Genomic DNA, 268,150 nt, shown 5'->3' with positions numbered 1-268,150 from the left:
CTCTGTCTCCAAAGGTAACCAGTGCTCTGAAATTAATGGGCTCATATGCATGGATAATTTAATATTTTTACAAAATATATGCATTATTAATAAATAATGTATAATGTTCTTTAATTTTTAAAAATCTTGTATTTAAATTTTCTGTTCATGTGTTGGTCTTTAATCCACCCAGAACTTGTCTTAGGTATGAATTTGAGATAGGAATCTAATTTTATTTTTCCATGTAAATCACGTGTTGTCTAGAAAAGCTCTTCCTATTCCCACTGATTTTAATAGTGCAGCTTCTGTGAGATTTATTACCGTTACTTAGTTTGTGTACTTTTTGTTGCTGTTGTGAACTCTTTCTTCCTGTTACATGTTCTACTATGTTTCTGTTTATATAAAACCCTTATTCTTATTTTTTTTACTGTACATTTATTTTTTAACAGGCCATGAACTGTTTACTCCATGAACTATCTTATTAATTTAGTTAATACACTTGGATTTTTTCATGTAGGTAATTTTATCATTAGCAAATGATAATTCCAAATCCTTTCCAATGTTTGCATCTCATATAATTTTATCTGGTTGCATTAACTAATTCTTGTAGAATAATGTAAATTAGTGTATCCTGTACAGTTTCTAATTTAAAGTATTTTAAATAGAACTTGATATTGGACTTTATCAAATAACTTTAATCATTTATGATATTAATCATGTGGGGTTTTTTGACCTAATAATAATTTATTTTGTTAAATTTCCCAACTTACATATCTCATATTCCTCTTATACACTATACTTGATCATGGGGTGCCTGGGTGGCTCAGTGGGTTAAAGCCTCTGCCTTCAGCTCAGGTCATGATCCCGGGGTCCTGGGATCGAGCCTCGCATCAGGCTCTCTGCTCAGGGGGGATCCTGCTTCCTCCTCTCTCTCTGCCTGCCTTCCTGCCTTCTTGTGATCTCTGTCTGTCAAATAAATAAATAAAATCTTTAAAAAAAAAACTATACTTGGTCATGTACGGATTTGCTTATTTTCAAAATCTAATCTCCATACTGCTTTATGCATATTGCCTGGTATAGTACCTGCGGTAGACTGTCAATATGTACTGAATGAAAGAGTAAGAGATTAGTTTTCAGTTTTTATTTTTGCTTTGTCATTGTCATCTTTTATAGCAAAGTACATCAGTTTCATAGAATGAATTTAAGGTTTTTATTCTTTCTCTTTCTCTAAGATCATTTGAAATATCAAAATAGCACCAGAACTATGTTTTACTGGGCTGCAGAAAGGGTCAGCTTTTGTTTTGGTTGTCAAAATCTACCATCTTGGTTTTGTTTCTTTTGTTTCTATTTTTACCATTGCCTCTTTATTCTCTTTTCTTCAGGTGTATTTTGTTTTTCTTTTCTGGATCCTTGAATTAAATGCTTGGTTCCTATGTTTCGAACGAGGTCTTTTTTAATGTATAGACTTAAAGCTGTAGGTTTTCTTTTGACATCAGTTATTTCTCAATAGTCTGTAATGTATTTTTTTATTTCCTTTTAGTAGAGGCATTATTAGGAAAATACTTTTTTTTTAGTTCTAAGAGGATACGGGCTTAGATATTCCCTTATTGTGGATTTATAGTGTTATTTCTTTTTTTAGATGATATGGTCTTCATAATTTCTGCTTGAGAAACTTATTGAAATTGTCTTTATAAGCTAATACATAATCATTCTTTATGGGCATTTAAAAACAATACAAACAATATTTTCTGTTGATGAAGCTTGGTATATCTGTCATTTATTTTTGACTACTTGATTATTAATTTATTAGAGGATTCTTTAATTTTCTACTGTGGTTGTTGATGACTATTTCCCCTTATATTATTAAGTAATATCTGTGTGTATACATACACAGATATATACGCTGAATAGTGTATATAGTATATTATACCATATACTATTATATACTAATATATACTATATACTATATACTACATATTATATAATATACTATATAATATATACCAAACTATATATAATAGTATATAATATATACTATTACCTATATACACTATTGGTAGTATATATATGTGTTAATATATGTGCATATTAGTATGTATACTATTAATATATATTAATAAAAATATAGAAGAATAAGAAGAGTTTTATATAAACAGAAACATAATAAGAATAAGCAAATATGAATTTTATATCAACAGAAACATATATTAATAATATTCATGTGTGTGTGTGTGTATATATATATATACACATATATATATAACAGTCTTCTAAATGTGACCAAGGTGTCAAGATTATTATGTAATATATTTTTTTAGAATTGGACTTTTGTCAATTTAATATCCTTGATCCAGTTAAAGGATTTTGTCTTCAGTTAAAAAGTCTTCTTCTGGGGTGCCTGGGTGGCTCAGTGTGTTAAGCCGCTGCCTTCGGCTCAGATCATGATCTCAGGGTCCTGGGATCGAGTCCCGCATCAGGCTCTCTGCTCAGCAGGGAGCCTGCTTCCCTCTGTCTCTCTCTCTGCCTGCCTCTCCATCTACTTGTGATTTCTCTCTGTCAAATAAATAAATAAAATCTTTAAAAAAAAAAGTTTTCTTCTGATACCTGCTTTCTTTTGTTAGCAATTTTATGGCTTATCTTTTTTACCTTTCATCTTTCGATTTTCAATATTTCTCCATCATATTGATTTAAGTATTCCTTTTTAAACTAATTTGTCACTGGATTTTCTACCTTCCTTCCTTCTTTTCTTCCTTCATTCCATCCACATTCCTCCCTTCCTTCCTTTTCTTCTTTCTTTTTAGCCAGAGTCTTTGTCTTTTTTTTTTTTTTTAAGATTTTATTCATTTATTTCACAGACAAAGATCACAAGTAGGCAGAGAGGCAGGCAGAGAGAGAGGAAGGGAAGCAGGTTCCCTGCCAAGCAGAGAACCCAATGCAGGGCTCAATCCCAGGATCCTGGGATCATGACCTGAGCTGAAGGCAGAGGCTTTAATCCACTGAGCCACCCAAATGCCCCGAGTGGAAGAATAAAATTTGCTCGGAATCATTATACTGTTGATATATTTTCACTATTTCCTGCCCTGTAGTTTTTTTTTTTTTTTTTTACTTATTACTTTCTTGCATATTTGTTCATCTTATTTCTTTTCCTGCTTTCTGTTGAACTGTTCTAATTTTCTTTTTTTATTATTTTTTTTAAGATTTTATTTATTTATTTGACAGAGATGACAAGCAGGCAGAGAGGCAGGCAGAGAGGGGGGTGGGAGCAGGCTCCCTGCTGAGCAGAGAGCCCAACATGGGGCTCGATCCCAGGACCCTGGGATCATGACCTGAGCTGAAGGCAGAGGCTTTAACCCACTGAGCCACCCAGGCGCCCCCTAATTTTCTTTTTTATCCTAGTTTTCTTTTGACAGCTTGGAATTTTGCTTCCCGTTCTAATTTTTGTCCACATCTATATATATGGACTTTTATTCTCTAATAAAATATAAAGGTAATCAGTACATCCTAACAAAACAAAAACATTAAGGTGCTTGAAATTTCTCTCACATTTTGGTACACCCACAACCATGATAGATTATTACAAAATTTTCCTTTGCCAACATACATCAACAATTCGACTTAACTATAAAAGTTTGCATGTGTTTTGCTTAATATTCTTCCTTAAATTATTCTTCCTTAGTTCAGATACTTCTTCTTTTTTTTTTTTTTTTTTGCTAGGCTATATTTTAGTCCAATAGTTAAACATGTGTCTAATCAGGTGTCCTGAATAAGAGTTATTTCTTTGATCCCCAGGACATCTTCCTTCTTGATTTTCTTTCCTCTTTTGCCAGATTAGATGCAAAAGCTCAAGTAATCATTCAAGAAAGGATGTGTAGGAGATTAACTTTTTAAGTCCTTGTATACTTGTATACCTGTCTTTATTCTACTTACATATTTGAATACTGCTTTTGCTAGATACTGAAATTTAAAATCATTCCTCACAACTTTTAAGACATTGCTCCATTTTTTCCAGTATTGCTGACCAGATGATTGATATGTGACTTGTTTCTTCTTACTGGAAGCCTTTAAGGTCTCCTTGCCTAGTAGTCCAGAATTTCATAAAGATATGAAAAGATATAATAGTCTAGTCATGGAGTCTAGTCATGGATATAATGTCTAGTCATGGAGTTTTTAAATCTCCTGTATTTGGATAAAGGGATCCTTTAATCTTAAATTTTATATCCTTTTTTATTTCTGAACCTACCTTTATTATTTCTATGATTATTTTCCCCCTGTATATGTCCCTATTTTTTTTCCATTCTGAGACTTCTGTTCATTGAATACTAACCCTTTAGAATCAGTCCTCTGTAACTCTTAAATCTTTCTCATACCCTATCTTGTGCTTTTTATTCCATTTTTTGAAGTTTTTTCTTAACTTTATTTTCCAAACTCCCTATTGAATTTGGTAATCATGTATTTAATTTCCAAGGGCTCATTCTTTTTTTCTTTTAACTGCATTTGAGGGTAAAGTTTCAAACAATGTTGAATTTTAATAACAAGTCACCCCAAAGCTGTTAAACATGACAAAGATATATTTAAGATATATATAAATAAGACAGATATATTAATAAAGATTATTTAAGGTAAAGATTTGACAGTTGGAAGCCACAATGAGAACAAATTAAACTGTTTAATGTGTATACCTCTTGAGTTGTGATTCCTCAATAAAGTGTGAAATAGACAGATTGGCTTTGACTCTTACTTCGTATATATGCAATACTGTACTCCAGAGTAAGAGAAAGCGGAGGGGGTAACCATTGTGGCCTCTGGCCAAGGGCTCATTCTTATTCTTTCTTAAAGATATTCTGTTCTTGTTTTATGGATGTACTAAAAGTTTTTCGGTTACTTTATATTCTGTAAACATTCTCCACTTTCTCATAGTCTTTTGTTCCCCCTTTTTTTGTCTTTATTTTTCTTTTCACTATGGTAGATATACCTCAAGTATTTGGTGATCTTTGGCTTCTGTTTACATTTTAAATAGAGTAACAGAAGAGCTCTGAGTTCTGTGTAGACTAGTTTATTGGTTGGCTTCACTATGGATGAATATTCTTGAAAATAGTCATTGTGTGTTTTAGAAACCCTAAGTGTAAAATGATGATGTCTCTGATAGAGAGCACTGCCTCTCATTCTAGCCACCCTGATTCATACCAGATGGTGTGTGAAATTTCTTTGGAGAAGAAAACTCATTTTCTTTTTAACTGAAATAGGGTTGGAAGTTGAATGCTGAGTATCCCATGGTGACAAATGGTTGGGAAATCCACAGCCTTGTCTTCTGACTTTCAGTTATTTCCTGCTTTCAGCCCTGTGTCACTCTACTAAAGTCCATCAAACTTTGTGTTTTCTGCCTTTCCAGGCTTCCTCCAGTGGGTTGGCGCCCTGCTCTACTCCTCTGCCTTACCATTTAGAACTCCTACTTTCCTTCTCTCTGCTGTTAAAATCCCTTTTCCATTGATAGGTAACCTCTCATCCCTTTTACTTACTGTTTTTCCCTTTAAAAATTATTTCTTTACTAGTATTTCAATGAAATCTCAAGAGAGAGGAGATAGAAATATGAGTTCAACCTATCATTTCATAACAGAAACCTATCTTAAGAGCATTTGACTGCCTTTACTGTTATTTTTTAAATATGTAATCTCTAATTTATGACTTTATTTCTTCTTTGGAGAATGATTTTTAGTCTCTAGATAGTGTTACTTATTCTTTTTATCTTTAGTCAGTAGTATCTAGTTTTACTGTCCTGTGATTAGTTACTGGCCAATAAATTTTTTAATTTTTTAAGTTCAGTGAACTCATTGTGGCACCAAATATAATCAGTTTTGATAAACATTACATGGACATTTGAAGAAAATTATGTTCTCTGTTATAGACAAAATAATACACTTTCATTGTGTTGTTTGATTCTTTTTTTTTTTTTTCTTTAATTTACTTCTGTATGCTTGATTCGTAAAGATGACTGTTTTGGGGGAAAAGTTATTTTCCCAGAACAATTATTTTCCATGTTTTCATGTTCTTCTTGGTTTTCAAGTAGTCTTTGTTTTATATTTCAATTACTTGTTATTTGTAGTACAAGGTTCATAAAATAAAATATGTATTCTTACTGTAGATCTATACTTTTTAATCAAAAAAGTAATTCACTCTGTATCATACACTTTGCTTTGATTTCTACAAGTATGCAATTAATGTTGCTACTCTTGCTTTTTGATTTGTTTTATCCGATTTATCTTTCCCTGTTTTTTTAATTTTAACCTTTACTTATAAATTTTTAAGATGTCATATAGCATAGAATTGCTTATATAAACTAGAATTGCTTTCTTATAACATAAGACTGAAGAATTGGATTTTGCTTTTTACATAAGCCTGATAAGAATCGTATTTTTTAGACAAAGAACCAAGTGATTTCACTGTTACTGTGGAAAAAAATATATTTGTTCATATAGTATGCTACTTTTTATACTTCTTTTTAGAAAAAAAAAATTATCTTCTCTTTCTTTATCTCATCTCTTATATGCCCTGGAAAGTGAAAGTACTTAAATTTGCCTATATTCTTTTGGATATGGTAAGTTCATGATTCACTTTCATCCTGTATATTTAGTGCTGGACTTTGTTTTTAATACTTTTCTTTATTCTTTCCTCTTCTTTTTCTCTTCCTGTATTTTGCTGCACCTGCCAAGTTTCTCTTGCTCTTTATTCTCACTCACATTTGGAAGTTTTATATTATATTTCTATTCTACAAGTGCTATATTCTTCTTTCAGTGTTATGAATAAAATTATGTAATAGTTCCCTATATGTTCAATAAGATACCCACCATAATTTTATTTACTCCTATTCTTACCCTTGTCCCCCTACACACACAGACACATGCATGCACTCTACACACCACTCTTTTATTGAAATAATTTTGACTTTTACCTTTATATTGCTGTTTTTCATATTATTTAAATTTTGTTAAATGATTATTTTCACATGTGTATTATCTTAGAACCATATTAACTTAGGGATAGAACCTAAAGTTTTAATGGTTTTATTGCTGATGCTTTCTCATAATTAAAATATTTCGCATTTTGTAAGTTTTTTTTTCCCCCCCAGAATGAACAGTTAAGTTTCTGGGTCCTTCCAAGACTAGGAATTACATTTGTGTCTTTAGAAGTGGGTGATAGAGCTAGGCTACTTTTAAATTCTTGGGTAGGAACTTTTACTTCTAAAAATCAGTTGAGCATGCTTCGTTGTCTACTATTACATATAATTGTATGAAAGAAGTCTGATGTCAACCTGATTTTTTTCATTTTAAATGACATTTCTTACAGCATAGAAAAGCAGCAATAAATTAATTGTTGAACTCAGAAAATTTAACATTGATATAATACTGTCATCTAATATACAGTCTTAAAGTCAAATGTTGCCAATTATTTTGATACTATCCTTTTATAAAATTTATTTACTCTAATCTAAGTTCCAGTCAAGAATTATACATTGCCTATATCATATAAGAGATTTTTTTGAAGTAGTCTGCTCTTTCTTGACATGTATCTGTTTCATACGGAAATATTTGATATGCTTCCTCAGTAGGAACCCCTTCTGTTTTCTCATTATAAAGAATAGTTCTATAAGTATCCAGTATCAGGAATTCAGAATTTTGGTTAAGATTGTATTGGTTCTTTAAAAATTTAAGCCCAGCAAAGAGGAAAGGGAAAGGTTTTTTTTCCCTCTAGTTTTAATATATTCAATTAAAGTACTCTCAGCTATATAACTTCAAAAAACAATTGTGTCTCCCTTTCTTCAGTTTCACTATTAAGAAACAATTTTCATTTGTCATTTGCAGTATTTATAGAGCATTGTGTTAAATCCAGTTGAGAATAAATGCAAAGAAATGTAAGCTGTGGTTGAATGGACAATAATCATATAGGTAAGGCAATTAGGGAACAATTGTGAGAAGTGACAAAAGCTTATGGAAAGCTCAAAGACTTGGGACTAAAAAGATGGATAATAGTTGAATAATAAGGAAAATATTCCTAGTGAGAGTTTAAGACAAATACAGATCATTGAAATTTGGTTATAGTATGACACTATGAAGCATTTTATAAAACCCATTCCTTTACTTAAAATCTACCAGTAATTACCCAGACATATATATGTATAAGTTGTTTGTTTAATACCAAGTATGTCCTAAAGTTGTTAATAATAGACTGGGTTTATACATATACTGTATTTTAATCATGTTCCCTTTTCACCCATAATGTTTTTTTGTTTGTTTTGTTCATCAGTCTGGCTAGATATTGGTTTACATTATTATCTTCATCATTATTCTCCTTGTTTCCTATATTTACTCTTTTTCTCACTTCTTTGATTAGAACATTTGATCGATTTTTAATCATTTTGCTAATTTAATGAATACATTTGAGGCAATGCATTTATCACTGTTTTAAGTAATTAAGCAGAGTGTTTGTAATCAGGTCAATTAAGATACAGTTTACATAAAATAAAATCATCTTTTTAGTGTGCTGTTTTGAGTTTTGGCAAATTTACCTATATATTCAACCACCACAATAGTCAATTTATAGAATTTCCAACACCCATAAAAATTTTCCTTTGCCCTTTGTAGTCAACCCCTCTCCTTTAGTCCTTGACAAGCACTTTGTTTTTTGTCTTTATAGTTTTGCCTTTTCCAGAGTACAGTTTATATTATTAATGATGATTAAAATACAATTATACCATGTGTAGCCTTCCTTCACTTAATATAATACATTCAAGATTCATCTATATCATTATGTAAATCATGAACTCATTACGATCAGAGGTCTCTTCCATATAATTCTGAATCTTTGACTCTTGAGCCTTATTTTGAGGTTTAGGATGTCATCATTTTGCATGATCGTTTCATGTATGCTTATAAATGAGACTGGGAACAGGCTTGATGCAAGGAACAGCAGGCTGAAAGAAGTAGAGGAATGAATTAGTGACCTAGAAGACAAAATAATGGAAAATCATGAAGCTGAGCAAATAAGAGAAAGAAGAATTATGCAACACAAGAGGAGACTTACAGAAGTGACTCCATCAAACATAATAACATTCATATTATTGGAGTCCCAGAAGAAGAATAGAAAGAAAAGGGTGCTGAAATTTTATTTCAAGAAGTAATAGTGGAAAACTTTCCTACTCTGGGAATGGGAATAGATACTCCAGATCCAGGAGGCACAGAGAACGCCCATCAAAATCAACAAAAACAGGCTAACACCAACACTTACTGTAATTAAATTTGCAAACTACAGCAACAAAGAAAAAACCTTAAAAACAGCAACATAAAAGAAGTCCTTAACTTAAAAGGGAAAGTCCATAAGGCTAACTGGAGATTCCTCAACAGAAATTGGCAAGCAAGAAAGGAGTGGTATGATATGATCAAAATGCTGAATGGGAAAAATCTGGGCCAAGCATTCTCTATCCAGCAATGCTATCATTCAGAATATAGGAAGTAAAGAGTTTCCCAGACAAACAAAAGCCAACAGAATTTATGACCACTAAACCAGCCCTGCAAGTTATATTAAAGGGGACTCTTTGAGAGCAAAGGAGAGACTAAGAGTGACAAAGAGAAGGGATAAGAGAAAATCTTCAGAAATAATGACAAAACAAGTAATAAAATGGCAATAATACGTATCTATAATAATTACTTTAAATGTAAATAGATTAAATGCCCAATCATAAGTTACAGGGTGTCAGAATGGATAAAAAATAAAAACTCATCTATATGCTACCTATAGGAGACTCATTTTATATCTAAAGATACTTACAGATTGAAAATGAGGGGATGGAGAAACATTTATCGTGCTAATGGATGTCAAAAGAAATTCAGAGTAGCAACTTATAGCAGACAAATAGACTTCAAAACAAAGATTGCTGGGGCACTGGGTGGCTTGGCCAGTTAAATATCTACCTTTGGCTCAGATCATGATCCCAGGGTCTTGGAACTGAGCCCCACATTGGGTCCCTTGCTCAGCCAGGAGTCTGCTTCTCCCTCTGTCCCTCCCCCTTCTTGTGCTCTCTCACACTCCCTCTCGTGCTCTCTCTCTCTCTCTCTCAAATGAATAAGTAAAATCTTTTAAAAAGTATATAATAATGAAATAAAGGCTGTAAAATAAAAAAGAAGAAGAAGAAGGGCATCATATAATCATAAAGGGAATAATCCAACAAGAAGATACGACAATTGTAAATATTTATGCACCCAACATGGGAGTACCCAAATATATAGAACAATTCATAACAAACATAAAGAAACTAATTGATAATAACACAATAATAGTAGGGGACTTTAACATCCCACCTACATTAGTGGACAGATCATCTGAACAAAAAACCAAAAGGAAATAATGGCTTTGAGTGACATACTGAACCAGATAGACTTAGTAGAATATTCCATCTAGAGGCACTTGCGTGACTCAGTCAGGTAAGCATCTGACTTTGGCTTAGGTCCTAATCTTGGGATCCTGAGATTGAGCCCCGAATTAGGCTTCATGCCCAGCAGGAAGTCTGCTTATCCATCTCCCTCTTCTTTTGTTCTCCTCACCCTTGCTCTCTTGCTCTTAAACACCATTTAATAATTGGTCTTTACAAGTATTCTTTCTCTCTCTGTCTGTGATGGTATTGAGATTTTCTTATTAACCTTGAATTTTGCACTTGCTCTTATGAAAGTTTGGGGTGTGGATTTATTTTCATGTATTTCATGTATCTTTCTATAGGCTTAGTGATTATGATGCTTTTTATCATAGCTATCATATTGACCTTTAGTACTGGAAATATCTCAAATATTATACATTCAAACATTGCTTATGTGCTGTGCCTTCTGTCTTCTATTTCTGTCTTCTATTTTTGTTTGGATATATGTTAAAGCATCTATCCCCCATGACCGTTAACTACTTTTTCCCAGTTTTCATCTCTTTGTATCTCAGTATCTTAACCTTTTTTAAAAAAAGATTTTTTTTTAAAGTTCTATTTATTTTAGAGAGAGATAGCACAAGTGGGAGGGGCTAGAGGGAGAGAGAGAGAGAATCTGAGGCTGACTCCTTGCTGAGGGCAGAGCCCAACACAGGGCTCAATCCCACAATGCTGAGATCACAACCTGAGCCAAAACCAGGAGTCAGACAGTTAACCAAACATTCACCGAGGCACCCCTAAAGATTTTATTTTTATGTAATTTCTGCACCCAACATGAGACTCAAACTCACAACCCCAAGATCAAGAGTCACAAGTTTTACTTACTGAGCCTGCCAGGTGTCCCTCTGAGTATCTTAATCTTTGTGAATTTCTCGATCCTCCTTTCTAGCTTACTGTCTTTTCTACTATATCCAGTTTAGAATTTCTGGTGTTTACTAGGGGTTTTTTTCCAGTAATATATTTTCATTTTCAAAAAATTTTATTGTATATTTTCATACATATCTATTCTTTTCTTTTGATTTTGTTTCATAATTTCTTATTATTTTTATAGGTGTCCTCCTTTTATTTCTTTGAGAATCTTAAAGCCTTAATTTTAAGATGCTTTCTGATTCTCTGTGTATGTATTTGTTTTGCAGTTTACACTTAACTACTGATTATTAAGGTTTTGTCTTTCATGGCTTTAAGTTTTCCTCATGTTCTTTGGAAATTAGTTTGCAGGCTTATCTTGAGGGGAAACTTTTTTCTCTTATTTCATCTTTTCCTGCTTATTCTAATCACTGACTCAGGGAGGGGGAATGGGGGAAAGGTTGACCTGCGTTTTAAGAGGTAGGCTTTGTCTTCATCCTCTGGCTCCCTGGGTTTGTATAAACTTTAGCTGAGTTTTTTTTTTTTTACAACCTCTTTTTCAGAGTTGGGGGAATCACACCTCAGTGCAGATTTTATGTAAAGAGACAGGCTGAACTCTTTTGTCAGGTGATTCTTTTAATCTCCACTACCATGTACTGTCAACCACTGGTGCCTCTGACTGCTACCAAACCTGGAACCTAACAAGACTGCATTGTCAGCTTGCTTACTACTTTGTGTTCTGTTACATGGGGATTTTTATTTTTTAGTGCACATATATCTCTTAATTTTTTTTCTCTCTGTACTTCATAATATGAAGAATATGAAACAGGTAAGTCTCTAAAATGTGTACTCACAGTGCCATCTTGACCAGAAGTCCTATTGCCATGGTTTGGAATTTGGAAATTAGGTTTTGAATCTTTGTCAAACTTCTCTTTATATATATGTCATCTTTCATATAAATATCATATATATATATGTGTGTGTATATATATATATAAAAGATTCTTTCTCCTGCTTTGTTTAATGCATAGTTTTGTGCATCCAAATAAGAATATGAATACCAATTCATATTCTAAGGGTCTGACTTCTAGACTCAAAATGAGATTTAATGAGATTTAAATGATTTAAAATTATTTAAACCATGGCATTGAGATTTACTTCCTATGTGACTCAAACTTTCAAAGACTTTCATTTCCTCATCTGTTTTTATGAGTTTCGATCTACCTCATAGACATCTATAAAGGATTAAATATGGTAATCTATAAAACATTAGCATAATATGCAACTCACAGTAAGTTCTCAGTGAATGTTAGCTATTATTTGTACAGTGGAGTTGCATGATATTTACATTTAGTTTTAGAAATTCACCTTTTCACACAATACAACCTAACCCTACACCTAAAGAAGCTGGAGAAAGAACAACAAAGAAATCCTAAACCCAGCAGGAGAAGAGAAATAATAAAGATCAGAGCAGAAATCAATGAAATAGAAACCAAAAAACAATAGAACAAATCAACAAAACTCGGAGCTTGTTCTTTGAAAGAATTAATAATATTGATAAACCCCTGGCCAGACTTATCAAAAAGAAAGAGAAAGGACCCAAATAAATAAAATCATGAATGAAAGAGGAGTGATCACAACCAACACCAAAGAAATACAAACAATTATAAGAACATACTATGAGCAACTCTACGCCAACAAATTTGACAATCTGGAAGAAATGGATACATTTCTAGAGACATATAAACTACCGCAACTGAACCAGGAAGAAATAGAAAACCTGAACAGACCCATAACCAGTAAGGAGATTGAAATAGTCATCAAAAATCTCCAAACAAACAAAAGTCTAGGGCCAGACGGCTTCCTGGGGGAATTCTACCAAACATTTAAAAAAGAATTAATTCCTATTCTTTTAAAGTGTTCCAAAAAATAGAAATGGAAGGAAAACTTCCAAACTCATTTTACGAGACCAAACTCATTTTATGAGATCCCAAAATCAGACAAGGATCCCATCAAAAAAGAGAATTACAGACCAATATCCTTAATGAACACAGATGCGAAAATTCTCACCAAAATACTGGCCAATAGGATCCAACAGTACATTAAAAGGATCATTCACCACGACCAAGTGGGATTTACTCCAGGGCTGCAAGGTTGGTTCAACATCCGCAAAGCAATCAATATGATACAATACATTAATAAAAGAAAGAACAAGAACCATATGATACTCTCAGTAGATGCTGAAAAAGCATTTGACAAAGTACAGCATCCCTTCCTGATCAAAATTCTTCAAAGTGTAGGGATAGAGAGTACATACCTCAGTATCATCAAAGCCATCTATAAAAAACCCACCGCAAATATCATTTTGAATGGAGAAAAACTGAGAGCTTTTCCGCTAAGGTCAGGAACGTGACAGGGATTATCACCACTGGTGATAATCCACCACCACAGATATTATTACCACCACCACCATTATCACCACTGCTATTCAACATAGTACTAGAAGTCCTAGCCTCAGCAATCAGACAACAAAAAGAAATTAAAGGCATCCAAATCGGCAAAGAAGAAGTCAAACTATCACTCTTCGCAGATGATATGATGCTATATGTGGAAAACCCAAAAGACTCCATTCCAAAACTGCTAGAACTTGTACAGGAATTCAGTAAAGTGTCAGGATATAAAATCAATGCACAGAAATCAGTTGCATTTCTCTACACCAACAACAAGACAGAAGAAAGAGAAATTAAGGAGTCAATCCCATTTACAATTGCACCCCAAACCATAAGATACCTAGGAATAAACCTAACCAAAGAGGCAAAGAATCTATACTCAGAAAACTATAAAATACTCATGAAAGAAATTGAGGAAGAAACAAGGAAATGGAACAATGTTCCATTAGAAGAACAAATATTGTGAGAATGTCTATGTTACCTAAAGCAATCTACACATTTAATGCAATCCCTATCAAAATCCCACCATCTTTTTCAAAGAAATGGAACAAAAAATCCTAAAATTTATATGGAACCAGAAAAGACCTCAAATAGCCAGAGGATTATTGAAAAAGAAAGCCAAAGTTGGTGGCATCACAATTTCAGACTTCAAGCTCTATTACAAAGCTGTCATCATCAAGACAGTATGGTATTGCCACAAAAACAGACACATAGATCAATGGAACAGAATGCAGAGGCCAGAAATGGACCCTCAACTCTATGGCAAACTATTCTTCGACAAAGCAGGAAAGAATGTCCAATGGAAAAAAGACAAGTCTGTTCAACAAATGGTGTTGGAAAAGTTGGACAGCCACATGCAGAAAAATGAAACTGGACCATTTCCTTATACCACACACGAAAATAGACTCAAAATGGATGAAGGACCTCAATGTGAGAAAGGAATCCATCAAACTCCTTGAGGAGAACATAGGCAATAACCTCTTCAACCTCAGCCGCAGCAACTTCTTCCTAGGAACGTTGCCAAAGGCAAGGGAAGCAAAGGCAAAAATGAACTATTGGACTTCATCAAGATCAAAAGCTTTTGCACAGCAAAGGAAACGGTTAACACAACCAAAAGACAACTGACAAAATGGGAGAAGATATTTGCAAATGACATATCAGATAAAGGGCTAGTATGCAAAATCTATAAAGAACTAATCAAACTCCACACCCAAAGAACAAAAAATCCAATCAAGAAATGGGCAGAGGACCTGAACAGATGTTTCTGCAAAGAAGACATCCAGATGGCCAGCAGATACATGAAGAAGTGCTCCACATCACTCGGCATCAGGGAAATACAAATCAAAACCACAATGAGATATCACCTCACACTAGTCAGAATGGCTAAAATTAACAAATCAGAAAATGACAGATGCTGGCCAGGATGTAGAGAAAGGGGAACCCTCCTTGATGGGAATGCAAGCTGCTGCAACCACTCCAGAAAACAACATGGAGGTTCTTCAAAAAGTTGAAAATAGAGCTACCCTATGACCCAGCAATCGCAGTACTGGATATTTACCCTAAAGATACAAATGTAGTGATCTGAAGGAGCACATGCACCCGAATGTTTATAGCAGCACTGTCCACAATAGCCAAACTATGGAAGGAGGCTAGATGTCCATGAACAGATGAATGGATAAAGAAGATGTGGTATACACACACACACACATACACACATACATACAATGGAATACTATGCAGCCATCAAAAGAAATGAAATCTTGCCATTTGCAATGACGTGGATGGAACTAGAGGGTATTATGCTTAGCAAAATAAGTCCATCAGAGAAAGACAACTATCATTTGATCTCCCTGATACGAGAAAGCGGAGATGCAACATGGGGGGTTTGGAGGGTGGGGAAAGAATAAATGGAACAAGATGGGATCAGGAGGGAGACAAACCATAAGAGACTCTTAATGTCACAATACAAACTAAGGGTTGCGAGGGGGGGGTAGGGAGGGAGGGTGGGGTTATGGGCATTGGGGAAGGTATGTGCTATAGTGAGTGCTGTGAAGTGTGTAAACTTGGCGATTCACAGCCCTGGGGCTAATAATACATTTTATGTTAATTACAAAAAAAAAAGAAATTCACCTTTTTACCTATTATAATTCTCTTTTGTAAGGTAATATTTAGGTATGTACCCTAATGTATGTGATATATTAATTTGTACTTTGAAATTTAATATAACCAGGGTTTTTAAACATCCACACTATATGTCTTTTACTTAGTGGGTAATTTAAATTATCTCCAAAGGTGTTTTTAACTACTGGGTATTTTTTCCTTACAGACCAACTTTAAGACTTAACTTTCTCAACAGATGTAACTATTATTAGTTTTCTCTAAACTAGTCATATGTGTATTTATGGTAGGCATTGATAATTACATATGTATGTATACATATATATTTATAACTTTGTGAAAATAGACTATCAGTTGGTCTCAGGATCAGATCTGTGTTCCAGTCTGGCCTCTGCCAATCTCTGGACGTTGATCTTTTGTGTTTTTTTTTTAAGATTTTATTTTTTTATCCTAGAGATAGAAAGAGAGAGGGGAAAAGAGAGCACAAGTAGGGGAAAGGAGCAGAGGGAGAGGCACAGTGAGATATTCTGCGCTGAGCACAGAGCTAGATATGGGGCTGAATCCCACAACCTGAGATCATGACCTGAGCCGAAATCAAAAGTCATATGCTTAGTCAACTGAGCCACCCAGGTGCCCCTGCAGGTAGGATCTTATCCAAACACCTCACTTCTCTGAACTTCAATTTCTTAATTTATAAAACAGAGCTAATAATACCCACATATCAGAGTGTAAAGATGAAATGAAATAAGATATAAGAATTCAGTCTGTATACTGCAAATCACTCCAGAAATACAAGCTATGATTGTTTATTATCATTTACAGCAGCTTTACAGAGCTCCAATGGAAAGCAGGTCACCCTGAGCTTGGAAAGTTTTTTTCACTTGCAAATCATTCTGTACTTTTTTTTTTTTTTAACCAATTTATTTATTTTCAGAAAAACAGTATTCATTATTTTTTCACCACACCCAGTGCTCCATGCAAGCTGTGCCCTCTACAATACCCACCACCTGGTACCCCAACCTCCCACCCCCCCGCCACTTAAAAATAGAGCTTCCCTACGACCCTGCAATTGCACTCCTGGGTATTTACCCCAAAGATACAGATGTCGTGAAAAGAAGGGCCATCTGTACCCCAATGTTTATAGCAGCAATGGCCACAGTCGCCAAACTATGGAAAGAACCAAGATGCCCTTCAACGGATGAATGGATAAGGAAGATGTGGTCCATATACACTATGGAGTATTATGCCTCCATCAGAAAGGATGAATATCCAACTTTTGTAGCAACATGGACGGGACTGGAAGAGATTATGCTGAGTGAAATAAGTCAAGCAGAGAGAGTCAATTATCATATGGTTTCACTCATTTGTGGAGCATAACCAGTAGCATGGAGGACAAGGGGCGTTAGAGAGGAGTAGGGAATTTGGGTAAATTGGAAGGGGAGGTGAACCATGAGAGACTATGGACTCTGAAAAACATTCTGTACTTTTTACAATAAGGAGAAATTCTCAGTGAGGGTTCTGTGAAGAATGATTCTTAGGGGATGGCAGTGAAGTAGATATAGATTATCTGGTATTTGTATTTGACAGTTTAACTGCTGAGACCAAGGTTTTAGAATCCTTTGCTCTTTCAAACACAGCATACAATATTTAGTTCTTAGCAATTTGTAACAGAAATAAAGAAATCCTAATTTTAGTTCTGCAGTTCAGATAAAATTAATAATACCTTTAGTGGACTGTGGTGAACAAATCTAGGAACTAAGCTGCTTATCCTTAGTTGATGGCTCTTCTTAAGTCACAATAAATGTATTCTCCACCTAAGCCTCCAATACAGATTTTCCCTTCCTTCTTCAGGCTCTCATGAAGTGAAAACTAAGTAGAATGTGCTTTGTTCTTGCTAGAGCCAGGAGAAAGGTTAAAGTAAAAATGCTGCTTCTAGGAGCAAAGTAAAAGGTTAGCACATAAACTTAAAGCTCCACTCACCTGTCTATAATCCCTTTCTTTCTTAACTGTCTTTTTAACTTTTCACATATGGTTCAAAACTCAGATCTATATTAAAAAGAGCTCACAAAAATCTTACTTCCACCTGTGTCCCTGTCTTCTCTGCCACCAACTCATTCTGGTCAAAGCTATTACTAGTTTCTTGTGTACCCTTTTGTGTTTGTTTGGACAAACAACATACTAACACAGGTAGATACAAATACAGATATATTCTCCCCTTTCTTACACGAGTGGTAGCATACAATATATTTTATTATAGTTTGCTTTTTTTTTCTTTGCTGAACAATTTTTCTTGGTGTTCTAGGAGGTTTTTTATTTTGTTTTGGTTTTTGTTTTAATATTCTTTACTTCTGTTCAGAGCCGCATGGTTCTCCATTGGAAGTATGTCATAGTTTATTTAATCAGCCCCTTGTGGAGGAACATTTGAGTTACTTTCAATATTTGGTGATATAAACACTGCTATGGTGGAAGAAATAGAGTATTATTGTTTTGTGCATGTTTAGAATATCTGTAGGTTAAATTTCCGAAGCAGGATTACTAGGTCAAAGAGTGAATTCATTTAAAAAAAACTTTATTGTTTCAACCATCTCAGAGCCACAGAGAGTGGGGGCATTGGGGATGGAACCTGTTTCAAATTGTGCAGACAGGCCTGGATTCAGTCTGGGCTTCATTACTCCATTGCCACGTGGCTTTTTAGGTAAGTCACTCCCCCTCTCATGGAGGTTTGGTGTGTACTCTTCTGCAAAAAGTGGAGATTACTCTCTATGTTAACTGGATAATTATAAAATCAGATGAGATAATGGATGGGAACTGCCAGCATTGCCCACCCTTAAGGTGCTGTAATTATTAACCTGAAAGTGGCCACAATCTGGTAGTAGGCTATGGTAGTATAGTATGCTCACTTGCTCTTTTTAAAAAATTATCATACAGTAAAACTGATTTCTTTGTTTTGATGTACCATCCTACAAATTTTAACACATTCATAGATTTGCATAACCAGTACCATAACCAGAATACAAAATAATAAGTGCATTTTTAATTTTAGTAAGTATTGGCTATACTCTCCTTAAAGATTGTACACCCACAGTGTACTCACCCCAACAATATATGAGTGACTTTTTCTCAATGCTTTGGCAGAAGATAGAGTCAATTTTCTATTTGCTGTGATTGTTTATTGTTAGAGCATTTCCCATGTAGAGACATAAGCATTGAACTAGGGCTACGGCAGCTGTCTGTTCCTTCTTCCCTTGGTTAAAGTTGCTTAAGCTTAAAATCAGAAGCTTAAAAAGAAAAATAAATACTAACCAGAGGCCCCGTAGTTTTAATCACATTTTAAAGCAGCTACTTTTCCCATCTGCTCCTGAAACAAACAGACAACTAAGTCTACAGGACTCTGTCATTCTGAATAACTAAGGGATAACTGAAAGAAAATTTAAAAAAGGAGTCTAGATTGTAGTTGTGTATCTTAGAGATTGTAATGGTTCTTCACAAATGTTCACAAGTCTGGATACATACTTAATTTCTCTTTTCTCCCTCTTACCCAATGCCAAGATATTTGGAAATGAAAGCATGGTTAAGATCTTACAGTTTTGTATTTTCATTTGTAAGCTTACTAAAAAAAGAATGATATTAGTAGGATTGATATGAGAAAATTGGACTGAAGTATTTGAAACATTTTCTTTATTATAAATGTAAATCAACTATACATAACCAAAATAGCATTATTTATTCTAGATTTACAAAACCACTAGCCTACAAATCAGATTCAGCACGTATAAGAAATAATTTATGTATTAATAAATTATTAATAAGTTAATTTATTATTATGTCATTTGTGTTATATAATCTTTCAATTAGGAAATTTTACATTAAAGTTAACATTTCTGACACTGCTGGAATAATCAGAATATCTGGCCACAATCACCCATATTATCATATGACAACTGTTAATTGGTGCATGTACTCTAATTCACTAAATTTTTATACCTGGCACTTCAGTCATTTTTATCCTACTTGTTCTTCAGAATACTATATACTTGAGTTAAAGTTTTAATTGTTTGAACATCAGCAAACACTTGTTTCTATTATCCATATTCTCAAGTTTCCATATGGTAGATACCAATAATATTTCAATTTAAAAGTACAGTTATTATTATTAAAGTATTTGTTCTTACACACATGAAATCTGACATTTTATTTAATAGTTGGACTACTTAACATAGAGATTGTTTTTTCTCCTTTAAATAAATGAATATATTTTCCTATCATCTTGGAAAAGTATCATTGATTTTTATCACTTTCCAAACAATCCTTACTTTTCATGTGACAGATTGATTATCCCATATCCATGTCATTTGACTTTTCATATGTATCTTTAAAAAGACTTAGTTGCTGAGAAATATTATGGCAAGGTTAATCAGAATTATGATCATATTTCTCCTGTATTTCGATCCTTGAGCTGATGAGCTGACTTACCATATAACTTTTCATTGATTTTAATCTCCCAGACTTTGCAGACCTCTGTTTATTTAGGTGAACTTTAATTACTTGTTCATCCAATACCCTACATTCTGCACTGAAATCTCTCATGGTATAAACAAAGATTGAAGATGATGGTTGATTTCTTTGTTAACACTGTACTAGTACTATGGAATGCTTTATTTATGAGCACATGAAATTAAGGTTCACATCCATGTTAAGAAGGAATTCATTTAATTTGTTCATTTTTAAGAATAAAAATTCTTTTTATGACTGTCCTGTATTACTGTAGTTATCTAAAAATAATTAATACCAGCACAAGGAATCTAAATGAAGTAGAAACAAAAGGTGTATAGTAAGTAGTAGGAGCATAGGAGTAGAAAGGGAAGGTTTAGAAAGACTTTATTATGAAAAGTGTTAAACCAAAGATATTTATTTATTTTTTTAAAAGATTTTATTTATTTATTTGATAGAGAAATCACAAGCAGGCAGAATAGTAGGCAGAGAGGGGGGAAGCAGGCTCCCTGCCAAGCAGAGAGTCCGATGCGGGGCTGGATCCCAGGATCCTGAGATCATGACCTGAGCCGAAGGCAGAGGCTTAACGCACTGAGCCACCCAGGCGCCCCATAAACCAAAGATATTTAAATACAGGTTATAATTTTAACTGTAGGAGTAACAAAAATCAATAAAGAATGAATGATATTTTAATTTTTTTGTTATTTCTAACATATTTGATAACACAATATGGCATCCAACTCTTAATGTTTAACCTTCTAAGATGCTTTTAAAGAGGATGCTTTTTTGCAAAAATACTCTGGGTCTTTTTTTGTTTGTTTGTTTTTCCAATATTCCCAAGAGTCTCCCCAATCTTTGATATTCAAATTATTCTCCTTTGGAGCACCTGTTGAGTCATAAACCTTGCTGGTTTTCTTCTCTATTTTACTTCTTAACTGTTCTAACTGGCTTTATGTGCAATTTGAGTAGTACTCAAATAGCATTCATGAAATCCTGCATTTTTCCTTGATATTGACTTTGAGTCAATTAATACAATTTCATTATATTATTTACAGCCATAAATGGAATCCTAAAAGAAGAGATAAATTTGCAACATCCAATGATGAAGGAAAGACCAAGAACTTGTTTTAACAAAAAAGTTAAAAAAAAGTTTTTTAACAAAACTTTTATCATAATAGGTAAGGACAGGCTTTTTAGTGTTGAGGAGGGAAGAATATTTGAGTAGGAACAATTAATGAGTGATGTATAAATTAATCAGTATTTTATGGTGTGAGAACTTTTGTTTACATGATGAATTTCCAGATAATGGGAACTCCCTGTTTTGTCTTTAGTCTTCAGATATGAGACTGTGGCTTTCTGTGTGGCAAATTCTGAAGCTTTTCAAGTTTAATATAAAAGCTTCCCCATCTTACAAAAACTCATCAACTGTTTCTTTAAAAGTACCATAAAAATGTGTTTTGTGTGTGTGCACATATGTGTATAACCATCAGACATTGCATAAAAGTGAATTGATTTCTTCAAAGTAATAAGATGGAAATTCATCCAGAGCATTAACTTAAACTGGGCTGTCAGTGTTGATAGTGATATTTATTTAACATGAATAATATTCTAATTCCCAAGAAAGATATTTCTCTGTGTGATAGATACTAGACTAAAGAATGCAGTGCCAGACAACTCACTGTTACATTATAATAGCTATCCCAAGTGCAAATCCATACCAAGGACTAGATGAACTACAGGTACAATTAACGACTTACTGCATGGATGAATTTAGTAACATCTATCACAAGCTAATTTGTTAAAAGTGAGTCTTGGGGCTCCTGGGTGGCTCAGTTGGTTAAGCAACTGCCTTCAGCTCAGGTCATGATCCCGGAGTCCAGGGATCGAATCCCACATCGGGCTCCCAGCCCCACAGGGACTCTTCTCTTCCCTCTGACCTTCTCCCCTATCATGCTCACTCTCACTCTCCCTCTCTTTCTCTCTCTCAAATAAGTAAAAAAAAATTTTAAGTGAGTCTTGAACTAGAAATAATGAGGAGAGAAAAAACAGTAATCTAGAAATGGATGCTATTAATGTCCATACTCAGGGTCAAATGTTAGAAACATTTATTAAACATCAGAATTTTTTAAATTCTGAACTTTATTGTTTAAGGACTTTTGAATAATGTTAAGACAAAAACTTTTCTAGGTTTCCATATATGTACTAAGTTCTATGATTAGAAATAAATCTCATCCTAACTTGAAGTGATTTCTCTCTCCCCTAAAGTTCTAGAAGCTTCATTTTCCATGTTGCTTTTTTTAATGTAAATTTTGTTAACATATGTGCAATATTAGTTTCTAGAGTAGAAGTTAGTGATTAACCACTTACATAAACACCCAATGTTGCCTTCTTGACAAATAATTTTGTACCAAACTTGAGACCTTATGCTATTTTCTGAAATATATTTAAATTTCATATTGTTACTGAACTATTTTTGTGCCTGTACCTTCCCATCACATTCTCCCACTTCTACTACAGTGCCTTGTAGACATGGCCAAAATATTTATTTGATCTTACTGATAAAAACCCATTCTTTTCCAGAATAAGAAAAATGGCCTTGACTTCTATTTAAGATATGATACATTAATCTCATAAAACTATACAAACCTTTTTTGTTTATTTTTTGGTTTTGTTTTCTTTTTTTGTTTTTCTTCCAATATTTTATTTAAAATCGAGTTAGCATATAGTGCAGTATTTGTTTCAGGAGTAGAATATAGTGATTCATCACTTATATATAACACCCCGTTCTCATTCCAGCAAGTGCCCTTCTTAATACCTATCACTCATTTAGACCATTCCCCCTCACCTCCCCTCCATCAACCATCAGTTTTCTCTATAAATAAGAGTCTCGTGATTTGACTCCCTCTCTCTTTTTATCTTATTTTATTTTTCTTTACCTTCCCCATGTTCATCTGTTTAGTTTCTTAAATTCCACAAATGAATGAAATCAATCATTCAATGTTTGTCTTTCTGTCAGTGACTTATTTCACTTAACGTACTACATTCTGGTTCTATCCACATCATTGCAAATGGCAAGATTTCATTCTTTTTGATGGCTTAGTAATATTCCATTATAGAAAATATACATATATTATAATATAATATAATATAAACATAATAAATAAATATAATTAATATAATATAAATATAATTAATATATTAATATACATATTTTATTATATATTATATATGGTATATATTATATAATTATATATATAAATATACATATATATAATTCATCTTTCAGTGGATATTTGTATTTTTTCCATAATTTGGCTATTGTTGATAGTGCTGCTATAAACATTGGGTATACATGCTCCTTCAAACCAGTATTTTTGTATCGTTTGGATAAATACCTGGTAGTGTAATTCCTGGGTCGTAGGGTAGCTCTCTTTTTAACTTTTCGAGGAACCTCCATACTATTTTCCCAGAGTGGCTGCACCAGTTTCCATTCCCATCAACAGTGTAAAAGGGTTCCCTCTTCTCTACCCTGGCCAACATCTGTTGTTTCCTAAGTTGTTAATTTTAGCCATTTTGACAAGTGTGAGGTGGTACCTCATTATTCTTTTGATTTGTCTTTCCCTGATGATGAGAGAAGTTGAGCGTTTTTTCATGTGTCTCTTGGCCATATGTATGCCTTCTTTGGAGAAATGTCTGTTCATGTCTTCTGCCCATTTCTTAACTGGGTTATTTAACTTTTGGTGTTGACTTTGATAAGTTCTTTATAGATTTTGGATACTAGTCCTTTATCTGATACGTCATTTGCAAATATCTTCTCCTGTTTAATAGGTTGCCTTTAGTTTTGTTGATTGTTTCCTTTGCTGTTATGCAAAACTTTTATAGCAAATATTAATATTACCCCATTACTAAACTTAAAATGAGTTCTTCATCCAATATAGCTTGTAAGTAAAATTTCAGATATATGCTCTAAAGACTTTTAAAGATGATACTACTCATGAAAATGAGGTATGTTTGTTTGTTTGTTTGTTTTTATTTATTACTATTTTTTTATAAACATATCATGTATTTTTATCCCCAGGGGTACAGGGCTGTGAATTGCTAGGTTTACACACTTCACAGCACTCACCATAGCACATACCCTCCCCAATTTCCATAACCCCATCCCGTTCTCCTGACCCCGCTCCCCCCAGCAACCCTCAGTTTGTTTTGTGAGATTAAGAGTCACTTATGGTTTGTCTCCCTCCCAATCCCATCTTGTTTCATTTATTCTTCTCCTACCCCCCCCAAACCCTCCATGTTGCATCTCCACTTCAATGAGATATGTTTTTGAAGCTATGTAGAAGCAGAAACAATTAAACCTTGAGCAACATGGATTTGAACTGCTATGGGTCCATTTACATGCAGATTGCTTTTGATACAGCACAGACCTGTAAATGTATTTCTCTTCCTTATGATTTTAATAACATTTTCTTTGTCTAGCTTACTTTATTGTAAGAATTCAGTATATAATACATGTAATGTACAAAACGTGTTAACTGACGGTATGTTATCTATAAGGCTTCAGGTAAAAAATAAGCTATTAGTAAAGATTTTGGGGAGTCAAAAATTATAAATGGATATTCAACTACATAGGGAGTCAGTACCCCTGACCCTCATGTTGTTCAAGGGCCAACTGTATTTTTTTAACACTGCTGGTAGATGTAAAACTCTTAAAAGCAGTTAAGATATATATGTATACCAGAAGCCTAAAGTTATTATTATCCTTGACCCAATTTCTAAAAATCTATTCCAAAGAAGTATAGAAAAAGTCTTATCTCAAGGAAATTTGCAAGATTATTTATAATAATTAAATTTGGAAAGAACCTAAATAATACAGTAGTGAATGGTAATAAACAAATTACAGGACAATATTATGATATTGTTTTATATAATGTTTGCAAAGATTTTGTTGAAGCATGGGCTTTTTTGTTAAAAATGCATAAAGTCTAAAATTCCAGAACAAGATATACAAAAATCAACAGTTGAACCATGAGTTGTGTTTGAGTGGTAGAGTTGTTTCATTCTTACACTTCATTTGTATTCCCTAATAACCCTATAAAATCATATACAGTTGTATATGAGTATCTGTTTGTCATAGATCCATTTGGGAAGTTTACTTTCCACCTTTGAATTCTTGTAACATTTTTGTTAAAAAAAAAATTGACCAGGGGCGCCTGGGTGGCTCAGTGGGTTAAGCCGCTGCCTTCGGCTCAGGTCATGATCTCAGGGTCCTGGGATCGAGTCCCGCATCGGGCTCTCTGCTCGGCAGGGAGCCTGCTTCCTCCTCTCTGCCTGCCTCTCTGCCTACTTGTGATCCCTCTCTCTGTCAAACGAATAAATAAAATCTTTAAAAATAAAAAAAATAAAAAAAAAACTTGACCATAAATATGAGGGTTTGTTTTTGGATTTTCAGTTGGATTCTATTGGTCTGTGTCTGTCTTTATGCCAGTACCACACTCTTAATTACTTAGTTTTGTGATGATTACTGTAAGATTTTTTTTTAAAGATTATATTTATTTATTTGAAATAGAGAGAGAGAGATCACAAGTAGGCAGAGAGGCAGGCAGAGAGAGGGAGAAGCAGACTCCCCGCTGAGCAGAGAGCCTGATGCGGGCCTCGATCCCAGGACCCTGAGATCATGACCCGAGCCAAAGGCAGAAGCTTAACCCACTCAGCCACCCAGGTGCCCTGTAAGATTACCCACCAACAGGCTCACCCATCCTCCCACCCCCCTCCCCTCTAAAACCCTCAGATTGTTTCTCAGAGTCCACAGTCTCTCATGCTTCATCTCCCTCTACAATTTCCCCCACTTCACTTTTCCTTTCCTTCTAATGACCTTCATGTTATTCTTTATGTTCCACAAGTAAGTAAAACCATGTGATAATTGACTCCCTCTGCTTGACTATTTCACTCAGAATAATCTCCTCCAGTCTCATCCATGTTGACACAAAAGTTGGGTATTCATAATTTCTGATGGTTGAGTAATATCCCATTGTATATATGGACCATATCTTCTTTATCCATTCATCTGCTGAAGGGCATCCCACTATTTCCACAGTCTGACAACTGTGGCCATTGCTGCTATGAACACTGGGGTACATATGGCCCTTCTTTTCACTACATCTGTATCTTTGGGGTAAATACGCAATTGTGCAATTGCAGGGTCATAAGGTAGCTCTATTTTTAATTTCTTGAAGAATCTCCACACTGTTTTCCAAAGTGGCTGCACCAACTTGCATTCCCACCAACAGTGGAAGAGGGTTCCCCTTTCTCCACATCCTCTCCATAACATTGTTGTTTACTGTCTTGTTAATTTTGGCCATTCTAACCCATGTAAGGTAGTATCTCAATGTGGTTTTGATTTGAATCTCCCTGGTGGCTAATGATGATGAACATTTTTTCATGTGTCTGTTAGCCATTTGTATGTCTTCTTTGGAGAAGTGTCTGTTCGTGTCTTCTGCCCATTTTTTAATGTAATTATGTGTTTTTTGAGTAATGAGTTTGAGGAGTTCTTTATAGATGTTGGCTATCAGCCCTTTGTCTGTAGTGTCATTTGCAAATAACTTCTCCCATTTCGTGGATTCTCTCTTTGCTTTGTTAACTGTTTCCTTGGCTGTGCAGAAGCTTTTTATCTTGATGAAGTCCCAAAAGTTCATTTTCACTTTTGTTTCCTTTGCCTTTGGAGACATGTCTTGAAAGAAGTTGCTGTGGCTGATATCAAAGAGTTTACTACCTATGTTCTCCTCTAGGATTTTGACGGATTCCTCTCACGTTGAGGTCGTTTATCCATTTCGAGTTTATTCTTTGTGTATGATGTACGATTCTTTGTGTATGGTGTACAAGAATGGTCAAGTTTCATTCTTCTATACATAGCTGTCCAATTTCCCAAGCACCATTTATTGAAGAAACTGTTTTTTTTCCACTGGATTTTTTTCTTGCTTTGTCAAAGACTATTTGACCAGAGTTGAGGGTCCATATCTGGGCTCTCTACTCTGCTCCATTGGCCTATGTGTTCTGTTTTTGTGCCACTATTGTGCTGTCTTGATGATCACATGACCAGGTGGGTCCCCAGGGTGCAAGGGTGGTTTAACATTCACAAATCAATCAATGTGATAGAACAAATCAATAAAAGAAAAAAAAACTGCATGGTCCTCTCAAGTGATGCAGAAAAAGCATTTAACAAAATACAGCATCCTTTCCTGATTAAAATGCTTCGAAGTATACAGATAGAGGAACATTCCTCAACTTAAAATCCATCTATGAAAAACCCACAGTGAATATCATTCTCAATGGAGAAAAGCTAATAGTCTTCCCATTGAGATCAGGAACACAACAAGGATGTCCACTCTTGCCACTATTGTTCAATATAGTACTAGAAGTCCTAGCAACAGCAATCAAACAACAAAAAGAAATAAAAGGTTTTCACATTGGCAAAGAAGAAGTCAAACTCTCTCTCTTCACAGATGACATGATATTTTATATGGAAAACCCAGAAGACTCCACCCCCAAATTATTAGAACTCATACAGCAGTTCAGTAATGTGGCAAGATACAAAATCAATGCACAGAAATCAGTTGCTTTCTTATACACCAACAATGAAACTATAGAAAGAGAAATTAGAGAATTGACTCCATTTACTATAGCACCGAGAACCATCAGGTACCTTGGAATGCCTAACCAAAGAGGTAAAGGCTCTGTACTTGGGGAACTACAGAACACTAATGAAAGAAGTTGAAGAAGACACAAAAAGATGGAAAAACATTCCATGCTCATGGATCAGAAGAATAAACATTGTTAAAATGTCTGTACTGCCCAGAGCAATCTATACTTTCAATGCCATCCTGATCAAAATACTACCAGAATTTTTCAAACTGTTGTAACAAACAGTCCTAAAATTCATGTATCCAAAAATTTGTGTGGAACTAGAAAAGACCCCAAATTGCTAAGGAAATGTTGAAAAAGAAAAACAAAGCTGAGGGCATCATGTTGCATGATTAATGTAAGGAATTGAGTTCTCCAACTTTGTCCTTCTTTTTCAAGATTGTTTTTCCTGGCTATTCTGGGTCCCTTGAATTCTCACATAAATTTTACATATTCAGCCTGTCAATTTCTACAAAGAAGCCAGCTGTGATTTTGATAGAGATTGCATTTAATCTAAAGATCAATTTGGGGAATGTCGTGTCTTAGCAATAGTAAGGCTCATATTCATCCATGAACATGTACTTCCATTTAGTTAAGTCTTAATTTTCTTCAGTAAACTTTCATAGTTTTTAAAGTATAATTATATACTTCTTTTGCTAAATTTATTCCTAAATATTTTATTCCTTTGATACTATTTTAAATGGAATTGTTTCTTTTCTTTTTATTATTATTTTTTAAATTATTTTTTATTATGTTCAATTAGCCACTGTATAGTACTTCATTAGTTTGGAATTGTTTCTTAATATCATTTCATATTGTTCATTGTCAATATAGAGAAAGTGACTGATTTTTTATATTGATCTTGTCTTGCAACTTTGCTGAACTCATTTATAAATTTTTATAGTTTCTTAGAGAATTCCTTTGAATTTCCTACAAAGAAGACCATATCATCTGAAATAGAGATAGTTTTACTTATGCCTGATCTAGGTCCCTCATATTTCATTTTCTTGTCTAGTTTCCCTGGCTAGAACCTCCAGTATAATGTTGAATAGAAGTGTTAAGAGTGGATATCCTTTGTCTTTTTCCCAATCTAGGAAGAAAGCACTCATTCTTTCTTTTTTTTTTTTTTTAAGAGTTTATTTATTTATCTGACAGACAGAGATCACAAGCAGGCTTCCTGCTGAGCAGAGAACCCGATGTGGGGCTCAATCCCAGAACCCTGAGATCATGACCCAAGCCGAAGGCAGAGTCTTCAACCCAGCGAGCCACCCAGGCACTCCAAAAAAACACTCATTCTTACCCTGTTAATTATGATATGAGCTGTGGATTGTTAAAAGATGGTTTTTATTCTTTGAGGAATTTCTCCAATTCTAATTTGTAGAGGATTTTTTAAAGATTTTATTTATTTATGTATTTGAAAGAGAGAGAGATACCAAGAGAGACTATGGGGATATAACGGGAAGAGGGAGAAGCAAGATCCCACTGAGCAGGGAGCCCTACACAGGGCTTGATCCCAGGACCCTGAAATCATGACCTGAGCTGATGGTAGACGTTTACACAACTGAGCCACCTAGGCACCCCTAATTTGTTGATATTTTTATCATCAAGAGGTGTTGGATTTTATTTATTTATTATTTATTTATTATTATTTTATTTGTTGAGATAATAACATGGGATTTTTCTTTATTCTACTGATACAGTGTATTAAATTAATTCATTTTGGATGTTAAACCAACCTTGCATTCCTGGGATAAGTTCCATATAGTCATGGTGTATGATACTTTTTATATGTTGCCAGATTTGGTTTCCTGCTACTTAATTTAAGATGTTTGTGTCTATATTCATAAGAGAGATTGATCTGTAGTTTTCTTTTCTTGTGATGTCTAATTTTTGTATCAGAGTAATAATGGCTTCAAAATGAGTTGAGAAATGCTCTCCCACAAATTAGTTTCTACTCATTTTTTTCCCTGTGTTTAGGTCATACTTTAATATTTTTTTGCATGTCTTATAATTTTTTGCTGTTGGAAACTTGACATTTTCAATAGCCTATCAACTCTAGATACTGAGCCTCTCTTCCAGGACTTTTTTGTTGTTGTTTGCTTGTTTATTTGTTTAATTACTTAGCTAGACTATTTTAATGAGGTCTATTTCCCCCATTGTGTCAGGCTTCTGATAATACTCCTGAAATGGTTTGGGTTTGCCCATGCACATGGTCACCATGTAATAACAGTATTTATAACATAGCTCTTTTTTACTTTCTTGATCATTATTATGCTGTCTGCCTCTGTTGGTATCTCACACATCTGCTGAGCTTCACTGATTGCTGGTGGAATACTTTGTTGTTTTTGACAAGGCTTAAGGACACAAATTACTCTATAGTCTGATCCAATTAAATTCTAGGCTCTTTGCTAGAGTAGGTTTTGAGGCCTTTCTTTTTGAAGTTTGTTCCTACCCCAGAAGGACTCTTCTTTCTGTCTCTTTCCTTGGTTCTCTCTGTTAAAAATCCCATTTTCCTGAGGTATTTTTTTGTTTTATTTGGTAACTGATTTATAATTCATTTATTATTCTGTACTGATGTGGCCTGCCATTTATTTTGTTTCTCGTGAAGAGTTACTAGCCTTCTCGTACTTTCTTACTTGTGTCACCCTTAATCCTGAACTTTTCTACACTCTATTCTAAATAAAATTACTTATTTTGGAGAGATCTTTAAAACTCCCATTTTTATGGCCTGCATCTATGCCTAGGCAAAATCTCTGAGCCACTGCTCTGAAGCTATGGACAAGGGCAGTGGTCCACTTTTCTTGGGGTGACACCCACTTTATGAATGGGACAGTTGGTGGAACAGTCGCCTCTGATCATCTTGGCTTGCCCCTGCTGGTGTGGAACTTCTACCCTAAAACTGAGCTGGGGCAAGGATGATTGAGGCCATTTGTTCTCAGTCTTCCTCACCTGGAGTAAAACCTCTGCTCTGTAAGTAAGGGCTAATTACAATTGCAAAAAAGGTTGTTTATTTGCTCTTTGCCCTTAAAACAGTTTCTAGAAATTATAAATGTTAGTGCTTTTATAATTTTTTCAGCTTTGACTGTTTCTCTGGTAAGCTCCTTACTCCTCATCCATTCCAGAAGTGGATCTGGGCTATTACCTTTTGGATGGTATCCCATCAAATTTCTGTTCTTCTCAGAAGGATGTTTGTTTCTGTGTGATTTATCATTTATTAATCTATCGGTTTAGCTCTAGAAATCAGCATCATCATGCCACAAACCACTTTGTACGCTAAGGGCAATGAATTACAGCGTGCCCAAATGTCAGTAATACATGTTTAGACTTAATGTCAACTTGTGTGAATAGGTGCAACCTAACTTAAGATCATCTGCTTATACAGATGATACCCTGTAGGTCATCTAGGAAAGGGAATAACTAATTCTGGATCATAGGCAGTCCCGGTTTTTATCATGTTATCGCCCCCATCCATACCAGGGTGACAAAGCGGGACTAGGGAAACTTTCTCTTTCTCTGATAGAAGATTATTCCCCAGTTAACCTAAGCTACATTATACAGGCTGGGTTCTCCTTCCTTCTACAGCAACCATTCTCCTCCCAAAGCTTCCCTGGCAAAAGGTGATCTTGGTCTGTCCTCTGTTTAAAAAGTTTTGTTTCAAGTTCGGAATTTTAAGAGTTCTTAATTTTAAGAGCTTAACTCCAAAAAGTTAAAGAATCTTTAAGAGTTCTTGCTTCCCCCTTTCTAATCTACATTGACTAATCATCTACTTTCATTCACCCACAAAAACTGAAAGAACATCTGGTTCTGTTGTCTGACTGAACTTTCAGACACCTACATATAAGATATATAAAATTTCAGGGTTTTTAAAAAAGATTTTGTTTATTTTAGAGAGAGAGAGAATGGGGGGAGAACCAGAGAGAATCTCAAGCAGATTATACTCTGATGCAGGGCTCCATCTCATGACCCTGAGATCACAACCTGAGCTGAAACCAAGAGTCAGACACTCCATTGATTGTGCCATCCAGGTGCCCCTGTAAAATCCCAGTTTTATTCCATTTTCTTAAGGGTATTTTTCTCTTCTGTTTTATAACTGATGCACAGTCATTTCCCATTATTTACTAAAGTATTTGTTTTTTTGTACTTCTCCCACATGCAAGATTAATCAGTTTCTATGTTGTATCATTCCTAATTTCCCAAATGTCTGATGGCCGGCCTGTGTGATAAACTTCATAACCTTCCCTGTTTGGCCACAGTTTACCTTTCTTGCCTCACATCTGATCTTCTGCCTATGTTCCACTCATACTGCACCAACAACTTACTACTTTCTCAAAACACATCATTTATTTCACATGTTCATGCCTTTGATATCAGAAATGCTTAGCCAAGTGATTGCAACAATCTTCTGATAATTTTGTGAGGAACCAGAGCCTCAGTCCACTCCTACTGACTCAGAATTTTTATGTTGATTTATTTAAAAGCTTTAGTTGATTCTAAAGCTACTTAAGAACCATTGCTATGGTCTTTCCTTTCCCTGCAGTGTCCTCCCGATCACATGCTCTCTCTGTCTGACAAAGTCTTCCTCGACAAAAGCCAAAAAAGAGAGAGAAGGAAAGAGAGACTAAGAGAGTGAGAGACCTAACTAAAATACTACTTTCCCAAAAAATTTTCCTCATTTTTATCTCCATTTTTAATCTAGTGGATATTTGTTGCTGTTCTTGGTGAATTAGTATCAGAGTCCTCTTTCTTTGTTTAGGGGGTCCCTTAGCTTCTAAATTAAAGATAGTTCCTACCTGAGAGGCTCAAAATATCAACTACTTACGTTTGAGCATGAGTTTGTAAGCAAGACTCTGACTGTTCAGGTATATACTCCACAGCCTTTGAGGCAAAAACTAGAGCCATGAGAAACGGGCCATAAACTCCATTTTTAGAGAAGGTAAACACGTAGCAACTGCTTCCAGTTTCCAGATACAACAGAAAAGCTATTCTAGAGGCAGCATCTAGCTTGCAGCTTCTAAACAGCAGCATTGTACGCTGGGGCCCCTTTTCCTAGACTGGTAGCCTCCAAAGCTAATTCTCCAGCTTCCTGGAGAATTCTGTGAGGTCCTTCCTATTAATAAATTTACTTTCTGCTGAAATTGCATCAAGTTGGTTTCTATCACTGGTAACTAAGATATAGAGACACCTAATAAAATAATCACCTCTCTATAGCCCCACAGCACTTCATTCACAGGCCAAATGGGAATAAATCATACTGTTTTATTGTTAATTGCCAGTAGAATATGGACTAACTGTCAAAAGGGAAGGAAAGAACATTCTAGGCAGAACGCCTAGCAGGAAGCCATGTGGCTGGAAGCAATATAGAGAATACCAGGACCCGAAGGGAACTTTTGCGTAAATGATAAATTAGACTAATTGGTGAGAGGTGTCAATGAATAGGAAGCTGTAAGAGGAGTTAAGTAACTGGATCACAGTAGCTCTACAAGACCATGTGAAGACATTTTTACTTCTATTAGGTTCAGTAACAATGTAAATCTATTGAGGTTTTTTAAATGGCAGATGTTATGCTCAGATTTGTATTTTGGAAAAACCTCCTCTGTGGCATGAATAATAAATTGGAGGTGGGAAAATGCTGGTGATTTTACTTGGATTTGAGTTTTGCTCATAATATTTAGAGGTCTGTATTGTTCCAAGCTCATCACTGCCTTTTGGCTATGTCCTCCTACTCATCCTACATTTTTCCTTTTGGGGCAATCCAAGGTGAAGACCTCTCCTCTCTCATCTTTCAGTCCTTTAACCTTTAAAGCTAAGATGTAGAACAAGACTAGGGCAATATTTTTTCCATGTATCTTACTATTATTAGTAACAGTTGCAAATGAAGAGACTCATTTTTATCAAGTCCATTTAATTTCACGTAGATCTGTAACTCAGTTTGGATTCTTTTGATATCCAGGTATTTAAGCTGTTCCAGGTTTGTTTGTTTGCTTTTTTGAAGAATTGGGTAGCTTTCATCTTATTCTTATTCTTTTAAACCTAAAACTGCAACCAAAAAAGGATATAACATACCAAAATATATGCTAATAATATATCTCTATATTATCTTACATAGTACGTACACCCACACACGCACGCGCACCCACAAATGTCTTTTTTTTTTTAAAGATTTTATTTATTTATTGGACAGAGAGAGATCACAAGTAGACAGAGAGAGAGGAGGAAGCAGGCTCCCCGCTGAGCAGAGAGCCCGATGCGGGGCTCGATCCCAGGACCCTGAGATCATGACCCGAGCCGAAGGCAGCGGCCCAACCCACTGAGCCACCCAGGCGCCCCCCACAAATGTCTTTATTTCAAGAGCTATTCAAAATAAAAGTTCAATTTGAAAATACTGTTTGTATTTTTATACGGTCCCAGAGAGTCAAATGATGATTGCAAATGGCCAGATTGAGATGCCCAGCCAAATAATTAGAGTTGCTACTGATTTTTATAAGTATGACCTTCTGAATTTTAGTAAATCCCCCAAATCATTACAAAAGGAATTCAGTGGTAAATCAAACAATTTGGTTTTTCATTCATTAGTATAGTCAAAGGCCTTTAATTTCTGAAGTCCAGAAAATCTTTCTAAGCATACTTAAAAAAAGCAATACCCCAAACAAAGGCGAGGCTTTTGGTGGCTAATAAATGCACAGTTGGTAGAGACAAGACTGGAAGGCCACCCGTGGGACCAGCCTGCTTACCATGACAGCACAGCAGGGGCAAGTGCAGGAAGAGGTTTAAGGCAAGAACAAGAGTTTTCCAAATTCCAGGCTGTTAATTTATATGAATGGATCTTATTTGTCCACCTTATTTCTCGGTTATTTTAACTAACAAACAAATAAGAGTATAGAATTTGATTAAGAAACATAAAGGTATACATTCTTTGTCCAAGGCATATTTAAGGAAATAGTAAGTTAAGTCATTTGAAATTGACATTTCTGCTAGTTAAAAATGATTGAATATGGGCAATTTCATTTGGTTCAAGCTATTAAAGCCTATCAATGCACTGTGCCGTACCATAACAGACAGCCCACCATGAGTTTGCTCATTCTGAATAGATATGATTGCATTTTTTCTCCATTTTTTTATATCAGCAATTAATTTTAACAAAATATTTACTTTTTCAAATAAATGTAATCTTATTAGGTGCCAGAAACACTTGTTATGGACATTTTTTTAATATTTTATTTATTTATTTGACAGCCAGAGATCACAAGTAGGCAGAGAGGCAGGCAGAGAGAGAGAGGAGGAAGCAGGCTCCCCGTCGAGCAGAGAGCCCGATGTGGGGCTTGATCCCAGGACCCCGGGATCATGACCTGAGCCGAAGGCAGAGGCTTTAACCCACTGAGCCACCCAGGCGCCCCTGTTATGGACATTTTAAAAACAGGTTATCAAATTCAAAAGAGACCTTTTAATTGTAAAGAAGTGGCAATAGGCTACAAATATACTGGGGAGCTGACCAAGCCTATAATTTTTTAATGCCCTCTTGGTGGAGATTCTAGAATTCAGGGCTTTTCCAGAACCATCACAGAATTAGATAATATATACTTATACCAAATAGCTTTCCCTAATTCCTAAAATCTTAGAGTCATAGGAAAGATGGTCACTATAAATAATTTTTAAAATAATAATAATAGTAATTATAGCAGATAATACTTAAATAGCGTTTACTGTGCCAGGCACTATTTTAAATGCTTTATATATATTAAGTCATTTAAACCTCACAGCAATCGAGTGAAGTAGCTAATAGTAAGTGTCATTATCCCCATTACACAAATGAGGAAGTAGAGATACAGAACACTTAAACAATTTGTATTAAGTCACACAGCAAGTAAGTGCCTGAGCCAAAATTTAAACTCAAGCATTCTGGCGCCAGAGTTACTACTTACCCAATAATAAATAAACTGCCTCTCAATATGAAAAAGGTCCAGCATCACTGAGTCAATTTTAACATCGGCACGAGTTGCAATAGTGGTTGAAATACTAAGTTCTTCAATGGAGGTTGTCGTGCTTCTTTCCATTCCAATAGCTACCCTTCCAGACTGTTGCAGTAGTTCTCTAGCTAGGATACAGATTTCTAATCTTCTCCCCATTCTGGGCCAGTCAGCATCCCACTGCTAGATTAATATAAATAAATCATCACTTTAATCATGTCACTACCTTGCTCAAATCCCTTTCATGACTCCGTATTTCCACTGCCAGGAAAGGATGTAAAGAGGTGTGCACCAGGATCTGGTAGCATAACCTGAAAGCTCTTTATCACAAGCTCAACATTTCTTTGAAGTTTTCTGTTTTATCTTAAAAGTTCACCCAAATTTTATATCTATATACATCTGTTGGTTTTAATATCAAAATAATGTTTTAAATTAGATATCATATAATATGTCTGTTTTTAATATAAAAATAATGCTTATATTTAGATATCATATAATAACTTAATTCTACATTTTCAAAGAAAATTGATGAGTCAGAGATGCTTCATGTGTACCATGGTCTTTCTAGTGTCACATGAATTACATGTACTCCTGTTTGAAGAGCCTGAGTGTACAGGATATATTTGGGGTGTCTTTGCTACATATTTAAGACCCAATTATCTGGTCCCATCCCAACCTTCCCATCTTATAACTTGCTATTTCCCTAGATTAATCCTCTGATAAACCCACCCACCTAATCATCCAGTTATTTACCACATACCCACTACGTACCAGGCACTGTCTCCTGAAGATGGCTTGTACTGCATACCACCTATATATTTTGGCTTTTTCCTTTCTCCCTGTTTGGAATACCTTCTCACCCTATTTCTATTTAAGTGCTAATCCTTCAAGACCTAATTCAGATAGCTTTTCCTGACTATTCCATGCAGGATTCTGAATTCCTATAACACTTACTTTGTGCTTATTATATGTTATGTTTTTTATATTTGTATGACTAGGTCTTAAACATAACAGGCAGAAAAGTGAGAAAAGGACACAGGCACGGGAATATGAAGTAGCACAGGGTATTCCAGTAAATGGGAGGTTGTTTCAAATAACTGGAAGGTAGGCTATACACTGGTAATATAAGAAGAGTAGGGACCAGATCATGAAGATCATAACACGCGCTAAAAAATGGACATCTCACCCACTCCAGCTCCCACTGTAATTAATGGGCAACCAACAAAGAATTCAAACAGATGATAATTTATTATACTGGTCATAATAAACTTTGATGTAAATTCTGTAGTTTTTAATATTCTTCAGTTTTTTAGATCTTACTTTTATATCTATGTAAAATTATGATCATGTCTTTATGAAGTACTTTTTTAACTTAACCCACTCTATATCTTTCCTGTATTCAGTGGATACACACATAGACAGGAATTTTGCTCGTTGTTTTAAAAAATGGAATCTGGAATCTTGGAGTGCCTGGTGGCTCAGTGGGTTAAAGCCTCTGCCTTCAGCTCAGGTCATGATCCCAGGCTCCTAGGATCGAGCCCCACATCAGGCTCTCTGCTCAGCAGGAGCCTGCTTCCCCCTCTCTCTCTGCCTGCTTCTCTGCCTACTTGTGATCTCCATCTGTCAAATAAATAAAATCTTTAAAAAAAAAAAAAGGAATCTCTCACACACACACGAATGGCCCAACATTTCACATTTTTCATTCTACACTGCTTTGTAGAAATAGCTCTAATTTTTTTAATCACTGTGATATATTGTATAGTATGGTTGTACCAAAATTTATTCAACAATTCCTTTGTTTCCAGTTCTTGATGTTTTTAAGGTATTATATCTGAGTCAAACCTTAGGTTTATTTCACTAAGCTTCACCGTAATCTTGATCAATCTATCATGAACTGTTAAATATTTCAGGTAGGTTTGGGTATATCAGACAAAGGTAAACTTATGTTGGTAATCTGTCTAATTTATTATGACCCTATCTCGTATTCTCTGTTGCTTTCAAATTAGTGGATATTTAGGAGTTGTTCCCAATAGTAATATATCATCAAAAGTCTTGAAACAGACCCATCTGATGACTCGAATTTTGAGTTCAAGTATTGTGATATCATACATATTAAACATAAGGAAATTACAATAATATTTTTCAAAGTAAGATGTTAATAGGAATTTCAAAAAGATTCCATGGTCAGATTATTTGGGAAAATACACTAGATTGAACTGGGCTCTGCAAGCATGCATTACGTTTTTCTGGCTGTATCATTCCATGAAATACCATTTGGTAAACAGTGTCATACATTATTCTAAAACAGTTTAGACAGCTGAATTGTATTCAGTCATGTGGTAGATACCCAAAAGCCATTTTCATGGCACCTGCATTAGCCCCAAAGTTGTACAGGTATGGGAAAACAAACCCACTCAGATTGCTACTGACTTGTCTCAGTGTTCCTCCCACTGTTCCTCTTCATACCTCTATTACATCTATTATTCAACCACAAAGGCTTAGAATTCCACTGATACTAGATTATGAAAAGTTTTAAAGCATCTGCAGTACTTTCTTTACTTTCATGCTTTTGCAAACCTTTCCTCTTCCGTCTATCTATAATCCTCTCTTCTTGTATTTCTCTGTATTGAGATCTCTAAATGCTACTTTCTTTGCAAGGTTTCCCCAAACTCTTCAGTGAAAATTGAACCGTTCCTTGTTTCGTTTTCTTATACCATTTTTGCATTTCTTTCAGTGATAATACATTTAACTTCCTGCCTTATGATTCATATGGTTGTTGTGCATGTTTGTTGTATTAAACATCATGCTATGAATTCCAGTCCTTACTGTAACACAGCTCATAGGCTAGCTGATGGGGCAATATATAAATAAATTTATACAATTTAATGTGATAAGTATTTATAAAGGTACACAATGGTAGTAGGAATAAGGTAAACATAAGAAAACATTTGCATTTGTAAATTAACTTACACAACTAAGATTTTAACTTCATTTATAATAGTCTACTCTAGAACTAAGTGAAGTAGATGTTGTAGTGGTTATTACACATGATTTCCTCTTCTAGTACCTTATAGGTGCCTTGTTATTTATTTATTTATTTCCAATTATACTTGGCACTACTACAGATACATAGGATACACTCAATTAATGTTTGTTAAATTGAACTAATTTCCTGGAGTTGCTCATTAAAAAAAAAAACAACTTTATTGCACAGTCTACGATTTATTATGCCTGCATAATCAGACTGTTTTATTCCTAACTTAAGATATAATTGTAGGGAAGGTGACAAACACAAAATTTTTAAATCTAGATTATTATTTGACTCTTTCTCCACAGAACTTTTGAAACCATAGACTTATCCCATGGGACTACCTTTGCACAAAATATTTATGGAATTGCTTTTGTTCTGTGACCACTATTTTAAATATATACACTAGTTTCATCAGAATTCTGAAATCAACTAAATGTCATCTCCAGCTATGTTTAGTGGGTCAAAAGTTATGTATGCCTTTTGGGTCAAAAACAAGAGATCTTGTGTGGTGCAAAAGCTAATTGTAAAGATATTTACAAAACAGAAATTTCAAAAATACTTCCAGAATTTCTGGGATTGCCTTATAACTTCCCAAAATAGACATTTGAAAGACAAAACTGATTTAAAGCATATTTATTAAAATGCCAGACTCTACATAGGCTCAGTTTGTAATTCTGGTTTATTAAGAAGATTGTTGGTTTAACTGAACTGGAATTTAAGCATTTTATTATTTTCTGACTAGTAATCAGTCTAATAATATTTTGAATTGGTATGAAACGTTTATCAGTGGCACTGATATTATAACTTATTTTTAACTAGAGAATATCATTCTTATCTCACTTTAATTCTGTAAAAATTGTGGTTATAGCTCAGTTTTTTTCATTTTTATTAGATATTTTTCTTCATAAGAAAATATATACATTCATGCTCATGATTTTCTCATAATTATATTCATTGTTGTCATCAGGTAATGATAATGGAGGGTGAGACCAAAAGTCACCCTCATTACTTGATTAGCTATCCTTTACCTAAAGGAACCTAATCTGGAAATAAGACCAAGGACATATCAGATGGAGCAAATATTTTAAAACGGCATTTATTTCAACAGCACTTACTCAGTTTCTGAGAAATGAAACAGGAATTGAGCTAAAGTTTACTTTTGCGTTAGCCAGAAAGAAAAGAATTGCCAGTCAAATTAATCCTATAGCCATGAAGAGATAGATGTATTTAAGAAAACAAGTGCCTTTTTAAAGCATTTGAGCTCATTTGAAATATCCATATACTTCCAGTTTTTATTCTGACTTCAAAGTATTTTATTTTATAGGCTTATAAAATCAGCTTTTATAGGAAGCAGGTACCATATTTCAATTTCCTTTTAGTGTTTTTAATAAATAATAAAACAATTAAAAGTACTCCAGACTTGACTAATTATCTGATAAAATTTAGTTTTAAGAAACTACTACAGAATACATATTTTCAGGGAGATTCACACAGGTTTATGGAGCATACAACCATAAATATCAAAGGGTAAAATAGAGATTTGGGGTTTACTAGCCTAACCTTTTAAGTTTGATGAATAAGGAAGCCATCTGAGCTGCTGTCACATGCATGACCTGGAATGATTTGAACAACTGCATATTCTTATGTTTTTATACACAATATATATTCACAAATAATATCCAACAGATCCAGACCTTAAATAGGGTACTTTGGTTTTTGTGAAAATCTTTTGCAAGACATAATAAGACATAGTTTGACATAGTTTGCTTTGTGAAGCAGTTGGGCTTAAGTTATTAAAAACTGTGGTAATAACAGTTAACATTTGCATACAGCTTTATGTTTACCAAATTTTTAAATTTATTTATCATCTCAGTTGATCCTAGAAATAGTGGAGATAATACTTATAAGGTAGGTAGGAGTCAAGACTCTTGGTTGCAATGAAGAACATTCTCCCTCTCTGCGCACCTTCTCCCACCACACACACCAACACACACAGGCTTAGACTACAACAGGATATTTTCGCTCATAGCATGGAACGGTCTTTCAGCTAGGCTAATTTGGAGCTGAATCGGCTCAATTGTCAGCTCCACGCTTGGTAACACTGAGAGTTTTAAGTGTCACTGGTCCTCATTTGGTTAAGTGCTCATCCTTGAACAAGTAACTGTGGACAGGGGATAGGGTAATATGCTGACATGCTTCTCCACTTAAATCCTCCTCCAGAGCTGGGAAATGGGTGAGTTTTCCAAAGAAAAATCAGGATGCAGTTAACGGAAGTAGAAGGAAAGCATGGAAGCATGGTAGGTAGGCAAACATCAAATGTCCTTTCCAGCAGGTTTTTTCATGTCTACTTTACAGGTGAGAAAAGCAATACTCTGAAAATATTTTCTGAAAGACCTACCCAAATTTAGGTCTTCTGGTTACAAATCCTGCTCGTGGCTGCTATAAAACAAAGGGAAAGCAGTTTGGATAAGAAAAGATGTGGTTCCAGGTATCACACTTACTTCTAGTCTTTGTTTCAAAGTAGACCAGACATGATCAATTTTAGGGTAATGATTGAATCTGATCTCTGTGGGGTAGATGAACAAGACGTACATGGAACATAAATTGTTCCAAAGTTCATGGAAGGGAGTGGAAGGAGGTACAGTGGATGTAATCCTTACAACTGAGAGTAAGGAATTTGGAATTAAAATTAAAATAGCAAATATTTATTAACCGTTCATTATGTCTCAGGCACTGTGCTAAGCACTATTCCTGTGTCAATTAACACTCTCAACATTATTGTGAAGTAAGGATTTTACACGTAAGAAATCTTAAGTAAAAAGAGGTTTAATATCTTGTCCAAGATTATATAACTAAAAAAGAGGTAGAACCTAGAATGTCTAGGACTCTGTACAGTGCCCATTTTTGTTTTTCATTGTTACCAACTAAAGTAGTAATGTTTAGATGCCTGCCATGGGCTGACTGCCAAAGCAGATGTTTCTCTGCCTCAATATTTTTTTTTCCAGAAACTTATCCTGTAAGGCTATATAATAAAACAGTTCATCTACAGTGACACTTAAGAATTTGTAAATGCCTGCTAAGTTTCCAGATTATTGTTAATGGCAATCTTATGCTGCTTTTTGGTTGGTGTTGTGTATATCAAAGTTACACATGGATATGGTTTAAAAAATCAAGCCATCCTATGAGACTTAAAAAAAAAACAGCAGCAGTCCCCTGCTCTGCAAACCTTCCACCATTTTTCTAATTCCCAGAAGCTATCATTTTCAGTTCATTTTTAGCTGTTCCTTTTTATATTTATAAAAAAGATTATCTCTAAATAATATGATTATTTCTACTTCTTGATTTTTTTCAGCTTTGCCTGTAATCTATTAATTTCTCACTATGAAAGCTATTGAATTAAATCCGAATACATCGTCTTCTCAATATAATTATATCATGATTTTGATGTTTAACTTTCAATTAAGCACATTTTATAACTTAATAATTAAGTTAATATAAAATTAATTTATTTATAAAATTATAAAATTGTTTTTTATAAATTAATTAATGACTGAACCATATCATGTTTCTAATTCTTTTTTTTCCCTAAAATTAATAATTATCTTGTTTTTTCATTTGCTGGGTTCAATGTACTTGTTTCTGATTCAGTTGCAGCCTCTGTCCCATATAGCACAGATTACTTTTCATTATCACCTGGGGGTACTTTTGTTCCTGTTTTGAGTTGAAACTCTTGTTTTTAAAGTCTTTTCCATCTTCATTTCCTCTCATTTAGATGGAGCACATCTACCGATAGCTTTGATCTTGTCTCTCTGAAAATATCTTTCAGCTTTATTGATATTTCATTGATATTATGGCTAAATACAGAACTCTAGTTTGAAATTTATTTTCTTTCAAAGTTTTTATGGTCTGTCTCCATTGTCTTTTAGTTTCCAGTGTTGAAAATCTGAAAGACATTCTACTTTCTGTCTTGTATATTTTTCCTTTCTGGAAGCTTTTACAATTTTGTTTGTCACGAAGTTCTGAAATTCTATGTGCCCTGTAGGGGATCTATTTTCATTAATTTGGCTGAGCGCCCAGTGAACCCTTTTAATCTAGAAATTCTTATTCTTTAATTCAGAAAATTTTTCATGAGTTATCTCTTAGATAATTTTTTCTCTGTTTTCTTTTCTCTTTTTCTGTTATTTGGATGTTGAACCTTCTAGATTGCTCTTCTAATTTTCTTATCCTTTCTCTCCTATATTCTTTCCGTCAATCTCTTCATTTGCTGGGAGATCTTCCAACCTTCCATTTCTATCATAATTTTGTTTCCCAGTGACACTTTTCTTGTCTCCTGAGTGTTTTTTCTTTCTTTCTTTTTTTAAGCAATCTGGTTTTGTTTCATGGATGCGGTTCTTCTCTTATCTCTTTAAAGATAATTTTTTGAAGGGCTTAAGCGGATATCTGCCTTCAGCTCAGGTCATGATCTTTAGGTCCTGGGATCAAGCCCCACGTTGGGGTCCCATGTTAGCAGGGAGCCTGCTTCTCCCCTCGCTTGTGCTCTCTCTGTCTCTCTCTCTCAAATGAATAAATAAAATATTTTTTAAAAAGGTAATTTTTTTGACATTCTCATTTCCTGAACAGTTCTATTTTCTGTGTGTTTGCTTATTTTGTTTGTTCATTTGTTTGTTTCAGGTTCCATCTTTCCTTTTAGGGGCTTTCCCCAGATGTCTAGTGGTCATTGGCTGTCAGTTCAGATTTCAGATAGTGAGAAAGGGAGAAGGCCAGGATAACACATAACTGGAGCTTAATGGCTGTGAATTCCCTAGACCTGAACATGCTGTTTTGTTCAGGAGCCCCCAGTATCATTTCATTGAACACCTGTTTTGTTTTGTTTTGTTTTTATTCCAGTAATATTCAACAAAGAAGAATCTTCCACTCTCCTGCCTAGAAGTTTATGATGGGCTACTAGCGTTCTGCAAACCCAGTAGTAGAGGACTTGGGAGTCTTATTATTTGTCGTGTAAAACTTCATTCAGTTCTATTTTCAATAGAATAATCTTCCCTCCAGAATTCTTCAAAATTTTCTAGTTGGGGAATCTTCTGTTTTACACACTCCAAAGAATAAACATTTAGTCTTCTGCCAAGATAAGAGAGGGAGGAGGACTTGTCTAGCTGTGAATGATAGAAAATGAATGCAAGAGATTGATTCTTATATTGGTTTCTAACCAGGCTTACAGTTATTTAACCTGCTTCCAGAAATTTAGGTGTTACCAATTCCCAAGTATTTTGGAAACTACTGCAAATAAAATTGCTTCCCAGCTTTACCTACTGTTGGCTTAGGATTCAACTTGTTTGAATCTGCTATCAGTTAGCTATAGTACTTCTGTCTTCTAGCTTCCAAATTTTGGTTACCATCATTAATTCATTCCCTGCTCACTCTCTTTTTCTTTCTTTGTTTATGCTTTTTAACAAAAATTTTAATACTGTATTTTAGTATGGTTTAAAAAATGGATGGAGTTAAATGTGTATGTCCAATCTACCTTTTTAATCAGAAATCATTATTTATTGTGGATTTTATTATTCACTGTGTAATTTCTTTTTAATGGTTGTTAGATTTGAGGTAAATACCTTTTTTAAAAAAGGCAATTTCTATTTAGAGGAAATGGGAGATAATTATAACTAATTCCTATGCTCAGTCTCAGGGTAAGATTTAAGAAGATTGCTATTTATGTTTATTATATTTGAATGCTTTTATTATGACAGAGACCTGCTTCCTTCATGGTACATGGGGATGTTTATTACGCCATCAGCCTGAAAACAATAACAAGGAGCCTTACTTTATAGAGCTCAGTCTTGTATGGTAAGGACATACAACATGGTCAAACTTTTCCAGTCAAAAACTGGGCAACATAAAACTATGTTTTATGTTTTATGTTTTCTCTGTGCTTTAGAGAAAATAGTAGATCCACCAACCATTGGCCAAACAATGTGTTGTACTTGATACATACCTGTATGAAATAATTTTTTATTATCACACATTTTTTTGAAAATACATATTGTTTATTGGATGGGTTTATATTGAGAATATTGAGAAGGGATATATTTTTTAATTGAAGTATAATTAACATATAATGTTATTTTAGTTTCAGTGTATAATGTATTGATTTGGCAATTCTATACATTACTGAGCACTCATCATACAATGTTAATACAATATTATTGACTATATTTTCTATGCTGTCATTCTGTTTTATACCTAAAAATCCAAGACTCAGAGAAGTTAAGCTATTTCCTCAAATTTATACAGCCAGTGGGCCACAAAGCAGGATTCAATAACTCTAAAGCTAATACACTTTGGAAGTGAATATGTATACAAAATCTGGCATTATGGGATGGTATTAAAGGCCCTTAGAACTTGGGAAGAAGTTAAAGGAAAGTTACTGTCACAAATCATGACCAGAAAATCACACCCTTTATTATTTGTACATTTTTTACAACCATTTCATTGAATTTTTGTAACAGGCCTATAAGCTGGCTATGTAGATTTGAATGTTATAGTTGCTTATCTCAAGTGTGTAAAATATAGTTTGCCTATATCTAAAAATTGACTTTTCTCACTAACTCCTTTTCCTGGTACCACCCACCACCACCATTTCCACAGATAAAGGAAAAATTAATCTTACCAACTGGTAGTTGCTTGGTTACTTCTAAAGTAAAATCGAATTGATTTAGGATTTAAACCAAGATTCTTCCCCTAAGCTTAAAAGGAAAAAATAATGAATAATGTTTTTCTGAAAATAAATAAATTGGAAAAAAAAAAAAAAAGGATTCTCCGTCCCTTCTACTCTTCTCCAGGTTCCTGGGAGACTTATATACCTGGCGTCAATGGATGAGTGTGGGTATCTGTACTCTTCTCTCTGCTTCCTTGTCGCCATTGAGTTACTGCTTGACCCTTGACATTTTGGCCAATGTGCCAGCATCCACAAAGGCATAATTCCTTGTTTGGCCTCTGGACTTCATAAACTGGATCTATTACCATGATTCTTGCCATGGTTTCTAGTAAGGGCTGTGCCCTCTCCTTTATGTCTGCCAGCTGAGTCTTAGCCACTTCAGCACCCCTCTCATGGCACAGGCTTCAGCAACATTTTAGGGGCTCTGTCACAATACACTGGCATGCTTAGAATCCAAAGATGTTTTCAGACAAATCTTCCCAGATACATTCCTGAGTTATTGTCTTCAATACTCTATACTCAGACACCTCAATGCTCTTTTCTTCCTGGTGGCCATTATCTTATTTCCTTTGCATGAGAAAACATCTTTATGTCCTCTTGTATTCTTGTCTATAGTTTTTACAATATAGTCTTATAATAATAATATAAAATAAGGCAACGGTACTGGAATCACCCGTTGACAAAACGTGCTATGAAGAAACCAAGGTGTAGAACAGCGTGCATAACCATTTCTGTACACGCAAGTGCAGATATGGCAGTGCATTAAACATTTCTGGAAGAATACAGGAAATCTGTTAGCAGAAGTTACCTCTAAGGAGGGAAAACAGTCTTGTCTAAGACTGAAGAGAAATTTTTGCTACCCCTTCGTGTCTTTCAAATTCTACATCATGAAAATAGCCTATTAAAAAAGAAGTAAAAGATAATTATAAAACACTTATAATTTGGCTTTATCAACCTGCCAAGCTTCGGATTATCTGATTCTCAGCCACAGACAGAAAGTAGCTCTTTTGGCAAAGCTGTCTTTTTTTCCCCTTCTCTGCTTCCAGATAGGTCATTCCTTCTTGTAGGAATTTATTGAAGGCTGGATGAAGCACTAGCAACCTGCTCCAATGTTCTTAATTTTTCCCTTCTTTTAGAAGGGAAAATACTTCAGTAGGAAGAGGGCCTGAGTCTCAAATATAACAGATATGGTTTAGCTGTTTTGCTAACGTGCTTGACAAAGACTTGGTTAAAAAGGTCCTCAACACCCTTAACCTGATCTTTTTGGTTAAGCCATGTACATATTTTAGGGTTTGTTACTCCCAGGAACTTTTGTTATCTTCAGGCCTATCACAATGAATAGGTATTTAATAAATTGTGATGAATATAAATACATGAATGAATAATTTTATTTCTAGGTACAAACCACCTAAGTTAATTTTAAATTTATTCACTGATAGAGATTTCTGGAGTCTGCATTTTAGATTTCCTAATTGTCCAGCAATTATAACTCTCTTTTTTTCTCTAATCCAAGATCTAATTATGGATTATTCTTTGTATTCTATTATCATATCCATTTAATATCCTTTAATATAGAAAAATTGCCAACCTCTTTGTATCGTGTCATTGATATTTTTTTCAGTCTGGGCCAATGTTTGCAAGGTGGCTCTTATTTTAGATTTTCCTGAAAATTTTTTTATTATTAGATTCAAATGAAATATTCTTGGAAAGAATACTTCATTGGTGATGCTGTGCCTTCTCAAGGTGTCATATCTAGAGTAAGAGGAAATTGTTAACACACTAGAAAAGCATATCATACTACTATGGCTTAAGGTCTGATATGAGTTTTCAATTCTCCTTGCTTTAATTTTATACTAATCAAGTAATGTCTAAGTGGTTCAGTACTTAATTAGACCAGATATTAGTACATGGTATTTTATCCAATGAATATCATTTTGAAAACACACACAAAAAATTTTAAATTGATCAGCTTTTTTGTAAGTTTTTATCAGTTTAGGAAGCTGATAAAATTAAGTTTCTGGTATGCAGAGCTGAGGGCCAAGTAGTAATAATAATAATGTCTCACAGGATTGAGGTGAGAATTACTTTGAGATGGTAACAAAAGTAAAATATCACTGATAATAATGTGCTCTGTGAAGAATCTCTATTAATATAATCAATCCCACTTTTTATTTTTAAAAATCACATATATAGCAACAGTATCTGGCACTGTTATGAGTACTTTATGAATATAATCTTTATAGATGGTAATATCATTATCCCCACTTACAGATGAGGAGACTGAGGCACAGAGAAAATAAGTAACTTTTCTAAGGTCATCCAGAAAGTAAGTGGTAATATTTCCAATTGTTTACCTGTGATATCCCACTTGAAAACAGGGAGCCTGTATAGCTCCAAGCTATACTTGAGGATGATATTCCTTCAGCTGCTCCTTTAAATAAATGTGTGTGTTTATGTTATTTCTGTTACAGAGAGAAGAGGTACTCCCTTATAGGGACTCATAAAGGCATAGAGCATCTAGAGATTTACTGCCTCCATTACGCTGCTGGCTCTCACAGCACTTGTTATGTTTTTATCAGTTTCTCTCCAGAAGGTAGGAATTGTGTTTTCTCTCTATGAATTCTTTATAATTATAGTTTTCTTGACTGCGAACTTAATTTTTATTAAATATGAAAAGCATCTGATACCTATAAAATAAGATGCCAGATGTCCCCAGTTTAGACATATAAACACATAGCCTTTAAAAAATATTTGTTATAAAATTAATAGATGTTCATTAGGAAAAAAAAGACAATACTGAAAAGTATAGTGATCCTACCAGCCTGTGATAATTACTCTTTATATTTTGTTATTTGTCTTTCTGAATTTATTGATATATTTGTATATAATGCATAATACATAACCATAATAAATGTAATTATTATAATTAGAATTAGGAACAATAGATTATAAATGGTCTTTGTCTAGATTGCTTCTTTTACTTAGCAGTTTATTGCTGTTTTTCATGTCTGGAAATATCTGCATTTCCCCTATTAGTGGTTATATAATATTCCAGTTTAAGGATATGACATAAATTATGTAACCATTTTCCCATTATTTAGTATATGGGATTTTTCCAGGGTTTTTTTTTGGTGTGTGTTAAGCATGATTTCAGTTAACATTCTCTTACATGCATCTTTGTACTTGTGTCTAATGATATTTTCAGGAGAGTTTACAAAAGTTGTTGCACAGCCTTAGTTCCTAAGCATGCTCTCTGATAGAAGGGGTCCATGGCCTATAACATAAAGAACCACATCTATTAATCTCCATCTTGGAGAATACCAATATATAGTCATATACAGTGGTCTTAGTAATCAAACATATTTGACCATAGAATCCTTTCTTAAAATAGCATCTGTCTGCAGGATGTTGCTAGTTGGAGAAGTCATACTTGTATGGGGGCAGGGAGCAATATGGGAAATTGCTGTACTTTCCACTTCATTTTGCTGGGAGGCTAAAACTTTCTGAAAAATAAAGTTTACTTAAAAAAGGAAAAGTTTTCAAGTGCCATTATATCCATTTACATTTAAAATTAAATTTAGACTTTTACACACACACACACACACACGCACACAAAGTAACATCAGAACATGTCAACATCCCACTGAACACCTTGGAAAATGCTAGCTTATGGTATATTCTTAAAATGGAATTGGTAGATCAAAGGGGAACTATATGGAAAGGCTCTCCCAATTTGCATTTCCACCTATAGTGTATCAGAGTGACACTTTCTCTTTAATTTTGTCATTGGTATTGACTCTCTTTGTTTTTAAATAAATCTGAAATAAGAAGTGAGAAAAGTAAATGGCAGTCTAATTTTCATTTGTTTGATTGTTAGTAAAATATATATCTTTGTATTTTTTATTTGTCTTTTATATTTCTTTTATGCCTATCTCACTTATGCCCCATTCCAAATTTTTCTTAGGGGTCTTTGATGTTATTTTCTTTATTAATAAGAATCAAGAATCATATTAAGAGTATTAACACGAAAAATCACACGCGATACAATTATTTTTTCATATTTTTCATTTTTTAATGTTTTGATATGATGTTTTACTTTTATTTTATGTGCTTCATTTTTGCCATACAAGATTAGCAGTTTTGAGTAAAACTTTACCTATGCCACTTCAGAAACATAACAAGTTTTTTTTTTATAATTCTTGGATTAGATAGAACAAAAATTTTTACATATTATGTATAATTAATGTCTGATTCACTTTTAAGATATCAGCTCAAAAGGAAGCTATACCTTCTTAGGGTCTTCTATCGGGGTTGATAATGAGTGTAGTACTTCATCATAAGCAATTGGGAAAATACCCCATGAATACTAAGACTAGTAGGAGTGCAGAACATCATCCCATGTGGTTCTTACTGAAGAAAAAGGATACAAAAAAACAAGTTAGTTTCAACTAGAAACAAAACTGTCAATTCATGTTAAAAATAGAGAAGAAAAATAAGTCTGAACCTTAACTATAGCTAAATAACATTATATGTTTTTACAGTCAAGAAAGACCTTTAGATTAATATTGTCAGATTATTTCATTTTATGAGTGAGAAAACAAAAGAACAGAATTTAACTCAGTTTGTCCAAAGTCACACGAATGTGGGGTTTTTTTTTGTTGTTTTCTCAGAAAACCTTTATAAAGTAAAGATTCTAAAAGTTTCATTATTAACAATAACATTGTTTGAATACTTACTATGTACCAGACAAGCTACTAAATACTTTAAGTCATTTGTCTCACCTATCCTTACAATATACTTTGGGGTAACAATTATAATTGTCCCCTTTTTCCAAGCAGTCTGAGACATAAGGCCCTCACTCTTAATTGCTGTTCTTTAGAGAGGAGACTGTTTTGTGTTATAATCAGTAAGAAATTGTATGTTGCTATCAACTACAGCAGACAGAATTACTGGAAGAACAGAGCGGGGTGCAATGGTGGATCTTAGAAATAAAGCAAGAGCAGAACATTTTGGCAGGATAGATAGCAAGAAATATTCTTTACAACCTAAGTTAAAAAAAAAAAGTGAAAGATCTAACTAAAGAAATTTGTGGTATGATTTGACTCTAGCTTATTCCCTGATTTTCAGAGACTGTTGCATCCCTCAATTCATTTTTGCATTTATAAAAACTGTTTTGGTTTTATAAGTTAAAAAATGGCTTATAAGAACTGTATTACAAAATTCTCAATTTTTAGAACTCTTCTCCATTATCACTGCTTTTCATACCCCCTTTAAGTAAGAATTTTGCATTTTTAGGTGCATGTATTATGCAGTGTAGTCCTTAGGCATTTTTGCTATTAAAATATCTTTTTTTATAAATTGGTAGAGAAAGCAACATTCAAAACAGGTGGACTATTGCTCTAGGTTTTAATGCTTGCTGTAGTTGATATCTAAAGGTACACATGAATTAAACAAAAAAATGAAATCATGAAAGAAGAAAGGATTTTCAAAATTGAATTTGCAAGTTTAGTCCTAATTAACAATCACAGTTTTAGCTGGAGGCTTTTCTGGGGGATTCTGAATAATGATTAGGTGAGATTATAGGCCCCAGGCAAAGCCTGGGGACTGTCCTGCTCCTAACCAGTTGTTTATCCTCAAAAAATGGTCCTCAGGTTGTGCAGTATTGTTTGAATTACCAGTGGGAATCAAACCTGAGTCTGTCATTTTATCCCAAGGGCCATCTCAAGAGTCTAAAGCTTAGATGGTAAGATAAATGTTTGCCAAAATGAAAACCCTTGGTAGGCTTTTCAGTTACTATTGCTTTACTTTATTTTTATTGCTTTGGGGTATGTATTTTTATTTACCTGCAGAAGGAATTATGTATAAAAAATTAAAAACCCAAGAAAGTAATATCACTGTCGAAAATTGTGTTCAACTCTGTAGAGCATCTATTTAAGGGAAATAGTTAAGTTTTTTTAAGATAATAAATTCTACCTCTCATTTTTATGAGATTTTCTTGGAAATTTGTGTTCGAGAGAATTCTGATTTACTATTCTTTGCTAAAAATGTTCTTCCAGCCTGATCTTATCATGTAAAATTATGAATTGGTGGGTATGGGTATTTTGAAAGCCCTGACATCTTGAATTCATGGATAATTATGTATTTTCAGTAGCCAAAACTTCAGTTCTCTTCTGTCTTTATAGCTACTTGCTCTAAGATTTTCCTAAAAACTTGGGACTTAAGTTATTAAGATGGCATCCACAACTCTTTTAAACATATTTACATAATAGATATAAAAGGGAGGAAAACTAACAAAGAATCTTTACCTAATTCGCCCAGTATATGGAATAATAATGATGATGGTAATAGTATAAAAAATAGTATATAGTAGTAATAGTCTAATAAAATGAAGAATAGCTAGTTTTTGTTTTTTCTTTAAGCTGGGCTTTACTATGTGTCAGGTACTGTTCTGGCTCATTCTAGCTCATAACTCCCCTTATTATTGCCATTTTTTAAATGAAGAAACAGTCAATAAGAGATTAAATAATAGTAAATGAAGGATCAGAAAACAGAACAAGGACTTGAGAGAGCCACAGCAGAAAATTCTGAATCTTTCAGGCTCTCTCATCACTGACTACAAGGTTTTATGCTGCAGATATAGTGGTAAATGAGGTAGACACAGTTCCTGATTTCATTAAATACAAATTTACACAATTATTTGTATCATTGCCATATTACAAAGTGATGGGAGAACATATATAGGGACCTTATATTGCCTGGGAGAATCAAGCAGAGTCCCTGTCCCTGTGAAGTGGGACAGTGAGATTCTTGTCTCACAGAGTTGAAATGAATCTCGCAGACAAAGGAGGGTGAGTAAAGCGATAGAGTTTTATTTAGCAAGGATACAGAGAAAAAGCTCTCGGAAAGAGGGGTCCCGATGAGGTTGCCAATGTGGGCTTTCATTGACAGTTTTATTTAGAACTGACCAAGGAGCTTGTAGTCTTTTCATTCTTGTGATGTCTTGGTTTGAGTAAGGACTGGTGATTACATCTTTAATGGCTTACTACTTCTTTGGGGTCTGGCCATTCTTTGTGGTGACCGTGTGACTGCCATAGAAAAGACCCCATCTCTGATGCAAAGGGCAGTGTGGTCTGGTTTGTTGCCTTATCTCTGGCTTCCCTATGCCTCAGCGTTTCTAGGATTTCTGTGAGCCTGATCACATAGCCCCCTTACCTATCTCTCACTACCTAGCCCCACCTGTCCCTTACTCACCTGGAGAAGGGTCAGTTTAGCTGAGATCTGAGGGGTAAGTAGAAGTCACACAAGGTCAGTAGAATGGGGGAATGGGACATTCAGGGACCTTGGTATTTATATTATGGTATAATAGTATTTGATATACTGGGTGAATTAGGTAAATATTTTGTTTTGTTAATTCCCTCCCTTTCATTACGTATTATGTAAATATGTTTAAAAGAATTGTGGATGCCATTTTAACAACTTAAGGAGACATTTGCTTTTGTGGGCCCCTACCTCCATAAAAAATATTCAAAATCGTATTTTGTAATTATACTGGTATAGAGAGAAGTATGTTAGTATGGTATATTAAAATATTTTCTTTGATCTAAAAGGGTTATTTTTCTCATTCTAAAAGAAAACATTTTGGTGGGCCGCTAACGGTATTGTGGGCCCAAGGCACTTGCGCCTTCTGGCCCTAATGGATAAGTCAGTCCAGAAGTGTGGAATATTGGGCCAGAAACACTTCAGCTGGAAGGAGTAGCACAAATAGAAGCTTAGAGGTCCTTGCTTGCTCGGGAAACCGAATGGAGGTGTGACTGGAGCAGAGAGTGCAGGAGAGGGAACATGAGGTGAGGCTGGTGAGACAGAAAGGGCCCTGTAGGCCTTGTTTAGGTTTTGGTATTTATCCTAAGAGTAATAGAAGACCTCCAAAAGGGGTGTGTATGTGTTTGTAAATAAAACTGAGCACATGGTTAAAATCAGTTCTGTGATCCAACTTCTCCCACTAAGCTTCACTTCTCTTTCTACTTCTCCTTCTGATGTCTTCATTTATTCAGGTAAAAGTAATTTATCACTTCTAGGCATCATATATTAAGATACACATAAATAAAAGGGACATTATACTCTACCTCTACCTTTTTTCTTTATTGTTTTTCAGTTAGTTTCATTTTTATGTTTGGTTTCTCTGTTGTAACTGTGGATAATAAACTAAGACCTTTAACTGTGGATGCTGCTTTGGGATTGTCCCCTCTTGTCAGATGAGGTTATTAGTGCACCCACCTTCTCCAAGGTTCTGTCCACACTTCTTTCATTTTTGTATCTCTGAAATTGATGCCATTTCTCCCAGCTCCATGGGGAGTCTGCTTCTCTCTCTGACCTTCTCCTCGCTCATGCTCTCTCTCACTGTCTCTCTCTCAAATAAATAAATAAAATCTTTAAAAAAAAATATTTCTATTTTATAACCACAATTAAGTACATTATTATGTGAAAAGGCCCTTTGCATTTGCTGCTTCCTCCACCTGGAACCTCCGTTCACCCAGATGACTACATTGCCTTGTCTCTCCTTTCCATACTCAACCAAAGTGGCAGCTGCTCAGTAGGGCCGTTCCTGGCCATCTTATTGGCAATAACAACTCCTCTAACTGGGGTTCTTACTGTGCTTCCCTTGTTATGTTTTTCCCCGTAGCACTTATTGTTAATACAAATTGCATACTTTATTTCACTTAATTTTTTAAACTTATTTATTTAAGTAGTAATAAGATTCCAAAGGCACATATGTAGGATTATATATATTTCCCTTAATTTTTGAAATTACTGTCCCTCTCCCCTTTCTTGACTATAGCTTCAAGAAGACAGGGATTATCATCTACTTAAATTTGTTTGATTTTTTTTGTTTGTTGTCTCCCCCCGCCCCGCCACTATATTCTCAACAGCTAAAACAGTACCTGATACAGAATCATTTCAGTTAATGACTGGCTGTAGTCCCCGTAGTCTTCTTTGGTTTATGTCCTTACTTATGCAATATTTCAGTTTTCTTAAAACTTCTAATTTCCTTTTTTTTTCATTATTTTTTTCTTTATTATATTCCCAATTCTTTCCAACTCTCCATTATCTAAAACGCTGTGGTGATCTCTCTCTTTTTTCTGTCCTTTTCCCTGGGAACTGCTCTTCTGGAGTCTTACATCCTTGGGCCACACAGTTGTCATTCTTGGACTTTCCTGCTCTTTCTACGTTTTTCTCTTTTTCATTGTACATCCTCTTTTAATAAAGCATGTCCCTCCACAACTTTCTCTGAAAAAATATTTGAATGACAATTTTTTTTTAACTTTCACATGTTTAAAATGCTTTTTAGTTTGTCCTCGCTAGAGATATATCCAGATTTTCACATCACAAGGTGTAGATCTGGAGGGACCCCCCCCCACCCCGGGAGGAAAAGGGAGCAGTGGGTGTATATGCATCAGTATTGGAAAGGGAGAAAACACATTAGAAGGTGCCTTCTCCACATGAGGTACTGTCTAAAAAGGGACATTTTGTGCCACTTCTACTCACTCCTTTTTATAAGTCTTAACAATCATTGTGTTAAAACTTGTAGGAAGGCACCACCTTAAAGAATATGCTGAAGAGAAGCTCTCATTGCCTTCTTAACTGCTTCCATCTGAAATCTAGTTTCTCAGGAATTCTAGAACTCAATTTTCTCTCTGAACTTGGAAAATGATAGTCCACACTCCTAAAATTCACTAACACCAGCCTGAGCCTGCCGCTCATTGTTTTTTGCTTGGCAACTTTTGGGCACCATCTTTGTTTTTCTTGGTGCTTTTCAATTCCTGATGGTGTGTCTTGGGGTAAACTTTATTCTGTTCATATTTTTCTGTTGAATTCAGTGAGCATTTTCATCTGAGCAGTTTCATTCCTTGAAAATTATCTTGTATTATTTCTTTAGTAATTTCCACCCTTTTCTTCTTTATTTTTTCTTCTTTCCTTCTGAAACTTCTATTATCCTGTGAAGGACCATATGGCTAAGCATCTAATGTCTCATCTTTTCTATGATACTTTCTTTTTAAAGCTACCTCCATGCAGTGCTCAACATTCCTAAAAAGAGATCCGTGAGAGGGCTGAAATATAAAATTTTGTTTTTATTTTCCAAGAGCCTTTCATATTCTCTTTGGTTTTGTTTATTGTAAGTTGCAAAGGGTGGTAATTAAGTACACAGATTCTGGAGCCAGACTGAGTTTGAATCCCAGTCTCCCACACTTACTACCTCTGTGATCTTGAACAATTTTAAGTTTTGTGTCTCTGTCCTAACCTAAAATGGAGATAATGATAGTACACCTATCTCAGAGTTCTGAGGATTAAATGAGTTGCTAAACCCAAAACACTGAGAACAAAATCTGGAATAGAGTAAGCATTATATGTATTTGCTATTATCACTACTATTATAATTATTGTTATTATTACTATTTTGAGGATATGATATCTGCTCACTGTCCCTGAGGATGCTAGCTAGAAGTTCCCCTTTTGTCACTAAATTACCCATTTCCTCCAGTTAAGCTTCTGTTTTCTGTTTGCTCGTTTTTATTTCTCTTTTACATAGGAAGGGTTTTTTTTTTAAATACCTGGAAATCTTTGGTTAAAGATTCATATTTAGCAGTCAGAAAATAAAAAGCTGATTAGGTGTTTTACATACAAAGACAACTTTTCCTAATTTCAGGTGTTTAGGGTGATTACAGTGGGGCATACTCTAAATGTCAGACTCCAAAGTATTCTTTGCTCTGGATTGATTCCAAGAATTCTTTGATTGTTGCTTTAGGAATGCCTTCCTTCAGGGGTACCCGGGTGGCTCAGTGAGTTAAGGGTCTGCCTTCAGATCAGGTCATGATCCCAGGGTCCTAGTATCGAGCCCCACATCAAGTTCCCTGCTCAGTGGGGAATCTGCTTCTCTCTCTCCCTCTGTCTGCCACTCTCTCTGCTTGCCCCCCACCTCTTTGTCAAATAAATAAATAAATAAGGAAGGCCTTTGGATATGGATGCCAACTCTTCCTTATACAAACATTCACTTAATCTCTATTTTTAGTCCCACCTCTCCCTCCTGGTCTCATTGTCCCCTTACCAGGCCTCTATGAGATTCACCCTCTAAATCTCCCTGTGATTCTACAAATCTGTGGATCCTGTCTTAGCTTCTGCCATTCAATATCTATGGGCTGTGGTTTCCTGTGCCCCAAGGCTGCAGTTTTTCTCTGTTTTCTAGCTCACAGTAATTTTTTTGAAATTTCTTATTTGTTGGTGACCCTTCCATTGGTCTTATTTATTTTTTTATTCGTGTATTATCATTTTCATAGGTCTTAAAAGAAGTAAAAACACATATGGTCTACTTATATCTTTAGAAGTCCTTGCAAATTTCTAATCAGAAAAATGACGAGATCAAATGTCATTTTAAAAAGATCCACTCTAGCTGAAGTTTAAATTATAACAGCTAACTAACAGGCTAAGTTTTCCTGATTTAATTATATGTGATTCTTATTACGCTTCACAAAAGATATAATAAAACTGTGTATTAAAATACTGATATAAATAGTACATTCTTAGCTATAAATAGATGGGTTAATATTTAATAAAATATAATAATCTAGAAACAGGTTAAAAACTTTCTCCTATAAAAGCAAAATATATGTATTAATTAGATTATAAAATATATTAACAAAATATATATATCTATATAATATACTATTCCCCAGGCCAAAACAGAGGTGACTTTCTTCAGAAATAATCAAATCTCTACTCTAGCAGTGCTTTACATCTATCACTTCAAACCGTCCCATCTCTTATCATTGAATGTAAATGTGATTTTGCATAGAAGAGCACAGAATTAGTCTTAAACCAACCTTTAACTTCTAGAAACTTACAATCTTTTATTTGTAGTAAATTGACAGCTATGAGTATGAAAATATACTTTAATTCCACTTTAGTGAACATACAGTGCTGTATTAGTTTCAGGTATACAACAATTCCATACATCACCCGGTGCTCATCGCGATGTACTCATTAATCCCTATCACCTCTGAAAAACAATCTGAGGGGTTTGAAGTGGCGGGGGGGTGGGAGGTTGGGGTACCAGGTGGTGGGTATTATAGAGGGCACGGATTGCATGGAACACTGGGTGTGGTGAAAAAGTAATGAATACTGTTATGCTGAAAATAAATAAATAAATAATAAAGATATGGGGAATGCATACTCCCAAAAACTTGACAAAGGAAAACTGTTGTTAGCAGTATTGACATTCAATAAAATAAAATGTATGTAGAAGGCATTAATAGAAAGGAATGTCAGCATTATATAATAAAAGAAACAACTGGATAAAAAAAAAAATCCCTATCCCCTATTTCACCACCACCCCCACCCACCTCTCCTCTGGTAACCATCAGTTTGTTCTTGGTTTGTCTCTCTATCTCGTCTCTTTTTTTCCTTTTGCTTGTTTTGTTACTTAAATTCCACATGAGAGAAATTGAATGGTATTTGTCTTTCTCTGACTCATTGCACTTAGCATTATGCTCTCTAGCTCCATCCATGTTGCAAATGGCAAGAATTCATTATATATATATATATAATATACATATATATATATGATCAGATGTGATATATATATCACCTCTCCTTTATGTATTCATTTATCGTGGAAACTTGGGCTGCTTCCATAATTTGCCTATTGTAAATAATGCTGCTATAAACACAGAGGTACATGTATCCCTCTGAATTAGTGCTTTTATATTTTGTGAGTAGATCCCTAGTAGTGAAATTACTGGATCATAGGGTTGTTCTATTTTTAACTTATTAAGGAACCTCCATACTATTTTCCAGAGTGGCTACACCATTTGCATTCTCACTCTTGCAAGAGGGTTCCTTCTTCTCCACATCCTAGCCAACACTTGTTGTTTGTCTTTATTTTAGCCCTTTAACAGGTGTGAGATGATATCTCCTTTTGGTTTTGATTTGCATTTCTCTGATGATGAGTGATGTTGAGCATCTTTTCATGTGTCTGTTGTACATCTGTTTGTCTTCCTTAGAGAAACGTTGTTCATGTCTTCAACCCATTTTTCAATTGGATTATTTGGTTTTTTGGTGTTGAGTTGTATAATTTCTTTATATATTTTGATTACTAACACTTTTTGGATATGTCATTTGCAAATATTTTCTCCAATTCAGTAGGATACCTTTTGGTTTTGTTGATTGTTTCCTTCGCTGTACAGATACCTGTTATTTTGATGTAGTCCCAATAATTTGTTTTTGCTTACATTTCCCTTGCCTCAGGAGATATATATAGAAAAATGTTGCGGCTGAAGTCAGAGATATTATTGCCCATACTGTCTTCTAGGATTTTTATGGTTTCAGGTCTCACAGTTGAGTCTTTAATCCATTTTGAGTTCATTTCTGGGTGTGGTGTAAGAAAGGTGGTTCAGTTTCATTCTTTTGCGTGTAGCTGTCCAGTTTTCCCAAAATTTATTGAAGAAATCATCTTTTTCCCCATTGGATATTCTTTCCTGCTTTGTTGAAGATTAACAGGCCGTATAATTGTGGGTTTATTTCTGGATTTCCTATTCTGTTCTATCGATTTATGTGTCTATTTTTGTGCCTGCACCATAATGTTTTAATTACTAGAGCTTTGTAATATAACATGAAATCTGGGATTGTGATACCTCCAGCTTTGGTTTTCTTCTTCACGAATGCTTTGGCTATTCAGGTTTTTTTGTGGTTTCATATAAATTTCACTATTGTTTGTTCTAGGTGTATGAAACATGCTATTGGTATTCTGATAGGAATGGCACTAAATCTGTAGATTGCTTTGGGCATTGTACAATTTTAACAATATTGGTTCTTTCGATCAGTGAGCATAAAAGGTCTTTCCATTTCTTTGTATCTCTTCACTTTCATCAATATTTTACAGTTTTCAGAGTACTGGTCTATCACCCCCTTTGTTAAATTTATTCCTAGATACTTTATTTTTTTAGTGTAACTGTAAAAGGGATTGTTATCTTAATTTCTTGCTCTGCAGTTTCATTATTAGTATATAGAAATCCAGTAGATTTGTGTACATTGATTTTGTATCCTGAGACTTTACTGCATTCATTTATCAGTTCTGGTAGTTTTTTTGGTATAGTCTTTAGCGTTTTTTCTAAATAGTATCATGTCATTTGCAAATAGTGTTAAGTTTACTTCTTCCTTACTAATTTGGATACCTTTGGTTTCTTCTTGATGTCTGATTGCTGAGACTAGGACTTCCAGTATGGTGCTGAATGTCTTTTTCTTGACTTTAGGGGGAAAGCTTTTAATTTTTCCCCGTTGAGTGTGATGTGCACTGTGGGTTTCTCATGTATGGACTATGGACCCATTTTTAAACCATCTCTAAAATATCTCCGTAACTAGAGTAAATTTTCTAATCAAAATCCCCTAACCTGTATCTGTATGAAAATTTTGGTGCCTTAAAGAGAACTGCTGCCAACAAATGGTATGCTATATGTAAAAGGGTTTTTCCTTTCTTCCATGCAGTCTTTTTTTTTTTTAATTTTATTTTTTCAGTGTTCCAAGATTCATTGCTTATGTACCACACCCAGTGCTCCATGCAATACCTGCCCTCCTTAATACCCACCACCAGGTTCACCCGTCCCCCACCATGCCTCCAAAACCCTCAGTTTGTTTCTCAGAGTCCACAGTCTCTCGTGATTCGTCTCCCCCTCCATGCAGTCTTCAACAGCTCCTCTGTGTGTTTGATTAAAACATACTTGCAAGCTTGAGTGTTTGTTAAATAATATACATCAATTATAGCTATCTTTATAATATGAATAACCCCTTTATCAAAGTTCTATCTCTAGATATCCTAGTCACTTAAATGTAGTTTTTCAGTGTTTCCCATCTTAATTGTTGTGCTGACGCATGTGTGATTTCCCTCTGGTGTTATCGAATAGATTAAGAAAAATGCAGTCAGTCAAGTTGCTTTCATTTCTCTCTCTTGAAAAAACTATACATGTATAAATATTATAAATGTAACAGAGCTTTATTATAGATTATTACAGTCATTTTACTGAGAAACATTTATTTCCTGTTTTCCACATAATAATGTAGGGAAAGGGGGTGCCTGGGTGGCTCAGTGGGTTAAGCCTCTGCCTTCAGCTAAGTTCATGATCTCAGGGTCCTGGGATCGAGCCCCGCGTTGGGCACTCTGCTCAGCAGGGAGCCTGCTTCCCCTTCCCTCTCTGCCTATCTTCTGCCTACTTGTGATCTCTCTGTCAAATAAATAAAATCTTTAAAAAAAAAATAATGTAGGGAAGGGACAAGGGGAAATTTTATATTCATAACCTAATAAATTCAATAGATTTCAAGGAAAATAATAAAAAACTAAGGTAAAGACAATTCTAGGCTCTAAATATATGCAACTATATGTTTATGGGTAAAAAAAAAGTATAAAGCCATGGTGCATTTTTCATAATTGAAATATATTGTCAACCTTCTGTGTCTCTTTCATATAAATAAAGATTGTAATTTCAGATATCATTATCATACTTATTTGCCTTTATTGTAAATGGAAGATATAGTTTCTGATTACTGCTAACTACTGCAGGATTTTTTCCTAGATTGTGTATGCTCTTTGATTAAGAATAAATTTACTTTCAGTATTTTTTTCTTCTCCGTTCCTGACTGTTCATTGTGGACACACACACACACACACACACACACACATAAACACCTGAGGGGGCAGTAAAAACAAAAGATATTTTATTGAGTAAACAACACTCCTCAAAGGTTTTATTCAGTTTACATAATGGATCAGAAATTCATTTTAAGGTACTATTTTCTATTTTATATGGGAATTAATATTTTAAAATCCATTTTATGCTTTTTTTTCATAATTTGAATGTTGTTATGATTTCTTAGTAGCTCTACAGAAATCTTTCTGCTTATATTTTTCCTATTCAAAGTGGTCCATGTGACCTAGATATTGAAAATCAAGGTAGAGTATGCTGCATTGCTGATATTTACTGTGAAACATCAGAAACATTCTGTTCCCACATCCTAGAATTATAGGATGCACACTCCTTAATATTGCTGGTATTTTAAAAGGTATCTGAAAGTCTGCACAATCATTTTTAAGCTGGCATTAAAATATTGTTTAAAGAGATTCACGTAATAAAACATAATGCTTTATATTCCAGTTAAAATGCACAAATAATCATTATTCATTTTGAAATGTTAGATCATGTTAGATATGACTCATTACGGATATTCCCCCCATTATTTACCTAGTATAGTAATCTGTTAATTTTAAAATCTAACCCCAATATGGTGCTGTTAGTTTTCATTTCCTAATTTTGGGTGAGCTCTGTTAAATTATTTTAAAAATAAAATAGTATCTAGAGTCTGCCTTACTAAATTATATTCATCAGAAGTTGATTTTATCATCTGTCAATTGGTGTAGAACATCCCTTCCAAAAGTCAGCTTTTACATTCAGGAAGCCATATTCTCCTAATGTAGAAAGCTAGTTCAACCTTTAGTACTTCTGTGTAAAAAATAAAACCTTAAGGAAAAGCACTGAATGAGTTAAAAAATGTGCGCAGTTGACTGACTTTCAAGGAGAGTCCTATATATACTGTAAGAATCTCATTTGTTTTCTCTTTCCTCACTGAAAAAATATAATAAAGTAGAAGAAATAACAGATTGTGTCACAGTTCTTAGCTAATAAAATTAAAGCAAAGATACACTAAGGATCAACCATGTAGTTTTGTTTGTCATCTTGATGTTAAAAAGATTTGCTTGCCAAAATACTTCTTAGGTTGTGTTTTTTTTTTTTTTTTTTTTTAATATAGCCAGGGAGAACTACAATGTACCAGGGCAGATGGCCAGATTCCATATTAAGGAGTCTAAGGCCATAATCTGGAAACCCAGTGTGAAAATCAAATCTAAAGTACAGGGAGAGACAAGATTAAGTAAGGGCTGCCACTAAGTGAGGCAGAAATTGAGCAGAATGAGATGCAGTAAACACACAATAAGCAGATATAAGAGAGTGGCCCAGAAACAGGACTCTGAACAGAAAGTGTGGGCAGAGCATATTAATACCTTTTGGGGGGGTTCACATGAGAGACTTATCAAGACTAGAAACTTACTATAACTGAACAGTAAACTGATTTGTCTCCAGTTCCTGGATGAATTTTATTTTTCCTTTTTAATCAAATCAGTGTTTCCCAAGCTGGTATTTCATACAACAATCTTCTAAAAGCTTTATCATGAAGGTAGGGAGAAAATACCAGTTATCAAGTAAATGGGGGGAATTAAAATCATGCACACACACAACACACACACATTTTTCAGATTTTTCTCTCTTGAAAATTCACAATGCTCTTTATCATATAAAACCTTCTGAATAGTCCTGGAGGGAAAAAATTCTTTAAATCCAACATTTCCCAAACTTGTGTGACTTTGGCACTATTTTGCATCATATCAAATTTGATCATTTGGAGCTGTTCTCTTCAGGACGTCAGTTTGGGGAACTAACTGTCCTGTTTAGTTAATGTTTCAATAAGCCAAATGGTTGCAAAACCATTTTTGAAAGATAGAATATATGCTTGAGTGAATGAATGAATTTCTATAGTATTTACTAATATAGCTATTGCACCCTTGCATGAGATCCAGTCTTTGATACAAGAGGGCTCATATTATTTACATAGTCAGGCAAATAGTAAAGTACCATAGCTACTTATTTTTAAAGATTACCATATGTTAAGTTATAGAAGCTAGACTCCATGACACAGAACCACTGACCCTGTATTTTGAACAGCAGGGACTAGATACTAATAAGAGCTTCAAAGCATGTTTTATAATTATAATAAGTATATTCTGCTCTTACTAATTCTTGGTAAAGGATTCCAACTAAAAAGATCTAGAAGCAGTCTTATGTTAATACTGGAAGCAGTATGTTTCAACAACAAAACTGCTATTGGCTAGGAGATTTGCATTTTCTGTCCTAGATCTGCTATATAGGAGACATTATAAAAGATCATTCTTTTCTGAAAAAGGAGATTACTATTTCCCAGCTAGATATTAACAGTGAACTTCTAAAAAGGAGTTCCATGCCAAAATTTGGGAAATTCTGGATTAAACAAAGTTAAGCAAGTTTTCATACTCAGGATTAATGTGTATTGTGAATTTCCAAAAAATGGATATAGTGTTAAAGGTTTCTGTGTTACTCCATCTCTATACAATGTGTATTAAGTGATCCTCAGAGCACAGTTTGGGAAATAGAAGACTGAATATATTTCAGGCTTCCTTGTAATTCCGAGACGTTATATTCAATGATTTGTAAATTATGGAGCATTGGATGTGGTGTATAAACAATGAGTCCTGGAACACTGAAAAAATAAAATAAAATTTAAAAAATAAATAAATAAACAATCTGTTTATATTTTTAACCCTTAAAAGAAAAAGAAGGGTGCTTGGGTGGCTCACTTGTTTAAGCATCTGCCTTCAGCTCAAGTCATGGTCCCAGGGACGTGGGATTGAACCCTCACATTTGGCTCCCTGCCTGCTTCTTTTCCCTCTGCGCCTTTTCCTGCTGACGTTCCCCACAGGCACTTGCTCTCTCTCTCTCTTAGTTAAATAAATAAATAAAATCTTAAACAAAAGGAAAAAAAGGAAAGAAAGAAAAAGAAGATGTACATTTATAACCAATTATGTGCTTGTGAAGGACCACCAGAGTTTGAAAAATGTCCTAGCTTCCAGCATTATAACAACTCCACATTTATTTAGATCTTTTTAATTAATTAAAAATAGGGGCACCTGATTGGCTCAGTGGGTTAAAGCCTCTGCCTTCAGCTCGGTCATGATCTCAGGGTCCTGGGATCAGAGCCCTGTATCGGTCTCTTTGCTTAGCAGGGAGCCTGCTTCCTCCTCTCTCTCTGCCTGCCTCTCTGCCTGCTTGTGATCTCTGTCTGTCAAATAAGTAAATAAAATCTTTCAATTAAAAATAATATGTGTATGTTTTAGAGTATTTAGGATTGAGTGTTCAAGATTTTTGAAGCTGTTACATAGTGTTAGTCTTTATGGTTTCTCGATGAAATACTCTAAAATCATTCAAATGTTACTTTTTCCTTTAAAAAATTTCATACATTGGGGCGCCTGGGTGGCTCAGTGGGTTAAAGCCTCTGCCTTCAGCTCAGGTCATGATCCCAGGGTCGTGGGATCAAGCCCCACATCGGGCTTTCTGCTCGGCAGGGAGCCTGCTTTCTCCTCTCTCTCTCTGCCTGCCTCTCTGCCTGTTGGTGATCTCTGTCTGTCAGGTAAATAAATAAAATCTTTAAAAAAAAAATTTCATACATTGGGGCGCCTGGGTGGCTCAGTGGGTTAAAGCCTCTGCCCATGATCTCAGGGTCCTGGGATCGAGCCCCGCATCCAGCGCTCTGCTCAGCAAGGAGCCTGCTTCCCTCTCTCTTTCTCTCTCTCTGCCTGCCTCTCTGCCTACTTGTGATCTCTGTCTGTCAAAAAAATAAATAAATAAAATCTTCAAAAAAAATTTTTTTTCATACATTACAACTCTAAGGAAATAAGAGCAAAAGAAGAAAGAGCTTTTCCAAAATAGGAACACAGTTATTTTTATCACTTAATTTAGTAATCATCAGTATCATATCCTTAGCATGTTCTTCTAGAACATTTTGAATTTGAGATTATAGTGACTTTCTGCTATGAAAAAAAAATTACTTGCATAAATATTTGTAGGAGGAGTCAGCTTGAAGAAACTCTCACTGGCCAAATCTGGGACGATTTGAACATCAAGATAAATAATGATAATAATGAATTGTAACACCTTTAGTAAAATAGGAATCCATCAGCCCATATTAATATAAGTGAGAGAAAGAAAGGAAGGAAGGAAGGAAAGAGAAAGTTCTTCCTTATGCCAACTGATACAAGGGATAATGGAATTAGAAAAGCATCAGGAGATGCTAAAATTGGCAGGTAAAATTTTATATAAAATAATTTCAAAATATTTTCCCACGAATTTCTTTTTAATTATAAAGGAAATGTGTTAATTTGATAGTGGGGAAACTGGTGGACATCACATTAACTAATCAAAACCACCAGTGTTGGATTGAACTAGTATTTTATGGCTTCCTGATATGATGCACTTGAAAAGGAAAAAAATGCCTCTATAGTATGCCCACCAAGATGTATAACCCAAGGTTAATCAAGAAGAAACATTAGACAAACTCAAAATGAGAAACATTAAACAAAATAACTGGCCTGCTTTCTTGAAAAATGTCAAGATCGGCAAAAACAAAGAAAGGCAGAGAAAGATTCCATTTTTAAGAAAACTAGAGATTTTAGCAGCTACATGTAATGTGTGATAATGGATTGGATCATGGCCCATAGGTTTAAAAAAAAAGTATAAAATACTCTAAAGGGCATTATAAGACAATTATTGAAAATTGACTATGATCTGTGGATTGGATATATTAAATTTCTTGATTTCAAAAATGTGGTGGTGTTATGTAAAAGAATATTGCTTGTCCTCAGGAAATGCTTATTGATATTTTTAGAGGTAAATTGGTATATTGTTCCAATTTGCTCTCGAAAGAAGAAATCAGATACTTTGATGACAAAGCAAATGGGGCAAATTGTAAACAGTCAAGGAATCTGGATGAAGTTTCTGGAGAGTTCCTCATCCTATTCTTGTAACATTTCTCTAAGTTTGATTGATACTGAAAAACAAGTTGTAATACTTTCTTTGAGTTTGTGGATGCCCACTGAGAGTTAAAACCTACTTCAGTATAATGGGTCAAATTGTTCCAAATATGAAAGGGAAAGACCAAACCTTAGAAATGTATCCCTTGCTCTTTGTCCAAATTGATAAAATTATGCAGCAAAATTAATATGATTAATAATCCCCTCCTTCCAGAAAAGGTCATTTATAGTATATTTGTGAGCATGTTAAATTCTTTATGTTAAATGTACCATATGAACTGAGAGCATTAATATTTTAAGTGAGTGCACTTAGAGGATGTACAATAGACAGCTATTTCAAGAGACACGTAAAACTCCTACATCTATTCTCTTCCCAACCTCCCTCCCACCTGCCACACATTTACTATTCTTCATGCCCCACTTTACCTGGCTAATTTAAGTGTAACAAAAGCTTTGTCCAGGAACCTTTTTTGCCCTCTACAGTTTATAATAAATCATTGTCACCACTCTATAGAAGTGATAGATTATATATTAAATTGAGAAACATGTTTTTTAAAAGGAATTTTTTATTAAGAAATTGCCTAGTTTTTGATACTTGCTTTGTGTCATAAATTACTATAGTATATTTTATTTCTGAAGATGGATAATTACTTAAATAACCTGAATTTTTAATATTTTGAGTACATCACAATTTTTTCACTGCACACTCTATATATATTTATAGTATGTATGTCACATTTTTTCTGTATATATTTATACATGTATACATATAAAACATTATTTTACTTCCCTTATCTTTCTCAAATTCTGCCTTCTTTGTATTCATAAGATATATAGTCTTTATAAAGAAACCAGTATTTTTTTCTGTTCAGAAGTCAAATACCACTTTTTAGTTGGCTTGACATTGAGAGCTAGCAAGTCAAAAATCCAGAGGACTAAATTGTATTTTATTTTAACTTCTTGAAGTTATTTACCATTTAATAGACAATCAAGAGGCAAAGACTGTTATAGATTCAGATGTCACCTGATTCAATTTTGAATGCAAGAGTCTAAACCAAAGCAAAAATGTAAGTTGGAGAGGTAAACTAAGAAGGACTATGTATGTGTGAATATGTGAGTATGTTTGAAGTGGGTTTTTTATTTTTAGATTTTTATTTATTTAAGTAATCTCTACACCCAACATGGGTCCAAACTCACAACCACAAGATCAAGAGATGCATGCTCTCCCAACTGAGCCAGCCAGGTGCCCCTGAAGCAGGCTTTTAAAATTGTTTTGGAGCTTCTGTGTAGGAAGGAATATTATTATTCTTAGCATTATAAATATTAAAAGGATGAAGGATTGTTTCCTTATGGAAAATTTAATAGCTTTCTAAGGAAAGGTCAATATATAAGCATTTCAGCAAATAAACTAGGTTTTTATTTTTGTTTTTTTTTAATTCTACCAAGAACTTTATAGCCTACATTCAAAATGCATTATATAAAACATGTCAATAATACTTTTGCCCTTTTAATGACTGTGTAATTTATCTGAGAAAATGGTCATGTGGCATCATGTAAAATTATTTTATAGAATTAAATCTTGGAGCTCTTATTTACATAAGAAAGGATTCAGCTCCAATATTGACCTACTTTTTTTTTCATTCAGATTTTTTTAGTGAATGTCTCACACCAAGATTTGAAGTGAGAATTTTATTGCAATATATTAAAAAAAAGAAACTCATTCTTGCTGTGTTTCTGTAATCTGAATATAAGGTTATACGATATCAACAACCAGCAGATGGAGGGGAAAAATGCTCTAGGAAGCTAGGCTATAAATACTAGGTTAATTCCAGAACTACAAGATTTTCAAAATTTTACTAAAGCTTCTCTAAGCCATCTGATCTTTTAGTAAGAAATTCATAATTTAGAGTAGAAAAGGAAGACACAGAATCTCAAGGTAAGGTCTGTATCACTTTAGATGATTTTATCATCTTCTTATAGTTCCTATGAAGGCCATTTTTGGTTCTTTAATCTCCTAACTGATTTGGATCCAAAGAAAAAGCTCAATTGGGAATATAAACATGATTTTTTCCAATGATTTTTCCCCAAAATACCAGTTTTAAGACTCTCTTAAGACTTTCATTCATCTAGTGACCTTCCTATTAAAAAAAAAAAAAAAAAGAATGTATTAAATTCACTAGTGATTGAATTCCCTGTTAAAAAAGCTGGTTTGGCTTGTATTCATTCATTCAGCATAAATCATGTACATTCATGTTAAATGCTAGGGTTAGATTAAAATTGCAGGCATCGAAGATATATACCCATTCTCAAATTGCTTACAACAAGCAAACCGAACCATGACAGTGCAGTATAATAAATGTGATAAAAGTAGTACAGTGTGCTATCACGACATGTAATTAGAGTTCCTAACCTATACTAGATAGTTTTGGGAGTCAGTGATTTTGATTACCAAAAATGGGATTAGAAACATACGAGCTGAATTTTGTGATCCAAATCAGTTTATGTTTCAAGATAAACATTAATCTCATTAACACTGGCAGTTTATTGAATGTCTGTGATATTCTAAATGTTAGAACAAATAAAATCTTGTCGTTTGTGTTAGATATCTAAATAGTGGACTTTTTTTTCCTAAGAAAGTATTAGCCTATTTCTTCTGATTGTTAAGCTCCTTCTGGTTAACTGATATACACCACTCATACATACCATTAGCTTTATGAGGTACCCAGGTACCTCATATGGGTTCATTATGGGTTCATTAATGAAAAATCTGTCCTTTACTACTGAAAAGCCAGTGCCAACTCATAGCCTACTAATATAGTTGGATCACTATCTTCATTCTTACATGTGGAGTAAAGTAAATCATTGTTATACTGTGAGCCATCACCAATAGGAAAAGCATTATTTTACAGTGTTTCTGAAAAGCAGTAGTTATGAGTTTAGAGAAGCAGCCTTGAACAAAGAGATTTCTAAATACAAGAAAAAATGGGAACACAGAAATTAAGATGAAAGGTAAGAAGGTAGTAAAGATTAGCAAAGAGAACAAAAACTCAAGTGAAGGGCGCCTGGGTGGCTCAGTGCGTTAAGCCGCTGCCTTCTGCTCAGGTCATGATCTCGGGGTCCTGGGATCGAGTCCCGCATCGGCTCTCTGCTCAGCAGGGAGCCTGCTTCCTCCTCTCTCTCTCTCTCTGCCTGCCTCTCTGCCTACTTGTGACTTCTCTCTGTCAAATAAATAAATAAAATCTTTAAAAAAAAAAAAAACTCAAGTGAAGTAGGTAACGAAAGAAAATATAGAGGGCTCCAGAATTTTGAGGAGTTTGATGGTTAAATATCACACAAAAAAGACTTAGTGGAAAGCCACCTGTACTTGAGGTTGAGAGGTGGGGCAGCCATTGTTTCCTACAATTCTGCCTTCGATTTCCAGCAACTCTTCTAGCAGGGGAACTGAGGAGCAGCAGTTTAGCCTTTGAGCAGTTGTTCTAATTAGCTCTCTCTAGTGTAATGAAGACCTTCTGTCATTGCATACTGGAATAAACACATAGGTTAGCTGTATATAGTCCTTACCTAATTTTTAAAAGAATTATGTGTTGATATGGATACAAAATTAAATTTTAACTTTGGTAAAAAATAGACTTTAGTAAACACTGAAAATTAGTTCTATGATATCACAAGAAAGCAAGCAGCCCTAATTTTTTAATAGGATTAACTATTCAGATTTTTGAGGGAGCAGGGGCGCCTAGCTTGCTTAGTCAGTAGAGCCTGCAACACTTGATCTTGGGGTCATGATTTCAAGCCCCACGTTGGATTACTTAAAAAGTAAATAATAATAATGAATAAATAAATACTTTCTGAAATATATATATATAAATTTTTCAGGGAGCAGAAAGTATCTTTTTTGTTTCAACTAACATCTTCATGGAAAAAGAAGTGTTTTTTAAAAAATGTGTAGAAGCATAAGGAAAGGACATATAATCAATCTAGTCTGTGTAGAAACAATTTTTCAACTAAATCTTCCAAGAGATGATATCTTTTTTTAAAGATTTTATTTATTTATTTGAGAGAGAGAATGAGAGAGAACGAGCATGAGAGGGGGAAAGTCAGAGGGAGAGGCAGACCCCCTGCTGAGCAGGGAGACCGATGCAGGACTCGATCATGGGATTTAAGTATCATGCCTGAACAGAAAGCAGACACAACCAACTGAGCCACCCAGGCACCCGAGATAGTACCTTTGATAATATTTTTTGTTTACTTATTTATTTTTACTCAATTCTTCGGTAGATTTCAGTCAATTCAAGTTATAATAGCTCTTGTTCAGTGATAGTATTTCATTACAGTGGAAAATACATGTTGAATAATGAGATAGTGACCTAATGTAGTAATGATTCTTGTTGACTTACATCTGATATGGGGAAAAATATGAAAATGTCTTTCTGTATTTGCTATTAAAAGGAAAGGCTAGGGGCGCCTGGGTGGCTCAGTGGGTTAAGCCTCTGCCTTCGGCTCAGGTCATGGTCTCGGGGTCCTGGGATTGAGCCCCACATCTGGCTGTTTGCTCAGTCGTGAGCCTGCTTCCCCCTCTCTCTGCCTGCCTCTCTGCCTACTTGTGATCTCTCTCTCCTTCTGTCAAATAAATAAATAAAATATTTAAAAAAAAAAAAGGAAAGGCTATCTATATGCCATTTTTGCTTTCATTTATTATACAGTACATCCATTATCTTTCTAATAACTGATAAACCATAAGACTTTCTGGATCAAAGTGTGTTAGAACCTTTAAGATTTGAAAATCTCAAACAAATAGTATTGATATTATATAAATATTGATATTTGCTGAACATAGATGGACAAGCTTCCATCTAAATGCAAGTCACTTTTTTTGAGAGACTCTGAAACCAGTTACATTTATTGGAAGATACTCTATGAAAACATGAACCAAATAAAATACTTTCTATAGTCATCAGGTAACTCAATCCTTTTTTTCTTTTTTTTTTTAGTGCTTACTAATTAGAATTATTCATAATATTGCTATTGACTTTCTGGCTTTCCTCCACACTCTCCTTCTTCAGTGCACAAATTCCTTTTAAATGTTGAATCTAGGCTTAGCTCATTACCTTACTGACATAATATACTGAAATATTTAATTGGGTTGGAGAACCCTACTAGATAACAGTTTGCCACACCAGAATGTTAACAAAACTTAGTACATAGCACACAGGCCTGTTTACTTATTGCAGAGAAATAAGATCTTTATATATGTGAATGTGTTTACACACATGAACCTGCACATATTCATGTATTTTTTTATTACAAAGTCAGATAGAACGATTCTGAATGTATATGTAGGTATTTAATAACCCTCAATCATCTTGTCATTTACAATGTAAAACACCCTTAGAGCCATACAAAGCAATATGATACCAGGTTCTGTATTTCTTTTTACAAGTCTTGTTAAGGTGTCTTGTTCGGTTTTTTTTTAACCTCCATAAATTATAATTAGTTAGCAAGTGCCTATTGAACACTTTCTAAGTGGAACCTAAAATTTAAAGTGATATTAAAGAGAAGAAAATGAAGGGTTAGCCCCTACTGACCTTTCATTTCAGTGTTTTCCTATAATAGGAGAGCCTGAAGGTGACCATTCTGTTCTCTTGCCCTAAGGTTGAGGTATGGAAGACAGAGTACATTCTCTCAGGATGCTGGAATACTGAAGAAGATGATCTCTCATGCAGATGTACTAGAAAACAATACTATTTTAAATACTTGATCACTATTCCAATATAGTGAATTTATCTTGAGTTCAAGGTAACCTCTTAGCTAACATTTTTAAATGCTTGCTCTATATAGATATTATGTTACATATTGATCTTGAATACCACAGTCTTGGACTTTTCTCTTATTTTAGCATCCTCTCCAAAGTGTTATACATGTTACTAAGGAGAATACTGTAAGCATCAGATCCAAAATACCAGAGTTTAATAGCAAGTTTTGGGATTACTGCTGATACTTTAGTAACTTTATTAGCAGCTAAGGAGTTTAGGGAAGAAATATTTTTAAATCATACATTTTTGTTCAGTCAAGATTCTTTATTACAAATAACATAATCCTCCCTGGCCAGTTTAACAATAAAGAAGACATGCTTAAAGTTATTAATTAGGTAGCTAATAGACTCCAGTAGGACCACAGAGCAGCTCTGAAGGTACCCAGTCAGTAACATTGTACAAGCATATTCCAGAGCTCTTGTAGCAAAACACTGTTTCCACTGGCACCAAGCACTTAAGATGCATCAGTCTGAATGCTATTGTCATCCCCCAAAGAACCTGATGCCTCCACCAACAAATCAAGTTCTCCAAGAGGAGTTGCATCCTCAGGTTGCTTGCCTACAGTTGCAAATCATACTCTAAGAATTCAGTTTTGCTGGAACCCAAGGTATTTACTTTCCCAGTTGTAACACAGTCCAAAAATGCTAGTTTTCAGATTTCTGCCTTGAGGAAACTGGAGTCAGGCGCCTGAGTGGCTCAGCTGGTTAAACAACTGCCTTTGCTCAGGTCATGATCCTGGAGTCCCAGGATCAAGTCCCGCATCAGGGTTCATGCTTGGCAAGGAGTCTGCTTTTCCCTCTGACTTCCCTCTCTTGCACGCTCTCTCTCTCTCTTTCTCTCCCTCTCAAATAAATAAGTACAATCTTTAAAAAAGGGAGAGAGAGAGAGAGAGAGAGAGAGAAGAAAAGAAAACTGGAATCATACTGCAGAAAATTAACAAAATACAGGCATTCTTCAGAAATATTTCAGGTTTAGTTCCAGACCACTACAATAAAACAAATAGTACAGTAAGTTGAATCAAGTAAATTTCTTTGTTTCCCAATGCATGCAAATGTTATGTCTATACTATGCTATGATTTATCAGATGTTCAGTAGCATTCTGTCCAAAAAAACCAATATACATACCTTAATTAAGAATACTCTAGGTATCCATCATCTGAGCTTTCAGCAAGTTGTACTCTTTTTGCGGGTGGAAGGTCTTGCCTTGATGGTGCTGACTACCTGATCAGGGTGGTGGCTGCTGAGGTGTTGAGGTGGCTGTGGCAATTTCTTAAGACAAGACAACAGTGAAATTTGCCACATCAACTGACTCCTTTTTTTTATTTGAACACTTAGAGGCCATTTTAGGGTTATTAATTGGCCTAATTTTAATATTATTGTATCTCAGGGAATAGGAAGGCCCGAAGAGAGGGAGAGACAGGAAAACAGCCATCACTAGAACAGTCAGAATACACACAACAACCAATGCTGTTGGAAAAATGATGCTAATAGACTTGCTTAATGTAGGGTTGCCACAGACCTTCAATTTGAAAAAAACAAAACAAAACAAAAAAAACCACAGTATCTACAAATACAATAAGACAAAGTCTTCCTGTATAAGGAAAGCACTCAAAATCAAAGGTAACCAATGTCCACAGATAACAGTATATACTAGATTAATTTTCATCTTAAATCCTCATTGCATCATTTAAAATTTCTAGGGGTCAGGTACAGGTCTTTGTCTTTCTCTGGGAAATTTACCCAATTTTTGTCTTCAGTAAGCACCTAAATTATTTTCTTAGTGAGTCACATCTACCACCCGTTAGCTCTTTTAACCATCATTCATGCTTGAAATGAAAGAAAGGAACACATCTGCAAGGGCAAGGCAGGGTTTCTCATCCTCAGCACTACTGATGTTTTGGAATGGACAAATCTTTGTTGTTGGGGACTGTCCTCTGCATTGTAGGATTAGCAGCATCTCTGGCCTCTACTCACTAGATGCCAGTAGCATGCTTGCAAGTGTGTGTACTTACATACACACACACACACACACCCATAATGATAATCAAATTGTCTTTGGACATTGACAGATGTTCCCTAGGATACTAAATCATTGCCAGTTGGAAGCTACTAAGATGCAAGTATGTCTTTGCTTATGAACAGTTTATGCAAATAAATAGTTGCCATCCTTGACTACTTTTTCTTTGCTTCTTGGAGTCTGACCATTGATGTTATAATTATAGGTCTCTTACTACTTCCTCTAAATTCTTTTCTCAAAATGTATGAATTTATATAAATCTAAAAAGAAGGTTGAAAAACTGTCTGTTCTGTGGAGGCCTCTAGTAATTCACTTGCTTCCTCTAGTACTTCCCTTTTGCTTTGTTTTCTTTCCTTCTGTCAGTATAAATATTCTATATCCTCTCCCTTCTCCAAGGATAGTCTTGATAGTGGGTACCTATAGGAAGGAAAGAAGGGAGGAAAAGCAAAGTTGGGTCATAATTTGGATTTAAACATTGTACTTCAGAAATTTGGTGAATTGAGTACATATTTCTTGAGATTGTCATGGGAATAAATGAAATTAAAGTATCCATTTGTTATTATATTAAATTTATGTGAAAAGATGTTCCCACAATATAGAAATTATCAATTATGCAGTCAGGATTTGGGATTGAGCCTGAAAACCCTCTTTTAAAAACCTTCCTGCATTTCCTTCTGAAAATCAGAGCATTTCAAAGAATTACAGATAAGCCATTTAAATTGTCTTTTTCTTTTAATGCATTCTGCAGTATTCATTAATTTATATATATTTTCATTCCTTAAAAAATGATAGTTTATGTGAGTGAAATGGTTTATATATTCATCCTTAATTATTCTAAGCAAAGATAAAATAGTAAAAAATCAGTTTAATGACCTTTGGTTTTTTGATAAATTTCAAAGTTGATCTGAATCATATTGCTACTTTTTCAAATTAACCTCCAAAATTGCTAACTTCTTTTAAAGCGTTTAGGAGCGTACCTTTCCAAAATTGAAGAGTAACATCTAATTTCCTTACATTAAGCATTTCTTTTACAGCTTAGTAAGTTATAGCTTTGCAAGTATGAGGGCATGATTAAATTTCTTTTCATATTGCTTTTAAGTAGAATAAATAATTCAACTTTTTATCAGCATCGTTTCAGTTTTTATACTTATCATAAATAGCTTTTCAGCTGTGTTAGAACTTTTTTCCTTACCAGAAATGCTTAAGCTTTTTCTATTATTAAAAAAGAGAGAAATGTTTATCCTATATTATCTTGAAATAACTCACTAGTTCTAATCAATAAATTTTTATTTATTAATTTTGGCTAGCTTTATTGTAATGCATCTCCATAGTGTCCATTAATCTAATTAAAATTCACTTAGAATTTGGTATTTTAATAACATATTTTTTCCTACATAGGAAATAGTTTTCATATATAGAAAATTTTCATATATAGGAAATTCATTTTTATATATCGGAAAAATCTTTTTTGCAAATTTGTGATTAGGTAATTACAATCATATAATTATTGGCTATCTGTTGTCCTCTTTGGAAGGTAAATTTTTTTGTGGCTTACATCGTCCTATGCTTGATATTTGTAAGATTCAAATTTTACATATTATTGTACCAAATGTAAAGGACTTAGAGGAATTGAGGTATAAGATATAAAATAGTAAACATAAGAAAATGATATTAATACCTTATTGTTATTATTAAAACTAAAGGAAATATTTAATAGGAAAAGTAATACATTTTTGCTAAAGACTGCATTGCTATATTAAAGTTTTTTGGAACTAGAGCTTTTATTATAAAAATAACACCAATTTGAAAATACTCAAATACCACAGAAGTGGAATAAGTAGAAAATCAGTATGAAGACATCTATTTTTAGCAGTGTAACAGATTACTCTGAAGAGCTGCCTTAATACAAAAATAATCAAGTCCTGTGTAAAACTTAATGTTACCTCATTGCTCAGTTCCACAGGTAGAAATAAAATCTTAAGCAAGGATGAAAAAACTTGAACTGACACTAAAATATAAGCAATAAACATATGACAGGGAGGGTCTTCTTAATGGTAAATAATAATAAAAACACTTAATCCAGAAGAAAACTATAGGCTAGTAGCAAGACAGAGAAGCTGGAGAAATAATTTCACTTAAAGTGAGAGGTTTTGTCCTCTTATTTTGTTTTGTTTACAAATTTTGTCAACCAAAAATGAGTTTATAATTAAAATCTAGCTAACCTAAAAAACACATAATTAAAATCTGCCTAAACTAAAAAACACATATGGAAATAAGCCACCATGAGTGAGAGCAGAAAAGACAAATTTCAGATGCAGACTCCCCCGCTCCGCCATACCCCCTGGCCCAAGGACTGAAGGTATTGCAATTAGCTGTTACAAAATATATAAGAACAAATTTGAAATGTTTAAAAAAATAATCTGGCAGAATTGAACTTGCCAAAGTGGAATATATAATTGCCAATGAAAATTGTAGTTAGTGACACTCTACAAACATAAAGACATGAAAAGGTTAAAAATAAAAGAATAGTAAAAAGTTATGCTGAGCAAACAACAAATGAACAAAAGCTATCAATTTTAATTTAACAAGCAAGACTAGAGATAGGGAGACCTTACTACATAATAGTAAGTTCACTAGAAAAATATAACAATATTAAGCCTGCATACACATGATAACTTAGCCTCAAAATAGATAAAAATTCAATAAAATTAAAGGAAGAAATTTATCAACATATTAATGAATTTTAATGTACATTTGTCTACATAGAACTGTGCACCCAACAATTAGGAAATATGCATTCTTAAGTGATTAACCATTTACAAAAATTGACTATATTTTTAGCACAAAAGTTCAATAAATTTCAAAGAATTTTCTTACCACATCTTCTGACATAAAAGTCAATAGCAAAAAGATAAATTTTTAAATGATTATAAATTTAGAAATTTGTTTTAAAAAGAGTAACTTATGAACCAAAAAGATTGTACTTTTAGCTAGACAAAAGCTACACTTGATCTTAGCCAAAAGGCCGAGAAGCGATAAAAGCTAAACATGTTAAATTTATAGGATATATAACCTTAAATGCTTAAATTAAAAATGGAGGGAGGCTGAAATTTCATGACATAGGCTTCCAATTTAATGAGTTAGAAAATGAACAGCACCTTTGAAAAAATTTAAGAATGAGATAATAAAGAGCAGAAATTAATGAAATGAAAAATACACATTTAGCAGGTGGGATCAACAAAGCCTGAAATAGCTTTTTTTAAAAAGATCTATAAAATAGATAAACCTCTGGAAGTTTAATCAGTTAAAAATTAAGGAGAAAAATCAGAAGTAAACAATATTATGAGTAAAAATACTCTACTTATAAACCAAGTAGATATTTAAAAGATAAGAGGATTCAGTGGACACTATATACCAATAAATTGTGAAAACTTGGGTGAAATGCACAAACTCCTAAGAGTTATACCTTACCAGAAACGACTCAAGAAAACATTGAACGCCAGCGTACTCCTATAACCATTAAATAATTAAATATTTTGTCAAAGCCTTCTCATTAAAGCACACACACATACACACACACACACACACATCTCACATGGTTACAACTGACCTTTTGCCTTTCAAATATCCTCTGATATTTCAAATTTATGCATTTTAATGGAAAAGAGAAAAAGGAAGAGTTATTCCCAAACTCAGCTGTATGCGTCTTTATCAAAACCTTATTATTAAAACCAAACAAAAACAAGAGAAAGGAAAAGTACAATTAACTCTTATTTATGAATGTTAATATCAAATCCTACACAAAACTTTAGCAAGCAGAATATAACAATGTTCCAAAGAAAAGAAAATACATCATGATCAAGAAGGACATCAAAAGAATGCAAGTATGGTTTAACATTAATGGCAAAGGGATGGGATGTATGCATGTCATTTAGCATAGCAAATTAAAGGAGATAAATGGTCATCTCGATAGATTCTGTTTTAATTTAAATCGAAGTTAGTTAACATATACTATAGTATTGTTTTCAGAAGTAGAATTCAGTGATTCATCACTTACATAGAACACCCTGTGCATACCACAAGTGCCCTCCTCAATACCCATCACCCATTTATCCCAACCCCACCAGGTCCCCCTCGTCAACCCTCAGTTTGTTGTCTATTGCTAAGAGTTATGGTTTATCTCCCTCTCTGTTTTTAATCTTATTTTGTTTTTCCTTCCCTTCCCCCATGTTCATCTGTTTTGTTTCTTAAATTCTACATATGAGTGAAACCAATACAATCATATTTGTCTTAATTAGTAAATGACTTATTTCATTTAGCATAATACACTTTAGTTCACCATGTTGTTGCCAATAGCAAGATTTCATTCTTTTCGATGACAGTAATATTACATTGTGTGTGTGTGTGTGTGTGTGACTGCACGCACATGCACACACACATGCACACAGGCAATACATCTTCCTTATCCATTCATCAGTCAATGGATATTTGGGCTCTTTCCATAACTTGGCTATTGTTGATAGTACTGCTATAAACATCAGGATCCATGTATCCCTTCAATTCAGCTTTCTTGTATCCTTTTGACAAATACCTAGTTGCATCGATAGTTGTTTTTTTTTTTTATTTTAGTTAACTCATTCATGGAGAAAAAAAAAAAACACCTCTTAGCGAAACTGGAAAGGAAGGGAAGATTCCCTAACTTGATAAAAGGTGTCTATCAAGAATATGCAGCAAATTTTATTTTTACCAATAAAATATTAGAGGTACTTTCTTTATTTTATTTTTTAGAGGCATTTTCTTTAAAGTTCAAACAAGACAATTTGACATTATAGTAGAGGTCAGAATCCTCACAACAAGAACAGAAAAGAAATATCAAATATAACCATTTGGAAAGGAAGAAATTAAGCTATATTCATTTGTAGATTATATCCTATCTAAATAGAAAACTCAAAATAGTTTACAGGTAAACTCGTAATAGAAATATAATAAGAGTTTAGCAAGGAAACTGACTATAAAATCAATATACAATAATAAATTGCATTTCTAAGATTTAAAAAGTTAGAAAAGATACTATTTACTGCATCTACAAAGACATAAAATAGAAAGAAAAGTGTGCAAGATCTTTATGAAATAACTAGAAATTTTATTGAGGAACATTAAGTCTAAATGGAGAGTTGCATTAATATTTTTTATTAAATATAGACAAGATTTCAGTTTTTTCCAAATTGGTTTCTAAATCAATTTGATTCCAGTGAAAAATCCTAATAGGGATTTTGAGGAAGTCTACTTGGGTCTAAATTTTACATGAGAAAGCAAAGAGCCTAAAATAGCCAACAGACTCCTAAAGAACAAGGTAAATGAATTTGTTCTGTCAGATAACAAGGTTTGTCGTAAAGTGGAGAATTGAAGAAAGTGTGGTATTGGCAGAGGGATAGACAACTTGACCAACAGAACAAAATATGTTGTTTTGAGATTGCTAAATATGTGATAAAACTTTTTTTTTTCAAAAGCAAAGGAATAATGAATACAAAATTTATTTTTTTTAAGATTTTATTTATTTATTTGTCAGAGAGAGAGGGAGAGAGAACGAGCACAGGCAGAGGCAGAGGGAGAAGCAGGCTCCCTGCTGATCAAGGAGCCCGATGTGGGACTCGATCCCAGGACTCTGGGATCATGACCTGAGCCGAAGGCAGCTGCTTAACCAACTGAGCCAGCCAGGCGTCCCTGAATACAAAATTTAAAGTGCTTGTGTTTTCTGGGGCAGTGAGTTTGAAATTAGAGGTTAGGTATGTGTTTGTGGGCATTTATTATTATACTTTATAACTCACATATATGACATAATACATTACATACATATTAGTTTTATAAGGCTGCTATACAAACTGCCACAGACTGCATGACTTAAACAATAGATATTTATTTTCTCATAGCTCTGGAGGCTAAAGTCCAAGACTAGGTGTTGACAGGTCTGCTTCATCCTGGAGTCTCTCTCCTTGGCTTACCTCAGATAGCTGTCTTCTTGCTATGTCCTCACATGGCCTTTTCTGTGCTGTCCTACTCCTAATGTCTCTTTCTACTCTCACAAGGACACTACTCAATTGGACGAGGACCCCACCCTTATGACTTCATTTAAACTTAATTGAGTCCTAAAAGGCCCTACCTCCAATACTGTCATCATGAGGGAGGGGGGATGGGGGTGGTTAAGGACTTTGACAGAATTTTAGGGGCACTCAACTCAGTCCATGGCAGTAATTTTAAATTTAAATAGAACATGCACCCCACACTCTTATCCTTTTTGGTTTTCAGAAGTTCTTCATACTAACCTCTTTGGGAATTCCTTTTAGTGTTTCTCTAAGAAAAGCAAATAAAAGAGACTGATTAGGATAGGAATGGTTCTCTCCCTTAACAGGCATATTCATAAATCACTCTGCATAAGTCTGTAAAGTCTACATTTCAAATCAGTAAATTGAAACTCCCAGGACTCTTTCATAAACCTTATAATGGAAGAGACCAGAGAAGAAAATGTTTTGAGGTTTCTGAATATTTTATTTAATCTTAGATAGTCTCAAGGTATGTTTCAAGTTGTTTTTTATCTTCCATAAAGGGCTTAGAGAAATGTTGATTAATTTTTAGATAAGTTTCAGAGAATGATATTAAAGAATAGTACTTACTAGGTTAAAAAAAATCATATCTAAAAATAGTTGTATCACATGAATTTATATTTTGGCACACTAACAAACAAAAATGTTCAGGTTTAATTTTCAGCCCAGCTATATATTTTTTTAATTTTTTCAATTTGTTTATTTTCAGAAAAACAGTATTCATTATATTTTCACCACACCCAGTGCCCCATGCAATCCGTGCCCTCTATAATACCCACCACCTGGTACCCCAACCTCCCACACCCCCGCCACTTCAAACCCCTCAGATTGTTTTTCAGAGTCCATACTCTCTCGTGGTTCACCACCCCTTCCAATTTACCCCAACTCCCTTCTCCTCTCTAACTCCCCATGTCCTCCATGCTATTTGTTATGCCCCACAAATAAGTGAAACCGTATGATAATTGACTCTCTCTGCTTGACTTATTTCACTCAGCATAATCTCTTCCAGTCCCGTCCATATTGCTACAAAGTTGGGTATTCATCCTTTCTGATGGAGGCATAATACTCCATAGTGTATATGGACCATATCTTCCTTATCCATTCGGCCATTGAAGGACATCTTGCTTCTTTCCATAGTTTGGCGACCGTGGCCATTGCTGCTATAAACATTGGGGTACAGATGGCCCTCCTTTTCACGACATCTGTATCCTTGGGGTAAATACCCAGGAGTGCAATTGCAGGGTCATAGGGAAGCTCTATTTTTAATTTCTTAAGGAATCTCCACACTGTTCTCCAAAGAGGCTGCACCAACTTGCATTCCCACCAACAGTGTAAGAGGGTTCCCCTTTCTCCACATCCTCTCCAACACATGTTGTTTCCTGTTTTGTTAATTTTGGCCATTCTAACTGGTGTAAGGTGATATCTCAATGTGGTTTTAATTTGAATCTCCCTGAGGGCTAATGATGATGAACATTTTTTCATGTGTCTGATAGCCATTTGTATGTCTTGATTGGAGAAGTGTCTGTTCATATCTTCTGCCCATTTTTTGATATGTTTGCCTGTTTCGTGTGTGTTGAGTTTGAGGAGTTCATTATAGATCCTGGATATCAACCTTTTGTCTGTACTGTCATTTGCAAATATCTTCTCCCATTCCGTGGGTTGCCTCTTTGTTTTTATGACTGTTTCCTTTGCTGTGCAGAAGCTTTTGATTTTGATGAAGTCCCAAAAGTTTATTTTCACTTTTGTTTCCTTTGCCTTTGGAGACATATCTTTTTTTTTTTTTTTAATTTTATTTATTTATTTGTCAGAGACAGAAGGAGAGCGAGTGAGCACAGGCAGACAGAGAGGCAGGCAGAAGCAGAGGGAGAAGCAGGCCTCTTGCCGAGCAAGGAACCCGATGTGGGACTCGATCCCAGGACCCTGGGATCATGACCTGAGCCGAAGGCAGCCGCCTAACCAACTGAGCCACCCAGGCGTCCCTGGAGACATATCTTGAAAGAAGTTGCTGTGGCTGATATTGAAGAGATTACTGCCTGTGTTCTCCTCTAGGATTCTGATGGATTCCTGTCTCACGTTGAGGTCTTTTATCCATTTTGAGGTTATCTTTGTGTACGGTGTAAGAGAATGGTCGAGTTTCATTCTTCTACATATAGCTGTCCAGTTTTCCCAGCACCATTTATTGAAGAGACTGTCTTTTTTCCACTGTATATTTTTTCCTGTTTTGTCGAAGATTAATTGACCATAGAGTTGAGGGTCCATATCTTGGCTCTTTACTCTGTTCCACTGGTCTATGTGTCTGTTTTTATGCCAGTACCATGCTGTCTTGGTGATCACAGCTTTGTAATAAAGCTTGAAATCAGGTAACATGATGCCCCCAGCTTTATTTTTGTTTTTCAACATTTCCTTAGCGATTCGGGGTCTCTTCTGATTCCATACAAATTTTAGGATTATTTGCTCCAGCTCTTTGAAGAATACCGGTGGAATTTTGATCGGAATGGCATTAAAAGTATAGATTGCTCTAGGCAGTATAGACATTTTAACAATGTTTATTCTTCTGATTCTTCCAAGAGCATGGAATGGTCTTCCATCTTTTTGTGTCTTCCTCAATTTCTTTCATGAGTGTTCTGTAGTTCCTCAAGTACAGATCCTTTACCTCTTTGGTTAGGTTTATTCCCAGGTATCTTATGGTTCTTGGTGCTATAGTAAATGGAATCGATTCTCTAATTTCCCTTTCTGTATTTTCATTGTTAGTGTATAAGAAAACCACTGATTTCTGCACATTGACTTTGTATCCTGCCATGTTGCTGAATTGCTATATGAGTTCTAGTAGTTTGAGGGTGGAGTCTTTTGGGTTTTCCATATAAAGAATCATGTCATCTGCGAAGAGAGAAAGTTTGACTTCTTCATTGCCAATTTGGATACTTTTTATTTCTCTTTGTTGTCTGATTGCTGTTGCTAGGACTTCTAATACTACGTTGAACAAGAGTGGTGAAAGTGGGCATCCTTGTCTTGTTCCTGATCTCAATGGGAAGGCTGCAAGCTTTTTCCCATTGAGGATGATATTTGCTGTGGGTCTTTCATAGATAGATTTGATGAGGTTCAGGAGTGTTCCCTCTATCTCTATACTTTGAAGCGTTTTAATCAGGAACGGATGCTGGATTTTGTCAAGTGCTTTTTCTGCATCAATTGAGAGGACCATGTGGTTCTTCTCTCTTCTCATATTAATTTGTTGTATCACATTGATTGATTTGCGAATGTTGAACCATCCTTGTAGCCCAGGGATGAATCCCACCTGATCATGGTGGATAATCTTTTTAATGTGCTGTTGGATTCTGTTGGCTAGAGAGAAAGCCCAAATTCATAAAATTATAAATGAAAAGGGAGAGATCACAACTAACACCAAGGAAGTAGAAACATTCATCAGAAGTTATTATCAACAGTTATATGCCAATAAACTTAGCAACCTAGATGAAATGGATGCATTCCTGGAAAAATATAAACTACCAAAATTGAACCAGGAAGAAATCGACAACCTGAATATACCAATATCTAATAACAAGATTGAAGCAGTGATCAAAAACCTCCCAAAAAACAAGAAGCCCAGGACCTGACGGATTCCCTGGGGAATTCTACCAAACCTTCAAAGAAGAAATAACACCTATTCTCCTGAAGCTGTTTCAAAAAATTGAAGCAGAAGGAAAACTTCCAGACTCTTTATATGAAGCCAGCATTACCCTGATCCCAAAACCAGGCAAAGACCATACCAAAAAGGAGAATTTTAGACCAATATCACTGATGAATATGGATGCTAAGATTCTCAACAAGATCCTAGCCAACAGGATCCAACAGCCCAGCTATATTTTTTACATAATCTTGCTTTGCTCAGACTGAATGACTCAATGACTTATTTCTATGCATTGAATTTTAGCAAATACACAGATGATTTAATATAATTTATACTATTTAAATCTCTTTTTCCAGCCTCAAAGTGATTTTTGATTCTAGAATGCTTTTCTTTTGACTTCATATATTTCATAAGTAATATACTTTGGGCTTTACCTAAAACAAAGAACGAGATTCTTATCAGCAGGCAGCATTCCCATCTAATGTGTTCATCTGCCTGATTTTAGTAAGCATGTAAGAAAAAATTAATGGAAGCTTCCAGATATTTTTCCAATAGTCATATTTCTTCAATTAGCCTGTATCTTGTCAAAGCTTAATAGTCTGAAAGCTAATAGACATATTGATAAAGTTGTCAGATAAAAGCAAATATTTACAAATCGTTATTCTGGAAACAGTTAATATTCATTTGTCTTAAGTTTTGCATTTGTTTCTCAAGGAATATAAATCTGCAACATGTATTCTATACAATAATATTTCTGTTGACCTTTATATGTATTTTTTTTCTGTTCTCTCAGACTTGAATTATTAAACAACAAATGGAACATTTAATACTCCTTTCTGTAGCCTCCTTCAGTCTGCCATACTACATCATATAAATTTCTGTTTTGCTTTTTTTTCTCACAAAGTAGGAATTACTTCATTTTTTTCTGAATATAAAAATGGTGCTATTTATTGAAAATGTCTATTTTTCTAGTAATGTAGACAAAGTTCATATTAAAGTGGGTTTTCTGGGGACGCCTGGGTGGCTCAGTTGGTTGGACGACTGCCTTCGGCTCAGGGCGTGATCCTGGAGTCCTGGGATCGAGTCCCACATCAGGCTCCCAGCTCCATGGGGAGTCTGCTTCGCTCTCTGACCTTCTCCTCGCTCATGCTCTCTCTCACTGTCTCTCTCTCTCAAATAAATAAATAAAATCTTTAAAAAAAAAAAATAAAGTGGGTTTTCTGGAAAACATGATATGGCATTTCTTTATTGCTATAGCTATTTCTGTAATAAGAGCAGTGTAGACAATACACAGTAATACAGCATAAATCCAAATTCCAAGTCTTTGTTACGGGGTTTGATTGTTTTTTTTGTTTGTTTGTTTGTTTTGTTTTGTTTTGTTTTTTATTAACAAAATCAACTAGACAATTGCCAGATATTTTTTTCCTTTTTTTATATTATAGACCAGTGTTTTTTCAGTATATTGTAGCTAGACTTTCTATTCTATCAAAATTACCTGGTGGTGTTGTTAAAAATAGAGATGCCTAAATGCTGTGCTATAGCTTCTCAGTCAGGATACCATCAGTCTGGCCTGGGCATGTGCATTTTAACAAATGATAGTGGTAATTCTTAAGCACTCTACAGTTCAGGAACTAATGATGTTCACCATAGACTGAGTACTAAAAGAGCTTTTTTCCCTGCCTTTTCAGTTGTGTCTCATCCTCCAAATTACTACTTTTTGTTTATTGAGGTATAATTCACATATAACATTATATTAATTTCAGCTATTACCTTAATGACTGATATTTGTATATATTGTGAAATGATCACTACAATAATTCTAGGGAACATTCATCACGATAAATAGTCACAAAATTTTTTTTCCTTGAGATGAAGCCTTTTAAGGTCTTAGCAACTTTTAAATATGCAATTATGCTGTACATGATATCTCCATGACTTATTTGTTCTTTTATATGTACCTCTTCACCTATTTTGCCTTCTTCTCAATAACTCTACTGGCAACCATCAATCTGTTCTCTGTACATATAGGCTTGGTTTTTGTTTTGTTCTAATTCCACTTACAAGCAAAATCATAAGCATTTGTCTGTCTTTGTCTGACTGATTTCACTTACCGTAATGCCTTCTAGGTCCATCCCTGTTGTGGCAAATGGCAAGATTGTTTCTCTTGTATTCCTCAATAAGTAGTAATGTGTGTGTGTGTGTGTGTGTGTAAATATATATGTATATGTGTGTGTGTGTACAGTACACACACACACACACACACACATACCCCCACTTACTTTATTCATTCATTCATCAATGGACTCAGGTACTTTCTGTATCTTGGCCATTGTAAATATTATTGTACTGAACATGGGGGTACATATATCTTTCAAATTAATGTTTTATCTTTGTTTTCTTTGGATATGTACCGAGAAGTGGAATTGCTGGATCATATGTAGTTCTATTTTTAATTTTTTGATTAACATCCATACTGTTTTCCATAATGGCCGCCATAATTTACATTCCCACCAACAGTGCATGAGGGTTCTCTTTTCTCCACATCATCATCAACACTTGTTATATCTTGTCTCTTGGCTAGCTATGTGAACAAGTATGAGGTGACATCTCATTGTGTTTTTAATTTGATCTCCCTGAAGATTAATAATATTGAGCATCTTTCCAAATTACTCCTTAATAAGTATTATATCTATATTGTGGCTCTAAGTAGAAAAATCAAACAACAGCTTAAAGCAAAAAGAACTAGCCTGAGCTCTGACTTGATGCTAAATGGTCTGTCCTATAGTTTACCTGAGGAACTTCTCTTCATCCTTTACAGGATGGCTGCCTGTATTTGTCTGTGTCAGGCCTGGAATATATACAGCATTTGTAATATCTGTCCCACTCTTTCTTGTTATAATGAGTTTAGGAATTATTATCTCTTGATGTATTTAAAGAAATATTTTAGTGTAGTATTCACTTATGGAATAATGTTTACAATGAAAGATTTACTTTCATTTCTTCATTCAATGTAATTGCAAATTTAAAGCAGTTTAAAACTAAGTTTAAAAAAAAATTCACTGCCAGGGTGCCTGGGCAGCTCAGTTGGTTGAGCATCTAATTCTTGGTTTGGGCTCAGATGTTGGTATCAGAGTCAGGGGTTCAAGCCTCATGGGTGTTGGGCTCTGTGCTCAGTGGAGAGTCTACTAGAGATTCTCTCTCCCTCTCCCTCTGCCCCTCCCCCTGCTCAGGCTCTCTTTCTCTCTCTCTCTCTCCCTCTCACTCTCTCCCACTAAAAACAAATAAACAAATCTTTAAAAAAAAATTAAAGGGCTTTCAACCTCTTATATATCCTGTAATTCTCTACTAGGAGTTACAGTATATTTCTTTTAGTTTTGCATTACTGGAATGCTGTTAGTTCCAGAAACAGTAAGCTGCAGACCTTTTGGTATCCTTTCAGTTATATGGAGACCAAACAGCATAAAGATAAAGGCCTTCTAACAAACTATTCAGCTCTCACTCTTGTGAGAGTTTATGGACAAAGGGGAAAAGAAGCTACTGCATGTTTTAGGGAACTGAGAAGTTTGACAATCCTGTGGGATATATTCCTGTCTAACTTTTAAATTTATGTTCACTTAATCTGTTTTCAGTAGGCTTCAGAATCTCCTCTTAACCCCTCCAATACTAATGTAAAGAAATAAATCACTTCAAGTCAAAAGTCAGAATTAAGGAAAGCAAACTATATTAACCAGACTTTTCTGGTTAATTAAAATACTACTAATTAAAATAGCAAAACAGAAAAGCAAAATGGTTTGTGATTGACATCTCTTTTTCCAAAGACATCTCTAGCCTTATGTCATCTTCACGGATTAGCAGGAAATAGATGGTGAAACCATATGGGAAAAATAGTACACCCCCCAAATCAAAATATTGCTAATTTCATTCATTCCTATGATTTATAAACCAGTACTTCTAAGTTATTCTAACTCAAGTTAACAAGGCATGCCAGATTGGGGCAGCGGGAGGTCACTGGTAGCAGACATCTTCTTATCCAGGACCCTGATCTCTTCTCAACTTTTATCCCGGTTTGGGAAATCTGATCTTCTAACCTGAAGTTCACCAACTTTGGAAGGGAAGCCCAGCCTCCTGCCCAGTAAACTGCGGACAGAGCAAATGTTCATGATGTTCACGTTCAACCCTAACACACCAAAGGGATTAGTAGCAATGACACAGGACAGTGGCAAGGAAGGGAAGTTGACCGATTGGGAGTAAGAAGAGGATTTGTTGAAAATCACTGAGAATATATTATAATTCTGAATTGGAAGGAAAAGGTCATGCTTTTAACTTTAAGGTAGAAATTCAGGCAGTATTATCATTACTGTCTAATATATTACTTACACATTTTACTGCTTTATCTTACAAATCCGATTTAAGATTTTGCAAACAGGGAATACATTTTTGCATCAACAAACATATGAAGTCCTATTCTTATAGGAGAGGGAGAAGCAGTCTGCAGGGCTCAATCCCAGGACACTGAGCTGAAGGCAGATGCTTAACCAACTGAGCCATCCACATGCCCCTTAGTTCCTTTATTACTTATTTGAGATCTTTATTTCTTTTTGTTATAATTGTGATGTTTCACATTTTCCTGGGAACTTATTCATTTCATCTCTATTCTCAAATATGTCTTATTTTATTTTATTAATTTCAGTATAGTTAACATACAGTGTTATATTAGTTTCAGGCTTATAATAAAGAGATTCAGCTATTTTATACATTACTCAGTGCTCTTCACAAGTACACTCCTTAATACCCATCACCTCTTTTACCCATCCTCCACCCACCTCCCCTTTGGCAACCACCAGTTTGTTCTCCATAGGTAGAAGTCTGTTTCTTGCTTTGCTTCCCTCTCTCTGTTTTTTGTTTGTTTGTTTGTTTTTTGTGTTTTGCTCATTTGTTTTGTTTCTTAAATTCTACAGATGAGGGAAATCATGATATAGTGTTTCTTTGACTACCTTATTATACTTAGCATTATGCTCTCTAGCTCCATCCATATCATTGCAAATGGTAAGATTTCATTCTTTTTTACAGCTGAATAATATTTCACTTGATATATATATCTTTATCACACAGCTTCTTTATCCATTCACCTATCAATGGACATTTGGTTGCCTCCATAATTTGGCTGTTTTACAATAAACATAGGGGTGCATATATCCTTTGAATACGTGTTTTTGTATTTTGGGGTTAGATACCTAGTAGTGTGACTACTGGACTATACGATAGTTGTAATTTTAACTTTTTGAGGAACCTCCATGCTGTTTTCTACAGTGGCTGCATCAGTTTGCATTCCCACCAACAGCACAAGAGGATTCCTTTGTCTCCACATATTCACCAACACTTGCTGTATCTTATGTGTTTGATTTTAGCCATTCAACAAGTGTGAGGCAGTATCTTCTTGTGGTTTGGATTTGCATTTACCTGATGATGAATGCTTTGGCCATCTGTATTTTTTCTTTGGAGAAATGTCTATTCCTATCTTCAGCCCATGTTTCAATTGGATTATTTGGTTTTGGGATGTTGAGTTGTAGAAGTTCTTTATAGATTTCAAATACTAACCCTTTATCTGATACGTCATTTGCAAATATCTTCTCCCATTCTGTAGGTTGCCTTTTAATTTTGTTGATTATTTCCTTCATTGTAGAAATGAAAACATTATGGTACTGGCACAAAAATAGACACATAGATCAATAGAACAAATAGAAAACCCAGAAACAAACCTACAATTATATGGTCAGTTAATCTTCAACAAAGCGGGTAAGATTATCCAGTGGGAAAAAGACAGTCTCTTCAACAAATGATGTTGGGAAAACTGGTTAGCTACATGCAAAAGAATGAAACTGGACCACTTTCTTACATTATATAGAAAAATAACTTCAAAATGGATTAAAGACCTAAATATGAGTCTTTATGGTTCTTTTCCAACTCATTTAATTTTAATATTTTTCATTTTTTGAGAAATGTATTTGAGCTATGGACTTCCTTCGACTCCTGCTTTAACACACATTCTTACTTTCTTTCTTAAGATCACTGAGGATTGAATTTTCCCTTCTTGTTCAAGACAACCTTTTGCATTTTGACTCCTCCGTGACTTTCCTTTAGTCCTTGTCTTAGGTTTGGAGTTTAGGATGTAAGGAACAGAAACCCATTCATGTTAAGAGGAAAGGTGAGTGTATATAAGGACACTAACAAACCATAACTTGAAACATATCATGGAAGTTCTCTTTTTCTCTGAGTCTCCTTTAGAGAGTCATGACCACTCAGGGAGACTGCCTCTCCCCACATCTCTGTCCTCTTCTGTTTCTCTTACAGCTAGACCTTATAGATGCTTCCTTTACCCATTCATGGCTTTTATTTTTTCTAACTTTAGCTTTAAGATGGCTCATTACTGCTATCCTTTGTTTTTTGGGGTTTGGGTTTTTTTGTTTGTTTGTTTTTGATGATATTGAGGTATGTACCCTCTATCCCTACACTTTGAGGAGTTTTGATCAGGAAGGGATGCTGTACTTTGTCAAATGCTTTTTCAGCATCTATTGAGAGTATCATATGGTTCTTGTTCTTTCTTTTATTGATGTGTTGTATCACATTGACTGATTTGCGGATGTTGAACCAACCTTGCAGCCCTGCAATAAATCCCACTTGGTCGTGGTGAATAATCCTTTTAATATACTGTTGAATCCTATTGGCTAGTATTTTGGTGAGAATTTTCGCATCTGTGTTCATCAAGGATATTGGTCTATAGCTCTCTTTTTTGATGGGATCCTTGTCTGGTTTTGGGATCAAGGTGATGCTGGCCTCATAAAATGAGTTTGGAAGTTTTCCTTCCATTTCTATTTTTCGAACAGTTTCAGGAGAATAGGAATTAGTTCTTCTTTAAATGTTTGGTAGAATTCCCCCGGGAAGCCGTCTGACCCTGGGCTTTTGTTTGTTTGGAGATTTTTAATGACTGTTTCAATCTCCTTACTGGTTATGGGTCTGTTCAGGCTTTCTATTTCTTCCTGGTTCAGTTGTGGTAGTTTATTTGTTTCTAGGAATGCATCCATTTCTTCCAGATTGTCAAATTTGTTGGCGTAGAGTTGCTCATAGTATGTTCTTATAATAGTTTGTATTTCTTTGGTGTTAGTTGTGATCTCTCCTCTTTCATTCATGATTTTATTTATTTGGGTCCTTTCTCTTTTCTTTTTGATAAGTCTGGCCAGGGGTTTATCAATTTTATTAATTCTTTCAAAGAACCAGCTCCTAGTTTCGTTGATTTGTTCTATTGTTTTTTTGGTTTCTATTTCATTGATTTCTGCTCTGATCTTTATGATTTCTCTTCTCCTGCTGGGCTTAGGGTTTCTTTCTTGTTCTTTCTCCAGCTCCTTTAGGTGTGGGGTTAGGTTGTGTACCTGAGACCTTTCTTGTTTCTTGAGAAAGGCTTGTACCGCTATATATTTTCCTCTCAGGACTGCCTTTGTTGTGTCCCACAGATTTAGAACCGTTGTATTTTCATTATCATTTGTTTCCATTTTGTTTGTTTGTTTTTTAGTATAGTTGACACACGTTACTTTAACTTCAGGTATATAGCTTCGTGATTTGATGCATTTATATACTAGGCTATACTCTCCACAAGTGTAGCTATCATCTTGTTTGTTTACATTGCTATTACAATATCATTGACAATGATTCTATGCTGTGCCTTTTATCCTTGTGACTTATTCTTCCACATCTGAAGGGCTGTATCTCCCTCTCCCCTTCACCCATTTTACCCAACCACCTTCCCTCTGGCAACCATCAGTTTTTTTCTCTGTATTTATAGGTCTAACTCTGCTTTTTGTTAGACTATTATTTTTTTTAGATTCCACTTATGAATGGAATCAGATGGTATTTGTCTTTCTCTGTCTGACTTATTTTACTTAGCTTAATACCCTCTAGGTCCATCCATGTCTCAAATGGCACAATCTTACCCTTTTTATGGCTGTGTAATACTACTCTGTATGTATGCATTTGTGTGCATCACATTTTCCTTTTCTGTTCATCTACTGATAGACGCTTAGGTTGCTTTCATATCTTGGCTATTGTAAATAATACTGCAGTAAACATAGGGGTGCATATAACTTTTCAAATTAGTGTTTTCATTTTCTTTGGATAAATATCCAGTAGTGAAATTTTTGGATCAGATGATATTTCTTTTTTTTTTTTTTAAGATTTTATTTATTTATTTGACAGAGAAAGAGAGAAATCACAGGTAGACAGAGGGGCAGGTAGAGGGGGGGAGGCTCCCCACCAAGCCGAGAGCCAGACGCGGGGCTCGATCCCAGGATCCTGAGATTACAACCCAAGCCAAAGGCAGAGGCTCAATCCACTGAGCCACTCACGTGCCCTGATCAGATAGTATTTCTATTTTTAAGATTTTGAGAAAAGTCCATGCCATTTGACACATTGGCTATATCAATTTACATCCCCATCAACAGTGCACAAAAGTTTCTTTTTTCTTCACATCCTCACCAACATTTGTTATTTCTTGTCATTTTGATTTTACCCATTCCAACAGGTATAAGGTGGTATCTCATTGTGGTTTTGATTTGCATTTCCCTGATGATTAGTATGTTGAGCATCTTTTCATGTGTCTATTAGCTATCTATATATCTTCTTAGGAAAAATGTCTATTGAGGTTCTCTGACCATTTTTAAATTAGATTTTTGGGGGTGGGTTTTTTTGTTGTTGTTGCTGTTGAGTACAGTATCCTTTCTTTTTATATCACCACCCTTACATCTGACTTTATACTGCTAATCAGCTAATTATTTACATATTTCTTAGTTCATACTCCTTTCAGAGAGACTCCAATTGGCTCAACTCATCTTTTACAATAGATGACTAATTAATGTACCTACCACCACTCACTCACCTGTACTGACAGGTGAGAAACTGTACCACATTACCTGTGCTATGATGGGCAGGGACTGTGGCAGGACATTTTCCCTCAGGGATGCATTGGTAGGACTGGCTCCAGGCATCTCTAATAGTCTTCTTGTTCTAATATGTTCAGTTTTACCCCAGTTCGTTCTCCTCATACTTTAATTTTATTTGCTTTGTTAATCTTAACAAAATCCTCTTTTAATCCTGTTTTAATCTAGCTATCACCTCATCCATTGTACTCAAAAGGTTATTATTTGCTATATTCGCATTCTTATCTCTCATTAACTTCTCATCCCTTTGAAATTGGGCTTCCTTTCTTATTATATTCCTGGAACTACTCTAAACCATGGGCACCAGTTATCTTCTAATCATCCTACCTAGTGGAAATTTTCAGTCTATATTTCACTGCCTTTTCTTCAACATTTGACATTCGTGGCAATTTTCTTCTATAAATATTCTGCTTTCTTGGTTTCTGTGAATCTACTCTTCCTTGGTCTTGCTTATAACCTTTTGACTTTCCTTGCTCTTTTTCTTTTTGTGGGCTTTTTCTATGCCCCTTACTTAAAATGTTGATATTCCTCTGATTTCATGCATAACTATTACTTTATCTACTCTGTGTTCTCTTCACTTTTATGGTTTCAACTATCCCATATTAAGTGCTGATTCCAAAACTCCTATTTCTAATCTAGACTTCCCCTTAGAATATCAAATTCATGTATTTACAGATGATCTTTGACACCTCAGAGTCAATACATTTCAAAGTCAACATACCTTAAATTTAATCTATCATCCCCACTCCCAAATTTGTTCTCTTCTATTTTAAATTCATCGTTGGTATAGCCATTTACCATTCAGGCAAACTAGAAGTGTGAAAGTCTTCAAAGTCCATAGTTGGAAACCACATGACACACATGCTGCCATTCCTCCATCCCATGCTTATTAGGACTCATGAGCACACATGCTAACACTGCCTCATCCCATTCTCATAATGGGCATATGCCTTTCATGCTTATGTGTCCTAATGAGGTTGGATGATATCACAGAATCCTTTTCTACATGGAGTTTCAGGCAACAACTATCAATCAAATAGGGATTGGTGTATGCTTATTCCCTACCCTGTTCTTTGTGCTATCACCTTTGTGCAAGACTACTTCAAGAGATTTCTTGTCCTGTCTTCCGATTGGGTTTGCTCAGTCACAGATTAGAAAGTGGGACAAGGGTGATTTGGGGATATTTATTCTTAAAGGGGTTGCCACGGGTTGGCTGCATTTCTTTACTGAAAGTCACAACTCCTATTAACAACCTCTTCAATTCCAGAAACTGGTCATTTCTGACTTAGAAGTGATAATAGGTCTCCTATTGCTAGCCCTGAGATCATACACTATCCCTTGTCAGTTCCCCTAAATCTTTCCCAGATCTTTGTAGGTAGAGTTTTCCACATATTACCCAATTTGAGTGTACTTTTTTTATTTTCTGTCAGGCCTTGACTGATAAAGCATGTGAATTAAAACCTGTTTGCCATCCCTTCCTACATTCTTTAACAGCATTATTAGACACTACACATGCATAGATTTACTAAGACTTGCTTATTTCAGATCCCAAGTATTACTCAATTGTATCCCTTCTCTCTAGTGTCAATTCTAGTTCAGGCCCTTAGTGTTTCTTTGTGAAATAATGCATGAAATGGAAAAGGATTTATATTAAAGCAAACTATTTAGCATAGACTGCCAATCCTGGCAAGCTGATTACATAGCCTTCTTGATTATATTTGTCTTTATTATTCTCTGGTTAATTCATGGATGTCTATCCTGTGACCCCTATTCTTCTGTATTCTAATCCTTATATTTTAAAAGATTGATTTTATGAAATCCTAATATATAAAATAAAGGTAGAACTGGTTCTAGTTAAAGTAAGGCTAGCACTTAAGACACAACAGGAATATGACTTCACAATCTACCAGTGATTAATAAGGATTTGTCTTTTCCTATTATTTTCTCTAGCTCATTGTTTTCATAGCTCTTGTTTCACAAAGATTTACTTATTACCTTTTTTTCTATGAATTAAAGAAGCTTAATGATTGAAATATGAAAATGCATCCAGTTTATCAGAAGAATTTCACATTCTGATTTAGGGTGACTATTACTCTCTGGTGAGTATGGTCTTGTTAATCCTCTAGCCAACTGCATTGTACAGAAAGACTTGGTGAACTTGCAATTAGCCAAAAAAATTCTTTTTTTATATCATATACTAAAAATTATATCTCCTCTATCTTCAAAATTACTCTTATTTTTTAAAGATTTTTTTCAAAATTCATTTAAGAATATTTGAATCCTAATTCTATTTTATAGTCATCAACCATTCTTCCAATTCAGTTTATCTTCATCCTAGTTAATGAGAAATGTTTACCTGGTAGGACTGCAGAGAAAGCCTTTTGATCTGCCAATAGAGAATTCTAATAGGATATTGAATCTAGAGATTGAGTCATAAACCTATAAATAGTCAATTTAGTGAATAAGGAATATATACAACTTATAAAATATCACCTAGCTCTTATTTCACCAACCGGTCCACAAGATTTCTACTGATTTTGCCAAATACCCTCTTGAAATCAAAGTTACTAGGTCCAAAGTAGAGCATTTTTTTAAAATCTCTGCCACGCATGCAGTCCTTTCAGATTAAGGTTAGTCTGACATAATTTGATTAAGGTTAGTCTGACATAATTTGTTCCTGGTGAAGTCGAACTAGCTCCTAGTCATTACTGCCTTCCTTCCTAAGCACATGTAAACGTATCTGTTCATTAATTCCTTCTAAAAATCTTACAAAGCTAAAAAGCATGATTTAAAGCCTGACTTGTTTATAATTTGAGATCTCCACATTATTTTCCTTTTTTAAAAAAAACTAGACAGTGTTTCATTATCTAGTCTTCTAGCATCTCTTCTAGTCTCTGTAGTTCTTCAAAATTACCATCAATCCAGTCATTTCAACTCCAGGTTTCTCTCATTTTATTTTCCAGACAGTTATGTAGGTCAAGATACAAATAAAGGATGTGTTTAAGTAGGTAAGAGATCTGTTATTACTTTTTCACCTGTCCAAGCTTGTGATTTATTCTTTAAAATTTTTTTTTACTTTGCAATAATTTTAGACTTGTAGAAGAGTTGCCAACATAGTACAGAGCATTTCCATATAGCCTTTATACCTACCCTCCCCTAATGTTAACAGCCTGCATAGTCATCATCCAGTTATCAAAACTAAAAAATTAATATTGTTGCAATATTATTAACCAAATTATAGACTTTATTCTCATTTTATTCTGACTTTTATTCTGACTTTATTCTGATTTTTACATTAATGTACTTTCCCCCCCCCAAGATGAAGTCCAGGATCCCACATTATATTTAGTTTTCATGTCTTCTTAGTCTCCTCCATTCTGTAAGAGTTCCTTAGTCTCTCCTTATCTTTTCATCACCTTGACACTTTGATTACTAGTCAGGCATTCTGTTGAGTGTCCTTCAGTTGTGTTTATCTGATATTTTGTCCTGATTAAATTGAGATTATTCAAATGGAGAACAAATATTGGAAGTGACGTACCCTCCTCAGGACATTGTAGCAGTTTATCTACCCACCTATGATGGATATTTGGGTTCTTTTTAGTTTTGGCTATCACAAGCAGGTGGCACATGATATTGATATATATTATTATTGATGATGTTAACCTTGATGATGATGTTAACCTTGATCACTTGGTTTAGGATGTGTGTGTCAAGTTTCTCCACTGTGAAGTTGCTATTTTCCCCCTTTGAAATTAATTTGCAAAGAGATCCTTTGATACCGTGCAGTTTTCTTCTTTCTTCTTAAACATTCACCTACTGTTTTAGAATTTATTGATGGATCATACCTGCCCCAACTACTAGTGTAGTTCTAATAGTAATTTTCTATCTCCCTTATTCCTTCTGCATTTATTGATTGGAATACTTCTGCAAAGAAGAGTTGTTGCCTCTTTTATTTATTTATTTTAATTGTTTTATTGAAATGTAGTTGACATAATATAAACAAGACATATATAAGGAATACAATTTGATGTTTTAACAAAAATGAAACCATTACCACAATAAAGAAAATTAACATATCTGTAATCACCAAAAGCTTCCTTATATTCCTCAAATCTTTTTTTTTAAAGATTTATTTATTTTGAGAGAGAGAAAGAGAGTGCAAGCCTATGAGGGAGAGGAGAAAGAATCTCAAACAGTCTCCCCACTGAGTACAGAGCCAGGATTCTGGGCTTAAAAATCATGAAATCAAGCTTAAGCAGGAATCAAGAGTCTGACACTTAATGGATGGAGCTGCCCAGTTATCCCTCCTTATATTCATTTCTAATCCCTACCTCCCTTTTCTTGCTACTCTCCTTGATTTCCCCAGGTAACCACTGAATTGCTGTCACTGTAAATTTGTTGACACTTTCTAGAACTGTATATAAATGGAATAATACGGTATACATTATCTTTTCATTTCGCCTTTTTCACTAAAGATAATTATTTTGAGATTTATTCTTGCTGTTTCGTAAGTCAGTATTTTTTTTTGGAGTTACATTCTGTTTCTTCATATATCAAAATTAGTTTATCTATCCACCTATGATGGATATTTGGGTTCTTTTTAGTTTTGGCTATCACAAGTGCCCCTTCTAGCATTCTTGTATTAGTTTTAACAGAATTTATTTTTGTCCATAGTTTTATTTTTTACCTATTATGTGATTATATTTAAGTTGTGATTTTTATAGATGGCGTACATTTGGGCTTTGCTTTTTAATTTATTATTTATTTGTTTGTTTAATTACCATACACAGTATTTTATTGCATTTTATTTTATTGGGACATTTATTGCAATCTGTTTCTTACTTATTGAAGTATAGTTGACACACAATGTTACATTAGTCTTGAGGGTACAAGAAAGTTACTTAAAACATAGTTACTTAACAACCCTCTACCTTATGATTTGCTCACCACAAATGTAGCTATTACGGTACCATTGACTATATTCTTTATGCTGTACCTTTAATCCTACTGACTTATTCATTCCATAACTAAAAGCCTGTACCTCCCACACCCCTTTACCCCATCTGCCCACACTTCTCTTCTCTGGCAACCACCAGTTTGTTCTCTGTATTTATGCTTTTATTGTCTGTTCATATGTTTATTTTTTAGAGTCACCATGTAAGTGAAATCATATGGTATTTGTCTTTCTCTGTCTGACTTATTTCACTTAGCATAATACCCTTTAGGTCCATCTGTGTTGCAGATGGCAAGATCTCATTTCTTTTTATGGCTGAGTGATATTCCATTGTGTATATATATCTGTTTATTCCATATGTTCCATATTTCACACACACACACACACACACACACACACACCCCTCCCCATTGTATATTCTTGCCTCCTTTGTTGTAGATTAATTAACTGCATAAACATGAGTTTATGGGGCACCTGGATGGCTCAGTTGGTTAAGTGCATAACTCTTGGTTTTGGCTAGGTTCATGATCTCTTGGGTTGTAAGACTGAGCCCCGGTTGGGCTCCGCACTCAGTGGGGAGTCTCTTGAACATTCTCTCCCTCTGCCCCTCCCACCACTCACACATGCTCACTCTCTTTCCCTCTTAGATAAGCAAATAAATCCTTAAAACAACAACAAAAAAAAAAGAATTTATTTCTGGTCTCTATTTTGTTCCATAATCTATATATCTGGTTTTTTTGCCAGTACCATACTGTTTCAGATATTATAGCTTTATAATATATCTTGAAATCTGGGATTGTGATACCTCTGGTTTTGTTCTTTTTCAAGATTGCTTTGGTTATTCAAGGTCTTTTGTTATTCCATACAAATTTAGAATTATTTGTTCTAGTTCTGTGAAAAATGCTATTGGTATTTTGATAGGGATTGCATTGAATATGTAGATTGCTTTGAGTAGACTGGACATTTAAAAAAAATTAATTCTTCCAACTGATGAACATGGACTATCTTTCTATTTGTTTGTATCTTCAACTTCATTAGTGAATGTTTTATAGTTTTCAGAGTACAGGTCTTTCGCTTTCTTGGTAAAGTATTTATTCCTAGGTATTTTGTTCTTTTTGTTGCAATTATAAATGGATTTTTTTTCTTAATTTGTTTTTCTGCTACTGTGTTATCAGTGTATAGAAATGCAACCAGTTTCTGTATGTTAATTTTGTATTCTTCAATTTTACTGGTTCATTTATTACTTCTAATAGTTTTTTGGTAGTGTCTTTAGGATTTTCTATGTAGAGTATTATGTCATTTAGAAATAGTCATAGTTTTACTTGTTTCTCTTCAATTTGGATGCCTTTTTTCCCTTTTTCCTGTCTTATTATATACCTACAAACTGACAATCTCTGCCTTATAATTTGGTGCTCAGTTTACATTTAATATGGTTAGTGATATAGTTAGATTTAAATCTATCATTCTGCTATTTGCCCCATTTTTCCCAGTTTATGTTTGTCCTATATGTTCTTTATTCTTTTTCCCCCTCTCTTTCTGTCCTTTTTTGGATTAAGTACTTTTTATGATTCCATTTTTATCTCCTTTAATGTCTCTTTAGATACAATTCTCCATTTTGTTATTCATTGTTTTGGGTTTGTAGTATATACATCTTTAACTTCTCAACATCTACCTTCAAGTGATATTATATCATTTCATTTGTAGTATTTGAACCTTATAATTAGTATACTTCCATTTCTCCTCTTTTGGCTTTTGTGGTATAGTCATTGTATATTTTACTTTTTCATGTGTTATAAACCTTATAGTACATTTTAAAAATTCAAATTGTCAATTATCTTTTTAAAATTTTAAATATAAAAATATATTTATAAGATATAAGAAACTGTATGTTTAGGGGCACCTGGGTGGCTCAGTCAGTTGAGCATCTGACTCCTGATCTTAGCTCATGTCTTGATCTCAGGGTTGTGAGTTCAAGCCCCACCTTGGGCTCTGCCCCAGGTGTGGAACTCACTTAAAGTAAAAAAGAGAGGGAGAGAAAGTTATATGTTTTGTCATATAATTAGTATTTCTGATGCTCTTTATTACTTTGCCTCAGATCCTTATTTCAGTCTGGCATTATTTTGCATCTTTCTGAAGGGTCTTCTTTACTGTACTTGTGCTAGTGGTCTGCCAGTGATAAATTCTTTCAGCTTTTGTATATCTGATAGTCCTTATAGTATCTTCACTTTTGAAAGATATTTTTGCTGTAGATAGAATTCTAGGTTGACAGGTTTGAGGAGATTTTTTAGTATTTTAAAAATGAGAGTCCATAGTCTTCTCACATGCATTGTTTTCACGGAAGAATCTACAGTCATCCTTCTCTTTGTTCTTATGTACATAATATTTTCCCCCCTGGATGTTTTTAAGACTTCTTTATCTCTGATTTTGAACAATTTGATTACGATGTTCCTTACTGTCATTTTCTTTATGCTTTTTGTGCTTGGAATTTGTTTTGCATCTTAAATCTTTGAGTTTATAGTTTGTTTTTTTTTAATCAAATTTATTTCTTCAATTTGTCCCCCACTCTCTTCCCTCCTTTAGGGATTCCACTTGCATATATAGTAGGCCATGTGAATTGCCCCATGCATCACTGATACTCTCTTTTTTCCAGATTTTTTTTGTTTGATTTTGGATAGTTTTTATCATTAGTCTTCAAGTTTACTAATGTGCAATGTCTAACTTGCTGTTCATACCATCTGATGTATTTTTTATCTCATAAATTATCATTTTCATCTCTGGAAATTCAGTTTGGGTCTTCTTTTTTTAAAGATTATTTATTTGAGAGAAAGAGAGTGCACGTGAAATTGGAGAGGTTAGAGAGAGAGCAGCCTCCCCACTGAGCAGGGAGCCTGATGCGGGACTCGATTCAGGGACTCCAGGATCATGACCTGAGGCGAAGACCGTTGCTTAACCAACTGAGCCACCCAGGTGTGCCCAGGTCTTTTTTTTTTTTTTTAACTGTCTTGCATATCTCTTTATATTTTTAAACATATGAATATACTTAAAACTGTGTTAATGTTCTTATCCGTTAATTCTAAAATCTGTCAATCTGGATCAGTTTAGTTGATACTTTTAATTGAAATTTTTTTATTATTTGTAGATGCAATTGTGAGGAGTCATACAGAGAAATCCACTGTGCCCTTTGCCCCCTTTTCCCTGATGGTAACACCTAGTAAAACTAGTAAAATAGGGGCACCTGGTGACTCAGTCATTAAGCATCTGCCTTTGGCTCAGGTCATGATCCCAGGGTTCTCGGGCTCCTGGCTTGGCAGGAAGCCTGCTTCTCTCTCTCCCACTCCCTTTGCTTGTGTTACCTCTCTTGCTGTGTGTGTGTGTGTGTGTGTGTGTGTGTGTCAAATAAATAAATAAATAAATAAAATCTTTTTTTAAAAAAAACCTAAAAAATAAAATAACATAGCCAGAATGTGTTGATACAAAGCACTGATCTTGTTCAGTTGTCCCCAATTATACTTGTATTCATTTGTGTGCCTGTATGTTTTTACATCTGTACAATTCTATCCCATGTTTAATTTCTTTCTTCCACTACCACAGTCAAGGCACCTTTCCATCACCACAAGAATCCCTCTTCTTGTCCTTTTATAACTAAACCCACTTCCATCTTGCCCCAACCTTACCCCCATCCCTACGCCTGCAAAAACTAATCTGTTCTTTTCTAAAATGTTGTCATTTCAGGGGTGCCTGGGTGGCTCAGTTGTTTATAATTTTGTCATTTCAAAAATGTTAAATAAATGGTCTCCTATAATATATAACCTCTGGGGACTGGCTTTGTTCACTCAGTATAATTCCCTGGAAGTTCATCTAAGACTGACTGATTTTTCACATCACTATGTGTTTTATTTTTCTGCTGTTTTCCATATGTGCTAATTTTTTTAAGATGTTATTTATTTCTTTATTTGAGAGAGAGAGAGAGGCATAAGCAGACTCCCAGCTGAACAGGAAGCCTGACAAGGGACTCAATCCCAGGACCCTGAGATCATGACCTGAACTAAAATCAGACTTTAACCAACCAAGCCACCCACGTGCCCTCATGCATGATAATGTTTATTTTATGCTAGACATTGTGAATTTTCTTTGTTGGGTCTTTGCTATTTTCATATGCATTTATTTTTCAGGTCTGCTCTGGATTGCAGTTAAATTACTTGGAAATAATAATTTGATCCTTTCAGATCTTGCTTTTAAAACTCATTAGGCAGTACCAGAATTGTTTCATCTAAGTCTACCTGTTCCCCACTACTAAGCAAGATACTTCTGAGTGTTCTATCCTGTATCTCCTGAGTTATGAAGTGTTCTAGTTCCCAGCCCTGTGTGAGTGTCAAGTGCCATTTGCTTTGTCCTCTCTGGGAATACTTCCCTCAGCCTCAGTTAGTTTCTTCATTGTATTCACCGCCTAGTACTCTGCTAAATACTCTGAGGGAACCCTCTGGAGCCCCTAGCTGGCTCATTTAGTAGAGCATGTGACTCTTAATCTCAGGGTCCTGAGGTCAAGCCCCATGTTAAGTGTAGACTTACTTTAAAAAATAATAAAGTATAGGTCAAGTCCTATATTTAAAGGGCGGGACCCTCTGTAGATCTCTGCATTTCTTTCTCCGCAGCTATTCTCAAGCACTCTGTCCTGAAAACACACTCACTGTCTTGGTCTCTTCTGACCCTTTAGCTGTGTCTACTTAGCTTGGAGAATCGGCTGAGCTCCAACCAGGTTCATTCACCCTCTATGCACATAGACTGGAAACTCACTCAAGGCAATATGTTAAGGCAGTTTTAGGCCTCCTTTGTTTCCTGGTTGTCTCCTTTGATTGTCTGGTATCTAGTGTCTTTTAAAAAAAAAAAAAAAGTTTCATATATTTTGCCTGTTTGTTTGTTTTTTTTCTGGGTGGGTGTTGTTTCACGCAAGAGGGCAAATCTCACCCCTAGTATTCCATCTTGACTGGAAGCCAGAAGTCTTTTATGATTTATTCTTCATCAGATATATTTTTTCATTTTGATGTAAGATTTATTCTCCTTGATAAAGAAAATAGAAACAAAATTGAAATTTAATTTTCTTTTAATTTCATTTTATTATTGCAGTTATTTGCCCAAGTATCCCTTAATCTTGTTCAGTAACTTGATATCTTTAGGATTTTTCTAAACTCCACTTCATTCTGGATTTGATAAGCTCTTTGACATTTTTCTCAAATGCCTTTTCATTTTTCCTTCCCTTCTTTCTACCTTTTTTCCTTCGTTCCAGTCAATAAATATTTATAAGAGATCTATAATGTGCCAGATTCTATGCTAAGCACTGAGAATAATGCTATAAAAAGGATAAATAAAGTCCTTGCTCTCTTGCTGAAATTCTAGTGATGGGAGGAAGGCAGTAAATACATAAACAGTAATTTTATTTAAGTTAGGAATATATGCTATGAAGAAGATAAACAAGATGACATTTTGAGGTGATATTGGAGCTCAAATAATGGAAGAGTTAGAAGAAAGAATAGCAACTACAAAAGCCCAAAGTCAAAAACAAGTTTGACATATTCAGGAAACAGAAAAAAGGACATGACATGTGACGCTTATAAAATGTGGTCAGGGAAAGACACTCACAAAATGTGGTATTCAGAGGCCAAGAGAGACTGTGGACTCTGAGCAACAAACTGAGGGTTTTGGAGGGGAGGGGTTTGGGGGGTTTGGTGAGCCAGGTGGTGGGTATTACAGAGGGCACGTATTACATGGAGCACTGGGTGTGGTGCATAAACAGTGAATTTTGGAACACTGAAAAAAAATTTAATTAAAAAAAAAACAAAAAACACAGGTCAAATCATACCAAGGTCTTGAAGGCTGAATCAGGTTTATGTGCCTTTCCTTTTGCCTTTATACACAGCCTTTTTATACCTAAGCAATATAGAAAGCTCCTTGTTACAACCCCTTGAGCTTCTACAGATTTCTCTCTGGTTTCTTTATCTTTGGACTTGGGCTGTTTGTATGCTTTTGGTCAGAATGTTCTTTTTTTTTTTTTTTAATAACTTCAAAACCTTTTTTGCCTTCTAGATGCTTACAATGCACTTTTACCTCTTTGAATACTTTGAAAATGTTTTCCAAAGTCTAAAATACCTATGTAACCACTCCCAATGTGCACTTCCTAGACTATTACAATCCCCCAGATAACATGACCTATTTCTCCAATTATCCCAATTGTGCCTATTATTATTCAGTTAAATACAAAGAAGTAGTTTTAAGAGGCCATTGTGAATAGACATCCAAAATTTTGTCAGCTTTTATCACAAAGACTTCTAGCAGATTTCATTCTTAACACACCTAAAAAGAAATACCTTCCTCAAGTGTAATTAGGGTCTTGTCACTCCTCTACTTAATCTCTTCTGTTGCTTTCCCATTGCAGTTAAAATAAAATAAAATGCAAAACATCATTATGAATAAGGTGGCCCTACATGGTTCCTTCCTTGCCTGTTTCTCTAACTTCATTTCATGCTTCTCCCCCCTTCTCTCATTACACTCCAGCAACATCAATCTTAACTTCAGTTCTAGAACATACCCAACTCATGTCCAACTCTGGAGTTTTACACGTGCTGTTTCCTTTGCCTGGAATACTTGTGTCCCTCACCCCCAATTCTTTTTTTTTTTTTTAAGATTTTATTCATTTACTTGACAAAGAGAGATCACAAGTAGGCAGAGAGGCAGGCAGAGAGAGAGAGAAGAGGAAGCAGGCTCTCCACTGAGCAGAGAGGCCAATGCGGGGCTCGATCCCAGGACCCTGGGATCATGACCTGAGCCAAAGGCAGAGGCTTTAACCCACTGAGCCACCCAGGTGCCCTCCTCACCCCCATTCTTATGGCCAGTTTCTTTCTCATCCTTCAGGCCTCTCAAATTTCACCTTCTCAGAGAGGACTCCCCTCGTATCTGAAGGAGAGCTCTCCTTCCACCCCAGTGCTCCCATCCTTGTTTTCTCTTAGGCCTCTGTTTATTTCTTTCATAGCACTGAACATGACCTGCAGTTATTTTATTTATGTCTTTGCTTAATTTGTTTTTGTTCTGTCACCACCACTATAATGTAAGCCTCCCAAATGCATTGTCCCCAGTGCCTAGAAGTATGTCTGATACATAGTAGGCCCTAATGAAGGATTTAAATAATTTCATTTAAGTTGATACCTAGTTGAGTTTTTGGATGAGTGAATGAATGAGAAAACATATTAGAAAGCAAATCATAAAGTTTCGAATAAAATTCATCTATAACAAAGATTTTCTTTAATACAAAGGTATTAAAAAGTCCAATGAGGGGAAAAAAAAAAGTCATGGGTATTGTAAAATTCTCATTATCTGAGTTACTAATTCACTGTGACCCAATTACCCTTGTACATCTGTTGATGAACAATGAAAAAGATTAACATCAGCATCATCTCAAAACATGCATTTTTGCTAAATATAATTTTATTTTTCATTTTTTATGGTACCTTTTGTATTTTGTAAGATTAATGTAAATTTTCAGTGGCTCTCTGATATTTTATATATATTATATATAGAAATGTATTTGTGTGAATCTTTATATGTATGAAGTAGTTGAGGAATTTTCTTTAAAAAATAGAAATTTTAGGACACCTGGGTGGCTCAGTCTGGTTAAGTGTCTGCCTTTGGCTCAGGCCCTGATCCCAGGGTCCTGAGATTGAGCCCTGCATCAGGCTCCCTGTTCAGTGGGGAGCCTGCTTCTCTCTCTCTCTCTCTCTCTGCCTCTCCCCTGGCTTGTGCTCTCTCTCTTAAATAAATTAAAAATTTTAAAAATCAAAAAAGTTAAAATAAATTAAAAATAAAACATGTAGTAGTGAGCTATTTGGCAATGTTTGATATAAAATCATGATTGAAAATATGGAACAGTATAGAATTTTATCTTTTTATTACTCAGTATTAGTCCTATAATACAGATAAATCATAGCACTTGTATTATAATATCCTGGCATTTTTTTTTAGTGATTTCATCTGTTGAAGTATTCATGATTAAAATATAAAAATTGTTACTGTGGTTGTCTATTGAAATGTTCATGCTTGAAGCATTGGAATTATCATTGCAGTTCTATCTTCAGATAGATAAATATCTTCAGATTTATCTATTAATTGTTTATTACTAGTAGGAAATGACCTGGTAGTCTAAATTTGAAGTTTGCTTGAGGGTTTCAGGATGATTTTCTTACAAATTTGACAACTCCTTTTACTTGTCCCTCTTGTTTTTAGTGTAAAAATTCATTGCTATGTTTTATAATTGCCTGCTATGTTTAATAGATGATTTATTTATCAACATCTGCTTTTTGATTCTAATTTAGATATCTTTTTGACCAGTATAATGAATCAATAACTAGTAATACTGCTCAGGTATGAACTAAATTAATATATGCTCTGTAAAGCTATGTAACCTTTTTTAGATACTTTGTAAATCAGTAGAAACTAATTTATTAGCTGATAGATTAATCTGAGTCATTGTTTATTGGCTGATTGGTTAATGAGTCATTAGTAACCATCTTAAAAACTATGAAAATAAAAAATATTAAAACATATTCAAATTGGAAGCTTAAAAACAAAAAGCTGCAGTAAAGAATAAAGTCTTCAAATGATACCTATGGTTAGAACTAAAAAAAAAAAAAAAGTTCTTTTTATTCTATTCCTTTGTTTTAAGTTGCTCTGTTTTAAGTGGCCATGGAAATTTTTTCATTAACATTAGATTGATTTCTCCAGAGATGAAACTGCTTGCACCATCTTATCTCCTCATGTTCCTAAAGCCTCCTAAGCCAACTTTAGTGTTTTAGAGTCCCAGCTGGTCCCGATGCCCAAGAGTTTCTCTCATGCTGAGTATTCTTAAAACTCAAATATAATACATTGATGTGTTCATTGTTAGTATTAAGGTCACTGTCCTGTTTTCATTCTTGGTTCCCCAAAAATTCTTTTAAGCATTTTAAGTCATCAAGGAAAAACTTTTAATTATAAGCTGAAGAATGCTAAGGAAACTTATAGAATAAAAAGAAAGTCAAATGCTTCTATAAAAGCTTATGTTTAGCATTCTAGGCCCTTTTGCTATAAAATATTAAAGTCCATGGCAATGAACATAGAAAATCAGTATTTAATATGAGTAATTGGACCTCATACACCCCTGTTATGTGTTAAAATTTATGCCTGAGTAGTTCTTGAAAGTAGAACTTTGTGTCCATTGCCAAAAATAAACATTAATTCTCTTCTAAGTACTTGATTGCTTCATGCCACTTAAATGAGGCTTCCAAGTGATTTCCAAAAAGGTTTGGAAGAATTATACCATGTATTATTTGTTTTTGAACACTTATATAGCGGGTACTCAGTACATGTTTGTTTGAATTAACATGTAATTTTAGTCTCTGAATATTAAGATACAGAGATACAAAGATTTTTACTAAGACCACCGAAGGAAGGAAAGGTTGGAAATTCATGGTATTTTATATAAAAGGGAACCCAATTTCACCATCTATAGATACTAAAAGTACTACAACGTTATGTGTGATCTTTAAATGTCACTTAAATGTTTTTACACTTAGAATATGTTCTTTAACTTGCTTTTCTTCACTTGACAGTATGTCTTGGAAATCTTTCCATATCACTTATAGAACTACCTCTTTTAAGTGTTATATTATCTTCCATATTATAAATGTTATAATATTTATGTATTCCCTAATTAATAGGCATTCAGGTTTTGTGTTTTTTGCTACTGTGAATATCATTTTACTTAATTCTTTTTTTTAAATTTTTTTAATTTACTTATTTAACAGACAGAGATCACAACTAGGCAGAGAGGCAGGCAGAGAGAGAAAGAGAAGCAGGCTCTCCACTGAGCAGAGAGCCCGATGCGGGGCTCAATCCCAGGACCCTGGGATCACAACCTGAGCCAAAGGTAGAGGCTTTAACCCACTGAGCCACCCAGACGCCCCTATCATTTTACTTAATTCTTTGTGCACATATTTGATTATTTTTCCATACATGATGAAGAAAGATTGCTATTTCAATGTTTATAGCAGCAATGGCCACAGTCACCAAACTATGGAAAGAACCAAGATGCCCTTCAACGGATGAATGGATAAGGAAGATGTGGTCCATATACACTATGGAGTATTATGCCTCCATCAGAAAAGATGAATACCCAACTTTTGTAGCAATATGGACGGGACTGGAAGAGATTATGCTGAGTGAAATAAGTCAAAGAATATGCATATTTGAAATTCGTATTGATACTGATACATTACCGTCCTAAAAGGAGTTAACAGTTTGTTCTTCTACCAGTAGTTTATGACACTAGTTTTTCCATACTCAACCAAACTTGATATTACCGTCTTTTAAAAATGTTTACGTGTCTTATGAGTGAAAAGTCAGACTTCCTTATTGCTTTATTTTGCATTTTCTGGTTACTACTAAGACTGAGTGGCCTTTCTTAAATTTTGGCCTTTTGCTTTGCCTCGTCTCAGCATATCTGTATTTACTGTCCATTTTTCTTTTGGGCTTTTTAATCTCTTTATTACTGATTTTAGAAGTTCTTTCTACATTCCAGATATTAACACCTCACTGTTAAATATGCTGTAAATGTTTTTCCCAGCCTATCAATTATTTTTAAGTGTTTTGGTGATTCTTTTGCTGAATGGAAGTTTTAAATTTTGATGTAGTTAAATTGATCGGTCTTTTTCATTTTGGCATTTGCTTTTCGTCTCCTTTAGAAGGCCTTCATAAGTATAACACAAATAAACATATTCCTTTATATTGTCTTAAAGCATTTATATTTTAGTTTGATTTAGTGTTTTTACTTAAGTCTTGAATCATCTGGAATATATTTTGTGCATTACATGAGTCATGGAAGTAACTAATTTTTTTCTTCCAAATGGATATCCAGTCGTCCCAACTCTATGTATTGGCCATTCTTTTTCTATAGAATTAAAATGACACCTATATGGTGAACTAAATTTGCATATCTATGGGTTTATTGGTGGCCACACCCTTTTATTACACTACTTGCCTATTCTTGCATCAATACTACAACTTTTTATTTATTTTTCTTAGATTTTATTTATTTATTTTAGAGAGAATAAGAGAGTGAGACCGGGAGAGGGGCAGAGGAGGAGGGACAGGGAGAGGGAGAGAGACTCTCAAGTGGATTCTGCACTGAGCAAGGAGCCTGACATGGGCTCTGTCTCATGACCCTGAGATCACAACCTGAGCTAAAACCAAGAGTCAGATATTTAACTGACAGAGCCACCCAGATGCCCCAATACTATAACTTTTTAATATAATTTACTATTAGATAGGGCAATTATCCCTTTCTTGTTTTTGTATGTTGGTTTTATACCCAGCTAACCTCTAAATAGCTTTGTCATTGGTTCTAATAATTTTTCAGTGTGAGTTTCTGAATAAATGATCACATTCACTTCAAGTACTAACAGTTTTATTTCTTTATTTCTATTAAGTATATCTCATATAATAGTCGTTTGTCTTACTAAATATGCAAAACCAATTCATTAGTCAATATTCAAGATCAATTCCATTTCACATAAATATCTATGAAGGGGCCCATTTCTGTCAACTTCTCCAGAAGGTCTTACCTTCTCTACCTGTTCCCCCTCTCAAATTCGTCCTTCCCCATTCTGCAAGATGGATTAGAGTTATTTTTTCTCAATTTCTATAGCTTCCACATTTTTCTGTCTTTGTCCCTTCTTTTCTTTCTTTCTTTATAAATAGTTATTTACCTTAAATTTGAGTTATCGCAACCCATATATGAAGCTGAAGGAGTTGGGCAAAGTAAGGAAGAGATTCAAAAGTATAGTAGCCCTTTATATTAACCTTTTCTGACCTTATACAGAATTTTACTTTGCCCTTTATTTATTTAAGCATTTAATCAATTTACTTTATAATTTTCATAGGTCTATATTTTTATCTCCCCAACATTTTAACTTGTCGCGGCTGGCGCGACAAATCGACCAGGAACATGAGGGTAAGAGGATGAAGAAAAGAACTCGAGAAGCAGAGAGATCAGAGCAGGGGGAGCACTGAGGAGGATGTGCAACTGTGCTTAGTTTATTCAAAGCGTTAAGGCCATATATATAGTGATATTACAATAGGAGAAACAGTACACCTGTATCTTGTTAAACAACCACGAGTTCCCTTAATAAGTTTCACACCTGACTATAAGCAGACCTCGTGACGCCAAATGGCTGAAGCCAGTGCAGGTGTTCTGTATTGATATAGAAAACCTGAAAGTAATTTATGGGCTGGACTAGGGCAGCAAGGACCAGCAACGAACTTTTTTTTTTTTTTTTTAAGATTTTATTTATTTATTTTACAGACAGAGATCACAAGCAGGCAGAGAGGCAGGCAGAGAGAGAGAGAGAGAGAGAGAGAGGAGGAGGAAGCAGGATCCCTGCAGAGCAAAGAGCCCGATGCAGGGCTCAATCCCAGGACCCTGGGATCATGACCTGAGCCAAAGGCAGAGGCTTTAACCCACTGAGCCACCCAGGCGCCCCCAGCAACAAACTTTTGGCCCCCACCGAATTGTTCTCATTTGTTTAGCAAGCGTGTGGGAAGTCACGTAGGAGAGCGCACAACACATCACAGACCCTTTCTCAGCGCTACTCAACTTTTCCCGTCCTAAACCTTTGGTTAGGTTATTCAGACTTGAAAGGAGGCACAAGTCAGGGCCTGGTTTGGTCCTCGTCTCAAGCCTTATTGCGGCCTCCCAACATTAACTGTTTCGGGTCAGACTATTTCTCCTACCTTTTATCTACTACTTCATTTCCTTTCCATCTTCCCTTATACCTGTACTGCATGTTCTTTAATTTCATATATACCTTTATTCCAGTTTAGATTATATTTTCCATATCCTCAGTAACACATTTGCCATATCTCAAAGTTCATCGCGCCTCTGTCTTTTGCTCACCCTCTCCACAACCCTGGTCCTGTTTTATTTTTGTTTGTGTTTTTCCTACATTTTTAAATTTTTATTTTAATATTTTATTTATTTATTTGAGAGAGAGAGACAGAGCAGGGAGGAGAGAAAGAAGCAGACTCCCGCTAAGTAGGGAGCCCAACACAGAGCTGGATCCCAGGACCCTAGGATCATGACGCAAGCCGAACACACACGTTCAGTCGCTTAACCAACGGAGCCACCCAGGCACTCATTTTCCCTAAATTTTAGAAACCTTTTATTTTGAAATGATTTCAGACTTACATGAAGTTATAATAGTTTATTCAAGTTATCTATTAAGTAATCTATTATCTGTTTAATCTATGTGTCTATTTATTATCTACACATAAAATTCAGTAATTAACATTTGCCATATTTCCTTTCTCATTCTCTCTCACACACACCCCATGTGAGTATTTCTGTATATTTTTAAGAACAGTGTGATACTAAATTTCAAATGTGATCTATTCTCTTTTTGCTTTTTCCGTGCCTATACTCAGTAACCCAGAAATCCAACTCTATTCATACTGCTATCTTTTTTTTTTTAAGATTTTATTTATTTATTTGACAGAGAGAGATCACAAGTAGACAGAGAGGCAGGCGGAGAGAGAGAGGGAAGCAGGCTCCCCGCTGAGCAGAGAGCCCAATGCGGGGCTCGATCCCAGGACTCTGAGATCCTGACCTGAGCCGAAGGCAGTGGCCCAACCCACTGAGCCACCCAGGCGCCCCTCATACTGCTATCTTGTCTAATAAGGCATGTTCTAACAAATAAGGTCACATTTTGGGTTATGCTATAAATTTATGATCACTGACCTCATATTGATTTTCAGGGCTCCCTGTATATGAGTCACTGTTTTTCAAATTTGCAAACACAGGGTATTTGGGGATATTATCTTCTTAAGATGTTCTATATTTTTGAAAATTAATTAGATGATGCATTCTATGTGATTTCAGTTATTTGGAATCTTTGAGATTGTCTTCATGACCAGTTACTTTTATTTATTTACCAAATATTTACATAATGCTTCAATGGGCCAGGCACTAAGTACTGAACAAGTCTTTATTTATTTAATTTGCTCAACACTATGTGATAGATAAGATTATTATCTTCATTTTGCAGATAGGGAAACTGAGGGGCAGAAATGTAACATACTCTAAGTCTACACAAGTAATAGAGCTGAAATTTTAATTCCACCAGTCTGGGTCCAGAATCGAGGTTCTCAACCACCATGTTGTGCTAATTTTTCTCATGTGCTCTTTTTTAAAATGTTAATTTATAATTCTTACTGATTTGTATAATCCTCTGTGTATTTACATTAGATTGAGCATTTTATGTAGTTCTAATCATTTATATCTTTATTAATTTCTTGCCTATTTGATTTATCAGTTTCTGAGAAATGTGTGTTGACTATGGATGGATTACTTTCTGATTGTAATTCTGTCATTTTTTGGTGTTCATTATTTTAAGATATTGTTGGGTATATCTGTTTCCAAAGTTTATTTCTCACTAAAAAGCCTTCATTAAATAATTATATAATAACTTCTTTATCAGTATGTTTCTAAAATAATGAGAATCAAAAGAAAATAGACCTTCAATCCCAAACAACTTCATCATTTCAACATGAATTTATACTCTGTCACAAATACTGCTTTTGTAATAGTAATAGAGAAGGACTCTCACCCATCACAATCTGAACCTGTAGTTGATTTATTAATTGAAAAGATGTGTTAAAGCAGAGAATCATTAAAAAATATTTACAATCGGGGGGCCTGGGTGGCTCAGTTGGTTAAGCGACTGCCTTCGGCTCAGGTCATGATCCTGGAGTCCTGGGATTGAGTCCCAAGTTGGTCTCCCTGCTCAATGGGGAGTCTGCTTCTCCCTCTGACCCGCCCCCCTCATTCTCTCTCTCTCTCAAATAAATAAATAAAATCTAAAACAATAAAAAAGAAAAATAAAAAATGCTTACAATTAATCACTTTAATCTACTATCTATAAATATACATTCAATCAATAATCTTTTTTTTTTACATTTTTTTTTAAAGATTTTATTTATTTATTTGACAGAGAGAAATCACAAGTAGATGGAGAGGCAGGCAGAGAGAGAGAGGGAAGCAGGCTCCCTGCCAAACAGAGAGCCCGATGCGGGACTCGATCCCAGGACCCTGAGATCATGACCTGAGCCGAAGGCAGCGGCTTAAGCCACTGAGCCACCCAGGCACCCCATTTTTATTTAAATTCTAGTTAGTTAATATGGAGTGTAATATTAGTTTCAGGTATACAGTTTGATGATTCAACACATATATACAAAACGTGGTACTCACCAGAACAAGTGCAGCCATTAATCCCCATCACCTATTTAACCTATCCCCTCCCCTAACCTCCCCTCTGGTAACCATCAGTTGGTTCTCTGTAATTAAGAGTAGTCAGTAATCTTTTTAGATCAAAAGTTTTCCTATGAGTTTACTTGTTGAAGTACGGCAATGTCTTTATACTAATGTGGTTTGGTTTTGTTTCTGTTTTTTTTAACTTTGGAGAGGAACAAGAATTCAAAGACACTTGCAAGGTAATCTGACTACAGAATTATTCAAGATTTTTAGAGTTCCTCCCAAGATTCTCCACTCTCCCATCCTATCTGACCTCATTTTTAGGAGGCTGTATTAAACATTATGCTTCCAACTTAATTTTCACAGAAACAGTCATTCTCTTTTTATGCTTACATTTCATTAGTTTACAAAATATTTTATTAAATTCCTAAGTTACACCAGCAAGTATTATTGACTCAGACAGCTTTGGAAACAACACAACTAATATTGGAAAGCATACAACTCAAATGGTAAGAGCAGAGATAAACATTTGTCTGTTTTCAAATAGAAATGCTATTTTGATTAATTGATTTTTTAAGTGAAGTCAGTTATGAGAGTTTCTTCTGTAGTTCAAATCAGAATATGTTCCTCAAGTAAATAGTGGCAAAATCACTGACAAGTTATTCTCCATCTGACAGATGTCATTGTCAGCAAATGACTACATAGGAATGAGATTGCATTTATAAGTTAAGATACCTATAGACCAGGAATGCTTATGTTAGAATGTCATGGATTCATGATACCAAAACTTTTTTGAGCTTATGTACATTGAGATTCACCCTATAAAAAGAAGATGGGCATATTTTTTAAAGCTACATTCATGATACTTTCTAACACAATTCACTTCAATCTAATCAGGCTTTTTCCTGTTCTATGAGTATCTTATCTCGGTAAACATATATGAGATTGAGTTGAAAAAATTGAAGCCATCTTTATTAAGTCTCCCTCACTTTTCTAGCTAAAGTAGAAATGATAGAATTGAATGGACCAGAAGAACATTCAGCTCAGAAGAGATTCTTCAAGGTCTTCTAAATGTTGGACACAAACTTGAATTTTAAAAATAGATTAACACTATAATAAAAGTAACATGTGCTTTCAAAGTGTGTTATACCAAGTTGTATACACATCATGAAAAAAACATATAAACACATCATGAAACAAAAGTAAACCATGCTACTAGTATATTTTTATGGATTGCTGACTAAAGCTTTGCTACCAATATTCATACACATATTTGAACTTATTATGAGTATGCATTTATATTTTTAAGCTTTTTAGCTGGGCTTTTTAAAGATTTCAGTTCATTATGAGATATCCAAATCAGGTTATATAAGCAAGAGTATTGCTGCAGCATGTATGCCTCATTGAATAAATACAGACATGAATCACTCCTTAACTGTTTTGCAATGGCAAATTAATATGATAATATTGTATTAAAGGAAGTTTCCTTGCTTAATTTTAGTTTTGAGTATTTCTTGCCCATATTTCACACTTACGCCCAGAAACATGAGTAATGATTAGACACACTCATTCAATCTTGGAAACAAGATTTTGTTCACTATTCCTTCATTCAAGCTTCTAGACCATGTTATTATTTTTATTTTTTTTATTAACATATAATGTATTATTTGCCCCAGAGATACGGGTCAGACTTACACACTTCACAGCACTCACCATAGCACATACCCTCCCCAGTGTCCATAACCCAACCACCCTCTCTATATCCCCCTCCACACAGCAACCCTCAGTTTGTTTGGTGAGATTAAGAGTCTCTTATGGTTTGTCTTCCTCCCAATCCCATCTTGTTTCATTTTTTCCTACTCTACCCTCCAAACCCCCAACTTTGCCTCTCAATTTTCTCATATCAGGGAGATCATATGATAGTTGTCTTTCTCTGCTTGACTTATTTCGCTAAGCATGATACACTCTAGTTCCATCCACGTTGTCGCAAATGGCAAGATTTCATTTCTTTTGATGGCTGCATAGTATTCCATTGTGTATATATACCACATCTTCTTGATCCATTCATCTGTTGATGGACATCTAGGTTCTTTCCATAGTTTGGCTATTGTGGACATTGCTGCTATAAACATTCAGGTGCATGTGCCCCGTCGGATCACTACGTTTGTATCTTTAGGGTAAATACCCAGTAGTGCAATTGCTGGGTCATAGGGTAGCTCTATTTTCAACATTTTGAGGAAGCTCCATGCTGTTTTCCAGAGTGGTTGCACCAGTTTGCATTCCCACCAACAGTGTAGAAGGGTTCCCCTTTCTCCGCATCCTCACCAGCATCTGTCATTTCCTGACTTGTTAATTTTAGCCATTCTGACTGGTATGAGGTGGTATCTCATTGTGGTTTGATTTGTATTTCCCTGATGCCGAGGGATGTGGAGCACTTTTTCATGTCTGTTGGCCATCTGGATGTCTTCTTTGCAGAAATGTCTGTTCATGTCCTCTACCCATTTCTTGATTGGATTCTTTATTCTTTGGGTGTTGAGTTTGATAAGTTCTTTATAGATTTTAGATACTAGCCCTTTATCTGATATGGCATTTGTGAATATCATCTCCCATTGTCAGTTGTTTTTTGGTTTTGTTGACTGTTTCCTTTGCCATGCAAAGGATTTTGATCTTGATGAAGTCCCAATAGTTCATTTTTGCCCTTGCTTCCCTTGCCTTTGGCGATGTTTCTAGGAAGAAGTTGCTGCAACTGAGGTCGAAGAGGTTGCTGTCTGTGTTGTCCTCAAGGATTTTGATGGATTCCTGTCTCCTATTGAGGTCTTTCACCCATTTTGAGTCTGTTTTTGTGTGTGGTGTAAGGAAATGGTCCAGTTTCATTTTTCTGCATGTGGCTGTCCAATTTCCAAACACTATTTGTTGAAGAGACTGTCTTTTTTCCATTGGATATTCTTTCCTGCTTTGTCAAAAATCAGTTGACCATATCGTTGAGGGTCTATTTCTGGGCTCTCTATTCTTTTCCATATATCTATGGGTCTGTCTTTGTGGCAATACCATACTGCCTTGATGATGACAGCTTTGTAACAGAGTTTGAAATCAGGAATTGTGATTCCACCAACTTTGGCTTTCTTTTTCAACCTTCCTCTGACTATTCAGGGTCTTTTCTGGTTCCATATAAATTTTAGCATTATTTTTTCCATTTCCTTGAAAAAAATTGATGGTGTTTTGATAGGGATTGCAGTAAACATGCAGATTGCTTTAGGTAGCATAGACATTTCACAATATTTATTCTTCCAATCCATGAGCATGGAACATTTTTCCATTTCTTTGTGTCTTCCTCAGGTACTTTCATGAGAACTTTATAGTTTTCTGAGTACAGATTCTTAGCCTCTTTGGTTAGGTTTATTCCTAGGTATCTTGTGCTTTTGGGCGCAGTTGTAAATAGGATCAACTCCTTAATTTCTCTTTATTCTCTCTTGTTGTTGGTGTATACAAATGCAACTGATTTATTTGCATTGATTTTATATCCTGATACTTTACTGAATTCCTGTACAAGTTCTAGCAGATTTGGAGTGGAGTCTTTTGGGTTTTCCACATAAAGTATCATATCATCTGCAAAGAGTGATAGTTTGACTTATTTGCCGATTTGGATGCCTTTAATTTCTTTTCGTTGTCTGATTGCTGAAGCTAGGATTTCTGGTATTATTTTGAATAGTAGTGGTGATAATGGACATCCCTGTCATGTTCCTGACCTTCGTGGAAAAGCTTTCAGTTTCTCTCCATTGAGAATGATATTTGCAGTGGGTTTTTCATAGATGGCTTTGATGATATTGAGGTATGTGCTCTATCCCTACACTTTGAAGAGTTTTGATCAAGAAAGGATGCTGTACTTTGTCAAATGCTTTTTCAGCATCTATTGAGAGTATCATGGTTCTTGTTCTTTCTTTTTTTAATGTGTTGTATCAGATTCACTGATTTGCAGTTGTTGAACCAACCTTGCAGCCCTGGAATAAATCCTACGTGGTCGTGGTGAATAATCCTTTTAATGTACTGTTGAATCCTATTGGCTAGTATTTTGGTGAGAATTTTCACATCTGTGTTTATCAAGGATATTGGTCTGTAAGTCTCTTTTTTGATGGGGTCTTTGTCTGGTTTTGGGATCAAGGTGATGCTGGCTTCATAAAATGAGTTTGGAAGTTTTCCTTCCTTTTCTATTTTTTGGAACAATTTCAGAAGAATACGTATTAATTCCTCTTTAAATGTTTGATAGTATTCCCCTGGGAAGCCATTTGGCCCTGGGCTCTCGTTTGTTGAGAGATTTTTTATGACTCCTTGAATCTCCTTACTGGTTATAGGTCTGTTCAGGTTTTCTGTTTTTCCTTGGTTCAGTTTTGGTAGTTTATACATCTCTAGGAATGCATCCATTTCTTCCAGATTGTCAAATTTGCTGGCATATAGTTCCTCATGATATGTTCTTATAATTGTATTTCTTTGCTTTTGGTTGTGATCTCTCCTCTTTCATTCATGATTTTATTAATTTGGGTCCTTTCTCTTTTCTTTTTGGTAAATCTGGCCAGGGGTTTATCAATCTTATTAATTCTTTCAATGAACCAGCTTCTAGTTTCATTGATTTGTTCTACTGGTTGTGTTTTTGTTGTTGTTTTGTTTTTTGTTTCTATTTCACTGATTTCTGCTTAATAATCTTTATTATTTCTCTTCTCCTGCTGGGTTTAGGCTTTCTTTGCTGTTCTTTCTCCAGCTCCTTTAGGTGTAGGGTGAGGTTGTGTTCTTTAGACCTTTCTTGTTTCTTGAGAAAGCCTTATATCGCTATATACTTTCCTCTCAGGACTGCCTTTGCTGTGTCCCACAGATTTTGAACAGTTGTGTTTTCATTTTCATTTGTTTCCATTAATTTTTTCAATTCTTCATTAATGTCCTGGTTGAACCATTCATTCTTTAGTAGTATGCCCTTTAGCCTCCATGTATTTGAGTTCTTTCCAGTTTTCCTCTTGTGATTGAGTTCTAGCTTCAGAGCACTGTGGTCTGAAAATATGCAGGGAATGAGCCCAATCTTTTGGTACCAGTTGATACCTGATTTGTTACCCAGGATGTGATCTATTCTGGAGAATGTTCCACATGCACTAGAGAAGAATGTGTGTTCTGCTGTTTTGGGATGGAATGTTCTCAGTATATCTGTGATGTCCATCTCATCCAGTGTGTCATTTAAGGCCTTTATTTCCTTGTTGATCTTTTGCTTGGATGATCTGTCCATTTCAGTGAGGGGCGTGTTAAATTCCCCTACTATTATTCCATTAGTGTTGCTGTGTTTCTTTCATTTTGATATTAATTGGTTTATATAGTTGGCTGTTCCCCTGTTAGGGGCATAGATATTTAAAATTATTAGATCTTCTTGTTGGACAGACCCTTTGAGTATGATATAGTGTCCTTCCTCATCTCTTATTATAGTCTTTGGCTTAAAATCTAATTTATCTTATATAAGGATTGCCACCCCAGCTTTCTTCTGATGTCCATTAGCATGGTAATTTGTTTTCCACCCCCTCACTTTACATCTGGAGGTGTCCTTGGGTCTAAAATGAGTTTCTTGTAGATAGAATATTGATGGGTTTTGTTTTTTTATCCATTCTGATACCCTGTGTCTTTTGATTGAGGCATTTAGCCCATTTACATTCAGGGTAACTACTGAAAGATATGAATTTAGTGCCATTGTATTGCCTGTAAGGTGACTGTTACTGTATATTGTCTCTGTTCCTTTCTGGTCTGCTACTTTTAGGCTCTCTCTTTGTTTAGAGGACCACTTTCAATATTTCCTGTAGAACTGGTTTGGTGTTTACAAATTCTTTTAGTTTTTGTTTGTCCTGGAAGCTTTTTATCTCTCCTTCTATTTTCAATGATAGCCTAGCTGGATATAGTATTCTTGCCTGCATATTTTTCTCACTTATTCCTCTGAATATATCATGCCAGTTCTTTCTGGCCTGCCAGGTCTCTGTGGATAAGTCTGCTGTCGATCTAATCATTTTACCATTGTATGTTACAGACTTCTAGTCCCGAGCTGCTCTCAGGATTTTCTCTTTGTCACTAAGACTTGTAAGTTTTACTATTAGATGACAGGGTATGAACCTTTTTTTCTTGATTTTTAGGGGGTTCTCTGTGCCTCCTGGATTTGATGCTTGCTCCCTTTGCCATATTAGGAAAATTCTCTACTATAATTCACTCCAATATACCTTCTACCTCCCCCCCTTTCTTCTCCTTCTGGAATCACAATTATTCTAATATGGTTTCGTTTTATGGTATCACTTATCTCTTGAATTCTCCCCTCGTGGTCCAGTAGTTGTTTGTCTTTCTTTTGCTCAGCTGCTTTATTCTCCATCATTTGGTCTTCTATATCACTAATTCTCTCTTCTGCTTCATTTATCTTTGCAGTAAGAGTCTCTATTCTTGATTGCACCTTATTAATACCTCTTTTGATTTCATCTTGGTTAGATTTATTTCTTTTATTTCTCCAGAAAGGGATTTTATTCTTCCATACAGTGTTTCTCTAATATCTTCCATGCATTTTTCGAGCCCAGCTAGCACCTTGAGAATCGTCATTCTGAACTCTAGATCAGAATGTCTGTATTGATTAGGCCCCTAGCCTTCAGTACTGCCTCTTGTTCTTTTTTTTTTTTTTTTTTTTTTGTGGTGAGTTTGTGTGCCCTGTCATTTTATCCAGATAAGAATATATGAATGAGAGAATAAAATACTAAAAGGGTAGCAAATACCCCAGAAAAATGTATGCTAACCAAATCACAAGAGATCCCCAAATTGGGGGGAGAAGAAAGGGGGTAAAAAAATTAAAACCAATTTAAAATACACACACATATTAGACTGGTGAATAGAACAGAGCCACCTACCCACCCACTTGATTTTGGGTGTATTTTGGTCTCTTAGAAGAAACTACCTCCCAAAATTTTAAAGAAAGAAAAACTTATATATATACAAAAATAAGGGTAAACACGATGAAGGGATAGAATATAACTATAAAGATGAGAATTTTTTTAAAATTTCTAAAAAAAGGAATTGATAAGATAAGTTGGTTGGAAAATGAAAGAAAAAGAAAGTGGAGAGAATTTGCTCAGGCTGGAGACTGGAACAAAGCCCTATGCTGGATTTAGGGTATATTTTGATCTATTAGAAGAAATTGTATCCCAAAAATTTTTAGAAGAAAAAACCCTATATGTGTTAAAAAAATTAAGTTAGATACAACGAAGGATAAAATATGACTATACTAATGAAAGTTTAAAAAGATTTTTTTAAGAAAGGTATTCTTAAGGTAGACTAGTTTTAAAAAAAAACATTAAAAGAGGAATGAGGAAAAGCTTAAAAAACTAGAATAAGAAAAAAATAAAATTAAAGAAATTTAATTAACCTTGCAAGACTAAAGAATCATGGGGAGAAAGCCATGAATTCCATGCTTTGCTTTCCCCTCCTCTGGAATCCTGCTGTTCTCCTTGATCAGTGAACTTGGTCTTGGCTGAATGTTCTTGCTGATCTTTTGGAAGAGGAGCCTGGTGTAGTGATTCTCAAATGACTTTGCCCGAGGCAGAATTGTGCCACCCTTGCCAGGGGCCACGCTAAGTAATCTGCTTGGGTTCACGCTCAGGAGCTTTTGTTCCCTGAATGCTTTCCATAGAGCTATGGAGGACGGAAATGAAAATGGCAGCCTGCCAATCTCTGGACCGGAGGAGCTGAGAACTCGGGGCCCCACTCTTCTGTGCAGCCTCGGAGAAAAGCGGTCAGTCACTCCCATCTCTCTGGTCCCTGGCCGTGCTCCAGGCTCACCCAGCCTGTGACTGAGCATTTCTGCCTCTGGCTCACAGCTGCTTTTGAAGTCTCCAAACCCAGCAGATTCCTGCCATGTTGCTCTTCCAATGGAAAGGGGGGTCTCCCCAGATCGGCCACTTGTGTGGTCCCTGCTCAAAGAGCAGTGGTCTGGCTCTGCCATGGATCACAGTTCAAAGTAACCCCAAGCTGAGAGTTCACTCCTCAGCTCCGTCTCTGTAGTTGGCTTTCCCACTCTGATACCTGCGAGCTCTGCTGCACTCAGACACCTCCGATCCTTCTGTGACCCTGCAGGACCCGAGACCATACTGTCCCCATGAGGGTTCCACCCCCACTTAGCCTCCTGAGCGATATCCCTCAGTGGAGCAGACTTGTTAAAGTTCCAATTTTGTAGTCTGTTGCTCCACCACTTGCTGGCAGCTGGCCCCTCCCCCCGTGGCCTATATTCCCATTGCTTCGGATTCACTTCTCTGCACGTCCTACCTTTCAGAAAATGGTCAATTTTCTGGTTCTAGAATTGCTGCTCTTCTTCTCTTCAATCTCCTGTTGGGTTTGTAGGTGTTCGGAATGGTTTGGTAACTATCTAGCTGAACTGCTGCGACCAGATGTCTTCTCAGTCTGCTACTCCTCCACCATCTTGACTCTCTCACCAGCTTCTAGACCATTTTAATTGCAGAGATCTTTATGTTGCTAAAGCCAAATTAACTATTTAAAAAAAAGGGGGGGGGGCGCCTGGGTGGCTCAGTGGGTTAAGCCGCTGCCTTCGGCTCAGGTCATGGTCTCAGGGTCCTGGGATCGAGTCCCGCATCGGGCTCTCTGCTCAGCAGGGAGCCTGCTTCCCTCTCTCTCTCTCTGCCTGCCTCTCCGTCTACTTGTGATTTCTCTCTGTCCAATAAATAAATAAAATCTTTTTAAAAAAAAAAAGTTGCCTTTGGCAATAGCTTTTCTGTGGTAACCAGAATTGTTTCCATATTAGAAAGCCAAAACAAATACATAAATGACACTTTTGAAGATTATTTAAAATTGCAACTCTCACCCATATGTCTTGACTTCGTACTTTTTACTAATCAAAATAGTGCCTTATTTTTATTGATGGATTTTAATAAGTAGTGTTATGATTTGGTCTTACACAATGAATAATTATTACCAGTAAGTCTATTTTTTCTGTTTTATATATTACAGATTCCATTTAGATTTCATTAGATAAAAGAGACCTACACCTAAAATAATTTGAAAAATACTGATCTAGTCCAAGTCATTAATTTTACAAATTGAAAAATTAAAGTTAAGGTTAACTTATATAGAGCTAGAAACTGGTGCAGCCACTCTGGAAAATAATATGGAGGTTCCTCAAAAAGTTGAAAATAGAGCTACCCCTACAAGCCAGCAATTGCACTACTGGGTACTTACCCTAAAGATACAAATGTAGCGATCTGAAGGGACATGTGCACCCAAATGTTTATAGCAGCAATGTCCACAATAGCCAAACTATGGAAAGAACCTGGATGTCCATCAACAAATGAAAGGATAAAGATGTTGTATACACACACGCACACACACGCATGCGCATGCGCACACACACACATATATGATGTAATACGATGCAGCTATCAAAAAAACACCATGAAATCTTACTATTTGCAACAACATGGATGGAACTAGAGGGTATTAGGCTAAGTGAAATAAGTCAATCAGAGGAAGACAATTATTTTATGATCTCTCTGATATGAGGAATTTGAGAGGCAGGGCGGGGGTTCATGGGGGGAATGGAGGGAAAAATGAAACACAATGGGACCAAGGAGGGAGACAAACTATAAGAGACTCTTAATGTCAGGAAACAAACTGAGGGTTGCTAGAGGAAAGGGAAGGATAGCATGGCTGGGTTATGGACATTGGGGAGGGTATGTGCTATGGTGAGTGCTGTGAATTGTATAAGACTGATGATTCACAGACCTGTACCCCTGAAACAAATAATATATGTTAATAAAAATATTATATAGAGCTAGAAAATTTCAGATTCCACATTTCCTAACCATTAGCTCACTATTCTATTATTTGTTACCTCATCTCTGAGTTCCTATAGTACATTTATTTTATGCCATGGCATTTAGTTTGTACGCAAACATTCATTTCATTTACTCAAAAAGTTATTCTCTGTGCCAGGCACTCTTGTAGGCACTGCAGACAGCCCCCAAATTTAGAAATTATACTGAAAATAGGATAAGAGAAAAGTAGATTCTGTTCAGACTCCATTTGATTTTGGTTGAATACACACCTACAATTAGCCACCTATATATATATTACTGGGTGGTTTTAACATATTACTTACAAGAACTTTACTATTTTATTATTATATTTAAGGGAGTAAAAAATTTCTTTAGCGTTTTGAAAGGTGAGAAAAACAAATAATTCAACTCGAAGCACATTGTTTGCATACCATGTACCTGGTAATGTGTTTGGCAACCTCAAAAACAAAGCTATATGCAACAAGGAATGCGTGTGCATAAAACATTGTGGTCGGCATGCAATTAGCACTGTAGAATGAGAGAGGAATGAATAAGTAACTCTGAGCAGGAGTCTAGATGGGACTTTATGGAGGAGTTAACCCTAGAGTTTAAAGAGCACAAGGTTGCTTTAAGAATGCAGAAGGAAGGGGCACTCTGATGGCTCAGTTGGTTGAGCATCTGCCTGCCGTTGGCTCAGGTCAGACCTCAGGGTTCTGGGATGGAGCCCCGCTTCAGACTCCCTGCTCTGCTCCCTCTCCCTTTGCCTACTTGTGCTGTCTCTCTCTCTCTCTCTCTCTCTCTCTAAAATAAATAAAATCTTAAAAAGAAAAAAAAATACAGAAAGAAATCTTAAGTCCAGAGAACAACACGTGCATAGGCATGAAACTGTGAACAGTCCTGGCATTTCCATGAAAGTTTAATGCAGCAAACTACTAGGGTGTCTTGGGAGGAGTGCTCAGTAAGCATCTTCAGATATTATTAGGTTGAAGAATGGAAATAATGAAATGTGAGACCTTCTTATTTTGCACCTGGGTATTCCTCGTGCATCTACCTATTTCTCTTCCTAGGTGTTAAATTCTTTGAGGACGTCGATGGTATTCTGTACTTTGCAATCTGACAGTGACACGTGCAGTGCTAAGCATGACAAGGACTCGGTACATGCTTGCTGATTAATTATGTTCATCGTTCACTCGACAAATATTTTTGACTTCAGTATGTGTAAGGTTCCATACTTTGTGCTATGAGAAATTTTTTAAAAAGTTGTAAGACAGTCAGCTTTCAAGGAGTCTTGAACCTACAGCAAAAAATTATAAGGATTTTTTTCTGTTGTGATGACTTATATGGTCATGTGCTCACAGAGCCTATGCTCTTGTCAGAGGAAATCACAAGATGGTAAATGTTAAAAATGTAGAGGAAATAACAATAGGCTAAATGTAAAATGGGGTAAACACTAAGGAGAAAAACAATAAAATAGGAAAGGGGGATATAAATTACCAGAGAGGAAAAGAGAAAGTAATTTAATTTCTCTTGCCTCCATATCCTTAATTCTAGAAAAGAAAAAATAATAATGTTTATTTATAGGGTTGTGATAAGGATTAAACAAGTTAATATATTTATGTGTAAAATGTTCAGTGCTGTTCCCAGAAGATGGTAGGAAGTCAGCTAATATTGTTCATACATTTGTCTTGAATAGCTTTAGAATAGTAGTCACCTTATTTTCATCACTTATGAACTTCTTTTATTGAAGGATATACTTCCAAATGGTTTTGAACTACTTTATCTACAGCCTAAAACTCCCTCATCCATATCTTGATCATTTTAGCTTCTGTTTCCAATGCACTCACATCTAAAAATACTTTCTTATTGAAGCGAATCATTGTATTTTGATAGTATTTCTTCTAGAAAACAGTATCTGCTTATCTGGATGTCAGGTCACTGTTTTCTGTTTCAGGCATGAGGCAGGCATCCAGACCTTCCTGCACAAAATATTCATTAATGCTTCATCACTTAGCCCATCTCAAGGTTAAAAGGTCTGACAAAATGAGACCTTTATGCTTGCTTACCAGCTTAAAAATATATATCCAATATTGGAATTGTTATCAGACAGAAACATTAAAATCTTCAATATGACTCTTTTGGAACTAAGATCATTTGCACGGATGAGATGAAGTTTGAGGTCTCCTACTAACCTTTCTTTGTCTAACTTCAGTGCATCTTTAAATGTATCCTGTGTATCCCTTTCTCTGATCCCTGAAAACTAGACTAGCTCGCACTTTGTGCTCCTTTAGCACTCCACATTTAGCCCTATTATAGCCAGTGTCATTCAGTATTGTAATTACCTGTTTCCCTAATTGCCTTACTCCCTGCCCTCCACCTCCCAGTCATGTATGCTCTTTATGTTCAGTTCCTTGATATCCATTACTGTGCTTCACGTGTAGTTGATGCCCAGTAAATAGTTAAAACACTCAACCTAATGTCTGGAGTGCCTTTAATATATCAGGACTACGGGGACATAGTTATTTAATCTTGGTTCCATATTCCTTAGCTGCTGCTTTGTCCCGCCTGGCGGCTTTCTGAGGAACAGCAATGTTCAAGCATATGTACACCATGTCCTATACACATTCCCCTGTCCTGCTTTGGCCTAAAACCAAAAGCAAAAAAAGAACAAGTAGGCTGGCTCTCAGGAAATACACAAAGATGGAGGAGTATCCTGTGTCGTAATTATGGTCCAGCATTTGGTCCTTACTCTTCCAATTAGAAGAAAAAGTTGAGGGTACATGGCTGGCTCAGTCAATAGATACACAACTCTTGATCTCAAAGTCATGAGTTCAAGCCTTATGTTGGACATAGAGATTACTCTAAAAAATAAAGAAAATCAAGAAAAAAATTATTTGCCATTGCTCTCATGGGTGATGGGACTTCTTAGGGTCTGATACAGATCACCTGTATTTGTAAGAAATTAATTTATAAGCCAAATGTAAGCCATTTATCTGTTTATTTGCTTTCATTGACTGAAATACTTATACCAAATATCCAAATTATGAACTTGATGATATCAAAGCACCTACGAAATCCAACAAAAATCAGAAGGTTGTTCATTAGCTATGGAAAGAGAACAAAATGAGCTACACTGTCCCAAGGATTATTTTGCCCGGACTGAGAAAGAACCTTGTCAATGTCTCCTTGATGGCTAGGAGAAAATAGAGTAAGGGGTGATAAGGTCTCAAATACACTTTTGAAAGTCCTTATGATTTTTTTTCCTATTTGCTGAAAGGAAACAATGTTAAAAGTCGAGGAATGGCATTTTACAACTCAATAATGGTAATGTACAATTTGCTTCCATAAAATTCTTTGATCCCAAGATGAGTTCTTAAGATAATGCTAATGTGGTGTTACTGATGATGGGGCTATGAAAGAAGGGGTGATAGAAGATTGAAGTTGGGTGAGAATTCTGTGTAACCTCTACCTCCTCCAACTCAAAAATCACCATGGTTTCAGTCATCTCAATTTTATCAAGAAAATTAACTGTTTGCTCATGGTTTTAGCTGCTTTACCAGCTCTTCACGTACTAATGCATGATGATCCACTGAGTTCATTCTCCACCACTGTGAAGAAACTATGAAGTGTAGGTTAAGTGGTTGTTTAAAAAAAAAAAAAAAGTTGTACTTCTTGTCAGAGGCTACAGTGAGTCCTTCAAGCCTTATCTCAAGGTCCTTTCTATTCCAGAGATTGGAAACCCAAGTGCCTACAGAGGCCAGGCTGATGGGAATGAAGCAGGAACCCACTGCACTGAACTGGAGAGCCAAGTCCTTTCTGAAGGAGCAGCCACTGCTCCGTTCCAGATAATTGTTGAAAGGCAGGAATGTTGACCTAGTATTACCACATTGTCCAGTTTCTCAGGTAAAGTAGGAAATGCAAATTTTCATATGAAATCCTTTAATTTAAATATAGTCAACTAATTTTACTATTAGTCTCAAACTGTGTACATGCCAAACACTTCTGCAAGTGGGATTTGGCCCAGAGTCGTCTCGTTTGTAACTTAGTCTTGTATTTTGTTTAACTGTTTGTTAAATTAGAGACTTCATTTTCTACAGGTTTTGTTATTTTTTCTTCAGCATGTTCTCTAAGACACTCTATACCTGGTTTTATGATACTGAAACTGCCTTCCTCTGCAACCTGAATACTTGTGCATAAGTTTTCTTTGGCTGCTACATTTCCTCTGCCTCCCTCAGCATTCCAGTTAGCAGTCCAATGCTAAGTGGAGTTTCCTTGAGACACTTTTCAAAAGACACCACAAAACATCTGTAGGTATTACTACTCATTCATTTTGTTCCTGATGTGTGAGCTATATAAACACAGTAAAAGTTCAGTTATTTCATGGGACCGAGGGATTATATGCTTTGGACTCCTGTTTTTGGAATCCACACAGAGATAATATTCCTCCTCTTCCTTCTTGAAAGACCTTATTGAACAACTAGACTATAGTTATCTTTTACATTTAATTACACTTGTTGGAAGCATTGATTGGACCTGAGTGTTCCTAGATATTGGTGCATATTTAGAGACAGTATCTTTGGGTGGGTTTCTACAATGGCTGAGGAGTCTTCTTATTCCCTCCTTGAGTAAACTGATTTTCAAGGTTACTAGTGGGCACCATTACCTCTCTACAGAACTGATTACTCCAAGTAGTAACTGGGTATCTATTGCCAGATGAATTGAAGAGTGCTAAACACTTGTATGTAAAAGAGTATATAAATATGAGTTGTTTAAATATGTTATACAACCCCAAAGGGGCATAATTCATAATTGTCTCATTCTTTTTTTAACACAGATTTCTTTAATTAATTTTAAATTGAAGTATGACTGATATACAATATCCTGTTACTTTCAGGTGTACATCATAGTGATTAAATATTTTTCTACCTTACAAAATGATCCCTATGATAAATCTAGTTAGCACCTGTCCCTATACGAAGTTATTGCAACATTACTGACTGCATTCCCTATGCTGTACATTACATACTCATGACTTACTTATTTTATAACTGGAAGGTTTTACCTCTTAATCTCCTTCATTATTTTGCCTACCCTCCAAGCCCTCTCCCTTCTAGTAACAAAAGGTTTGTTTCCTGTATCTACAAGTCTGGTTTTTTTTTTCAATTTATTTATTTTCAGAAAAACATTATTCATTATTTTTTCACCACACCCAGTGCGCCATGCAAGCCGTGCCCTCTATAATACCCACCACCTGGTACCCTAACCTCCCACCCCCCCACCACTTCAAACCCCTCAGATTGTTTTTCAGAGTCCATAGTTTCTCATGGTTCACCTCCCCTTCCAATTTACCCAAATTCCCTACTCCTCTCTAATGCCGCTTGTCCTCCATGCTATTTGTTATGCTCCACAAATAAGTGAAACCATATGATAATTGACTCTCTCTGCTTGACTTATTTCACCCAGCATAATCTCTTACAAGTCTGTTTTTGTTTCATTTTGTTTGTTCATTTGTTTCTTTAGATTCCGTAAGTAAGTGAAATCCGGTAGTATTTGTCTTTCATTATCTGACTTACTTCACTTGGCATAATAACCTCTAGGTCCATTCATGTTGTCACAAATGGCAAGTTTCATTCTTCTTTGTGACTGAGTATATTCCGTCGTGTATATATGTACCACATCTTCTGTATTCATTCATCCATTAATGCATGCTTAGATTGCTTCTGTATCTTAGCTATTGTAAATAATTCTGCAAAGAACATAGGGGTGCATATATCTCTTCAAATTGATGTTTTTATAATTGTCTCATTATTAGTATAGTGTTGGGGGAAAAAATTGATATACATCATTTCTCAACAATGATTTGGCCTGTATATATTGAGTTGTTCCTAAAGTAGCCACAATACCAGTAATGTACAGATAAAATGTAAAAGTTACTCCTTTAACTTCTTTAGTCTACTCTACAATAGTTTATGTAAATGCAGACAAGTATTTTTTTCTAAGTATTCTCTAAGAGAAACTTCACTATACTACAGAAAAACGAAAATAGCAAACTCTGCTGGTGGCTAATGCAGAAAGAAATCATAAATAATTTTTCCCTCAGCAGTGTAGTGAGTTTATCAGTTAATTTATAGATGTGCTGGTATAACTTATTATTATACTTTAAACAGTCCTCTTTTTTTTTTCAGAATACATATTTGGGAGCTAGTGATTGTATACTTTTTAACTTTTAAGAAAGTAAAATGGGGGCACATGGGTGGCTCAGCCAGTTAAGGCTCCAACTCTTGGTTTTGGCTCAGGTCCTGATCTCAGGTTCATGAGATGAGCCCAACCTTGGCATCTGCACAATCTCTTCTTGAGATTCTCTGCCTTTCCCCATCCATTAGCCCCTCCCCCTACTTGCATACTCTCTCTCTCCCTCTCTCTCAAATAAATAAATAAAAGAATGTATAATAAGAATTTTTTACATATGTATACCGACCCTCACTTTCCACTTCCTTGAATATTTTTATATTTATTTATTTATTTATTTGAGAGAGAGAGAGAGAGAGAGAGAGACTGCATGAGCATGGGGGGCAGAGGGAAAGGGAGAGAGAGAGAATCTTAAGAAAGTTTCACCCCCAGTGCCGAACCCAGTGCCAGGCTCGATCTTACAACCCTGAGATCATTATCTGGGCCAAGATCTAGAACTGAGGTGCCCTTAAATATTTTTAAAAGCACAAGGGGAAGCTTTAACTTTTCCCAATTGCTCTTTCTTTGCAGTCATGCAGAATGGTAAGGGTAAAAAGAAAGCTTAGTTATGTGCAGTAATATATGTGAAATACTGGACATTATAAGGAGGAATTGCAAGGAGTACCCAGTTTAGACTTGGAAAACCAACTAATGGTTGGAGAAACCTGGGAAGGCCTCTCTGAGGAAGTGACATTTAAATCAAGAGAAATAGAAGTTGCTTTAATGAACAAGAATGTAGGGATGGGAGATATATTCCAAGCAGAAAATTAAGAGTGATACTCTGAAGCATTTTAGAACCAATCAAAGGGATAATCTTAATTTTTTTTCTAGTATTTAGAACATCCAGGTTAATGTAGGATTTTGTATATTTTTCTCTACTTGGCTAAAACAGAAAGAAAAAAAATAGCATAATACTAGGCACAAAGCTTGTGACTATTTCCAAAAAATGTTTCCCTAATGCTTTTAAAGATTAGGAAAACATTACTTGGCTGATCTATGGATATAATATTTAGTTTTTTGGAAATAATATTTTTCTTGATTGAAAAGTCAATACATTTTTGGTATGGAAAATTCTGAAAATACAGAAAAGCAATGAAGAAAATAAAAATCATTCATATTCCTACTAGCTAGAGACAACCAGTGAGAGGGCAGTGCTGCTGTATTCCACATCTACATATGTAGCAGCATTTTTGTAAATGAAGATTTGTAGTATTTTTTTTCACCTGACAATATCATGGATCTTTTACAGTGCTATTAAGTTTTCCATAACGTGATTTTAATAGCTATGCATAAATAATAATTTAGCTACTCACTGTGTGCTGGCCACTGGTTTAAGACTCTTTTTTTTTTTTTAAGATTTCATTTATTTATTTGACAGACAGAGATCACAAGTAGTCAGAGAGGCAGGCAGAAAGAGAGGGGGAGGCAGGCTCCCCTCTGAGCAGAGAGTCTGATGCAGGACTCGAGCCCAGGACCCTGGGATCATGACCTGAGCTGAAGGCAGAGGCTTAACCCACTGAGCCACCCAGGCACCCCTGGTTTAAGACTTTTAGCTTGTATCCACAGAACAATTCTATACGGCTATAATCTCTGTTTTATAAAGGAAAGAAATTTTAAAACTTGCCCAAGGTCACAAGCTAGTAAAGGGTAGAGCTACAAAGCTGCTCAATACAATAATTAATTTACATAAAACCCTATTTTTAGGTTTACGGGTTGTTTTCTGTATAATTTTTGGCTATCTGAAAAAATAGTCATGATTTTGTGGGTTGGCAGCGTAGGTTGGGTTCAGCTGGGCCAGCTCATCCCTGGTCCACATGGTGTTGACTGGATTCCCATGTCTTAGCCAGCTGTTTTGACTGGACTAGCTGGGCTTGTCTCTCCTCACCTGGATTCCCATTCTTAAGCAGCCTGGTTCAGGTTGTTCTTGGGACAGTGACATTCCAAGAAGCAAGGGTGGAAGATGCAAGGTTTAGACTCAGCACTTGAGTCTATCACATCTATCACATTCCACTGGTCAGAGCAAGTTGCAAGGCCAGACTAGATTCAAAGTGCAGAGTAATAAATCCTACTTCCGGATAAAAGGAGCTACAAAGTATTTCAGGCCAATAGCAGTCTACTATACTCAACATTTTGCTCTCTGAGGACTTCTGTGTGACTAGAGTGTATAAGTTGCATTGGCAGCTAGAAATGGATATAAATAATTCCCCTAACCATAGATGGGCATAGGCCAAGATGCCTGTTACCTTGACTTTAAGAACTGGCCTCCTTCTGAGGAACCTATTCCCATACCTTCCGAGTTTGTGAAAAAATGTAACCTTCCTATGTAAATACGATCCCTCATGTATAGGTTGTGAACGTTTACACTTTTCTGCCCTAACAGGGCAAAGACATTGGGAACTGGAGAGCTTCAGTAATCAGGGCAGGAAAGATGTGCTTATGGTACCCTAACACAACTATATGAAACAAATGTAAATGTGCTGAGGGTAGTTTGGGGTAAGTAGAGCCTGATAGTAGAACCTGATAGAGCCTTACATTGGATGCATATGAGAAGTATGTTTTAGAAAAGTGGCTATACAATGAAGATAAGAACCAAATGACAAAACGAACCAGAATGAATATAGGGATAATCTAAGGGGAAGTTTTTTTAAAAATGAAAAAAGATGTAACTGCAAGATAAGTGTGCTCATAAATAAAAATGCATATAGCTTGAATAAATAGGTGAAAGGTGAAACAGATGGGGAGGTTGGATGGAAGGGCTGGCTAAGTACTGTGAAGGAGCTGTTTGAATAATTGATAGGAGGGTGAAAGGTAATTGGAAAGGAGAAACGTGATTGAGGGTTGTTCTAACAGCATAATTTAACTAATAATGATGTAACGATTATGATTATATCCATTTTTACCCAATCAAATGATAATAATGTTGTAGCCACTCAGACATTACTCTCCAAAATGCTAATGCTGATGTTATTTTTTTAATCCAATCATATCTGTTGTGGTGTTTACATAATTATTTCGAAATTTAAGTATAGAGGTAGGTTTTATGTGAGATTTGTTCCCAGTTGGAGAACATGAGGCATTCACTTGCAAATGTTGGAATCGAATAGACTTCTTAATTAACTTTAAATATTTCAAGGACTAAGATGATAACCATAGCATAGAGTGTATAAATGATGGCTTAGAATTATATAATGTATGAAATATTGGTATTTTACCTGATTTACATAGTCTTACCTTGATAAATCAGCAGTTCATCTGGTATTCATTCTATCCTACTACACATCCAAGGAACTCCACTGGGTACAAGATCAATGTGTGATGTCATTTTAAATGTTTTAATAGAATTTACTCATGATATTATATGACTCAAAAATCAACTTATTATTTTACCATTAGTCAAGTTTATGTGACATAATTCAGAAGAAATTATAATGTTTGATGTTATTGGAAAAATTTATGAAGAATAGCTACTTATCAATTTTCATGATGTCATAATCTGATAGTCTTCATGATGTTTCGAGAATACTTTTAAAATATACATTCAATACTGCATTAAGTAGTGAGTGTATTCTTAGGTTGACAAGAATGTCAGCAAAGCAAATGAAGAAAAAGGTCTATTGCATTAATTAGCATCCTATTGAAATACAAGTTTAATTTTTATATTGTTGGATTCATTTAATGGTTTCTTTATTAATCCAATTAAATGTATATATAAACTGCTTCATAAATAAAACTGATATACTTTACAAATAAAGCACAAAGTCAGTCTGTTAATTTTCTTAGAAGCCCTATCATACTTTCTACACAGAAATCATCACTCAGAGATTATGAGATCCTCAGGGACAGATCTAGAGCAAAACATCTTTTGTATATTTTGTCAACTTTAATACTCATTGGCTTCTATTGGCTTCTTTTAAAAACCTCTCTTTCATTTTAGATGCATATATTGCTAAAAAATCTTTATAAGCCTCCATGGCAAAAATCAGAATATAAAACTATGTTGATTCATTAGAATATGCATAGTCTTCAGGAAGCACTTAAGCGCCTACTCCAGGCCAGGCACTACCAGGAACTGGGAATATAAGAAGGACCTAGAGAGACTCGTCCATGCTGTGAGGGAGTTTACATTCCACTGGGAAGAGATAGCTGGTGAACAAACAAATAAATGATAACAAACAGATGGATGACAGGAGGTATCAGTGACTTAAAGTCTGAGAGATTACCTGTGGTTTATAGTGTAGTGTCTTCCAGGACGTGACATCTAATTTGAATTCCAGATGGTCAGAAGAAGCCAATGCAAAGAAGTAAATCAAGCCACTAAATTCAATTCACCAAAAGCCCATTCTCAGACTAATTTATATATTGAAAGGAAGTAGGAAAATGAAAATGTTGGTAGAATTGTGGTACATCTCCTCAGAACATACACATACACACACACACCACTTTTTGAATTATATTATTGTTGCTGCCAAAACTGTGAAAAAAACTTAAATTCTGTCCTAAGTGTAAGATCTATTCCTGATTCTGAGTGTTAGTGAGATGGAGGTAACTTTCATACCACTCTTTCTTTTCTGTTTTGACCTATGTCTATTAGGCTTACACCAGGCCATATAAACAAGGTAATAATGGAATTTCCAGGGAAGATGAAGGAAAAATGTTGTAGATATGTAGTTTTTTATGTTAAATTAAGAAAAGAAGAAAAACTAATGTTTTTATACTATAAACTCTAAAAATAAATCTTGACTAAATCTTGAATGATGAGTCTATATAAGTGATAAACTTACCAGAATCTTAGAGGCAAAGAGAAGATTTTCATAAATAGCAGAAGAGGATATACATGGGTTTCAAAAGTTTGAGAACCATGGCCTGAAGTGCTTTCCCAAAACTACCCTTTTGTCACTTTAAGAAACTTTTCAAGGGTCTGTTTTACCAAATAATTCTCAGTAAATTATCAAAGTGGCTATTGATTTATATACAGATATAGTTATCTCAGATTTATTTGTAGTTGTGAAAATTCAGCAGAAAATCGATGTTCACAAAAGAGAAGTAAATAAATTAAAGATACAGTTATATCCCCTAAAATTCTATCCAGCAATTGAAAGTCATATTTTGGAAAAGTATTTAATACCATAGTCAAATGCTCAGGATGAAAATAAAGTGGTCATGATTCAATATTTAAAGGAAAAGATGCATTTATAACATAGAAAAAACTTGGAATCAGTGCAACTTTGGAGAACAATTTGGCAGTATCTGAAACGTTGAGCATGTACAGACTCTACAACCTAACATTAATATGATAAATATGCCAGTAGATGAATAGTTGTATAATCATATGATACAATACCATTCAGATGTTAAAAATTAACAAATTGGATCTATAAATCTGCAACAGAGATAGATCTGTGTATCTCCACTGAGATAGCTCTCAAACAATGTTGAATTTTAAAAAGCAAGTTGCAGAATGATATGTATGTGTAAGAGTGTTTATATAAAATTTTAAAACACATATAACACCACCAAACATTGTTTATATTGAAAATATAAATAGGGAATGAAAGCATACCTGGAAGAAAGAGGACTGGAATCATGATGGTGGTCGCCTTAAGATAGAAGAGAAGGAAATAGGGCTAAAAAAAAGATGGGATGGGAGAGGGAGATAGTATTTAACTCTAACTGTAATAGTACTCTGTTTTTTAAAATAAGCAGAACTGACAAATGCTTTTCATTGTGAATTTGGAGTGGTGTTTTATTGTTTGTTATTATAAATTCTTTTTTAAATTGTGCTTTTAGAACTTTCTAAAAACAATGATTAAAGTACATTCAGGTTTGCAGTGGTTGTTATTCAACAATGAGATTACAGTTCAATTTTCATTTTCACCTTTAAACATCTCTGAATTTTCCAAATTCACAAAATGAATGTTGAGAAAATCGGGGCCACTTACAGATAAGTAAATGATAATTGTGTAGTTTCTGGGCCTCTGCTCTGTGAAGAGTCCCTAAAGGCTCCTGCAACTGAGCTGCTTCTAGAAGGCCCAAGTGTCAGCAAAAAAGGATGACCTCCCTTGGAGCCAAAAGGGAATAGAGGACCGACCGGCTGCCTGCATAGTGTGGAGATATTAGACGGCCGTGTCCTGGGAAGGAGGCAGGGGCCTTAGCCAGTTGATCTCAAACTTGAGCATGCATCAGAATCACCCAGAGGCTTCTTAAAGAACAGAGTGTCCCCCAGAGTTTCCAATTCATTAGGTCTGGGGCCAGGCCTGTGCATTTGTATTTCTGATAAGTTCCTGGACATTACTGACAATAATGATGTTTGTCCCAGGGCCATGCTTTGGGAACTGCTGGTCTAAGCAAAACCCAGCCATCAGATATTTGTATTTTTCATTACTGAAATATGAGAGAGACATTTGGCAGGAATCAATCCAACGTTACTCTCTGGCAGGTCCACAAATTACTTAATGGAGAGAGCCAGCCTGCCTCAGGGAGGTTGGCATCACATGCAAGAGTAGCCAAACACACAAACAAACAAACAAAAAAAGGAAAGAAAGAAAAAGGAAGGAAGGAAGGGAAAAAAGGAAAGAAAAAAGAAAATAGGCCTCAAATTATCAGAAAGCTCAAAAATAGGAGAATGAGAGCCAGTCCAATCTAATGATCAGCAACTTTTTTCTACTTTTTATTGGGAAAGCAAGGTAATAAAATAAGCATAAAAAGGACTGTTAAAAAAAAAAAACAGATTCAATAATCAGGGTCTGTTACTATTTGACAAAACTGGGAGTCCAGGATGACACAAAATTCATGTCTCTTTCCCATCTTTCAAGTAGTGCTAGGAACTCCACTGGGTAGGACTGACCCTTCCTTGTTTTCTCCATCCTTTCTCATCCTTCCTCCCTCTTTTCTTTATATTCTTCCAAACTGAACAGCTCCTTACTGGCAAACATTACCCTGGGCTATGGATAAAGAGGTGCCTCCCATCTTGATACTCCAGCCAGAGCATAGTACCCTGTACCTAGTAGCTGCTGACTATCAAATGAAACTTGAATAAACACATACATCATCAGCAGGGGACATGGTTAAAGGTACAAGGAATGGGAGACAAGTGGGTCATTTCTGTGAGAAGCATAACACAGTGGAGTGGCCCCAGCAATGTTAACAGCTTGAGACACCACTGGGAATGATACTACTGGGCACTTTTCTTTGTACCCCACATTTTTCTCAATAATTTTTTGCTACTTTTCCCATAGCTTGTTGATGTTTACAACAGCCATGCACATGGTTTATGACTTTCAGCTAAATGAGTATATGCTAAATTACAATACCTTTGCTCTGTCTCTGAGCCCAGGCTACAAATAGAGCATATGCCTGAATACATGAAGCCTTTTAGTGTAAGGCTTTCTCCTGTTTTCTCAATAAAGACAGGCCCAAAAATGTTTGGGGCTAACTTAAATTGTAGGCTTTTAGGGATGTAGATAAACTAGTTATGTGTCTAGTTATGTATCTAGTTTAATTTGTTAAGTTATACATATATATTTTAAACATCTAAAATAGAAAGCCTTTTATTGAAAATTTTTAAACAATTTTAATATTTTCATGATTCTTACGTCCTTTGACACAGTTTTCAAGAGTGTATCATCTTCACCTTCAGTTAAGTTGTTTGAGCACAACATTTTTTGAATCTGTAGATGATGCTATCACTGGACATTTTTATCCCAAGCCATATGTCCCACTCATAAAACAAACAACAAAAAAAATGATTTCTTTATTCATCCTTTAGTACAAGTTCACGAGTCCCACAATGTAGTTACCCACTACCTATTAAATTGATTATAGAAAGGCTTGTATACCACCAGAAATACTGCTGGCAATTGTTACATCACATTCTCCATTAGGATTAAGTACTAAATCTTTTAAAATTTTTATTTGCCATCTTTATTTTACTTAACAATTTCATTCTTTCAAGCTTTCCACAGTATCACTGATTGCTGTTGTCTCAAGCCAGTGTATTTTCCCCAAGCAGCACCTTATGACTTAATAAAGGAATTAAGAGAGTACCCCATAATAGACAGGAATTTGTAAATCTTAACTATAAAGCAACTCCCACCCTTATATTACAGAATAGTGGGAGGAATCTCTTGTACTTGAAAATGTGCTGTATATTTTCTTTTAATTTTTTTTAAAAAGCACCTGTTCTTCTTGAGGCCAATATGATGATTTGGAAAGAAAAGTAAATTTTAAGGGCATATTCAATTAAAGAGTGATAAAATGTAATTGGATTAATATGAAACTTTCCAATTTTAAGAGCATAAGAGGTGATAATAAGAGGCGATAGATATATTGTTATTGTAAGAAGGAGGTTGGGTGCGTGCGTGCGTGCGTGTGTGTGTGTGTGTGTGTGAGAGAGAGAGAAATGCCATGATCATGTATCTATCTCTAATAATTAGAAAGTTACATGTGGCAAAGAGCAAGCAAATTGGTTAACTAGAGTAAGGGGATCAAGTCGGAAGAAGAAAGCAAGACAAACTTGACATGTAATTTTGACGGCAGAGAACATCAAAGTGATTTGGTGCACTTAGGAGTTTATTCTATTTTTAAACATGTGCAGCTTCTCAGTTTTCAATATTAAATATAAAGTTTACACATTTACATATGTTTCAGGCTACATTATTGGAATTTTGAAGACATGAAAACATCAGATGAACCAACCTACGACATCTTGGATTCTGATTGGAAGATGAAGAGAAAATTTAAAGAATGTGGCCTCTAAAGGCGGGTAGTACCTGGAAATATTAACCGACTCACACTGTAAAAATGAGACCGGTCTCTAGACTATAGAGGTTATTTTAGTCTGACATCAAGGTTCAAGACAAAATGTTGAACTAAAAACTGTACACTCCTCCCCTCCCCTAATTCAGGCAGGTACCAGCATTGGTGAATATGATTTTCCTTAGTCAGAAGCACTCATTTTTACCCATGTAGACCATCCTTAGGAATTAAATATTGTTTATTTAATGTAGATTATAATGGAAAACTGATTTTTTCCACAATGGCAGATTTCAAGGACTTGGTTCCAAACTGAGCAGAAGCTTCCCAATGCATTTTGTACAGTCGGGGAAAAACTGTGCTGCATTGGCCATTTTTGAAGGCCATCATGCCCTGTAATATAAGGATATCATCTTATTGCTGATATCTTTGGAGAGTCCCAAGCAGACACAGAAAATGAATGGAGGCAAGGACTGTGACGGAGGGGACAAAGATGGAGGTCTTCCAGCTATACAAGTTCCTGTGGGTTGGCAGCGTCGTGTGGATCAAAATGGAGTGCTTTATGTCAGGTGAGCTGCCTTATTACCTGTGTCACTCCAAGTGTGCAGTCCCAAAATTAGGGAAGTAGTGTCTGTTCCTGTGAGGAAACAACATACCATCACTGACAGCACCTCACATAAATTTGAATAAATGACCTTTGTGCTAGAAATATTCGAGTGTTTTATTTTTGCATTGTAAATTGCCTTAGGCTACAAGAGAAAATTTTTATGCATTACTTGTGTTTATATAAGGTGTCATTCTGCTTATCTCTGTAACAAGGATAAAGAAAAATATGAAGATTTCTAAAAGAAACATATAAGCATCATTACCACATTCACAGGAGAATGTAAAATACTAGACGTAGACCCGATAGGTCTTGACAATATTTTCCTGTCCTTCTAGTGCTTCAGCTGGTTTTTCTGATGTAAGGTTGAGTGTTTTTATCTATAGGCAGTATCAGTTATGAGTCTTCTTAATTCCTGATATTAATTAAAAATAATTTCCCTATTTTTTTCTGTGCAGTTTTTAATCTATTCTATTGCAGATAATAGTAAAAAAGAAAAAGTCATGATGGAGATGGCTCTTCATCTCACAAGTAAAAATCATACAAATAAAATACAAATGCCTGCTCTTTTTAATTTTGGTGACATATATCTAGTGTACAATGAGTCGAATGGAATAACTGAACTGTTGACAAGAAGTTTCAGGGTTTTTTAAAACTGACCTATAACACTGTATTAGTTTTATTAGTACAACATAGTGATTCAATATTTGTATGATTATGAAATGGTCACCTCAATAAGTCTGGTTATCATCAATAGTCATACAAATTATTACATAACTACTGACTATTCCCTACGCTGTCCATTACATTCCTGTGTCTTTCTCATTTTGTAACTGAAAGATTGTACCTCTTTATCCCCTTTATGTATTTTGTCCGTCCTTCCACCCATCTCACCTTTATAAGCCACCAGTTTGTTTTCTATATCATGAGCCTGTTTCTATTTTGTTTTGCTTGTTTGTTTATTTTGTTCTTTTGATTCCACATATAAGTAAAGTCATACAGTATTTGTTTTCCTGTCTGACATATTTTGCTTAGCGTACTACCCAGTCCATTCCTCCATGCTGTCACACATGGCAAGATCTCATACTTTTTCTTCACTGAGTAATATTCCAGTGTGTGTGTTTGTGTGTGTGTGTCTGTGTGTGTGTACCATATGCCCTTTGTGCATTCTTCTATCTATTAACATCTAGGGTGTTTCCATATCTTGGCTATTGTAAATAATGCTGTGATGAACATAGAAGTACAAATGTTTTTTTGAATCAATGTTTTCATTTTCTTTGGTTAAATACCTAGAAGTGGAATTACTGGATCATATGGTATTTCTATTTTTAATTTTTTGAGGAAGATCCATACTGTTTCCCAAACTTCTTGTTCCAATTTACATTCATACCAACAATATACAGGATTCCTTTTTCTCTACATCTTGACCAAAATTTGTTATTTATCTTTTTTTTTTTTAAAGATTTTATTTATTTATTTGACAGAGAGAGATCACAAGTGCTTTATGTCAGGTAAAGAGGCAGAGAGGCAGGCAGAGGGAGAGAGGAGGAAGCAGGCTCCCCGCTGAGCAGAGAGCCCGATGCGGGACTCGATCCCAGGACCCTGAGATCATGACCTGAGCTGAAGGCAGCGGCTCAACCCACTGAGCCACCCAGGCGCCCGATTTCTTATCTTTTTAATGACAGCCATTTTGATACCTGTGAGGGGATATTTCATTGTGGCTTTGATTTGCATTTCCCTGATAATCAGTGATGTTGAGCATTTTTTCATGTGTCTGGTTCGCCATCTCTGTGTCTTCTTTAGAAAAATGTTCATTCAGGTCAACTGTACATTTTTTAATCTCACTGTTTTTGGGGTATTAAGTTGTTTGAGTTCTTTCTGTATTTTAGATGTTAACCCCTTATTGGATATACCTTTGTGAGTATCTTTTCTTATTCAGTAAGTTGTCTTTTTGTTTGTTGGTGGTTTATTTCAGTGTGTAAAAAGATTTTTAGGTTGATATAGTCCCATTTGTTTATTTTTATTTTTGCTGTCCTTGCTTGAGGTGACAAATCCCACCCCCAAAAAAATTTGCTAAAATTGATGTTGAAGAGCTTACTGCTTATTTTTTCTTTTAAGAGTTTTATGGCTTCAGATTTTACTTTCAAGTCTTCAATTTTGAGCTTATTTTTCTGTGCGGTGCAAGAAAGTTGTCCCGTTTCATTGTTTTGCAAGTAGCTGTCTAATTTTCCTAGCAACACTTATTGAAGAGATTATCTTTTCCCCCATTGTTTACTCTTGCCTCCTTTGTTATAGATTAATTGACCATATAACCATGGGTTTATTTCTGTACTCTCTATTCTGTTCCATATGTATCTGTTTTTGTGCTAGTACCATATTGTTTTGATTACAGTACCTTTGTAGTATTGTTTGAGATGGGGATTGTGATTACCTCCAGCTTTGTTTTTCTTTCTCAAGATTGGATTTGGCTATTCAGGGTCTTTTCTTCTTTTTCATTTGTTATTTTGTTCATTTGGCTCCTCTCTCTTTTCTTTTTTTCTTGATGAGTCTAGCTAAATGTTTTCAATTTCATTTATCTTTTTAAAGAACCACCTCTTAGTTTCATCAATCTTTTCTATTTTTTTTTTTAATTTTTAGTCTCTATTTCATTTATTTCCACTCTAATGTTTATTTCCTTTTTCTACTAACTTTGGGTTTTATTTGTTCTTTTTTAGTTCCTTTAGGCATAGGATTAAATTATTTATTTGAGATTTTTCTTGTTTCTTGAAGCAGGCCTATATCACTATAAACGTCCCTCTTAGCACTGCTTTTGGGGTGTCCCATAGATTTTAGAATGTTGTGTTTATTTGTTTCAAAATTTTTTTTTCTTCTTTAATTTATTCATTGGCCACTAGTTGTTTAGTAGCATGATGGTTAGTCTCCATGTGTTTGTGTTTCTTCACTTTGTCTTCTAGTAATTGATAATTACATTTGTTTTATACTGTTGTGGTTGGAAAAGCTGGTTTGCATGATTTCAATCTCTTAAATTCATTGAGACTTATTCCACACCCTGACACCGAGCTCCGTGTGCTCTTGAGATGGAATGTTCTGTATATATCTAATAAGTCAATCTGGTCTAGTGGGTCATTTAAGGCCAGTGTTTCCTTATTGATTTTCTGTCTGGATGATCTATCCATTGATGTAAATGGGGTGTTAAAACCCCCTCCTGTTGTAGTATTGCTGTCAGTTTCTCCTTTTGTGTCTCTTAATATTTGCTTTATTTTTTTAGGCACTGCTCTGTTGGGTACATAAATATTTGCAAATGTTATATCTTCTTGTTAAATTGATCCCTTTATCATTTTATAATTTCCTTTTTTTAATCTCTTATTACAGTCTCTGTTATAAAGTCTATTTTTGATGTAAATATTGCTTCCCTAGCTTTGTTTTTGTTTCCCTTTGCATAGAATATCTTTTTTGATTTCTTCAGTTTCAGTCTGTGTGTGTCCTTGGATCTGAAGTTAAGTCTCTTACAGGCAGCATACACATGGGTCTTATTTCTGTTTTTGTTTTTTTAATCCCTTCGGCCACACTGTATTTTTTGATTGGAAACATTTTAGTCCATTTATACTTGAAGTAATTTTGATATGTGTGTACTTACTGCCATTTTGTTGTTTTCTGGTTGTTTTTGTAGTTCTTCTCTGTACTTTTCTTCTCTTGCTCTCTTCCTTTGTGATTTGATGATGCTCTTTAGTTTTATATTTAGAATCCTTTCCCTTTATTTTTTGTGTATCTATTTTTTCTGTTTGTGTATCTATTTTGTGCATCTGTTTTTGGTTTGGGGTTACCATGAGGTTCATATATAACAACCTATACATACAATCTGTTTTAAGTTGGTGGTCACCTAAGTTTGAAAGCATTCTGAAAACACTACATTTTTGCTCTTCCTCTAACCATGTTTATGTTCTTGATGTTATGTTTTACATCTTTTTATTTTGCATATCCTTTAATTATTGCAGATATTATTGATTTTGTCTTCTAATCTTCTAATCTTCACACTAGCATTATGAGTGGTTGATCCACTACCTTTCCTGTAAATTTGCCTTTAGCAGCAAGATTATTTTTTTCTTTGATATATTTTCTTATTTCTAGTCATGGCCTTTTCTACATAAAGTAGTCCCTTTAATATTTCTTGTAGAGCCAGTTTACTTGCGATGAATTCCTTTAGCTTTTGCTTGTCTGGGAAACTGTTTATCAATTCTGATTGATAACTGTGCAGGGAAAGTATCCTTGGTTGTAAGCTTTTTCCCTTCAGCACTTTGAATTTATCATGCCACTCTCTTCTGGCCTGCAAAGTTTCAGCTGAAAAATCAGCTAATAGTCTTATGGGCATTCCCTTACATGTAACTAATTGCTTTTCTCTGTTATTTTTTTTGGGGGGGGAGGATGGGGGATGGAATTCTCTCTTTATCTTTAATTTTTGACATATAATTATAATGTGTTTTGGTGTAGATCTGTAGGTTTATCTTGTTTGCGACTCTCTGTGCTTCCTGAACCTGGATGTCTCTTTCCTTTCCCAGGTCAGGACATTTTCAACTATAATTTTTAAATAAGTTTTCCAATTCTTTCTCTCTTTCTTCTACTTATGCGACCCCTAAATATAATGTGAATGTTAGTATGCTTGATGTTGTTTCAGGGGTTTCTTGAACTATCCTCACATGTTAATTTTTTTCTTTTTTGTCATTCAATTTAGGCTATTTCCATTACTCTGTCTTTCAGATTGCTGATCCATTTTTCTGTATCTTCTAATCTGTTGTTTATTCCCCCTAGTGTATTTTTCATTTCTGTTATGGTATTCTTCAGCTCTGATTGGCACTTTCTTTTATTTTCTATCTCTTTATTGAAGTTCTAAATGTGTTGTTCATCCATGGTTCTCACAGTTCAGTAGCCATGTTTATGACCATAACTTTGACCTCTTTATCAGACAGATTGTTTATCCCTGTTTGTTTAGTTCTTTTTATGAGGTTTTGTCTTGTTTTTTTGAACATAGTCTTCTGTCTCCTCATTTTGCCTACCTCTCTGTGATTGTTTTTATGTATTAGGCAGTTCAGCAACCTCTCCTGGTCTTGAAGGTGTGGCCTTATATAAGATGTCCTATGAGTCCTAGAAGTGCAGTCCTCCCTAACCACCAGTCAGCTGCTACAGAGGTATCCCTCATGTGGGCATTGTGTACCATTCTGTTGCCTTGGGGCCACAATTGCTGTGGATGTACTGCTGGGCAGGGCTGGCCCCTGCCCTGGCTGGATTGTGGCCTCAGGGTAACTGCTGCAGGCTTGCTGATGGGCAAGATTAGGATCTTGTAGGCTGCAAGGCCTGGCAGAGACGCAAGGTTGTGTAGAGCTCAGAGTAAGACACACCCCTTTGCATTAATGATCTAGTAGGAGGGTTCCAAAATGGTGCCCACCAGTGCCTGGATCAGCGTGGCAGAATGAGGTGGCAGAAATGACTGTCGCCAATTTCTTAGTCCTTGGGGAGAGGCCCTGCTGCCTCCTGCTTCTCCAGCAGACTCTCCAAGATTGGTAAGTAGGTATCTTCCACTGTGGCCTACGCACTTTTCAATCTAGTGTTTTTGCTCTAGTTTCTGGGTCAAGCAAGTCTATGCATGAGCCCTTTGAGAGCAGTTTTGTTTTGTTTTGTTTCCTATAATTATGTAGTTTTTCTGGACGTATTTTCTGTTGGTTTTTCAAAGCCAGCTATTTGGGGGACTTGTCCCTCCTGTGCAATATCTAAGGGTTGGGTTGTCTGATGTGGAGCTTAAATCTCTTATTTTTTAGGGAAGAGTTCCGTACCTTTTAGATTCTTCCTGACTGTGGAACTCCATGCCTCGGGTGTGGTTTTTTTCCTTATTGAGACTGTATCTCTGCCACTTCCACATACCTCGGTGCTGCCCCATGTTGTGGAAGCTCTCTGTTCATCTAGTTTCTAAGTCTTTAAGGAGCAATATTCCATATGTAGTTGTAGGTTTATTATGTCTATGGGAAGAGTTGCGCTCAGGATTTTCCTACACTCATCTTGAATGCTTAACCAAGTTTTAGTCTTATTATTAAACAAATGCCACCTAAGTTACTTATTTTGTAGTTTATCAGGAAGTATATGAAAGGTTATGATAATATAAATCTTTGTTTGTGGTGTAATAAAAAAAACTATCAGAAGCAGACTTAGGACTTTTTAACTTTTTAATTAATGTAATGTAACCCCATTACGTGGCATTAATGCTATTTCTTTCAGTGTGGTTATTTGTATCCCAGCTTCAGTGGAATTCTGTATTTGAACAAGGATGTATTTTTATAAATGAGATCTTTTCTATTGTATAAATACAAATGATTTCATACCTTAACAACTCAAAAGTCAGTTCAGATTTTCTCTCAGGTTTGTTTGCTTTGTGTAAGTTGTTTCTTGAGGGAAACTTAATTACCTATTGAAATTGTTTTGCACATAAGTATTTTATTCCTGAAATGGTAAAGATGTGCCCTATATTAATTGGAGTGAAAGGAAAAGAAAGCAGGGAATGTGGGGCTCATCCCATAGTAGATAAGATGGATAAGGACACATAAGTTTTTCAAAGTGTTCCTATTGCCAATGTTGTTTAAAACTGCTAAAAATATTTTGTTGTAATATAGCAAGATATAAATGTTACTGTTCATATTTGTGGTTATTCTAGGCTATAAGGAGCAAATATATATATATATTATATATATATTCAGCTTAGAGCAAATAAGTCTAAAATTTTAATAATTTAAATTTTTTACTTCATCTTCATTCCTATGGAAGATACATCAGCTTTTCAGATTGCTGAGAGCTAAGTTAAATCAAGTTAAGTTTAAGAATCTGTCATTCATCTTGTTCATTCATGATTTTCCAAGTGTAAGTAGACTTCACTATCTGGTACTGTGAGTTCTCCCAATCCAGAGCTATACACTAAGAATTATTTCAGAAACAAACTTCACTAGATAAGGTTAAGTACCATCAAATAAATTCAGTCAGCATGGTTTTTATTTGTTTGTATATATAACTGGTTAAATTACTACTTAAACATATATAGGAGGCTAGTCCTCCTTCTGTAGCTCCCTTCTCAACATGCAGTTTGCTTGTAACTTTTAGGTTGGTCTCCAGCTGCTCCTGCCTGAGGGTAGCATCGAGGCTGCACATTAAATTTCCCACCTGCTTCCAATCTTTTGAGCTTTATCTGTGCCGTTAAGACTTGTAACTATTTTTTACATTAATTATTACTCCCAAAAGTTAATTAAAGAGCTACAGCTGAAGGAAAGAACTCAACTGACTGATTGAGAGAAAATGTTTTTAAAGTGTCTAGAGTAGAGTACTCTAATGAAATTCAGGAATTTTTGTCTTCGGGTTTAATTTTACAGTTAAATTCCTATAGGATTCAGTCTGTATACTTTCTTTAACTGTAAAATGCTAGGCAGTTTCTTTTCACAAAATTCATTAATTCTTCATATGACAACTAATTAGTAATCTTATTTTATCAAAATTGCCAGACCTTCAAAGTCGTCTGGTTGTCCCTACCGCTAGGTTGGAACTCGTCTGTAATATGGGAATTACTTTTTATATATCATCTGAAAAAAATTGTTAGTCTAAACAAATGAATGAGTCAACAATGAGGAAGATTTTAATTGAAATTTTCTATATTCATAAATCACTTATATGATTGTCCATAAAAATGAATTGCATTTTAAATCTGGTTTATTTATAGATCTAAAACTATTACCTCTGTTTTTGTATAGGCTGTCTGCCCCCAGTAGAGTAATGCTTTGTATACAAAATGGCGAGTATAATTTCTGGATAAATTTAATCAGAAGGCTAAAGTGAAGGAATAGTCATAAATAAAAGATATTCTTGAATGAAAATATATGAAAATTTTCAAGCCTAATATGCATTTAAGTTATAAAATCAACATATTAATAGTACAAGTCCTAAGGTACAAATAGCCCATTTTAGATTTTTTTATTTATTTATTTGACAGACAGAGATCACAAGTAGGCAGAGAGGCAGGCAGAGAGAGACAGAGGAAGCAGGTTCCTTGCTGAGCAGAGAGCCCGATGTGGGGCTCGATCCCAGGACCCTGGGATCATGACCTGAGCCAAAGACAGAGGCTTTAAACCACTGAGCCACCCAGGCGCCCCCAAATAGCCCATTTTAAACTGACCTTCATTATAAATAAAAATCAAAGACTTATCCTATCATCTGAATTAGTACCTAGTCTGTAGACTTAAACTTGATCAGTATTCATGTATTAAACTGACTTTTTGACCCACAGAGTAGTAACATTGAGAGCATTACCCCAATTACCAACCAGAAGGCCTGCATGGCTCCTCTTTACTTGACAGTCTGGTTTAGTTCTTCAGTACAATTTGAGTTGGGCCATACTTGTCTATCTTCAAAGAAAAACATGGATTGGGGAAAAAAGGAAACTCTGTTTTTACATTGGGGCAATATAGCTCTAGACTCCAAAACTGAAGGGAAAAACTTGTTAGCTCCAACTTTTATAGATTTAGTCACTTTCTGGTTTGACTTCCAACATGTTCCTAAATTTCAGTCTTTCCTCAAACAGCTTTAAAGGTAGATTTTCTAGGGGCGCCTGGGAGGCTCAGTGGGTTGAAGCCTCTGCCTTCGGCTCAGGTCATGATCCCAGGGTCCTGGGATCGAGCCCTACGTCGGGCTCTCTGCTTGGTAGAGAGCCTGCTCCCTCCTCTTTCTCTGCCTGCCTCTCTGCCTACGTGTGATCTCTCTCTCTCTCTGTCAAATAAATAAATAAAAATCTAAAAAATAAAATAAAATAAAGGTAGATTTTCTAGTTTAAAATAATGGTTACTTTCATGTAGTTTTCTTGGTCCTTCTTGCCTGCTTCTGTACTTCTTTAAGAATAGCATTTTTTTCATCCTTAGTGCACTCTTGGTTTTCAAAATACTTTTACTTAATTTTCTATGACAATCTCTATTTTTCTGAGAAATAGTTTGGTTAAAAGAAAGAATGATAGTGTTAAAGGCTATAATTTAGTAGATAACATAATACTGACAAAGCAAATGTTTTTCCTTAGTAGGAAAATGTTATCATGTAAAGGACAGTAAGACTATAAATTATGCCTTTTTTCATATGATATGTGCAGTCAGAATTATTTCCTGATGTTTTTTTAAACTATTTTTACAGTCCCAGTGGGTCTTTGTTATCTTGCTTGGAGCAGGTTAAAACATACCTGCTTACTGACGGAACATGCAAGTGTGGCTTGGAATGTCCTCTTATTCTTCCCAAGGTAACCATTTCACAATAGATCTATTGGCAGTGCTGTATTTTTTTAGGTGTTTCATATATTTGTTTTTCTCATTTGGCATTTCATTTTTATATTACTTCTCCAATCATATATGCACTTTAAAGTCTTTATCTAATTAGATACCTTTGCATACGTTCTGGAATGCTTAAAATTGTAGGAAATATTTCAAGTCCTGGTCATGTTCAAAAGTGACAAACCTATATTCATATTAAGTATTTCATCAGAATCTCTTTAACACCTTTTTATTTGAGCTATACACATGCTCATTGTATAATAGTGCATTTTCCCCCTACTATAAATATTCAATCTATAATATGATTTTTTTGCACTGGTGTTGCTAAATCTGCCACAAATATATCTAAAATCACAAGGCTGAACCCTCTGAGCCAAAAGTAAAGTTGTTTTAGTCCTTTGCAAGGTAAAAAATACAGTTATTTTAAATAATAAAATATTTTAGAATAGCATAGAAACACAGGTCACTGTTCTCTGAATATCTATTATGTGCTAATCTTAGAACTAAAGTTTAATGGACAGCTTTTCCTTTTATTTGTGTCATCACATTCACCCCCAAAAAAGCATTTGAAACAGACTGTAAGTATGTACACAATAAGTAATAATATTTTTTTTTAAAATATAGAGTAATAGACGTTTTAAATCCCTGAAAAAGTAATATTAATACAGTAATAAAGCCAAAGAAAAAGTAAGCATGTAGAAATGTCAGTTCTTAGAGGTTTTTAAATGTACCATAATCTGTTTTTGGACTGTTATGACATTAGGAAGTATCTAAAATTGCAAACATTATCAGGTATTATAACTTTCCATACATTTATCTTGATTTGATTGTCTTATTTTCATTATTTACTTTGTCAGTAAAATACAAGAGTTCATCAGAAGTATTTATTATACTATACATAAAGTTGTTTTCTTAAATTTAAAAACTTGAGATGGTTTTATTCAAATTTATGGTTTAATCTATGCAAAACTTTTCCTATAACAAGAGAATTTTTTCTAATTTAATGTTTTCACAGACATATTCTAAACAGAGAATTTTTTTTTCCAGGTGTTTAATTTTGATCCTGGAGCTGCTGTGAAACAGAGAACTGCAGAAGATGTTAAAGCAGATGAAGATGTCACAAAGCTATGCATACATAAAAGAAAAATCATTGCAGTGGCCACACTTCACAAAAGCATGGAAGCCCCACATCCTTCTCTGGTGCTCACCAGTCCCGGGGGAGGAACAAGTATGTAATGTGGTGAAAGGTTTAGAAATTTTTCTCCCCATCTTTTCTCCGGATGAATCACTGGAAATCTCTTAGCCAAACATTTTCTGAGTCCCCTTTTTAAAACACGCAGAATGCTTTTAAAGTTGTACGTTTTATCATTTTTGACAAATAGCAAATTAGTCTGAAAAATTCCTATGAAGTTATCTCCCCAGGTTTCCTATTTAAATCATTGAGTCAACTGAGCAGAATAAACACCAATTAACACATACAAATGCTATGCAAGTACACAGAGCTGAGGTAACAAATGAAAAAGTATCATTGATTTTTAGAAAACAAATGTAACATTTCTCCTAGAGTTGGTTTGGATGTGTTTGGTATCAAGTCCTCAAACAGAACCAGCAATATTGTCCACAGCTAACAGCGTTATTCTTTTTTTTTAAAGATTTTATTTATTTATTTAAGAGAGAGAGAGTACGTGTGCACACGCGTGGGGTGGGGGGCGGGGAGGGGGACAGAGGGAGAAGCAGACTCCCTGCTGAGCAACAAGTAGGGCTCATTCCCAGAGTCCTGGGGTCATGACCTGAGCTAAAGACAGATGCTTAACTGACTGAGCCATGCAGGTGCCCCCAGTGTTATTCTTTCAGTCACTTAGTAGCTATTTCTTGAACACCTACTAAGAGAAATCACCTGATCAAGAACTTTTCATACCTCCACCACACACACACACACACACACACACACACGCTTTTATTTTTTAAAAATTTCAAAGCTGCAGAAAAATTACATAACAGTTCACTGAGCACCCAAGTACCCTTCATTTAGATTTGACAATTAATATTTTGTGGCAAAAGTTGCAAATATTATGACAGTTCATCCCTAAATACGTCAGCACACATCGATGTTCACCTATGGAAACCACAATCTAATTATCATATTCAAAATTTAGCACTTATTATCTAATATGCAGTGTTCAGGGTTCCCTGGGTGACTCAGTTGTTTAGCATCTGCCTTTAGTTCAGGTCATAATCCCAGGGTCCTCAGATCTAGCCCTGCATTGGGCTCTCTGCTCAGTGGGAAGTCTGCTTCTCCCTCTCCAACTCCCCCTGCTTGTGTTCTCTCTCTCACTGTCTCTGTCTCTGTCAAATAAATAAAGTCTTTAATAATAATAATAATAATAATATACAGTGGATATGATTAGAAAGTGGTTGTCCTAATAATATCCAGTTATTCCAGTGGTCCTAATAAATTCTAATTGTCCTAATAATTTCTTCAATTCTTAAACCCAGGATGCAATCAAAGATCATACAACTGCACTAAATTGTTATACTTCTTTCATCTACACCAATTCCCCAGTCTTTTAAAATCTATTTTTGAAGAATCTAATTCAACTTTACAGATATTCCTCAGTTTGGATTTGCCTGATTATTTGTTCATATTTATTCATACTCAGGTTAAACACAGTTTAGTGGAATATTGCATGGGTGATGTTATATCATTAGGAGATACAGAATATCAATTTATCCCATGTTGATGACATTAAGCTTGAGTGCTTGATTAAAGTTATGTATATCCAATTTCTCTATTGTTAAGGTAACTTTTCCCTTTGTAACTAATCTGTAATTTGTGGTAAATTTTCCCTTTTAACTAATCTGAAATCTGTAAAAAAAAATGTATAATTTTTTACATTTAAGATGTAAAAAATACTTTGAGACTCAGAAACTTTTTGTGTGAATTAGGATGTGAGCTCCCTCCAAAATATTACAGTCAACTTAACAGTTGTGTAATAATTCAAGACAAAATATGGCTGAGCACCAAAGCGTTTGTTTATGAAGAATAAGCGATTCTGTTCTCAGAGTTCTGAAAAATAGGAACAATGAGTATAATTTGTAATGATTAGAAGAGGTTTTATGGTAGACCTCAGATTTGAACCAGCCCTGGAAAATAGTAAGATTTGGAAATCTGAGGGGAATAAGAAAATTCTTATTCCGTATGAGTATAGCATAATTAAGAGACGATGTGGAAACTAATCTGAATTGAGTGAAAGATTAAATTTGCATAGGTAAATTGAGACCAAATTACTACCAGCTTTAGATACAAAGAGGAGCAGTTGTGACATCATACAGGTAATTAAAGAGTCACACTTAGAACTCATGTAAAGAGAGCAGGAAAAGACAAATTTGGCAGTTATTAACAGAGAACTCCTCTTCCATAACCTTCCAACCTTTGAACTTTAACAGGAATGATCAGAAAAATTTCTCCACTAAGGTATGTAAAAAAAGATTTTTTTAGGGAATTTTTCTTTTTCAATGAGCTACATTTTTAAAAATTCAAAGATATTACAACAATTTAAAGACATATTTAATAGTAATAAATTACCTGAAATTTATCATTATCTTGCCACCTTGATAAAACTATGTTTTCGTTTTGCATATTACCTTGCATATATCTGCTGCCATTCTCATACCACATTATATCAATTTTACCTCTTTCTACAAAGTCTCCCTTGTCACTTTTTTAATGACCCTAGCAGAATCTTGATCTAGGTCTTTTGTCATACCTTATACATACAAGTTTCATTATTGAAATTAAAGGTAAATCTTTAACCAGTATAGGTATAAGAGGTATATCTCCATCCCCTTTTAAAATGTTATGCTTTATTGGATTGATCGCTATCCTTTTACTAGCTTCAGACATAGCATTTATTTTAATTTCCTAATATTAAACTGTATTATAGGGTTGGGATTTAAATAAAAGTTAAGGAGACTCAAGTAGTACTTTTCACTCCTCTTCATTTTACATATATGAGGATATATTTAGTTTCTGTCTCTTATTTTGAAAGGTCTGCTTGAGTATACATGAAAGCACTTGGTGAGTGCCCAGCATTTCCGTTTGCCAACTCTTGTAATACTTCGGTTGCTAAGTATAACACAACATCAGCATGACTTTTGTTTGTTTATTTACTATTCCGATCATCTTAAAGATGTTAACTATTTTTCCCCAGGTATAGGAGAAATCCTTTCTAAACCACAGCTGTTTTCTAAATTCTGTTGAATATAAGAATGCCAGTGTCTGTATTTTTAAACATTGAACTGTATGTAATTATAGAAATAACAAAAAAAAAGACATAACTCAGTGGTTTTGTTACTAATAAGGATACAGTTCATCACCTAATAATGCTAATGATGTTAATAATAGACAACTGTGCTCTCACTAGATGCTAGGTGCAATGCGCCAAATATTTTCCATATATTACTTCTTTAACTATAAAGTTTAAAGTTCTGTCTTTAACAAGAAAATAAGTTCAGTTGGGTTTATCTTCTGTAATTCTCTTGTATCACTGGTTCTCAACTTTTCATATATTATGTGCAGAAACCACTCTATCAAATAATCTTTACCATGCCAGAAACAGAAAGCCCACTTTTCCAAGAAGAATATATATTCACTTCATTCTCTTATTTCTTTAATGCAACCTACCTAGACTTCTGTATACCTCAGGCTGAGAACCACTGTCTTAGAAATTGTAATGAGGGACACCTGGGTGGCTCAGTGGGTTAAACCTATAACTTCAACTCAGGTCATGATCCTGGGATCAAGCCCCACATCTGGCTCTCTGCTCAGCAGGGAGCCTCCTTCCCTCTCTCTCTCTCTCTGCCTACCTGTGTCAAATAAATAAATAAATAAAATCTTTTTAAAAATTATAATGATATAATTTTACCTGTATACTGTCTAGCAGGTAGGAGAACTATATTTATCTTAAGTGTGTGATTATCCATTTAAGTAAATATACATCCAATTCCAAGTGAACCCAAGTATACTTGCTAATATATTGCTAGCCTCAGAATTGGGGTGGCCAATATATCGTATAAATAATACCACTTTCATCACCCATGCCTGTAATGGACTCACTGACATTTTCTCACAGAGCCCGGCCAGGCTGCAACATCCTTTTGACATAGCTCACTAAGCAGCCACCACCAGTTGATGGAAATTGGCATATGAAGCTGATTTTATTTGCCATCTGTTTTAGAAGGCACAACTTGGTAAATTGTTAAACATCCTCAGGGGCTTAAAAAACTTAAACTTACAATTCTGACATGATAGAATGAGAATTCTGTATGATGAGCAGGCTTGCTTTTGTTGCCTATATTCTGTCTGATCTCCAAAAGAATGGAAGGGATTCCAGAAAGCCAGGGAGGGAGCAATGCTTGCTATTAAAAGAGAATACTCAGTTGGAACCCAGTAGTGAAGATTTTAGCATTCTGAGTAAATCCTGCATAGGAATTCTGTCCTAATAAAAGAATCACCATCTTCTACCTAAGTTGGTTGTTACCTAAGGCTGTTTTTACAATAATGGCTTATCAAGGGCAAAGGAATTGCAATATTCTATAATTTGTTACAATTTTATTACAATATTGCTACAGACTTGAAGAAGCTAAACATGATTGCAGTATCACTGCACTTAGCTGTTGTTTGTTATCATCCCCATTTTAAAAGATTCAAAATCCCATTCACTTAATTCACTAAAGTTAAGGCTCTTTTGCTCTCACAGTGAGAATGTTGAGATAAGGAAGAGTTTTCGTTGCTGTCCTGAGCAAGTTTTAGTAAGGTAACAGAAAGATGCATAGGGTAACAAATTTTCTGGTGAATATAGCAATGCAATATACAACTAATGAATCACTAAATACTACACCAAAAACCAGTGGACTGTATGTTGGCTAATCGAATTTAAATTTTTTTTAAAAAGCAATGTATTCAAATTATAAGAAAATATGCCATAATTATAATTTTCTTGTTCCTTTTTTTTATGTATCTATTTGACACAGTGAGAGAGATAGTGAGAGAGGGAACATAAGCATGACAAATGAGAGAAGGAGAAGCTGACTCCCCACTGAGCGGGGAGCCTGATGCAGGACTCGATCCCAGGACCCTGGAATCATGATCTGAGCCAAAGGCAGCCACTTAATGACTGAGCCACTGAGGCACCCTACTTTATAATTTTCTCTTGTAACCATGTCCTTAAAAAATTCAAATCCAACAAGACAGTAACATCACCATTTCCAAAGAGGCTGTCAATCTTGATTTTTCACATTATAAATATTATTAGAATGGCTAATTTGAGTATATGCTGATTCAAATCCCCATCCTTTCTCAACTGATAAGAAGTAAACAAACATAATGGCCGGTTATTGAGAACTTTTGGTCAACTGAGAGAGAATAATGTTTGTTTTTTCCATCGAAGTTTACTGTAGAGCACAGAACTTTTTTTTTTAATTGCATAGAGTCACAGCTTCTGTTTGCAAATTTCTATTCCAGATGCCTTCCCTTCTTCAGTTCCTCCTTTCCTTCCCTTCCCCCATGCCAACACAAAAGAATTGAGACCACTAACAGAATTTTTGTTTGTCTTTCACATCAGATGCAACTCCAGTAGTACCTTCACGGGCAGCAACTCCAAGATCTGTAAGAAATAAGTCGCATGAAGGAATTACAAATTCTGTAATGCCTGAATGTAAGAATCCTTTCAAGTTAATGATTGGATCATCAAATGCCATGGGAAGGCTATATGTACAAGAATTGCCTGGAAGCCAGCAACAAGAACTCCACCCTGTCTACCCCCGGCAGAGATTGGGCAGCAGTGAACACGGACAGAAATCTCCATTCCGTGGCAGCCATGGAGGCCTACCCAGCCCAGCATCATCAGGTTCCCAGATATATGGAGATGGCTCAATCTCTCCAAGGACTGACCCACTAGGAAGCCCAGATGTTTTCACAAGAAGTAATCCTGGTTTTCATGGAGCTCCCAATTCTAGTCCTATTCACTTGAGTAGGACTCCTCTTTCTCCACCGTCGGTAATGCTACATGGTTCTCCTGTACAGTCATCCTGTGCAATGGCTGGAAGGACTAATATACCTCTTTCCCCAACCTTGACTACAAAGAGTCCAGTAATGAAAAAACCAATGTGTAATTTTTCAACTAATATGGAAATACCACGAGCAATGTTCCACCACAAACCACCCCAAGGCCCACCTCCCCCTCCTCCACCTTCTTGTGCTCTTCAGAAAAAGCCATTAACATCCGAGAAAGATCCACTTGGCATTCTTGACCCTATTCCTAGTAAACCAGTGAATCAGAACCCTGTTATCATTAATCCAACTAGTTTCCATTCAAATGTCCACTCTCAGGTACCTGTGATGAATGTAAGCATGCCTCCTGCTGTTGTTCCTTTGCCAAGTAATCTCCCTTTGCCAACCGTAAAACCTGGTCATATGAATCATGGGAGTCACATACAAAGAGTTCAGCATTCAGCTTCAACCTCCCTGTCCCCTTCTCCAGTGACATCCCCAGTGCACATGATGGGGACTGGAATTGGAAGGATTGAGGCATCGCCCCAAAGATCACGCTCATCTTCCACATCATCAGATCACGGAAATTTCATGATGCCACCTCTAGGACCCCAGGCCACTTGTAGTGGTATTAAGGTTCCACCCAGGTCACCAAGGTCAACGATAGGGTCCCCAAGGCCATCAATGCCATCAAGCCCTTCTACCAAGTCCGATGGACATCATCAGTACAAGGATATCCCTAACCCATTAATTGCTGGAATGAGTAATGTACTAAATACCCCAAGCAGTGCAGCTTTTCCTACTGCATCTGCAGGAAGTGGTTCTGTAAAGAGTCAGCCTGGTTTGCTGGGAATGCCTTTAAATCAGATCTTGAACCAGCACAATGCTGCCTCCTTTCCAGCAAGTAGTTTACTCTCAGCAGCAGCCAAAGCACAGCTAGCAAATCAAAACAAACTTGCTGGTAACAACTGTAGCAGCAGTAGCAATTCTGGAGCTGTTGCTGGCAGTGGCAACACTGAAGGACATAGCACTTTAAACACCATGTTCCCTCCTACTGCCAACATGCTTCTCCCGACAGGAGAAGGGCAAAGTGGTCGAGCAGCACTAAGAGATAAGCTGATGTCTCAGCAAAAAGACTCATTGCGGAAAAGAAAACAGCCACCTACCACAGTGTTGAGTTTGCTCAGACAGTCTCAAATGGATAGTTCTGCAGTTCCTAAACCTGGACCCGACTTGCTAAGAAAGCAGGGTCAGGGTTCCTTTCCCATCAGTTCAATGTCTCAGTTACTACAGTCTATGAGTTGTCAAAGCTCTCACTTGAGTAGCAATAGTACCCCGGGTTGTGGGGGCTCAAATACTGCTTTGCCTTGCTCTGCTAACCAGCTGCATTTTACAGATCCCAATATGAACTCCAGTGCTCTTCAGAATTCACTGACACAGACCATACCTTTGAGAGGGGAAGCCGTGCACTGCCACAATGCAAACACTAACTTTGTTCACAGTAACAGTCCAGTCCCAAACCACCATCTCGCAGGTTTAATAAATCAGATTCAGGCTAGCGGGAACTGTGGGATGCTCAGTCAGTCGGGCATGGCTTTAGGAAATTCATTACATCCCAATCCACCTCAGTCAAGAATTTCAACGTCCTCCACTCCAGTGATACCAAACAGCATTGTTAGCAGCTATAATCAAACAAGTTCTGAAGCAGGTATGGTTTTATTAGAAAAAAGTACCCCAAGGTACTAAACTTTTCTACTTTTTTTAAAATTTGTACCAAAATATTTATTATGATAAGAAATGATCCTTTCCCTGTTGTGAAATTGTCATCATTTCTTTAGTATTTATAATTTTATTTACAGAATGCTAGGGATTTGTCTATTAGAAAAAAAGAACAAGCAAGGGGATTCCATATGTTTCCGTTATTTGTTGTTGATCTGTGTCATTTTGAATTTTGTTTGACTTTCAGTTGCTTTTATAACCATTGGACTCTAAACTACAAAAGAAGCCATAGAAGGCAGGGTTTCCTGGTTCATGAGACATGTACTTACTTGGTCTATGCCAACATAAAAGTCATTTCCCCTAGCTTTTGTTTGTATTCAGGTAAATGACACTCATCTTGGAAAACCCAAAAAGGCAAAAATAAATGGATTTTTTTTATTCTTGCTGCTGACCAGAAATAGGTGAATGGATAGGAAAAGGTAACTAGAAGTTGTATGAAGTAGAAAGCTGTCTTCTAATGTGTTCTCTTATCCTAGTTTGCTATCCTTTATTATTATTTGTTTGAGAAAATTCAAAAGTGGATATTGGCTCCTCCCTTTAAAAAAAGGTAATAATTTAAGTTTTCTAATAAAAAATAAAAAAAGGCTTGAAAACCTGATTTCCAGAATTTTTGATCTTGAAATTGTTTTATAGTTTTCTTGTAGAAGTTAATCATTATTTTTACCATTGACATTAAAGTTTTGAACCCAAATTTATTCTATCTCTTCATCCACTATAATGAAGGAGACAAATTTATTTAACAGTAGACACATTAGAATGAACTGTGTTTTGTGCAATAGAGTTATCAGAAATTGTTATAAAAATCAGTGAAGAAGCACTAAAGAGGTGAATTCATCGAGACATCAAAAAATCTGACCACGAAAAGCATAGAAAGAATACCCAAAACCCAACACTAATGATTTGATAGGTTTATAGGAAATAACAGGGAGGAAACAAAAGATAATGATAGAGACAGTATTACTCAGATATGAAAACAGTGGGCTTTGCAGACCAGATGGCTACTGGAGATGAGGAAATTGCTGAGGCTTTTACTAATAAGCTGTTTTGTAGATATGTATAGACTGTAATATACCATCATGCTGGAAAAGCATCAGAACCCACAAGCCTGTGTTGCTGTTAGTAAAATCCAGTGTTTTCCTTCCTGGTGTCACTCCTTACACCTGCCATCCTCCACAACTTGTGTTATGTTTTATGTCTGGATGTCAGTGTTTCCTGAAGAACTGCTCATTGATCCTCTTGTGTGAAAAACAGTATATGGTGGAGAAGATAATCGAAATGATTAGTGCCTTCTTGATATTCTCAATCTAAAGAATCTCATGAAACTATTTTCTATGTGTTTAACAGGATCCTTGTTCCAAAGGGGCTTCCAACTTTTCAATGACTCGTGTTCCTTTTTAAATAATTCCACACAAGTGAAAATTTAATCTTACGCTTTTAGAAGATTAAAGCCCCATAAAATCCATAACTATTTTAAGATACACCGTATTTATTAAGCATGCCTTCAGTCGTTTAGATGAGACGTTGTTAGTCTCCTTGTATTATATATCTTTACATAATTGATACCCCTTACCTCAACTTACTTTGTTTCAGGTCTGAGTTCATATTGCAAAGTGTATATATTTTATTAATGATGTATTTCAATTTATCTATAATGGAAAAGACCAACACTTATTTATATTTTTGTTTCTTCTGAATGTTAAGTTTATAGACTTATTTTATGTAGTCTTGGACATGTGTTTTCTTGTTCCATGAACCTCTGTAAAGCGTCAGATCTGGATTGCCAGCACTGGGAGTGTCAAACACACAGGTTGAAATTTATTAATATTAGAAAAGTGTTAGCATAGAAATAGATAAATGGGACAAAAATAAATGTCTAGTGATGATATGGATGTGACCAATCATGTGTAAGCTAACAGAAAGCATTTACTTGATAAAAATCTAGGTCAGTAAGAATTTTTAAAATATTAAACCTAATAAAATTAAATACTAATTAATGTATGTAGATCTGATGTGCAGTGGGTTGTGAAAATGGGTAGATTTACTAATTAATGTAACTCTTTTGATGAGTTGAATATTTAAGAGGTCTCTAATGCCGTGTTTCTTTTTGATACACAGTAAACTGTGTCAGCTAAATGTACTGTCATTATAATTGCTTAGCCTAAATATTTATTTACTCTGACACTTATTCATCCATCAAATAAGTACCAAGGCTAGGCATGCAGAGTGAGCTAGCTGGTGACAGTCACAGCTATCTCTGTAAGTTCAGCTAGGTATTCCTAGCATACCAGTAAGACATCAGAAGAAAAATGCATTTTATTCTTAAAATGTTGCTTATAGATATCAAGTACCTAGTATGTGCCAGCTTATTTACCTATATTATTTCTGATTTGTGTAGTTTCCCAAACTATAAGGTATTATTGCCCCCATTTTAGAAATGAGCAACTGAGGATCGGAGAATGTAAATAACTGTCCAAGACTATGCGTAACTAAGTTAAGATTTGAACTCAGGTTCATCTGATTCTAAAATCCATTTTCTTCCAAGCTGTGTAAGTTCTTCATCTAAAACATTCAATAGTCAAAAATGCTGTTTTCACTGGCAAAATCTTTAAAAATACCCAACAAGTCAGGAATTAAAGCACATCAGTGTATATTAAAAGCCATGTTTGTAAATTTTTATGCACTTTTAGACAAAAGTTATTTTTGCCTTCTCTCTGGACTCTGGTATCAGAGTGTATAATGAGATTGGGATATTTGTATCAACACAGATGAAATATCCAAACTTATCAAGAGAACCGCCCCTCATTTGTGAATCACATTTGGTGACCTTTTTATTAATGGATTTTATCACTTCTTTTAATCAGATCAGAATGTGTTTCCTAGTGAGTGATATGTCAGTAGATCTTTGAAGGAGGCAACTATGCAGGTACTAGTTCTGCCCTTCCAAGCATGATAACACAGTGAGGGGGAAAGAGCCCCACAAGAACATGGGCCTGCTCTTCTCTGTGGTGACAAAGCCTGGACAGAACTCAAGCGACCAGCTCAATTCAGTGCCTTTTCCCACTCTCCTAAACAGCTCAAAATTATTACAGTAAGTCTTCAATTAAGAGAAGAAATCACCTGCTCTGAGAACACTTAATTTGATTGGTAATTTATTTTCAGAAACTTCTTCTAAAGAGTTTTTCTATTATAAACAACCCAAACACTGATTTTTTTAAGGCCTATATGTGAATTCCATGGGACATACTTAAAAATGTATTACATCTCAAATACGGGAATTGGAGGCAGAGGTCAAAAAAAAAAAAGAAAAAAAATCAGATAAAAAATATAAAATGCTTAGAAAATCTTTCTAAAATTTAAGACTATACAAGGCTTTATTAATTCTATTTGGTGTTTTGAAATTGCCTTCCCATGAAAGCTCTCTGAACACTTTGCATTGTAACATTTACAGGTTTCTATTAACTTTTTGGACCTCAAATTACAAGTAAAGTTTAATATTTCCATGTAACAGATTTAGAAAATGACCGATAGGATACTTGCTGACATTCCTCAAGTTGTAAAGCAAAGCTCTGATGGATCTGGCAACCAAACCCCAAAGTTCCTGAGTCTCAGTCCAAACATTCAAATTGCTGAATGCAGGTATGTTCTGAAATCCATCAGTAGTGTACATTTAAAACAACTTTCCATTTATGAAGAGAGGCAAGTTTTAGCATTTCAATGGTTCCAGCACGTGTCCTGTGGTGATTTGGGTTAGGGAGGAATCCAGAAGCAAGTGCCCTTGCCTGGCAAATTTTACCAGGCCCATGCCTCCTGCCTGCTGACCACTTGCTGGCCAGAGAACAAAAAACCATCCATGCCAAGAACCCTGGCCTCTGGCGAGGACCGAGTTCTGTCAGTGTCCATGTGGCCTGTGGTTTTTCACCGTTTTCAAAGAACCAAAAAAGATTTAGACAACTTTGCTCACCAACTTAATAACAAAACCTCACCTTCTCTATGGTGATAATCATGAAATACAAGTTTTTCACTTTAAAACCCTTTTATATTCTCTTATTTTTTTTTAATAAAAAATATTTAATCAACTCTTCTAACCACATGAAAATAGAATCCTCTGAAGAGGCAGAGCATGAATTTGTACCAGAAGAGAAAATAATTCAAACATTGATTTGCCTTAACTCTTAAAGAGATATATTGACTAACAAGAATATAAATAAACCTATGAATAAATATATGCTCATGGATATTTATAAATTTTTTTAAAACTTTGGAAAAGAAAGTGTTTTTCTTTCAGCACAGAATACATTTGATCGAAACTCAGTACAGCTATTAATATGGTAGGTATAAGAAAATGAAATAGAGACCACAAAAGAACACTTTGGATAAAAGACTGCAAACTAATGAGCTTGGTTTTTTGTTCTATGTAATTTTTTCTCAGAACATGCCAGTAAAATAAGTTAATAAATAATAAATAAATAAATAAAGGGAAATTGTCATTCCCTACTTTTGAAGCTACAGGTGCAAAAATATTATGGGATTAAAAATGCTCAAGGATGGATTATACTGTATAAGTTAGCCGTCTCAGGATATGGGAAGTTTGTGTAGAAATAATTTCTTAGTCTTACAGGGAATAATGCAGAGGGGAGAAGGGCAAAGGCTCCTTTAAGGTCATGACTGAATAAATAATAGTTGCTATTAAAAGTATTTCCAACCACATTTTTAAATACTTAGATTTTATCCCTCATCTGATGCACAAGGCTTCTAGGTTCAGAGTTGCCTTCTGCTCTGTTTTTTAACCAAATACCAAAACTCTATTAAATTCTTGATTGTGTGATAAAAATCTATGTCTGTTCTTTCAGTTAAGTTTTTGCAATGAGCCATGTCTTCTTTGCTGTAAGATATTTTTACAACAATGTCTTGCTGTTTAAGAAGGTTTCCTATGATCAGGGTTACACCCCTTGTTTTGTTTACATATTCCAGGTTTAATGTTTCCTTGTGAACAAAAGGAACTGAAATATGTTTGACTTTAGACATGGAGTCTGTATAATCAAAGGTGAAAACAGAACCCAGAGTGGTGTGATATGTTTGCTGATTCAATGATCTATTCTGTACCTTTCAAGAAATAAATTGCCCCAGTGTGCACATTGGGAGAATTTTATTCCATTGCAATACACTGAACTCACTTAATGAAGTCACTAGAAATTCTTGAGTTCTCTAGGACATGCCTAAACTACTATTTACTAAAATCAAGTGGTCCGAAAACATTGACGCAGCTTTAAAAGTACCCAAACTCTAGGCAGTAAATGTTAACTCTACAAGAATTTCACTCATTAAAATTATGCTTAAAAATATTTCTGTGGTATCAAAACATTTTATTTCTACATGCAGGTAGTACTGGATAAATAAAATCGTAGCGCTCATCCTTTATAGGAACTTATATCAAACACATTAATGCCAGTCATGCAAAGAGTAGAGTAAACATTATTTTATAAGAATTATACTTCTTGAAAATTCAAAGCAACAACTCACCTCTTACAGATTAAAAATGGAACTAAGCAACAGCAGTCTGAAGGAGTTGCTGAGGTACTCTTAGGGGAGAGCTGCTCCAGGAAATTTCAGAGTATCTGTCCAAGACCCATGGGTACAGGTATAAGGGAGTATATTTATCACGGAGGCCCTAGAGCAGGAATCTTGTGCTGCACAGCTCCACAGGACACGTCTCATACTAGATAGCCTGATAGATATGCTTCCTGGACCACAATTCCATAGAATCTTCCCCACAGTTGAGCAACCCAGAGGTCTGGTTCTAAAGCAATGTTTTTCAGTCTTTTGGTACTGCCTTCTACAGTGAGAAATTAACTTGCATTATAATCCACTAGATGCATGTTTTTAATACAAAACAAGTTTCCTTAAAAAAAACTCTTATCATATGTGATACACTCTGATCTTTTTGATCCCATTCTGTCTTATCCTATCTTACTCTATTTTCTTTCTTTAAGACAGTCATGACCACTGAAATGATTTTATCACCCACTAATGGAACATGACCCAGCACTCATACATAACAGCTTGCACAAAATGATACCCTAGTTATACAATGTATTCTTTTATTTTTTTATTTCATTTATCAAAATATAATCATTGAAGCATGCTAAATTGGTTTTGCAGACCCAAATAGGTCTAAACTGTCTTAAAATATTCCTGAGATAATTAACTCAGAAAATATTTGTTGAGTACCTATTATGTGCTAAGCACTGTTTTAGCACTACAGATAAAGTAGTATACAATGGAAGAATACAAAGTTAACTGTATTTATAACTCAGAAACTCAGTTTGCTCTGCTCGTTAAACAAAATAAGGAGCTAGAAATTCTGAATGGAATATTGAAGCATTTTACCTGTGACTCTACCCCCATATTCAGAGAGCAGATATCCCACCAAGCAAGGGATTTAACCTCATTTCTTAAATACATATTTTTAAAAACGTGATAGGAAGCATTGTAAGAAAACCCAAAACTGGGTTAGTTGAATAAACAATGGAAAATCTCAAGCATTTTTGCATTTATTCTAACAGTTTTCAGAGTGATTCTATGTGTTAAGAAGGGAAACAAATGATCAGTAGCAAAAAAAAAAAAAAAATCACATCTCTCTCTCATTTTTTTGTCTGACTCCATTAGCACCACAAGACTGATCTTGATGATGATTCAGATATATTCCAGTATTCAAGCTGCATCCCTTCCACTGGTTTTCCTCCTTCCCAGAGGGTTTGCCCTGTTAACGGTGGAGAGCATTTTCTAAGATGCTGCTATCAATCCCCTCCCCCTCTTCTCTTTGAGTGCTTTGGTTTGGGGTCCCTCCCCCCTTCCTTTTAGGAAACAAATAGCCACGTCCCTAGGTCTTCCTGCCTACTTCTGGTAAAGAAATGCTAGGAATTTACCTGAGGATAGAAATCGATGTATTTTTGTACATATATATACCATGCCATTAAAATAATGTCTTGTTGGAAGATCTAGACTTCGCATACAAGTTATCTTTCTATTTATATTTTTAAATCAATCCTTTAAGTATAGAGGAGAAGATTTTACTATTTCCATGGGATTGAAGAGTGAATTATATTTATTAGACTCACTAGGGCATGATGTTTTCTCTTGCTTTTACAAGCATTCATTTTTATTAAGGATTACCATTGACCTTGTTTGCATTTAAAGTACACTTGGCAAAGCAAATGATAAAGGTCAAATGGTGAAAGTATATCTTTTATATGACTCATTTCTTAGTTCTTGAATTTTTTATGGATAAAAATCAGTATTGGGGCATATTAACTTAGAATTTGGGCATACTGACTTAGAAAAAGTTTTCTAACATAAAGTAATATTTATTCTAAATTAGAAATATAGATCAAACTGGTATAATGACATTTTTTAAAAAACCGTATTTGTTCATTTGCCATCTCTGCACATCCAGAGATGTGTACAACAATATTAATACTTCAGAGCTGACCACAGAAGTGTTTAGCATAATATAAACACAACTTTTCTTAAAGAATATCAGTAACAAGAAGAGAAATCAATCTAAAGTGGTAGATATTACCTTTATTTTAAAAAAGCAAATTTTTTTTTTAATGAAACAGAAAAAGACCTTAAGAATGAAACTAGTAATTGTAGGAAAATATCCTTTCAAAATCCTAAGAAAAAAATTTGCTGGTGCTATTTAGGTATGTACAGACACATACACACACACACACACACACACACACACATCATAAATTACATGTGGGAACAGAGTACCGTTTATATGTAGAAATCTACCCCACTAGACAAGCTACCACTGCCGTTGCCTGATTGTCCTGGTTTATTTCAGTCTCCGATTGGGTGTGTAGGCATGTGATCTCACACCAGGAAACTTTGTTTGAGTGGCTTTCCAATCTTATCTCCTACTTCATTAAAAACAACAGACAATGAGAAAGAGAAATTATGCCAGTTCATGGTGCTGCTGGCTGGTGTAAAATAATCATTTCTTTCCAATTAAAAGACTTCTCCAGCTTACTAACTTGTTCCAGGCTCCAGCTGCCTTTTAGTTGTTTAACTGCTAAATGTTTAGTGAATAGTTTGTTTTAAAAAAAAAAGAAAGAAAAAGAAAACGAAAAAACTTAGCTGTCCCTTTCATTAGTTTAAGCACTAAACATCTTGGCTAGGAAAAAAAATTCAGCTTTAAGAAAACATTTTTCCCCGCATGCTTCAAGAGACCATATGGTTTTTATGCAGAGCTATGAAGTAGTTTTGCCAGAGAGTGCCTTTGCAAGATTAAGTGGTTCAGAAATAAGTAAGTTCCAATTTTGCTCCAAATATAAAAATTCAAGGTCCTCTTTGGATGACCCCAAGCATTATTGAGTGACTTGAAGAACTCAGTGTACTTGGGTACGGACCTTTTCCTCAGTAACGGGATTTTAACTTCCTGGAACATGTGAAGTCTAAAGAAACTTGTCCTATGCTATGCATCTCCTTGCCTGTCCCTTATGTCCAGGCTTTGGACCAATACTGGAAAGTCAGTTTTCACTTTTTCCACAAATGGGTGGTATGCCCTCCCTTACTTCCCATACATATATGCTACACACACAGCATCAAAAGCTCTTGATTTCTGAAAGTTGAATATAAATTTTATGACCTTAATGGATTCATTCAACCAACATTTTTGGAATGCCAGCTCTGTGTTAGAGATACGTGTTAGGTCTTAGAAATAAGAAGTGATCCTTTTCTTTAATGGTTTAGAAAGATGGTTTTAAATTTTTGTGCTGCTTGTTTAAGGCATCAGGTTTAACCATGGTAGGAGGGTAGGAGTGTGTGAAAAGGCAGCATATAATATTTTCAGTCACATTTCTTTGTTTTCAGAATACATGTCTCCATGCACTTATCTCCTTGTCTTTTTTTTTTTAATGACCTTATTTCTACTTGGAAGCCCTTTCTATCTCCTTTTCCACTCTCAAATCCCCAATCAAATGTTACCACTTGCTTAGTTTACCCTAACACCTTCAATTTTACAACTGTCCTCTTGCTATATACCTGTTAAATCTCTTAGCATTTTGCATTATAGTTTCACTAGCTATATGAATAGAGCTTTAAAATCTCCTGATTCATATAAGCCTTCAATATGTGTATTTGAAAAAGGAAAAAGAAAGACAGGGAGATTTGTGTGTTTATCAATTTCCTAAACTCTACTTCCTGCAAGAAAAGGGCAGCATGCTCTTTTTTGTTGTTGTTTTGTATCACCATTTCTATCCCTTATTCAGCAGAGCATTCATGTTTATTGTTGAAAATTAGAGAAAATATAAAATGGGCCTTGATTTTCATATTACCCTTAAGAAGCTTGTGGTGCTCACCAGCTTCTTGTTTGTAATACAAAAATACACACAGAGTAACCATATTTCTTTATGGTCATTCCTCAAGAATATTTAGATGGAGAGCTTTTAGAATAATGTCCCCATATGTCTACCTCCTTGCATCCTAAATATGGATGCTTTTCTCTTACAAAAAAGACAAAAATATTAATAATAGAAACTTCTAAGGAAACCCTACATCTATAAAGCCTTGCTAGAGTATTTTGAAAAATGGTCCTCTGACTGTGGTTAGAGGAATGGTGATCTGTACATTTAAATATATCATTGTTAGTTAACAGATAGGGAAAAAGGCCACAGATAGTGATTACCAATAAATAAGAGTTGTTATTAGCTTGTTTAAAAAGATGGTTTCCAAATGCAAATAAAGCACAGTGCCTATTTATGGAAATAGCAACTTTCAGAAGCAATGAAATGTTTAAGGTGTTCATTGTGTTTTTTTACAAATCTGAATTAACATTTAAAGAATTGTATACCATATGCCTACTTCAACTTTCAAAATGTTCTTACTCTATTCTTCGTGAACATAGTCATTGTTTCATGATAATATTTTATAAATATTTATATATTTTTAAACAGAGGTTTCTTTTTAAAAATCTCATTCTTTAAGTGAAGCACTGAGAACTTAAAAAAACAATGACATCTGGGAAATATTGCAAAGTTGTGCAATATAGAGATATTGTAGGTGTGTTGGATATACTGATGTATACTTATTACTATTACTACATCACCACTACTAACTACAGCTACTAATGTAAATAATAATGCCGACAATGATAGCTCCTTTTATTTGTAGAGACTTTTACACATTACAAGCCTTTCCTTTACCTGTTTTTGATTCTCACAACAACCATGCCATCATACCAGTTTTTCCTGAGGAAAAATTCAAAGATAGCAATGTATCGTATGCAGCAAGATGTTCATCCCTGTGTTATAAATAATGATGAAAACATGAAAGTGTAAAAGCCAAACTTTATAAGAATTGTTCAATAAATATGATCAATCCATGTACCACAAGGTTAAAAAGATTACTACAAATGTCTATATATCAAAAAGGAAAGATTGTGGTGGTGTTCTGTTAGAAGAAAACAAGACTATAAAATGATATTTGTGGTACTACTAGGACTATGGAAACATTTCTGTATATTTGTATTTGGGCAGGCCTCAATGGTAACATGGTCAAATATAAAGTTTCTTATGGCATAGCACCGCAGTACAGTATTTGAATTACTTTAGAGTTTCAATAACACTGATGTTGTTCTTGATATCATATACATGTTTAATATAAAACTAAATGCATAAGCCTGTCACAGTATTTGCTGAATGCATATATTACATAATGCATCTCTATAGGGAAAGGCCTTTTATGAAAAAAAAAAAAATGACTGAAGGTTCCTTTTCAACAGAAGGTGATTCTCCTGCCCCATCCCTTGTGCATCTGGATCACCAGGGGTGATTGCAAACAATACTACTGCTCAGGCTGCACCCCAGGAGATGTTTTCAACTGCTCTGGGATAGGGCCCAGGCATTATGTTTGTTTGTTTGCTTGCTTGCTTGTTTGAAGTGCTCCAGGTAGTAATTCTGTTGTGCAGCTTGGATTGAGAACAGCTAAAACGATTATAATCCTAAACAATTGAAAGTTTATCCTTTTAAATGTTAAGTTCCTTTAACTTTCATCACTAACATAAGACTTTCAAGATTAAGAATGCTATTTGGATGGTAGCATTTGGTCTGATTTAAGGAATCCTAAATACAGAGTATCTTTATGCTATCAGAGTGACAAAAATTAAAAAATAATGATAAAATACAGTGTCGGTGAGAAATGAGCACTGCCATACACTGTTTACAAAAATGTAAATGGAATGTGTATTGATCAACTTTGCTGTAGGGCAGTTTGACAATATGTATCCAAAGCTTTAAAAATACATAAACCCTTTTATCCCTGGAATCCCATTTTAAAGAATTTATCCTTGGAAAATAATTGAGCATATTGGCAAAGATGAGTTAATAAGAATGTCTATCAGAGTGTTGCTTACAATAGTAATTATAATTTGATCATAAATAATCAAATAACCACAACTGTGGACTGATTAAATATTGATACATGATAGTAGTAAAATGACTCAGAAGTTAACACAAGTTAACATGGAAAGATATTCAAGACATAGTGATAAAAGAAAAATACAAAATAGCATAATTCCATTTTTGTTAAAATATATAATATGTGTATATGTGTCTGCATATGTATAAACATACAGGTGGGCAAAGCCTGAGGAGGTATACACTAACATATTAATAGTTATCTCCATAGGTATTTTTTCTTTTCTGCTTTGTACTCTCATGCATATTCTAATTCTCTTTTTTTTTTTTTTTCACTAAAAGCAAGTGGTAGTACTATAAAGACCAAAAACATTTTCTTAAATAAAAAATATATTTTGAAAAATAAAGCCTGGCTACCTTTATCCAGCCAATTGAGTCAGCTACAACACAGATTCCTCTTTCTTCACTTAGTTCAACTTGTGAAAAACAAGCTATTTGTTAGTTTGAAAGACCTGTTTCTTTATATTTTTTAGTATTTCTAAACTTCTTCAATATATGTATTTTCAAAGCAGATTAGGAAGTATAAAGTTAAACTCAAGTTTTATTAACAGATTCCAACTCATCTCTGATGACAATTAATCTGACTTAACGCCTCAAAGGTGACCTGTAACAAATTAATTGAAATGTATCTTAATGTATTTTTATGGGATCATCTTCCTTAACATCCATAAATAATAAGTGGTTTGGTTTTTTTCCTTCTTCATTTTAGGCGGTTCAGGACCATCATCCTCCATAGCCATAGCTGGCACCAACCACCCCGCCATTACAAAGACAACATCTGTTCTTCAAGATGGCGTCATAGTTACCACCGCAGCTGGAAACCCACTGCAGAGTCAGCTGCCTATTGGGAGTGATTTTCCTTATGTTGGCCAGGAGCACGCACTTCATTTTCCATCCAACAGCACTTCAAACAACCATCTTCCACACCCCTTGAACCCCAGCCTCCTCAGTTCTCTACCTATCTCTTTGCCAGTGAATCAACAGCATCTCCTAAACCAGAATCTATTAAATATCCTCCAGCCTTCAGCAGGAGAAGGCAAGTCTGAGATCAACCTCCACCCTTTAGGTTTTCTCAACCCGAATGTAAACACTGCTTTAGCTTTTCTCTCTGGTGACATGGATGGGCAGGTATTGCAGCCTGTTCACTTTCAGCTCTTAGCAGCCCTGCTTCAGAACCAAGCCCAAGCAGCTGCCATGCTTCCCCTGCCATCTTTCAATATGACCATCTCAGATCTTTTACAACAGCAAAATACCCCTTTACCCTCATTATCACAGATGACAGCCCCACCAGACCATTTGCCAAGCAATCAGTCAGAGAACAGCCGAGCTGAGACCCTTTTAACCAGCCCCCTGGGGAACCCTTTACCAAGCTTTGCAGGCAGTGACACTACTTTTAACCCCCTGTTCCTCCCAGCTGTCACTGGGGCCTCGGGATTAATGGCCTTGAATCCCCAGCTGTTGGGAGGTGTCCTGAACTCAGCATCGGCCAACACCGCTAATCATCCAGAGGTTTCCATAGCAACTTCCTCCCAGGCAACCACTACCACAACCACTACATCATCAGCAGTGGCAGCACTGACTGTCTCAACACTTGGTGGGACAGCAGTGGTGTCAATGGCAGAAACATTGCTGAATATATCTAATAATGCTGGGAATACACCTGGTCCAGCTAAACTCAACAGTAACTCTGTGGTGCCACAGCTACTTAACCCTCTACTGGGGACAGGTCTGCTTGGTAAGTTAAATTTTTTCACAAATTTTTAAAAAAGAAACGTTTTTCTAATCCTATTTTCTCCTTTTTAAAAACTCCATTTTGTCACACTATTTTTAAAAATGTTTTTGTTATGTCACAGCTTGCTTAAGGAACTAAATATAATAACACCCACACACATCCATAGTTATACAAACATGAAAATGACTTTTTCCTTTTCCCCTATTCTAGCAGTACTAAATATCATTTTAATCTGCTTTCTCTGACCTTCTGATTCTGATGCCACTTAAACCTAACCTACCTATGATTCTCTTAAGCCAAGTAGAGTCTTATTTTTCAAACAATAAAGCACAGGTCCATCTTAAAAATAACTTTCATTTGAATTTTATTTGGTGTGGCATCACAGGGTTAGTATGAGCAGCTGCACTGTGGATGGAAATAGCTTGAGGAAGTGTTTTTTCCAGGTGATCCCTAAATAACAAAACTAAATGCTTATCCAGCAAAATAAGAAACAAGGCATTAAAAACATTCAAAGATAAACTTTGCCCAAGTTCAGGGAAACAGACAGTCTCAATCGCTGCTATTAGATAGCCTCAGACAGTATGAGTCTAGAACGTTGTGGCTTAAAAACAAAATCCTTCATGTAGATTATTCGATCACAAAAAGGTTAGAAAATAATGTCCAGTATATCCAACTGACTCATGCAGGTAACTCTAAAATTAAGTGTAGGGATGGTGTCCAAAAAGTCTGGAAACAGGCAAAATGATACTGCCAAAAGGGGCATCTTCAGTACATAAAAATTAGTAGTAATATGTCTTCAGATTTTATGGACACCTTTGTAATCCAGCTTACTAATTTTATGGTTTACTAGTTGCTATAGTTTATTAGTTAGATTTGCCATTGAAATCAACAGTTAAATCATTTAAAAAGCATTGCAGATTTGCATATTTCAAGTTACAAGACAATTTCAATGACATTGTCTTCAAGATCATTTCAATGTAATTTCCAAACAAGTTAAACATGAATTCTGAATATAAACTTAATTATTAACTAATCCCATCTGATTGTATAACATTTACTTTAATGATTATGACAATGAATTCTTTTGTATTGTTAGCTTTCTTTACAATTTTAATTTTAGGTGACCAACATTTTACTTAAAAACAAAATGTGTTTTTCTAGGCCAAATCTGATTTTATTTGGTGGTATTTATTGATGATTGTGGCTTGAGAACAAAATTTCGTAAATAAGCCCTATTCAGACCCATTCATTTTAACAATTTGCTCAAAGACATGATTACTAAAACATTTTAGGATTAATTTCAACCTTTAGTTTCAGGTGCTCAACAAAAACAATTTAAAGGAATTCTACAACTCTGAAGCTCAGTATATGGGGATTGGCTAATGGATAGAGCAAAGACTACATAGTGTCTCCAGAATATAAAATCAAAAAAATAATTATGAAAGATAAAATTAAGTAATAAAACTCCTCTTTATTTACCACTTAGTAAGACATTGAGGAGAAAAAGAGAAAAGAATGACCATGTCAGGTCTAGTTTTCAGTTTTTGTTTCAAGAAACCTCAGGTACAAAGATAGGCATAGGATCTCCAAAGAGTCACACTGACTTACATTTTATGTTTTTCAAACTATAGGTGACATGTCCTCAATAAACAATTCTTTGAATAACCATCAACTGACTCATCTGCAGTCGCTGTTAAACAACAATCAGATGTTTCCTCCAAATCAGCAGCAGCAGCAGCAGCAACTTCTTCAGGGGTACCAGAACCTGCAGGCATTTCAAGGACAGCCCACAATTCCTTGCGCGGCTAACAGTAACCCCATGGCTTGTCTGTTTCAGAACTTTCAGGTACTCTCCTTCCCTGGGTTCCTCGAATAGTAAACAATATCTAGGTTTGTTGAAACTCTTAGCTGGGGGAGAAGAGATAGGAGAAGGAAGTCATGAGCTCTCTCACCACCACTGACTGTGGTAATGAATGTTCTTAAACATTATGGTCTTTTCGTGAAGGTTATTTTATTTAGTCTGAGGCATCTCAGTGGTCCTTTCAGAGCTGATAGTAAAAACTGACCATAGGATCCTCTTAAACCCTTTCATGGTTTCCATTGCTCTCATGATTGAAATCATATTTTTCACCTGCTGGTTCAGCCTCATTCACCAGGCCCAGCCTTTACCACCCTTCCTGGCTTCAACCACTTAGTCTTCCCTTTTAGTTCTACAAGCTGAATACATTACTGATAGATTAAGGAGATGGAAAGAGTAACACTTAATAAATATAAAGAGAAAATATAGAAATATTTTTTAAATACTCTTGAGGTAGAGAAGGCTCTTTCAGTAAGACACAAAATCAAGAAGTCCAAAAGAAAAGAAGTGATAGGGTTGAATATATAAAATTTTAAAATCTCTGTATGATAAGGGCATTCTTTAGACAAGTGGCACCTGGCAGAAAATACTTGCATAATAATAGCAAATAATTGACATTCATTATAGGAAGAAAGCTCCTACAAATCAGGAAGAAAAAAGATAATTGATTAGAAAAATGAGCAATAGATATGAACAGAAAATTCACAGAAAATGAAAAATAAATTATTAATGAACATATGAAAAGAGTAATCAGAGTTATACAAATTACAACACTAATGTGTCCATCAGATTGATTGATATCCCTTGCTGACAGTGGTGTGGGGAAACGGATTCTTTTAGATATATTGTTGGTCTGATTGTATGCTGATATAGTTCTTTTGGAGGTTAATTTGATAGTTCATCAGGTTTTTAAATATACATATCCTTTGATGCAGAAATTCAACCTCTTTGTATCTATTTTAGAGAAATCTTCCAATGTGAACAAAAGGGCACATGCTAGAATGTTCATTACAACTTGATTTGTGGTGGCAAAAATTAGAAACCTCTTAATTGTCCATCAGTCTGGAAATGGCTAAATATACTATTTATATATTTATATGTTTAAATGTGTATAATATATCTGTCTTCCTAGTAGTTTAAAATGTTTAGGTAGATTTACATAACTGATATGGAAAGATCCACAAGAATGCAAAACTTTAATACTATAATATTATAGAATAGTACTAAAATACTATACCATTTATGTGAAAGAAGGAAGGAAAGAAAACCAGATATATACCTACACACCTTAAAGTATTAAAGGATGTACTACAGCACTGATTTCTTCTGAGAAAGGAAATGGACTTGGAGTGGGATGGGAAAGTCAGGTTTGGGTGGGTGGGGAGTAGTGGTAAAGAACATTTTTATCTTTTTTGACAATGAGAAAATATTCAGACACATCTTGTGTGATAAAATAATTTAGAAGGGAGGAGAAAGTGCCCAGCCATGTCACTAAGAATGTCAAGCAAGTAGATAAAGCCTGAAGAGAATCCCCTAGATTTAGGACATGACCAGTAATGGGTAGAATTCAGTTTTAGTGGGTGGTAAAAGCACAGGGGAGATGGCAATGGACGGAAGGATGAAAAGGCTAAGAATTAGAGTGTGGATTACTCTTTCAAACACTTAAGGATGAGAAACATAAGGGTAAGGGTGGTGCCCCAAGGCAGACGTAGGCTGAAGCAAACTTTTAAAACATGGAAGCTATGCACATCATTGTGTGCTAAAGGAAAGAGCCAAAAAACAAAATAAAACAAAAAAGTGAAGAAGATTGAACATAATGTAGGGAAGGGATAACAAACGAGGCAAAATCCCTGAGGAGTGCTTAGGATCCAGAGCTCGAATCCAAACACTACACTTCCACCTTTCCAAGATACCCTCAGAAAGCAGAAGAGTCCCCTCTTACTCTGAGAAGAGGGGCAAGATTTGGGGCATGTGTAGTCGCAGACAAGTATGTGCTGTGAGAGGGTAGGGAGTAGCAGAGTATAAGAACTATGAGAATTCTTAACCTATCAACTCCCATTTTCTCTGTTAGTAACGTTGTACACTGAGAATAGTGCCAGAGATGGCGGAGCAGCCTGCTTGAAGAAGTGGATCAAGATACGAAGAGTTGTGAAGGAGAATGTTACCCAACTAGAGGGTCGTCAGATTGATGGAACAATAAGCTCCCAGCTATAGCTGAAAGCCCCAAATTCCTAGACAGATACTCAGCTTTCTCACTGTGGATATATATAAGCAGGCAGTTAAATTGATCCCAGATTGAGATTTTATCTGGTAGGTATAGACAGGGGGAGAATAACAAGAGAGTCGTTGATAGGCTGATGGATCCCTGGTTCTGGTTTAATGGGAAAGCATGTGAAGACAAGAAGGGAGAAATTGTTGAGGGGAAAATCCAAAGTAGCAAGGGTCTGGAGCAGCAATTTCTAGGTGGGCTTGGTGTGATTAGAATAATTTGGGGGACTTCTTCCAACTGCACTCATCCTTCCTGTCCTGAGCATTGATATTCTTACCTACTGGGCATTCCCTCCCTTCCTCTCTTCCCAATTAAGAATCACTTCTAGGGCACCTGGGTGGCTCATTGGGTTGAGCCGCTGCCTTCGGCTCAGGTCATGATCTCAGGGTCCTGGGATTGAGTCCCGCATCGGGCTCTCTGCTCAGCAGGGAGCCTGCTTCCTCCTCTCTCTCTCTGCCTCTCTGTCTACTGTGATCTCTCTGTGTCAAATAAATAAAATAAAATCTTAAAAAAAAAGAATAACTTCTATACAGAGCCATTGTCACTGCTAACAGCATGGTGGTGTCCCCCAGTCAGTAGCTGGGTAAGGTTAAGGAGTAGATATCACTATTCTATCTAAAGTCTTCAAAAACATAGTTTTGAATCAGAAATATTTTATTGTTGAGAGAGAAAGTATGTGTGTGTGTGTGTGTGTGTGTGTGTGTGGAGAGAGAGAGAAAAAGAGGGAGAATTTTCTTTTAGCTTATGTTATATTTCAGTAGAAATATCCGTGAGTTAGAACCCCTTTTCAGAATTTGGTTCCCTTTGTCATTTGAGCAGTGCTGGTGACTCACTAGGTTCTCTCTTGGATTCTTAAGTTGCAAAACCTGTAATGACACTTAAATATGTGGAGTCATTACCTAAAAACAGTTTGTGTCCAACCACATCAACTTTAACTTTTCTAGAGAATGTTTGATAATGATGAGTTCTCTATTATTTATTTAATTATTTCTTTTTCTATCTATTTTAGAAATACATCTTTTATTTTTATTTTTGAAAAAGATATATTTTAGAAAGAAAGGAGAGAGTGCATGAGCAGAGGGAGCAGCAGAGGGGAAGGAGAGAAGCAGACTCCCCATTAAGCTCAGAGCCCTGACCAGGGGCTTGATCCCAAGACCCCAGATCACCACCTGAGCCGAAACCAAGAGTCTGACGCTCAACTGTCTGAGCCACCCAAGAAGCCCAATGATGAATTGTTTAAAAAAAAAAAAAATCTGTGAAATGATTTCAACCAAAGAAACCTACCCAAATATAATCAAGGCACAAACTTTTCCATGCAGAATGACTTTTGTTTCATTTTGAGCCTTGTCCTTTCTTTATATTTCTCTCCTTGTTACATTTGTTTGCCTTTCATTGTTTTGCCTACATTGTTTTGCCATTTATGGTCTTTCTCTTTGAGGTCTTTAAAAACTTTTCTCTCTCTCACTGCTTCCTGTCTGTTTCTTCAAGGTGAGAATGCAGGAAGATGCAGCTCTCCTAAACAAAAGAATAAGCACTCAGCCGGGGCTCACAGCACTTCCTGAGAATCCAAACACTACACTTCCACCTTTCCAAGATACATCTTGTGAGCTGCAACAGAGGATTGACCCATCTCTTGGTCAGCAGGTGAAGGATGGCCTCGTTGTGAGTGGCCAAGGTGATGCTTCTGTAGATGCCATTTACAAAGCAGTTGTTGATGCAGCCAGCAAAGGGATGCAGGTTGTCATCACCACTGCAGTCAACAGTACAACTCAGATCAGCCCCATTCCAGCTCTGAGTGCCATGAGTGCCTTCACTGCCTCAATTGGTGACCCATTAAGTCTCCCCAGTGCTGTCAGTGCGGTCATTCATGGACGAAACATGGGCAGTGTCGATCATGATGGTAGGCTAAGGAATGCAAGAGGGGCTCGGCTGCCCAGGAATCTGGACCATGGGAAAAACTCAAATGAAGGAGATGGGTTTGAATATTTCAAGTCAGCAAGTTGCCACACATCCAAAAAACAGTGGGATGGGGAGCAAAGCCCCGGAGGGGAGCAAAACAGGTGGAAGTGTGAGGAATTTTTAGATCATCCAGGCCATATCCACAGTAGTCCTTGTCATGAGAGGTCCAACAATGTCTCTACACTGCCATTTCTGCCTGGGGAACAGCACCCAGTACTGTTACCACCACGAAACTGTCAAGGGGATAAAATTCTGGAGGAAAATTTCAGGTATAATAACTACAAAAGAACTATGATGAGTTTTAAGGAGAGACTAGAGAACACTGTGGAAAGATGTGCACACATTAATGGGAACAGACCTCGACAGAGTCGGGGCTTTGGCGAGCTGCTGAGCACCACAAGGCAAGACCTGGTCCTAGAGGAGCAGTCTCCAAGCTCCTCAAATAGTTTGGAAAGTTCTCTAGTCAAAGACTACATCCATTACAATGGAGACTTTAATGCCAAAAGCATTAATGGGTGTGTGCCTAGCCCTTCAGACGCTAAAAGCATTAGTAGTGAAGATGACCTAAGGAATCCAGATTCCCCTTCTTCAAATGAGTTGATACATTATAGGCCAAGGACGTTCAACGTTGGCGACTTGGTCTGGGGCCAAATCAAAGGACTTACTTCTTGGCCTGGAAAATTAGTAAGAGAAGACGACGTTCACAATTCATGTCAACAAAGCCCCGAGGAAGGGAAGGTATACCAATCTTTATCCATTGTCAAATACTAACCTTTGTTCAGATATCAATTGTTATTTTTTGTTGTCATCACTTTGGATTCTTTGGATTTGAAATTAGGATTCTTCATGACTCATTGAGGTCTCACAAACTTCTGGAGCATAAAATGAAGAGGGGATGGTTATAGTCACCAAAATGTCATATCAAGGGGTGAGTTGTGAAGCATTTGTAGATCCCACAAGGCCTCTAACCCAGGAACCAGATTTCCAGAATTTTGTTAATTCTGCCTTCCTTCCCTGCATGTACCTAACTCTTCATTCCATACACAGAGGATGAAGGCAAGTGGTAAAGACTGGGAAAAAATCTGGTGGCCTTTGGAGTCCAGGAGTGTGGCAGAGGTAGGGTAACAGGAAGTGCTGGGGGACCACATCTCCCCCATGTGCTCACATGGGACACGTGGCGCTGAGGAGAGGGTAAAACCTGGTGCAACTGCAGCCGTTTCTGGAAGAGCAGGTAACATCCCCATGTTCAGAATGCTGTCTCCTTTCAGGAAATGTTCTGGGCCTTTATAACGTATGGAAATGTTTAACCCCACAGTCTGGTTCTACTTAACACAATCTGATCATGCAAATTAAGTGAAAACTTCTCCATGAAACCACCATTTAATTTAGAAGAAATTAGTAGGGGTCTTCTGGGTCCCCCCACCAATAATTGGTAGAATTGGCTTACTAGGCAAGAAATACATAGAATGTTTAAAGCAGATAGAAAAATTTATATATGACCAAGAGGAGATATTTATGCACATTCCCCACATATGATGAGGAAACATAATTTTTCATCTTCTTAGGAAATAAAAATTACTCTTACAAATATATATTATTCCCTTAAAGAGTATATTATGTAAAGCTATTTCAACTCCATTCAAACTTCCACTGGCACTTAGGTTTAATAGCAGGAAACCAAAAACATTTTTGCCAGTACAATAAAAAGATTGTCTTTCTCCAAATGACCAGGAGGTCCTTAAGCCCATTGCTTATGATGCCTAATATATACTTGTCAGGATATGCTCTGGGCACAGTGTTTCTATGTTTGATAAGAAAATGAATTCCATACCCCAACTCACAAAACATTTTCTTCTCTAATCTCTCTGAGACCAGACAAAACATTCTTTAAGTTGATAAACCTAAATATTTTTGACAGTTTATTCAAAAAGTAATTAGAAACAGCAAAACTGGGCTTTTATGATGTAAATGGACAGCTCCAAATAGAAGAGGTAGACACTGACTGTTTCACAATCTCTGTGCAAATGAAACCAAGTCTTTTTCCAAGCGCCATTTTACAAAAAGCTTAATGAAAGAAAAGATTATGGCCTCCCTTTCCCGGAAGCATTCTTCCTGTCCTAAATGCCTTGTCTAAATATCTTTTATGTCCTCAGGAGAATAAAGGCATGTACTTTTAACACATTTCACATTAAACAATGGTCTTAATCTTCTGATTAGTCTGTGTTTGCAAACTCCTGGGATTGAGTTACTCACTGGTGTTTGGGGAGATACGCTTTAAAAAAAAATCATTATCTGAGAATCCAAGAAACATTTATTTTGCTTCATTTAAATAAGCAACTGGTTTTCACTCACTGTAAACTAATAAGCATTTTTAAAAATCCAGATTCTTCTTCCTTATTGGAGGCAGTAGATGAATTTCTTAACAGGGAACATAAAATTGTTTCTGTCACCTCAAATACTGCCCTCACCCCCCACCATCTGATGCTGTAATTTTGCATCCTGACAACCTTAATATCAAAACTTTGATATCACGATACACCAAGAATATTTTTAGTAATTCAAAAAAATAATTTAAAGCACACATTTGGAGGTACAAAACTGAAAACATATAATAAAATATTAATGGTAACACATGAAATATTTATCTATCATTAAAAAGGAAGGTATAAACAGCCTTAAAAGCTCTAGGGCACTTAACATTTTAAAAAACCTCTGGTCTTTTCAGGAACCCCCCCTCACTTTTGCACATTAAAAAAACGAAACAAAGTACTATTTCACAAGCATAGTGAAATAGTTCTTCTATAGTTCACAAAACAAAGGAAGGGCTTCCTCATCCCTTATTTAATGATGCCCAGCAAGCCAAGCAGTGCTCTCAATTTATAAGACCAGGAAAGGTGAAATTTCAAACACGGGGCTGTCTGACTTCAAGCCAGATGGCCTTTGCTTGATGTCTTGGTAATCCTGGTTCAGCAAGAAAACATTAAACTTTGTTCAATATCTGTGTAAGACAAAGCATGATCTATTTGAAAAGATTTCCAGTAAAACATTTTTAAAATTTATACTCTCAGTCTGGTGAATGAACTGGTCATGATGTAAATTTTATTTACATAGAACCCCTTAGTCTCCTCAGCAATGTTGCATAAATATAGTCTTGTGCACTATAATCAGATTTCTGCTTTTAAAAAGGCAAGGAGTATGTTAGGGTCTCTTCTATATACTGTGGCAATGGATGACATTTTAGTAAAGTCGAGAGACAGACAGACAAACTTCATAATCAATGAGTTTATTATAGTAAAATCTAATTAATTCCACCTTGCTAATGTGGAATGTGGAACCACATCCGCCTAGTGTTTATCTTTGTAGTATCTCAGAAGAAAAGGCTTAGTAAACAATTTTCTTACACATTATCATTTTAAACCTTCTTAGATTCTCAGTTTTTCATACTATTTCCATGTCCACAAAGTAAATTAATCCAAGATTCTGTCAGATCCCTCCAGATAAAATCTATGTTAACTCAAGTGTTAGAGTAGATTTATTCTCTTATCTCTCCCCACCCCCCACATTGCACAAACCTATCATTTATTTTCTGTTGCAGCCTTTTTTCTCACGAAACCACTTCAAATTCTTCTCAGAAGCAGGCAAAATTTTTTAAAAAGTAATGGTTTAACCGGATTGCAGGTTACTGATTCAAAGTAAGCTGGGCACCTCTCTTGCTGTTAGGTTGCATGGGTGGCCTCTGGACAAACAGATCAGTGCTGTGACTGGAACACTGATACTGGCCTGGGGCTGAGATGTCCATGTTGTCCTTAAGTTGATACTTTAGCCGGCTGTCATGATAGTAAATGACCTGGTCAGTTTATGATCTTAGGAAGGCATTGTTCATCTTTGGTGGGGCATTAAGCCTAGCAGCATTGCTAATAATGCATTAGAACTGTCTTGCACTTTTGGTGATTGCTTCCTAAGAGGTTTTATTTCAAAACATCAAACACCATATGAACATAGTCTTCAGAGAACTAGAGAGAACGCAGAAAGAGGCACAAGCTTTGGACATTCTCACGTGAGCTTAATCCCAGCTCTATCTGTTCCCTAAATGCTGCTGGGTAGGTGTATTAATCTCCCTGGGCTGCCATCTCTTCACCTCTCAGGTGGGAATCGAATATCAGTGACTACTCAGAAGATGTTTTAAGAGTTAAATGAGATACCATAAATAGATTATCCAGCACACAAAAGAGTCTCAGTAAAAACTAGCCTCCTTGCCCCTGTCCTTTTTGTTAGACAACCTTATTAATTTGGGTGTCACCACTCCGGAACTGTGGTGATTTGCGTTCAGTTATTGTTTACCTAGGCATTATCCATGAATAAAGGATTTACTAAACAGGTAGAGGGTGAGAGGATTATAATGAATATATTTAATGAATGAAATAGTTTATAACCATTTTTTAATGAAGTTCAGCACATTGCATACAAATTGGCATATCTGATTATAACTTATTATTAGCTGTTCATTTCAAGTAGGAGTTCTACTTGGAAGCATTTTCAAGCACTTTGTTCAGTGAGCCTGAAACTCCCTCTCCCAACAAGGTTTCTAAAAAATACCAACACAGACTTTCTTCCTTTACTTTCCTACCCCACCCCCACCCCTCACACATACAATGATATTAATGAGTAGAGATGTTTAACAGTCCATGGAAAGTTGGGCTAATCGCCCCTATAGACTACTGTCCCAATATTGAAGCTATGTGAAACACCAAAGAATATTATATGTCTGGTATTATACCGTACCAAAAGTAGTATCTCCTTACTCTCTAACACATTCCTTCCTTTGGTTATCAGTTTGTAATGAAGGATGGTCTGAAAGATACTTATATTTTTTCTAAATAAATGATGCAAGTTTCTCTCTGAACCATGAATCCTTTATAGTTAAGGTTCAGTGGCCAAGAATAAGACCTCAGTGCTGTGTTCCAGTACATCATCGCAGCCAGAGAAATGCACTGCCAGTTCTTGGCACAGTATTAGGGAATTCTTGGAAAGGGAAATGGCTTCCGCTGGCATTACACTGATCCACCGTAAAGTGCAAACATTTTTTTTTAAGATTATTTACTTTAGAGAGAGAGCATGCACACAGGAAGAAGGGTCAGAGGAAGAGAGAGTCTCCACCAGACTCCCTACTGAATGCAGAGCCTGATGGGGAGCTCAATCCCAGGACACCTGAGTTGAAATCAAGAGTGGCCGCTTAACTGACTTAGGTACCCAGGCACCCCAACATGCAAACATTCTAAGCCATTGCAACTGTGGAGGAAAATGGTTATCTTTATGTACTTGTTTCAGTAATTAGTTAAAAATAGGAAAAGTGCCCCTGTTTTCTAAAATATATTTTGTAATTATCATCTGCCCTCTCTGATCTTACATTAATTAGCCTAAGAGTATTGACACTCAAGTGATAATCAAAAATTAAATTCTTTTAGTACATAATTTTTAATCTTTTTGAACATTTCCCATTGGTCTTCATATTTCATTGCTCTTATATAAAATGTGTATTCTAACTTGAGCCAAATTTAGGAAAGGATTTACATCTAGGCTCGCACCACAATGTTTCTCTTCAGGGAAATGCTGGTTGTTGCTGGACAGATAGAGACCTCTGATTACCCAGAAAAGTTGTACATCTCAGTGCAACACCACGTGAATAAATGAAGATGTGTGTTTATTTGTTTGTTAAGATTTTATTTATTTATTTATTTGACAGACAGAGATCACAAGTAGGAAGAGAGGTAGGCAGACAGAGGGAGGAAGCAGGCTCACTGCCGAGAAGAGAGCCCGACGCAGGGCTCAATCCCAGGACCCCGGAATCATGATCTGAGTGGAAGGCAGAGGCTTAACCCACTGAGCCACCCAGGCACCCCTGAAGACATGTTTTTAAAAGGAGTGGGCAGGGTGCTCTCTCTTTAGAATAACACTTTGCCTTTTTTCATGCAGTTATATTTGGCAGGTAGAGATAAAAATATTTCTCCGAATAGTCAGTCATTCAAATGAGACAAAACTCATCATTTTTAAAACTCATAACCAAACTTATTTTGGGACAGTCCACTTTCTATATGTCAGGTGAGGGACACACACACACACACACACACACGTTTTGACAGTGTGAAACATAACCAAAGACAGCTGACCATCGGATAGGGATGTATAACTGAAGTTTGACCTCTCTTTTGATGTTTAAACATTCCACTTTGAAGAACATTCTTTCTGTGCTTGATTATCAGCATTAGCTGTTTGTATTCTTTGGTACTATAATTCTCCGTTGAAAGTGTGCTTTGTGTATTGCCCCTGCCTTATATATCTCCTTAACTGCTGTTGGGAATGAATCCTTGTCTCTACACCTGATCACCAACCACAGTATTTGGGCTGCCTTGTGGCTGGTGGGATGGCAGGAGCGAACAATGCTCTGTAACAACAGGATCGCCCTGAAAAGGGAGGAAGATATTGAGAAGTAATGTACATGATAAAAGCCAGGCTGATGAAGTCAGTGCCTGATGAAAATTTGGAAGATAGTAACAATGAAGAACTGGGTAAGACCAAAAATGTGAATATTAGCAAAACGACCAAACAGAGTAAAACTTGGTGCAAGTAAGATGGTGCATGTCCCTGAAGTGAACTGTGGGATATTGTAACCTTTTCCCCCTGAACAAGGTTAAAAGGAAAAGGAGGCTTATCTCCAGTTACAGACAACGGAGACCCACACGGAGTTCTTGAGCTGGTTGGTACAGTTTTCAAAAGGACAGTAGCAAATGGAGTTTGGTCTGGGTCAGGTACATGCTTCTGACACGAACGTTTAAACAGCGTTGCTTTAGAAATAGGAGCTTGCCCAAAACATTTAATTGCATGTATGGGTGGTGGATCAATATGAACTCTGTTGTACATTTAGAAGAGATTTACTCTAGTCCTATAGTCTACTTTCCTATTACTTAAAACCCTGCTTCCCAAATATAGAGGAAAGGAAGCACAAACACACACACACACAAACACACATGCACATAAAGCCTCAGATAATGCCACAGACAAATCATTAATGTATATTTGGTAAGTTCATTTGGAAAAAAAATGGGATCCACTTTAGGAATTTTTCCATGAGTACTACTGATGGAAAATTAGGTTCATCCTTTACTGTCACAGGTAAATCAATATTTTAAAAATATTGCCATATTACCCTTAAGTTAGCAGGACTTTTTCAGGTGGAAGATTTTTAAAAATATTTACTATTTAATTAATGTTAATTAATGTTTGACAGTAATGAACCTAATAAATGTTTCATATTTGCTTATTGCTTCAGGGCTGTATTTCCCAAGCTTCAGCTAAAGTTACCTGCTCCCTGCCTCCCCCCTCCACCCCCACCTCTCTGTAAAAAAAAGGAAAAATGCATGCAGTGTTCCTTTAGGGGCTCCTGGGTAATTCAGCCAGTTGAGGGTCCAACTCTTAATTTCAGCTCAGGTCATGATCTCAGGGTGGTGAAATTGAGCCCTGTGTCGGGATCCCCCCTGGGCATAAAGTCTGCTTCAGATTCTCTTTCTCCCTCTCCCTCTGCCCCTCCCCACAAAAATAAACCCAAAAATAACGTTTCATGTTCCCCTGTACTATTACTTAGTTTAAATTTTTATTCAGATTCATTTACTTATTTATTTACTTATTTATTTAATCGACAAAGACTTTTTGGACATATTATGAACTAGGCATTGTTCGAGCCACTTTCAAATAACTTTTCAGTCTTACTCTAAGGTATAATACATACGAAATTATAGGTATAGTTTTTTGTGTGTTTTTCTAATATAAACTGGTATGGCTATATAAATATTAAGAATGTTTAGAGGTATGTCCTTGTTTCACATGCCACTGATGACCCTTTGGTAAAGGGTGTTTTGGTGTTTAGAAAGCGCTTCATTGTCTTTCTAGACTCTCTCAGTGACCTGTGAAGATGTGCACAACCATCCCAATTTTATAGCTGAGGGAACTGAAGCTCGGCGAAGTAGCGCTCCTCAAGACACAGTGAGCAGTGACAGGCAGCTAAGCCAGGCCCCGTTCCTGGTCTCCTAACTCTAAGCTTAGTACTCTGCACAGTACCATTTCCCCAACAACAGGAGCTGATGACATGAAAAAAGACGTAAAAAAGAAAAGGCGGCTCGAGTTCAGCTGTCCTGCCAGCTGTCTGGCTTCTCTTATGAAACCTGGGATGTGACTTGCACTCTGTCCTTTGACCTTTGTGTGACAGCTTTGCCTCACAACCAAGTAGCAGCCAAGTAAGTCACAAAGAAATTCAATCTGTTATCAGGTTTAAAGCCTGCAGGAAACTTTTACATCATCTTTACTTAATGGACTCTCTTCAAAAGTGACCTAGGATCTTTGATCCAGGCTCTCCTAATACATACTCTCCCTCACTGTCAGAGGGTCGGCTTGGTTCTCTGAAAGTTTTGTGTCTCCCTTTGTCGTCGATTTAAGTTACTTCTAAGATAGACTACGTGCTCCTGTGTTGACTCCAGATCAAACTTAATTAAATTACCAAATTTTGATATGTGCCTTGTGAACAAAATAAGCAGCCAGAGATTCAGACTTTTTCAGAAAATTCTTAAACTTCCACCCTATAGGAGCTTATGGGTACGTTTCCGGGGATGTTTCTAACCCTACTGAACAGACCATAGGACTATTTGTGTTGGAGAATTGTGGTACCGAAAGAATGTGAATGAGTGAAAGAGGGTTTTAGAAGTCAAAAAAATATTCAATATGTATGTATATTTGTACATGAGATAATATGTGAACTATAAATACATATAAATTCTGGTAATTTTTTCTAATCCTTAAATGACATATGTGCAGAGAGTTATACCATGTTGGTCACTAATATTAGCATCATCATTATTAGAGTGAGCATTATTATGAGTAAAGGTACATTATAAAGTCCTCCCATGACTTCTCACCAAGATAGGAGTTAAGTAATTTATGGAAGTACTGGCTTATGAACGTACAGGAATATAAGGTTATAATTACAGATCAAAGTATTAAGTGTTTTAAATTACTTGCTCCTTCAGCATAAGGTTTATAGAAATATTTGTGTGTTTATCCTTTTTAATGTTACACTGCTGTATTTGATTTCTCAGTACTTTCTTCAGTTATAAGTTAGCTAAGTAATTTATGGTGGAGTCTTCATTAAATCGTTAAATATGATTTCTGTTTGACTAGAAATTGAATTTATTTTGTTCTTCTCTGATACCATCTTAGGGGACAGGAGTATCCTTAAAGAGTTTCTTGAATATTGCGTAAATGCATGAATAATTCCCTATAAAAACATACGCTCTTCATATATTTCACAATTCAGGAGCGTACTAAAATTCTGAAACAAAATAAGCTAAACATTTATCTCTGGATATGTATGATCTTGTCATATCAGAAATAAACTGTGATGTGTATCTTATTTGTATTTAGTTTCAGAAAGCACCATCATTGCTTTCTTTTTCAAGGTCATTGACTCCTTTATAAATAATATAGTTCATTATAGAGTACCTTATAGCCTTAGAGTCAATTTAAATGAAAAAAAAATCGCAGTAGAGAATTAGTTCAGAAAAATCACCAGAAAATTATCCAAGCATAAAAAAATTTTAAAGATAATTTTGGGCATGTATTATCTAAATTTATGTAAATATCTAATTTGTTTTAAAATAATTTGACCTAATTTTTGTGTGTGTGTGTGTGTGTGTGTGTGTGTAAAATGATTATATACTTCAGTGTATATTGTAGTTGGTGTGGTGGAGAGGTTGAGCACTTTGGAGTCAGACCTGAGTTTCAGTGCTGGCCATGTTACTTAAATTCACTGACTCCCATCTGTAAAATAACAAAAATAATACTAGTTTGCACTATTACCATACTAAATTATAAAAGAGTGCTTTTTCCATAATAAATGCCAGGAAATTTTTTTTAAGAAATGTTTTTATTGCCCTTTATTCCTTACTTAATTAAAAATAAAAATTAAAGATTAAAAAAATAGTTTTACCTAACATAGTTTTTAAGAATTAAGACCAGTGAGGTAAGTCTTTATATTGGTCTTGCTTTGTTTCACTATGACTCTTTCTGTTGCTTGTATCAATCCCTTCTGAGACCTTTCACTACACTAGTTTGTATCTCCTATAAGTTTATGTTACAAGAGAGCTTCCTTCCTACTGCCAAGGATGGGGGTGGGAGAATCATTTAAATATAAGTGGAATTAGCCATAGCTTACATAAATATAATGTGTGAAATATCTTTCATTTTCTCTTCATGTGAATGAATATAAGATGAAACCTCTTTTCTAACATGAAATGTGAGAATGTATCCGGGCACGAATTTTTTTTTTTTAAACAACACATGGATATATTCATCTTACTTAAGATTTTCCAGTTATTTTAGTAAGACGCTTTTTTTCATGGCTTCCATGAAGTGTTATTAGAACAAAATTGTCTCTTGTTCTAGCACATGAGAAATTAGGTGTCCCCAGTGAACTGCATATTAGATATTTGCATCCTTCAGGACAAAATACAAAAGTCATGAAAAGGAATATGTTTTCATTATTCTATTTTTTTTCTCATTGAATATTTAGAAATGCCTGTTCTCAAACTTGATAAAGGAAACACTTTGTTACTCACTACTGGGTACTCAATTTGAAGGGGTCAAAGAAAAATTATTTATAAATAATATTCATGAGTTAGGGAGATTTCAAGAGAAAAGAATAATTTCTTTGCTTCTTAGTATTTATTTTCTTTACCATGAGGGATTTGGGCAGCCTCTCAAATTTATATATGAAAGTAGCATAGGGTTGGGGAAAAAACTGGGTTAAGCAATGGCTGGGAGACTTGCCTTGAAGCTGTGTTTACACAGCAAGCAACACTGTTTTTACTTAAATTGTTTTCTTTTTTTTTTAAGATCAATAAAAATAGCAATTTTTTAATTTAATTTAATTTTTTTTTAGCAATGTTCTTCTAAAAGTGTTTTACTCACAAGTCACATTCAAGTTTTCCCATATATTAATTGTTTATCTTGGAGGGGTGGCTTCAAGAACCATGATAGAGATTATTGGGGGAAAATGGCAAAGGCTGCACCTCCCCACCCCTACAAGTCCTGCATCACCATTTGGTGGCCACAGGGTGATGAAGCAGCAAGATTCTTGGCAGTGTTAAAGCGAGAAGGGAATGGACGCACCCTTAAGTTGTAGCCACACCCTCTTCCCTTGACTGGAAGGACTATGGTAGCCTACTTCCCATTCATTTTGTGGCCTGTGCAGAGCCCAATACTACTAGGTAATAATAGTGACTCTCTGCTTAGCTGTGTTCAACCTGATTTGCTGCATTTTGATTATCCCAGCAATTCTGGCCGGAAGGTAGGTATTACTGCCCTCATTTTAAAGAGGAGGAAACTGAAGCCCAGAACATTTGAGGGTTTCATTCATGCTAGGAAGTGAGCAGGTCAGATTCAAACTTCCACCTACTGGCTCCAAAGCCCATCTCCTTCACTAACCACTGCTCTTGTCCTCCCCTGACAGAGTACAAATTTGCAGTTACTGAGTATCAGGCAGTAGAGAAAGCAAAGCAGGGATCTCTGATTTATGATTTTGTGAGTTGAAGGTTATTTGAAGTCCAGATTTTGTTCTTAAAATGTTATTTTCAAAATGCTGACAGTAGAAAAGTCAGACTATCTTTCATTTCCATTGATGTTACAGCCTGGAGCCACACAGTCAACCTCTGCCTGAGCAAGGACAGGACATTTGACAGGGCAGTGAAAGTTAAGCCTCCCTTCCCCTAGCAGGAAAGTAAAAATGCTGTTAACAATTGCAGGTCTGGGTAATATGGTTTGGTCTTCATGCCTTCACTCAGGTGGAGCCCGAGAAGTTGAAGACACTAACAGAAGGTTTAGAAGCCTACAGCCGAGCCCGGAAAAGGAACAGAAAGTAAGCACCGAATTCTTTTCCCACCATTTTGTTTTTCGTGGATATAATTCCCTGGTGTTTGTTCAAAGAAAATCTCACTAATTTATTCATCTTAGGGCTTGCCAAGGACATTTTAGTAGTTATCATCCAAGAAGACCATTATAGTTAGGTCAAATTAGCTATCACAGAAAATATTTTCTTTTCTTAACAATTTGTACTGTGTGTGGGATTTCCCACTTCATGAGCTCTTTCCTCTCTCCCTCCACCTCCATCCCTCTCATTTCCTGGGAAAGAAACACTCTCATAGCAATTAAATAGTTTCTAAAAGTGTTGCAAGGAGCACCTGGCTGGCTCAGTCAGAAGAACGTGGGACTCTTAATTTTGGAGTCATGAGTTCAAGCCCCCTGTCAGGTACAGAGATTACTAAAATAAATAAATAAATAAATAAAACTTAAAAACAAATAAATAAAAGAGAAAAAAAATGTCATTAAAGTCTATCCCTTTGGGAGTAGGAATGGGAGTTACCCCCAACTGTACACAGGTAAATAATTTTGGCAGATTTACTATTAGTCAAAGTGATGGTAAGTAATTCTTTTTTCTTAAGGCAGGAATAATAGGTTTTCTTTGGAATTATAAAAAGAAGTTGTACTTTGAGACACTATTATTCCAGTATTTCTAGATCTTTATATTTTGGGCAATATTGTATGGACAGGTAGATAATGTTTGAAATGCAGTTTCCACTGTAATACAATGTAGTTTTGCATATCATAATTATTATTTCATTTTAAATTAGAGAACTACAAATGTACTTTTGTATATGCACATGGAAAGTTTTTCAAAAATATGTATAATTTACATGCCTGTTCAGTTACTAAAATGTTCATATTCTCAAACACCCAAGAATTATGAGAATGATTAGTAGTGTATTAGTAGTGTATCTTGCATATATAGTATCAGTAGTATCTATTAGAGAACACTCTTTCTTAGTGGGTCAGAGGTCATCTTTCAGAGCTCAACAACTCTTGGGGAGACTCTTTAGCTCAATAAACTGCCTTACAAAAAGATGCCAACCACAAGAGGTAAACTCTTGTGCCCCTATTCTAGGGACTTCTTTTGAAGGTAGCAAGTTGGCACTGATTGTGGCGATGGCCTAGGGAACTGCTGGATTCTCTACAGAAAAGATAAAGAACATGGTGAGGCCGGCCCCCTCTACTCTGACTATGCAGAGCTTTGTGGTAGGGTAAGACCCACAAAATTAATACAAGTTCTGGATGAAAAGAGGGCAATTGCAAATTACCTACATCACAAATTTGCAGTGGGCCACTTGCTATGGAATATTCAACAGTACTTGTTTATTTGACATAAAAGATCCCAAAAATCTTTCCTCCAGTGAGATATGCCACTTAGCTGAATCATGTGCAAAATATCCAAAATAACTAATAACACAGAAATGAATTAACACTTCCAAATACTTAAATATACTGCCTTGAAATGAGCTGTATTTTCCCCCCACAAATTTGGTATTAATCAGTTTCTGAGAGGTAGTAAGTAATAAATAGCAATTTGAAATTATTTTTCTTCTAAGCTAGTTTACTAGTTATGGTGAATTTACATGGGTCCTAAGTGGCGTTATCTAAAGGAACTGTCATGAAACCATAAAATCAGAATGCGGGTTGGAGATGTAAAAGAAGGAACCAGGAGGCAAGTTTTAGTAAAAAACAGGCTTAGTTTTCATACTATTGCCTATGCAGACTGACTTGCCTTACAGATGCCCAATAGAATACTTTACATTTTGCATATGCTATTTAAAATCCATTATTTTATTCTCCCAATCACAAAATGAGCTAGAATTACTAAGCCCATGAATGGATGAGGACACTCAGACCCAAAGAGCTTAAATAATTAGTTGAAAGTCACATGAGTGACAAATGATCCATTGAACCCATTCATTCATTCATTCATTTATTCATTTATTCATTTAATCATTTAGTTATTCCCCAGTTTAAGGAGACTAATTGAGCAAAAATCTGTGCTGAGTCCCTGGAGATCACTGTTGAGCCAAGGAGACAGATCCAGAAACAATTAAAATGTTAAAATTGCGATGACAGCAATATGTATAGTATACTTGGGCATCATAGAGAAATGGCGTTAAAGTTGGGTACAGGAATACTTTCTAGAGGAGATATCTGAGCTAAGCCATACACACAGGATAGGTATTAGCCAGACGAAAGAAATAAGGACCAAGACGGCGTGGGGTGGGAGAGCGTTTAGAAGAGATCAGCAGTCCGATGATCTGATCAGCTTCAGACGGGAGGTTGTAAGAGGTGCAGCCAAGGCGTAAGCAGCAATCAGGTCAGGAAGAGCTTAGTGAGGGCCCAGATGCTCCTTTATCTTCCTGGAAGTGCCTGAGGGGACAGGTGCTTAGATTTTCACTTTAGATATCTCTGTATGGAGGATAAATTTTAGGGGAACTGTATTGGAGACAGGGACATTGTTTAGGAGGCCATGGCAGAAGTCAAGTGAGGATGAGGACTCAAACCAGAATGGGAGCGATGAGAATGGAGAAGGAGGAATGTACTGTAGAAATATTTAGAAGGTAAAATTCACAGAACGTCGTGGTGATTGATTGGAATATGGAGGGTAAACAATCAAAGAAACTTTCAGGGTTTTACCAAGGTGACTTGGTGTGTGGTAAAACCACTGATTGAAGTGGAGAATACGGCATGGGGGCAACTGTTAAGTCACATGGGGTGCGTATGGACTGTCTCTGACACTGGGAAGAAGCAGTATTTGACTATGTAAAAATGGCTGTGATCACACAGAGATCCTTTGGCCCCTTTGAACAGTGGGCCAGGGATTGAACCGCTTAGGCATTTGAACATTTGCTAGACATAATGAAGACGATGAGAAAAATCAAAAAGGAGGAAGAGAATGGGGGCAAGGGTGGGGGGCAGTAGAATAGGATGTTAGAAACCAAAAACCAAAAGCTTCTAGAATGATAAAATGATAAACAGCGGTCCCCTAACACAAGAACTGAGACATCTCCATTGGACCGGGCGATTTAAAGGCTATTGGCAACCTTAGTGAAAACAGTTTCCAATGAAGGAGAAGGTGTAAAAACAAAGTGGCCATGGTTGAAGAGCAAATAAATATGGAATAAAGAGAGCTGACATAAATTCGTTAGGCTTCTTCCTATCCTTAATATTAAAGTTCCTGAAAAATAACATGAAAATGACAAAGATTTGACTGCTTTTGTAGACAGAAGAAATGGAGGGAAGAAGCAACTGAAGAAGAAAGGCAGAATTTGGAATAAGATGGTTAAGAGGTTGGTTTGGGGCCTGAGTTCAAATCCTGTTTCCACCACTTTAGAGCTGTGTGCCATTGTGCATGTTGCTTAACCTCTCTGAGCCTAAATTCTTCATTCCTAAAATGGGTATGTTAATATCTACCTCTTAGCATTGTTATAATATAGATAATTTAAAAAGAGCCTCAACACAGGGGCACCTGGGTGGTTCAGTGAGTTAAAGCCCCTGCCTTCAGCTCAAGTCATGATCCCAGGACCCTGGGATCGAGCCCTGCATCAGGCTCTCTGCTCCGCAGGGAGCCTGCTTCCTCCTCTCTTTCTGCCTCCTTCTCTGCCTGCTTGTGATCTCTGTCAAATAAATAAATAAAATCTTTAAAAAAAAAAAAAAAGCCTCAGCACAGTATGTGGCACATGGTAAGTAGTTAGTAAACAGCTATTTTTATTATAAAGATACAGGTGAAGAAAACACAATTATGAGATATTTTTGCCAGTTGAAACATTCTACCACCCTATTTAGGTGCTTAGAATTTTATGTAGTCATTTTAATTTTCAATATTCTGCAATCAAACTGCATAATAAATATTTTTAAACTGATACACCTATTACAGCCTAATCACAAAAGAAATACTAACATATATGTATTGAGGTTATTACTTGGGGTCATTTTATACTTAAAAGAGAAAATAACTTCATTGAAGAAAAAATTCCATAGCTTTTAGATTTGTTATGATTTTCACTGAAATGAGGATCAAATCTTCTATCTATACATACATATAAACTTAAAAATTGATAATCTGATTTTTGTTAAGCTGGAAAGTGATAAAGTGATAAAATAAATCATACTTTCAATTTAAAACCAAGAAATTATACTTAGCATGTAAAATTTTCTTTTTAAAAAATATTTATTTATTTATTAGAGAGAGAGAGAGGAAGAGCACACATCTGCGAACACATGGAGGGGAGAGGCAGAAGGAGAGGGAGAAAATCCCAAGCAGACTTCCTGCTGAGCGTGGAGCCGAAAGTGTGGCTTGGTCCTACAACCCTGAGATCATGACCTTAGCCAAGACCAAGAGTTGGACGCTTAACCAACTGAGCCACCCAGTTCCCCCAGCATGTTAAATTTTCTTCAATCTTCATACTTTCTCCATGGATTAGGTTTCAGAATCTAAGATTCTTGACATTTATGTGTCACACAAATTTGTTCTGTTCTACGTGAAGTGAGTTGCTTTGATTCTAAACTGACAGTGTAGAGCAACATGCAATTTCTCCTTTCTTTCATTTCCTGTACCATTCACAGATGTGTACCTGCCTTTTTTCTCAATTAGTGAAGGTAAGGGTAATGTGTGATAATATAGATGGTGAAGAATAGAAGTGGCAATTATCTCCATTAATAACTAGAAATGTGATTATATGAACATCTATTGCTTAATCAAGTAGGTTTTAGAGTGTCCATTAGTAAAAATGTTTATTATTAAATGTCAGCAGGGAATCGAAAATAGTGGAAGAGACTCCACAGGGAGGCCCTTGGTACTGCAAGACTGAATTTTGACTAATTATTCATTTCATGAACTCATGGAAATTTTTCTTCCTTTTTTGAGTTCATTCTTCCCTTCCCTGACCAGTTAGTGTAAAAATTAGTCTGCAGCTTTAACACCTGGGAGCATCTCCTTTTACCTCTTGAATATCCTGATGCATTCAAGTAATTTCATGCCCCACCTCTCTGTATCTACTCTCTTTTCCACAAGTAGTCCTCTCTCCCTCTATTTACTACTTGAGTTTGTTAAAGGAAAAACACTATTAACTTAGCTTAAATTAATATAAGCTGTTTACAAGCAGTTTAAACACCTTGTTGAAGAATGAGATCACAAAGTCCTAAATTCTGTCTTTTCATTCAGCAAATAATATTGAATTATTTTTATTCTTTAATGGTGATATTATTGCAATTTTTCATAGGGAAAATTTTTTCATGGCTCTTTGAATTTATTATTTTTAAAAAATTATTTGTAGTTAAATATCCATCTTCTACATTACCAAATTAGAATCGGTTTTACCAGTTCTCCTAAAAAGTCATGAAGTATTGCATATAAACAGTTGTCATAATGCCTACCTCATAGGCTTGCTGTTAGGATTGAGATAATGTTTATGAAGATTTAACACAATTCTTGGCACATTGACTATTTTCAATAAATAGTAGCTATTTTTGCTATTAAGATAAAAGTGAGGGGCGCCTGGGTGGCTCAGTAGGTTAAAGCCTCTGCCTTCGGCTCAGGTTATGATCCCAGGGTCTTGGGATCAAGCCCCACTTTGGGCTCTCTGCTTGGCAGGGAGCCTGCTTCCTCCTCTCTCTCTGTCTGCCTCTCTGCCTGCTTATGATCTCTGTCTGTCAAATAAATAAATAAAATCTTTAAAAAAAAAGAGATAAAAGTGAGAAAACCAAAATTCTTTAATCGTTTTTCATAAAAATGTTTTACTTTCATTTTAGACATTGAGTACTTTAAGTAGTTTATTATAAGTCCTTAAGATATTATAATAAATATTCATAACATAAATATCTTTTGAAATGTATATTCATACTTTTAAACACAAAAGAAATAGTTAAGTTAAATCTATTTAACATATTACTCAAGGTTTAATATTGTTAGGCAACTAGGCAACATGTGATACTGTCAAGGCCTTTGCCAAACAGCCCATAAATGGGGCCCCAACCCAACCCCAACCAAGCTGACTGGACCTGCAGAGTCCTGGGATCAGACTGCACCCCTCCATCCCCACCTCAAGTAATTCAGAATCAGGCATAGCAAAATTTTCACTGGGAAAGCAACTCAGACTGACTGCACTAGATGTTCATGGTCCCTTAAAACTGGAATGGGTAGGTAAATAATAGAGTGTACAAATAGATTATAATATCAATTTGGACAGTGCTCAGTGCTTGGACAGTGATAAGGGAGAAAGAGCCAAGTTGCAGAATAGTATGTATACCATAACATACCTGATAGACATCTTTGTGTGTATATTAAAAAAACACACACATAAAAGACAATACCAGGTACTATTCATGGACATATAAAATATAAAAACAGAGTCACCTAGGTGTCTCAGTCAGTAAAGCATCTGCCTTTGGCTCAGGTCATGATCTCAGGGTCCAGGGACCAAGCCCTGAGTCAGGCTCCCTGCTCAGTGGGGAGTCTGCTTCTCCCTCTCACCTTGCCTCTCTGCTTGTGTTCTCCCTCAATCTCAAATAAATAAATAAAATAAAAAATATAAAAACTTACTAGAAAAATACACAACACAGTAGTCTTTGGGGAAGAGGTGAGGAGAGAATGGGACTAGGAATTGATGACAAATGGGAATTTCAGCCTTTTTTTTGGTAAAAAAGACTTAAAGGAAGTAGGTAATTTATTATCAGTTTATTCTTGGAAGTAGGTTTGTTAGGGGTTAATTTATTCTATGTACTTTTCTGCATTGTTTATATCTCTAAAAATAAGTGGGAAGAATGTAAAAGCTAGAAGCTGGCTTACAGGCCAGCAAAAGGTGAGAGGAAGGAGTTGGTGCCGTATTTCCCACATAATTTAGTTAAAAGCATTCCATTAACCTTTTTTTTTTTCAATTAAAATGACTTAAATTCATATATGTTTCCCAAAATATCGAGACATCGTGTTCGCTTTGGACAAAATTTATTAGTAAATATGTGGAGCATGCATGATGTTCCTGGCATTATACTCCTGGGGTGTACATAGAAACTAAGTGTGTGAATTGTCCAATCCAGAGTACGAAGGTAAAACCTGGTGGGGGCTAGGGCAAACCGAAAGGCCTCATGTAAAGGCTTTCCACTAAAGTTCAAATATGTTTTTAAACATGATGTGAGCCAAACTAAATGGGAATATGAGCCAAATTCCTCCATGACTGCAAATTTCCAATCTCCGTGTAGATGCTAAGGTGGGACTTAACTCTTGGAGAACCATGCTCACAGCCTATTCTGAAAAGGTTTATCTCTGCACCTTTTCTAGTAACTGCCGTGACAAGGGGAATGAAATGAATCACCTTAGTACTCAGAACAATTGGGTCATTATTTATACACACAAGAAAGGAAAAAATAAGTTACAGTAGACGAAGGGTGCAAAACTACAGAAGGAGTAAGATAATATGGATTTGCCTGATTTTAAGTAGTTAGTTCAACAACTTCCTATTGTTTCAATAGTGGCAGATGTACTGTTTTTTATTATTCGGACCACACGTGCATAATGCTGAGTAGCGAAAAAAATTCAGACGAGTGATAGATTCTCTGAGAGAGTTATTCTTTATCTGTTCAAATACTTACGTTATTTTAGTTTGGGGGAAAATGCGGTGGGCCCAGGCATGGAGGGAGCCTTGGGCATGACAAGCGAAGCTGTTGGCCACCCAGAACATGCAACGTGCGTACTCAGGCACACCGGATTCAGCCTTCACTTGCTCAACTCTGGAAGCCAGGACGCGCCAGAGACGGCAGAGGGAGCTCCCTAGTGGCCAGAGTCTGCAGTTCAGCCCTTCCACCCTTGGCGCGGCAAGACAAGCCAGAACAAGAGGCAATGCAGGGCAGGCTGGAATCCTGGAGGACAAGCTGCATCTGTGGGGACAAAGACCCATGGCCCAGTTTTCTTGCAAAAACATCAGACGGGGGAAGAAGCATGTGGTGGGGAAAGAATCCATTGTCCCCTCTCATGTGTTCCATTTTTTTTTTGTTGTTTAGTGACTTTATTATTAGTATTCAGTGGTGAGAATCCTGGAGCGTTTGTCATCTTTTTCAAATGTAAATATAAATTGACTTTCTCTGGTGGAATTGGTACTTCTGTTTTCTGAGTAGGGGATTAAATTGAGAGTGGTGTGTTATTTATTAATCTGGTGTGTTATTTTCATTAATTCCAGAAGTGGAAAGCTAAATAACCATTTAGAAGCTGCTATTCATGAGGCCATGAGTGAACTGGACAAAATGTCTGGGACCGTAAGTTAATTTATTTTTCCATTATACTGTGTTTCTTTGAAAATAAATTGTGTTGCACTTTTTGGTAAAGTCTCTTAAATATTGACAAGCAAGTCACGTAGCAATACTAAATTACTAAGCTCAAAAAAAGACTGATGTCAGAGAAGATTTAAAGTAATTTAAGACAAAAATAACCTACTAGTATTAACTATGTCTTTTTTCTGAGATAACTTTTGTTTTTCACACAAAACATACTTCCCAAATGTGAGCAGCAAAATATTCGAGTTTAAACCACAGGTTTCTGCATTTGACTCAGTAACAGTGGCCACTAGTGCTGCCTAAATAGTCAATAATGCAAATTTTGCTTTTTCCATAAAACAAAAAAAAGGGAAATTGAACAATAGGGTCAAGATCAAGAGCAGACAGAACTCTCATTTCCTTTCCACTGTTACCTAAGAAGGAAAATATTTGGCACAAAATCCCATTGTTAAATTATTGAACACTGTAACCTCTGGTTTTTGAGAGGTTGCGTCTATTCCTTCTTCACATTTTTACTGAACTGTTCATACAATAGTATTGAATGTGAGAAGTTTAATCATTGTCCTCTAATTCATGTATTGGCTCATGTAAACACTCAAAGTATAATTTTGGGAATTTCTTTAAAAAATGTAAATTATCTAAGGCTATTCAGCAATGAAAGCTAATTTCCTTTTTTCTATTCAACACTTTGTGTTAACAAGTTTATCTGGATCCTAACAACCCCTTCAGTGGCTACTGATTGACAGGTACAGGTTATAAATTCACAGAATGTTGGTGTTGGCATGGGCTGTAGAGATTTTGTGATCCAACCCATCCTTTTCCCAATGGATGAATTAAGACCCTAAGACAGTAAATGTCCTGATAGAATTTAGGAAAGTTCCAAAGCAGGAATTAGACATTTAAACGCCTTCTAAGACCAGGCAAATACTATGAGTAAGTAAAGTGGGTCAGGTGTGAGAAAAACAGCAACTCAAGGGGACTGAGAAGTGCCAACCAAGAGGTCAGGGTAGGCTGCCGTAAAGGGGCAACACGTAAAGGCATGGCTCACTTCAGTCTGGTGCTGGCTGGGGAAGGGCTTGCTGCACACAGTCATTCAGAGACTCGGGTTCTTCTTTCTCCATCTAGTGTCCACCACTCCCCAGAGCCTCAGAGTGCTCCTTCATGCCACTTCCATCCATCCAGCAGGTGGGAGAAGAGTATAAGCAAAGGGCTGCACTCCTGCTGATTTTCCTCTGGTCTGACCCCATCACGCGGCTTTCTTAACTCAAATGGACTAGGAAATGTAATATACGGTGTGCCTGTTCAGGAAGAAGAAAAAATGGGTTTGGTGAGCACCTTGCTGGTCTTTGCTGTGGGACGTTTTGGCCTTTGTGGCCAGTAGGCAGTCAGGACTGGTGGGAATTGTGGCAACCTGGAGTCCATGCTCTCTCCAGAAGGAGCTCCTTCTTCCACACTCCAGCAGATCTCAACTGTATGAGAAATTACGCCCGAGTTGCAAGCTCTTCCAGTTTTTCGTAAGACGCTAAAAGTCTGGAAGTAAAATCCCTCTCCTTTTTTTTTTTTAACCATTGACAGTGATTTTTTTTAAAACATTAAAGCATCATACAGCTAAACAAAATACCTTTACAGGACATATTTGGTCCACAGATTACCAAGACTTGTTTGCAGTCTTAAATAAAGTCTTCTTTCTTCAATTTTAACAAGTTTTCAGTTATGGCTCTTCACCAGAAACTAGTGGTTTTAAGAGATGTATATGGACAGGTTAGGAGGAAGAGACAGTTTGAGAAACTTATAAACATTAGTTTTCAAAATTTATTTCAAAGCTTTTTGCATTTGACTTTAATAGCATTGGCCTTTGCTGTTACCTAAACATTATTTCTTTTAATGTACAATTAAGCCAACTTGCAGTGGACCTTGAGAACTGATTGGGTACGTCTCCTAACTATGAGTTCTATGACATTATGATGGTAGCTTTGAAATTGGCTGTGGTGGAAGTCTTTACACCATGGAAATTGGCAAATGCTACAATAGGCTTGTGTCCTTCCACAGGGAGCAGGTTGTTAAGCATTAGCTATACCACTGCCTCGGGACTAGCCTGCATTTCCTGGGTCTTGACCTTGCCCTCTCCTATCTCCTACATACATACATTGTATGTAGCCACATACAATGTGGGGCACCAGATCACTTCCCTCGCACCTGTCCTCTGCCCCTCAGAGCCATACCTGCTCTCTGATATCTGGCAATCACGCCCTGCCATGTTCCTACTGTAGTGAGTAGGGCTGTGTATCAGGTTGATCTGATACACGGCCCTACTCACTACAGTTTCTGCATTAGCATATAAAGATGACTGGTACTACTCGCTCCTCCGAGACTATACAAGCTCAGATCTGCCAACAGATGGTAGTGGTATTCTCTTTTTCACTCCAAGTCTTCTCATGAATAAACTTCCTTGGGCTGAGCTATGCACGTGTTCTTACCATCTTTGACCCTTCTTAGTAGTTGTAAAATAAGTCGGGTGACGAAGGAAAGAAGAAAACATGTTTGGTATGTATTTTTCCACTTTTCTAGACTTTACTGAAATTGGTGATCTAGGGATCGCTAACAGGAAAGGCTTTATTTCGGTCTTAAATGGGCAGCAGGGGTAGCAACGGCACACTGCATTTCCCACACTTGATTTTCTCTGGTTCCTCCTTGGAGTCCCACTGTTTATCGGGTTCCAACAGTGTTGTTCTGAAGATCAGCTCCTAGGATTCCTCCTTCTCTGTAGTGACTGGGGACACACTGAGATCTGGGATCTTGACAGAAAATGTAAATGCCTTATATCAGTGATTGAAAAGGAAAGGTGGACTCTCTTTCCTCCCCCATTTCTTTGTCAGAAATCATATGGTGTTTGTACTTTCAACCTCTGTTGTTGTTTTTTTCCACCTCTTTATTTCCAGGTTCACCAAATCCCACAGGGAGACAGACAAATGAGACCCCCCAAACCCAAGAGGAGGAAGATCTCCAGATAACAGGGACTACTCCACCAATGCGCAGTGTTGAGTAAAGGAACGTGCACAGATAAATCTATCTATAGATAGGTATTGATATGGCCACTGTTATATCAGTATTTATACCACAGCAGATCGCTACCACCACCACAGGGTGCTAAAAGAAGCAGTGACACAGTATTTTTTTGAACAGGAAGGATAATGAAGGCTGGAAAACCAATCAAAATCCCTGACTGATGAGAGTGAGAAACGGTCAAGAGATTACTGAGAAACTTTTTCTATAATACTAAAATTGTGATTATAAGAAATGTCCAAATGTTTCCGAAGACTTTTCAGTGTTGTATATAGAAAATACAGAATTTCACGGTGATACCAGAAGTGTAAATATTGTACAATATTGTCATGTACAAGCGTACCTAATGCACACTCTATCTTTTATTGTACAAAGAAATAGTGTACAAAATTCTTTGGTTTCTATGGAGTACACCTACCAGAGACTACCAGTGTAAAGTGATAAATAAAAATACAACCTAAATGCTTTTCTATGATAATGTAACAGATGCTGTTTTTGTATTTAACAGCAAAGAAAAGGCATGATGATGTATTAGCTGAATGATGACATACACACTGCACACCACCGAGTGTCCATTTATATTGTCTGTTTGGAATGAACCTTGCCTGGCAGCACTGGACTCAATTTCGGGTGCCTAGGAAATCAAAACCTTGCCGATTTCTAAAGGGATGAGGGCTCACAGGTCTAAATTAAGAATTCAGAAACTGCAACCATTTGTTGCATATTTTTTTTACCTAAGTTTTAAAGTAGAATAGGTTTTATAAAAAAAAAATCTTAGATGGAATATTTTACTCAGTCATTTCTGTAGCTAACGTTTGATAGCCACCTACTGATCTAGCTAGCTTATGCTGCACCACCATTGACGCTCAGAGTGGGATTTGTTTGCAGATCGTACCTGACAATGTAAAACTCTCTGTTTCCATACATGGAGGCAAAAGCCCCACTTCGAAACCATTATCAGAGGTAAGGTTGATTATAATTCAGTTTTTTTGTAGTGGCAAGAAGAAATAGGAATCATCAAAGCAGGTTTCATAGCCATTCATCATATTACTCACACCGGAAGTGAAGGTGGCTTACAAAATTATTAGCAATGGTAATTTTTTATCAGTATTATGTAACATATCAGATTTATTTTATTTAAAGAATTATTTATACCATTAACAGATTCTTATATATATTAATGTGGCTGAAATGTGCAGGTTAAATCTATTAACCAAATTATTTATATTATATTAAGTAAGAAAAAAATGTGAAACAAATGTAGAGAGAAAATACTACATTACAAGTATACAAACCTAAAACTGTGAGCCATTGTAAAGTACAAGGTTATTAATAAGAAATGTAGCACAACATAATTTTCCGTCTTTTTTTCACAATTTTTGTGGTGGTGGTCTAACCCTATCTCCCATGCACTTGAGTGAAGTTTCCGGCCTCCAGCCTGACTTCCACTGATGGATTGTCAAAAGAAGGGGATCCATTATCCCTTTATTCTTAGAATCACCAGCCCCCCCCCCAAATCCTTCAACCCCCTCAAGGGCACTTGCTACTTTGTCCCCTAGCCTAGGGCTCACTCAACAGCTTAAAGCTCCAGTAACTGGGAGCCTTTCAATAGCAGGCTCTGGATCCCCAAATGCCCACCACCTTTGTTATCCCTCCTCTCTCATCCACCCCCGCCCCCACACTCAGTCCCACAATGTAGCAGAGTTCCAGTAACTCAGGAAAAAGGAGACCCAGGTCATTCTTCCAGCTGGTTTCTTGGGGCCACAGCACAGAGCACTCCACCCGGGCTCACTGGTGATAGTAACAGCTCTAGTTCTTCCCCCGGTCTCCTGTGTCTCCCTGTCCTTCCACTCCCACCCTCACCCCTACCCCCAAGCTTGATGGAATGCAACTGGCTACCCCAGGCTTCCTGGCCTGGAGGCGGGAGCCCTTCCTTCTGGGGGTAGGTTCATTGTGTCTTTTATGTAACTGTGGGATTGCCTGCCAGCCGTTCATGCCCTCACCCCAAGTCATCTTTTGTGTAGGTTAGTCGATACATCTTACGTGTTTGATCTGTTTAAACCAGAAACGTTCTCCTCCCCACCACCTGCTTTTCTACTGTCTCATCTACAGGCTGTTTTTAGTCCCAGGTAGACGCATATGTGTGTTTGTATGTTGCAGTGTCTGCATATGTGTGTGTGTCTGTGTGTGCGTGTTGATATGTAGAAGTTTTTTTAGCCCTTGCTGTCTGTCCTTAGACTGAGTTTGTGTCCACCAAGTCTTCTTTTAGATAGTTGAAGCTAATTAGGTGTGTGCTCCCCCACCAATGTGTACTTTACATCAGTAAGCCATGTAAAGTATGTTAGTGCCCATGATTTCACTGGTTGCTTACAGCTTTGATGTGGATCTAGGTGTTGTTGTTTTAGTCCACATGTTTCCCCCCCCCTCTCTTTTACAGTTCTATGGTTTTGTGTAAGCAGTTAATGTAAATATTGTTAGCATTACAGGTCATGCAGTGCTGTAACATTTTTTTAAATGTTGCACCTACTTTACAATTAAAAAATTGGTCACTCATACTTGAATTTTGCCCACAGAGCCATTTCTTTCTCTTTATATTGAAGCCAATTCATTTTTTAAAAATGAAGGCTAGCCCTTTTACATTATTACATTTTTTTATGCCCTAAAATAAGCAAACTCTTTTTTTTTCCCCCAACAAATCTGACAATGGAAATAATGAAAAATTTTTGCTCCTTTAGAGAACATAATATCCCTCTTGGAAAAGAAAATCTAATTTTATGTTGTGTCCTTTAACAGTCTTAGGAAGCACAAGGAGAATGAACTACACCTTTAAGAGTTTTTAAAGATTATTTCAAATGAATGAAAATTAATTGAGTGGCTCTTGTTTGATTTATCTCATTTATAGCATTAAAAGCTATCAGTGTTTTTATTTACTTAAAGGAATATTTTTGGTTTGTAGTTTTCAGTCTCATTGTGAGTGTAAATGCTTTAAGAATATGCATTCCTTGTGAGATCATGGGCCACTTTTAGTCTTGTATTTGGACCCTGACTTTGAGTTATTTGCTGTGTCTATTTTTCAAGTAAACACAATCCTTTTTTTTTTTTTTAACATAACACTGCAAAATTGTGGGAACAGCAGAGGGCTGATATTTTGCTTTCTGTAAGTTTTATGAAGATTCCCGACTGACTTATCCCAGGTGATTCCTTTTTCATTTCAGACCATGATAACACATTGTAGTTAACTTTGGTAATTTTCTCTGCAGTTTGCAACGTGTCCTTGTAAGTCACAAGCGGTTTTGCACTGAGATTTTAGAAATCTAAGATGCTTAAGATGCTGGTGACATTGCTCTTTCTGACAAGAAAGCCAAGATTCTAGACCTTACTGAAAATCTGATACCTTGTTTACTTTGCCCATTTATGCCCAAATGGTGTAACACGAGTCTCAAGACTTTTCAATGTAGCGTATAAAATGAGTTGTGCATTACTTGATTCATTTGGGGGCTATGAAAAAATAATATCAACCAGCCAGAACTGTAATGTTGAATTAATTCATCTTTTTCTTTCATTCACTCTATTTGCATTAGCCAAAGAGATAAGAACATTAGTAATTCATACGTGTAAACAACCCAGAAGTGAATAATAAATCAGTGAGCCAAAAAGCAATAAACAACTCAAGCATGGGAAATCCTGCTAACAGTGGGGAGTCTGATACAGAAAAATATATAAAAAGCATTATCTTCAAATATGAAAGATTAATTTGTATCTACTGTAAATATGTATTATCAGCCTTATCTGCTTTTATACACACTGTGTGTGTACCTCAGCGACCTTTTATAAACCGGAAAAATGGTTGATTTAATAATTTGTTATGTAAATACAAAGTTGTCTATAAATTGGAAAATTTGATGCCAGATGGCTTCACAATATACAAATGTGTTTTGTAACATCATGCCTTTATGGATTAAGTATAAATACACTGGATTGTCTGTGTAGAAGAGTAGCAGCTTACATTTCACCTGCCTTTCAAGTGGATATTTTTGTCCAAATGGTTATCTTCTTAGGAAACAAAAAAATGACCTGAACGTGTTCAATATGAAAAACAAATATGGTTTTGAATTCACCCAAAACTTTTCACACTCAAGGGTCTGTTCAATTCCATACTAAATGCCACTTACTAGATTTCTGTAGGAGATTCTTTGGTTCAGGACTGGGGTCTATCCAGTAAACCTCCCCAAATGGAATTATTCTACTTTAGAAAAAGGCTGTGCATCTTAATTTCTAAATCATAGGCTGGGGAAAAAAACACAGCCTTCATACTTCTTTTTGTTTTTATTTTATTTTTATAATATTTTATTTATTTATTTGACAGAGAGAGACACAGTGAGAGAGGGGAACACAAGCAGGGGAAGTGGGAGAGGGAAAAGCAGGCTTCCCTCAGAGCAAGGAGACCGATGTGGGGGTCAATCCCAGGACCCTGGGGTCATGACCTAAGCCCAGGGCAGATGCCTAATGACTAAGCCACCCAGTCGCCCCCTTTTCACCACTTTTTAATTTGTTTTTTTTTTTTTTTCTGCTTTGTTTCCACACATCTTGGAAAGCACTACACAGATCAACAGGGCCTAGTTCTTGTGCACGAAGGTGTCTACAGAGTGATCTCCAATGCAGGGCTTCTCAACCTAGCACTATTGACATTTTAGGTGAGATCATTCCCTGTTGTGGGGGTTGTCCTGTGCATTCTAGGGCCTTTGACAGCCTCCCTTGTCTCTACCCATCACATGCTAGTAGCATCCTTTCCAAATTGTGACAATCAAAAATGATGCTAGACATTGCCTAATGTCTCCTGGGCGGGGCGAGGGGAGAGGGACAGGGGTTAGGACGGGGGAGGGGACAAAGTGAGACTTGAAAACCACTGCCTTAATGGAATCAGTTAGGAAACATAAGCCTGTGTGAAATACTGGCATGTTTTGCATGCTGTAATCAACCGGAAACGGATTCCTAGATCAAAATCCAAAACAAATTCCAATCCAAAGTAGCACTTCTTAGCCCATCATTAAGGAAGAGAATCTGTTAGCTTCAGTTTCATTCTGAGCACATTTGACACTTTTGATCATGAGACCCAAGACAGTCATGTTTTGAGAAATCCCATGTAGAGCTTAGGAAAGTAATCTAAATATTCTTGTTTGGTTTACAAGAAGACTAATGGTCCCCTTCAGATGTGTATAAGGGGCTTCCATGATGAAAGTTTTCTCAACAATAGTACAGTTGCCTGCCTTGGGTCAAAATGAGGACTTTGGCTGCAGAGTACCATGCTATGTATATATTTCAATAGGTCTCGACAATAGCTGGTTCAGGTAGCAGTTTTTGCATGATCCTCCTGTAAGTTCTGGTGGAAGCAGTTCGGTAGATCTGGGAGATATCATTATCTATTCATTCATATAATAAATGTTCTTGAATTCCTCTCTATGCCACACCCAGTGCGCAGCTGTAGGGATACAGTGGTGCATAAGACAGACCCCATTTTCTGCACGGACAGAGCAGTCCAAGGAGCTGGCCAGTGGCACATGTAAGTACCGTAAAGGGTGATCAGGGCTGGGCTGGGAAGCACATGGCAGGCCCCTGACCTGGCTCAGTGAGGACCCAGGAAAGATGAATAAGATTCAGGCAGAGGAGAAGTGTATGACCTGGAAAAGGGTACGGGAGTGTGTTGCGGCGGAGAGAATGGCGTGTGTAAGGCCGGAGGCTGGCAGGAGCCCGAGAGAAGAACAGCCGAGGAGCAGCAGGTGGGGAGGCAGTGGGCAAGAAGAAAGGGGCTGTCTGGGGGTGCCTCGTCCAGACCCTGCTTCGGCAGCACAGTGGGGACGGGGAACGACCACAGGGTTTCTGGATGAGGTACGATAGGAGCGGGTCTGTGTTCCAGAAAGACTGTTCTGACTGCCGTGGAAAGAACGGGCTTTTGGAGTGAGACAACACGGAGCAGCATAGATCTCATTTGGAGTGCAGCATTTTTAAAAAGCACCTACATCCTCAAAAATTAAAAAACATTCTGGGTCCACCATAATTCTTGATACTACATTTGTTGAGCAAGTTCCATCATAGTCCTGAGGTACGTATATAAGTCTATGTGTGTAAATTCACTTTAATAATCCTAAATAAGTGCTGTTCAGCATGCTCACAGTTATTGCCGACAGCATCAGGTCCCTGTTCCCTTCCCACAAAGTCGTGCTGTATTGGCAGACAGGTAATGTTTCTCCTTTGATGCTCCGGGGCTGGGGAACTTTATAATCCCCAAGCATTAAAGTGTTATAAAGTGTGACAGTGTTAGAGAGTCAGGCCTGCTAGCCAAAGTGCACAGGTAAGTGTAGGTCAGGTATAGAATTTTGGCACACCAGCTGCCTCCTCCGCACCTCCACCAGGAAACAGGAAGCTGCCCGGGAGCCCAGGGGATGACAGGGGTGCCAGGAAGCACTGGGTGTTGAAAAAGCACCAGAAAGCGGACTACAGGGAGTTGGGGGCCGGGACAAGGCCATCTGGCTAAGGGGACCTCTGTCTCACAGCAGGGGAGACCCCAATGATCTTTCATCATCCATTCCAGCCCATTATTATGCACATATCCTTGAAAGTATCCCCAACCACATTAACCACCTCCTACATTCGATGAACATGAAACACAAGGGCTTTTTAAAACTAATTATCAGTTAAAAAAAGAAAATCACACAACAGAGGCCGTGCAATAGCAGGCATTCAATCCTATGATCCAGGGCCCAGCAAATAGCTGTTCCTCGAGCACGGGGTCTTGTACACAGGAGATGGCCCCTTGATAGAGAGGCAGCCCATTGTAACCTCTGCAAAGTGGCTCCTGGAGAGGAATCATCTACAGTCATATCTAGGCTGCGCTACTAACTCATTGAACTTTGGGTAAGTTATTTAAACTACTTCTGCTTAGCTTCATCTACAAAAGATGATAGTAGCACTCCCTCATGGGGTTGAGGCTGGAACGAGATAATGCAGACAAAGGTCTTAGTGCCTGGCTCAGAGCAGGCCCTCAGAAAATGGTCGTTGTTAAGCTGCTCCAGGAAAGATCTAGATCAGAAAAGGGAAATTCCTGCCAGGGAAAAGTGTCACACATAAGGAGGAATTGTATCTAGAGTTGCCGTGTCTCTCCAGGAAGTCCTTAAAGGTAGGAGAGTGGTATTTACCTGTCCGCGGCAGCTCTGTCCAAAGCAAACTGTGTCGTGGGGGCCTTTTCTGGCTCTTCCAGTCCAGCACGGAGCTTCTGGATCTTCTGCCCATGGTTTTTCTTAGATGGATTCGACTGTCCGGAATGCCATATGCAGACATGGACCTACAAAGTGTTCTTCTAATAAACTGGTCTGGAAAATGATGTCCCGGAGAACTGAACTGCATTGACAGTGGCATTCAGAGCAGAAACAGAACTTCTAACCCTCAGCCTCAGAGGGAAGTCAGGACCAGCTCCTCATATAAGTAGCTCAGGATATGAAGAGTTTAAACGACTTAAAATCCATCAAATCAGGGAAGGCAGAGCTTAGTACAGAGAAGGACATGTTTAATTTAAGAGACTGAAATCTGGGGTCCCAATTCTTAGCACTGACTCCATGATTTACGACAAATCACTACAAAGATCCTGGGGCCAGACTCCTGGGATGTGAAACCAGTTATTCAGGAGCTGTGTGACCTCAGGCAAATTATCTCCTGGGAAGCTTTAGTTTCATCATCTGAGAACTGAGGGATCATAGAATCATCAGTGTGCTTGAGGCTGAAATAAACCAATCTCTGTGAAGCTCTTAGAAAAGTGTCAGGCAACGAGTAAATACTAGGCAAGTCGTGATATTGTCATTACTGTTACTGCTAATAATAGGGGTTGAGCCTCACTCATTTCCTTCATCCACAGAGGGGAATGGCCAAGCCCTTACTTGTCTCAAAGGTAGATCCAGTCTTCTGTGGGGTAATCACTTACGAGGGTTCTGCTATTCACGTTTAACCACATATTTCTCTTCCCTGATTTAAACGTGGGTGCTCTTGAGAGGAGTAAGACTTTGAACCAAGCAAGGCTCAGGGATTTCCTAAAAGATCTGAGAATATAGAGGGTGGGAAGAAGGTGTTCATAATATCCTAGAGTTAGCAGTACTCGGAGAACTAATAAGAAAATGAAAAGAAATAATACAATGGGGCGTGCTTTCAAAAGCGGAAAGGAAAGAACAAATCATCTGAAGTGGTAGTGTTTTCAAGTGTTATTAGGAATTACTATTTATTTTAAAATGGAAAGTTTAGGTCTAAATATTGTACCTTGACTTTTCAGTCTATGAATTCTTAGTTATATCTTGTTAAAAGAAGGGGTAGAATTTTTAAACACGGAGTAGATTCAGCTAAATGCTTAGGTCCCAGGGGCAGGGCCACTTTGGGGTTTCCAGTCTGTTCAGCATCCTGGGCTGCTGCAGAAAAATGCATGTGGGAAAGGGCCCAGGGGGACTAGTTGCCAGGGGCTTTGGTCCCTAGACTGTGACTGAATCCCCCCAGAACATAGTTTTTCCCTGCCAAGTTAATCTTATATAGCTTTCATGATGAGAGAAGATATCCTTAGGAAATCTTCTGTGACCTTTTACAGGCTCTGTCCCTCTTTTCCAATCAAATACAGATTATCTAGAATCAATAAGCTCCTTCAAATTTCAAAACAAGCATGGAGTTTCAGGAGCCTGCGGTGTCAAGCTGAGTCTCACTGTTCTGGTTTTTTTTTTTAAGATTTTATTTATTTATTAGACACAGAGAGAGAGAGAGAGATCACAAGTAGGCAGAGAGGCAGGCAGAGAGAGAGAGGGGCTGAGCAGAGAGCCCAATACGGGGCTCGATCCCAGGACCCTGAGATCATGACCTGAGCAGAAGGCAGAGGCTTAACCCACTGATCCACCCAGGCACCCCTCACTGTTCTGGTTTATATGGCAAAGAATGGGAAGCAAACATTCACAGGGGCTGGAAAAGAAAGCATGCAAAAAACTGGAGTAGAGAAATGCACTGGGCTCGCTCTGGGTAAGCTGTTGGTCTGAGCAAGAGCCACCAATGGCAAGGGAGAAATTTCCCTCCCCTTTCTCTTTGCTTTCCAGCTCTTCCCAAATGTCCGAAGCAATCACAGAGCAGGAGGGGCATCCTGGGAGGAGAGAAAGTGTGTACATTGTGCTCTGTGCTTCACAAGGCAACCAGGTCAGCCGGAAGAGATCAGGCCATGATGACTGCCATCACGAGGAGCTCCTAGCTTTCTGAGTGGAGAACTAAATACCAGAAAGGTGTGGTTCCTTCCTCAAAGAATAGATTTCCTTGTTGTGAAGCAGTGATTTCCAAACTTTGAGGACATACTATATACAAATGTGTGTGTGTCTGTGTGTTCTATGTGTACTACTGAATTAACTATCTATGTGTATTATAAAAACACACAAAATAGAAATTAAGAAAGACTGAGATGAACTGAACAGAAATAGAAATCTTTCTTTCTCCCTCTCTCCCTCTAGTGAATTTTCCTACATGGTGACTGGGGTGTGAACATCCTCCTTCCGAGATTACCCTAAGTGGCAAATACTGGGTGGTCAAAATATGTTGCTTCAGTGAACAAAAGGCAGTGATGGAACTGAACCATCACAAGAAGCTCCTGGAGGGGGACCCAGTTTCTCGTACTTAACTTTCTATGCTCAATTCTACTTTACTGGAAAAGGAAAGAAAGCCTTCCTGGGTATCTGATAACTAACGTGGAATCCAGGTTTATATTAGGTTATATGAATAACCTCAATCTTTCTGTAAGTTCCAAGTGTCTAATAAATATGTCTTTTGGGATGTGAGACAATGTCACTGCCCAATTCTGTCACCTGCTCAGGAGAGTTGCTGACCCAGTGTGCAAGGGCCTGACTGGAGGCCCAGCGCTGCCTGCGCCACTCCTGGCAGGGTGAGAGGGCACAGCCGTGCTCACAGAGCTGGGTCAGGCACTCTCACTATGCATGTGCATGTGTACTCCATGCAGTCCCAGTCTCGGAAACGTTCTGGGGCTTTCTCAACAAGTAGCCAAGCTGTGTAGTTCTAGGCAGCTCATTCATAAGATTATGACATTGTGGGAAAGGAGCTCAATTGGGTTCTAGTCTCAGCTCTGCTCTGTGACCTTGGGCAAGTGCCTTAATGTCTTTCGACCTCAGGTTTCTCATCTGTCCTGGGGGGAGCTGGTATCACACCATCTGCCCCACAGGGTTATCACCTATGCAGGAATTTTGAGAATAACAAAACATTGTACAAATGAAGCCATAAAGTATTCAGATCCATGTGTTAAGGTCTTTCCAAGGCATAAAGACAAACTTTTCCTACAAGTTTTGGAGCTGACTATCCTGTGGAACTTTCTCTTAAGGAGCCCAGCTCAGAGGGAAATTGGCTCCTGGTGGATTTCTCATCTGAACTCAGAGCCCTAGAGGCTTTATAAGCCTAAAGAATGAACCAAGTGGACTACAGTGACTTCAAAAAATGTGGATACATTTCCATACTCCCAGATAATGCCAAAATTTCCAAGAGATGTAATTTTTTTTTTGTTCGTCCATTCCGCAAATATTTTCAGAACATCTTACCTCTGAGATAAAGTTAAAAAGCCCCCTCCCTCAAGTGCTCCTATGCCAGTGAATGAGGAAGGCATGTAAACAATCATTGCCATAACTGACAAAACCCACTGCAACATGTGAATTATGAAGAGCTTTGGAATACGGGAAGATTTAAATTTGGGGGAATCAGATTAAGTGACGTATGGAAGAGTAGAAATTCAGGCATTGCCAGCAGGAGTGAAAGACATCAAGAGAGAGGGAATGAAGGGAAGACCAGGAGTTGGGTGAAGGATGGAAAGAGGTAGGGAACAACATGATTTTCTGGGAGCTGTAATGCACTCAGTAAGTCTTGACTTAATTTCCAGGAAGAAGAGAGGGAGACAATAAGCCCAGAAAGTAGGCAGAAGCCAGCTCATGGTGGAAGTGGGACACTGGCAGATCTTCTAGGCTAGCAGTACCTGAAAAGCTACTTGAAACATTTTATATCAGATTAGCAACAACCATTTATCTGTACACATATGAACAAATATTTTTATTTATTATGCATTTAGCATGCTAGCACTCCTCTAAGATACCAGAGTCAGTGGACTACCATGTTCCTATCCTCATAAAGTGTATGCCGAGGGTCAAAGACAGACACCAAAAAATTATTAAAGTGTAATGAGTGTTAAGATGGCCATAGTATTCTATGCCACCATATCATGTTGTTCAGAGAGGTCACTCTGACCACAGGATAGGTCAGATAATTTTTCCTATCCTCCTGGAAAAATACCAACAGCTCAAGTTTTCTCCACTGACCTCAAGGTATAAACCCAGCTGCTCTCTGAGATGCTCAGTCAAGTTATCATTGACCCTCCGAATTAAGGCATGGGGAATGGCCTGGTTAAGGTCAGCAACTTAAGGTTCTGTGTCAGAACCCAGAGCCATAAGGTCAGAATCAAAAGCTTATACTGTGCTCTCAGCTGTGTTCCTGTTTGCCCATGTGACCTTGGGCAAGTCACACCATTCACTGGGTTTAATAATTTTAAGGAGAATAATAAAGTTCTTCTCAGATTAATGTTCCAAGACTCTATGAAAGAGGGCTGGTAATTGGAATGTTCTAGTGAATTCGTGTTTACAAAGGCTAGGGCTGTCTGTGTTAATCTTTGTAAGATCTACCCACCCATGGACCGATAATGAGGAGACAATTTCTTAAAGTACTTTCTCTCTCTTTTTTTAATTTTAATTTCACTTTTTAATTTAAGTTTTTATTTTGAAGCACTTTTCCATACTACTTGACCCCCAACACAGCCCTGCACGTCACACTGTCCTTTTTGTTGGACAGAATTAAATCAAACAGATGGGGTTGCAAGGAACAATCCAACCGATGTGTACATGTTGTCCTTATACCTCACAGTAGGCTATTAGCTCCCTCAGACTAGATTTTGCCCTTCTCTTTTTTCACTCCAAAAGATTGTATGAGGCACATCTCCGGAGGCACGAAGATAATGCTTTCTCCAGGACCAGAATAGCAAGCTACATAGGATGAGCTTTGATGGGCACCATAGCCCTTACCTCCCCATCCTCAGTGTCTGTAATTTCCATGGCCAAGATTAACACATCCCCATGAGTTCAAAGAAATGACATGACAGCCTGATAATTGTGGCAAGGATGAAAGGTAAGTTGAGGGTGGAGTATTCCAGCACTGCATTCTGTCATTCCCAGGAAAAAAATGGTGGTGTACTTGTCAACATGCCTAAAAACGATGCCACTTAGAGGATGACACGTAACTCGTGTGTTGTTCTACATCTATGAAACTCATACAGTTTTCAAGCTGGGAGAGAAGACATAAAGGACATAAATGGCATCACCTGTCAAGACTCACTACCACTATGTACACATCACCTGTGCGTGCCTACCCTGACCTCAGCTAGATGGCTATCAATTGATATCTGGGTTGTAGTCAAACAGTGCCTGAGGAGTCATGATGAAGGCTTCTCCTTCACATGTTCAGTGGCTGATTGATCCTGGCCATCAGCTGGAACCTCCACTGGGGCTGTTGGCCAGAACATTTATGTGTGAATTCTCTGTGGTCTGGGCTTCCTCACAGCATTGTGTCTGGCTTCCAAGAGCAAATGTCTCAAGACACAATAGAAAGAGCCAGGTGGAAGTTGTATTGCCTTTTCTTTTCTTTCTTTTTTTTTTTTTTTTAAGATTTTTATTCATTTATTTGACAGAGAGAGAGATCACAAGTAGGCAGAGAGGCAGGCAGAGGAAGTGGGGGTGGGGGAAGCAGGCTCCCTGCTGAGCAGAGACAACCCCCCCCCATGCGGGGCTTGATCCCAGGACCCTGAGATCATGACCTGAACTGAAGGCAGAGGCTTAACCCACTGAGCCACCCAGGCGCCCCTATATTGCCTTTTCTAACCAAGCCTCCAAAGTCACGTGTCGTTGCTTCTGCCTAATTTAACTGGTTAGAAACAAGTCCCTTAAGCCAGCCCATATTCTTGAAAAGGGAAATTCGACTGCCTTTCTTGACAGAGTGACAAATATTGGCAGACACATTTAAAACTACTACATAAGTTTGGAACAAATTATGTGATTGGAACATATTCTCCTTGCTCTGTAAGTATTGCTAAGATAAAAATAATTGCTAATGTTTTTGGAGCACTTGTCATGTGCCAGGAAGAATGCAAAGCACTCTCCATGATGTGAGTTACATGACAATCCATCTCCACTTCTGTGAGATGGGTACTCTTGTGTCCGCATTTCATCGTTCTAGAATCTAAAACTTGAAGGTCCTAGGTCATTTGTCCGTGGTACTCAGGTAGAAAGTGGCAATCCCAGGACAGGATTGTTCGTTAAGCCAAAGTGTCAACCTTTCCTCAGTCTCTATTTTACCTATAGAAGATGAGTTTCAGGTACATAAAATAAATACCTCAAAGTTAATAAATGGGTTATAACTGTACTCAACCTCACACACAAAAATATACTATACAGCTCCTAATGATATGGAGAAAATATCCTCTTGATAGCTGTTATGTGAAGGTTTTTGGGAGGGAGGAGGTTCAATTTGAGGGAAAGATGCTGTGATAACCCCTTTTTGGAGTAAAGGGAAGCCTCCCTAGCCATATTGCTGGGCAGGAGGGAGCTTCTTGAAGGGAGAGGTATTGACAGTTGTGGAAGAAGAGTGAAGAAATCAGGTGACCTTCCAACCCTCCCCACTTCCCACAAAAGAATCAGGAAATTTTAGGAGAAGAGACATATTTAAACACCCCCCCCACCCCCGGGTCTCTGAAAATCTACAGTGAAATTGCAAAAAATCACAATGAGTTTGATGTAGTTGGATTTATTGTTTTAGAAGTTTAGAGGCTGAGATTTATATCATGGATTGCTCAGAATTAGCCCATGTTAATAAAGGAAGGCACTTACCTCTGGGTTTTTAAATTGTGCCCTATAACAAGTGGTTCATGTCCTTGACAGAGTGATGGAATTCATTAACTAGTTTCAGGCCACTAGGGGCCTCTTCATCCTTCCCAGTAATTGGCATCAAGCCCAATCTGTTCCAGGAAGAATGAATTTCCTCACTGAGCATATGCTTACTGAGTGCCTACAGCACTTGTCATACCCAGATACGAACAAACCTCAGTAAAACGAAATCCTGGATTGAGGGTCTGTTCTCCTTGTTTTGTCCACTCTGGTTATGAGGAATCTACTAGGAAGGTAGGTCTCACTTGGGCCAGATACCTAAAAATTCTGCAATAAGTCCATGAAAACAATTCCAAGTACTCATTAAGACTAACCCAACACTCTGTGGTGAGAACCAAATAAATTTTATTACTTATGCTTAACACCGAAGAACTTCAAGGATTGTCTCAGGTTCCCTTTCCTTAGGAAAGTGGTAAAAACTCTCAATCTGCCTAACTGAAGGCATAGTTCAGGTGTGATCTAGGCCAGTTTTGTGTTTCCTGTGTTGTTGTTGTCCACAGTCATCTGCTGCCTCTTGCCATAGATTCTTGGTGGTAAATCTCAGCCTTGTCATAAAACAGAGTCAGTGAACACTAAGTGTCAATGGTTTCCTCCAAAATGCTTCCATTTATTCCATCAAGCTCTGAAAAGTCTGGCCCTGGTATTGTGAGTTCTGTAGCTTCCTGTCACTAACACTCGCATTCTCTGATGGTTATTGTGTTTTCCCTATGGAAATAGATAAACATTCACAGCACCAGAAGGAGCAAAGTTTTATGCCCATTCTCATGGAAGGAATTGGTTATATTCTTTTTTTTTTTTAAGATTTTATTTATTTATTTGACAGAGACAGTGAGAGAGGGAACACAAGCAGGGGGAGTGGAAAAGAGAGAAGCAGGCCTCCCGCTGAGCAGGGAACCTGATGTGGGTCTCCATCCCAGGATCCTGGGATCACAACTTGAGCCAAAAGCAGACATTCAATAACTGAGCCACCCGGGCACCCCAGGAATTGTTTATATTCTAACTAAGTCATATCTTAAAATGGATCCCTCATTGTGTAGAAATGTGGATACTATGACATTTCCCTTGAAATACCTTTAAGTCTCTCCTTGTCAAGGTTCCCTTAAACAGCCCTGTTACATCACTTTATAGAATGCTGTATCATTTCTCCAATTATTCACAACCCACCTTCTACAAAAGGACTTCATTGTTACATGCTTGTGGTGTCTTCCTACTTCTCCACCCTACTGACAATCAGACTTGACTATGGACTATGGATTGTAAGTAGAAGTGACAGAGCCTGTTCCAAGAATTCTCAAGAGTCATTGTGTGTTTCTGTCATGTTTCTTGCAGTTTTCTGTATCCACAAATGTATATTCTAGATGAGGAATATTCCTTTACTCTCAATCCCTCTCAAATGATTGAGACATGAAGAATGGTGGCACACAGAGCTCGGCCAAGCTGGAGCTGACCTGCACGAGTCATGAAACATGAGCAAGAGACAAACCTTTGTTGATTTAAGCCACTGGGATTTGGGGGTTGTTCCTACAGCATATCCTCGCAAAAGCTGACTAAGACACTCACAATGTAAGCTACATGCTTACTGTGTAGAAGCCTCTATGGAATATGGAGTTGTACCAGACACTGTGTCTGCCTTCTAGAAGGTTACAATCCAAGACAGAAGATTGGATGCCCAAGTATCTGTTACAGTAGCAGAAGTGGCTAAGCTGAAGAGTGAAGCAGAAGGACCATAAGGCTGGTTAACAGCATGAAAAATAAGAGGGGAGGATTTCACAAAGGAGAGATGATCAGGAGGCTCAGGGATGCAGACCCAGCAAGGAGAAAAAGAGTTGAGCAGAGTCTTCAGAGAATTACTTTGGGGTGAGCGGGTGAGGGGACTGTCAGAGGCAAGGGGTTAAGGAGGTGGAGAGGAAGTAAAGCCACCATGAAGGATTACTCTTTCCACATGTGTTGTGAGAAAAACCGCATCATTGGGGAAGTCAAAGATTGCAGGAGTTTCACAGAGTAAATGCAGCAAGCATATTTGGGGGGTTCCACCCTTCCCTGACTCCCTTCCCATAGAACCTGCACCTGCCCGATGGGCCTGCTGAGGGAGAGGGAAATGGTTAGCCCCATGCTCCTAGTCTCAGATGATTAGACCAAGGTGGGTACCTGATTAGAGCAGAGCCAATCTAAGTTGCCAATGACATATCATTTGAATAAACAGCCTCAAAAGATGACTGGGGACAGTCACATTCCTTCTCAGAGGAGCCCCAAACTAAGAGGTACAGATGAAAGATGCTTCTTGGAATGGCTCCTTGAACTGAAAATCAAGTAGAGGAGAATACAGCAGCTATTATCAGGTAGTGTACATACCTAAGTCATAGGACCCATAGGAAGTGGTTGGAAAAGAAAGAATAAAAGAACAACAGACACAGAGAGAAAAGAGGAGAAGCCATGAGTAAGAGATAACAGTAAGTAAATGATGGTGCTTCATATATGCCAAGCACTATCCTAAGTCCCTTATTTTGATACTACCTCATTTATTTCTCATAACAATCCCAGGAGATGGGTGCTATGATTATCCTCATTGTATAGACGCGGAACCCAAGACACAGGAGGTGGTGCCTCAAATGACTTACAGGAAAGCCACGATATAAAGCTAAGTAGGCTGACTGCTGACTCTCTCCTTGTAGCCACCATGCATTACTGCCCCCTTGATAGGGAAATTGAAAGACACTTCCTGCAGCCTCTGGGAGTCAACTCTTCCCAAGCTCAGACACTTCCATTTTATTGGATTTCCTGAGACCATCCAAGCCATCCAGAATGGGTTTCAGCTCCTGGCAATCAAAATAACCCAAACCAAACCAGATGGGGAGATCTGGGCTTTCCAAGCGAGAGAGCCTAGGGACATTAGAGAGAAAAAAGGAGTGTCAATGGAGCAGACCTACAAGGAAGCACAGAGGGATGGGATTAGGGCAAGGGAGAGACTTTTCATCTCCCATAGCCAGGACCATATGGCTTAATTTGACCATCCAGGCACTCACAGTGCCATATGGCAACCAGCTAACCAACCAAACAAGACTGACACATAATTCAGGCTGTACCTTTCTGGGTGGCTCTGCCACTAACACAAAGGGTGAGGTTGGGCTCACGTGTCTCCTCCTTTCTGGGCTTTGGTTTCTCTGTCAATAAGGAGAGAATGGTGATTTAAAAAAAAAAATGTAGAGAATTCGATTTATCAGGTCTTTGTGGAGATTAGAAAGGTGCAGATCATCACTGTGGGGCTGCCCCCTGTGGCAGCCAGACCTGGCATCTTGAGTCAGGTTTTCCAGAGACATCCTCTGAGATGGAGGTGTGAGTACAGGAAGTTTATCTGGGAGTCCGCTCAGGTGTAACACCTGTGAGGACTGAGGGCTGCTGACAGAGAGGGAAAAGTTGCAGCAAAGGCAACAGCCAATTCCATAGGGAACTTGAGCTGTTCAGAATTGTCCCAAATGGAGTCATGGGGCTGTGCCTTTGTACCCTACCCCACTGGGATATCATCAGGCCTAGAATGCCTTGCTAGGTAAGGCAGCCCCCTTTAGTCAAGAGCTGTTTCCAATGAGAAGCTCAGCTCAAAGCTCATTTTAGGAAGCAGTGCCCCATGTGGATGGGGGACTGTGTGATTCGGGCTTAAAAGGAAGGATCTGAGCCGTACATCATAGCATCCCCTCAGTACCAGAACTGAGCCCCACTTCTCAGGGGCCAAATAGGGCAGAGGAGCCTGAACTTTGGGAAAGGTGGGGCACTGAGAGGAGCCAGTGGAGGATTACTACAGAAGGTTGTTCCCTACTGGTATAATCTTACTCTGTCCCTGCCTGGAATCAGGGAGGTAAGTGACCATGGAAAATGCTGCATAAGTCGGTATGTGTGTGGGAACTATAAAGGGACAGACTCCTGCATTCAGTCTGATGCCAAGAAGCCCGAGGAACTTAGTGAGGAGTCAGAGAGAAGCTGAAGAAAATGAGGCAAGGAAATTGTAGGGAGGCCGTACAAGTAGAGATTGAGCCACATTTAATCTGAATCTCCAAAGGGCAAGGAGGTCTCACGTGGGTCACCTTAGACAAAGGCACATATCCTAGCACCACGCTGAATTTTGATGATTTTAGATCTCCAAGAGCAAGGTAGAAAGAAACAGCTCTCTGTGGGGCATGTGCTTCCAACTTCCAGCCGACTGTTGGAAGAACTACTGAGAGTGTCCCTGTCTGATTCAGGTGACACATGACAAGATGTGAGAGAGGGTAAGCCTCTGCCCAAAGCATTCTTGCTTTAGGAGCATTCTGCTTTAGGAATGGTTAGGACTGATCACTTCCCCCAGAATTCATATATTGAAGCTCTAGTGCTCAGTGTGATGGGTGCATAGCACCTTTCATGAGGTCATAAGGGTGGGGCCCTAATCCAATACTGGTGTCCATAGGAAGAGAAGGGCTGGAGCACACGCGCAGGCCAAAGGCCGTGTAAGGACACAGTGAGACTGTGGCCATCTGTAAGCCCAGAAGAGAGGCCTCAGGTGAAACCAAACCAGACAGCACCTTGATCATGGACTTGGAGCCTCCAGAACCGGGAAAAAATTAATCTGTGTTAGTTAAGGCCCCCAGCTTGTGGTGCTTTGTTACGGCCGCCTGAGCGGACTGAGACAAGGGGCTAGCCAGCCCAGCAAGCAACGGGCTGAGGAGGTTGGCGCCGGAAGCAAAGCCCATCTGTGTGTCCTCCTGTTTCTCTCTCTTCTCTGTCCTGCCTCGCACAGTCCAACACCGGAGGGACTGGTGAGTGGCCAGGGGACACCTGGCAGAGTGGTGTTTAGAGGCTATACGTAGACTCTGGATCTGCAAATGTTTAGTACGAGAAATCGGGGCCTCCTGGGTCGCTTTGCAAACTGGCTTCCAGCCTGGTGTTCCCAGCTGCGTACACTTGAGTAAGGACAGCGAAGAGAAGCAGCTTAGACACGTGCCTTCTGCGTTTCCGGCCGCTTGCCTGTTTTGTTTGCTGGTCATCACGTATGTCACTGACCTGAATTCAGCTCTCCGAAAACATTTGTTTCACTGTTATTCTTTTAGTTCCACTTTGGAATTTGGATTTTAAAAAAATATGATCCTATTTAAGAAAATACCCAATGCCCAAATCGAAACTGAAAACCAGGAAGGTGAGCGTTTACTTCCTGGGCCTTCTTATCTGAAAAACGAGTCAGGTACACTAGATTTGTGGCTAAAAAAATTTTTTTTCTTTAAACCACAAGAAGCCTGTCCTCAAAGGAAGCATTACTGGCCAGCAGGAACCAAGGAGGTACCTGCAGCTGCCCAGCTGGGATCCGAAGGGGAGGAGCGAGTTTTAGAATCTTGCCCACCAAGGTGGGGCTTTACAAAGCAGAGTTTGAGAATGATTTACTACCATCTCCTAAGGCAGTTAGTACAGAAGGAGCCAGTGATGGCCACCTGCCTTTGTCCTCAAGAGGAAAGCAAGGCCAAACACTCTCACCGAGGTCTCTCCTGAGGAAGAAGATGGTGGGTACGGCAGGCCCATGTAGACTGGGGTGGGGGAAAAGGTGAGAAGGTGTGGGGTGCTGGAGGGTACTGTCAGGTCCAGGAGAGGCAGCAGGAAGCACCACCATGGGAACCACTGAGGCTGGCCAGCCTGGTCTCTATCAGGAGTCAGATTGGTCCTTGCCCTGCTGCCCCCAGCTTTGGTCCAGGGTCCAGAGGAGGGGGGAGAAAGGCAGTACACTGGGAAGGATCAGGAAGGCCAGTCTTTACATCATCTGCCTCTCTTGTTAATCTGGGATCCCCACTTTCATTCATTCCTGGCACCCTGTTTCCTTAACCATACTCCCCACCTATTGTTCTAGAACAATGGGGTGGAGACAAACCTACTGCCCCCTAAAGTGATCCAGGCTCCAAAATTATTTAGTTCTCAGGCTTTGCAACTCTCATCACTGTGATTCTGGGTATTAAAACAGCTTTTCCCAAATTGTGGTTCACAGATCAACCCATTAGCATCATCGGAGGAGGTCATTTGCCAATCTCCTCAATAATCCTTGACGCAGGGCTTCAAAACCTGGCTCTGTAACAAGCTGCCCAGCCCAAGTGATTTCTGATGCAATTTGGCATCTGAAAGCTGCAGGAAGCTCTCTAGACTTTCTGGTTCTGTGTGTATGTCTGTGTGTCTGTTTGTCTCTGCTATGTAGTTCCAGATCTCTTTCTCCTTGGGGCTCCTCTCTTTGGCAGCACGAGCCGGATTTCTCTGCACTCTGAGAACGTACCCATGGAGAAGTTTGTGCCTTCAGGCTCTTGTTGATATCAAGCTGAAAATGCAACTGTAGATGCACCCAAATTAAGATTTATCTATTGCTACCCTCATGCTTTCCCTTGCCAATCAGCTGCCTCTCTCCATGACCTCTGGATGTCACTACAAGCCAGGTTTCTGTAGTTGCTGAAGCTCTCAGAACAGGGCTCTCCTTCCAGCAAGCTCCAGCTGGAATGGGGGCATCTAATAAGCACTGCCCTGAGGGGCCTCTGAGCACCAAACAGCAGGCCCTGTTTCCTCAGACCCCAGAGCCCAGGAGTACCCTCATCCCCTGGTTCTGTCTACCAGGACTGGGAGCTGGGATGGGGGGAACTGGGGTCCTGCTGCCAGCCAGGCTTAAGGCAGAACGCTGCCACCCTTAGACATCCCAGAGGGATGCCCTAAATCAGCAACTCATCAGGCAAAAGAAGAATGGAGAATTCTCTCTGCATCTTTTCATGAAGTCAAAGACTCAATCTCCCATGCCCTTCCTAGACCCTAAAGGCAGCAGAAGAAATGCACCAATTAGAGACTTCACGACCCTGCTCACCCCTGATCCCACTGCCAGGCAGCAGGGTACGGAGGACACGCACCCTTCGAGCACCAGGGCAGGGACTTGGTCTTCAGAGCATCTCACATGTTCATTCAACCAACATTCATTTGGTGGTGACTATACGGCAGACTCTGGAGGTTCTCTCAGAAATAATTCTCCCTCAGGCAGACAGCACGCATGGTTTCTGTGGGCCAGGAGCAGGACTAACCTCTCATATGCATCATCGTGCTGCAGTCCAAAATGTCCAAAGAGGAAGGAACTTCTCTTACCCCGGGGCAATCTGCCCCTAGAAAAGTCTGTGCAGAGTGATTGGCAGATCCGGGAGGGTGGCCTGGTCACAAGTCCAGGCCCTGACCCACGTCCCATTTCACAAGGAAGGAAATGAGGTTCAGAGAGGCAGGAGTGGCTGGTTCTCAGTCTTGGCTCAGTGTCCAAACATTCCTGAAAATGCCAACTCCTTTAGCAGACACCCGCAATGTGTGTTTGTGAATACATGTCCTACATTATACACTCTACCATATTAATAGTGTAGGTGAAATGTACCCTCAATTATAAAATTAAAAATACAGAGGAGTTGGAGTTCTAATATTTTCTGTGCACCGTGGCCCAAGGCTTTGCTAATTACATCAGGTACATGTCTCTGATTCCTTAACTATTACAGTGGGTACAGAGAGGATGAAAAAGGAGAACTACTTTGAAATTAAAGTGACTATAAGTGAAAATTACTCTAAATCATAAGAATAATTTATTCCTATCGGAAATATTAATTTAGCCCCTATGCGTGTCAGGACTTGTTCTGGTGGGTACAGTGAGGAGGTTGCTAATAGTCCCAGCAAGAGCCTGTCCACAAAGGGGCAATTGCTAAGGAGATGGGAGATAGAAATATAATTGTTTTGAGCGCAGATGGAATGACAGGGATGGCTAAAACACTAGGTCCTATGAGACTTTGGTGGGGGAGAAGCAAACTGCCCTGTGTACCGTTAGTGATGTGGTTAATCCTTATTCTCCTAACTATGAGTTCATGGTACTTATTAAACATATTGTAGCAGAACACAAGCTGTACTGTAAAGGGCTGAAAGCAAGACAGTGTGTCAACTGCCATCCTTGATAGCGTCTGATCAGTTCTCATATATGAGCCCATCATGCCTGCATGAGACAAGGCACTAAACCTGTCTAGAGAACATAAGCCAATCCGGGCAATCCATATGTCTGTGTGTTGTGCCAATGTAGTTGGAAATAGATTTAGAAAGGCACGGTCCCACTGGATTACACCACCAATGCTGAGAGGAAATGGAGGTGTAAATATTTGGTGCATCTATTGCCTAGAATGACAAATGTGGGGACCAAGAAAGTACATTAAATACATGTGGGCCCTTTCCCCCTGGAAGTTCCCCTCCATGAAATGTTCCCTGGCCAGAAGCGTCTGGCAAACCTTTGTTGTTTCCTCTGCCCTCGACAGAGTCCGGAGAAAGAGAGCATGAGTGGATGATTCCACGGCCTACTTGGGAAAGGACTCCAAGCACACACCTCCTGGTGATGGCCTCATTGCCATCGCTGCATCCAGAGGACAGATAATCAGCAGGGCTGTCAAGAAAAGGGGCCAGAGAAGAGGCAGAAGCCCAAACTAGCTGTTGGTCTGGAAGGAAGGTACATTAGTCTGCTAGGGCTGCTCTAACAAAGTACCACAGACTAGGTGGCTTAAACAACAGAAATGGATTGTCTCATGGTCCTGGAGACTAGAAGTTCAGGATCAAGGTGTAGGAAAGACTGTTTTCTTGGAAGGCCTCTCTCCTTGACTCACAGGTAGCAGTCTTCTCCCTCTGTCCTCTCCTGGTCTTCCCTCTGTAATGTCTGTGTCCTAATCTTTTAAGGACAGCAGTCATACAGGATTATGACCCATCCTAATGTCCTCATTTTAACTTCATTACCTCTTTCGAGACCTAATCTCCAAATATAGTCACATTTATGGTACTGGGGCTTGGGACCTTAACATATGTATTTTGGAAGAGGACATAATTTTTCAGTCCATCACAGAAGTGTTTTCTTAACTTTGTTAAAAACAAAACAATGAGAGGAATATCAAACTAACCAGCTCACTGTATAAAGTGTCATAAAGGTTTCAACAAGACCTGGTGTGAATGATGGGAAGACTGACCCAACTTGTCCACTTTGGGCCAGGACTCCAGGAGTACCAGCTGCTACCCATAGCCTTCTCTATAACAAGAAGATGCTATGGACTGAACATCAGTGTTCCCCTCAAATTCATAGGTTGAAATCCCAAATGCCAGTGTGATGGTATTAGGAAGTTGGGCCTTTAAGAGGTGAGGGTAGAGCCCTTGTGAATGGGATTAATGTTTTTATTTTAAAAAAAAGACACAAGAGCTTGCTCTCCCTCTCTGCTCTCCACCATGTGAGGACGTGAGAAGAAGGCCATCTGCAAGCCAGGAAGAGGGCTCTCACCAGTACAGAAACTACCAGCATCATGATCTTGGACTTCCAGCTTCCAGAACTGTGAGAAGTTAAGTATTTGTTATTTCAACCACCCAGTCTATGGAAATTTGTTACAGAAGCCTGAGCTAAGACAGATGGTGAGGATTCTAGGAGTGTGATGACCCAACCACACATGTGAAAAGGAAGAACCTCCTTGATCACAAACAGTTTGGGCTGCATTGCCCAGTGGGGTGGAGCTGTCTGCGGGCAGCAGCTGCACAGGCGCCGCAGAGTCTGACCTCGAGGTAGAACTACTAGGGGGTAGGCCTTGGTGTTTGCTCTTCTTGCCCCTAGATTCTTATTAACCCATTGGCCTCAAGGCAAATCCCCTTCTTTGAAATGCGGTGCCTCTAGGAGGCAGTGCAGTCCAGTTTGGAGATCTCTGTTGCAGCAGTGGCCTAAGTCTCTGGGACTCCTGGAGAGGAAGCTCTTGCTGGTAGGACAGCAGGGATTTTCCTGGGTGCTGACACCAGGAGGCATTTGTAACGCTGGTAGCAGCTCTGCATGGCTCTAATCTGGTTTATGCAAACCCAGTCATTTTGCAGTCCACAGGGAAGGCTAGGAGGAGGGATTTGCTTTGATCTATTATCAAAAAAGGTTTTGCATTTACGTGGGAATGGCTAATGCTAAAAATATTGCTGTTTGGGAGAAATGTGCACCCATCTATGTCTTAGATTCAGGTATTTTAAATGATACTGTGGCATCTTGAAACACCCAGCATTAAACAAGCAAACATGAAACTCCCTGTTTCATTCTTCAGATAAAGACCAAATGAAGGGAGGTGCCAGGCATACAAGCACTTGTGCAAGTTTCCCGCCTCTTCTCCTGTACCAGAGTCTTCCAGGACCCTGTGCTCCAGTCGGGCCATAGCTGCTTGAAAGCAGAGGAATGCTTTCCCTCAAGGGCCCTGACGCGAGACTCTGGGGAGTTGGAACCATTGTTTCAGAAAGGATTTTCTTCCACATTCTGCTCTAGCCCAAGGGAATGGGATCCAAAGAGTCGGGAGACTGGGTCTGAATGTAAACACTGCCTCTCACCAGCTGTAAGGGATTAGCTTAGGCAGGCTCTTAACCTCTGAGTCTTTGTAAGATGGACCCCTAACCCCCAACCCCCAGCCACCTTCCTCCTGTTATGGGGCTTTTGTGAGAATCAAATGGAGCAGTGTAGGTGAAGGTACTTGTAATGATAAAGCATATACTTGTAGGGGACATCTTTGGGTTTTGTCACCAAGCATCTTTAACCTCTCCTAGTAACAGCATATTATAACCTAAATTATAACCTGTAGCCTAAATTTCCTCGGGACAACAAACTTGATCCTGATTACTCCCTGGGCTACAGGTGTACTTGACCCTGGACAGTCCCAGAGCTGGGGGTATGGCTCCTTGCCTAGGAGAGCCTTGCACCCTCCCAGCCATCTCCTGTGGTGGACTTGCGATCAGAATCCTTTCCAACTGCCCCCCACTGTGCTGTCCATATTGCAGTGGTTTAAAAAAAAAAAAAAACCACCTTTCTAGACTTTTGTACAGGCAATTATATGAATGCAAATTATTTTCCAAAATTTTTCATTCAAACTAGATTTGGAAGGCAGGAGTGCAGAAGAGATAGTTTTCCTATGACATTCACATTTTCTGTAGGCACACATGCTCATAGACGCTTCCCATGTACAGTGGTTTGACCTCTGGTCCATTGTGTCTTGGATTTCAGAAGCAGTTTGGAGGCAATGTCACCAGCTTCCTGGCCTCCTGATCCCCAAATCACAAATATGACATGTGATCTTGAATTCAACTGTTCTCATGGTGGCCTCCTGATTCCGCTTCCTTCCTGAGTGTTTCAAGAGTCATAGCTCTCCCTAGCAAGTTCATTCCACTGTATTCTGGGAGTCATTTCTAAAGCTTCAATCTAAAACTTCCTCCTTTAGACAGTGGAGCTTGAAGACGAGTCAGCTTGAAAAACTATGACCATCAGAAGGACAAACCCTTCTCAGACACCATCAGGCTTAAGTCCACTCCCTGTCCCAAGTTCTCCATTGGTGCTTTGGGGGACCAGCAGAACTATAATGAGGCCAACACTGTGGCTGTTCCCCACATTGAGACACTGAAGAAACTCAATAAGAATAAGCAATTAGTCAAGAAGTTGGCCAAGAAGTATGATGCCTCTTTGGCTTCAGAATCTCTGATAAAGCAGATCCCATAAATCCTGGGTCCAGGCCTGAATACACTGGCAAGTTCCCCTCATTGCTGACCCACAATGAGAACTTGGCAACCAGAGTGGATGAAGTGAAGTCTGTAATCAAATTCCAGGTGAAGAAGGTGCTGTATCTGCCAGCGTCTGATGGCCATGAGAAGATGACCAATAATAAGTTTGTGTACAACATCCACTTGGCTGCCAGTTTCCTGGTATTACTGCTCACGAAGAACTGGCAGAACATCCAGGCTTTATACATTAAGAGTGCCGTGGGTAACCCCTAGAGCCCATACTAAAGTGGAGCTTAATTAAACCCTAGTGCTACCAATAAATAAATAAATAAATCTCCTTCAACCCATCTAACAATTTTGCAAGCATTCAGTACTAGATTTGAATCCCTAGATTAGAGTAGAGCAGCTTCTATATTCTAGAGTAGCTTCTATATTCTACAAATGAAGCCTGCCTGGTACAGAAGAGGCAGACACTTGGGACCCCAGGTGGACCAAGGGGGAGTCAGATCACAGAATTTCATTCCAACGGTTGATAAATAGAGGCTAATTTTCCAACAGACTTGGAGGTTATAAGGCCAGAGCCGTTGGCAGCCATCTTATCTTGCCTTCACAAAAGAGCTTGTCTGAGAAAAGCATCAATGAGAAGGGGCCAAGACAAGAGATGAGAGGAGCTGGATCTTGACACCATTTGGATACCTGAATCAAGCAACGTCTTGTGCCAAACCCATTCCTGGGCTTTGCAGTTACATAAGCCAGTAAGTTCCCCCTTCTATCTGAGGCAGAGTTGAGCTGGTCCATCACTTGACCAAAACATAACTTATCAGCCGTAACGGTGACCACAGGAGAGAAAAAACCGGGCAGCAGTAGTCAGATGGCTATAGATCACATAGTCTCAACCATAGGTCTGCATCAGAATCACCTGGTAGCATCTTACAAGGTACAAGTGAACATGTCTGGGCCTGGGCCCTCCAGGTCACATGAGAGACACATGTGAGCAAATGGAAAATTCTCCCAGGTGAGCTGGTTTCCACATGTACCTCCGGAGAGTGTGGCTACTGTGGATCAACTCACAGGGAAGGGAGGATAAGGCAGTGGTCATTTCTTGAAAATACTTGAATGTTTGAATCTCAGTTCAAAGCACTCACATTATTTTTTATTTAATTTTTATTTTCTCCTTTTAGGGTTAAAAAACCTTTGCATTAAATCACCCAGTATTATAACCACCAGATGAGAATACTATCGAGTGAAATATTTCAGCCCAGCTTGTGTAAGCTGAAGCAGCTGGGCCATTTTTCAAAAATTATAATAAATAAGTGAATACATAATCAATCCCTCGAGTACCCGCTCTCTGTTCTATGTGCTCCCAGAGCTGTGATTTTTCATCTTTATTCTATCCCCCCAAAAGAAAAGCAACATAGGGAAAAATGTTGACAGACTGTTCTCTGTGACGTCAACCAACAGAAAAAGCTGAAGTGTTGATGCTCATTCCAGAAGGCATTTCAACTGTGGGTTTTGGTGGGTGCAGATTTAGAACAACCCTTCCTTTTCTGGAATAAACATTAACTATTTAGTACCAAAAAGGTACCTGAGAAGATAAGTCAAATGTTTTGATGTCTGCAATGTGTCCAAGACACAACACAGGCAGAAATAGGCCTATGGAGTGGAGGGAACAAGCACAGACCTAAATATTGATCAAGCATTTCTCAAGGGCTTGGTCAGGTCTTGTGTAGCCAGAGATGAACCAGACATGTTCCATTGGTTCAAGAAATTTATAGTCTACCAAGAAACAAACTTGGTAAAAAAGCATAATCATTTGATGAACAATTTTATCTTTGGAATCAAAAATCATTCGAAGACAAGTCTGAAGAATAAGTTAAGTGATCAAACTAGCTGACTCTGAGGTCTGACGCGTAGGGTGGCTCTAAAGTCACTTCCCAAAGATCATTACTGCAAACATCATGAGCCTCTTAGAATGTGTGCATAACCTCCTGAGGTACTGCTTTGAAGGGGCAAATTCACTCCATGTATAAGTTTGTTTGTTCCTTTTTTGGTTTTGTTTTCAGAACATGTATAGGCAAAAAAGATCCCATGATTAAATGCTTGGTCGACAGAATTTTTCTCTAAACTGAATTTCCTCAAGCATTCCCTGGATGTGAATACTTATTAGGCCACATAAGCATTAACATTCAGTTATATTGGCCCATTGCCTGGGCTCTGGCATCCCCTGGAAGGCTTCTGCTGGGTATTGATGGAGACGACTCTGTGTGAAAGAACAGTCTCTGCTCTCAAGCCCTCCGGCCTGGCCCCTCACTGTTGACTGCTGCCCATGAAGCCACTCGTGGCCATTTTGGATCTCTGGGAGCAGTGCCTTCCTTCTTGAACCCCTGGATGCAATGTAGACATAGGGAGATAGACTTTCATCCCAAACCTGTGCTGTGTTTGTCCTCAGGACCTGGGTCTCAGAAGCCCCCATTGCAAATAGGTCTTTGACCTGCCCATAGCTTCTTTCCAATCCCAGCCCCTCTTCTACAGGGCAGGGGTTGCAGACAGCACGACATCCAGCTCCACCCTCTCCCCCACCAGACTCTGAACTGAAGTTCACATCATTTCCTCTCTTTATGCACACCGACCCCTGAGTAGCTGGCTACAAGCTCACGACCCACCAGCCAGTACATTCACATCAGGTTCAGCTACTTCTAAAATAAAGATCAGGCAAGAGCCTGAGGAGGTTAGATCCCTCCCATCACTTTTCTTGGTTTCTGAGAGAGCTGACTTGAGGCCAAAGCTTACATTGAGTTAACAGAATGGATTCTGGGCAGGAAGCTGTTGCTCCTGTTGAAAGGTAGAGACAGTGTCTGTGAGTGACTGTGCAATTGAGACACACCCCCCTCGGACTCCAGGGGTAGGGACATCCAATGATGCTAGGCCAGTGGAAAGAGAGATGCCACAGATACTGTTCAAGAGGGTTCCTTTTAGGGTGTCACTTTGTGGGGACTGCTCACATTCTGCTTTGTACTGGCTGTAATGTTTGAGTTCTTTTTTAAATGTCTCTACCTCAGGGTACCTGGGTGGCTCAGTCGGTTAAGGGTCTGACTGGTTTCAGCTGACTTGGTTTCAGCTCAGGTCATGATCTTAGGGTCATGGGATTGAGCCCCGAGTTGGCTCTGCAATGAGCACAGAGTCTGCCTGAGAGTCTTTCCCTCTCCTTAGCCCTCCCCATCTGCTCCTCCCCCACTCATTGTCTCTCTCTCTCTTAAATAAATGAATATTTTTTTTAAATTTTCTACCTCAAAAACTATGGGGAGAATGAAGCAAGGGTTCAGATGTGAGGGGTCAAGTCCTCTGACTTTTCCCCATTGTCCATTCCCTTTCTCCCAGCAACTTCTTAAAACTGTCCATTTTATTTGAAGAGCTAAAGAAAAGAATACATTTATATTAAACAAGCATGACCATATTACAGATTAAGATATATAAATTCACATGACTTTTTAAAAAAAGATTTTTAGTAATCTTCACACCCAATGTGGGGCTGGAACTCACAACCCCAAGATCAAGAGTCTCATGCTCTACCTACAGCCAGGTGCCCCTAATTCACATGAATTTTTAAGATGGAATGAGGGTCTTAAAAGAAATTTCACCTGTGCTGCTCTGAAGCAAGCATTCCCTCTTGTTAGGAACATTTCAGCAGAAAAGTTCGAGAATTCTGATGTGAACCCCAGGGAGGCCCAGAAATCTCCCTCACTGAGGACAGGCAGAGTCAGCTCATGTGTTGGGAAAACCATTCTGAAGGAGGCATGAAGAGGTGGAGGGAATGGAGGTTATGTTCTTGAGCTCAGCCCCTGTGTAATAATTATACAAGTTGCCTTTCAAATCTAGAGCCTTCTGTGTGCTAGGGCATCCACATGAATTTCTCTTCAGGTTCCCAGCAGGACCTAAACTATCACAGGACACTGAGCCTCCGAGAGGTGTAGAGCTCTCAATTGTATGGCCTGAATTCAGGCCTAGGCCTGCTGCATCTCACCACCCCTGCACCTTTTGAAAACCATCCCCATGTTTCCCACCTCCTGGCCTTCCCCATCTCCAGTATGGGAGGCTTCCAGAGTCTCTGAAGCCAGGCCCACCTATAGGAAGCCATGATGTTTTGGCCACCTGACTGGGTCCAGGAACCTGCCACTGGATTCTCTTGGCCCTCGACTAAACTCCCTTCCTGACAAAACAGTCTCAACCATTCCACATCTGACTCTAGGATAAAATGACTCCAGATTTTTCCAGAGGGACACTTGGCAATGGATTTCTAGTGGCTGTGGCTGACTCTGAAGAAAATAGGGTGTTATCCTGCCCAGAGTAGGGATGGGGCTTTTGTAATCCCAAAAAAGGGAAGCCTGATAGCCTCACATGGAGGAAGAAGAGTACACTGCTCCCACCCTTGTCACATCTCCTTTTAGGAAGTTGAGCTAGTTGAGTGTCCCAGGGAGAGAAACCAGCAGTTCCCAGCCATGACACTTCATTGGTCCCCACCCCCTGGATATCATTCCTGTGGCTTCGCCCACCAACCCTCTGCCTACAGTCCAGGGGAGAGTACTGATGTGGGGACTCAAGGCTTCTACTTATTGCCAAGGCAGGAGGAGGACAAGAAGGCTCTCCTCTCTGGTGTATACTGCCCATGAACAGGAAATGGCTCTGACTTTTTTCCCTCTCAGGCTTCGCTTTCTGTTTCAAGTCTTTAATCTGTATTTCTGAGTCACACAAAACATTTTAGAGCAAACAGTAAGAAACAAGTGTGCTTGGGAGGGGAATGTCCTGAATTCTAATAAGCCATTTTCTCCGTAAAGCAACAACATTGCTTTCAGGTTCCAAATTGGATTCTAATCAGTCTACACTTGTCCGTCTCCATGCCCTAGAGCAGGAGCTTGGTAGGTGTGAAGTTCCATGTGAAGTTCCATGAATGAAAGAGCTCAGAGAGGGTCTGGTGGGGTCACCGGGACTATACTCTTGGGAGGCCCCAGTAGTGGCTACACCTGATAGATAGTCAACTGATACTTATTTACTAATCGTTGCTTATGTGCCAGATACTGTGGTAGGTCCTCGGGATGGAGTGTGGAGCAATGTGGACAAAATCTCTACCCTCTTTAAGCTTAAAATCTAATAGGGAAGAGAGATGTTAAGCAAAATTTCCAATTCCATTGACTACTGTGAAGGAAAAGATCAAGGTACTGTGGGCGTGAGTATAGAGGATGTAACTTGGCTGGGGGTAAGAGAGAAAGAAAGCTTCTCCCCAAGAAAGTGACATTAAGGGAAGACCTAAAGGGATTGCCTATGTGTAAATGAGAGGGAAGGATGAAGTACAGACAGCTCCAACCCAGAGTATCAACCTATATGGAAAGCCTGAGGTGAGAGAATATCCAGGATTCTGCAGTGGAGAGAAGGAAGAGAGCAGCGGGGAGGCAGGCAGAGGTGTGGAGACCATGGCCGGCAGTGGAATGGGATTGAAAGCAAAAGACACCACATGATTTGCATTTTTAAAAAATCACTCTGGCTATTGTGGGAAGAATGGAGTTAGAGAGAGGCAGGAATCCACTCAGGGTGACTGTTGTGCCACTGTATTTGGTGGTCAGGTGAGAAATCGTGGTGACTTGCACTGGGGCTGTGGCAGAGAAGATGGAGAGGGGAGGATGAAGCAACAGGAGACAGAGCAAGGAGTAACAGGGTGAAAATCTTCAATACCAGCTCCCACTGGAAACGGAGGAGACCCTCTCTGGTTTATGAATGACCCCAGGCTCCATTCAAGGGCATCATCCCTTGGGTTCCCATCGGCTTGAGAAGGAAGAGAGAACACTTGGATGAGAAGTCCTGCAATTCCATCTCTGATGTGTGGAGAAAGGCAGAGCCTTCCACAGGCTGCACACCTCTCCTGCCATCTGCTTCTGCTAACGGCTCTTCTCAGCATCCATGACAGTAAAAGTAGATTTGCATAATTTCTGTGATGAAAGTTCTGCCAAGGAATGGGTGCCATCATATTCCAAAGGCAATCCATAGCAACATGGGCTGGGCATAAGTTTCTTAAAAGTGACTTTGATCACTTTAGGTGTAGCTTTAGGTGACTATTAGTCAAAGAGGGATGGCCTGACATTAGGAGGAACAGTCTATCTGGGCTGAAAATGTATAGAGCATGACAATGTCTCCACCTTCTTCTCCATACCCTCCCCCACCGCCAACCACTGCCCTTATATTTTCTCCTTCACTGACTGCTTCCTGCATCCCAAAGAATAGTGGTGACCACAGGGTATAGGGGATCCCTCCCTTTAGCTCAGTCCTCACTTCACCATTGTCAAAATGCGTAATCCCTGAGCATTGGATCTGTTATGATTCTCTTGGTTATAAATACTCTTGGTTGTAAAAATTTAAAAAAAAAGAATAAGAACATTTATTATATCATGTAATGAGGAGCCCAGAGAGAGGGTGGACTTCAGGCTTGTTTGATCCAGCAGTTCAGGAAGCTTAACAGGGACTTGGGCTTTTTTCACTTCTCTGCTCTGTTGTTCAGCATGTTGGTTTCTTCCTGGGCCTGATTTTCTCTGGGATGCAGCATGGCTGCTGGACATCTGGGGACATCTGCTTCCTTCCAGCAGGAGAAAAGCTTCCCGTGGCCCTCGAGGAGTAGGGAGGAACCTCTCGGGGGTCCTGGCAAAGCTCTCCTTCATCCCTTGTCCTTGTAGAAGCACTTACTAGTGAGAAGGTTGTCAGACAAGTTCCTCTGTGTGGCTTATTTCACTTGGCAGGCTTGCTATAATCTGTTGAGACTAATTAGGGCTACAGGTGGGGATGGGATCCTCTTGCCTTGAGTCACCTGTGTGGAAAAGCGGACACATGGGCAGAATTGAAGATTCTTTTAGGAAAGAGCCAAGGAGCCAGAGATGTTGAGAAAGCAACTACCAGGGCCCACCATGAGTTCTGGTTGGGATGGGCAGCACAGGAACTGCAGGAAAAGAGAATTGTGGGTTGAATGAAAAAACATTTCGGGGCACCTGAGTGGCTCAGTGGGTTAAGCCTCTGCCTTCGGCTCGGGTCGTGTTCCCAGGGTCCTGGGATTGAGCCCCGCGTCAGGCTCTCTGCTCAGTGGGGAGCCTGCTTCCCTTCCTCTCTCTTTGCCTGCCTCTCTGCCTACGTGTGATCTCTCTCTGTCAAATAAATAAATAAAAATCTTTATAAAAAAAAAAGAAAAAAACATTTCAATGTGAAAATTTTCAAAACATATAAAAAGCAGACAAAAGAGTGCAACCAGCCCCCATGTACACATTGCTAAGCCTTGACAATGATTAAATCAGGGCCTTTTTCATCTCTTTCTCACCAGCTTTCCTGCTCCAATTCATTGTGAAGCAAATTCCGGACATTGTGTCATTTTATCCAAAATTATTCCAGCATGTATCTTTAAAAGACAAGAACACTTTCATTTTATTTTATTTTGTTTTTAGTTTAACAATTATATACATTATAAAATGCTCACCACAGTAAGTGTAATATGGTATTATTGACTATATTCCCTATGCTGTACTTTTCATCCCTGTGATTTATTTATTTTATAACAAGAAGGTAGTATCTCTTAATCCTTTTCACCCAATTCACCCATCTCCCCAACGCCTTTCCTTGGGTAACCACCAGTTTGCTTTCTATATTTATTTATGAGTCTGTTTCTCTGCTTTGTTGTTGTTGTTATTGTTTGTTCATTTTTTGTTGCTGTTGTCTTTTAGAATCCATGTGTATGGGAAATCATATGGGATTTGTCTTCCTCTGGTTTATTTCACTGAGTGTAATGCCCTTTCAGACCGTCCATGTTGAAGGGCACTTTTAAAAACCAAACCATATCATCATTTCTCTCCTTAAACAATGATTAATTAACAGTCAGTCCTTAACACCATCAAATTATTGGGTCAGTGTTTACATTTCTAACTGTCTTACAGGAGACAAAAAAATCTTTTTGCAATTTGTTCCAAGGTAAATTCTTAGAGACCAGCTGACCTTCTGAACTTGCAAGATAAGGAGGGTGAGGGATGGGAATGATGAAATAACTTACTCCAGGGCCCTGAGATTTTATTTTATTGATTGATAATTCTATCCTGCTTCATTTCTTGATGTATTTGAGGCAGGTGATTATGTGCTAGGAAACCTAAAAATTCATTCATTCATTTAACAAATATTGGTTGAGCATCAGCTGTGTGCAAGACACTTAATGAGTCCAGTGCATCACCAGCACCTGGATCTATAATCAGAGGAAATGAACTTTGCCTGACTCCTAGGACTTCCGTCCATGACTCAGGCAAGTCTCCCCATCCACTGTGGTAATGCCTGAAATCTCCAGGAGAGACACTTTTCTGGATTCGGCTGTTGTCTTGGGGGGCCCTTCTAACTAGTCACCATATCATTTTAGTGGACAGTGGTTCTTTTGAACTGCCCACATAGAACACTCTTCCTATCCTGGAAGAACCCTCAAATAGGAAAAAGGGCCCTACTTTCTCCTACAGAAACTGAATTTATCGATGGTCTTTCCCTACCTCCAGAAAGCTGGAGAGACCTAGGAAGGTCCTCCAACAAAATGCTACAGGCCAGGACCTGAGGCCCAGGCCAGCTGGAGATTATCCACAGGTAGTACAGCCAAGTCAAGTCCAGGGGAACAGTGCCAAGCATACAGAGCCCCCAGAGTGATAACGAGGAAGACCTCTTTCCAAGGGTCTTTCCAAGAGTCACCTCTGCTTAACCAAGCTTTCCACAGCAGCCCAATCCGTTCCGTCTGCCCATGCTCTGCCTGTCCTTTCTTTAAGTGACATCTACTTAAGTCACTTTCTGTTCTGGGCAAGCAGAATCTCTGACTATGAGAGTCTGTTGATAATAATAATCCATTAATCCATTACTGTGTTGGGCTTTTATAACATTGCCTTATCAAATTAAATATTTGCCAACCATTACGAAAGAAGATAGAATGCAAGATAGGGACATTGGAGGGGAGGCATGGAAGTCTGGTATGTTAGCCCAGGATGCTGGGTGGCTGGAGGCGGGGGAACCGCCACCTCCTTTTTAAACCTGAGGGGTGATCTTGAGAAATAGATCAGTGTTCCACAAATATCTGTGCTTTGTACAGCCCGTGTCTGGAAGGAGGTGATCCATGGTTGCCTCTGACACTACACAGAGGAATCTGCTCCTCCCATCCCAACCCATTCGTTCTCAGACAGAGCTACAGCCAAGTGCCCTCAGAGCAGAGATAGACCAGGTGGTACTGGGGAGTCTAGCTGAGGGCTAGGAGTGGTGTTCTTCCGGTGTGGAGAGAACTGGGAGGACCTGGGGTGAGAGGGGTGGGCAGTCCCTGCTGGGAGGCCCTGGGCTCAGCTCCTGCCAGAAGCAGCTCTGCTCTTCCAGGCACTTCTGCCAGACCCCCTCGCCGGGGTGTCTGTCAATCTGGTCTCAGGTCCACTGGCTCAAAGAGCCATGACCCTGGGCTTCTCCCCTGTACTCTTCCATCTTTTAAACAAAGATGAAGCAAGGTTATCATCTCACTGGACAGAACACACACTACCCTTCCAGCTTTGTGAAGGAAGTTGCTTAATGAACTCCGGAATAATTACTTGCAAAGATGAGATTTCTTACATTGTGTCTGTGGTTTCCTGTCCTTCAGAATGTTCTTCCTGCCCTCCCTTCCTATGCCTCTCACTGCCTGTGTGTCTTTCTGGGCTCAGATGCCCCCTCCTTCCCACAACCTCCTCTCTCCTTATTCTCGCTTTACTTGTGCAGGTGATTGCCATTCAGTGCTCCAGCATGGGGACCCCAAGTGTCACCTTGGCCTGCACAACCAGAGGATCTGTTTGGTTCCAGAATGGAACAGGGAGGCTGGAGGCTGGAGGAGCTGTGGAGACACAGGTTGCGTGCTTGGAGGCCGAAGTGTCTCTCTCACGTTCTGGCCCCTGGAGGTGCACAGGCAACACAGCTCCGCCAGCAACCGGAGCCCTTACTTGTGCAAGAGTCAGGGCCGGCCATGCTGGTAAGCAGCATGGGGAGATACCAAGAGAAGTAAGCCAAAGTCTGTGCTCTGAAGAAGGTGAAAACCTGCCTGGTTAGGAAGATAAGACCTGTCCATAGGAATGCATTAGCTCCAAGGCAGAAGTAGGTAGTGTGGGAACTGGTCAGCTGGGAAGGGTTACTGGAGCTCAGACAAAGAAGGTGTCAGAAAGAAGGTCTCCCATTGGTGAAGGGAGAGAACAGTTGGTGGGTGTCAGAGCTAAGAATGCCCTTGCTTAGAACTAGGCCTTGGAGGAAGAAGAGGAGCCGAAGGGCACTCACAAGGACACGGTGTGGGCAAAACTTGAGTTGGGGCCTGAGGACAGGTTTAAAAGATAGACCGCTTGTGAGAAGATAGTGCACAAGCCCCTCGTCATTCCAGGGCAGACACACCGACATGGATGGCGCTGGGGCCTTCTGACGCAGGAACACATGTGCCCTGATGCTGAGAGAGAAGCAGAAGGCCAGGGCTCCAAGTTACAGAGAGAAATACCGGCATTTCTTCTACTCAGAAACATAGTATCCTGATAGTTTGGTAATACGTACTTCAAATAAAATACAGTGGCAGAGGAAATAGAGTATCCGTCGCGTTAGTATAAATACGAGGAAGCAGTCATTGGTAGTGTTGGACCAGAAATACGGGTCCCCTGAGGAGCTCACGTCACTTGCTCTCTGACTGCTTTGTCCTTGTTTCCATCCTGGCATCTGCTGGGTGAGACGGCTATTTAGGTAGCCGACCAACGGGGGCCTTGCTGAGGGCTTGCCTCAGCACAGCCTCCCGCGTGGTCTTCGGGAAATGGACATTGTAAGTGTCCTGACGGGGATGTGCTCGGGCAAGAGAAAACAGCATGTGCATTTTCTCGTGACGGCGTTACTATGGAATCAATTTCCAAGAGGAGATCAGCCTCCATGACAAACACTAACGTGATGGAATAAACAGAGACAAGTCTACAAGCTCCTGAACCAAACATGATAGTAGCTTTTCTTTATAATGACGCTTACAGGTCATGCAGTAGAAGCTATTAATTGATGTTCTACCTGTTCCCCCAAAGCAGAAAATTAGAGGAAACACACCGTCGGCTTAGATTTCTTCCCCTGAAGATCATCAAGATGGCTCCCCTGCTGGCAAACGAAAGGCCTTCATTTTTCCAGACTTTACTTATCTGTCTTCGTTTTCAACTCAACTTGTTCAGTGACTGTGTGTCTGGGAGCCCCTGCACCACCCGCCCCCCCAAGGGCAGGCTCCATTCTTCTCGCTGGAGCATTAGGGGTTTAATCACTGACAATCCTGCTGCTTGCAGGAGTCTCCCAGCCCTCGTGTGTGAGGAAACGGGCTACACGAGTCTGTCTTCCTCGTCATCCGTAGCTTTTATGGCTCTGCAGGTGGATAGAGGAGGGTCTTCTCTGAGTGGGAGTTGCGCTGAGCTTGAGAAGAAGGCTGGGCACAGGCGGCTCAGCACAGGGCCTGGCATGGAGCAGAAAGGCAGAAGCACCTGCTACCTTCCTGAGATGACCCCAAATAACGCTGGAGCGAGGGACGACAGTAGAGACCTACCGTAGACAGAGGCAGACTTACACTGGGCCAGGAAAGGGGGCGGGGGAAGGTTTTGCAATGGCCGTACAAGTGCACTCAGTGCTTCTGCCCTTGAGCTTCTGCAATGCCCATCTGCCCCCCTGTGAGGGAGGCGTGAGAACAGAGCTCTGCTCTGCCCTCAGGGTCTCGGCCCCCTCCAGCCTCTCATGGTGTCAGCTCCCCACCTACTAGGTGTGATTCCTGGGTTTAAGGAAATATATGTTTCACACAGTGTAATTCTTAGGTGTAAGCCGGCTGTGCCTCTAGTAACTGACCGAAGAAACACTGATTTATCCTTCCTCGGCCAGAGGGAGAAAAGTGGTTTCTGTACTAGACATTTTGAGAGATGATGTCTTTGTCTCCAGCACGGCACATAAATACTGCTGCCGTGTGAGCAGTATTCAGATGCTGATTTGAGACTTTCTAGAGCAATTTTGACTCCATGAGGTTTTCATCTTAATGAGCAACCCCCAGGTCCGATAAACAGCACTGTGAGAAGGATGGTCTCATCGGCCCTCAGTTAGACTCCTGTCCACATCTGCCCCCTGTTCCTGTTCCCTCTATTCTAGTGAACTGTGATTTTCCAAATTCATCTCCAGTCTATATTCAATCTGCAGTAATTAGAGGCAGAGGGAAGACGGGCCTTGGTGAAGAGGGAGGAGTGGGAGCAGAACTGACTGGTAGAAAGAAACGAAGTCTGGCCTTGCCCGTTCTTCCCAAGTCTGGGAAGCCCTGCATTTGGCCTTTTCCACTTGGAACAGGCTTAATGGTTCCAGACAAGAAAAGGGAGCACCTATGGAAGAAACCCAGGCAATCATTCCACCTTGGTGACAGACAAGCCTTGGAGAACAGGCTGGAGGCTGTAGCAGTGACAGCCACAGGGCCCTCCCATGTCAGCTGCAGGAGCACCAGGGACTTGCCTTCATCTTTACTCCTTGGTGGGTTTTGATGAAACGTTCACAGCGGAAGCAGGCAACCTGGTGCCAAGCCCAGCTTCTGTCTCCCTGTGGCAGCTGTCTGCAAGCCAGGGTTCAAGTACCTCCGAGGGTCTACTTTCAAGGGGGTATATGTTCACGAAGGATCTAAAGAGGTTTCATTTCCAGAATCTTGACTTCCAGGCACAGATTTCTAAAACTGTCTCACAGAAGTTCCCATGTCCCCCTCACTCCTGATAATCTCACCTCAGAGCTTTGCTCTGGGGTATAAAAACCTCCTCGAGCCAAAGAAAGGGAAGACTGATATACTGCTTTCTGGAGAGCCTCTTTAATGATTCATCAAGGCATCTTCGCCTCTTAGGGCTTCCTGTCTTTCCCTGTCTGGCATGTATTTCCGTTAAGGGTGAAGCATGGCCCACATTGAGATACTCTAAATTTAGCACAACTAAAGCAGATAGGTTAGTGGTTTTAAATCTTTTACACAATTTCTCTCAGAACAAGTCTGCATTATTCAGTAATTAAACCTATCTTATCAAACCATCTCATGAAATATTTATTCTAGTTATAGTTAGTTCTCATCTTAGAAAATGTTGAATCTTTTGTATCTCCTAACAAAAATAAACTTTTGAACTAAGGGCTAAGCATGTAGATGTCAACTTTAATTGTTGCAAGAGATTATAAATATTCTTAAAGTTGTTTTAGGAAGTACACGTGTGAAAGTGAGTGCACTGACCTAAGGAATCTCGTGCTCTCTACCCTCACCCAATTGTGTAGACTCCTCCCATTTTCTTGAGCTGGCCTATGCAATATGGAACCACTAGCCACTTGAAATGTGGCTAGTATGCATAAGGAATTAAATTTTAATTTAGTTTAATTTTAATTTTAATAGCCACATGTGGCTACTGGCTACTATATTGGACAGTGTGAACATAGAATATTTCCATCACAGAAAGTTCTACTGAACAGTGTTGGTATAGAGCACCCTAGAAACCGACAGATCTTTAGAGGCAGGTATGGCTCTAGGCAAAGCTGTGACATCATGAACAATATTTAATTTTTTGAAAAAATAGTTCAGGCACGTGACACAGAATTCAAAAGAATTTTGTCTGAGAACAATGGACTTATAAGACAAAGTTAGTTTCCTTCCTGCTTCTTTCCCTGGTCAGTTTCTCCCTTTACCAATTTCTCGTGATTCCTTCCAGAGACATGCTACTCAAATGCAAGTATAAGTGTATGTGTCTCTGTGGAGGTTTTAAAGTATAGCCCGACATATTCTTGGCCATTCTTCCTATTGAGAGGTGAGGTTTATGCCCCCTCCCTTTGGCTCTGGGTGAACCTTTGATGACATAAACTGATACAATATGGCGATACAACATGACTTCCCAACTAAGGTCCTAAAAGGCCATATGGCTTCCACCCTGTTTGCCAGAACACTCACTCCCAAAGTCCTGAGCTATGATGTGAGAATTCCAGCTACTGTATGACCACCATGCTGAAGAGATCACATGTAAGCCTACAGGTCGACAGTCCCAGCTTTGCCTACTTTAGCCCTAACAACCAAGGGTCCAGCCTCAAGAGTGAAGAAGCCATCTTGATTGGTTATCTGTGACTCATGAGAGGGGTTTTATAATTTGATTGGAAAGTTTAGTACAAAAGTTTAGCAATAGACATTTTAAAAACTAAGCAATGAAAAAATGAAGTAATTAGTAAACCCAAGAAAAATGAAGTCCACCCGTATAAGAATAACATCTTATAGTGGTTCAGCTGTGAGTACTTAAGTGACAGTAATGCAAATACTAAACATTGACTTAACTAAAAATGGGGACATGACTACATTGGGGAGGTAGGAGGAGGGGAAATGTGTACAAGGGGGAGGTGCAGGAAAACAGTTGAGAATGTCTAAAATTGAAGAAGCTAAAAATATTTATATTATTTAGAATTACAGATATAAACCACAGAAGAAACAGATGGAAGATGCCAAAGCATGTGTATACACCAGTGGGATGATCCAACAGAAGGGGGAGGCATGTGGAGAGTGACGGCATGAATGAGGGGAGGCCATGCTGAGCACCAGTGGACTTGTGGCCCTCGAATGGGGCAGACATATCTGACTAGAGGGGAAGTCAAGAGGCGAACAAGCATACTTGTGACAATTTCAGGGAAAATGGGGAAATGAGGGAGTTAACATGAGATAGCTTCTATTTTCTTAATGAAATATGAGAAGGATTCATCAGCTAAGAGGAAGGACCTTATGCTAGAAGAGAAGATTGAACACAAGAGGTGGCTGATAGAGAGGAAAAAGTGTTGGAACCAATGGAAAGGAGATCTTGACAGAGCTGAAGAACTGTTGCAGTGAATTGAACAAGTACATTGAAGGAGAAGAAGCTGAGGAAGACAGTGGGCATGTGGGCTTGCAGAGGACTGACAGTTTCTGGTAATGACAAGGTTCAGACAATAACCTTGAGGTGGAATAGAGGAAGAAAAGGCCATCAGAGATTAAAAAGGTCAAGGGAACTTAGAAGCCAGGCTGCTGGAATGAGCATCAGTGTGGTTAATGTCACTGAGATTGACGAAAGGGAGCTGTGTAGAGAAGCAGGGACTGTAGCCCTCAGTGAACGAGGATGTGTGATCTAGTGGTAGAGTCAGGCAGGGGGACCTTCTAACAGACAAGGGCTTTGTAAGAGAGAATAAGAGTTATGTCTGAGAACAACAATGGGAAATAAGCAGATACCAACTCTACCTCCTGGCCTTGAAGTCTGTGCACTCTAAAAGATCAAACAGCCTCTGCCAGAAAGAACTGAAGGAATATAGGGCTCTGGGACCAGTCTGGCTCTGACCAAGGCAAGGAGTGGCAGGGAAGGCAGTTACAGGCTGAGGATGTGGAGGAATTGTGTAGATCAGGAAATGAGGGAGCGGGGAGGAGGTTCTAAAAGACACCTCAGAAATGTCTGGGAGGACATGGAGTGGAAGGGTGGGAAATTGGATCAAGTCAGGTTATGATAATATTGTATACCTGAAACTAATATTACACTGTACATTAACTGACTGGAATTTAAATAAAAACTTAAGGGGCACCTGGGTGGCTCATTCAGTTAAGCATCTGCCTTCGGCTCAGCTCATGATCTTAGGGTCCTGGGATGGAACCCCACATCGGGCTGAGCCTGCTTCTCCCAGTGCCCACTGTTCCCCCTGCTTGTTTTCTCTCTCTCTGACAAATAAATAAATAAAAACTTTTTAAAAAATCCAAATCAGGTGATGAGCTAAGCGGGAAAGGGATACAAGTCCAGATGATAATGGATAACAGGCAAGATCTGCTCCCCTTCTACTGGTGATGAGGGAAAATGGACACCAGATTTTATCACCCCCTTGCTTAGAATCCTCCAGTGGCATTCCATCATACTTAGAATATAACTGAGCTCCTTACAGGCCCCACAAGGCTCTACATCCCAGTGGTTCTCAAAGTGTGGTCCCTGGACCAGCAGCATCAGGATCACCTGAAACTTGTTAGAAATATGAATTCTTAGGCCCTTCCCCAGAGTTGCTGAGTCAGAAACTGCAGGGGTGGGACCCAGTAAGCCAGATCCAACAAGCCTTCCTCCAGGTGATTCAGATGCACGCCAAGTTTGAGAACCGCTGGTGCCCCTCTCTGACTTCTGAGTTTCCAAACTGACTAAGCTCTAGTCCCACTGGCCTTTTTTCTTTCTGTTCCCAAGCTCTGACTCTCCCAGTGGCCTTTGCTCCAGCTTGCCATCGGCCTGGAATGTTCCTGCCCCAGACCGTGGCGAGGCCCCTCCCTCTCACGGTGCAGGTCTCCATTCAGAGAGACCCACCCTGACCCTCCCTGACTCATCTCACCCCCAATTCCTACTCCATCTCTAACCTATGGGGCTTATTTCTTCAAATACTGCTTCCTGAAACCCTTCTTAAAACTCTGACAAGTTTTAAACTTGTCTATGTCTGTGTCTCCCTCGGAATGTAAACTGCATGAGAACTGGGAACTTCTTGGCTTTTTTTTTTTTTTTTAACCGCTGCATCCTCAATACCTAGAGAGAGTCTGTTGTATAGTGGGGTACTCAGTATTTGTTGAATGAATGAGCAAATGAGAAATAAATGGATGAGTCCTGATACTCCTTAGACTCTGATGGACAGGTGATCACTGGGGATCACTTGGGGATCTGTTCAAACACATAATCTGCTTCTGTGGCTGGGGAGGGACTCCAGATTCCTAAGAGATTCTCAACATTTGGTTCAGAGAGATCATTTTGAGGATCAAAGTCTTAGAGTGAGCCCTGGGGTCTGTCTCTTATGGTTCCAAATACTTGGTAGTTGGTTGAGGGCTTCCAAGCCGCATCCTGAATACCTAGTCATATCTGTAATGATTCTGTTTGAAATATTTTTAGTCCAGGAATAGTAGTAGTTTTCCTGAACTAGCTCTCCTTGGGGAGGACAGGTGTTTGGGCTCATTCCAAAGATTACAGAGTAATGAAAAAATGCTTACTAAAGAAGGCTACTGCTTTTAAAGAAACCAAGTTTTCCTGAGCACGACTCGGCAAAAGCCAACTTTCAATTCTTCCAGGTTAATGAAGAACTGAGAGTTTAGATCATTGCAATCTGTAGCTAGTATGCTAACTTTAAAGTAGGGAACTGTTTAAATCTATTCCAACCAAATCATTTACAAGGAAAGCCAACAAGGAATAGCAGAGGGTCAGTGTGGCTTTGTCCTCTTCTCTTTCCTGCTCACATGCAATGAGCTAGGGAAATGGCAAAAGGAAGTGAAAGGTTAGATTATCTGAAAACTCAGGTGACAAACACTGCCTTTGAGCATCAGAGAAGCATTTCTCAGAATATGTTACTATGTCATGGTAATTTACATGCACTGATCAAAAAGAAAGTTTAGAAGATGCTGGATTACATATTCACAGATGAGGATTCCTTACTACAGGAACCAGAGGCAGAGACATCAACGTTCTGAGCTGTCTGTAACTCTGCAAGGGCTTTTAGCACACAGCATTTTCTGAGGGTGTTTCACAGAACCAGGCCTTCAAAGAGCGAACCTCGAGAAAGCTTATTGGTTGAGTCTGGCTTCTATTTAAGCATTCCTCAAAAGAGGAAGGCTAAGTAGAGATGAGAAGTAGGACCCTGGAGAGAGGGACAAGCAGGTGGTTCGTCTCCAGGCCCCTCACTCAGCCTCCTGCCTGCCAGGGATCCCCAGTCTGCACGTCTTACCTGTACCAGACTTCCCAAACCACAGTTCTTTAATCTCACTCTTCTTCATCCTCTGGTTCCCATTCTCTCAGAGCACTGTTGAAAAATCAGTCAGTGTTGTGAGTTAATTTGAATACCCCTCCTAAGTGTACTAGAATCTTGAAGAGGGTTTCTGGAACCATCCTACCTGATTTAAAGGAAAGGCTCTCTGTTGAACTGTCACACTTGTGGGAGTGGTTTTGGATTGAGGAGCCCTCTAGACTTACCGAGGGACGTCTATTTCCTGGGCCTGGAATGAGGGGGCAGGGGCGTCGACTGATGGACACATGGCCCCATGGCTCCCTCTGATGCTCTGTGAAATATGGTGGGTTGGCCCAGCACGCCGTCATTGCCTCTCAAACCACAAGCAGCAATCTCTCAACTGGGCCTGGGAGATACCTGTCACCATTCCAAGTAATACTTCATTAGCAGAACACAGTTTTTCACATTTTGGGGTAAAGATCAGTGTTGTTCTCATACTTGATTTATGTGATCCTCCTGAAGCAAATTCCTTCCTTCCTATTTTTCTGCCTCCAAATTGCATTCAGTTTGACTGTAACAGTCCTTTCCTTTGAGTATATAATCAAGAGAGGTAGAGAAGGTGAGCAGTACAAGTATTGCTAGAGGGATAGTCCTGCATTTATTTTTCCATGATTTGGATAAAATATAACTTAGAAAAAAATGTTTTTTTTTAAAATCTATGAACTATATTCAAGGAAAATGACCAGTGTCTCATTCCCACTTGATACCCCCGTGCTAAGTGCTGGGCACATGGCTGGTTCCACAGTTGTTTGCTGAATTCACTGTCTGGCTGTGTTACGCAGATTTGTTTTTGTTTGACCTTATGGTTGTTTTAGCCCCTGTCTCTGTTTAACGTGGTGGTTGATTATAAACCTCTACCCATTTTCCTTTCCTACTATTTGCCAGCCAAGTGTAAGTATATTGAATATAGCATGATTTTTTTTTTTTAAATCAAGAGTTTTCAACTTTTGAAAGTTTTTTGTCTTTTTTTTTTGGAAGGAATACATTGACCAGGTTTTGGGACACTTAAACCATTAGACCAACCCGGCTGAAGGCCACATGTGACCAATCTAATTCTCTATTATTTTGTAGGCTTCCAGCTACTAACACCAGAGTCCAAAATCACAATACGCCATACAGAAAAATGATATTTCACACGACAGGAAGGCCAGAGCAGGACCACTTTCCACAGAGCCGCTGGCTCGCTCGCTGACGGCAGCAGCACTTGTCGGCATTGTGCCCAGACAGGCCCAAGCCCAGAGGGAGGAGGGGGACAGAAGGACCATCTCTTTCCGTGACTCTCTCACAGGAGTAAGGAGCGCCTGAGAAGCCCCTGGGGTGCCCTCTGGTTTGGCCGGAGTCAGGAATGAAGGAGAAATGGTGCTTTTAGGTAAATAATAGCATCCACTGAGCCCTTGACACGTTGACGCCCCCTGGCTCTTTGACACTTTACGTAGACCTGCCAGTTGAAACAGAACCAGCGCTCTCGTGGAAGTAAACAATCATTGTCCTCCCTGCTGACAAAAGCAAGGCATGCTGCTTATAGAAAATTTGGGATATGGAACAACATGAAGAAAATCAGCGCTCCTCACAATGGTACTACACAGAGATAACCGGCGTGGACGTGTAGGCAGAATTCCAGTGTGTACGTGTGTGTCTGTGTGTGTATTCAGCAAAGAAATGGAATCTGTATGAACTATGTGTAGGATAGCTTCTTTTCACTTACAAATGTCTCATGAGAATTTCCCCGTATAAATATTCTTAAAGCATAGTGTGATATTTTAGTAGCTGTTTAGCATATATGTGTGTGTGTGATTATATATGAAGGGTATCCGGCCATGCTACACTTGCCTAGGGCTTCAGGTCTGGCGGTCACCAGGCCGCTCGGCTGCCCTGGCCCCTGGAGAGATCAAGCTATCAGCAGTGGCAGTGTCTGGATACCCTTCGAGCACCTGCCCCAGCAGCTCAGATCCAGCCGAGCCCCCAGACCTGCCTTCCTGTCCCAGATACTAGGAGCCTGGGACTGGGTTCCCTACTCAGCTTTGGGTTTTATTATCTTCCTTTCTCTCTTCTGCCCCCGTTTAAGCCTGAAGTGCTCCCCTGAAGATCCTCACATGTCCACACTGCCTCCCAATTGAGGAGCACCCCAAGTCACCCCTTAACTGAACACATAATGAACTTGGAGCCTCCCCGTTTATCTTCAGACTCATCTCTCGCTTGCCAACCTCTATGCTAGGTGTACCTTGCAGAACGTTCCAGACAGGCTCCTTTTAGTAAGGTGCTCTTGGTTTAAGATTACCCCCTCTCTGGATTTTTACAGCCATCAAGAACCGTTTCTTAATATTTCAGAAGAGTCTGTTTCAGGGATTTGGGGGAGGGGCAAGAAATCCATGTCTCCCTGCTCTGGTGAAGTCCTAGGGTCTTGAGGCTGAGACCCCTCTCGAAGATCCTTCCTTGTGGTTAGAGGAACACCTCGTGCCTGAGGCCCGCCTCTTCAGCCTGAATGGCCAAGAGGTGGGAATTACCTCTGCGTGCTCCCCACAAGTAATCCCATCCTCGGTCTCCCCGCACTTGTGGAGATGACTCAGGCTATGGGGCAGCATCCACCGGGGACCAGCGGCATTCGTTCTGTCCCCAAACCTGTCCTCAGTCACCTAGTGAAGAGCTCAGGTTTCAGAGTGGTTTCTTCCCAGAAGGTCTGAACAAGCTCAGGACGGCGCAGCTGGGAGTCATTAACCAGGAATCAAAGGGCAGCATCCAGGGAAGGCAAGGCCTCCACACACTCAGCCTCCAGGAGCTGATGAATCAGACTCAAGGCAGAGTTAAGGGGCCCCCGCTAGAAGTCAACAAACGGCACTGAGCAGGGTGCAGGGCGGGGCGTCCCAGCCTCCGCATCCTCGGGACAGGGAGGCTGAGGGAGCCCTCAGGGACGGGCTAGCTTGCCCTGACATGTCTTCTCTTGACCTCAGGCGCTTGTCTCTCTAGGAGTTTCGAGTCTGTCTTTGTGGCTTAGAAAACTCACCGGGTCTCTCAAGAGGTCAAGAGAAAGCTGACCCTGTGACCGACTCCTAGCAAAATCAGGGCTGGTCAGGAGGTCCCAGTCAGAATCAACACTCCAGGCCACCAGCCAAGCTGCTCCCTCTATTTCCCAGGGTTTATATGTGGCCCTGTAAAGGGTTCAGCTGACACACAAGGCTTCAGTGAAGCCTATTTGTATTAAGAAAAATAAGGGATTCTGAACTCCGCTGCAGTCTTGCTACTAGCTAGGAGGGCTCTTACGGTTCCAGCTCCTCTCAGGAATAGCCCCGCTAAAGGCCTCCTCCAGCAGGCCTCTCCCCTGTGGCCGCCTCTCTTCCACCCTCGCCAGCAGGCCCTTCACTCCCCCAGGCTGCCCTGTCCAAGCGTCTTTCCAGCAAACCCTCTCAGCAGCCTCTCCCTTTCTGACCCGAGATTAGTCTTGTTCTTTCCCCAGAGCCAGCTTGAGTGGAGACACTAATAGCCCCTTTGCTCCTTGCCAGGGCTCCTTGAAGCCCCTTAAGCTCTGGAAGGGCTCCCAGCATCTGCGAGCGGCCCCTCCTCCGTGCTCCTCCTCGAGAGGGAGAACCTGGGAGGGCCAAGAATGTGCTGTTACAGACCAGACTTCCTGCCTCAGGTGCCCTCTGACCTTCAGTAATTACAGCTTCGGAAGTGGTTGGCTCCCCATCCAAAAAATGGAGATAATGAGCCCCAACTTCTTGGGGCTATTGAAGGTTTAATTGATTCATGGTGGTGAAATGGTTGGAGATCCTGTCCCAGAATTCACCCAGAGCTGTTCTGTCAATGAGGTAAGGAATCAGCCTGTGAAGATGCAACTCCGAGCCGGGGTGCTGGCTGGCTGCCTGTCTTCCCCAGCCTCACATTCCCTTCTGCCCCCAAATTCTTCGAACTGTTCCTCAGTGTTCTGTTCGCAGAGCCCTCCTTCTGGCCAGGGTGGTCTCTTCCTGGGCCTCTCATCCTGCCCCTCCCCCCACCTGGAATGCCCTCCCCACATTCCCGTCTCCATAATTGGAGTCATGCCCTGCTGAAATCCCACCTTGTCGGCAGTCTGTTTCTACCGTAAGCCCTGCTCAGTTCCTTCTCTGCGGACTCTGATGTGTGTAGAATCTTGTTGAAAATGCTGATTCTGATTGAGAGGGTTTGGTGTGGGGCCTGAGATTCTGCATTTTACCCTACCCGTCGGTGTGCCTGCTGCTGCTGCTGCTGGACGGAGGAGAGTGCTCTGAGGGGCTGGCCAGTGCCTCCCAAGTTTCTTTGTAGTACACAGGCCTTTTTTTCCACCTCCCAAATGAGCTCAGTACTTCGTTAATTCCAAGTTACAAGTTCAAACTTAACCTTTTCTTTCAAAGTTAGTCACTTGGGCTGTTTGATAAATACAGAAATATGAAATGGAGGGTTGAGGATGACAGCTTGTCTTGTGTCAGCCTCCTTCCAAATTTATTTCTGTATTTTGTTGAGAAAACTCTGATACAGACACATAATTAGAAATGGTTACATTTAAAACAAAAGAAGTACTTATGTGGAAACTGTACGATACTCCTCATAGCAGGTAATGCCATTAACTTTTTCTTCAAAATCTCCATGCCAAGAAGATTTAGCTCAAGCCTCCACAAAAGCATTTAATTTGGCCGCACATGTTAACCCTTTAGTTAGCACAATGTGCTAAAATTTAGCATGTAATAATTTTCAGCATATCTATTGTTTTACTACCTTTAAAACGAAAGTGCAATTTTAAAAATGCAACTCCAATCTAGTCGTTGTATTACCTTGGAGCCGCTTTTCCCAGCCTTGGCCCTACGACCACACCAAGCTGGATAATTCTCTGTCACGGGGGCTGTCCTGTGCCTTGTGGAATGTGGAGAAGCTTCCCTGTCCTCTGCCCACTAGAGATCAGCAGCACCACCACTCCCAGAGCTGGAAGAATCCAGAAAGTCTCTACATATCACCAAATCACCCCCTGGGGACAGAATCATTCCACTCTTTGAGAACCATTGTTCAAGAGGCACTAGGATCTAGGTAATGTCCTTGGAAAACAAATGGTTCTCCATTTAGCACTTAGCACGGGCTCCCAACAGCCCCCTGTAGCAACTCTTTGCAAGATGCTAAACCCTTTGTGAGCAGGACCATGAGTGAAGTTCCAGCAAATACCCTGTGAACGGTGACTTGCAATGCCCACGGATTGACTGACATAAAGACCAGCTCACTACATACTTGTCTCTCCTTCTTTTCACTTACAACTGATTGATTCCTAGAGGTGCTCGCATCTGCCTGGGTTGCTACATGTAGACAGTTTAAGAGAAATCTGAGATCAGGTTTTGAAAGCATGAACATATTAATGTAAGCGGCTATAAAATTGCCTAAGTGCATTTGTTCATCTAAATTTCTCATCAGCCTCTCTCCCCCCGTCCCCAGAAATATGAACTCAGAAAACTCTTTTACTTCTTCTTTCCTGAAATTATTTTTATTCTTATAGCGTGGTATCAGCTCTATCACTTACTAACTGTGAGGCTTTTAATGCCCTACTTAATCCCTTTGAATCTCAATTTGTTCATCTGTAAACCAGAAATGATAATATTCATTTTATAAGATTGTTTTGAGGATCAAAGAAGTAATACAGGCAAAGTACCTGACACCCAAAGAAGTCACAAAGCAAGCACTTAGTGTCAGTTGCTCCGTTCTTGGAGTGTCTTTAAATATTCCCTCTCTAAGAAGAGGAGAGGTGACAAAGATAATATAGAACAGCAATTAGGCTGAATGTCTTACCCACTTCACCCGTTCTGCTCCTGCTCACATTTACCCACATTGCCCTCCTCTCTCGGTCCCTCTTCTCCACCTGCGTCCATACAGGATGTTGTCTTCCACGCTTGCATGTACTGTCTCTCCCCCTTCGTCATCCCCTCAGCCACCCAAACCAGAACCCAGGGACTCACCCATCCTCTTGGTGGTAATTTCTCCAAGTTCTACTGATTGCACTTCCGGAGGTTAAATTCCCTGTGCCCTGGTATCCCGCAGCAGCTCAGACCTTCTCCAGTCCCACTTGAACTATTGCGGGGATCCCTTCATATCCTTCCTACTGTCCAGTCACAGCCCCTTCGAAACCAAGCTGATATTCCCAGGCTCAACATCATTCAGTGATTTCTGACAGCTCAGAAAGATCAAGTCCAAGTGCCTAGGCAAGACCCACAATGCCCTGCCTTGCCCCAGCTCTCAGCCTCATCCCCCTGTCCTTGCACTTTACCCTCAGGTAATACTTTAAGGCGGGCACATTCCAAGCTGTTCTTCATATTTGGACATTTAGACACATTCTTCCTCCCTGCTTGGTATGCCTGTCCCTTTCCTGTTTATCTACCTGCACACTCTTCATCCCTTGGTGGTACCCAAATCAAAGAATCTTTTTTTTAAGATTTTATATTTTAAAAATATTTTATTTATTTATTTGACAGATAGAGATCACAAACAGGCAGAGAGGCAGGCAGAGAGAGAGAGAGAGGGAGAGGAGGAGGAAACAGGCTCCCTGTCAAGCAGAAAGCCCCATGCAGGGCTCGATCCCAGGAATCTAGGATCATGACCTGAACCCAAGGCAGAGGCTTTAACCCACTGAGCCATCCAGGCGCCCCAAGATTTTATGTATTTATCTATTGAGAGAGCTTGGGCGGGGGAGGGGCAGAGGAAGATGAAGAAAGAATCTTAAGCAGACTCTAAGCTCAGTGTGGAGCTGACGTAGGGCTCGTTCTCGGGACCCTGAGATCATGACCTTAGCTGAAACCAAGAGTCAGACGCCCCTCAAGGCATCTTGTAAACATTCACTTCCCACCAGTTCATCAATGGCATGGAATGTAGTCAAATGGCAGTGCTTTCTGCCCTTTTCTCCAGCATTCCTGAATATTTGAATTACTGGACCATTGTGTCAAAATTACAACACGAAATTTAAAGAAAATTTTGTATATCATTTAACAACACATGTGAAAACAAATGTTAAGTGGACAGACTTCCCCGGGCACCTGCTGCACTCTCCTGGGCTGACATGTGAAATTGTGGGGTGTGTATTTTCCACAGTTGTGGTCTCACAGCTTCTGTTTCCTCAGAAATCTTCTTTTGGTTCTTGTGAGAGCTTGGGCAGCGCATCATCTTCAGGATATATAATTCACTCCTTCTCCAGGGGAGAAGCCTCTCACTTGGGCCACAGAGGCATGTGGGGGACGCAGCCATCCACTCCCAAGATATACTTTCTGCTCCTCCCCTTCCCACCCTTCTCCCAGCCCCATTTTTTCCCTCTCCTCTTCCCTCCCCATCTCTTGGGTTTTGTTTTTTCTCTACTTCTATATCTGCCTGGCCAGATGTAAAGACTCTTGTCATAGGAAGAATAAAGGCAGATACACTAAAATTGTCTACAAGCAAATGTTTGTTGAGCACTTACTACTTGCCAGTGACTGTGCCGGGACCTTCCCATGTGTTAACTCACCCAATCCCACAATAAACCTGTGAGTCAAGAATGTTCGTTTCCCCCAGTTTTACAGATAAGGTAACCCCGACAAGAGCGGTAGGTGCTTACCCAAGGCCCCACAGCCAGCAAGCAGCAGAGGCAGAACTGGATGTCGGTGTGTGACGCCAGGGCCCATACTGTCATATTCTTACCAGTGAGTGCTGTAACGGTTTGGGGGGTTGTATTTTAACATCCCACACAGCTGTCTACTCTGTGGGGCTTCCTGGCCACCTCTCCTTCAAAGGAAAACAAAAAGAAGAAAGAAAATGTAAAAAGGGAGAATGCGGTTCTTCCTCTATTCTGTCTCTGGACACACTTTTATCATTGCATGTGCCAGACCTCAGTGGCAGGACCTTAGAACTGTGCCTTCTCAGCCATCTACCTCTTCGAAGTAGCAGAGAGAAGTTTGTCAAAGTGGAGAGATTTTTTTTAGAAAGAGCCTCATTACAGTGATCTTTGCCAAGTCATTCCACCCTAGCCATGGTCTTGTTCCATCTCTTTTGTAGGCCAGCTGACTGAAGCCATAGGACTGAAAGAGATTGCAGGACCCACAGATGGTAGAAAGGCTTCTGATGGAAAGACATAGCAAATGAGCTAAAAGCACAGAAAAAAAAAATGTTCAAGAAAGAAAAATATCTGTGCCCATGGTAGATCACAGTCCTCTTTGTTTTTCTTTTGAACCAGAAGCCTTCCTGAGACCCGGCGTGGGCACGGTATTCGACTGTGGTCACCCTCGGGATTAAAACAGTTTCTAAATGAATGCAAAATAAAAGCTTTCTGGACTGCAGTAGCAAGTGTCACCTATTGGGCCAGTGTGGCCCAGCCCAGTGAGCTGGTGGAAACACCGTGGGCATCTGTGAACACACCGCCTGTTCACATGGTCCCGGGTGCTGTGTGCGGAGGGATTTCTCAGCATCACCACATCCTAGCTGTGTTGTGCTAATAGCTACAAAGGGACTCTTCCAGCCGGATAAAGGAAGGCTCCTGAGCTCCCTGGAAACATCCCTGCCCTAGCTTTTGGGCTGAAAGTCAGAGAATGATACCAGGGAGACAAAAAGGAGGGCCAAGGCTGGGGAGCCCACAGAGGGAGAGCAAGAGGCGGCGGGGGTGGGGGTGGTGGCGGGGAGGACGTGGCTCTGTTCTACAGGTCCTTGTTCCTGTAACGGCATACTCCAGCCTTGAGATGTAGAGTCGTCTGCTGGAGGACAAGTGCACCCGGTAGCTCAGTCTTTGTGAGAGAGAAGAGGAGAGTCAGCTCGTTAGGAAATCCAGTCTCCGGCCATACCACCGTGAACGCGCCCGATCTCGTCTGATCTCGGAAGCTAAGCAGGGTCGGGCCTGGTTAGTACTTGGATGGGAGGAAATCGATTGCAGCCAATGAAATGCTGCATCGATGCATCTTGGGGCAAAGTGGCCCTTTCATGACCAGAACTTTCTCAGATAGCATCCATCTTCCAAATCCGTCCTTCCCTGTGTGACAGGGATTGGGGAGAATACCTCCAGTCATCCCTTCCACTTACCAGTTGGCATTCACAACACCTTACTTTCTGCCTGAGAGGAGGGAATCATAATTCAAACCCAGGGACAGTCTCCTGTCCATAATTCCTTGGGCCTGGAGGGTGAGCATCAGAGAAGACACTGGAATGGGGAAGGGGGTGAACATGCTGGCAGCTGGCTGTTTTTGAACCTGTGTGTCCCCTTTGTAGGATTGTATGCCGGCAGAAAAGCAGCAGCAGCAGCAGCCTCTCATTTCCTATTGTTTCACCCTTCGGCTTGCCATTTGCGCCTGCTCCAACACTGCCCAGATAGAGACGTCCACATCTGGGACCAGGGAAAACCTGGTTAACGCGGAGACAGCCGAGTTCTCCCTTTGTGCTAGGTCCCCAAACCACAAGGACTATCTTCTGAATCATTCATTGTCTCTCTAACTTTGTTCCTGGTCTGCTCGAAATGTCTTTTTGATGACTCATCGCCTTTAAGGACACATTTTTCTAAAAGTTGACGAGAATCGAAGTGTGAAGAAACGGTTTTGAGGTTGATAAAGCTGCTTTTGGATGAAACTACCTTTGAGTGTAGGCTGCTAAAAATGTATTCTAAAAGAGAGATGTTAAGCCACATCCTGTTTAGGAAGTATCCCTTAGTTTCTCTTCTAGGAGACATTTAAGAACAGAATGGAAGGAACACTTTTATTTTCATTTCTGGCAGTAGCTCGCTCTTTTGCTGGTTGCTTAAGAGGGGGCCTCTCAAGGATGCCATGAATGGAAGAATAACAAGCGCAAAAGAGCAATGAGCCGGTCCTCTGGCTTCGGGTTCTGGGAGAACCACGAGAGGAAAGGGAAATGTCTGAGCCTGTGGAACTCCTGGCTTCACTCCTGCCGCTGCTGTTGCCGTAAAGAGGCATCTAGTAGCTGAGGTTGCAAGGGGGTATCTCCGAGATTTCTCTGTCACCTTACCGCACTCCGCACCCTCAGCTTCCCTTTCGTGGGTATCTGCAATGATCAGGTGGAATCAGCTTCTAAAATGCCCAATCACCTGTATTGCGAGTTGGGTTTCCTGGGAAACAGACTTGAGGTGGAGATTTGGGTGCAGGTAGGTTGTTGGAATGTGCTCTCAGGAGCTACACTGCAGGGGAATGGAGGAAACAGGGTGACAAAGAGAAGTTGCATCGTGACGCAGTCCCCACAAAGGCCTCAGCCCTGAAGCTGGGGTGGCCCTCCAGAGATGTCTCAGATTGAGGTCAGGGACAGGCTCCTGAACGCTCATGTCAGTTAGATCCTGGCTGACCAGCAAGGGGCGTAACTGCAGGTGGGGGGGGGGGTCCCTTCAACAAAGGCAGTTCCTGGGGAGACTCAAGGGAGAGCTGAGCCTCCAGCAAATGACCCTTCCAGAGCAGCTGCTGACGTGAGTGCCTCAGCCCTGCGTCGGGATCCTAGGCGGTGTGCTACAGTCCCCCCGCACCCCCCCCACACCCGTGCATTAAGATCTACTCTTCAGTATAAGAAACGCATTGCATTGGAAACTTGTTCCCCAAGATTCCTCTGTTCTCTGGGGAAACTTAAGGTTAGTGGCACAAATTACACCCCCACTGCGACAACTGATCTTGATATAACAAGTTCTCACTGTCGACTGTCTACTCTGAATCTTTTTCAGCCCCCACTAGCACCTCCCCCAGTCTAGCTGGCTGTCCTTTTTGGGGAGAAAGAGGATCCTCAACCCTGAGCTTTCTGGGTCCCTGGTTGCCAGGCCCTCCTTTGGCCAGAGTGGCTGTCTTGTTGATTTACCATCATAATTGGTCAGAGAAGTATCAAGAGACTCCCAGTGGGTTACCTGGGTGCCAAACATAATCCCTCCTGTCCCCTTGTGGAAAAGCTGTCTGGTCTATCTGCTCAAGGAACCCAAAGTAAACAAGCTGCTGCATTAGCTTAAAGCTGAATGGGACTTTTTTGTGACTCCTAGTGGAAGCGTTTCTCCGTCTGGGAGCCAGGACCTCTAAACATGCAGACAGAGGGCTGTGGGAGCTATAAGCGTAAAATTTTCCAAGTGGATCACTGGGAATGGTGGGGAGCCCCGCCCTCTTCTCCCACCCCTCCCCCTGCCCCTTGACTCCCGGACCTATGGATTCTACCTATGGGAGGGACACAATCCTTCAAAACTAGGTCATTACTGCATCCTAGAAGACGGTATTTCTAAGGCACCTCAGCATTAAGTCATCCCTTTATTCAATTAGGTTAACAACTTTTGGATGGAGTAGTGGTTAATAGGATCAGTGGATTCCATGATGTGCCACAGCACACCTTCCTGGCTGTAGAGGGAGTCCCTTAATCCTCTGTGATACTATGCAGGATTCCGTATGTGGACAAAACATTGAAAGGACAGTAGTGATGCTGTGAAGGTAAATCAAAATCTGCAATACGTGACCATTCTCGTCAAGAGGAATCACTGACACTTGCAGGATGGGAGGCCTCCAGTGTAACCAGCTAACCACCAGTGGGTTGGTTGGACTCCATCGAGGGATGGCCCTTTATGAGGAACTCAGTGTTGTTCCTCTTGGAACTCTTGTTGTTCCCTTTGGGGTAGCTGGACATTCAGCAGTGGCAGTAGCTAGCCCAACAGTTTGTCAGGAAGACATCAAGTTTCCTAGCTAAGATAAGAGGCTTATTGTGCTTTTTGTGATTTTGATGTGTGTGTGTGTGTGTGTGTATGGAATCCAAGGAAGGAATTTTTCCAATGCACCCTTGAATCTGCCCTTGGCTTAGAAGGAAAGTAATAGAAAACACAATCTTGGACCTCAGGGTAGCTTCCTTTGGACATTAACAAATGGACAGGGGCAGATCCACATTGTCTTAAACGCTCTTCAAGTGTCTGCAATTCAGCTTGGGGCAGTCGGGGGAGCTGTCTTTTTATCTGCTTAAACCTCAACTCTCTGTTCTAGAAAATGTCCTTGCTGGGTCACTGTGTGGATTAAATGAAATACCAACTAGACATCTCAACCCCTAGTGCCTGCCCTATAATGTTTCCTGCTATGGACGTTACAGTCATCATGGGCTCTCTACACTACTTGCAAGCCATCCTGAGGGCATGCAGTCATCCAAGTCATTTCATTATCTCCACCCCCCTTACCCCAAACATTGAGTATATGGACCACTCTATAAATGCCTGTGGAGGATAACAGAATAATTTCTGTTGGGGAAATACGGTATCTCTGAAAAATGCCCAGATGTGAATTTTGTAACACAGGCCTGGGAACGGGTATAGTTAGCAGGAGGTATCTTATTGGAACACAACCCCATACAGCAGCACGTAATGAAGCTGCTCTTCCTTGGAATTCCTGTCTGAATCCTGTTTGGCCTGGACACCCTAGGTAGGTTTGTTTACAAAGCAGGAAGTGTGCTAGATCCAGTTTTATTTTTAATTGCCCAAACTTTGAGGTAACTAAGATGTCCTTCAGTAGGTGAATGGATAAATAAGCTGTGGGTAAATGATAGACAATGGACTATTATTCAGCACTAAAAAAAAAAAAAAAGAAAAAAAGAAAATGAGCTATCAAGCCATAAAAAGACATGGAAGAAACTTAAATGCAGTAAAGAAGCCATACCAAAAAAGCTACATGCTGTAGGATTCCAGCTATCTGACATTCTAGAAAAGGCCAAACTATGCAGACAGTAAAAAAAAATCTGTTGTCAAGGGTTAGTGGGGAGGGAGGAGTAGATAGGCAGAGCACAGAGGATTTTTTAAGGGCCGTGAAACTATTTTGTATGATACTAGGCTGGTGGATAGACGTCATTATGCATTTTTGTCTAATCCATAGAACCTACAACACCAAGCACGAGCCCTGTGTAAACTGTGGACTCTGGGTGATAATGCTGTCTCGCTGTGGGCTCATCTGTTGTAACAAATGTGCCATCGTGTGGCAGGAGGAACAGAGTAGGGGAGGGTGTGCATGTGTGGAAGAAGGGCAGATACGGGAACTCTCCGAACTTTCTGTTCGATTTTTCTGTGAACCTAAAATTACTTTAGAAAAAGAAATTCTATTTTAAAAAAGACAGCCAGGTGAATGAGGGATGGATTTATGTGGAGAGGATCCTGTGTGGACCCTGTGAGAAGCAGCACACCCACAGAGTAAGCAGGGAAAATGAAAGACTTTAGGGTGGGCCTAGCTTCCCCAATCTTTTCTTGCAAAGAATCAACTCAGGTAAAATTTTAAAAGGTTATAGCCATTTTTTTTTTAATCATTCAAAATGGAAGTAGCTCCTTCTGGGGCACTTGGCTGGCTCAGTCAGTTGAACATGCAACTCTTGATCTTAGGGTCGTGGGTTCAAGGTCCATGTTAGGGCTTGAGTTTACTCAAATGAAAAATAAAAAGCACTCTCCTCCTCCAAAAAACACAATTAAAGAAAATAACTCCTTTGACTCTGATAAGTAAAAAGCATACTCTTACTACCAAGATGAGTTGGCACGGAAGTCCGAGAACTGGGTCCCCACACACAGTGGATCGCAGTTAGCTCAGCGGGCCGGCCATCACGCTCGCCACTCTTGTTCTCACACAGCATGGGGAAGCCAAATCACAGCTTCAGTAGAGAGGGATCAAAGGGCTGTGAGGAGCTACTGGGAACCAATGTGGTGAACGTACTATTTTGTGAAGATTAATGTGTCAGCTGTGACAAGAATAGATTCAGCCAGGGGAAAAACAGAGGCAGAGAAATCTATTACATGACGTTATCACAACAGATGGGAGGTGACAAGGACCCAAAGTCTGGGGAGAGCCATAGCACGCAAGAAAAGAGTCTGAGATGTAAGGAGAAGTGACAAGTCCAGCCAGTGGAGGAGAGTAGTGGAAGCCGGGCACGGGGTGTGGGCATAGGGCCTTCTCCTTGGGAGGTGCGCTGTATGGTCTAAAAATGAAGACTCAGTATAATGTGCTGCCTTGACAACTGATAACATCAAGAGCCTCAAATGGCCTAACTGCAAGTTCCTCTGCCCACGCTGCTCCCACAGGTAGGATTCTCTTGGCAAACAACCTCCTTATGGAAGGGACCAGGCACAGCTCCTGCTTATCCCTGAGAAGTGGGTTCCAGTTCCCTACCAGCCCACGGAACATTCAAACAAGCCAATTGCATCTTCCCTTGAGAACCAGGGTCACTCCCCCCTCTTGATACCACAGAGACTGCTCCCCACAGCCCTGGTTTTGCGCTCTGTTCCCAAGGGCAGCCTATGCGTGGCCCTGCATGGCGTGCAGTGTCTGTCTTCCCTGGGCCGTGAGTCCATGTGGCTCTGGATGTATACTTGTTGGGTAGCCCCTATTCAATCAGCCCCATGACCCAAGCAGGAATCCTCCCTCAGCAGCCAGGTGAATAAGAAGGAATTCAAACAGGAGGCAGCCCCAGCATGAGCAGGGTGAGGCCGAGGCCAGCTACACACACACACACAGACACACACACACACACACACACACAGAATTTCAAAGCCGGATAAACCTGTCTCACCCCATAAATAAGGAAACAGACCTAGAGGCCAAGGTTTCTGCCTTCCCATACCTTTTCCATGCCTTACCAGGAGGATCAGGAAGGGAAGTACACAGGAGGTATATAAAGGTAAATATCATTAAACTACTGTATGAGGACGTGTAGCATTTCTAGATGATGTTATCTTCCACCAGAGCAGATTTACTTGCTTCCGGAAGGCAGTTAGAATAGGGCTGTTCACCTTACTCCAGACTCGCATTGATCTGAACTGAACTGGGCTGCAGTCTTGCTGACAACAGAGCGATTTCTCATTCTTCCTTCCTCCCGGGGCAGCCCTTCAGCGATCACAACTGTGAGCCTAAAGTATTTACCCAGGCTCCTTTCCCTTGATGAGCCCACAGCTCCAGTTTTTATTTCCTCAACCTTGTGAGACTGCTCAGCCTCTCGATCTCTTAGCCAACCCCTTTAAAAAATATTTTTCTGAAAATTCTAAAAACATTGTGGGGGGGCGGTTCTTCCCAGCTTTATTGAGATAGAACTAATTAGCTTTCCCTCCCTCTTTGATTGTACCCTCAGCTCTCAGCCCCATTCCTCCTATGATTCAGCAAGTGCCTGAAGGGGGCAAGGAGCCCCATGCTGCCTCTCCCTTCAGTGCATTTCCTTTCTCTCCAGGACCCTGGCCCTAATTGCTGCCTGTAGTGGTAACTCTGATGACTTCCAGCAGATGGATCTTTTTAAAAATCCAGCTATTCCAGTTGTGTTCAGTGGAGTTGGTCTAATACAAGTTGACTGTTTAACCCAAGTGGAAATCCAGTTAATAAAGCATTTATTAAATATCTACTATCTACTCAGCCTCACGGCGCTTCAGTCTATTGAAGAAATAAAAGACACATTCCCTGCCATCCACTCATGTGGGGAGAGAGGACAGCACAGGGAACAGCAAGAGTATACTACGGAAAGAGAACACCACTGGGCGAGAAGGAGACACGGGAGTGGGCTGGGGTCATCAAAGTCATTTTATCCCTCCACTCCCACATCAGAACAATAATGAAGTCTCCTCATCGGTCTGTATTCATGTGTGTGCAGGTGGATGTGTTTCCGTGCACAGAAGCGCACTTCTAGAAGGAGACACCGAGTCAGGACCGGGAGCATGAGGCTAGAGCAGCATGACGGAGAGCAGCGTGTTGTTTCTCCCGAGCCGGGCTCCGGCCAGTCTGGTGCATCGGAGGAAGACGGGCACTTGTGCGAGGCCCGCACTGAGGCATGCTTCAGTGTCCACGTTGCTTTCCTTCTCTTGCTTTCCATCCCTCCCTTTCTTGCTTTGGAGTCTGAACGACAATGAGATATTTCTATTGAAATGGGCAGAAGAATTTGCCACCAAATGACCTGTTGAGGCAAAAGCATTGCAATTCCGCATTATCTCAGTATCTACCCGTGAGGCAGGCCTATTTTCCTGAATTGGCAAGTTTAATTGCAAACAGTGGGGTTCACAGAGTTTAAGTGACAGAGTTGTTGAGCAGCGTTTCTACTCCGAAACGGTCACCCTCTCCTCCACACCCAGGTTAAGTCCTGTGCCAAAACTTCTCACACAAAAGGTGCTTTCTCTCATCTCTCCCGAGTCTCTCTGACTCCCCTCCTGATCACCTTTCTGGAAGGTGTAATACCCAGACGTATGGGAGATGATTTTCAATAAGCTTTCCCAGTCTCTGTACCTCAGCTGACAAGTTTCCCTGAGGCAACAGTACCTTTTATTTTGGCTGATGTCAAAGCAGCAGAAAAACACAAAGATGGCAAATGGTTTAGTTGTAGCAAAGCACTAGCTTTTCTATTGGGAAAACAAAAACGGCACTTTCGGAACCCCTACTCTGCTTCACAGCTTCGTTCCCCTAGGCCTGAGAGACAAGTCAAGGAGTACGCTGACTTCAGTAGGAAGAAAGAGGTCAACAGGAAACATCGTGGGAGCTGGCGGAAAATGAACCAAAACTTGGAAGATTTTCTGGATGGCTACATGGACTCTTGAGGTATTTTCATTTAAAAGGCATTCGGTCCACTGACCCCCATGTGTGGCATTTTCAGCTTAGTCCACTGAACTCTTTACTCACAGATAAGCCTATTGCTGATCTCTGGGTCAGAGAAGGTCTCTCTTCATGGTAATGGCTGACAGGGACAAAGGCTGCCCAGCAGGAAGGCTCAGCAGTTCTGCTATTTGAGAAAGAGACCCAGCTAAGCTGCTGCTTTGGCTCTCTGCAGGGCAGCAGGAAGGGTCCTAAGCCGGAGTGATTTCTGAGGAGGGTCAAAAGAAAATGTCAGATGGGGTTATATCTTGGAAGAAGGAGTAGGGAGTAGGGGGGATAAGGAGGGATAGGAACAAGGAAGTGTGGAGTATGAATGAAGTTTTGCTCTCCCATGGGGATGATGGGCAGGTTCTTTAAAACCAAGTCACTATTTTCACCCGTGCCAGGAAGACTATTTCCTTTGAAGCATGATGCCAAGTGAGACCAATGTCATATGGTCAAAAGGCAGAATGAAACAGGGAGTAACTGCCATTGTCTGGTCAAGTCTGCTGTTGAGGGAGCAAGACATAGCTCAGTCCTGCCAGACACAGCACAGAACAAGTAATCCCCTATTAAGTGTCGACTTGCAGTCCCCCCAAAATGTGAAGTACCTTAGAACGTAACCTTATTTAGTGACATGGTTTGACAGAGGTAATCCAGTCAAAATGAGGCCATTCAGATGGGCTCTATACAAGTGTGTCCTTATAAAAAGAGGAAATTTAGAGATAGACACATACAGGATGCCATCTGAGGTTGAAAGCACAGGTTGAGGTGATGTTTCTAAAAGCCAAAGGAACCCCAAAGATTGCCAACAAAGCACCAGAAACTAGGAGAGAGACATGAAACAGATTCCTCACAGCCTTTAGAAGCAGCCAATCCTGCCAACATCTCGATCTGGGATTTCTAGCCCTCCAGAACTATGACACAATAAAGTTCTGTTGTTTAAGCTACCCAGTATGTGGGACTTTGTTACAGTAGTTCTAGCAAACTATTATATCCCCTCTGGTGTCCAACTCTAATTGTCAGACATATTTCCCTTGGTGATTGCAATCCTCTCCTTTTAGTCAAGAAACAGAGAAATTGAAGGAATGTGAAATGATGAGAAGAAAAAAAAAAAAAAGATCAGACTACAGACAATGTGGTTAGTCTTTTATAAACAAAATCCCAGGGAAGATTTGTTAGGAAAATGAAAACCATATGGCCGGCACCTTATCTAATTTTCTTCATCGTAACTATTCCCTAGCAGTTAAATAATAGGGAGATGGGAACAGTTGGTTTGGTAAATGGGTAGTGAAAAGTTTTGGAGATGCTGGAACAGTAAGAGAAAGTCTATTGTAGAGTGACGAGAGGAAGGTGTGAAGAAACGTGCTATAAGAGAAGTTAATAAAGAGGCAATAGGTCATGAAGTGAGACAAATCTTAATAAAAAGTAATCTTCGAAGAGCTGTTTGGATCTATATATGCTGTATAATATAGATACATAATCATTTTCTACTTCCTCATTCTAGAACTCAAGTGTATTTTTAGATGTAATCAAGATCACACAGTGAAGGTCCAGAGATGGACCAAACAAGGAAGCAAGAGTTAAAGAGATGTTGTTTAATTTGTTCATAGAATCCTTCTCCTGCAGTTGTCCTATCCAGAAGTGAATTCTCCCTGTGTCCATGTCCTCACTTCCTCTCCAGATGGTATCTGTGTGCAGTCATGGCTCCCAGAATCCTGAGGATTCTTCTTGCTGCCCTTGTGGGTTTCCCCAGTGGTGGTTGTTGCAGCCTGCTCTGGATGCTTCCATTTGAGATAGTATCTTCCCTGGTGAGACACTTGGAAGCTTTAATCACATTTGCAATGGCTGGTGCTGCAGCATGTGGCCTTCTCCTAAAATATCTTACCTAAAGCCTCACACACCAGCTACATAGATTAGTATCAAATAGTGGGCAATTCTTTCTCATACTGATATTGGGGTAAGAGACTAACATCCCCCAAAGAGGCCGACAGTGTTAGAGCATGTCTTTTATAGTGTTATGAGCTTCATGAAAATTCATTCTCGATGGATCCCCAACTATAATAAAGTATTATAATGTAGCGGAGTGCTCCTCTGGGAACAGCACAATGTGATGCATCTTACATGGTATGTACTAAGACAGCGAGGTACGTTACATAGGTTCTGGCATCACAAACTCTTCAAAGGACTCATTCCACAGGAGGTGACGTTTAAACCTATCTTAGAGACCACGTACATGCATAATATCCCTTGATCTTCTGAATCTCATTCAATGCTTGAGACCTCAATCCCACTGTAGTCAGTCATATCGAAAAGGGAAGAATTTGTAAAAGGACAAATGTTTGACTCCAAGTAAGAAAGTAAAAGTGATACTCTCACAGCAGAATTCAGTTACTGGCTATAGAAGTCAATAGAACTCTTTCTTTGTCTGTGGTGCTAAGGCCCCTGTCTAATCCCACCCCCCACCACCACCACCACAGTAACACACCCTACTGATCTCCCTGCCTGATCACAACTTGACTCTGGCAATGAGGAGCCTCAGATGAAGCAAGGGAGGGTCCAAGAGACAGGCTAGGGTTCTCTAGTCCGTCTGTGGCAAAGAACTCTATTTGCTGTTCTCTATTTGCTGCTGAGGACATGGGTAGTAAAAGTTCCATAGAGCTAGCAACAGTGGAACTTGGAGAACTTCTGCCTTCCTTGTTTCCAGGAAGTGGTGTGGTACCATGTCATCTCATCATCATTCCTTCATTAATTAAAGCATCGTTTTCATTTAATAAACATATGCTAAGTGCTCGACCTAGGCCAGGCAGTATGATTCTGACTTCAAGAAGCTTTCCAACCATCAATGTTATGATATTTTTTAGAAGATTTTTATTTATTTGAGAGAGAGAGAGAGAGAACATAAGCCAAGGGAGGGGTAGAGGGAGAGGGACAAGCAGACTCCCTGCTGAGTGGGAGCCCAATGGGAGGCTCCATCCCAGGACCCTGAGATCATGACCTGAGCCAAAGGCAGTAGCTTTAACCCACTGAGCCACCCAGGCGCCCTTCATTATATATTTTTAAAGACTCCAGGTTATTCTACCATACAGTCAAAACCAAGGACAATTACATTAGAATTTCTGCCCTAAGCACTTCAAGTCTGAAACAATGTCTGGCAGACAGTAGACCACCAACAATATCTTTCATTCTAGTATTTTGTTCACCTTTATTTCTTACCAGGCTCCCAATGGAGTGCCCGGCACAGAATGGGGACACAGTAATTGGTACTCCTTTTCATTCTTCCTTCTTGCTAGAAAGTACCTGGAGAAAATTAAGTGGAGTAATATTTAGGGTTTAAATTGTACTTGCTAAGATGTCCATATTGAGGGAATTCAAGCTCAAATAAATGTTTGTCTTCTTATTCATATGGATGTGTCAAGGTTCATTATCATATATAATTACATGAGATATTATTCAGACTATAATATCTTATCACCCCCAATAGAAAACAGAGACTCATTGGGAAACATTTGAATATGCTGATAAAATATGGCACAGAAATATAACACTGACAGTATTATTGCCTGGTATATTTTGTGTTCAGAAGGGAATGAAGAATTTGAGTTCACTGAAAATAAAAATTATCTCTTGAATCTTAATATTAGCATGTAGCTCACCTAAAAAGAATCTGTGCAGCCACTGACTATTTGTTTTCTGATTGGCTCATTTCATTTGACCTTCTTAAAAAAAAACAAAAACAAAAACAATTTCTGCTTGGTCATTAAACTTTGAAAAAAAAATTTTTTTAAGATTTTTATTTATCTGAGAGAGAGAGAGAGAGAGCATGGGGGATGGGGGTGAGTGGGAGAAGGATGGACTCCTTCTCCCGCTGCTCCCTGCTTCTCAGCGGGAGAAGCAGACTCCCCACTGAGCAAGAAGCTCACTGTGGGACTTGATCCCAGGACCCTGGGATCATGACCTGGGCTAAAGGCAGACACTTAACTGACTGAGCCACCCAGCCACCCCTAAAATGCTGTAGATTTTATTCTGTTGGTGGGATGGCAGAAAACATGCTATCACATGGCCTTTGGCAGAAATCCAATTTCCAGAGAGGCTGAGAGGGGAAGGAGGACTTCTAAGCCATTGTCAATGAGAGGAAATTATTTCATTCATTCATTCTTTCAATAAATACTTTTTTTGAATATTGTCTAAATGATTGAAGGAAGGAATCGGGATCCTGTGATCAATGAAGGAGTTCTCTGGGGGAAACGCTTCCCAGGAAAATATTTTTTCATGGAAATGCCTGGGACTTTCCCAAGTAAAAACTGACATTTTCTTTTTTGTGTGAATAAATTTACCTGTAAATATTTTCCTTTGTATGGATCTTTATTACTTTAGGTGTTCACTGAGGCTTGCAAGTCTGCAACAGAGGACACATGGGCTCTGGGCCAGTGAATGCAAGGGAGTGAGATGGTAGAAGGAGTCAGAAGAAGGAACTAGATGAGGGCTATTTTAATATTTTTCTTAGCCTCAGTCTGGCTTGGGATTTTTTTTTTTTTAAAGATTTTATTTATTTATTTGACAGAGAGAGATCACAGTAGGCAGAGAGGCAGGCAGAGAGAGGGGAAGGGAAGCAGGCCCCTGCCGAGCAGAGAGCCCGATGCGGGACTCGATCCCAGGACCCTGAGATCATGACCTGAGCCGAAGGCAGCGGCTTAACCCACTGAGCCACCCAGGCGCCCTGGCTTGGGATTTTGATTTTAGTTTAACTGATGTTTTTTTTTCCCCCCTGAATAAAATAAATGTTCACTTCCTAAGTGAACTGTGTAAAGTCTACTGTGTAATGTGGTGTCCCTCAAAGATGGTAGAGGAGAAATTCATGAATGTACTCTATTTAATCTCTCAGGGACCTCTGGTCTCCTTGCTACCTGGCCTGGGATATGTCCCTGAAGGACCATTTTCAGATAAGCAGTGACTAAGTTGGGCTTGAGTGATTTAGAGCAGTGCTTCTCAAACTTACTATGCATATGCGTCTTCCTGGATCAGGAAAAATGCAGATTTTAGTTCAGCAGGCCTGCAGTTATGACCTGAGAACCTGCATTTCTAACAAGCTCCCAAGCCATGCCAGTGTCCACCAAACATACTTGGAGTCAGAAGGGCTTAGAGGACCTCAGGCTGATGGTAATAAAAGAAAGAGTTTGTATCATTTCTTAATTCTTTTTTCCGTTGAGAGGCTTTCCCAGACTACTCGAAACAAAGTCATTTTCTTTATTTCCCAAACAAAATCCTCCCCCAAAATATTTGAAACAAAGATCATATCTGAAATTCGTCAGGTGTGTTTCCAGGTATTAACAGATCTAATGTTTTTTGCCAGTATAAAGCTCCAGCAAAATTATCCTTACTTAAAAGTCATATAAATAGTTAATAGGACCTATTTTTGTGGTTAAAGATATGTATGATTATATGTTTTTCTTCTATTTGTTCATGTCAGTCTTGACCCTTCAATTGTAAACTTTAGGGTTAGACTGTGTCCCTCTTGGAACCATAGAAACTGCCAAACAAAGGAGCCAAGAAGACCCCTAGGAATCAGCAAGTTCAGGGTTGTCCAAACATGGCACAGCTACCACTGGGGAATTAATAAGATGAGTTTAGATATGGAACATGAACAACCATTTTATAATTTTTTATGGTTGTATATATTTTTAATATGTTTTAGAGAAAGTTATAACTAGAATATCTTGCCCAGGATTTCACAGACACTATCATGAGGAGAAAGACACACTTACTTAAATTTTCCAAATGAGTTGCTGTAAACACAAACATGAAATGGAGATCATTACTGTAGCACACATATATAGGAAAAATTGTGAGAGTTTTATGCAAATAACTGCAGTTTGGGAAATAGTGTTTAACCTACTACTAGAACTCACAACTGAGGAAACTGAAGATCAGAAGTATCACTATGTTTCAGAGAATTTAAGAGGCCATGAATCATAGGGATATGTCCTAATTTCAAGGGGTTAAAATTTGAGGAAATTCAAAAAATAAATGAAATATGGAAGTGGGTTCCTCAAAGTTCAACATCTATGACTGAGTGTTTTATAGATTATTCTCTCTGCCAAGAGCATATCTCCTTTAATAATCATTAAAGTGTTGACCTAAAGGAATAACTTTCTTATGGTGGAATTTCAGTTATTACTTGTGGCAGGTAAATAGATGAAATAGTTTAGTCAGGAGCCCTGGTACAGTCCTCTGAAATCACCCTTGTAGAAGATGACCCATTATCCTTGTCGATGTCCTTCAGCCAAAAACCAACAGGAAGACATCTGTAGATGAAAAAGTTGGGTCTGTTACTCATTTCAGTGAGGGAGAACTGTGGGGGCATCTCAGCAAAAGATATTAGAAAGGACTTATGACAGGATTTGGCTTGTATTATATTCTTTTGAGAAGGATCAAGGTAGTGAAGCCTTGCTCTGGATTGGATGCTGTCAGAAAGCAAAGGTAATTCTGTGATTTGACATTTTAATAAGTCTTCTCTAGAAGGTGAGAGAAATGGAGGTGAGCTAAACCTGGGATTAGTAAGGAAGCAGCACTCCTGTTAGCCAGGACAGGAGGATGTTCGGCCATCTTTGTAGTCTGGGCAGCATTCATGTTTAGTCCACGTTCAGACATAATCACATAGTATTCTGGTCTTTGTCTTGATCCATCATGGTCAGAGACTAGCCTTGTCTGCTGTTAGGGCTCTGTGAAACTGTTTGTGTTCTACATAAGAACATGACCTAGCTGTGAGTGCCACATCAACTCCTGGATTTCGAGGCTGCTTTTCTTCTTACACCCTCCCGTATAGTTCTTTCCTGACCCACCGTGCTTCATTTCCAGACAAAATGCCAGACACAAATTGTCAGCAGGCTAAGAGTTTTGTATTATGTTCACAAATTTAAGGCCCAGTCTTGGACTCTATGATGGCAAATGTCTTTGTTTAACTCTGAAAGAAATTGCTCTGTTATTTGATCTCTTTGAGAGAATGTGATCTTCAGCCATCCATGACAATCAATACTCTACTTCAGCAAAGACCATAATGCATGTGTTCATCAGTTAATCCTTCCCCAGTCACGATGCCACATGCACACACATGTGCACGCACACACACACACACACACCCCACACACTCTTATTATACATACATCAAAGAATAATTGCCCTATGGAGAATTCCCTGGGATGTCTGTGCTTGGTCAATAGCATTTACAGATGGTGGCAGAAAGAGAAAAGCATCTTGGGAAATAGAACTCTCCCAAGGCCTCTGATGCTAACAGCCACTGCCTCTCCCAGGCTAGAGGCACTATCGACTCGAGGTGAGTAAAAGAAGATCAAAGTAGATGAGTGGTTGCCAGGGACAGGAGGATGGGGATGTCTTTGGGGTGATGAACATACTCTAGAATGAGACAGTCGTTATGGGTGGATACACTGAAAACTACTAAACCGTTCATTTGAAAGGTGGTATGTGACTTATACTTCAATTTAAAAAAAATTTTTGAAGGAAGTAAAAAGCGAGAGAGGTCAGATAATACTTCAGAGAGACGTCTCTTATTGGCCATTGTTAGGTTTGCTTTTTGTATTTTGTCCCCTAAATTGTGGAGTTTTCAAGGTAGGCAGAAATCTGATGTTTGATATGATCGATTCACTTAGTAACAAAGTTGCTATTAGTAATCAACACTTTCCTCTCTGAATGAAGGTAACTAGTAAAATTGGTAACAGTGGTTAACCCAGTCTCTACAACACTGTAGAGGTGTCAACTTCCTCTTTGGAATAGTGTCAGCTCAGCCAGGGTAGCAGGTACATTCTGTACCTGCAACAGGAAGCTTCACTTTTTTTTTTTTTAAAGATTGTATTTATTTATTTGACAGACAGAGATCACAAGCAGGCAGAGAGGCAGGCAGAGAGAGAGGAAGCAGGCTCCCTGCTGAGCAGAAAGCCCGATGCGGGGCTTGATCCCAGGACTCTGGGATCATGACCTGAGCCGAAGGCAGAGGCTTTAACCCACTGAGCCACCCTTTTAAAAAGTCTGAAAAACAATCTGAGGGGTTTGAAGTGGCGGGGCAGGTGGGAGGTTGGGGTACCAAGTGGTGGGTATTATAGAGGGCACGGCTTGCATGGAGCACTGGGTGTGGTGAAAAAATAATGAATACTGTTTTTCTGAAAATAAATAAATTGGAGGAAAAAAAAAAAAGAAGTCAGTTAGTTGTGCTTCCAGAGGGAATTTGTAGTTGTCTTTTTAAATATTTTGTCACCAATGTCAGCAACAAGCATAAATCAAAAGCACCTACACCTCTGGTTTCTAAAAGGATTTCTCTAAAAGCTAAAGCCCAATTAAGAGTGAAAATGATAAAGGTAATAGAAAGCCGGTCACCCTGCACAGGTATACAGAACGGGCAAGGATGCTCATCGTGATTTTCATACATTCATTTGTTTGCATGCCAGGAATGTTGCCTGGCACTGGGGGACATAAGCAGGGAGTAGGCACATAGCCTGCCGCCAAAGAACTTCAAATGCATTGATACAAACTGAGCTGCCTTTTACATCATCGGGCACATGGGCTGAGCTGCATTTTTTTTTAAGGTATAGTGATTCCACAATAGTGGAAATTAAGACTCTGAAATTTGGACACAAAAAAGACAAAGGATATCTTTCTTCCTCACTTAAGAAAAAACTTCTTTTATATTCCAGAAACCAATATTGCCATTTTAACTAAAATTTAAATAAAATTTTTTTTAAAAACTTCTTTTAGATAAGAACCCCAT

General features: G+C 38.0%; 1 protein-coding gene, 1 long non-coding RNA gene and 2 pseudogenes across 4 annotated transcripts; 3 read left to right on the top strand and 1 right to left on the bottom strand.

Annotated features, from left to right (window-relative positions):
* Nucleotides 1–48,202: 48,202 nt before the first annotated feature.
* Nucleotides 48,203–199,914, top strand: MBD5 (methyl-CpG binding domain protein 5). Of its 3 annotated transcripts, none has more exons than XM_044242518.1 (12): nucleotides 48,203–48,320; nucleotides 126,822–126,995; nucleotides 137,967–138,640; nucleotides 147,877–147,979; nucleotides 149,058–149,238; nucleotides 154,634–156,769; nucleotides 169,030–169,356; nucleotides 171,684–171,898; nucleotides 175,668–176,876; nucleotides 188,024–188,097; nucleotides 196,283–196,358; nucleotides 199,316–199,914. In XM_044242518.1, the coding sequence occupies exons 3-12, from the start codon at nucleotides 138,528–138,530 to the stop codon at nucleotides 199,385–199,387; spliced, it is 4,506 nt and encodes a 1,501-aa protein (XP_044098453.1). In that variant the 5' UTR covers nucleotides 48,203–48,320; nucleotides 126,822–126,995; nucleotides 137,967–138,527; the 3' UTR covers nucleotides 199,388–199,914. The 3 variants fall into 3 exon arrangements, with proteins under 3 accessions (XP_044098453.1, XP_044098451.1, XP_044098452.1); XM_044242516.1 differs by having other exon boundaries at nucleotides 169,030–170,055; XM_044242517.1 differs by lacking the exon at nucleotides 126,822–126,995 and having other exon boundaries at nucleotides 169,030–170,055.
* Nucleotides 77,187–77,301, bottom strand: LOC122903697 (annotated as a pseudogene).
* A 4,873-nt stretch (nucleotides 199,915–204,787) lies between the features above and the next one.
* Nucleotides 204,788–208,682, top strand: LOC122901862. Its single transcript, XR_006383694.1, has 3 exons — nucleotides 204,788–204,999; nucleotides 205,354–205,539; nucleotides 208,553–208,682. It is a non-coding gene; the product is annotated as an uncharacterized LOC122901862 (long non-coding RNA).
* Nucleotides 208,683–223,440: 14,758 nt separating this feature from the next.
* Nucleotides 223,441–225,292, top strand: LOC122903529 (annotated as a pseudogene).
* The last annotated feature ends 42,858 nt before the right edge of the window (nucleotides 225,293–268,150 follow it).

Source organism: Neovison vison, chromosome 3 (assembly GCF_020171115.1).
Source record: "Neovison vison isolate M4711 chromosome 3, ASM_NN_V1, whole genome shotgun sequence".
In the NCBI taxonomy this organism is placed as follows: domain Eukaryota; kingdom Metazoa; phylum Chordata; class Mammalia; order Carnivora; family Mustelidae; genus Neogale; species Neogale vison.
This window is presented reverse-complemented; position numbering and strand designations above follow the sequence as displayed.

Coding starts and splice junctions, on each gene's coding strand:
- MBD5 (XM_044242517.1), top strand. CDS start 138,528: ATGAATGGAGGCAAGGACTGTGACGGAGGGGACAAAGATGGAGGTCTT. Junction 170,056..171,683: donor ACTGGGGACAGGTCTGCTTG/GTAAGTTAAATT, acceptor TTCAAACTATAG/GTGACATGTCCTCAATAAAC. Junction 196,359..199,315: donor TGGACAAAATGTCTGGGACC/GTAAGTTAATTT, acceptor CTTTATTTCCAG/GTTCACCAAATCCCACAGGG.